Raw genomic sequence first — 288,358 nt, forward strand, 5'->3', positions numbered from 1 at the left:
AGTAGTCAGAGATGCTGCTGGTTAAAAGCACCCAGCCTATTGTCAAGGCCATGTGGTACCAGAAATAATACATTCCGTGTTTTCAGGAGATTAAAGGAAAAGAACACAAAATAAAAGAGGGGTGGGGAGCAATGAGAACATTTCTATCTCAAAAGGCACAGATGTTTCCCAATTCTGGAGATGTGGGCTGCAGCCAGCTTATGAAGTCCCTTGAAATTAACAGGCTATATCATAGGTGTGAATAGTGCCTTATCTAAGAAAGCAAAAACAGCCCCATTACAACCAGAAAAGCAAAAACAACAACTTCTGAAGCCTGGGACAATGAGAAAGACTTCCCTGCATAAAATTGCAAGTCACTAGCTACTTTGATTCTGTTTGAATAGTTAAGTTCATTTCCAGAAGCCCGTGGTGGAAAATTTAATATAGAATTTAAATTAGAAAGAGCAATCAGAAAAGAGCAAACTATTGACTGTAAGCCAATATGATATACTGTATGATGGGGGTCATTAAAGCTAAATATATCTTATCTAGCATTGCAGAAATCCCTAATATATTAGGATTGAAAAATTCACCCCGCAAGTTAGGTGATTATCTTTGTGAAATTATTTCTCAGTCTTCTCCTTAAATGTTTCAACTAAGAGAGAACAGATAAAAATGAGATAATATTTCTAAACCTACGGATTACTGCCTGATGCACCAGAAAATATTGCTAATTGCAATAGCAGATATGCAAACTACTTTGAAGAGCGATGGGGTGAGTTCTGTGGGTCGGTTGCTGAGCAGATGACCTCCTTTGAAGATCTTTGCAAGGAAAATAATCTACTGTCAGTGAAATGATTAAACAGAGCCAGTGGATACGCTCAGAGCCCATTGTGGGTTGAGGCGCGGAGACTAAGGCATTAGAAAGGTAAGTCCAGAAACCCGAATAAAGAATCTTAAGCAAAAGAGACTTAAGGAAGCTCTTGATGGGAGCATTCAGAACTGCAGCTCACATCAGTGCTGGTCTGAGCCAAAATCCAATGTCATAAAATTATAACTCTGTGAGTGTGCACACATAGTGACAGAGGCCAGAGTGACAGATTCTTCTGGAGCTGGAGTTCCAGGCAATTGTGAGCTGCCTTGTGTGTGCTGGGAACTGAACTCTGATCCTCTGCAAGAAGAGTCATCAGTCTTAGCTGCTGAGCCATCTGGCTCTCCAGCCCAGATGCAGTGTAACTTTAGGACTCCTGCTGCCTGACCCACCTCATAGTCCCACTGCCTCCTTTGACAGGTTTCTGAATACAGGGTCCCGCTGGCTGGTGCATATTAGGATTTGAATCTGCAGTGTCCATCGAAGGCTCACGGATACTTGTTTCCCAGCAAAGGACAGTATCTTGGGGACTTGGTGCTTTCAGGAGGTGGTGCCTGGCTATCAGAAGTAGATCACTTGGAGCCATAAACTGGGCTGAAAACAAGCCTCCTCTCAAGGTCCCAACGCCATGGGAGGAGCCATCCCAGTCACCTTGCCTTTCCTGGCATGATGTACAGTTAACCCCCTAAAGCTGTTGCAAGGGGTCAGTGTGTGGGTCAGGTTTTCACACATTTGTGATGCTTTATTCAGGTGATTAAAATATATAAATAATATGTACATTGAAAAGTAGCAAGAAAACTATTTAAAGTCAAAGTGATTAGTAGTAGGGATAGATCAAAAAGAGGTGTTATCAAGAGAAACGGAGAGTCATGAGAGTTTTATTATACAAGCGTCCCAAGTTACCGTCTAGGACTGCTTTTATGGAGTCTAAAGGAAAGAAAGACTAGTTACTAAAAAGTCTAATTTGGGTAGTTTTCTATTTTGATTGACAGACTTATAACCATATATTCAATTATATATGTATATTTGAGTTATATAACTGTCTTAATCAGAGCTGCTTGGCCATGGTGTCTGTTCACAGCAGTAAAACCCTACCTAAGACAATAACCTTTCCTCTACTGCCCACCACTGTATCTAATTTTATTACTATGCATGTCCAACTATGCATATGCATACAACACTTTATCTTATTGTGCATGCATCCAAAAAACAGCTTAGGATAGATCAGCCCCTTGTTCTAGTACCCAGCTGTAACTACCCACCCTGGATTACTGACAAGAGGAAAGAAAGTTATCTTACTATTTGGAGTAGGGTGAATGTGTAGCCTGATGTCTTTTGGTTTAGACAGCTAAGTACATTGTTAGGAGAGAGGTTTGTCTACAGCCCAAATCAAGTGGAGTCCCAGGCTACTAAGCTATTCCCTATGCTTTCCTACACTGAAAGCGTGAGCCAAAATAAACCTTTCCTTTCTTATTTCTGGCAGGTAGTTTGGTCACTTCGATGTGAACACTGACTAATACAGCAGATGAGAGGGCTTTTAGAGCCCCATACTTACATCACCTCGTCTCTAGTAAAGAATTAGGGTTATTTCTTAGGTCTTGTCTCTAGCTGCATATGTATCAAAAGATGGCCTAGTCGACCATCACTGCAAAGAGAGGCCCACTGGACTTGCAAACTTTATATGCCCCAGTACAGGGGAACGCCAGGGCCAAAAAGGGGGAGTGGGTGGGTAGGGGATTGGGGGGGTGGGTATGGGGGACCTTTGGGATAGCATTGAAAATGTAAACGAGGAAAATACCTAATTAAAAAATAAATAAATAAATAAATAGAAATAAAAACAACAACAACAACAACAACAAAAAACAAAACAGAGACTATCTTAGAATAACTCCAAAAAAAAAAAAAAAAGTTCCAAGAATTCGTCATTGTTCCTCTGTCCCTAAACTAACTATTATGGTCTGTATTAGGGTACTCTAATCGGACTGGCATGCCTCAGGTCCTCCATAACTGAATCTAAAGAAGGCTGGGAGCTGATGATTTGTGGGCCAAAAGGATCATGTAGGAGATGGACAAGCCATTCTTTGGAGGTGCAGTGCGCTCAGAAGACACTGAGTGAAATCCCCGCCCCCAGAGTCCTTTGAGACTAGTCTTTTGAAGAGAGGCTGTATCATATGAAAGTCATTCACTGGAATCTGGTAGAGATGCCCAGAAGGGCTTCCTGTTATCCTTTTTTTTTTTTCTTTTCAGAGAAAGACTGAAGAGTGTAGCTTAGTGGTAGGGTATCTGATCTGCATGGACAAAGGCCTGGGCTCAATCCCCCAATACCACGTAAACAAACCTACCTCCATCACCAAAATACCTCACCACATTTCTACAGAACTTAAAGTCTAGCCCAGCACGTCAAATTTTCATTTGTGGCTGAACACTGGACGGGATTTTGAGAACTTCAGCTGACCTGCGTATACAACAAATATATGCAGAGAGAACCATGGGCAGGGACTCAATGTAGAGTTCTTGGGTGAGAACTCCAGTTCTCCCATCTCCAGTTCTATCTCTCATGGAAGCCAGCCATTCTCCAACCTGCATTGTTAGGAGAGATGCTGGGGCACTTCAGTAGACTTTCAGGTTTCTGCCTGGAGCTGCTTTCTCTTACTTTCAGTCAAGAGCCCTAACCATCATATCAAGTTTTAGGGAAGGAACTGGCAAGGCACACTTTCCTAGGCCCAGAAGTCTTAACACACTGTAATGAGAACAAAGCTGGTCCCAAGGATGCTTGTCGATAGTGTGAAGCTCTTAAAAAGTGAGCCATGACACCAGAGACACACAGCAGTTGAGAAGAACTGGAGCCCTGCTTTGGAACAGTAATGAGTTGGTCCTGAGCATCAGCTAGCTGGCTTGGGTGATGTAACTACTCCACCCACTGCACTAGAGTGAGACATGGAACCTGGAGCCAGCAGGAGTGCCTGGGCTCAAATATTCTGTTCACACTATTGCCACATGATTTCCTAACAAATTAACCTTAGGGTCACCTTGACTCAGGGCAGACCAATCATATTCACTCTTCCAAGGAGCATAGTTAACGAGATTTTAGCACATGCTTCATGCGGTCAAGAGAGCAATTACTATTCATCTGAATTCGTAACATCTCAATGTTACTAACACCAGGCTAATTCCATGTATTGTAAACAAATGAAAATAGAAATGTATAATTTTTCTAACTACGTGATCTTGGGCAAGTATTTGATCTCTGAGTACCAGAGTGCTTCCCAAGTAAAATCATATAAAATGCTATGCTGTGGGACTGTTGCAAAACAAACACATTGAAGATTTGTCTCTTTTAAAACTTATGCTGAATTTTAAGTGCCATTGTAACAGGATTTAGAGGGTAGGAATCAAGGACCCACCATCTAAAATGGACTAATGCCATTATACATGGAGTAGGCTCATTATTGTGGGGAAGGAGTCATTATATATTTAATTTTAAAATGATATAAAATTGTACTTATTTGTGGTGAACTATATGATGTCTTGATATACATATGCATTGGGTGATAGCCAAATAATGGTAAGTGCACTGGTTAGTTTACTTGACACAAATTGGAATCACCCAGCAAGAAGAAACTCTAATGAAGAATTGCCTCCATTAGATGACTGGCCTGTGGGCAAGTCTGTGAGGCATTTTCTTAACTAATGATTTATGTGTGTGGGGGGTCCAGCCCACTGTGGGTGGTGCCACCCTGGACAGAGAGTCCTGGGTTGTAAAAGAAAGCAGGCTGAGGCAGCCATGGAAAGTAAGCTAATAAACAAGGTTCTTCCGTGGTTTTGACTTCAAGCTTCTGTCTTGGCTTCTCTGGATGATGTGATCCAACCTGTAATGCAAACAAACCCTTCCTCCCCAATATGGCTTTCGCTCAGAAAGTTCTATCACAGCAAGAGAGATGGATGCTAGGACAATAAATAAATCTACCTTTCCTTCCTTCCTTCCTTCCTTCCTTCCTTCCTTCCTTCCTTCCTTCCTTTCTTCCTCCTTCCTTCCTTCCTTCCTTCCTTCCTTCCTTCCTTCCTTCTTTCTTTCTTCCTTTCTTTCTTTCGCTTGTTATTATTTTTATTTACCTGTGTAATCCCACATAAGTGTGGGTGGAAGTGAGGCCAGAAGGAGGTGCCAGGAGCCCCAGACCTGGAATTGCCTGTCATTTGTAGCACATTCTGCTGTTAGCGATTTAACATGGGTCCTCTACAGGTGCTCTTCACCACCAAGCTGTATCATCAGTCACCCTGTCTTCCTCCTTAATGTTTATTGGTTCTGCCTACTACAGTGTTCTGAACAAATACCAGCTCCCATTACTTCTGAACCGTAAATAGCGCCTTATTTCCGCAGATTTCAGATAGGTGAACTCTCCCTTGTGCAAAATTATCCCCTGTATATCTATCTCTCTAGCCATCTGAGACTCACCACTTTGGGTTGTCAATCTTTGCTATAGGAAGAACATTCTCCTAACGAGTCTGAGAAAGCATAGTCAAGCCTTTTGAAAATGAGTTTTCAGAGTAGATTATGTTCTCTTAGTGAGTCTTAATCGTGAGAGAAACAAGAGTCTTAGATGGTTTCAGATTTGGATTCTTGTCATGGAAGTGAGAACCTAAGCTCTTGAAGACAATTCACTGGTGTTTTCCTGGTATTTACTGGACAGTGAGTTGAGTTTGGAAGGTCTCTATCATGTGGATTTTGTGCCATCTACTGGTCATTCTTGCAAAAAACAACGATGCTGACGGTGATCTACTGTTCCCTCTCCTTGGATCCCACTGGTTTCTAGGCATCTTACCCACTTACACATTCTAAGGTGGTGATTCTCAACCTTCCTGATGCTGTGCCCATTTAATACAGTCCCTCATCTTGTGGTGACCCCCCCCAACATAAAATTATCTCATTGCTTCTTCAAAACTGTAATTTTGCTACTGTAATGAATTACAATATAAATATCTGATGTGCAGGATGGGCTTAGGTGACCCCTGTAAAAAGGGGCTGTGACCCACAGGTTGAGAACCATTGTTCTAAGGAATGTCTTTAAGACCTCTAATATTGGAACAAGAGCAAAAGGTTTCCAGTGAGGTCCAAGCCTGGGACAGGGAGTGAGGGACTGAGTGTCCGTAGGTCCATCCATCACTTTATCTTTCCTTCACACTAGCGAGTGCAAGGCTATCTAGCTATCTATCCTTCCTTTGTTTAAAAAAATCAATTTATAATATTGTAATATGTCTAGAGACCTCTAATCATGTTATCCTTCAATCCTATTGATCACTGGTTTTATCATTTAAGCACACATTTTAGTAACTATGCTGACCTTTTCAAAGAAAGAACGATTTCTACATTGTCTCTTTTGACTGTATGTCTTCCCTCTCACTGAATTGCATCTTTATTGTCGTCTTATTTCTACTGCAGGTCTAGCTTCCTCTCATTCCCTATCATCTTAAGGCTCCCGTGTAGATCATTGGTTATGAGTGTCTCTTCTCATACCCGTGTGAATATATAAAGTTGCACATTTCCCTGTGAGCACTCGTGATTTACAGTCTCCGCAGTTGCTCATTCTTCCTGTTTTCATGAAGCTGAAGATACTCCTGAATATCCCATGGATTTAATATTTGAGTCATAATGTGTTCATATGATGAGTACTGACCTAATTCCTACTCTTGGAAGAATTCTCCAATCTCTGCTAACAATAGCCACAATTTCTGTTGTAATCAAACAATTTTCTCTGAAAGATTTAGCTTCTAAAGGGGCATTAACTTTTTTTTTTTAATTTTTTGGTCCAGCATGCGCATTTGGAAAAAAATCCACTCTGTTGTAATTGAGCAGAATTTTTTTAATAAATATCAATTCATTTGCCAGCTGTTGATCATATCTTCTGTAACCTTATTTATTTATTTAGATATTAGATATTTAGATTTAAATATTTATCTATTTTTTTTTTTGCCATCAGTTTCGGCCATTTTTAGTGAGCACAGAATGTTGAAATCATCACCTAACCTCATGAGCTATTTTCCCTTTGAGTTTTTGTCAATTTGACAGTTAGGTACTTTGAAGTTTTGTCTTTGAGTATCTAAATATTCAGGGATGTTATGTCTCCTGGCTGATGACACCTCCTTGATCTTGGAGCCCGGAGGGATGGGTCTCACGAGGTAGAATGCTTGCCCAGAATACATGAAGCCTTGGGTTCGCACCACAGCATGACACAAACCTGGTGTTAAGGGCACATCAGTTATTTCAAGTACTGGGGAAACAGAGGCGGGAAGCAGAGTAATCCTTGCCACTTGGTGAGTGAGAAGCCAGCCCGGGGTACCCGAAACCCTGTATCCAAAACAGAAATCCTCGACCTTTATGTCATTATGTCGTCGTCGTCGTTGTTGTTATTTTAACTCTATTTTCTCTGATAATAATATAGTAACACTCAGAGACACAAACTGCGAGGCTTCAAGCAGTCTCAAAGACCAATGTACAGAAAGACCTAAAAAACGGACCTGGACGTCCAGAACAGGGATATTCACACCCTCATTCTAAACCTAAAGGCAATGGCAGGTGCTGGAGCAGCACTGTAATCTACTCTGACTTGGGTTTAGGGCCAGATAGAGGGTGAGGGAGGAGGATCGCGAGTTTAAGGCCAGCCTGGGTTATTAGGAGCCTGTGACTCAAAACCAAAATGAACAACACTTAGTTTGGAGCGACTTCTGGCCGCCTAGATACACCTATCCCCGCTCCACAGCCTTAAGGAAGAGAGCATCTAGGTGCTTCTGTTCACAAGATTCCTCACTGCTGTTGCTGCCCCTGGCCCATCATACATAGTAGCCAATGGTGATACCCGGAGGTAGGTGCGGCAGAATTCTCAGCCAACCAGAACGCAGCGGTCCCTGACAACCACACCCCCCACTCCGCTATTGGATTAGGCTGCCGATCTGGTTGGCTCGGCCCACAGAACCTCTCCTTGCTAGTGGGGTGCGCTCGTGTTGCCCGCACACACTAGCCCTAAGCAGCTTGCTTTTGTTTCCGTAAGCTCCCCTCGCAGGCTGGCGGAGTCCAGAATCCCAAGAGTCAGTCCCACCAGCAGAGCCCGCCTCTTGCTTCAGCATCCGAGTCCCATAGGCTGACTGGGCTGCGGGCGACGTTCCGATTGGAAAGAGAGCTGTCCGTCAAGCATACGCTCCGCCCTGCCCCTATAATTGAATAAAAGAGCGTGAAGTTGTCTCAATACTGGGGACGCGAGTTCATTGGTTCGGCATTCTCTCATTCCAGCAAAGACCGGAACAGGAGTGAGGTTTCGGTTAGAAACAGGGAGATGTCAGTCAAGGGATGAGCAGTGGCTTTCGCCAATTAGCGCACACTATCTGCGGAGGCTCCACCAGAATGGGGCGGGACATAAGGGAGAGCCTACTCTTGATTGGGTGAGAGGGACTAGGTCCCGCCCCCTCGACCTAGTAGATTTCCAGGCCGCGCCCCCTTCAGCCGGTAGCCCTTGGTACGCGAAGTGGGCCGGTCTGGCCCCACTTCACAGCCGATCCTGGCTGCGTCCGGTGGAAGGACGCGCAGATTCCACAGAGTTCCGGGAGAGTCCCGCGCTATCCTTACGGTGAGGGAACGCAGCGTGTGGCTGCCATTGGCACTCCGGGGAGTCAATACGGCCGTGAAACCGGAAGTGTCCCGGGGAGGCGTCGCTTCCGGAAGTGTGGCAAGTCCCCACCACACCAGGAAGTGTGGTGCGGCAGCGGCTCCTCAAAGTGTTGCTGTCCACCCAGTTGAGATAAGAGGTTGAAACAGGTGTTGATGTACCGTGTTGGCAGAAGCCCAGCGGAGCGTCACCCATCCGAAAGTGCCGGAGGGTGCAAGTATTTGGTCATGGTTTTGAATGTCGCGTCCTGTCGAAAACCGTAGGGGAAACCGCACTAGGAATGTATCCGGGGGGTCTGGCTCCCTGAAGGCTTGTAAGAAGTTTTCTGTTGCTGCCCATCACCCTCGATTCCCCTTCTCTCCAGGGATGTGCAGATGGAGGCCGGAGGAGATAATGCTGTCCCAGCCCCCGGGGGCGTGGAGGACTTGGTGGACACGCAGTTCCCCAGAGAGGAGGCTGGAGACAGTGAAAGGGTTCACGCAAGCACGCTGGATCCCGGAGATGGGGACCCGGAGGACACAGGTATAGCTTCCCTCAATAAAGCCTTGGAAGCAAACCCCCAGGGCTTGTCATTGCTAGCTGAGCGGGAAGAGATCAGTGGGAGACCAGTGGGCAGTCTTTGGGAACCCAAGAAAGTAGCTTGAGGCATAGCTCTCAGTCAGTCGTTGGACACAGACTTGCTGACTTAATTGAAATCGTTGAGAAATGACATAGAAGCCAATGGGTGTCAGCTGTTGTCCGGAAGGGGCAGCATTGTGCCTCTACAAATGTATTCTATGGTGGGTGGTGGTGGTGGTGGTGGTGGTGGTGGTGGTGATAGTGTCAAGGCTAGGAAGATGGACTGTGCTGGTTTGCCCGGAACAGTCCCATTTTAACAATGGTGTTCTCACATCCTGGGACACCCTTCTGTTGCAAGGAAATTAGAATGTACTTGACCTGAGTGTACCACCTTAAAGAAACAAAGGGGGCATAGTTGGGTCCCAAAAGGGTTGTCTTGATGGGAGTTCCTTGATGGGAATTGAGACGTGTTGCTTGGGTATTTGGGAACATGGGAATATCGGTACGCAATTAAGAACATAGGAAAACACTTGAGGGTGAAAAAATCAGATGGGGTTGCAAATGGATGATTGTCCTTGGGTGAGTCAGTAGACATCAGAGGCGGTGGGAAGAAAGCAAGGGGCTTCATTATGGGATTTAAAGTGATAACTCTGGGCGGAAAACTGTGGGAACCGTGAAAACCTTGTGGGTTAGTGATTGTTAATGGTGGCCATTGGTGGAGTGGGGGCCCAGACCTGGAGGAAAATAAGAACTGTCATGTAAAGGTTATTGAAGACTAAGGTGTCTGGGATGCTCATGGATGCTCTTATGTGTTTGCTTGGGTGTTAATGTAGCAGCAGAGGGAATTGGGGGGGGGGGGTGGCTGAAGGCTAGGAGTCCTGTCGATCTGGGTGTCAGTGGCGGCTGTCATGGGAAAAATAAGGACCACCACTGGGAGTCTGGTTAGCCTGGAGAGTCACCGGGCATCAGCAGGCATCAGTGGATGTGGGTGCGGGTAGAAAAGGGTTAGGGGAGTCAGTGGGGGCACTTTAATGGTGGTCACCGGGGGGTAAGTACACGTGAGAGGGATAAAGAAGGCGTCAGAGGAGTTAAGGAAGAGCCTCTGTAAATAAGGAGGCCAGTAGTCATGCAGAGAGCAGGCGGGTGCCTTGAAGGCCTGGGAAGGCAGTGTCTGAAGGGAATAATGGAGGGGCCAATGAAGGACAGTGAGGACATGTTGGGTTGTGTTTTAGGGTGAGGCTCATTGGCACCTTAGTGTTGGTGGACATTGTCAGCCATGTTCACTGAACAGCTAGGAAGATGTGTGTGTCAGTGTGTGTGTGTGTGTGTGTAGGGGGGGTCACTGGGGGTGGGGGTGAGTGGGCTGGTAAGGATTTGGTAGATTGTGGAGAATGTAAGGTTAGTGGGAGATGAGCCACTCAAGGCTCCCTTTCAGGATCCAAGGACCAGCCATCCAGCCTCCTATCACCTCTGCCTCAGACTGAGGCTGCATCAAGCACCTGTGAGCACTGGGAAACTGCAGCAGCCTCAGACAGCAGCCCCCCCGGAGAACCTGAGAGTAACTCTGAGGGTCAGGGAGAAGACCCCGACGATGGGGGGGACCCCAGTGACGAGGACTGGCGCAGCCAGCGGAAGCACGTGTTCGTGCTGAGTGAGGCAGGCAAGCCCATCTACTCACGGTACGGTAGCGTGGAGGCACTGTCGGCCACCATGGGGGTGATGACAGCCCTGGTGTCCTTTGTGCAGAGTGCAGGAGACGCCATCCGTGCCATCTATGCTGGTGAGTGACGAGGAAAGGGCTCAAGAGTGGTGGGCTGGTGGCCGGGAATATGGATGGCTGGGGGTTAGAGCCATGGGTACACCTACCCACCCACCAGAAGTGAGTCAGTGGGTCAGGGTAACTGTCTGGAGGTCCTTCACATTGTCTGGGAGTGAGGAGGTGGACTGGATGACCTGGCTATGTCTGAATCCATGTTTGTCTCACCATCCCAGCACCCGACCCCGTGCTGTGTCTAAGTTACCAGATACCTCCACAGCCAACATATCCCCACAAGTGTCCCAATAACCCCAGCTTGTCCTCGCCCTAATTTAGGTGCTGGCAGAGTAAGAGCGCAGGCTCGGTCAGGCCAGGCGCTGTATGTGTTGGAGAGGGTTTGGGAAAGGCGTCCTTTCTGACCCCTTGGCTCATTCCTGGTCTGTGTCCACCCTCTCCACTCTTCCTTCCCCCAGAGGATCACAAGCTGGTGTTCCTGCAGCAGGGTCCACTCCTGCTCGTGGCTGTGTCCCGGACTCCACAGTCTGCAGCACAGCTACGAGGTGAACTGCTTGCTGTACACGCCCAAATTGTGAGCACACTAACGCGTGCAAGCGTGGCCCGCATCTTCGCACATAAGCAGAACTATGACCTCCGTCGCCTGTTGGCCGGCTCAGAGCGCACACTGGACCGGCTCTTGGACAGTGTGGAGCAAGACCCGGGCGCCCTGCTCCTGGGCGCTGTGCGCTGTGTGCCTCTGGCCCGTCCACTGCGGGATGCCCTGGGCACACTACTGCGGCGCTGTACAGCCCCAGGCCTGGCCTTGTCAGTGCTGGCTGTTGGCGGTCGACTGATAACCGTGGCCCAGGAGAGGAATGTGCTGGCGGAGTGCCGGCTGGACCCTGCTGATCTACAGTTGCTGCTTGACTGGGTGGGTGCACCAGCCTTCGCGGCAGGTGAAGCATGGGCACCTGTGTGCCTGCCTCGCTTTAACCCAGATGGTTTCTTCTATGCCTATGTGGCCCGCCTGGATTCCATGCCCGTCTGCCTGCTGCTGCTTGGTACCAACCGTGAAGCCTTCCATGCCATGGCCGCCTGCCGGCGCTTAGTTGAAGATGGGATGCACAACCTTGGTGCCCTGCGTACTCTTGGGGAGGCTGCCAACTTCTCTAATGGCCCAGCAGCCAGTGCCCCAGCCTACAGTGTGCAGGCTGTGGGAGCCCCTGGCCTCCGGCATTTTCTCTATAAGCCACTGGATATCCCTGAACAACACCGCCAGCTGCCACAGTTTACCAGGTGGGCCCTGACCCCAAGTTGATTGAAGATATGTCTGACCAAGACAGTCAGCATCTTCTTCACAGGAGTTAGGAGAGATAGTGAGGCCATGCTCTAGAAATGGGGAGCAGACAGTTCTCTGATGGCAGAGGCTTGAGCACCAACCTACAGGAGTCCCCCTGTTGTGGGAGAAAGGCTCTCCTTTCCAGTTTAATGGAGGCAGCTTGTCTTACAACCACGAGATACCCTCAAGTCTAATGGGAGAAGCTGAGCCCCATAACTTAATCACAGTCCCTAGCCTGAGAGGGGAGGCAGGCTCTGACTCACCATGCCACTGCCTCCCTCTGTTGCAGTCCCGAGCTAGAGGCCCCATACAGCAGAGAGGAAGAGCGACAGCGACTGTCAGACTTGTATCACCGCCTGCATGCTCGCCTCCACAGCACCTCCCGGCCCCTGCGCCTCATTTACCACGTGGCTGAGAAAGAGACGCTGCTGGCTTGGGTGAGTTGATCAGCTTGTCAGTCAGTCAGTCAGTCAGTTCCCTCCTGCAAGCCTGCTCTCCCTGTCATGATCCCTTCTAGCCTTAGCACCCTCCATGGGCATGCTGGACTGTGCACAGGTTTTGCCTGTATCTGCATCACTGACCCCGTGGGCACCTGTGTTTTGAATTACCGAAGAAGTTCTCACTGACTTCAGCTCTCCCTTAGCCCTGCCATTTCCTTGCTGTCCCCCATTAGCAAGCAGGCCCGGGTCTTTGACTTTCAAGGACCCCATCTCCACTGCCTCTGTGCTTGCTAGTTCCTGCTACCAGTGTAGAGGCCCCAGCTCTCCTCAACCATTGCAGCAGGGTCAGGACTGCTCTGTGCCCTCTACCTGGAGTGACTGTCCTGTGAGTCTGTTAAAGATCAGCTACTGAGGGAGGCTGATGGCCAGGAAGGCAGTCCCACAAGGAGTGAGACCTCCCCCAACAGGCCCATTAAATAATAGTGAATATTAATATGGATCCAGTGTTGTTGTAGGCTAGGATGATTGTTTTCATTTTTAAGTCATCTTGGAGTTGGAAGTGGCAAAGCCAGTATAAAGCATCACCACAGAGGGGCCATTCCCTCAGGCACTCGTGTTCCCTGGTCTCATTTGTTCTGGAATGCTTCCACGGGCTTTGTTGACTTGTGGTCCTGGCACTGTCAAAGGACATCAGTCTATAAACTTGCTGGTAGAGTGCCCCTGACTCAGCTCTCTCATGCTCCAGCATGGTCACGGTGAGAGGCCATGCAGTAAGTGCACTGTTTGAAGGGCCCTTGACACCAGCTCGGCTCTCTCAGGGAAGGTGGAGCTGGCCACACGTGAACGATAGTATTTCCCCTTTGTAACTAGCATGCACCCGTGGCACCCATGGCCCGTGTAGTTGTGGGCTTTAGCAGTATACGCCCTCCTTCATTTTAACATGCCTCTATGACTTGAACTTGTAGCAATTACCAGGTATTTGCTTGGTGATCACTTTTCTAACCACTCCACTTTTTACATTTATAGTTGGGACTCTACATAATAACAGTCTTCTTGTTGGATGTTTTTTAAATTTTGAAATTACATTTATTTATTATTTAATGTGTATGCATATACATGTGTGTTGAGTGTAGAGGTCAGTGGACAGCTTGTGAGAATCCATACTCCCCTAGCTGATTGTCAGACTTCTGTGGCAAGTGCCCCTAATTCCACTGAGCCATCTCACTGGCCCAGAAGTTTATATTTTATATAAATGTGGCCTCTTGAGATTGTACTTGATTTCAGCAGTGTGAAATATTTTTCTAGCATTTTCTGCAGCTTTTTGGGACTTAGCCTGTGGACTTCCTGATTTAGGTAGCTTGGGCCCTATCTCCCATTGGCACATCTCTGTCACATACAAGTACGGCTTACTTGACATACTACTTCCCTCCCGGACTCAGCCATTTTGCCAAGGAATACTTCTATCTTTTTCTAAGGAACTCCAAGGTTTTAGATCAAGTGGTCGGGAGAAGGCTTGCTGAAAAGATGGCTTCCAAGTGGAGAGGTCCCTAGAGGAGGTACTGCCTATGCACAGGGGAAAGCCGAGATGTGAGGCAAGGCTGAGCAGGGCTGGATTGAAGGAACAGCAGAAAAGAGGCCAATGTTGCTGGGGTAGAAAGAGAACACTGGGCAGAGTGGTGGGAAGTGGCACACAGAAGGTCCTAGAGACCTCGAGGCCAGGCCGCAGGTTGGTGTGAGAATCACTTTGAATCTTAAGCTCTGCAAGGCTGAGATGATACCACAGGGGCAGGAGCAAGGACAGTCGAGGATGTTATGATTGCTCCTCAATACCGGGTATTGCTGTTATGTTATCTCTAATCTGTAGATAAGCCAACGGAGAATACACAGAGTCAGAATCACCTAGCTGAAGCTGCTGATCCAGCTGGCCTCTTGTCTGCCCTTGACAGGATGAATACCAGATTGCCCAGCCAGCCATATCCGTTTGCTGTTGAGCATGTCTCCCAAGCTTCAGAAGCACACAGGCTTGGGCTGGGAACACAGAATCATTCATGACTCACTCTAGTCCATCTGACTCTCTCCTCCCTCTCCCCAGGTGACTTCCAAGTTTGAGCTCTATACTTGCCTCAGCCCCCTGGTAACCAAGGCTGGTGCCATCTTAGTAGTGACGAAGCTCTTGCGCTGGGTAAGGAAGGAAGAGGACCGGCTTTTCATCCGTTACCCACCCAAATACTCCACACCCCCATCCACCTCGGCGGACCAGGCCCCCAACAATGGCTTGTTCACAGGACTCTGAACAACTGCTGGAGTGACCACATTTGGCTTTAAATACTGTGTCTACTCTGGAAATGTGGGTAGAGGTCTGTGCAGAGCTGGTCCCCGTCTCCCTGGGCAGGTGGGCAAGATGTCAGGGTTTGCCCACAAATGGGAGAAGAGTGACAGCAGCCAGAGGCACAGGTTGCTCTCTGAGCCCCCTCATGCACCTCCATGTTTAGGAAAGTGGGACACTTCCTCTGTCCTTTGCCTCACCTCCCTAACTAGCCTGAATGCCACTGTACCCTCCGTCACCAGCTGTCTCCACCAAGCCTCTTCTAAGCAGCCCAGGTTGCTACCATGTCCATCTTCCAAGCAGACCTGAGACTGGGCTGAGGCTCTCCTCAGGGTAGGGGTGGGTAACCCACAAGGGCTCTAGAATTTGGAATGCAGGGCTAGCCTGTGCTTGAAACCAGCCTGGGTGTTTGAACACACACACACACACACACACACACACACACTGTACAGAAAGGGCCTAAAGCTGAAACCTTCAAGACATTCCTCTGTTCTTCATGCTCCCTCCGTCCCCATCATTTTTCCCTATCCCTACTTTAAAGCAAACAACCCCCCAAAAGACTCAAGCCCCACCATGTTGGGCTGTTTCTTACACGAATAAGAAGGTGGCCTCCAGCATCCACCTGACTTCATCCTTGGGCCGGGATGCAGCTTTGTGAAGATGCTCTTAGCTGCCCAAGTGTTCACTTTCTTCTGAACCTTTTAGTGGAGACCTGTAAACAAACGGACAGGGGTTGGAAATGTGTTGTGCTGATGCCTAGCATGAACATATTCTGGACATTGAACGCTTACAGTAACAACCTAAAGAAGAGCCCTTAAAGAGCTTGTGCTCACAACCCACCTCAACTTCTCACTACCTGGCTTCCAGCCCTCTTATAGAGACTCGGCCCTGTGGTTGCGCGCATGCGTGCAAACGCAAGCTAGCAGTTGCATTTGCAGATGTTCTGCGCTTGCTCCAAGCAGACACCTGTGCCGCCCCGCCCCCTGTTTTCCTACAATGTCTATAGTGGCACGTGCTGCCTTTCCCTGCTGTTTCTCTTCCGAGGCTCATGCGCAGATACCCCACGTTGGGAAATGGCTGCGGAGCTGGAGCCTTTGATGGCGGAGTGGCTGGGAGCTGAGAAAGCTGAAGACACCCGAGGTAGTGAAGGCCAACAGGGTAGATGGGAAAGAGGCTTCGGCTCATTACGATAATTGAGAATTTTTTTTAGAAAAAAAGTTTTTAGCCTATTGAAACTTATAACTTCCACAAAGTGGAAAAAAAAATAACATGCGTGTACTCATCACCTAGGTAAACTTGCCAACTTTATTGATCATATTAAATATCTTAAGCAAGTAGTTCAAGACCCATTACTCAGCAAGTCAGGGGGAGGGGAGGGGAGGATAATGATGTCCTCCCAAAAGGTCTCTGTCGCTGCACAGCTGAGGGAAGGATCTTCTCGGTCACTTCACAGCCAGCCTACATCACTACTTTTGGGTTTCTCGGGGCTCTTGAGCACGGCTTTCCCCGGTTTTGTCCGATTTGGTTTGACTTTTAGTAATGACAGTTTCTCTTCCTCATTGGGGTCAAGGAAGTGGAGTCCAGCCTAGAAACTACTGGAAATTGCAGTTCCTTGGAAAGAAAATATCTCTCATGGTAAATTCACTAGAAGAGCATTCTTGTTTTAATTATAGAAAATTTCTAACCATTCTAAAGTAGAGAAAATAGTGTGACCAAGGACCCTGACCCTGCTTCAACGGGTGTTCAATCTTTGTCCTTGTATCTGTCTCCACCTCCCCTTCCTGCACACCCAGCCCGTCACTACATGGCCAAACAGGGGAGGTGGCATCTTGCCAGACCTGTTCACTCAGATTCCAAAACAATGAATGTGACCTTCAAGAGCAAGACCCACAGTTTCCCTGGGCACCTGAAACACCTGCCTGGTGCTTGGCACTCAGTGACCTTTCCTTTTCCTTTTCCTTTTCCTTTTCCTTTTTTTTTTTCTTCTTTTTTGTGGGTGAATATTGAAATCATTTTAACAGAATTTGTCTTAAATTGGAGTCACATGTCGGGTGTCAGTTTTCAAAGAATAGAAATCAGACAAGTTGCATTTTATGACCCACGCGGTACAGTGCCGCAGAGATGTAAACATTTAGCTTCAACCTTTCAAATTCCTCAGTTTAAGTAATCAGGGACTTCATTGGCCCGGGAGGAAGGCAGAAGACGAATCAGGTCACATTTCTTCGCCACTGACTGGCCATAGGGGGGATGCTCTGCAGCCCCAGTGGCCTTCTGGTAGGGGCTTGCGGTTTTCAGCAGATGCTGTTCCACATCTGCAATCTCCATGCTAGGTCATCACAGGAGACAGACTGCACGAGCGTGGACCAGGGGTGGCCAGTGGTGTGTTACTAACAGGCAGAGAGAGAAGAATTGAATCCAAAACCTGACCAAATCTAGGTATATCCATGCAGATTGTAGATTTTTTTTAAAAATAAGAGGTGGAGAAATTTAAATTTCAGTTGATAAAATTGTTTATCAAAATTGTTCATAAGAGGTGGGCCCTAGGAGTTTTGTTTTTATTATTGAATATCAAGATTGAAACGAGAAAGGCGGGGATGTACCTGGCAAGGGCAGCTCTAGAATGGCCTGAGGTAAGCACACTGATAATTATGAAGAGGGGCCTTGGATTTGTGGGAGGGGAGCAAAGTGGAGGCCTTCGTGATGTATTATTTTATTTATCTCTTAGAAAATTGGTAGTGATACGTAATTTACAATGTAAGAGGTCAAGGGGAAACTGAGCAGCAGCCCGAGGGACCAATGCTAACACCCAGATTTTAAGTTATGCCAGTACCTGGAGCCCCCGTATAATGGGAAATGTGCACTGGAGTATTCAGGACTAGTGGGTCATACTATGTACAACTTAGAGATGACAAACACTCAACACATGGAGATGCCGATAGAGTACCACAGCCTATTTCTATGACTTTTGTGTACATCTGAAACAATTTCAAAATAAAATGTTATATGGGGGAACTTACCCTCTCAGCCTCTTTTCTTGTGTAACATGGAAGGCTCTTTGTTAACTGTTTTGTTTTAAGTTCACAGAGATACTAGGTTTCAATGTTTTTCCATTAGAAACTAAAATGTCTTATAGCCCGGGGGCTGGAGAGGTGTCTCAGTGGTTAAGAGCACTGGCTGCTCTTGCAGAGGACCAGGTGTGAGACCCAGCACCCACAGTGTCTCCCAGATGCCTGTAACTCCTGTTCCGGGGGATCTGACACCCTCCACTGGCACCAGGCACGCCTGCAAGGCAAAACATTCATACACTAGAAGATAGAAAGCTAAAAATGTTTTCTTGTTATTCACCCTGGGTCTTATGGCAAGCTGTAAAAAGGCAGAGAGAGGAAAACCACGGGTGGAGCCTTTGCAGAAGTTGCCAAGGCCAGCTGGAGATCCCGGGCTGGTCAGAGAACACACGTATGATTTGAGTATCAGAAAGTGTACATGACGATTGTGAATTGTACTGGGCGTGATTAAACGTGAAGCAAATGTGGGTGATGTTAACCATCCTAGACCCGAGGCCGTGAGCACTAGGGTTCATCCCGACCTCCTCACTGCGCTTGAAAGGCTTTCTAAAATGCTAGGAAAACAAACAGCTTTCTCTGTGGGAGCTTTTCTTTCTGGCAAAAATACTAAAATCACTTTAAATAATAAAAATGTCTCGGGAGGAGATGTACCAACTTAGAGATGATGGTGTCATGGCAGTGAGATTCAGAGAAGGGAAATTTTCATTTATTCAAAGATTTTTTAGAATGTTATTTGGGTATGAATTTTTTAAAATGACACATGAAATATTTGTTTCTAAAAGATGAAAACATAGACACTGACAGTGGTAAATTCCATAGCATAGCTAGGAAAGCCGTGATCTAGCGTATGTGAGGCTCTGAGTTTGAGTTACAGCATCACAAAAATTAATTAAGCAAAATAAAAGTGTGATCTCCCCCTCTTCCCAGCTTGGGTCCGTCAGAGCCTCACAGTATAATACATTGTACACATGTATGAAATTGTTACAGAATTTTAAAAAAAATAATAATAAATGTACAACAGTGGCCTTTACTTGAAACCAGGAGGTTCTGGTTTCACTTCTGTGGCTGTGATACACTACTCTGGTAAAAAAGCAATGTAAGAGAGAAACAGTTTATTTGGCTTACAATTCCAAGATACAGTCTGTCATTTTAGGGAAATCAAGGCAGGAACCCACTTAAGCAGCTAGTCACAGCATGCATGCGCAGGCAAGAGCAGAGGGGAACACATGCAGCCATGCCACCTCCTTACTTCCTGCTCTCAGCCAGCTTTTCTCTCTTTTCAGAACCCCCAAGTTGGGGGGACAGTACCTTGATAGCTGGGTCCTCCCATATCAACTAGCAATAAAGACACCCCAACCCCAGCCCCTGAGCCATATTCATAGGCTAACCTGATTTAGCCAATTCGTCAACTGAGGCTTCTCCAGAGTTTGTGGCAAGTTGATAGTTAAAAACCCGCAAGGCAGGAGAGAGGACTCAGTGGTTACAGCACTTGACTGCTTTTCCATATGACCCAGATTTGATTCCCAGCACCCACGTAGCACCTCACAAAGCCCTATGACTCTAGTTAGGGGCTCTGGTTCCTCTTCTGATCTCTGAGCACCAGACTTGTGGTGCATAGACATACAGGCAGGTGTCTATCTGTACACATCCAAACAAGATACAGACTAGCCAGCCTATGGGATCTTTGCAGATATAACTACTTATGATGAGGTCATACTGGCCTAGAATAATTCATTGGTAAATATCCTTACAAGAGAAAGGAACTATAGGACATAATGACACACCATAGGGTATGTGATAGCAGACACAGAGGGGAGACCTACTTCCTGTCAGCAGCTGAGAAACGGAAAATCTGCTCAGCATGGCATCGTTTACAGCTGTGAAGGAGTCAGTCCATAGGCAACAGTAGGAGACTGCTCCTAAATTATGGTGTGTGTGTAGAGTGGAAAGCCACACCGCCACCAAAAAGAATAAGCTGATCACCTGTACTTTGTCAAGTGAGAAATAGAAGACCTGCCGCATCCTGTACCACATGGTGTCTGTCCTGTGTGTGGAGAAAGGGTGCCTGTCAGGGTGAGAATCGAGAGCTTATATCACTGAATGACTTCTCAGGAGAGGGACTGGGGAAGGTGGGGTCTGAGGAGAAGGGATTTTCTGTTCTGTGGAGAAGCACTTCGGCATTCGCTTTCTCGCTGTGGTCTGTTTCTGAGCTTTATTTCCTTTCCATCCAGGCTCTCATTAGAGAGGAGTTAGTCGCTGGGGTTTGAGCTTTTATCATTAATTTCAAGAATTTAGGGCATTTTTTCCCTAGGGGTGTTGGTTTGAATTTTTAAAGTAATACAGGCTCATGCTAAAAGATCTATAGAAGTATGCATCATGAAAAAACAAACAAACAAACAAAAAACATTTGCTTGAACTGGGAGCCAAATAAGGTCAGTCCATTGTAGTTCATTGACATGGGCTACAGGTCATTATTTCTTCTGTCCATTCAAGCTCATGTTTGAAGACATTTACAGTAGTAACTGAACTCAATCAGAGAGATCAACCTTTGTGTTTTTATATTTCAGTATTAGGTATTAAAAGGACACGATGTAACTATGTTCAAAATTATTCAGCCCCACACTTACAAATGTGTGCTCGGAGGAGTTTTACACCCAACCCAGAGTTGAATGTTATAGTCAGTGCTTGAAGGAAGAACAGTTTGTTTACTGATGGGAATATCTCTTACTGCTGGGGTAGCATCTCCTTGGTAGTTCTTCCATCGTTGATTATTAGTAGTTATCTGTAATTGTATGAATGGAGTTGGATAGAGGTACTCACGCTAATTCCCAACAAATACGTAACCAATTACAGTGGTAATAAAGAAGGAGACTGGTAATGCGACAGCCTGATTTTCTTGAGGCAGATAGGTTAAGCCCTAAGGAGTTAAATGGAGATTCAGGAATGGAAGCCCACCCAAGATAACTGTGGGGCCAAGCTGAGAGTTTAAAAAGAAGAGCAAAGCCACAAATCATCCTTCTGGCAAGGCATCAGCGGATATCCCATCTTCCTTGTGGTTTTAGACAGTTTGAGCAGAGGGCAGAACTGGGTCAGACTTGAGGTCTTGAGTTCTGCACTCTGGTTAGAGGCTCTACCCCTGCTTCACGGATGTGTGAACAAGTCTATTAATGTAGGGATTCTCCCCCCTCCCCAATTTCCCCACCATGTATTGATTCCTAGTCCTCATGATGTTGAGCAGATTCCAAATTGCATCATTACCATGTTCATCTGTCCTTTGCATTAGTTTGGATTAGAACTAAAAATGTCAAAATCTTGGTGCAGTTCCAGGGTCTGTCTCCCGCCCTCCTTCTCCCTCTCCCCCTCCCTCCTCCCACCCCACTTTCATAAGCAGTGTTATGGTTGTCCAATAGGAGGCTCCTCACATCCATTTCTTTCTACTTACAATGATTAGCAGCCCCTGGCCTGGGCTTCAGTGAGTAAATGGCTTGCTGCCCTAGTATAAGGACCTGAGTTCAGATCCCTAGAACCCATGGTGAGTACAGCATGAGTCTAACCCTTGTTGAGGACAGTCTGCAACCCCAGCACAGGATGAGCAGGAGTGAGGATCGGAACTATGTCAATTTCCATACTCAGGATGGCTGACCAGTCCAGCTGACATGGCCAGCGCCAAAAGTAGGGAGGTTATGTCACAAAAAATACAGTGGAGAGTGAATTCTAGAGAAGTTGACTTCTGCCCTATATATTTGCCCACATAACTCAATGCACCACCACATTCACGTACGTACAGATATGTGCAATAACACACATAGACACATGTTAAGTAAATATGTGTTAAGAGCATGATAATAATTCATTAGAATTCACAAGTTACAGCTATAGTTATTTTAAAGAACTCAATATGAAATCTGTCTTCCCTGTTTCATTTATTAGAATCTCATCATGACTTTTCAATAGCAGTAGAGTCTAGAAGACACTCTCTCCTCTCACCCTGAGTTTGACTAAGAGGAGTTCAGGAATGTCTTTTGTCCCCTTGTAGCAAAGCTAACTCATCCAGGATACATCATGATACTTAAAAACAGAGAGCTGGTTCCCCAGGCGCCCTGCTGTGGCAGGAGACATGGCCCTCAGCCCAGTCTTGGTCGATCACAGCTAAGGAGTGTCTACTGAGTTCTAGCTGCTTTCTGACCTGGGTCTGCATCTTTCCCGGCTTTGCCCATATGCCTGCTGGGTCCTGTAATTCTGGTTTTCATCCCTGCAGGGCAGGCCGCATCTCTGAATACGATGGAAGACTTGCTGGAGACAGTGAAAAAGCTACAGAAAGGTCAGGTGTCCTGTGCCCAAGTCTCAGATTTTGAGTCAGGCAGACAGAATTAGAACCTAAAAGCCTCAACTCACAACTTTAGAAACTTATCCTGTTATTCCTATTCGGTTCTGTTCTTTGCCAAGAGAGAGAGAGAGAGAGAGAGAGAGAGAGAGAGAGAGAGAGAGAGAGAGAGAGAGAGAGAGAGAGAAAGAAAGAAAAAGAAAGAGAGAGAGAGAGAGAGAGAGAGAGAGAGAAAAGAAATATAAAGAAAACACAGCTAAAACTTCAAAATCTTTAAGAGGACAGAAAATCTTCCTCCACTTATAGGGGCACAGAGACATAAGTGTGCGCGCAAACACACACACTATCAGTCCATTCATCTTTCCATCGATCCATTAATCTATCATATATCTGTTTATTCAATTTCGTGATCCACAGGCAAGCAGTATTATTTTTGGTTTTGTTTATTAGTGCTGCAGCTTGAATCCAGGACCACTAAGCTGCTTGCCCACAACAGCGGTTTTTAAATGGTCAAGTGTCATCCAGAGATTCTTTTAAAATTAACAACATTTACCGGGGTTTATTTCTTGTCCCTTTACAACCCGCAAATGACAAAGGACAATACAGAGGGCTTTGCACTTGGCGTTTTTTGTTGAGAAGGAACCAGTTTATACTGAGTACCCATTTAAGTGCTGGTGCAAACCCGGGGTTTGAAGTAAGACTTCTCCACCCCCACCAGACCACTCTCAGCTTCAATTGTTGTATCCACTGATTTGCTTCAAAGGAAATCGAACCTCTCCTCTCATATCACCCACTCTAGCTCCTACACTTCATTGCAACTGTATAGAAACTGCAGGACTATAAATGTGTAGTGACCTACCCTGACTGCTATGAAATAAAGTCCTGAGGCCATGGGGATTTCTGCCAGTTGCTTTCGGCACTCTGGAGGACATTCACTCTTTTAGAAGTATCTAGAAAGGGGGTCAGTCATCCTGAAGTGTGGGGCTAAAGCTCATGACTCCCTAGCTTGCTTTAGGTGTTAGCAGTGAGACTCAGCAAATGTAAAGCAGCCTTGAATCCCAATGCTTGTGACTCGACCCTGATCCAGAACATGATGAGGCAGGAGGAAGGTTTTTCCCTACAGAGCTGTAAAATGGGCTGTGAGGTCAGAAGTGACTTTCTACAGAGACATTGAGAATTCACAAGGTGGCGCTTGTCACTGGAAAGCCCTGTTGTCACAGCTAGAGACCAGAGAGGCAGGAATGACAGCCTGTTCTGCCCCCTTCGAAGAGAGTGAGGCCTGTGGGAAGGGTCCATCAGTTTCCACCACACTTAAGTTGCAGCTGTAAGCCTCCACTGTGATCCTGGAAGACATTACACACACACACACACACACACACACACACACACCACACACACACACCACACACACACACCACACACACACACACACACACACACACACACACACACACACCACACACACACACACACACACATACACACACACACACACACACACACACACACACACACACATACACACACACACACACACACACATACACACACACACACACACACACACACACACACACACACCACACACACAGTGCTCTTTCCTCCTCCCCACTAGCTTACCCATCCTCTGTGACTTTGTATGTGGCCCTTACCTATTCCCACTGCAAGAGATTCATACTTGTTCCCTCTCCCTGAAATAGCTCCCACTCCACACATTCCCTCCCCAGTTGTACAGGGCCTGTCTCTTGCCCTTCATTTAGGGTCTTTCCATATCTCAAAAAGCACCAATACCCATATGTTCTTTATCACCCACCTTGTGTCATCCTTGTACCTGGCACTGCCACCAGATTGACTCAGAGCCATTTTCCCTACCCAGAATGCAAGCCCTGCGAGGACCAAGGACCTGCTACAGATGCCAGTCCGAAGCAGGTGCTCTGTAATAGCCTGTGGTGGATGCTAGACCTAGAAACCCAGCCCCTGATTGCAGTCTTCTCTGTGCCTGGGGCAGACAAGCGCCTGTCTTTTCTGGCTCAGCCTGCCTTTCTTTCTTCAGAGGGAAGCCTGGAGCCCCAGATTGAGGACCTGATCCACCGCATTAATGAGCTGCAGCAAGGTACATTTGGGACCCTAGACTGGCCAGTTGATACCAGCAGCAAGGTGGCCGTCACACAATGCCTTTTTCCCCTCTTAGGTCCAGCAAAGAAGAGATCCAGTGAGGAGCTGGGAGAGGCTCAAGCACTCCAGGAAGCCATGCACAGGGAACTAGACTCCTGTGAGTGGGGCCAAAAGAGGGATCTAGGGATCCCCTGTCTGCTGCTGGTGTTTTCAAACATGACTCCCGGGCCTTTGCCCATGTTATGCTCTCACCTGTGGTCCTCTTTAGCCCATACAATTCAGATTAAGCCACTCTAAGATGTTATTTTTCAGCTCCCAGTTCAGATAGCCCCGACAGGCTTACCTTGGTGGTTTTATGTAAAATCAGAATCCTGTCTCCTCCCCACCCATTTCTCTCTGTCTCTCTGTCTGTCTCTGACTGACTGTCTCTGTCTGTCTCTCTCTGTCTCTCTGTCTCTGTCTCTGTCTGTCTCTCTTTCCCCCCACCCCGTGTGTGTCTGTATCTGTCTGCCTCCTCTGCTTTATTTCTTTCTTCAGAACCTCATTTTTATCTGCCTGACATGGTGTTTGCTTCTTTAATAGTTCGCTCTTCCTTCTGGGACAAACCTGTACTTTCTTCGGAGTGGTCACTCCTTTGACTCTGCTGGCACTGACCTAGACCACGGATGTGGGAGAGGGGAGAAAGGAATAGGATGGACCCCGTGGGGGATGCTTACAAGCGTAGGAGGAAGCTACCTCACATTTCCTACCCCTGTCTTCTGTGTGATTCTGCCTATTGGATGGAGTTGCAGTAGGCAAAGGGGAGGTTAGCTTCTGGGGCCTGAAAGTGTCATCGTGTTTTCCAGTAAATGAAGAGAGAGTGCACCTAGAGGAGGTCCTGCGCAAAAAGCAAGGTACTCAGCATTCTTACGCTTCCCACCGCTTCGCGAAGCCCACCCTTCCGAGCAGCCTCGGGATGCCCACTGCAAGCTGGGTCCTGGGCTTTGCTCCACTCCCCCTCCGCCCAACTCCCCCCCCCCCCCCAGCTACTTGTGTGAAGGATGCACCGGAGTCCTGTGCGTTTCCATCAATGTCCGAGGTGATGTGTGATGTGGAGGTCCCAGACTCTGCCTAACTTTGTCCCTCATCAGGCTATCTTGTTTGCTTTCTCCACAGAGGCTGTGTCAATTCTCAAGAAGCATCCCCAAGAGAGAGACAGTGACACTCCACAGTAAGAGTCCTTCCCTCCTTCCCCCACCTTCTCCCTCCTTCCCCAGGGAGCAAGAGCTAGTAAAATAAGTCATGAATGCATTGTTGAATTACCCTCACCAGTGGATCCATTGTTGAGTTGCCCACACTAACACACACAACCTTTCTATTTTGATATGCCTTAATCACCACAATGGCTGGCCACTTCCTAACCTCCATGTGGTTAATTCACCTCCCACCAATAATCCCAAGTTATTACTTATTAAATTCTATATTCTATCTGGCTGCCCTGGACCCAGAGTGCTGCCCACTGGGCTGCACTCTCCTGCCTCCTTCACATGTCTGGCATGGCTCCCTGTCCCCCACTCTTCTCAAGCATGGTATCTCTCCTTTTACTTCTCCAGCATGCCAGATCTCCTTCCTCTTCCTTCCTCTCTGTCCCAAGCTCGGGAATCCTAAAGCCTCGCCCCTTTCTGCCCTGCTCAGCTATTGGCTGCCGTCATCTTTATTTACCAATCTGAGCCAACTGGGGGACAGTGTCCCTGCAGTGTCTTACATGTGGACGTGTGGATTCTCTTCTGCAAACAATATTTGGGGACCCCAAATATAGAAGCAGCATTAAGCCAAACCTACTACAATACATACTCTTTGATTCCCTTCTATAAAATAGGACTTGAAGACAGTACACTTCCATGACCGTTAAGTGGTGACGATAGAATAAATTAGACAGTGTGACCAACTGCCCCTTTATCCATATGGTTTTCTTGGGAAGACACATTTGTAAGGACAGTGGGACGGACAGGGCTGTGGTCCCGCAGAGGGATCCATGGATCACGTGCCACACAAGGAAGGAAAGAGAAGTGTTCTCAGAGAGAGTAGGGGCTCAGGCAGAGACTGACTGTGAATGATCTTCCTCCCAGGAAGTGTACAGTCCAGTTCTCAGGATTCAGACCAAAGAAGCTGGGGTTGCTTCTAAGTTTGCAGGTTGGTGGGCTGCTAAGTTGTGGGAGTGGGACCTGCGTGATGAAGAGAGGGGGTGTTTACAGACCCATGACGGGGGGCACTGGGCAGGACCTGAAGGGTTCATGGGACCTGGGAAGCACGAGGCACCCCAGACCTGACTTACTAAGTGTGGATCCTGGCCACACAACTTCTCATCTCTTGCTGTCACCACAGCTTGGATGCTCAACAACTGGAGGAGAGGCTGGCGGATCTGGCAAGGCAACACAAGGACCTCTGGGAGTTCCATGTAAGCCCTTCCCCAGGCTGGGCTTCAGTGTCTGTGAGTGGTCACTCTCTACCCCTGCTCAGGTCCGGTCCTTTGCTGGCTGCTGTCACAGCTTTTGAGGACTTCGTGTTGGCCTCAGAGAGGCCCACGGGACCCTCCATAAAACCTTCATTCAGGAGCATCCCAGACAGGAGGGGGTGGTGGTACACCAAAGGGCCCTTTCTACCCCAGGCTTCTGAGGGGTAGGGAAATGTCTACCCAGAACACAACCAAGAAAGCGAAGTAGACAGATCCTGTAGCCCTGGTCCACCATCTCTGACTTGTTGGCATCTGACCACCCATGTTGAGCACAGGAGTGAGGACGATATGCGGGTTAGTGCATACGTTCCTGAGAAAGGCTGAACTAACTCCTGGAGCATTAGAAGAACAACAAATTTAAAGGGGAGGTTGGAAAAGTTGTAAGAAATGGATTCTGAGCAAAAGGGGAGACACGGGGAAACACTGGATGCAGTGAATTTGTAGCGCCTCCCCCCTCCCCTGCAGAAACTGCCAAGTTAAAAATACAAGCGAATGAAGTGAATGACCTAACATAGGGAAGGATTTTGTCAAAAGTGCAAAGGAGGGTGGGCTGGGGGTTCTTTCAGGGAAGAGGAACAGAAAGACCAGCCTTCATCCTGACAGGTCCTGCAGCAGCGACTGGCCCAGGAGATCAGCACGATGGAGCACAGGAAAGATCAGCTTCTTGCAGAGAGTGAGGCTCAGGCAGTGATGGGTGGTGGGACCCATGGCTTCAGGGGCCCACCTTGATGTCCCACTACCGCCTGCAGGGACTCTGCTGCGAGCCAGGCTGGAGAAGGTGGAGCAGCGGCTGCAGGAGGCCAGAGAGACCTGGGACAGCCCAGGGAACTGTGGGTAAGAGGAGGAGCATGGCCTTGGTGTCAGATCTGTGGCCTCTCTGTCTTGACTTTTCTGCCCGGTGCCCTGGACCACTGCTCACCTGCTTTTCTTATAGGCTGAAGACAGAGCTGGAGGAATTGGAGGGGCAGTCCCAGCGCAGCCCAGAAGCTCAGAATGATAAAGGGGAGGTAGGTACCTGGTGAACAGAAGCAGAGACCAAAGAGAAATGAGGTGGGAGTGGGAGTAGGGTGGGGGTGGGGGGACTCAGAGGTCCACTGAGAAGAGGGATCAGAGGTTTTCCAAGCCTCTGGGACACACTGAGGGAGCCACAAGGAGCCAGCAGATGCAGAGAAGGGAGTGTCTAGTTGAAAGTGTCCAAGGTTCTGGACCTGCAACCCACTCCCACTAACCTTAGGCTAGCCAAGAGGAACAGCATCATTTGGAGACATCAGAAGAGTTGCCAAGGACAGGAACGCTCTGCTAAACCACAAGGACCTACCAGTGCTCACATTCCTTCAAGGACTACCAAGAAATAAAGATGATTCCAAGAGTCTCCTGAGTCTGTGCATATCAGGTCTCTGGAAGTAAGAGAGGCCCCAGCCATGAGGTGGGGAGGTGTCCAGGGTATCTCTAGGTGGAGCAGCAGCTGATCACAGCTCATCAGCCGAACCACAGACATGTAACAGATTTATGAGCCGGGCGTGGTGGTACACACCTTTAATCCCAGCACTTGGGAGGTAGAGGCAGGCAGATTTCTGAGTTCAAGGCCAGCCTGGTCTACAGAGTGAATTCCAGGACAGCCAGGGCTATACAGAGAGACCCTGTCTTGAAAAACCAAAAAGAAAAAAAAAAAAAAAACCAGCTTTATGGTTAGGGAGTCACCACAACATGAGCACCCTGAAGTGTCCACCCTCTTTCTCCTTCATGTTGGTGATTAAATTTCATACAACAAATAAATGAAGTTTGTTTATTTGGCAGTGCTGGGAATGGAACCTACGGTCTTGAGTGTGCCAGGTAAGCCTGCTACCCCTGAGCCATATCCCCAGTCCCAATAGGGACCAATTTCAGCTCATAAGAACTTGAAGGACTCTCCAACCATAGCAGGATCATTGAACTATCCCAACTCTAAGGGTTCAAACAAGCTTTGACCATACACCACACTCAGGCACTTTGCTAGTTCCCAAGAAAGTTCTAGAAAGCATCGCTCCCACAGGTTTTGCCACCATAGAGCTTAGAATCTCAGCTGGAGGAAGTGTGCTTAGTATTCTGAGGGTGTCAGTGGAGGAAGTACCTTGTCAGTAATTGGGAACTTCCCTAATGACTCAGTTCTGTGTGGCCTTGTCAAGGGAACAGTGAAACCAAAACCCTCTGCCAACCCAGGGGAACCCCCACACAACATGTGGCCAAGAAGACACTTTCCTCATTGCATGGTCTTTAAGTCAGTGTGCAGGGCCATAGCCCAGGCAGTCCGCTAAAGAGATCACAAAGACAGAAATGCTGAGCTTGGATGAGCAGGCAGATCCAGTCTGTGAGCAGTAAGTAGTCTTCAGGCAAGTACACGGACGCGTTTCACTTTATCACATGGCCCAATTCAAGTCAAAGGCACTGGCTGTATTCATTTGCTCTACACGAGTGATCATTTTTTAGGAGGCAGGCACCTACAGAAGTTCCCTCTACCTCACTACAGGGTCCAGGCCAAAGAGTCCTTAGAAGGCTTTTCCTGGCTCGTTACAATGGTCAGTGGCACTTTGGAAAAGATTTGTATATAAAGACAGGGAGGACTTTCGAGATGAGCGTGGAAAACCACAGCTATAATGAAACACTGGGGAAGCAGATCTCTATCAAAGGAAAGCATGGGCTGCATTGCAGACTCTGTAGAGGACTTTAAAAGGCGGGGCTTGGGTGAATTTAGGCATAGTCTTTCCAGTTGCCATTCATCCTTACAACTGTGAGCAAGTCACTTCTTTCCAGCACTCCTTGCCTCCCCTTTCTATGTGTAAAGAAACAGGAGATGCATATGAGTGCTCACCATTCTTAGGTACCCTATTTTAGGCTTGACCAAAGTTGTCTGAAGCTCAGATGACTGGGTTAACTTTGGCCTCCGTCTCCCTCCTCCTGTGATTGCGATGGGAAGCCCACGTGTTCTTCATTGCACTGATCCCAAACCCAGCATACCCACAGCTGGTGCCCATGGTAACACCTAACGATTGACACCAGCGTCATGGGAATAAACTCCCTGCTTTTCTGGTGTCGTCTTGGAATTATCCACTCCAAAGCCTCCTGGAAAAAGCAGAAGGGGTAAAGCCAGGACCACGATCCTCAAACCAGCGGAAGTCTTCACAGACCCTCTGTCTTCTGCTCTCCTGCTGCTGCTTCTGTTCTCCAACCTCCCACCCCTACTTGTTGGGACTTAGTCGACCTGACACTACAGCAAAGAAATGCCTTTAAAGACATCCCATAAACATCAGCGAACAGTTCCTCTGCCCAGAAAGGGGTGTAATTCATATCCACTCTACAAAGACCACCCAAAACCAAACAAAGAAACTGCATAGTGTTATCCATCTATAGAGAGTCTGAGCAAGATCCCAGCCATCCAAAGCATATCTGTGTTCATGGATATGTTCTGCAAACCACCAATATGCAAGTCGGGCTGCAGACATAGGTCACCAGCAGCTCCGAGAATGCCCAGAATTGCCTTTAAAAGGCCCGATTCCATCCCTTTTATGCTATCCCAGCTCTGGCTGGATTTATTTTAAAAATTTCCAGTAGATGATGTGCACGTGGCCTTGCAGAGCACTTAACCAGAAATAAGGAACAGTATTGATCAAGGTCAAGCTCCAGGAAAAGTGATAGCTCAACCCCCTGCATCAGCAGCACCTGGGGGCTGGCTAGGAAGTCAGGAAGCTGGCTCCTATCCCAGACCCACTGAGAGGTACACTCCAGGTGGACACGGTGATCGATCTGAGTTTCACAAGCCCACCGGGTGGCTCTAATGTCCACATTGGCGAACTGAATTGTGGCGGAAAAAGAGCTTCTGGCTTTTCCTGTTCATTTGTATCCTCATGGTACAGGTTTTCAAAAGACGGCTATTGGAGCTAGACATTTCTGACTCAAGCCAGGGACTCTCCTAAGAAAAGTGCAGTTCAAGAGAGTAGGCATGGTGGCACATACATGTAATGTCATCTCCTGGAAAGCTGAGGCAGGAGATTGAAAGCCTGAGTCCATGCTGAGCTATACATAGGGACAGGTTTCCTGTGAGAGGAAGAACTGGCTACTTGGCAGATGACATCTTAGGCCGAGGGCCAGTAAAGAACTGTTCGGAAACACATTCCATAAACATGTCTCAAAAACCAAAGTGAGATCCAAGAAAAATTATTTACATCTAGAATCTTCACCTCAACTGTAAACCAGAGACTGAAATAATAGTTTCAGGAGAGGTATGTGAAATGTCAGTTTCCTTTGCCTCTATTAAAAAGTATTATTTAATGAGCACTGTGTATATAATATACAGTATCTGTAATATAGATTCCATAACCTCCCATTCCCTTCTGCCCCCTAAAAATTTTTTAATGATTGCTGTTACATGTATACACACATTCATGTGTATCTTTGTGTTTATGTATGTATGCATGTACGATGCTGAACATACTCAGTCCATTTAGCATTGCTCATCTGTATTGGACATCATATGTGGAAACTCATCCCTGCCTGGAGGAAACTATCTCTTTCTCTCTGACGTGGTTGACCACCTATGACTCTTCATCTAAGTGTGTGACCATGTGGAATGTCGCCCCCCCCCCCCAATGCACATTGGTATGTCAGCTGGTGTTGTCAGTGTGCAGGTCTCGTTTATGCAAGCACATTGTGAAGGTTTTGCTCATGCATTTTGATCAAAATGCAGAGACTAGAGAACTGTGGGGGTCCCCAAACCCAACTGATACATCTGCAATGCAGACTTTCTCCCCAAAAAGGAATTAAAAAGTACTTTGGTGTGAGTCATGGGCATATCTGTGTCTCAACCTAATCCCAGTTATAAACGTATGCATCTGTCAAATGGGACTCTTTTTCTAAATAAGGTGCTCACTGTGCATCCCTAGTGGGCCTAGAACTTGCTGTGTAGAGCATTCTGGCCTCAAGATCCAGTGGCGTCTGCATGATGGGTGCTGGGATTAAAGGATTAGCTGTTTCACCACACCCCAGCAATATAATTTCTGTGTGCGTAACTTAGATCAGTGTGGGACAAATGTCATGATGCTCTGTGTGGGCCAGATGATACCTAAATCATCTAGGTAGGTTGTTATTCTCCTTTCAAAATGTTAAGAAATAAATCTGCATTTTTGGGCTAAGATGCCTGAAACACAACTTTAAGTTTTGAATATCCCCCTTTATATAAAGCTTTAAGGAAGCAGTTAATTTTTTTAGAATGTAATTTATTTGATTTATTTTCCTTCTATTTATTTTTTGTGCTCTACCTCCAAAGATGATTCACTTTAGGTAGCCATATTTGGCAATAGCATTCTTTTTAATGAATTGTTTTAAAAATGAGTTTCTTGAAAGTAATAATCTAGAATAAAATGAGGGGGGTTAACAAGGACTGATGTGGACGTCAGTATTTCCTGTACTTACGAAGGCTGAATAGAAGCCATAGCCTTAGGTTGTCAAGAGTCATTCAGAAATGAGGATGAGTCTGTGGGAACTGTGAACACAGGTCAGAACTGATCCTATCGTGGGATAAACGTGAATAACTCACACAAGTCTTAAAGACTCACCGTGTGTGATGAAAACATGGGCATTTCTGTGAAGGAGATATAGTGCTTAAATGACATCAAACATTCATTTATTTGTGTATGTGTGTGTTCCTCTATGTGCGTATATGTAGACAGGTGCATGACCCGGGGAAGTCAGAGGTCAGAGGTTGACCTCGATGCTGTTTCTCAGCATGTTGGTCTTTGAAGCTCTTCCTGGGACCTGAGGCTCACCCATTAGGCTAAGCTAGCTGACCAGCAAGCACCAGGGATCCTCTTGCCTTTGCCTTCCTAGAATTAAAATCACCAGCGTATACCATCCTACCTAGCTTTTTATAGGAGTAGTAAACTTGGGTCTTCATGCTTGTATATCAAGACCTCTCCTGCCCGATCCATCTCCCCAGCTTCCCTTTATAACCATATTTAACCATCTGTGTATATACTGTATTTTGGTTTGAGAATGTATGGCCCCCATAGATTCATGTGTTTGAATGCTTGGCTGATAGGGAGTTGCACTATTAGGAGGTATGGCCTTGTTGAAGGAGGTGTGGCCTTGGATGTCAAGTTGGGGGTGGGGATTGAGGTTTCCTGTGTTCAAGCTATGGCCAGTGTGGCACACAGTCTCCCTCTGCCTGTGGATTAAGATGTAGCGCTCTCAGCTCCTCTAGCACCATGCCTGCCTGTATGCCACCATGTTTTCCCCCAATGACAATAATGAACTGAATCTCTGACCTGTAAACCATTCCCAGTTAGATGTTTTTCTTTATAAGAGTTGCTGTGGTCATGGTGTCTCTTCACAGCAATAAAATCCTAACTAAGACACACTGATAGAATTCTAATATTCGGGATGAAGACACTGTATACTGCTGGTTTATCTCTGCTTGAGCATTTCATAGGATACAGATAGACTCACTCTGAGTTGACTATTCACAAAATGGGCTTCTTTTTCCCATGAGGAAATGGAGGAAATGGAGGTCTGAGAAGGCTAGATACTTCCAGAAGTTCCACAGCTACAATGTCATGAGAGTCTCAATCTATTGATCTTCTCCATTGTTGTGGATTCTTCTGAACCCTGTTTCCATATCTTCATGTGTCATGAACTCAGCAGAAGCCACCAGAGTGCATTCCATCCAGGCGTGCATGCTTTGTATGGCTTCTAGTTGAAGTCACCAGCAGCTAGCCTGGGAGAGTCCATTGCTAATCCAAGTGCCCTCCAACACTCAACAGAAACTGTGTGCTGAGGCACCCACACATTCCTTCCACAATCCCAGCAGGTAGTGGACACTGCACTATGCCATCCCATCCCACTTTTGAAATGCAGTATTATATTGAGCTGGTTTAAAATCCTTTGCTTTTCCTTGGGCAGCTCGCACCCACTGCTGTCTTGGCACCCACTGCTGTCTTGACAGTATAAAGGAAACCTTGAGGTGGGACATAGACCCCATGTCCTTGGCTGAGTTTGGAGAAATCGCATCTTCAAAACGGCCTAGGAGCTTGGGTTGGCTGCTGCCTTCATTGAAGCCTTCCCCCAAGTTCTGCCTTCTTCCTTTTCAGAGGAATTGACCCCAAGATCTTTATGATGGCCAATCTCTACTGGGAGCTTGAGGACAGATTCTAAAGTTGTCATGGAAACAAGCCCCTTAGCAGATCTGTGGAGGATTATCTAAGTGTTTGTGAGTTCCCTGATGGTATACATAGACTGCAGCTGTGTACCGGTGTGAAGGGGTAGTAGGCTGTTCTGGGCATGCTCTGTTTTCTTATATTCTTATACGAAGCACCTAACTGGGGGAGGAGGGATCCAGCTTTTTATGTTCATCTCGATGCCTTCTGTCACAGTACCAACAACCACTCGGTCCCCATTTTTCTTTTTTATAACCGAGAAAACTGAATTCCGGAGAGATTTTTATCTTTTATCTAACACCAGTAACAGAATGGAGAAAGCCAGCGGGATCCACCTGGGTCTAAAAGCTATGCATCCTGTACCATCCCATGGGAGTAGAGGATGATCTTTAACTGATTTCAATTGTTTATAAACCTCTAGGCTTTGGATGATTGCTTTGGATCAGAGCAAAATTGGGAAACAGTTATGAGAATGGGCTAGAGCTAGCCACGCTGTGAAACTAGCCAGGAGATGGAGCATGGCTGGCAGGGTTTAGCAAACTCTACAGCATCCATTTCAACTTCCAAGATGGGTCGGTGGCTTTGTGACATGAATGACTTTTAAGACACCAAAGGCTCTCTTCCAGAAGGTCCCACAAATGACTGTCTTTCCATTGGCCTTCCTGCTTGGCTGGTGTAGAGCTGCATTTGAGTGGATTTCTGGAAGCTTGGCCTTTCAAGAGGCCACAAGGTTCTCCTGTCTGTCTTTCTGTCCCAGTTCTCTTGCTTCACGTCGAAAAGGCAGGAATTTACATTTTAATTAAAGTTCCCATTTTACTTAATCACATGACCACCCCCTCCTGCCTGCTGAGTTGGCCTCTCACGCCCACCTTCTGGTCATCTTCCTCTGACTGCCACCATCTTCCCTGACTGTCCTTGCCACGTGTCTGGCTTCTCCAAGCATCTAAGTTCTCACTCTGACTCTAGTCCCATCAAATGTCCATTCATCATCCACAATGTGGTCAGAAATAATTAACTGATACCACTTCATTACACTGACGATTTCCTACGGACCACAAGGTTAAGCCCCAAGTCCTTGTTCCAGGCAACCAGGCCTTCCCACCAGTCTTGTGCAAGCATGCCTTTGTAGTGCTGCCTGTCACCTCCCCCTCGCCACCCCCACTTCTCCCTGCTCACCTGGATCCCAGCCGCCCACCTCCAAATCTCCCAAGGTAAAACGGGTTTTTATTTGTGCTTACTTTGGATAAGGTACTCTGGACATCTTACAATTTATTATTTGTTTGTTTTATTTGAGACAAGGTCTTTCTATATAGCCCTGCCATTTCCCCTTGGGATATCCAGACATCATTGAGCACTGGGCTGGACTGGAAGGAGGGAAACTTAGCTGGGTGGGTGGGTGGATGGGTGGGTGAGTTAGGCAGGATCTTGCCTGGCATGAGTGCGGGGCAGGAGAGAGTTTTTAGGGAGTGGGTAGGGGTTTTGGGGGTGAGTGTACATTGCTGGTGTCAAGATCCTGGGAATGCTTCCTTTGCATGAAGAGGAATTCCAGGAGCTTTCGGGCCATGTCCTTATAGGGAGAGAGGAAGTCTAACCTGTAATCTGCACACCCGGCTACATGACTGCCTCAGGGGTGGCAGAGTTGGCAGCCATAAGGCTATGGTGTACCAGGACACGCAGGCCCGGAGCAGGGTAGAAGCAGTCCTAGTCCTGCTGGTCTCAGGATGAGACTTTTGGCCTTTGGATGACTTTACATATCCCCAGCTAGCCTGGCATGTGTTATTTAGTGCAAGCTGGCCTTGAATTTATAGTAATCCCCCTATTTCAGCCTCTTGAAGTGCTAAGGTATTAGGTGTACCCCTTAATACCTGGCCTCTTACGATTTTTTTAAATCAACACATAAAACTTATACAAATGATGGCATGGCATGGCATGGCACGTGGTGTTTGGATACCTGTATACGCTCTTATGATGTTTAAATTTTGACAAGTGTATCTATCTGTGTCCCCAGTCAGTTCTTCACAGAGAGAAAAAAAAAAAAATCCAAACCCTTTCAGTTTAGCAAACGGCCCTACCAGATTGGCCTGTGGTCATGCCTGTGGAGCAATCTTATGATTAATGACTGCTATGGGAGAGTCCAGTTCACTGTGGGCAGTGCCACACCTGGGCAGGTGGCCTTGAGATGTATAAGAAGCCAAACTAAGCAAGCTCTAAAAAGCAAGCCAGTAAGCAGCGTTCCCCCACAGTTTCTGCATCAGCTTCCCGCCCCCCAGTTCTAGCCTTGAGTTCTTGCCATGATTTCTCTCAGGAACAGAGTTATGGCCTGGGTATTGTAAGACAAAGTAAACTCCCTCCTCCACAAGTTGCTTTTGGTCATGGTGGTTTATCCTGCCAATAGAAATGCTAACTACCGTTATATACTCTAGCATGCATGTCCAATTGCTTTTGCTTTCTCCATTTAAAAATTTTAATTAAAGTATAATTATATTATTTCCTCTCTCTTCTTCTCCCTCATTCCCTGCCATATTTGTCTCCTCTACTTCCTCCCAAATCATGGCCTCTTTTTCAACTGCTGTTACATACATGTGAATATATATATGTGTGTGTGTGTATGTGTGTGTATATGTGTGTGTGTGTATATACACACATATATATGCGTGTGTATATATGTGTATATATATATATATATATATATATATATATATATATATATTTGCTCTAATGTGTAGTAGATAACATGTAAGAAAATAGTTTTTGGTTAAAATTCCCTCTTATCCTTTCTACAGTGACAACATCATTCATAACACTGAGCCTTCATAACTTCCTATATGCCTCAGAAAGGTGTTTCAAAGAACTATGAACAGAAAAGTTACCCGGTATACAGGTGGCAATGTTCTTTGACTTTTCCTGGGGGCACATAGACAAACATCTCCTCATTCGGGATAGAACGATGTCAGTAGACGAGACTACACCCAAGCCCACTGGAGTAAAGTAGTGCATTTACTAGGTTCACTTAGCAAGCAGGGGGCGGGGGGGGCCTTAAGGCAGCTGCATCATTGAAAAGCCTGCCCTAGCATGGGTGAAAGATGCTCCCCAGAGCTGTACAGCTTTAAGACAGCTCTCAAGTGGAGTCTCCTCTCCCCTGCAGTTGTTACTGCTGCTATAACCATGAGAAGGACTTGTGACTGGTTTTCTGAGGAAAGAGCTGCTCCCTTGCTGGAAGGAAACTCTGTGGCCATTAGAAGCTCACCTTCCAGACTGGTTTGGAGATATGGGTCACATAGACCCATCCCTGGAGGTTTCCAGTCTGCAACATCAAACACCCTGGATGTTCCTAAGGGTAACTGTACCCAGCAGATGGCAGCTTCTGTCCAGAGATGCACCAACTCCCTCTAAATAACACAGGATGGCACGCACTATGCTGAGAGAACAGCAGAGGGCACCAAGACTCCACTGTTGGGTGTAGAAGAGCTGTTTTAGCAGGTCTTGTGTTATCCTTGTGTTTGTGGCTTTCAACAGCAGAGTTACTATTCCACATGTGCGTGCTAAAAGTTGCCAAGGGGTGGGGGTTGGGGGTGGGGCAGCAGAGAGACAGACACAGAGACAGGGAGAGAGACAGAGACACCATACATCGAAAGCTTTTGCATTAAATACTTGTTTCTATCTAAAATTCGTTTCATTTTTAATTGTGTGCCTAGGTCTACGCTTGGGTACGTGCACATAAGTACAGGTGTTTGTGGAGGACAGAAGAGAACATTAGACACCTAGAAGTGGAGGTATAGACATTTACAAACTTCCTGCTATGGCTGCTGGGAACCAAACTTGGGCCTTCTGCAGGAACAGTACACACCCTTAGTGAGCAACTCAGCTCCCCAAGCTGTGAGCACTGAGGGTAAAAGTTGAGCCAGCGTTGTCTCCATAGGAACCAAGAAACAATGAACTAGGACCAATCCCATGCGGCCTTCCTCTGTTCCTGCTACCATGGCTACTGATATTGCATCAAATGAGCTTGCATTGATCCAAGTTGATGTAGGTATATCAATTGAGACCATCAGGAATATATCTTCAGCTCCTCACACTTTGATAAGTTGAGTTTTGATGTTATCTCTTAGGCACGTTTGTTTGTTGTTTGGTTGGTTGGTTTGTTTTAAATAAAACTATACACAGAACAGAACAGAAGATTCAGTCTTCGAGCTGAGCTGGGGGCTTGGTGTGTTTGCATAGCAGGTGTGAGTCCCTGGGTTGGATCCCCAGCATCATAAAACATCAAAAAAAAATCTAATCTCCCATTTGCCTGGTACCCAAGCCCATATTTGTTCTATAACTCTAGCTTCCCTTACAACATGAGAGAATGTTCAGTTATCTGAAAGGAATTTAGTGTCGCTTGTAATGTGTTTTTCTTTTCTAAAAACCTTTCCCAAGTGCTGAACAAAAATTTTTATACTAAAGGCAAGTTCTAGTAAAGTCGAATGAAATGTGGAATTCCGGCTAGATGAAATTCTCAGGAGCCTTGCATAGCACAGTTTAAAAAGAAAACAATGTATAAAAGGCTCAGTTATTTACATTTTAAAGCACAGAGAAATAAATTGGCTGTGGTTGTTGCTTACAGTGTTAACACATCCTCAGGTTGAGGTGAGATGGCAGTGGATGTAAGTCTCTTCTTCATGCAGGCTGTTGCTGGCGACAAGGCCCGTGTAAATTGGCAAAATGAAGCTACTTAGTAAGTCAGTGTGAGTTCCACATGGCCTTAATCAAGGCGTCGGGTTCTAAGCTGCCGATGCGATCTGCTCCGCAGTGGTCAGACCACTGTTAGTGCTAAGCTTCAGTTGCAGTCTTTTGGAAATTTGTTTTGGCAATGGGAAATGTGTCAGAAGAGCAGCAGGCTGAGGCTCTGGGGCCTCCTGAGCTGGTGGAACATAAGACTGCAGCTGTTCTCAACACTGTAGGCAGCGGAGGGGTGATTGCTGGGGGGGGGGGGGGATGGCACCTTGCACCCCCTACTCCAATACGCAGGGGAAGGTTTGATCCGATACAGACCTATGTACACAGAGGCAGAGCAGATCCAATATGTCAACGGTTCTCAACGTGGTAGATCATGACCCCCAAGGTGTGTGTGTGGGGGTCACACATCAGATACCCTGCATATCAGATATCATCATTACGATTTGTAACAGTAGCAAGATTACAGTTATAAATTAGCAATGGGATCGTTTTAGAGTTGTGTGGGGGGGAGTCATCACAGCGTGGGGATGCAGCGTTAGGGAGATTGAGGACCACTCACTGCCTTACATCCATAGTAGGAGCCCATCATCAAACTGGTGTCCTGACAAGAGGATTGGGGGAGCCTTGGCGGGCTGATAGCCAGCACAGCTAACAGGGAATCTTTCACCATTGGCCTGCGCTGAGCTGCATTCTGGGAACACAGTAATGGTCATGATGGACACCGGCCCCCGCTTTACCACACATTTGGTCTGGTGAGGAGAGCTGACAGTATGGCCTCCGGGTGGGAGACACATGGCATGTTACAGAGGAATGGGAACAAAACAGGGAGGGGGGCCGTGAGAAAGCGCTTTCACAGGGATGAGGGGTGGGGGTGAGGAGTGTGTGTGTGGGGAGCTGAGAATGGTGGAGGAGGGGGCAAGGGGTTGGGAGGGGGAGGGAGCCAGAGACGATTCCCAGAGGAACGGTGTCCAATTTGAGGCCTGAATGGTGTTAAGAAGGGAAAATTCCTCAGACCAATTAAATTTAGTGGAGTTTATTTGAACAAAACAAAACAAGAGTAATGGACGAACTATGCGGCTCCTGGAACTAAAAGACAGCATTGCAAATTCCCACCAAAGCACGGCCTGAGCCCCGAACTGGGAACAGCTTAATTAAGTAAGTGGTTTCAGAGCAGCCTGCAATTAACCAAAGCTCAGCTACTGTCATTAAAGTGTGCATTGCTTTGGTCTGGTGAAGACGGCAGAGGAGCCTTGTCCACTCCAATGGCTGCCTGCAAACTCTAACAGTCGTCAGTGGGAATTAGTAGGACGAGGAGCACAGGGGTGAAAGGATTTTCTCATGGGAACCGTTTGCCATCTCAAGCACAAAAGTACCCGAGAATGGCCATATATCTGTAAACTTTACCGCACGCCCAGGAAATCTGTGGCTTACCTAACAAGAGGTCAGAGTTGCTGTGGGGAGCCATGATGGTATTAGCTCAAGATTCCCAGCCTGGAATGGGCTCAGCCAGGTGTCTCTCCTCTTGAGCTGTCTACTGTCACCTATAAAGTGGTTCTTCTGTGTGTGGGTGGTCCAGGTGGCCTCTGGTTTCTGGTAGCTAGGGCAGGAATCCTTTGGTACTTCAGCCTTAAAATGGGGTAGACAGAACTTCTTTATACTGCGGTCACACTCCAGCAGTTCAAGAGGCCAAAGGAGGCGGGGAGGGGTGCTTGAAGACTTTTGGGGAACCTGGTTGTAGAAACAGTTTCCAGGGTTCAAGGCAGGTCTGAACAATGATGAAATCAACTCCATCTTCCAATGATAGGTGCTGTAACATCTTGTGGCCATCTCATTTAAATTGCTACTTTTTTTTTTTCTTAAACAAGCTCTCCCCTCCCCCATTATAGTCAACTCAAAGTGACTTCAAGAAGCGAGGTTTTGAGGGATAAAGGGTTGAGAGGGTTGAAGGAGAGGAAGTGGGAGAACATAGCTGTCTACTCAGAGACGTACTCAAAATGTGGTACCAGAGAATCAGGGAAGGAATCACAGGAGAAGGCATGTCAGGGAAGAACTCTCTTAAAGCTAGACCACTCTGTGCCCGCCGGCATACTTGGCTGACTCAGAGGTCTGCATTATGCTTATACGTGGATCATGAAGGGCTTTGGATGGCGGATGCGAGTCCAGTATGACAATATTTACAGTACAATTTAGACGGTGGGGTTTGTCTTTGCACATCTGAAGCATCCTTACTTGGATCCTCCAGGGAGTAAATCCAGACTTTCTTCATTCCCGGGAATTTGGTCACCAGCATGACTATGGTACTTACTGGGTCCTGGGTCCTATCATCTCTGAATCTCTGAATGGGAGTAAAGGGAAGATTCTGCTTGCAAAACTGACCATCTGCAAAGATTGAATTTGGTTCCCTTCGTGAGCACTGAGATGAGCGACCGCAAGAATCATTATGACGGATCTCAGTACTTGACTCATTGCGTGGACTTGAACCCGAGAAGGCAGAACCTTTCAAAGCCCTCTCTGGCTGTCCCTGCCAGCTCGGTTGCCATGGAAGTTTTTCCCTCCTCTTAATCGCCAACAATTAGGCAAAGGATGTTTTACTTCTGAAGAGATGAGAAGGGGAAAAAAAAAAAATCAATGTTTTGGCAAAGTCAAGGATGGAGGTCGTTCGGCTGGCCCAAGGTCATTTGATAGCCAGATGATCTAAGCAGTTGGGATGGGACAGCAAGTGCTCCTTACAGTTTTAGTTGCTCAGTGGTTAGGGATGAAACAGGGTTTGAAAAGGAAGGTACAGACTCCCTCAAGCAAGCCCTTCTGTTTTCTTTCTTTCTTTTTTCCTCCCTTTCTTTCTTTCCTTCCTTCCTTCCTTCCTTCCTTCCTTCCTTCTTACTTTTTTTCTTTTTTTTCTCTTTGGTTTTTCAAGACAGGGTTTCTCTATATAGTCCTGACTATCCTGGAACTCACTTTGTAGACCAGGCTGGCCTCGAACTCAGAAATTCGCCTGCCTCTGCCTCCCAAGTACTGGGATTAAAGGCATGTGTCACTACTGCCTGGCTTCTCTCTTTCTCTCTCTTTCTCTCTCTCTCTCTTCCCTCCTTCCTTCCTTCCTTTTTCTTCCCCCTTTCTTTCTTCCTTTCTTCTTCCTTCCTTCCTTCCTTCCTTCCTTCCTTCCTTCCTTCCTTCCTTCCTTTCTCTCTCTCTTCCCTCCTTCCTTCCTTCCTTTTTCTTCCCCCTTCCTTCCTTCCTTCCTTCCTTCCTTCCTTCCTTCCTTCTTCTCTCTCTTTCTCTCTCTCTCTCTCTCTCTCCCTCTCTCTCTCTCTCTCTCTCTCTCTGAAGCTGGCAAGCCCCTAGCCTTACGCTCAGTCTCTTTAGAAAATCAAGTAAAGGCATATCCCCTGGGCAAGGATGGGTACAAGTGCCTCCTGCTTCCTAAGTGCACCCCTTTGTTTTATGCTTTCCTCCCCCACACCACCCCGAAACTGAGGAAGCAACAGCAGAACACAGATCAAGAATTTAAGCAGTTCTTAAAAGTTCTTAAGACAAGACAGGGAGTTTATGTCATTCGCTCAGCCTTAATGTTGGCAGGAGGTACTCTTTTGTTTAGCTTTGAGGAAAAGCGCAGGCTCTCAGAGGTGGGTAGGAGTAAGGACTTGTTGACTCAAAGCATTTCTGCTAGATTAGCCTGGACTCTGCAGAATGACATAGCCCTCAGATCCAGGTTGCCTGTGTTTTGGTAAGATAGGAAGGGGGCGGGGGTGGGGTGGGGGAATCCCCTTTGGGACAGACAGGCCTGGGGCTAATTATACCACAGGGTGAATTCATCACTAAATCTTTCACTAACAAAGACAAATTACCTCATACCTTTTACAAGACCCTAAAAAATTAGGTGAGTGAATCTGCTGTCCAGCCAGCGCATGAACCCAGACAGCAGATGGCACCCCTCCAAGACAAGACTCCTTCCTCGAAGCAGGTTTGCATAGACCAAGATGAAACAGGCAACCAGTATCATCACCTGGCTTATGAGATCTTTCACAGACCACAGTCTTCTTTGATCTCCACTGTAGTCAGTTTTGAGAGCGGTGTTGTTATTACCTGCATTCGTGAACGAGGAGACTGTGGCCCGGACAGAGAGAGCCCCATACTAGAGCCAAACTAGTTTGGGTTTAGAGGACAAACGGGCCTTCGTTCTAGATTCACGCCTGCCGCTCTGCAGTATAAGATCTCTTGGGTTTTGAATATGAGATTCTGTCCCTTCATCTTCCAGGGATGGTAATCCTCAACTCAGCGGCTCCTGACAGCAGAGGAGAACTCTCTCACACTTAAGTGCATTGATGTATCATGCTGCCTCCAACGTGCTATTTTATCCATTGGGATTACTCGTGATCAAACTCCTATCTGCTTAAGTTAATAGATGAAAGATCTAGGTTAGTCTTTCTGGGCCATGTTTTCTTATCGATAAAATATCACCAATCAGAACAGCCGCCCCAAGTAGTAATAGGTCACTGACATAGCTGATATTGATTAAAGCCAGCAATTAGCACAGAAATGGTGATGGTGATGCTCACGATGATGATGTTGGTGATGCTAACACCTTGACTCTTGTAACAGGTGCAGCTGAAGTCCAGTACCGTGGACCCATACTTGCAAGGGTTTTTCTATTGCGAGACAGGAAAGCGAATTAAGGCCAAGGCTGGTAAGCAATTTGAAATCCCAGGAGATGGGGTTCCTGTGATGTCAAGACAGACATTTTTAAAGACAATGGAAGTGTGGGAGGGCTGAGCTAATGCCTTCCAAATGACTGGGATGGGCTCTCTCTCAGGCTTTGAAGGGAAGTCTCTAGGAGAGGTTGGCTTGACTAATGCATGTCCAGTGTGGCTGTGGGATTGTGGGATCCACAGAGCTGCTTGATCAGAGGTGTGAAGATAGTCTGACCTTTGGCTCCAGTTGGACAGTTTCGACAAGGAAAGCACCAAGCTCAGTTATTGATTTTTTTTTTTGTCATAGTAGCTTTTTTTTTTTTTGGAAGAGTAGGCACTAGTTAGCTCCACAGTAGAAAAATAGAACTCCCATGTGGTTTCACGACTTCATTTGCCCCTTTTGTTCTGGCTTCTAAGGTTTGTTTGTTTTATGCTTGTGGCTGAAGTTTTGATTTTGAGACAGGGTCTTGTTGTGTAGTCCTCAGTGGATTGACACTTTTTTATAACTCAGGCTAGCTATAGAAAATGACAATCCTTTGGCCTTAATTTTTTTTCTTCAAAGTTTTTTTTTTCTTGTGAGTGTATGTGTGTGTGTGTGTGTGTGTGTGTGAGTGTGTGTGTGTGTGTGAGTGTGTGTGTGTGAGTGTGTGTGTGTGAGTGTGTGTGTGTGTGTGTGTGTGTAAGGGTAGATATGTAGATATGTATGTAGGTGTCCAGAGAAGCCAGGAGGAGGCATCGGATACCATGGGAGAAGTAGTTACATACATGTGTGAGCCTTCAGATGTGAGTTTTGACATCTGAACTTTGACATCTGAACTTTGACCTCTGAACTTTGACATCTGAACTTTGGTCCTCTGACAGACCGGTGAGGCAGCTCTGAAGCTCTCATTTGTTTTTTAATTTTTGTTCTTTATCCACCTCTAGACCAAGGAAGTCCTCCATTAAGACCTCATTTTTTTTTTTTTTAAATCTGTAGACATGTAGAAGAGTGTCACCTTGGGTGTCCCACTAGACAATACGCTGCCTTTAGTACCAGCCTGACTGCTTTTTGGCAAGTCGAGGAGAGACACAGCTTTGGGAAGTCTGACAACAAGAGAGAGGAAGGGATCTGGTTTTATGGTTACCATCTGAAGAGTTGAGTCCCGCTTCCACCACCGATGAGTTCTATGAGAAAGGACCAGTCTGGAAAGATCTGAATCTTTTCTTTTCTCCTGGAAACGCTAATGTATATTACAATTATGGCAGTCAAGCCTCTGCTATGTCTTGCCTCAGGGTCCTTTTATATTTGGGTAACACCAGCCTTTTCCATTTCACCATCGGCTCTCTTTCCTTCTGTATCAGGAACCCTCCTTCCCATGAATCATTCCTCGGAACAAGCTGATCTCCTGAGGGTCTTTTCTTTTTTTTCTTTTTTCTTTTTTTTTGCGGGGGGGGGGCGGTTTCGAGACAGGGTTTCTCTGTGTAGCCCTGGCTGTCCTGGAACTCACTCTGTAGACCAGGCTGGCCGCGAACTCAGAAATCCGCCTGCCTCTGCCTCCCGAGTGCTGGGATTAAAGGCGTGCGCCACCACGCCCCCGGCTTACTGAGGGTCTTTTCAACTGCGATGTCGTTCTTTCTACTCCATCTAGTGTTTCCTTAGTTAACTCTAGCATCGGGTTCGAGAAAAAGATGTGGTTGCTGACAGTGGCTGCCTCATTAGTACGAACAAGACCAACCAGCCGATGGAGGGTTACCCAGAGCCCTGTGGGGAAGACACACACGATTCGGTGTGTGTGCTATGATGACCTTAGCATGAAATCTAAAGCTGTGCTTTCTCGATTCATTCCTGATCCCAGTGCTGTTCCCACCCCCGATCCCCTGGGCAGCCTGTTCGTTAGAATCCTATCCTATTTTTCTCACCCAAATAGAAATAAAAACTTGGAACCAGAAGCTTTTCATTGCCTCTGAGTAGCTGAGCCAAGCGAGAGCAGTGGCCTGGAAACCGGAGAGTCTGGCCTCACATTCTGCCTGTGCTGTGAACTTGACCTTGATTTGCTGAGAATCACCTGTCCCACCAAGCCCTGCACATTCCTATCTTCATCTAGAGAGCAAAGGAGTCAGAGCCGCGTGGGCTGCCGGGTTCTCACCCAGCATGGCATGTGGTTTTGTTCTAGATAAATGGCACACAAACCCTGCTTTGACTCCAAAGCAGTCCCACCATTTGTCACCGACTGACTACCCTGTAGTAGCTGTCTGGGTCCTATATGGTTTGCATTAAGGACTTCACCCCGACAAACACTAGCAGGGCATGAGAACTGCTCAGACCCATCTGGCTCTGTAAATGGGGCTGGATCTAAGCCCATGAGTGGCATTGCCCACAGTGATGTCACCCTCAATTTTTTTTTACGGGGGGTGGGGGAGGGGCGGGGGAGGGAAATACTCTCTTCAATTATTGGGACAGCCTGTGGCCACTAGATCAGTGGCCTGGATTGTAGGGATTTGGCTGCTTGCTTGCTTTCTCTCTCTCTCTCTCTCTCTCTCTCTCTTTCTTTCTTTCTCTTTCTTTCGTTCTTTCTTTTATTCTATAATAAAAGAAATGTCATTGACACAAACTCTAATTCAAGTTATGTGGAGGATTTTATTTAAATCCACAAAGTCAATGAGAACCAGACCTGGGCCTGCAAATAAAGCCAGACACAATGGTACCCAGGATCAACCTCAATTCTGAGGTTAAAGATTGTTCTTTCTTTTGTGGCTCTGTCAGACCCTTAACATCACTTAAGCCTAATTGATTCAGGGGAATTGAAGTCTACGAATGTGGACGTTGGCTGCTGTTTCTCTGAAAGTGTGTTCACATTCCTTAGACTATGGAGCCCAGAGAATCTCTCAGAAAAGGCCCTAAGCACTGATTTGTTTGAGGTCTTTCCTGTACTCCCTCCCTGCTCCGAGAGGATGGTCTCTAAGACCTGACCATTTTACCTGGATCATCTCAGACCCCTGGAGGTTAAGTTCTGTCATCTTCAGGTAGAAGAGACTCAAAGATGAGGTGTACCTCAAAGATTTTACCATTGTATGACTTTCAGCCAGACTTCCTAGCACTCTGGGCCTTAGTGTGTCTGTGTGTGTGTGTGTGTGTGTGTGTGCTCTGTAAAATGGGACAAAATTCCCCAGCATAACCTCCTCCCTGGCCCTGCTTGCTCTACTGCTCTATTCTCCAGGTTGCCAAGTAATGTGTATGGATGTTTTTGACTCTATCTGATTTCACCACATTCTTTGGCATCTTTGGCCTCTTCTAAGCCCCCACCCGACCAAGTCTTCTCTCAGATAGTTGTCTCAGAGAGTGTCTGACTAAGCCAGAATAGTTTGAACTCATGATTCTCCTGCCTCAGATGTTTGAGTCTTGAGATTGCAGGTGTGTTCCACTCTACCTGACAGCTTACTTACCTCTTGCTGTAGTCATTCCTTCAGAATCAAGCAGGCTCTTTCTCCTCAGGCAGTGACTCTTGACATTCCAGGATAGATGCTATCTTCAAAGATCATGTGTTTACATTTTTTTCCTAAATAAAAGAATAGCCAAAGTTTCTACCCCCAAGATGTACACAGATACATTTATGACTGTGTGTCTCTAGTTTTTCTCCCCTGTATAGTATCGGTATCAAAGTTAGTGAAAACCCATGAAAATATATCTGATTTCAGTATACCAGTAGTAAGAAGAGAAAAAGAAAGAAAAATTCCTGCCAGTGAGTCACAGGAAGAAACACAGAGAGATCAAGAGGCAGCGGTGATAGTGGTGGGCAATCTCTAATATGAGCCAGTTCTCTTTAGATAATTTTACCACATTTAACATCGGCAGATTCAGATTTGTATTCTGATAATGTACGTGGTAGCAATGTCATTTGAAAGAGGGGGTGGGGGACTGTAAGTCAAAGTGTCTAAGTAAGCCACAGTGTCAGTTGGAACATTTGGGAAGCAGGCACTGAGATGGCTTCAGTAGTGAGACTAGTTCACTGGTGAAATGCTTCTGAAAGGTAGAAAGGAGATTCCTGAGGGGAAATCCTTCAGGCTGTGGTGTGGGTCAAGAGTGGGCAGGGCAAGCCAAAAGCTGTGATTCAGATCTGATAAAGTATTGCCTGATTCACCAGGGACACTGGGGTGGGGGTGGGGGTGGGGGAAGAGTGATGTATTACAGATGCTCCATGCTGGGTTGAAACTGTCGCACTCCAGTGTCCCTGCGATGTTTAGAAGATGAAGTACTAAACACACCAAATCTGAAAATTCTCAGGTGCCCGGACTCCTTGCCAAATTTGAGTTAAGACATTCCCACAAAACCATGACTTGAAAATGGGTCACTGTGACCATTTCTGGACGTTGAGGAGCCTGGTACACATTTTAAAATAAAGTTCCAAAGATAAAAAGCATGACAAGGATCAGAATGATATTGATATAAATTGGACTTTAAATCTCATTGTCACATATACGACAAGATGCAAGATGACTTTCTGGTTCACAGTCTTGCATCCATTACTCTGTATTTCCTGTCTCGGAACTATCTTGGCAGGACTTACAGGGCTCATATAATACACAAAATAATTAAAAGTTATTAAAGCCCCCCAAATGATTGAGCCTACTGATTAAGCAACTGTGTAGGCATCCAAGTCACTGAACAGGCTGCAGTGTCTGCCAAGTGTTGTAACCTTGGGCTGGAAAGGCGAGGGATTTATACAAACAGGGTTGCTTTTCAAGCTTCCTCTACCAGGGCTTGGTCTGTGCCAAGTCCTGATTTACTATGACTTCATTCTAGACATCCTGGGACCTCAGCCTTTAAGCCACATCCACTTGAGTGTCTTCAAATAGACGGCATGGGATCCAATAGAGTGTGGACCCTGGGGGGTATTTATGATACCACAAAAAATATACTCTGAAAATCTCCCCCTCCCCCTCCTCCTCCTCCTCCTCCTCCTCCTCCTTCTTCTCTCTCTCTCTCTCTCTCTCTCTCTCTCTCTCTCTCTCTCCCTCCCTCCCTATCCCCCTCCCTCCCTCCCTCCCTCCCTCCCTCCCTGTATTTGTGCATATACACACACATACAGGGTATCAGGGGCTTTCGTTGTTGTGGTCTCTTTGGAGAAGGTCTCTTGTTGCCTAGGTTGGTCTCAAACATAATCTAAAGATGATGATCCTCGTGCCTCCACAAGGATACAAGCCTGTGCCACCACACTGCTGGGGGTGGGACTGGAGATTATACACAAGGCTTTGTACACACTAGGCGAGCACTCCACTAGCTAAGCTAAATGCTTAGGCCTCTCTAAAATTCTTCTTGAAGGTCGCAAATAGAAGCTGAAGCAAATTCAGGTTTCCTTCCGGGGATTCTGGTGCTTAAGTGTGTACATCTTAATCTGGGATGATTTCAACCACTCCACTTCCTGGTTCCCAAGTAGAGTTAATGAAGATCTCCGGGCTCGGAGAGCTGAATGATTGACCACTGGTGGGGTAGAGATAAGAGCGCCACTCACGTGTCTCAAGACAATAAGAAGACTGGTGACAGGGATAGACTCCTATCTGCTTCCTAGTACACCTAGACCCTAAACCTTGTAGTCCCAGAGTTTGTTAGCTTGTTAGGAGTTCTCTAGACCTTACGAGTGACAGGTTGATGGTTGGCTCACCTGGAGAGAAGCTACTCAGACATGAAGGTACCCAAGTGGTGGCAGAAAGTCCTCCATCAAGTGAGTCCTGAAAAGAGAAAGGATGTGTTCTGTGATGACTCCAGAAGTCAGCTTTGAATACAGGTGGGCCTAGCTAATGCCATGGGAAATAACTCCCTACAACTGGAACCTATAACACATCTGTTGGCACCCTTCATCACGCTTTCAGGTCTACACACATACTTTCTGACTTGGAAATACAATTGCATCACTAAATTGTCAAAGGCTTCCCTAACCCCTTTGTTCTCAGTGACCTATCCTGACTGCTACACCTTTCTAACCGGATCTTCACTTTTCTCCTTTAGATACCCCTCCTCTCAGCTTGTTATCTAATCTAAGGGCATGATTTACACGTGATGCCACCTACATTACCCATCACTGTAAAACAAACTCAAGATTTGGGTTTCCCAGTTAAGCATTTGTTGTCTCTTAGTCATCTAGGCATGGCTAGTTGTGGGACTCTAGCCTGGGACTTTCATGGATCAGGGTTACAATCACCTGACTCTATGATTGGTCTGAGAACTATGCTTTAAGGTGACTCTCTTCTACAGCCCAATTGCTGTTGGCAAGCATTAGTGAGCTACTTGAGTATACCATCGTGACTAATCAGGCTGGCATGTGGGAACATCTGTGGAGGATTGGCTTGATTGTGGGAGGTACCATCCCCTAGGCTGGGCTCAGAAAAATAAAAGAATGAAGAACATTAGCAAGAGAACAAGCAAGGAGGATCCTTCTGGGTTTTTTTTTTTTTGCCTATTGCCTGTGGATATGATATGATGAGCTGTTGAGTTACTTCCTTGTCTTCTGCTCAATAATGGACTGTAACCTGAAATTGTAAGTCACATAAACCCCATCTTCCTCTCACTTACTTTTGGTCAAAACATTTTTATTATAGAGGCAGAAATCAAACTAGAATAGTGACCTGAGCCATTCTGGGAAATCATACACAGTCAACTTGGCAATATCTTGTAGGTGGCTCAAATTTGCCATTCTGGGAAGAGAAATATGTAAAGGTGTGGATATCAGTAGGCAGAGATCACAGGAGGGCTATTTGGGAGACCAGTTACTATGCCTATAAGTTCAACATGATGTCTTGCATGATATTCTGTTTGCCTTGATTAACTCTTGTCTTCCTTCTACCTAGTCACCTCCCACCATATTCCCAGAATCATCTTAGATTCTGTCTTGGTTAGGGTTTCTCTTGCTGTGATAACCACATACAACCAAAGAAACTTTGAGAGGAAAGGGTTATTTTATCTTATAATTCCAAGTAAATCACTAAGATAAAATCAGGGCTAGTTTTCAAGCAAGGCAGGAACTAAAGCTTTAGAAGCCATGGAAGAATGCTGCTTACTGACTTGCTCCCTCTGTCTTGTTCATCCTGCTTTCTTATGCAACCCAGGAGCACCTACCCAGGAACAGCACCGTACCCAGAGAACTAGGCTCTTTCTCACCAGTCATTAGTCAAGGAAAGTTCTCACAGACTTGCCTACAGGCCAGTCTTATGAAGGCACTTTCTTAATTGAAGTTCCTCTTCCGAGATGACTCTCGGATTGTGTCACGTTGACAATGCCAACCAGCACAGATGCTATCTACTTTTTTTTTTGGGGGGGGGGGTCTTTGCTGAATGCACAAAATAGAATTGATTTCCTTTCCTCTTTTTTTTTAAAGCACTTTTCAATGCTATTATATAAGAGTTTGCCACTCATTATAAAACAGCAGCCTCTATCAAGAGATGTGGGACAGCAAGGGCTACCCCATCACTTCCAATGTTTCCAAGACTAAGTTAAACATTGGCAAACAGCAGGTTACTTATGGGACCCATCAATGAATTAACTTTATCTCTTTCCATCTCATCATGGTTTGCTTTCTTTGGGGGGGGGGTGAAAATTAATACTAATGTAGAGTGCAAATCATTTCCTTGGAAAAAGAGAGAAGAGGAGATGATGACCAAATGTTTTTTATTTTTAGTGTTTTCATTTTAAAAAAACTATCATTACATATAACTTTTAATGGAAAACATCTTTCTAGGGGATAGAGAGACGGCTCAGCAGTTAAGAGGACTGGCTGCTCTTCTAGAGGACCTTGGATTCAGCTACCAGCATACTCATGGCAGCTCACAACCATCCTGTAACTCTAGCTCCAGGGAATTTAATGTTTCCCGCCCTTTTTGGCCTCAACTGGAACAAGGCACACATGCAGGCAAAACACACACATAAAAGAAAAATAAATTAGCCTTAAGGAAGAATGTCTTTCCAGGGCAAAATTAAGATAAAGTAAATATTAATGATCATTAAAGAAAAAAGAAACTGTAGAGATTACGTTGCCCATACCTGTCCTTTCGCAAATGAGAAATACAGAAGTCTTATTTTCAGCATACTATTTCATGGTACGAGCTACAAGAGTGTTAATTTACTAGTTTAGAGGGAGACGATACCTTGAGTGGAATTCCCCCGCCCCCCGTTTTGGGGGGTTAATCTCATAGCTAATCTCATTGTTTTAAACTTCCGTGGGAGAACAACAGCACCTGTGCTGGCTGCTTTTATATCAACTTGATACAAGCTAAAGTCATTTGAGAAGAGTCATCTGAGCCTCAATTAAGAAAAATGCCTCCATAAGATTAGGCTGTAGGCAAGCCTATAAGGCATTGTCTTAATTAGTGATTGGTGCAGAAGAGCCCAGCCCACTGTGGGTGGTACAATCCCTGGGCTGGTGGTCTTGAGTTCTGTAAGAAAGCAGGCTGAGCAAGCCATGATGAGCTAGCCAGTAAGCAGCACACCTCCATGGCCACTGCATCAGCTCCAGCCCCTAGATCCCTACCCTGTTGGAGTTCCTGTCCTGACTTCCTTCAATAATGAACCACGAAGTGGAGAATGTAAGCTAAACAAACCCTTCCTTTCTCCCTCAACTTGCTTTTTTGTTCTTGGTGTTTCATCATAGCAATAGTCACCCTAACTAAGGCAACCATCTGATAAAGTAATAAGGAAGGCAGGGCATCAACCTCAAGATGATTTCATTAAAGAGCCCTTAGCATGTGGTATCTCCCAGGCATAGCCTTTGTTAAACACAGAGGGTCAAATTCAATGATGAACTGACTTCCTTTGAAAACAGGAGGTGAGGACTGGTGAGATGGCTCGGGTGATAAAGACATCCGGTGCCAAGCCTGATAGCCTGAGTTCAATCTCTGGGACCAATACCATAAAAGGCAAGTGCCAATCAACAGAACTTCCTGTCTGGTTTGCACACATGCCTGATAGCACTCGCATACCCACACACAACCACTCTTACAGTAACACAAACAAATAAGTGAAAATTTAAGGAGGAGGAGTGAAAGGAATTAGGAAGGACAGAGAGAAGCCTCTTGCATAAGTTCAGTTGTGAACTTAAGTAATAATTTCCTCCATTTGGATTAAGGTTTACTTAAGGATCCTGTTTGTATTTCCCTGTGACTTCTGTCATACCAAATTGGTCCTAGTAAGACACATTGCCAACATATACAACAAGACCATGTGAATTTTTAGATGCTCCCTGGAGAGGTGGAGAGGAAAATAAGGCTAAGGCTGTTTGTGTATTGTGTATGAAGACTAGTATATTGGAAAGCGTTCTTCTTCTTCTTCTTCTTCTTCTTCTTCTTCTTCTTCTTCTTCTTCTTCTTCTTCTTCTTCTTCTTCTTCTCCTTCTCCTTCTCCTTCTCCTTCTCCTCCTCCTCCTCCTCCTCCTCCTCCTCCTCCTCCTCCTCCTCCTCCTCCTCCTCCTTCTTCTTCTTCTTCTTCCTCTTCCTCCTCCTCCTCTTCTTTTTTTTTTTCTTTCTTTTTTTTTTGTATAAAACTTGCCACTAAGGTTGCTAGGGCATTTGATATTAGCATAGGGACAGTGGCATAGGCCTGGTGGTTTGAGTGTGTAACATGAAGTCCCCTGAAGACCATTCATCTCAGTCATCACTCTGTCCCTTGTCACCCTGGTGACTAAGACTCTGCACAGATGTTTTCAATCTTTGCTTGTTAAATCTACCCAAGGCTGATAAATAAATGGCTTTATCCCCTTACACAACAGGCTGAAGTCATTCTTAGGTTTTTTTCATCGAGAGTGGAAATAATCGTAAAATAAAACAGGGCTTGGACTCAGCTACAACGTTATTGGAACCAAACACAAAGGTCCTGCTGAATTTCAGAACATGGACTTTGCAGCTCTATCCCAAGTCAATGGACCCAAAGAGTTTCTTGGAGATCAGGACACAGACATATAGATTTATGTGCATCTATGTGTATTCAGGGTTGAGTGTCACAAAATCTAATGATATCCGGGGCTCTAAAAGGAGATGAGAATAAATCAAATTTGGGCAGAAAATGAGCACAAAGCCTAAATCTAGAGTTCCCTGGGCTTCTATTAAAGTCATTATTCTGATTCACTATGAAAATGTACCAGAGAATTATTATTCATGGCTATATCTATCTAATTAATTCAGGGAGTATAGATAATAAGTCTTCCGATGTCTTTATAGGAATAGTGACCTTTGGGCATTCCAGATCTTCAATCACCAGAATGCCAGGCTCTACTCTACATTATTAAGAATTGGGCAGAACTGATAACTGGTGAGAGGAAGCAGAACCCATGAAGAGCTCATTGGAGTGGGAGTCATATAAAACCCTGTCCCAGCACCTGTTTTGTTTTTCCGCAGACTACCCAAACAACTTTACATTGGAGAACATTCAATTTAGGGCTGTTCTCCATCCAACACGCACCCCAAATCACCTTTGTAAGTTTAGAGAATCTTCTAGATTCTCAGATAATATGGAGCACTCCCGTGCTAGGAGCTGGAAAGAGGACTCAGTGGTTAAGGGCAGGTACTGGGTCTTGCAGGGGATTCTGTTTTCAGCACCAGCTCCGGATGGCTCACAACTGTCTGTATTCCAGCTCCAGGAGATCGGAGACCTTCTCTTGGCCTCTTTGGGCACTGGGCATGCACATGTCCACCTACTCAAACACACACGTACACACATAATTAAAGATGAAACAGAAACAGAGAATCTCTGTGCTAGCTATCACTGAGTACTCCTACCAGCTTCTACTCGCTTCTGTCACTCTGTTTAAAGGATGTCCACAGATGGCTTATACTTCTTCAAATTTCCTTATAAAATGTCTTCCTTAAACTATGGTTCATGTACCCTACAACGTGTTCACTTAAAATTTTCAATTCAATAACTTTGAGACCTTCAAAGACACTGGGAAAAAATTTGTACATTTTATGACTCTGTACATCTCCCTTTTCTGGATACGGGAGAAGAATGTGGAACAGTGTGATATGACTGGATTCTTTTGTTTCGAATGTTTTCAAAAGCCGTGCATATTTTATGATGTGTCAATACTTTGTGTTATTTATTTCCACTTTTGTTATAAATTGAACAATTACAAATGGTGTGTGCTTAATGGATAGAAAACCATGCTATTGCTACTAACAGTTTTCTAGTGGACGCTTTAGGGACACCGACCGCCCCCACCACAACCACCACCACCACACATACACACACACACACACACACACACACACACACACACACACACACACACACACATACACACACGACATGATGTCAGCAAACAGACATAATTACTTCTTTTCTTTCCTATTTGTATTCCACTTAATTTATTTCTTTGACTTAATGACTTGGACAGTCTGTGTTATGTTGATTGTTGCTGGTTTCCTCGTACTCTGAACATGAGGAGGAAGCTTCAACTTTCCGCTAGAGAGTATATGTTCCAAGTAGAGGTACTGTAGCTTTTTCTACAGTGATATATATTTCTTACATACCTACTTTATTGATTTCTTTTTTAACACCATCGTTAAATGTTGAAGCCTATAAAATGTTTTTTTCTGTATTCTTGGAGAGATGGTATGAGTTTTGCTGTTATTTGTTTGTTTGTTTGTTTGTTTGGATTTTTTCTTTCCTTTTTTTTTCATTGTTTTTTATCCTTTTGTTCTGTGGTTGAGAATGTTATATTTATTGATTTGTGGTTATTGAATCATCCTTAAACTCCAAGAATAAACCATTGTAAACAAACCCTTTAACATACTATTTAGTGTTACAGGGTTTTTTTATTTTTGGGGTGTGATTTTTAGGATTTTTAATGTCTAAGTTAGTCAGGGATCTTGGCCTATAATCTTATTTTCTTGCAACATTCTTGAATGGCTTCACTATCAAAGTCATGCCAGGCTTGTAAAATCAGATCAGAAGCATTCTCTCATACTGTTTCTCTTTTCTCTTCTTTCTTTTTTCTTTTTTTTTTTTCTATTTTGGCAAAGAGTTTGAGAAGGACCAATGTGAGTTTTTAAAATATTTGGCAGGGTACACCCATGAAAATGTTTGAATCCTTGGATTTTCTTTGAGAGATTTTTATTATTATTATTGATTTAAGGTACTTAGTCATAATTTTCTGTGTCTCCATAATCCAGTCTTGGCAGGTTGGATGTGTTTAGGAATTTATCCTCTTTTTAATGGTTGAAGGACAGCAATTAGCATGGGATTGTCATAGTCATTTCTGTTCTCTAGTATTTCCTCTTTTGCTTGCTTGGGTTGTAAGATAAGCTCTCTCCAAGTAGTCTAGGTTGGACTTACCCAATCTGTGTAGCTAAGGATAGCCTGCATACTGGTGTGTTTTGCTTCTTTTATTATGTTTGTTTTCATTGGCTTTTATTCATTGTAAATAGTACTGGGTTATACTTTTATACACATATATAACATATATCCAGCACATTTCTTGGGGAATTTTGGTACAAATATGTAAATTATTTTGAGTGTCTTTCCCTTTTCCACCCCACCTCTGTTTCTTATTCCCTCTCTCTCCCACAACCCCACTTATTCTCCTAAATAATTCTTGTAATTTATACATACATAACTCTATGGATCTATGTAAAATCTAGGAAACACAGATACGAGAAAACACATAGTATTTGTCTTTCTGAAACAAATTTGAGACTTAATTTGCTTAATACGATTATCTCCAGTTGAATCTATGTCCTGTATACGACATGACTTTATTTTCTTTTACAGCTGAAAGCCATTCCAGTATTTATTTATTTATTTATTTATTTATTTATTTATTTATTTATTGTGTGGAACACATTTTCTGTATCAATTCTTCCTTTGATGAACACCTGGGTTGGTTCTGTAACTTGGCTACTGTGAATAATGTTGTAATAAGTATCTACCTGCAGGCGTTAACTTGTAGGCATTTGGGTAAATAGCAAGGAGTGGTATAACTGGGCCATATGGTAGCACTATGGTTAGTTTCTCAGAAGAACCCTGGTGTGTTCTATAGTGACTCCTTTACATTTCTACCAGCATTGTATGAATTCCCTGCTTTCTACCCATCTGCCAGCATCTCTTATTCCTTTTTTTTCTTAATGACTGCCATTCTAACTGAGGTGAGGTAGAGTCTCAAAGTAGTGAAGGAAAACTTTTTAAAAGGCTTGTTTATTTGTGCATATAAATGTTTGTCTGCATGTATGTGTGTGCACCATGTGTGAGTAGTGGCTGAGGAAGCCAGAAGAGGGAGTCAGAGCCCCTGGAACTGGAGATACAAGAGGTTGTGAGCCACATGGCATGACTGCCAGGAATAGAACTCAGGTCCTCTGCAAGAGCAGCAAGTGTTGCTATTAACTGCTAAGCCATCTCTGCAGTCCCCTCAAGGTAGTTGTTTGCTTTCCTCTGAAGATGACAGAGGATGAATTTTTTTTTTTATGTTGACCACCTGTAGTTTATTTTTTGAGAACTGTGCATATTTTTATTGGCATTTTCATCAATTCGATTATTTGACTATTTCTTTGGATTTTATAGTCTAAATGGGTCCTCTATCAGAGGCATAGCTAGCATAATTTCCCCCTAATCTTATAGCTTGTATGTTTACTTGATTGCCCCCTTTGCTGTGAAGCCTTTGAATTTCACGAGGTCTCATTATTTCCCAAGCAACTGAAGTCCCATTCAGGAAACCCTTGTCTGAGCCTAGTTTTTGAAGTATTTCCTCCTCTAACAGTTGGAGAGTTTCAAGTCTCCCACTGAGGTCTTTGATCCATTGAGAGTTGGCTCTTTACAGGTTGAGAAGCAGCAATCTAATCTCACCTTTCCGCTTGTGGACATCCAGTTTGCCCAGTACCATTTGTTGAAAACTCTGGCTTCTCTTCTGTGTTTGGCATCTTTATCAAAACTCAGCTGTCATATTCTATGAGTATACACCCCAGTCCTCTGTTGTTGTCCATAGACCCATGCATATTTTGTGACAGTGCCACACTGTTTTTCTTACTATGGCTCTACAATATAACTTGAAATCAAGTATGGTGTTTTTTTAAAAAAATATTTATTTATTTATTTATTTATTTATTTATCTTATTTATTTACATCCCAAATGTTTCCCCCCCCTTCCCAGTACCCCCCTCACAGAATTCTTCCTCATCCCCCCTTCCCTTCACCTCTGAGAGGGTGTGTCCCCCCACCCCCCAGGTAGTCCCCACCCTGGGGCATTACAGGATTAGGCACATCTTCTCCCACTGTGCCAGACAAGGCAGCCCTCAGCTGCATAAGTGCCAGTGGCCTTGGACCAGCCTGTGTGTATGCTCTTTGGTTGGTGTATTAGTCTCTAGGAGATCCTAGAGGTCCAAGTTCGTTAACAGTGTTGGACTTCCTATAGGGTTGCTATGGTGATATTTTTAAGAATTATTCTTGCTCTGGATTGTTTTGTCTCTCTGGGGTCTTTTGAGCTTCCATATGAATTTTAATATCTTTTCTATTTCTATGAATAATAGTATTGGAATTTTGATAGAGACTGCATTGAATATGGATATTTATTTTGACAGTATATTCGTGTTTACACTATTAGTTCTTCCAACTGATGAAGGACTTTCATTCCTCTACTGTTCTTGAATTTCCTGCATTAATCTTGTAGGGGGTTAGTTTTCATGATCAGAATAATACAAATCTAGACATATGTGGAAAGAAAGAATCACAGTTGAGGAATTTTCTCCATCAGGTTAGCTTGTGGGCAAGTCTGTAGGGTATTTTCTTGATTAATGACTAATGTGGGAAGGCCAACCCCACTATGGGCAGTGCTACTTCTGTGCTTGTGGTTCTGGGTGTATAAAACAGCAGATTGAGCAAGCCATGGAGAGTAAGCCAGTGAGGAGCTCCCTCCATGGCCTCTGCTTCAGTTTCTGCCTCCAGGATCTCACCTTATGCTTCCGGCCCGACTTCCCTTTCTGATGGACTGAAGCTGAAATAAACCCTTTCCTCTCCAAGTTTTTTAGTCATTAAAAAAAATCACTTCTATAGTATTAATTACATTTATAGCCTTAGTCAAGTGTTTATACAAATAAGACACACATTAGAATTTCAAAGTTGTATGTGACAAAACAGAGGAGATTGTATGATATGAATATGATAAATATGCTATCTAATGTAATCAAAATATGTCATCCTTACTGTGACATTTAATAGAAATTTTTATATGGTTTTAATTAAAAATTTTTTTATTTTCTCATATTATACCCTGCTTGTAGTTTTCCCCTCCCTCCTCTCTTTCCAGTACCTTCCTCCACATCCCACCCCATTCTACTCCTACTCTGTTTTTCTTCAGAAAAAGGCAGGCCTTCCATGGATACCAACCAAGCACAGCATATCAAAACTAGACACCTCCTGCCATACGAAGGCTGGATGAGGCAACTCAGCAGGAAGGAGAAGGGTCCCCAGAGAAGGCAAAATCATCAGAGACATCCTTGGCTCCCATTGTTAGGAGTCCCGTAAGCTACACAACCACAACATATAAGCAGAGGGCTTAGGTCAGACCCAGGGAGGCTCTGTGACTGCGGGTTCAGTCTCTCTGAACTCCTATGAGCCCAGGTTAGCTGACTCTGTGCGTTTTCTTGTGGTGTTCTTGTTGGTCATGGCTTTTCAATCACAGTAATAAAAAACTCTCTAAAAGTTTATACTGTAGAGAATTCCCACTTCCTTAGGGTTAGGTTTATCGAGAGGCATTTATTTCTGAGGCAGCTATGAGTGGTATTGTCTTCCTGATTTCTTCCTAAGTGTGTTTGTAATTTGGAGATAGGAAGGCTACTGGGTTTTACATGTTAAGTTTGTAACCCTGCCAGTTTCTGAATTTGTTCATCAGCTCTGAGAGGTTCCCAGTAGAGTAATTTTAGGGCCTCAGACACAAAATTATTCCACCTGCAAATAAAGATTCTTTGCTGAGTGTTTCAAAAAAAAAAAACAACAACAACAACTCTTCAATGAATGATGAGTCTTGTCCAATTTTATTGTATGACCGTATAGGTTTTCTCCTTTATACTTAAAAGTCATTTAATTATATTTGTTTATTCGTTTTGTGTGAGGCCATGTATAGAGTCCTATAGAGTGACTAGTTGTGGATTTTGTTGGGTTTATGCTATTTAAGGTTGATTGCATGTGTAGATCAGTTTAGAAACCAAAGTTAGAAAGTTTCAGCTAATGGATCCTATAGACTCTTGTGTTCAGAATTTGGCCTGCAGGATGCTTCTACTGCTCAAAGACAGGTGGATGACACAGGGTGTTCCTGGATGTATTTTATCATTGGCCTGACTTAAACTAATTCAATCCTTCAGCTTCTTAAATAGAAATATTTTGTCTTAGCTGATCTCAGGTGCACAGAGACACAAGCTATTCAATAGGTAATGGGGAGGGAGGGGGGAATGGCAAGTCCAAGGATTTCCTAGGCTGCAGAAGGTGTTTAAGGCCAAGCTGGGCAACTTAAGGACCAGGAAGATGGCCCAGCTGCTAGGCAGCTCACAACTTAGTACAATTCTAGCTTCGGAGACTCTTCTGGCCTCTTCAAGAACTGCATTCATATGCCTAACCACCACGACCACCACCGCCACCGCCACCACCACCACCCCACATACAGGTGCAGTACACTTAATTAAAAATTAAAATCTCCAAATTAATGCAGTGAGACATGGGGAGAAAGCTTGGTGGTACAGTGCTTGCCCGGGATGTGCAAGGCCCTTAGTTCACTACAGTGCCACCAAAATGAAATAAAATAAAATAAACAAAAAACAAAACAGAAAAAAAAAACAACAGCTCACAAACAAACAAACAAAAACCCACAAAGGCAAAAAACCCCAAGGCAGACCCCACCTTAGACCTCTTATCATTGTTTTTTCAGTTCTGTGATCTTAGTTATCTAACTTTAATGAACCTTAGTTCCCCTCCTTTGAAAGAGTAGAAAGGACAATAAGAGATTTCATGTGAAAATTAGAAAGAGAAAAAAAAAGTGCAGATAAACATCCCCGAGCCCTATTTGGCAGGGTCTGTGGCTCAATAAATGTCGGTTCACTTTTCTCTTCAAACGGCAATTGAGCTAGCTGGTAGCTTTTGGGGGGACTACACGTAGAAGCAGTTAAACCAAACCTGAATGATCCGGGTTGATAAGATTATCTAGATTCCTGATAAATCTTCCTGCCACTTTGTCCCAGGAGGACAGCGAGACACCCAACTCTTAAACTAGAATCCTCGGGGAATGCAATACTTTCCAAGGTGCTTCTGAAAGGCGCATTGTGCTCGCAGACAATCCCGGGAGTGTGCCTTCCAGATAGACAGGACAGAGCGGCAGCACATTCATCTTGCCTCAATCCTATTTCATGTCTTCCGGACTCTGTAGAGGGGCGGTAGGTGGGAACAATTGATCTATTGAGAATTGCAGGCTGTATCTCCCTCTGAGACCTCTACCTGGGTGACTACATTTGGACAGAACACAAGCGCTCTGGCCCCTGCCAAAGGGGGTTTCCTGTTCCCATTACTGAGGCTGGCTGCAGTTCAGTTGGGAAGTGTGCTCGCACAACTGTGACCCTGGAAAAGACATTGAAAAGTGCCCACCCCGTGAGGGCGTAATAAATTGTCATACAGGAACCAACTTCCTCCCGCTACAGAGCGAGGAGGAGGCTGGCAGCTGGCGACTCTTCGGCTGCCAGTTTAGCCGCTTGTGGAGCCAGACAGGCACCTGTGCCAGAAAGCTGGCAGCTGGGGAGCAGATGACCTGGGGCTTCAGCCTCATAAAATCTTGACCATGAATGAATCTGCTTATTGCCCTTTTCCTGAGGAGCTTGAAAACCGTAAAATACATATATATATTTTTTTTTTCCTTTTTAGCTCTACTAAGGTAATATTGACAAACAGGAATTGTAGGAATTGTATGCATGTAATGCGTACAGTGGGGTGATGAATGTGTTGTTAAATGATTATTCTGACCGTTAGCGTACTTATCACCTTACAAGCTACCCTGCCCTTCCTTCCTCTTCTGACGTGGAGATACTTTCCACCTTCCATCTTAGCACATTTTAAGCACGTGATATCATTAACTTGTGTGTGTGTGTATGCGTGTGTGTGTGTGTGTGTGTGTGTGTGCCCATGTCTATCCCATTTACATCTCAGTCGCCAAATGAGTTGATTCTATGGTATTGCCATATGAAGGATGCTTCAATGAACACACTGGCTGAATTCCCTTTGAGTGTGCACCCAGGTTGATCATGGCGGATCATCTATCTGGTAGTTCTATTGTGTAATTCCTAGAGAGATTTACACACTGTTTTCCACAATGACTACCAGTTCCCATTTCCTCTGACAGCGAGGACTCCTTTCTCCACATAGTCCCAAACACTTCCTGCCTTTTGCCCTTTGTGGACAGCTATTATGACAGATGTAAGGTGGCATCTCAAGGAAGTTTTCATGGGCATTTATTTCCCTGATGGGTCCGTCATGTTGAATGTGTTTTTGTTTACCGTTTGCCATTTGTTTGTCTTCCGCCGAGGTATTTCCCTGATGGGTCCGTCATGTTGAATGTGTTTTTGTTTACCGTTTGCCATTTGTTTGTCTTCCGCCGAGGAATGTCTCTGTCCTTTGCTCATTTGCAATCCAGAATTTTCTTTTTTGCTATTAAGTTGTATGAATTCCTCATATAAATTCTGAGTATTAACCCTTTAGCAGACACGTAGTCTAAAGTGATTCCCTCAGTTCTACAGATTAGCCTTGCACTCTGTTCATTATTTCCTTTGCTACATAAACGACTTCACAGTAATGGGATCCTCAGATGGACAACAGAACACGGAGGCTTTTTTTTTTTTTCCCCAGAAGGCAGCTTTCCCTATGCCCGGTCCTGGCTCAGCAGATTCACATCTAAAGATGAGCCCTGAGCAGGATGGGACTTAGACATCATTACATTTTTGTCCTTTAGTCCCACAATGTGGAAGCATACATTTTCACTGGAGATTTTATGGTTATAAGGCTAGGCTACCAAGGCTTCATGAATGTGACCGGGTTGTTATGACAACATGACACTGAGCCTGTGAAAATGCAATAGAATGTTACGGCTCTGAGGACACAGAGACGAAATAAGGCTGCACATGTGGAAGCCAATATTTCCTTCTAGAACATTCTCTCTCTTTAACTTTTTCTATTGAAAGATAGCATGCAATAATATTCTTAGTCTACCTACTTAAAGTAGGTTGAGTGGTCTTGGCATATTTCACAGTTTTGAAGCACTGAACATTGCCCTGAACTCGTGTCTCTGGGACACGCAATAGATAAGCTCTCTGACATACCAGACCCTTATAAAGGGAACGGGCTGAACTGCTACTATTGCAAGGTCATCCTTATGGTTTTTTTAATGGTAACAGGGTCTTTTTAGAGGGAAACTTGACATAATCAGTCCTATGTGTTAAATGAATTCAGGGGTGTTTCTTACTAGATTTCTGTTTGACTCCTACTCCTTATTAAGTTGTCCTTAATGTTAATAAGCATTTCCCTGCCAAGTAAACACTGAAAAAAATACTTCAGAATACAATCAAATTCGAGTATCCCTGAAAGATCACTCAATCTGATTTAATCTCATCAGTTTACTGGATAATTTTAAGAAAGACTCTAAAAAGTTCGGCTCTTGGTTTCTAGGTCTGTGAAATGGGAGAACAATTCCCTAAAATTCCTTTAGTTTTAGATGTTTATATACTGTCAGGTAGGGCATTCTGTTTACCGCTATAGTTTTGTGGTTTTGTTATCTTTGAAGGAGGTGAAAAATATTCATATTTTTATTACAAATGTGCATATTCAGACGTGCATCTTTCCTGAGAGCAACAGGCTGAACACACACACAAGGTCCCAGTTAGTAGAATGGATCTTAAAGTAAGGGCTTTGATAAATGAGTCTATGACCTTTCAAGAATGCCTATGACCTTGGGACAATGTATGTTACCTTGAAACAACATCTGTGACCTTGAAACAATGTCTGTTTGCAGAAAACAGCACTCTGTGTCTCCCCTGACCCTATACTTTCTGGTACTAGGACTGTATGCTTACTAGGCTCTACCACTGAGCCATGGTCCCAGTCCTTTTGAATATTTCTTTTTTAAAGTTTGTAAAGGGTGACTATTTCTAAATTCCCTAACTTTCCTAGTTATCCTTGAACTCAGTTCCCCAGCTTCAGTCTCCAGATAGCTAGGATGATGGACCATTTTTTTTTTAACGACCAGGCCAGCTGTATTCTGTACATTCAAGTCCCTCCAGGTCAGAAACAAGATCTTTTTTGGTGTTTGGATTTCACATTGTAGTTGTTGTTCATGGATAGCCAATAAATCCTCTTGTTGAAAGAACACATGTATGCTAGTTAGCGGACATGTGGGAAAAATAATGTTAGTTGAGGCAGACCAGACTAAGAAAGACCAAGTGTTACTGTGCATGTCAGAGGGACTTTGAATCGAAGAACAAATAACAGCTCCAAGAACATGTGAAATGTCTTTCCCCTCGACAGACCAGGCCACAAGTAATAAATTCTGTGGACAATAAGGGCGTCATAAGAAAGGAGTGGAGCTGTTGAGTACAGAAACAATCCCTTCTTTACTAGGTTTGGACTTCGCAGATGCGTAAATAGGCAACATGTTAATTTTTAAGTGTCTGGAACCAATCTGCTTGTACAAAACATGAAAGCTGTGAATTAATGAACGTAGCCATAAAACAGAATCGGAGTCCCAGAGCAGTTCAGACCAGGAACTTGTTTATGCTTTACTCAACCCAAAAGTACTGTTCCAGCTTCTCCCTGCCACTAGGTCGTCTTCCTGCCTTCCTTCCCCTCTTCCCTCCCTCCTTTCCTCCCTTCTGTCCTTCTGTCCTTCTTTCTCTCCTCCCCTGATGTCCCTGCATCTCCCTCCCTCTCAGATCAAGCCGATGGTTCCTGGCACTATGTCGGGGAGGCGAGCGTTGGCACTAGTCATAAAAATGCCTCACTCACTCCTTGGCACATAATGACAGGCAGCAGGCGGGACAGCCGCCCTTTTGTTCTATCTTGATTCCGAATCTCAGGGGTTCAGGCTGCAGCTCTGTCCATAAACACACACCTGAGGCTGTGTGAATCTTTTGCCAGAGCCTTGTTTCCATAGTTACTCTTCCCTGGGCTCTCACCTGCACTGTAGCTCTTGCCTGTGGGTGCCTGGCTGAGATGAATGGCCGATTGTCCTCCACACTTTTGCTCTTCGTTCAGCAAACCTGGAGTGCCTCTGGAAGGGGGGTGCGGTGGGGGGAGACCAGGATGTTGATTCTGCTCTCTGCAGGTCAGTCTTTCCTTTGTCCAGTTGAGTGCAGGTGAAATACACTTGGAGGAGATGAGACTAGGCAAAGGGCCACTGTATTATTAGACGAATCTGGCTTAACCACTGTGGCGCTGTACCATGTGGCCTGGTTCCAAGGAGGATCCTTTGTCTAACTGGGAGGACAGTCCCTTTTTTTTTTTTTTTAATTTTCCTGGACCCGTGGTTCCAAAACCAATTTTTCTTAGAGAGACTTGAAAGCCTTTTAAACTCTTAATTCTCGGGCCCATCTGCAGGAGTCACACATCCAATGTCTGGAAAGAGACTGGGGGATTGAAATGCCCTTAGGTGATGGGGATGGATCCAGTTGGTTAGGAAGCATTGTTCTGAGGCTCTATGTCCAATGTGCTTTTTAAAGGGCATAGGGACAGGAGCAAGAGGACTCATATTTTCAGAAAAAAAGAAGTTACTCTACCCCTGATGCACAGAATAACACTGTTCTGGGCCCCTCCTCTCCTAGGAGCTTGCTAGGGCCCATTCACATGGGCAATGGTTTTTTTATACTCTAGACATGTGAAAAGGTAAGAAGAGTGGGGAGACACACATCTGGGTCCTTCCTCATCTGAAATAGCCCCTGAGCCTGGTTAGCCCGCAGAGAACATCTCCCCCGGGACTGTAGTTCCTTACAGCAAAGGCTCTGCTCTTTGCAATTCTCACACTAGTTTAATTATCTAGGAACTGTGGGGTTGTATGCTTGCTTGCAGAGCACCAAACATTGTCTACAGAGAGTTTCTACCATGGTGTAGGTGCTATGATGCAGTACTAAGCAAGGTCAAGTAGTGTCCTGGCCTGTATATCACAGAGGTGCCTTGATAGCAAGAGCAAGCACATGAGAAGAAAGATAAGAAAGGTATAGAAAGGGGCATGGAGGAAAAGTGGCTCTCGGAGCTGCTTGCTGCTTCCTGGACAGTGGTGGTTTTTTCTCGACCCCGTTAGGGTGTTAGAATAGCTGTTCAACTTCACACGTCTCTTACTACAGTTGATTACCACATACAATGCTTTATTTATTTATTTTAATTATGGGTGATTTGTCTGTACTCCTGTGTACCACATGCTTGCCCGGTACCTGAAGAGGCCCAAAGAGGAAGTCATATGTTCTGGGACTGGAGTTACAGCTGGTCATGAGCTGCCACGTGGGTGCTGGGAATCCAATCTAGGTCCTTTGCAAGAGCAGGCAGTGCTCTGAACCATAGAGCCATCTCTCGAGTCCCGGCTTGCAGTACTTTTCAATTAGTAGATAACATGACTGTAAACTCAACTATGCTCCTTACTTAACACAGACAGGCACTTAGAGATGCCCAGCGGTGATAACTTTATGATGTTCACACAGGATGGTGGGGCGTGGAAGGGGAGAGGCAGCTTGCCATTACTTTGTGGCAACTAACAAATATCTGGACACGCCCAGAACATACCTCTGGGCACTTTCTCAGAACGAAAAATCTGTTGGGCAGAAATCACAACATCATTCTCAACATCTACAAAGGACAGGTAACATGGGCATCATTTGGCCTTTCTCTGCTCAGTGGAAATTGGCAGTCAGTATGATCAATAGACTATTTCATCTATATTCATTCTGACACAGCTATAGAACCCCACAGGTTTTAAGGAATTATGAATCTTTCAATCCTCACTGAGAAATTTCTTTCAGATAGTAATTTGTAAGCTAGTTCTCTGGTGAGTATTTTTTTAAAACTAAACTAAACTGTGCACTATAAATGTTAATCAGGTTCTTGCTTTTGTTTTGATTTCTGGGCTGTGAACAGAACCTCAAACATGCTAGGCAAATGCAGTGCTCTGCCATTGAGCCACACCCCTAGCCCCACCAACATTACATTTTTTTTTTAGTATTTGTGTGTATGTGTGTGTGTGTGTGTGTGTGAGAGAGAGAGAGAGAAAGAGAGACAGAGACAGAGACAGACAGAGACAGAGAGAGGGGAGGAGAGAGACAGAGAGAGACAGAAACAGAGAGACAGGGAAGGGGGAGGGAGAGAGACAGAGGAAGGGGGAGGAGGGAGGGAGATGGAGAGGGAGGAGGGAGGGGAGGGGGAGGGAGAGGGGGATGAAATCCCCAGGAGCTTGATTTACATTGTGAGCCACTAGATGTGGGTTCTGGGAACAGAACTCTGGTTCTCTAGAAGAACAAGTGCCCTCAACCACTGAGCCATCTCCCTAGTCCCCAAGGTTATTTGCTGTTGTTGTTGACTATATATATATATATTTGAATGAGTTATAAAACATTGGCCTTTTAAAACACTTTCTTCAGAGAAAATAATTATTTTCCTGTAACTGAGGAGAAAAAGTAAGTTCACATTCAGTGTTCTCATGAGAAACTCAGGATGATGCCTGTTGAGTGACCGGCATAAGAGTCAAGTGTCCAGAGCCTCTCCTGAAGAAGTCTCCATCACGCGCATACAAGGCTGACTGATGTAAAGCGGCCTCAGGGTTGCTATGGTTGCATATAAACTCTTCCTCACAGGTCAGTTTTGAACAGTCGGTCTCCAGCTGGCGGCCCTGTTCTGGGAAACTGTGGAACTTTCAGAATGTGGGAAACTAGCTGGAGGAAGTGGGTCACTAGAAAGAGCTTTGAGGTATATAGCCTGCTTCCGTTTCCTGTCTCATCTCTGCTCTCCTCTGGAGATGTGGAAAGCACCCGCCATGGAGTTGCTTGCTGCTGTGCCTTCTCAACCTTGGTGGCCTGAGACCCCTTTCTCAAAGAAACAATTCCTTCCTCCCATAAGCTGCTTATTGACAGGCATTTGGTCACATCAATGAGAGAAACATCTAATACCAGTGTAGACCACCAATGTTTTTGAAGTATTAAAATCTTAGGGGGAAGATAAGACAAAACAGAGAGGGCATAGAATCCCTTCCTGTACTTTTAAAGGATATCTATCAATCATCTATCTATCTATCTATCTATCTATCTATCTATCTATCATCTATCTATCTATCTATCTATCTATCTATCTATCTATCTATCTATCTATCTCTCACCACACCATCACCATCAACACCATCATTATCATGCCACAGTCTTACTATGTAACCCTGGCCAACTTAGAACTCAGTGTAAACCAGCATGGCCTCAAACTTGAGATCTAGTTCCTTCAGCTTCTGCCTTTTGAGTGCTACAGTTAATGGCATGGCATTACTGTAAACACATGTAAATACTGTAAATACATGTAAACACCTGGCATGTATTATACTGTTTTTAATGTGTGTGTGTCTCTGTCTCTGTGTCTCTGTCTCTGTATCTGTCTCTGTCTCTCTCTGTCTCTCTCTCTCTCTCTCTCTCTCTCTCTCTCTCTCTCTGTATACACACTCAAGTACAGGCTGCAAAAACCAGAATGTCAGATCACATGGAGTTTGCAATGGGGTGGTTTTGAGCTGCCCAACATGAGTTTAAAACTGAAACTTGCAGCCTATGCAAGAACATCTGCGTTCTTCACCACTGTGCAACCTGTCCAAGCCCCCTGTTTCTACAGTTTTCAAGATAAGGCCAACAAAACCCATAAACAAGTGATCATTTCCCTTTGAAATTTACAACAGGAGGCTCAATGATCTGAACGCTATAATCCACTCTTGGTATGACACTCACTGTCGTAGAAATGATTAGAATGGAGCCCATGCCAAGAGCAGCCCAGCAAGCCTTCTCTCCATCCTGATGATCCTGGGAACCTGCAAGCTCCAGACACTCTGGTGCTATTGCTCAGGAAATACTATCATCCCAGAGAGAAGCTATTATTAAGGAATAGAGTTATTAAACTATGCAACAAGTCTTCAAGTATCCTCTGTTGAAAAGAGGGGCTTAGCAGGAATTTATTACCTTCCACCCCGATTCCCCATCTTAAATTCCCAGCTCTGCGCAGAATTCATCATCATTAAAGTCATTTATCACTGAAGCCTTATTCATATGCATCGTAGGGACCACAATTTCGAGGCTTATATGTTCCCTGCCTTCTTTATGTCTCCCAGGATTGTGACAGAAGAGCGCTCAGGGGTCTGAGTTGGAGTCTTGACCCCATCCCAAGCTGGCCACTTGCTTCGGGATCAAATACGTGATCTCTGAGATCCCAGATGCTTCCTCACAAACACAATGAATAGTATCCCCTTAATCGAGCTGATGTGTACATTAAATGAGATACCATATATAAAACTGTTGTGCGTAGGACCTGGCAGCTATGAAGTATGAGCACATCTCTCCTTAACCATACTTTATTACTCCAAAATACAAAGGTAGCTGGGATTTTATTTATTTATTTTTTGCTTTCACTTTCCATTCTTAATCCTATTTTATTTTCTTCTACATCAATAATTCATACTATAATACTCTTAAACATGTTTTAGAGCTATGCCTGGTGTGTGGTCATAAATTCAGAGAAATGCTGGAGATTCGGATTATTTGGGCTTACTTTATCCACAGAGTTCTTAGTCTTCATGGGTCTGATGACTGAAGTTTGGGAAACTTGAACATGCCTGCTGTTTAATGTCTTCTTTTTGTTCCTGTTTTCTTATCCTATCCTGTAAATACTTTCTCTCCCCGTCCCTTTCATTTTGACACACTTCCTCAGAATGCCTTTCAGATAAGAAGTAGCTTTGATGGCTTTATCCTCAGTGATTTCCATAAGCAAATGTTCATCGGCTCTGCCTAGCAGAATAGGTCAGAGCATCATGTCTTGAGGTACTCACGTTTTGTCACATGTGTTTTCATCCACGTGTGTGGGGCTGCACATGTGTCAAAGCATGTGTGTGGAAGTCAGAAGACGGCTTTCAGGGGTCGGATCTTTCCTTCCACAGCGTGGGTTCCTGGGATTGAACTCTGGTCACCAGGATTAGCATTGAGTGCCTTTATCTGCAGAGCCGTCTGACTGGCCCTAGATGCATCAGCAGTGGACAGTTAATGTCCTCCGACACAAAGGTACCAAGTCCTTAAAGCTCTTCCCTTGCCCACTAGTGACATAGCTGAGCTTCTACAACAACAGTTAGACAATTAACTCAGAAGCCACCCACTTCTCACTGCTTTGGTCAAAAATTTAACGAGTTTCAAAGACAAAGAAACAGAATACTTTATTATAAAACTTATAAAATAATTAAATATTACACATATATTTTGACTTTTTTTTCTCTATAACCCATGTTTTTTTTTTTTAATTCAACATTTTCCCTCAGAATATCATTTACTCAGAGAAGAGAGGTGAGAACACGTAAGAATAGGCTATTAATAAATTAATTCTTTCCCATAAAATAATAAAGTGATAATTATATAAAGTCAAATAACTTCCCACTTTTCATAGAGCCAGGGAAATGATAGTGTGGTTGTTTTGTTTTGTTTTTCTCCCCATATCAAAATGGCTACTGAAAGACCAATCTAAGAAGGCCAAGCTGTTATTCTTCATTTCCATGGCATACAAGAGCTCATGGTTGCCACTGGGATAGGGACAAAGAAGGCTGTTAAATTTAACAGACCACTGTCTCACTAGTTCTGCTGAGCTGGCAAACCCCTGTTTGAACCAAGCCTCCAAGAAGCAGTAAAATTTGAGTGTACATTCATCAAAGAAGCTTTTTTTGGGGGGGGCGTAGAATCGTATCATATAAACAAGCCCTGTAGAGCTACTTCTCAAAGAATTACAGGGGAGGTCACAATCTTTTAAGTTACTTTGGTTTTGGCAAAAAAGCACGGTACTTTTCCAATTGAGAGCAATTTTAAGCTTGTTAATGCCCATCAACAGCTGGCTCCCGACGATCGAAACTCTCATCTGAGACGTGGTGAAATGCTGTTACTCATGGAAAGATCTCTGTGAGTTGTAATTTATTAATGTCGCAAGAAGACGGATTTTTCTCTAGCCACTGTGTTTTATTTTATTTTTATTCTATTTTTCCTTGTTGACCAAGTCCTGGGGCAAATTGAAACTTGTCAGTTGGAAGGAGGAAAAAAAAAAAAAAAAAACCACAGGCAGGCAGCCTTTAATTTTCTAAGCATTCCGATAATATGTGTGGAGCGTTATAAATGGTGGGCTTGTCCCTCCTTCAAGCATGCTATTTCACCAGTGAGCACCTATTTTTACCAAAAGTGAACATGTCACCAGTTCTTCTCAAAGAGCAGGGAATAAGCACCAAGTTACGAGGTTGATGTCGCATGAAAGGCATCATCAGTATTGGACACTTTGTCCCCTTCGGGTATGAATTTGAATTCCATGGAGGACTTAAATCGTCCATGTGACCCTGCCTCTAGAATGTTACTTGGGAATATGTTTCAAGTTGTTAATTTCAGTCTTGGAGACTCATTCTAGGCAGAATATACTTGAAATCAAATAAAAACAACAACACACAAAAATAAAAAACATAAGATGAAGCTTGCCAGTCCAGCAGCAAGCGCCCACTGAGCACCATTTGGTGTCAAGAGTTTGACACAAGAGATTCCAAGCAACTGTTAGGCAGAATTCCATCCCTGTATGCGATGGCTCTGAGTCTCAGTCCTTGACCTGAATGAGACCTTACAGACTCTGTTAAAAATAGATGTCTTTGCTGTTGAATCCTTTGATGTTCAAGAGTACATATGTGGGAACAAGACCTGTCCCAAAGTCAACGAAGTTCCCACTTTGTCAAAATGAAAACTTGACTTATCTCAGTACAATCCATCTCTCGTCTTCTGAATCACAGTGCAAACCAAAGGCTATTTTTTTTTTCTTAGTTAGATTTGTCGTCGCTTCTCATTGTCAAGTGCTTTAGAGTACCATGTGTTTCCAGGGGTCAACTAAGAAGGAGAGTGGCTATCTGTCCATTCTTTAAACCCTATGGGATTTCCTCTGTGGTTTGTAGTCTTGATACGAAGACCTAGAGATGGACGGGTAAGGTCTTGGTCTGAGGAGGGTGAGGAGACCCCAAGATCAGCTCTTCCTTGTGCATGATCTACAGCACTGCTTTCCATAAAATTTGTGGTTGCAGACTCCGTGCTGAGGGACCAGGTGACACCAGCTGAAGAAATCCACGCAAGATGGGTCATCTGAAAGGACAGAAAACATTCAGCCTAGTGGCTAAGGCTTTCGGCCTTCTTATTAAGATGAGGGCCTACAGAACAGAGACCTAGTAGGCCCACTGCCTTGTTCCTCCATGTGTTCTGCCCATGATATGTTTGGGCTTTGTCAGGGCAGGATTAAGATGTCAAAAGGGACTGTGTCAGTTAGCAAAATTTAAACAAGGGGGGGGGGTAGTGTTAGAAAAACCAAAAGCCATACCCAATAGGAGGACATGCCTATTTGTCTGAATATAACCTGGCAGTTAGTGCAGATATAGTGTCCCAGGGAAGTACCTTCTAAAGGAACATTTCTTAGTTGCTCTCCTCTTGCCTTTGGATATACAGTAAAGACCCACAGCTCTCCTGACTCCTTTGGTGTGGGCCCCAGCTTTGTATTCTCTCTGTGACTCACACCCGCCTACAGTTCCTTAAGTCCTGGGTTCTTGAATCCTTTCATGCCTTTCCCCATTTCCCAGGAATCCCTTTCAGACACAAACCAGTTCCCCTGAGCCAGTCTTTCCATCCCTAAATCGTCCAAGGTATGGTGATTGCTGTGGAGGCTGAAGCTTTAGGACCTGAAGCCTGCCTCCCTGACTCTCCAACCACTCCTCTCTTTCCAGACTCAACCACACTAGGCTCTTTGCTGATGAGCGATGCAGCAGTGAGCTTTTAACTACCACTGTCCCCTTTACTGCCAGGCAGACTGTCCCTAACATTTCAGGTTAGTTTCTTCTTCTTCTCTCTCTCTCTGCCCACACAACAAACCAGTCCACCACTTGTCCTTGCTGGGAGGGTTCTCGCTCTTTTCTTTGCTTTCTATACTCAAGTTACCCACCTTCAACACCGCATGGTTGCTAACTCTATCTGTCCTCTAGAAGGCAAAAGCTTTGTGACCAGAATCTTGGTCTTGACTCCTCATTGGTTTCTTTCCCCATACTTAAAATAGTGCCAATCACAAAGCAGTTCCTAGATCAGTATTTTTCTTAAAGTTACCAATGATTTTTAGACTTAGAACACTATTGTCACTTTGTGGTGGCTTGAGCACTATGCTCCTCCCAGGTTTCAAAGTTCATTCTGAACAATAAGCTCTGGGTAGCAAAAGATTTAGTTTTGTACTTATTAAGTCCTATCCCTCAGCTCAACAGAAATACGAGTGTTGTCTAAATTTTTCTTTTTTGGAAAAATTAACCACAGTGGCTAAAATAATCAAATTAAAGCATATGGTACAGGAACTTAGGTTTAAAAGTGAGGTGGGAATATTCTTTTCTTTCCAGTGACTTCTAGAGATACACACTAAACTCAGTGTTGATAACTTTTACCTGCTAGTAAATGATATGAGAGAAATAACAATAACAACAATATTTTTTAAATCAGTATATGGAAGAATGGAATTTAATTCCCTGAAATGGACATTCCTACAGGTTGGGCATTGGGCACCAGAAACATGGTTTGCTATATACTAACAAGGTTCATGATTCAAGTCAGACATTAAGATGAAGATTCAAGTATATTCCATTTGCCTAATGTATATGTATGTACATACACCGACACACATACAGGAGTTCAATTATTATATATGTGTCTACCTCTGATGCCCCAGATCAGATAGCATGTATCTCTGTACCATTAATCATTCTATTTATACTCTAGATTATTCTGTTGGCACAATGGAAGTTTTAGAAGATAATATAGGCCACTGGAACTATGGTCCTACCTTGATGGTCACCTATCTTTGTGTTCTTTTGAAAGATGGTCCTTATACATCAGGATAGCTTTGAACTTGTAGGTATGTTTTTGCCTCTGCCTCCTAAGTGTTGTGATTATAGGCACATATTACCATTTTTTGACTAACCTCACCATGGTAACTCTCCCCTCACTTTAAAAACATTCTAAAATTATGTGTGAGTGCTCTTTCTAGATGTGACTACACACCACATGCATACAATACCCATAGAGGCCAGAAGGTGACATCAGATTCCCTGAAACTGGAGTTTCATGATTATTAACTGTCATGTGGGTGCTGGGAATTGAATCTGATCCTTTGGAAGAGCATCTGGTGCTTTTAACCACTGAGCCATCTCTCCTATGAACAGAATGGAATTTTAACACAAGCATATATCTGGGGCCATGGGCTTCATGTAGACAAGAAGGCAGAGTGAGAACGGTCAACATGCTATGTGTGTATGGTCCCTTCTTTGCTTCGTGAATGTTTGATGATAAGGACAGTTATGAATGACTGGGTATCTGAGATATGAACCAGGCTTACATTGTGGAGGCTGATGTAAGAGCCCTCTCTATTTGGCTCTCTCCATGCATGCTGAAAAGCAGCAAGCACCATTGGCTAAGTCTTCAAAATCCACCCAGCATCCCACCTTCCTTAGAAACTCCTCCATCTCTCCTTGGATAGCAGCAGCTACCTCTCCATGAGGAGATCCTGTTCTCATTCTACTCCAGGTGACCCATGGTCATGATCTTACAGACCCCATGGTTTTCTTCCTTAACTGGCTAAATCTGGTGTTTCTGTGATGACCGATAAGGCACCTTGTGCCACTGTTGGTTTGTGCCTCTACAGTCCTCAACTGTGCTTCTACTCTGAGTATCTTTCTGTTCCTTTGTATTTGCCCTTTCCTCTGCTAAACAAATGCAAGGCCTGCCTTTCCTACTCCCTGGAGGCCCTCTTTGAAAGTTGCTTTCAATTCTGACATCTGACTTGACCATTCTGTCAATCTGGTTTCCCCATCTCTTTCTCAATGTGGCTATTTGTTGTGGTGTCTCCCACAAGGCTCTGTAATCATTAATAGCTTCAGAATAGGACCCTGCTTGCTATATTCTTTTACACAATGGGAGTCCTGAGGATACAAGGTAAGTTCTTAGTGACCTTGATATGAACAGACGCAAGGGGCCTCACCATACCATACATACATACCATTGTTCATTTACTGCATACTTAGTGGCCTTTGTGAGCCAGGGAAGTATCAGATGCTAGCAAAACAACACTAGCACGATTTTGCCTCTCACGTGCCTGTCTGAGAGGTGCTACCAGGACTAGCCAGAGTACTAAGGGGTCACATTTTCTTCTAGGGCGATCTGACTACAGGCTATAGACAGGGTGGAGATGGGGTCTGGCAGAATGTGCCCTGTCACTCTAAAATACTAAAATCCCCTCCAAGCAGAATCCCAGTATCAGATGAGCCTGTTTCAGCAGCCTCTATATCCCAGTCACTCAGCCTCAGGTAGGAAAGAGGAGGCAAGAATACTGATGTCCTGAGCCACCAATCCACTGCAGCTGAGACAGGAAGTGATGCAGGAGGACTGGCAGGGCAGAGGGAGGGCTAACTGACAGCACCAAGTATTATTCACCACAGATTGGACAAAATGGGCTGAGTGATTCGGCAGGCTTGGAAAACCTGTGATTGGGTGAAACAGAAAAGAAATCCTAGCAGTTGTGTGCGGAGGAAAGACTCTGATCTGTCTGACAGATATGTCCCAGTGTTTGCTGGACTACTATAAAATGGCTTGGATTGCTAAGCATGCCTCTGAATTACCCATCAGCACCCTCTGCCCTGCACTTGAACCAACTAAGAACACCATCATTTTAATGGGTTGTAAGTTCCCTGTCTTGCCAGTGGAAATGTGAGCTCCTTCGGGGGAAATTTGGTTTACCTTAATTTTTGCTAACCAGTACAAATATAACCTTTTTTGAGGGAGGGTCTCATGTAGCCAAGGATGACTCTAATCCTCCTGACTTCACCTCCTAAAGGCTAGAATTACGGGTGTGCACAGTTATGCCTAGTTTTTTGTCATGCTGGAATGGAACACAGGGATCTGTGCATGCTAGGCGCGCACGCCACCAACTAAACTACATCTCACACCCCAGATATTTCGTCTTAAAAAGGAAGAGTGGTGCTATGACCCGAGATGGAGTCACTGAAAAACTTCACTGAGTGAACTGCTGCCTTCAGATCATGCAAACAATATGGTGTTGACGAGAACGGCCCCAGAGTTGGGCTTGCACAAGGGTAAGCACGCAGTCCCCTGGATGCTGATTGGCATCAGGGTGCCATAGAGTTGTGCAAGGTACAAGCTGCACAGCCAACTGTAATGAGCTGTGGGAGAGTTTTCTTCAAACTGGTGAAGGTAATGGGGCAAAGAATCCCTTACCTTTCTTTTCAGGAGCTGGACAGAAGTTGGTGTTACAGGCTCTGAGCACCGGAGGCTTCTGATGGAGCAGACAACTTGAGGAAGGCCGGCCTTGCTGCATGCAGTGGACAGAGCGAGTCTGGACTCCTCCCCCGCAGGTTACTGTGCACTGCCAGAGAGAGAGAGAGAGAGAGAGAGAGAGAGAGAGAGAGAGAGAGAGAGAGAGAGAGAGATAGTTCAGCTGAGTTCAGCTGGACAGCATCCTTTCTGAGGTCGGCGGCATCAAACAGACGGAAGCACAATATTCAGGACCAAGATGCCTGCAGCCAGGTCTAGGCATACAGGCCAAGTCTATTCAGCCCAGTGTGAACTGTGTGGTCTATCAGAAAAATCTTGAACAAAGGCTATTGTATCACCTGAGAGTATGTGTCCCCAGTTAAAGGGTTCAACAGGAGGTAGGCTCCAGAAATGTTTTAAAAACTCAGAAACAAATTCAGACATGACCAGGGATGGAGTCCCAGAAACCCAGGCAACCTCAGTCAAATGCCAGAATGGATGGGGTTAGTTTGAAACAGGGACCATAAAGGACATACACTTTGGGATGGTGTTCAGTCAGGTTTTGAGGTAGCATAGTATCTAACAGCCAGGGATTTTTACTGTCCAATTAAAAAGAATCTAGGCTCTGAGTTTCTCTTTGTCCTCAACGGCTACAGGAAGAATTGATGGATCTTCAGCAGAAGGACAGACAAGGACATACTGGGGGAGGGGCAACACTGTCAATGGATCATTGCTCTGTTGCTTTACAATGGACTGCAGGCAGCTGACAGCATCATTTCGTACAAATACTGCTCTGTGGCCTGGTGTTTGGGAGGAAAGAGGATGCAGTTAGGAATCATCCCAACATTCAAATACAGACGTATGATTTCCACCAAATTGTATGTATGTATATATAGCATTTAGGTGTAATGTCAGCCTTTATTATACAAAAACAGGTGTCTGAGGTGGGAAACATCTGGCTTCCTGGTATTTGTTGGCTGACTTCTGACTATATTTACTTGTTCAGATAAAAGCATATGATTCCCCTGTGTAAAAATGTCTTCATAATAATTACATGTAGTAGTGTGTTTCACAAACCATAAAAAAGAATTTGTAAAGGTTAAATAAAATTACAAAATTTAAGAAGCCTATGACTCTCTCTGTGTGTGTGTGTGTGTGTGTGTGTGTTTTACCATGCCCAGTTGATTAAACATATTCAATCCCCTTATATTGGTGATTAATTCTCAGGTCCCGCTTTGTACCTTTCAATGTTATACACAGGTGCCACCAGGGTGTGGTGAGCAGCTTCAGTCATATTAGTGAGTGCTGCAGTCTCAATGTCTCAAGGACCTCAACATAGCTTCCAGTTCTTAAGGAACCCAACTAGTGACCCCAAGAAAATATCAGCTCTATCAGCTGATGGCTGAACATTCTTGCCCTTACCTTCCTTGTCCACAAAATTGTGACAATAATGGTTAACACAAGAAATAATGCAAATATGGAATGAGAAAGTACATGTAGACCATGAACAGAAAGCACAGGCAGGGGCTGGCAAAATTTAGGGTATGTCCTTTGGAAACATGCTGCTCTAGCAGCCAGGAAGTACAGGCAAAAGCAGCATCCCAGAAGTGATGGTTTCAAATGGCAGGAATTAGCAGTTGCTGTGAGCACACTGTCACAGGCTTTCTATTCAATGCTTTATTCATTTTTCCAATTTTCTAGGTCTAAAATTATGGTTGCTTATAGACTGTGGTACCTGCCCAGGCTCATATAGAAAGAGTGGGATAGCTCAAATGATGCCAACCATCCCAACTCTACACAGTGGGACAACGGTTGATGGGCTAAGGACAATACCCCTCTGCTCTATCTCACTTGACCATCTGCCTCCTAAATTGCCTGCACCAACCTGTTGCCATGGTGATGAATACCAGCTCGCCACCGCCATGCTGTACACTGGGCAAGTCCTTTGGTTGCAGGCTTCTTCCAGTTCCAGGCTTGGCTTCTTAATGTTGCGGCATCTCCGCTCCGGGAATGTTATTAGTTTCCCCTGCAAGGTCTTCTCAACGCATTTCAGTTCTCTCTTCCTCACACCCAAGCCACAGGTTGCAGAACACTAGGAGCCCAGAAAGGAGCTGTCAGAGCGCACTCAGAGCTCCACATCAAATCTGCTGAGCTGCATAGCCACACAGTGTCAATGACATGTCAAGTCCCTCCGCTTACAGAGGAGGAAATCAAAGGGCGGAGCATTGAAGTGATTTTTCTCTGAGTTACGAAGAGAGATCCCTGTTGATCAGGAAGGATGAGGTCACTGGTTTACTCACTCTGTCAAGGCCCTGTATATTATCTTGTAATAATTTAAAATACTCTTGATTTTGCCCCAGCCTCCATCCTTGGAGCTGGGTTTGTACTGGAGTGGCAAAGACTACTTGAGACCTCTCTGAGGAGTGGAGAGTTTGAGCCATAGAATGAAAATGATCGAGTCGGAACCATTTTAGATGGAATAACTGCCTACCTTTATATTTATTGGTGTCCACGTTGGTTAGATGTCACCTCGTGCTTCTCCACACCACATGTTCCAGTTCCCAAATAATGACTCAGAGGCTTTTTTTTTTATGAACAAATATGTAGGCTATAAGCTTTGGTCATTCCATGGCTAATGCATAACTTACATAACCCGTTTAAACTATTCTATGTCTGCCACCAGGCTAGTTACCTCTCCTCAGTTTTATAGGTCCAACTTCCTCAGAGTCTGGGTGAATCACCTGCCTCTGATTATCTCCCAGAGTTCCTATTTTTCTCCTAGAACTGTTATTTCTTGCCTTTTGCTAATAGGCTCCCAGCTTTTTATTGACTGGCAATGCACTACACACTGCACAACAGCTATTATCCCAGCAGTTAGATCTATTCTAACCGTGTGTTACACCAGGGAGGGAAAGAGAGAAATCTGAAAGAGAACAGACTGTTTTAAACTATTAGGCAGTGTACAGGGTCTTGATAAAGTGAACATTTCAATACACCAGTATAAATATTATAAAATATGGCGGTGATATGTTAGCTCCATTGTAAAGATGAAGAAGCAGGAGCTAGCTCAATGTTACCTGCATGGTGCATATTGATGGCTGGTAGCAAAGAGGGCACATTTTTCATTTGGCTATTTTACAGTAATGCTTCTATAAAATGATGGAGAGAAGACAGGGGTACTGTAGGATTGCATTCATGATGCAGCCAGTGCGTAATACGTAAGAACAGAAGTATATTGTAGGAACAGATGTGTGGCCACCAAGCTCCTTTATAGTAGGTGATGCTCACTGTCAGGTTTAGAAACTAGATTCAAAACAACCAAGAACATGGAGTTTCCAGAGCGGTTGTAATGAAGTGGGAAGATCCACATTAAATGTAGGTGCTGCTACCACATGCGTTGGGCTCCTGCACTGGGTAAAGTGAGAATTTGATAAAGCTCATAGAACACAAGCAATCATCTCTTTACATTTTGTAACCATGGAAACAAACAAGAAACAGCAATAGATAAGCACCTGGCACATGTATGCACAGAAAGGAGCCATGTGAGTGTGGGTGAGAGAGGAAGCAATTATAAAAATACCCATACCCGCCCCCCCAGTTGTGTGCCTAAACTCATACCTCACTCCATGCAGAGGCAATCCACTGGAGCCTGTTGTTTTTGGGGCACCGTCCCAGCACACAGCCCTCCTGTGCCTCGGGTCTGGGGCTGCTGGAGCACAGGCTCTCGGGGAGTGTCTCCGCTGCAGGGCTTTTACAAAGGACCTCACGCCTCCTCACGCCTCGTCCACAGGTCTTGGAACACTTGAGAAGAAGGAGAAGAGATGCCATTTGCACCCATTTCAGATGGATTTCAGTTGGATAAACACTGAGAATATAGTAATGGAATTGTTAGCTCCCTCTTGAAACATCTGAGTACCCGAGGATGCTAGATGAGTCTACCAGTCTGAAATGAATTAAACTCATCATTGCAAAGTTTTTTTTTTTTTTTTTCCAGGCACAGGATATGTTGTACCAGAACTTGTCTTCCTCTATTTGCCATGGGAATTTGTCTAAGGAATATTACTGTGCCAGCTCAGAATGCACAGTAGAAATATGTACACTCTCTTAGTGAGGATGTGAATGACAGTGTCAAGAAGAGCAAAATTCTTACTCCTAAGAACTTGCCCTGGGCATGGGGCATGGCGCTTACTACCAGACAGAGGATACATGCACTTATAAATATTTCTGAAGAACTTTGCTTAATCTAAATCACTACCCTGGGAACTTTACTTATTTTCTTCTAAGAACTTTCTATTTTGACTTTCCTGGGAATTCTGTAAACCAGATAAGATGGCAAAAAAATTTCCCTGGAGCAGCTAAAAACTTTTCATGATCTCTTAGAAAACTGGTCCCACACAGGGACTGTCTTGGAGGGCTCTAACACTGTGTTGATCTTTGGGGTCCTCTTTTTCTCTCAAACCAAATGAGATGTGGCCTCTGGTACCTAAATAATAGGCTGGGGCAGAGTCCTACATGGGCTTAGGGACCACTGTAAATTCTCATTCATCTCATGGCTAGTACATCCCGTGACAGCTGGAACTTTGCAATATACGCAGCATGATAGATTTTGGGTTACAAATTGGCCCACGTATCATACAACTGTCCATCAACTTTCTGAGTTCATTGCTATCATCCTCTTCAAAGGAAACGCTTGAGGATTGAAGCCCGGGTAGTTAGCTGTTAAGAAACAGACACGAGCTGATAAGTGAGTTGGAAACCTGAGCCATGGAACTTATCACTGCTCTCTCATGTATAATTTCTGAGCAGTTAATAAAATCTTAATTTTGTTTGCAATATTTTCAGAAGAACAAACTATATCCATTGGTTGAAAAGGAAATTGATTTGTTGCTGTGACCCGTGTCTAAGAGCTGAACAGCTTGGGGAAATGAATTCTGTTTCATGTTCATCCTGAAACTACTCAAGACAGGTCTGGTCTTTCCAATTCAACTTTAAAAAGAGAAGATCATTCAAAGTATTTCCATGTGAAAGCTTGAGTACTTTAAGATGTGCTGGACACTCTGCAGCATCCATTTAGGTTGGTCCATGCCCATCATACACAAGGGGCTCCATCAGCCCTCTTCCATTTGCAATTCTCATTTGAGAAGAAACATTGATTCCACACCACATTTTACTAAGATTTACTCCACGCTATAAACAAATGTTTTCCTCTTTTTTGCATGGGTCCATTCTTATGTTCAATATATTCCTGCCTCCTCTTATATCCTTGTTCCCTACAAAGTACATTCTTACTTTGATTAAAAATCTTCCCCTAGTCTCTCTGGGGAATTTGGTGGTGCATTGTTAAACTTGGGAAGAAATACACTTCCTTTGGGAGAGAACAGAATTTAAGGGAAAGCACAGCAGACAAGGGACCATTTGCCACTAACTAGCATCATGGTGCATGCCTTATCCCACACTTATCTCACCTTAGCCACCTACACAGGCTAAGATGAGATGCTGAAGGTAGGGAAATCCTGGTACTTGTCCTGTGTTGTGGGGACCTCTCTGGGCCCCAGAGGATGTTTGCCTCTGTGTTCTAGAGGCCAGTAGGGCCCATTCACTTCCAAGCACGTCTCTGAACATGCTCCCAGAAGAAGATATCTGCTTTACAGGACATTTATGAGGTGTGCAGAGTAGGCAGTTCCTACCCTTTGCCTCTTCTGCCCCATTGATGCTATCTATGCCTCATGACAACTGCAAACCGGGTGCCATTTCTTATGTATTCTTTTAGCTCTATGTCATTGCCACTGAAGCAAAAATCACATCTTTTTCCTTTATCTTGTTCTCTGTGTCCCCTCTCATTCATTCATTCATTCATTCATTCATTCATTCATTCTGTATGCATAGAGGTCAGTTGATAACTTACAGGAATTGTGTGGGTACCGGGGTTTGTTCTCACGTGCTGGGCCTGGTGGCAAGTGCCTTACTTGTGGATCCATATCTCTAGTCGCCAGGACTGAACTCCAATCCCCTTCTATCTGTATTCATAGGCTGCTCTAAATAGTCTCCATGCTAATTTCTGGACTACTAAGGAAGAGTCTTAGCTCTGGTATAAGAGGTCCAAGACTTCCAGCCAGATAAGAACCACTAAACTGGTACTAGCTGAAATGAAGATTCCCAGGCACTGCCCTATTAACTCACCATGCACATTGCTGAGCGCCCCGCCGGCTGCAAAGTTACCTGTACTTCCACCACCTTGGTTGTTCGTGCAGACCAAAACCAGTGTTTTCAAAGCAGTACTAGTTACCTGAGACCAGGGGCTGGGGCTCCACTCTGGAGGGCAGGCATGGCTGTTGCAGACTTGAACCTGAGTGGGCGTGCTCACTGGACAGAGGGAGTGCAGCACGGCCTCCTCTTTCTGGAAGGGCTTCTTCTGCACACACCGTATCTTGCGGCTCTGCTGGCCGCCGGCACAGGACTTGCTGCATGCGCTCCACTCCCCTGGCAACCAACTTTCAGAGGGGACCAAAATTACTTCCTGTAGAGTCAAGGCTTGACAGTACCACTCAAGCAGCTATTGGGAAAGACTTAACCACCTAGGAAAAGCCTCTGATCCTATTTATAACCAATCGGGGCCACACCCACTAACTGTTCTTTTATGGCTGTTGGATCAGACACCCATTGGGAGAGCAGGCATGCTGTAAGGAGGCACATTTAATCACCATGAGGTTCTGGAAAACAAAATATGCATCCTAGCCTAGCAATACATTCTGTCCTCTCAACAATTCATCCAAGCAAATTGACTGAGCTTTTAACTATGTGTCAGGGACCTACCCTCTGGGGTTGGAAAGATGAGTGAGGTCACCAGTCTTTCCATAAGAGAGCCCTACAACACAGTGACGCCATGGATATGTGCATCAAGACAAGGCTGGCTGATAAGCAGTGACCCAGATTGACCAAAGTACAACCACAAGGCTAGTGGAAGTGTAAGCAGAAGGAGGGGTGAGTGGGAGAGGTAACACTTCAGAGGAGGAGGCTCTGGGAAGCTCACTCTAAGTGAGCAGCTCCTCACATGCCTATTCTAGTTGGCCTTACAACTTACTGATGGGGCAGAGATCTCACCTCACATCATTTATTTAAAGATGGCCAGATAAGGTTTTCCAGAACTATCTTAAGTCGTAATGCATGGATGCCCATCTATGGGAACAATGGCTCCTTTTCAAGACTTCCTTCTGACTGATTGAAACACTATGATTTACAGATATTAAAAAGAGCCAGTAGATATGGCTGCTACACATCTGACTTGCAGTGATGATGTCTACAAGTTACCCTGGATATGGATATGCAAGTGCTGATTATTTTTAGAAAAGAAGACCAAATAAGTAGCTCACTGTGCTGTGTTTAGACTTCTACAATTTCATTACCTTCCTTAATCTTATTTCTTCCTTTTGTCTGGTTTTCACCTGTACTGGTTTGAATATTCTTGGCCCAGGGAGTGGCACTACTTGGAGGTATGGTCTTGTTGGAGGAAGTGGGTCACTGTGGGCATGGGCTTTAAGACCCTCATCCTAGCTGCCTGGAAGCCAGTCAGAACAAGATGTAGAACTCTCAGATCCTTCTGCACCATGCCTGTCTGGGGCTACCATGTTCCTGCCTTGATGATAATGGACTGAACCTCTGAACCTGCAAGCCAGCTCCATTTAAATGTTATCTTTATAAGAGTTGCCTTGGTCATGGTGTCTGTTCACAGGAGTAAAACCCTAACTAAGATACCATGGCACATCTGTGTGAAATTAAAGCCCTTCAGTCTACAGAGTCAAGCAGAAAATCCACACCATCCTGTTTTTAAGTCACCAACAATGTATCTAATAAAATAATTCCTCATATTTATATACTTTTTGTACCTTACAATATTTTTAAAAATTAGTATGAAATTGCTAGTTTCACCACTTGCCTACATGAATTGTGCTTTTTCTGTTAAACTCAAATTCTTGCCTTTTGTGGGAAATAGGATGAGTTATACATAAACTGAGAAGAGCATCGCACAGGGACTTTTGGGTGGCACACCTGGCCTCCCATGATTGGCTCCCAGGCTACATTTTCAACTGACTTCATTGTCATCTACTTCTACCGAAGGCACAGACATCATGTTGTCCATTTCATCTCTTACTGCCTAATACTTAGTGTCTTACAGCACAGGGCTTTGCATCTCAGTCCTTTGTGCTGATCCATCATTTCTGTTCTCCCATGGAAGGTTGTTGCTGATGACTGGGACTGTATCCTGTCACCCCCTATACCACAATGCTCAGTTCAGAGCCTGATGGACAGTGAGTCCTGATGATGCGCTTCATGCAGAAAAAGTAACAGAAGCTGATCAGGGTGGTTCCCTTGTCCCCAAGCTTCTCAGAGTCCAGAGCCGCCTTTCTAATCTATGCTTGGAGAAGAGCAAGTCTCCTAATTGAATGTATTGACACTGAGCAAGGGCAGAGAACAGAGAGAGAGAGAGAGGGCAGAGGAGCCCACCTGTGACACCAGCTTCCCTCTGCAGACCCTGAAAGGGGTTGCTCTGATTCCAGACAACAAGCTTGTTCTTCCCAGAACAGCACACGGGTTTCAGTGGACTCCAGAAGTTCTAGTTGTTCTAGAACTAGAAGTTCTAGTTCAGCATGCTCCTTGCCTAGAGATATGTGTCAAAGAGTCCCTTTCTCTTGCTAGGTGGTCTAACTGGTGATAGGAGGAATAATATCATCTTGCCAATCAGTGTTATGATTCTCTATGTATACATTAGTACACATACTATACCCAGTTCCCCTAAAGAACAGATGAACTCAGGATAGTCAAGAACATTTTCTGTTAAATGCATCATGGGAAAAAAAGGAAAGTCTACAGAAGCCCTCTCCCCATGCCCTCTTCTCTTTATAGACATAATCAGCTTCAGAATCTGAGAGAATCTGGGCTTGCAGGATTGTTGGGTATTTGAAACCCCAAATAATTATAGGAAAATGAAATATTATATATATATATATACATATGTATATATATATATATATATATATATATGCATACACATGTGGAAGCACACACACACAACACCGTGTCACTTACTAAAATGATGTGTGCAACCCTGATGACTTCACTAGTGCTTTATAGAAGTATATTTGGTTTAAGATAAATCAGCTAAGAAGGGACTCCAGTTGGCCGGGAAGATTGCTTAGATTCATCTTCCAACAGTAACATGGCTAAAATGAGTGTGAGAACACGCCCCACCCCCACCCCCACCCCCACCCCCTGTGTGCCCCGGAGGAGGCATCCATGGGGGAGTCACCACTTGGCCTTCACCTCTCCAGCTTGCATGTGACTACTGTGCAATTTGTATCTTTGATTTCCTGGGCTTCATTACTGTCATTCTGCGTTCTTGGATGACCTATGTAAAAGTCAGGCAACACTCACCTTGAACTAATACAGGGTTGTGTGTCAGTTAAATATCTGCTTGATTACACTCTGGAAAGAGGATGTTCTCTTCAAAAGTTAAAATGGGGGGTGGGGGTCTGTGGCTATGGCTCAGTTATCGAGCACTTGCTTGGTAAGCATGAGACCCTGGGTCCAACTCTTACTACTGCTGGAGGAAGAAAAACTGTCTTTATACATCAAGCTTCCAGAGCAAAACATAAGTAAGTATCTAATATGTCTAATTCATATTTTTAGGTCTCGTGATCCAACTTCAGCCGTTTTTCTTTTCCGGATTTTTTTTTTAAAAAAAATATTGTGTTTATATTTGAATCCCTTCCAACTGAAAGTATGGGCAGGGGGCTTTTCATTATGTCTCACCAGTAACCAAGTTGTAGGAGAACACATACAAGCAAGGAGACATTTGCAGACGACTTACTAGGCTGGGCAGGAGAAAGCGTTGCATATCTTGGGCTCTGTTGCTGGCTTGGTTCTTACACTGCAGAATGAGGAATTGACTTGGGTGTGTTGATCTCGTAAGCAAATGGCCTTGATGCTTATATAACCTAGTAAGACACCAGAAGTTACACAGTGAGGCACACAGACAACCCATTTCATTTAGTTTCCCAGCTTAGTTTGGGGTCAATCAGCATTCTGGTATCCCACTTAAGACACGGAATCCACATATTTTGTGAAAATGGTTCCCTTGGATACAATTTCAACCCATTGGAATTCCATTTATTCCCCAAGATAATAATAGATTTTATACTTTAGTAATTTTAATATATGCTTTTAATTTTCAAGTGGACTCTAGAACCATCAAGTGATAGATACTATTTGAAACAGAATAACTATAAAATGAAACGTCCCAGGAATCTTGGACATACATTGTACAGGTCTAAATGGAAAGTATTTATATCAATAAAACAGTAGTGAGAGACCGGAGAGATGGCTTAGCGGTTATCTTTCTCTTGCCTCTAGAGGGTTTGATTCCCAGCATCCATACAGCAGCTCTGCAAGGCCATCTACAAAGCCAGTTCCAGACAGTTCTGGTGTCCTCTCCTGCCCTCTGTGGACACTGCCCACATGTAGGACACATACATACAGATCAGCAAAACACTTCCACATGTAATAATTAAGCCACTAGTGAAGTATATGTGAAAACCTTAATATGCTACTTCACCATGAGGTGATGGAAATGTAGGTAAAAGGTTAAACTCTGAATATCCACTCATACCTACCAGCTTATGACTGGTCTGTGTAAATATTTCTTTTAGCGGAACCATATGGATTGGTTCCCAGTATTTAAAATTCCCCACCAGAGGCACACATTTCTTTGTAAATACTCATGTTTAGCCTCCAGATAGGGAGCATGGCTTGACTTTGAATTGTTCCTTGTTTTTCATTTATATGGTTTTTTTCCCCTTGAAACAGCATCTGAGACATGATTCATACATCATTCTCCTTTCATGATTGACAATCAGCTGCATTTCTCAGCTAAAAAAATTTGTTTCCTAGAGACATGGATCTAAAGTGCCCTGCGGTTCCCGAGAGTTCACGGTGTCCTTCCATGGCCGGGATCAAACCTGTAAGCAGGGATGAGCGGGGAAGCAGGGCAGGAAGCCAGTTACCTCCACCGCAGGTGACTGAGCAGTCAGACTGCACTGTGCGCCAGGTGTGGTGGTATCTCTTGGTGGCTGGCTGAGTTACATTCATGACCTTGGGAAGTGCATACTTCCAAGCGATCCCCGGATTCTTGCCTTGTGTCAGAATCTGCATAAGGTGAGATAAAACGTAAGAGGTCAGCATACCAGCCAGACTGCACAAACCTTGTTGACCATTTTAAAGATATATGTCATTTTGGTCCTAAAGTCAGGTCATTTCTTGGTCTCAAGAATGTTACATGGAGGAGCTAGAGACAGTACCCAAGAATGTTACATGGAGGAGCTAGAGACAGTACCCAAGGAGCTAAAGGGATCTGCAACCCTATAGGTGGAACAACATTATGAACTAACCAGTACCCCGGAGCTCTTGACTCTAGCTGCATATGTATCAAAAGATGGCCTAGTCGGCCATCACTGGAAAGAGAGGCCCATTGGACACGCAAACTTTATATGCCCCAGTACAGGGAACGCCAGGGCCAAAAAAAATGGGAATGGGTGGGTAGGGAAGTGGGGGGGGGAGGGTATGGGGGACTTTGGGGATAGCATTGTAAATGTAATTGAGGAAAATATGTAATAAAAAAAAAAGAAAGACTCAAGGACACCAATGAATACGGCCCAAGAAGAAGAAGAATCAGAAAGGGAAAGTGGTCACCAGACAGCCTATGAGAAGTCATCGCAGGACAAGATCCACCTCACCACAGCTGAGTGGCACCCTTCTTCAATCACACAGAAATCTAGCCAGAAAGACAACTCCCCATGTTGGGATGGGTAGTCTCCTCCCACCTGCATGCATTCTTCCCAGTCAACAGCAGCTAGTATGCTTTTGAAGTGTGAAATGGCAACATAGCTTTCAATTTCAAAATGTATCGATACTCAGTGGGAATAGTCAAGTCACTGTGTGTCCTTTATGGTGTTTTCTTTTTGACCCAGTGATTCGTTTTCTTACTAATAGTCTTATAGGTCAGAAATAAAGTATCTAGCTAGATGAAAAAAAAAATAAGAATGTTACATAATAATTTTTTTTAAAAGGCTTCCTGTGACAGTTTAAACTATTAGATTTGCTAGGATCAAAACTGGAGTAGATAGATGCGGAGAAACCCAATTTGGTGCTTTCTGTAATCACATAAAAGTAAAGGTATCAATATTGATAAAGCAAATGAGTCTTTACAATGAAGACTAATGCATCAGCAGGATGGCTCAGCAGCTGCAGGCGTGATCCTGACGGCCTAAATGCATCCCTGGGAGATGCATGATGGTAGAAGGGGAGAACAGAATCTACAACGTTACCCTTGGACCTCCACCGCTCATGCCCACATGAGAGTGTGTGTGCATACATGTGCACACATACACACACACACACACACACAACACACACAACACACACACACACACACAAATAATACAGTCAAGAAATGTCATATCATTGGGTCTCAACCTTAAGCAACACACACACATTAGTGTTCCATGGGTAATAGTTAGACTCGATGAGAATGTCTCTATACTGATTATAAACTGACCTATAAACCTTTATGATTGAAGCCCAGCACAGAATAAGCATGCCTTCAAATTATAGTATATCCTAGTCTGAGTTATCTGTCCCTACTGTACAGCCCAAGTAGGGTTCTGATAGAATCTTCAAAGATGGTTTGCAAAGAGAAAGTATCTACATACGATGTCTAAATGGAACGGTCACATGGACTGGATAGATGGCTTAGTGGTTATAAACATATGTCACCTTTGCACAAAACCCTGATTCAGTCCCCAGCATCCTTGCTGGGTGGCTCATAACCGCCTGTAACTAACTACAACTTCAAGGGAATCAATATACACATCTGGCCTCTTCAGGCACCTGCATTTGTGTGTGCAAACACATAAATGCACAGGCAAAGACACAGACATGCACACAAACACACACACACACACACATACAAACACATTCACACATATCTATATAAAGTAAATCCCAATAGAGTCAATATAGTATGTAGTATGAGGGATTTAATCTAAAATCTGGGCCAGGACTCAGGGCTAATCTGACCCCATGCATATGCTGCCTGGTGAGCTGTGGTCTGTGGGTCTCCTTTGTGATCAGGTGTTCTGCCAGCATTTTCTGTATAATATCTCAGAACATCTAACAACTCTACAATGCCTTCTTTTTTTCTCCATTAAAAGAATATATGTACATGATCATGCAAATGACTAGATTTAAATAAAATCTGCAAAAAAAGAAAAAAGAAAAAGAAAAGAAAGGAAGAAAGAAAGACAGACAGACAGACTGTACTTTTCCAATGCCGTCTCTAACCTTCTTTTTGATGTGGGCAAACACTCTCTGGGTGTCCTCTCTCTTAAGCCATTCCCTTTTTTTTCTCTCTCTCTCAAGCTCAATTCATGAATATAAATAACTGGTTTTCTTCTACCTCATGAGTCTTGTGGAAAATTCTTCACCACCAGAACTGGGCAGGCACACTCCAGAGGCAAAGGCTACAGCCAGTTAAAAATAGGAACCCCTGGTCTCTGTCTGTTGCGATCCCACCTCAATTAAAGTTGGCTTGGGTGGTACTGTACCGCTGTGCCACACTGGTCTTTGGCATGCTACCACAAGGGTTTCATATTGCTGGTAGCTTAAATGTCTCCAGAAGTATTGTCTACCACTGAAGGGAGCATGGTGTGAGCATCACGTGGTAGTATAACCAAACCAATCATGGAATCTTCTAGACAGAGTCACATCAACAGATGGTACTGTATTAACCCCATCACTACACTTTATCAGAAATGAAACTGATACTCCACACAACAGGAAGAACCATTAGCATGAACTAACTCAGATTCTCACCAGCTGCCAATAAAAATGTCCTACTCTCCTTGTTTGGCCTTTCTTTCTGTGTTCCTGCAATCTTCTGGTGTCAGATTAAGTAAATTCAGGCAAGTCACAGTCAAACTAGAATTTGAAGAGCAGATCTATATTCAGAAACTTTGATGGCTTTGTTTTGTGTACTCAACCCAACCCAAAATCACCTGCAAAGAGAGTCTCAGTGAGGGACTGCCTGGACCAGGTTGGCCTGTGTGCAAGTCTGTCTGTATGAGTGTATGTTTGTGTGTATATGTAAATGTGTGTGTATGTGTATGTATATGTGTGTGTATGTATATATGTGTGTGTATTTGTGTATATATATGTGTGTATATTTATGTATATATATGTGTATATATATGTATATATGTATGTATGTATGTGTGTGTGTGTGTGTGTCTTGGGTGGGGAGGTTATTTTGAGTGCGCTGATATAGAAAAAGACCCAGCTTAATAGTAGAGAGCACCATTCCCTGGCAGTGGATCCTTGACGATATAAGAATAGAAAGTGTTAGCTAACACTAATCAGGATACATTTATTCCTTTTGCTCTTGACTGTAGATATGACCAGTTGCTTTGGCTTCCTGTTTTGCTTTTTATCCATCAGGGAAGGGCTATAATCTTGAACTATGATCTAAAACCACTTTCTCCCTATGCTGCTCCCACCCACCCACCCAGAGTATTTATCAGAGCAACAGGAATGAAGCCAGGACAGGAGGTGATCTTGCTCTTTACTGATATTTCACCCTACCTGCTCTTCAGCTAAAGCAGGTTGACAAATCTTAACACTCTCGGTTGCCACTGTCTATGTGTAACAGAGGACCTGTGAGATGCAGAAGAGATATGGCAAGCCAAGGAAGGCCTTAGCAAGGTGATGCTACAGTATGGTGGTAGACTCACAATCAGCTGTACATAGCAGAGGCAAGTGCCTGTGTGCTCTGGAGGAAAAAAAAAATGTGCTGACTTATCTCTACTTTCTATGCCGCCAAACCTTTATTCAAACTAATTACTGATGTTTACTGCTACAAGTGAAGGGACCTCTACGAAAATACAAAGAAAATAGAAATACAAACTAATGTTTTTGTTTGTTTGTTTGTTTGTTTGTTTGTTTTAAGCTGCAAGGGTGACCACTTTGGTGAGCTGAGTAGTTTAACAGGGGTTTGGGATTTAGATTCCTGGTATGGTAGAGAGCACTTGCTAAGCAAGTACAAACCCCTGAGTTTGCTCTGTAACTGGGAAAGCAAGCAAGCAAGGAAGCAAGCAAGGGGCTAGAATGTAGAACAGGTACAAGGGTTTTTGCCTAGCATCCATAAACCTTGGGTTCAGGCCCAGGACTGCATTATCAAGGCCCACGTAATACCAGCACTTGGGAGGTGAAGGTAGGATGCTCAGGAAGTTCAGACTCATCCCTGGCTACAGAGTGAGTTTGAGGCCACCCTGCCTGCCCTGCCCCCAAATCAATCTAAAGGGGAAAAATGGTTTGACAACTTTCCATTGAGCATACATAGTATCTGTTATTTTCACTTTTTAGATATCCTTTCAGAAGCTAATGTAACACATGGCTTCCCAGCAACACTGAAAAGTTAGACTGAAAAGAAAAGCTTCCTTCTACACTAAGAACCAAACAACCAAGATGCCCACATTTCCCAGACTGCCATCTCAGCTGATTACTCAACATAATCAACACTGTGACTGCAGGAAGAGACTTCCCCGGTGTCCCTCAGAAGCCTGTTTCTGTCTCTGCAGCCCACTCCTCCCCGACATCTCTACGATGGCTCTGCCTAGCCCCTGTCTCAGACCTCTTCCCCCATCACATTCCAGTTTGCCTTTCTGTTGCTGTGATCCACACCACGACCGAAAGCAACTTGGAGACGAAAGGGTTTGTTGGACTTCCATGTCCATGTGTCTGTCATTGAGGGGGTCGGAGCAGGCGCTTAAGAGGGAACTGAAGTAGACACTATGGAGGAACATCGCTAGTGACTCACTGGCTTGGTCAGCTAGCCAGAAAACAGCCCAGGTCATTAGTAACTTCAAACATAAATCAGGCCAATTTCAACCTATCGCGAGTGACTAGTGGTAGCCATTCTCTGTGAAATCTGAAGAAATGTGGAGACATCTGTCTAACCCACTGTTCTTTCAGCCTCCGAATCTGAGTATTTGGGAGGAAGGCTCAAGTCCAACGTTAGATACGATCTCTTTTCCTGTATGCAGAAAGGCTACTCTTCACTCATCCTTCTCCTGCCCTCGAGATGGCAGCCTCGAGATGGCAGCCCATCCTTTGACATTTACAACATGGACCCACACACACCAGACTCTTGATTCTAACAACACTCACGCAGCAGGCCAGGGTGAGGTGTGCCCTTCACATTAATGTGCCATCCGTCCCGCCGCCTCTCGTGTCACCCACACTGAGCTAAGCACCACTGTGTCATTTCTGACTTCCACAGACAGGGAGGAGAAATGTCATCTTCTCCAGCAGGGAAAGGTAAAGCAGATCCACGGGTCAGAGTAAGTCTGCCATGGTCACGCCCAAAATTAAAAGTCAAGTGCTTGAAAACCTACAGAGGGAAATCACACATATATATGAAACTTAGGGGTAATTGAAAGACTATCTAAAATCCCATGACCACTAGGTAACTGAGGGTAGCCAGGAATGCCTGATCCTCCTGACTGTCTCCCCAGGGCTGCAGTTGTTTTGTTTAAGAAATGGAACTGGACTACATAGAGAGCCTGCCTGAATTTGTGATCCTGCTGTCTCTGCCTCTTGAATGCCAGGATTCCAGGTGTGTAGCGTGAAGCCCAGATGTAGTTATCAAAATATCTTGGCAAGGACTTGAGCCATGTGTCAAAATGAACAAAAGGGGACTTATACTTTTCTGAGGCTTTATAGCGACAAAAAACAAAAAAACCAAACATTTCCCATCTCTCCTTCTTTCTCACTTAATGGGAAATATGGAAAAGTCCTTTGAAAAGTAAAATATTTGAGCTAAGAACACTGAATAGGATATTTAAAAGCTATAATGACCATATAACCCATAAGATGAAACAAGAAAAGAAAGAAAGGAGAGAAGGAAGGAAGAAAGAAAGAAAGGAGGAAAGGAAGGAAGGAAAGAAGAAAGAGAGAGAGAAAGAAAGAGAGAGAGAGAAAGGAAGATTAAAAGGCACAATGTATTGAAAATTTTCACAGGAAACACGCAGTCTTAAGTCAGTAAGTCACAACTCCCTATAATGACCTTCTGTATACATTCTATTACTTTTATAGACACTAGCACACAAGACACATTCTTTATATTTATTTGTGGAACACGTGAGTGTATTTTTGCAAAGGCATTAAGTGAATTAAAAGCACCCCACGTTTAAAAACCTAAGACCCGACCTTGCTGTCCGCATAGCTATAAATCTACGTGCAGTTATATGAGCAGTCATGTGTGTTAAAAGCAAATACATAAACCAGAGGAGAACATGCTGAATACTTTAACGTGAGCCCTTAAAAGCCTTCTGAAAGCAGAACCGACTTCTACAGGCAGCAGGGCGAAGCACATAAACTCCAGGCACACAAAGACTGACCTTAGGCACTGTCTGCCCTTTTATTTATCCTGTGTGGGGAGGAGAATGGCAGAAGATGGAGCACACAGAGGAGGAACCTCCCCTCTTGTGTTTGCTGCTTCATACTGTTCTCTGGAAATAGACTGTGCACTTTGTCTAAGGTAATTTCTATAGGTTCTTCTTATTTCCAAAAACCTGAGTTTGGTGAAGAACTTAGTTTCCCATTTCAGCATCTGTGATCCCAGAGCAAAAGAGAAACCCAAGGTCCCTTGATTTAAAGAAGAACCTAGCACTCCAGTAAACCAAATATAGGGCTCCATTTTAAAAACACAAGTTTTTCTGCTACCATTTAGGACCCAATGGCTGTGAAGCCAGCTCAAACCAAACTTAATCAATTTAAAGAAACAACTTGAAAACTTTCAAGTCCATAATGGTCATTTGATTTACAGTTTCAGTCTTCATAGTGGGAGACCACAGGTCTGTGACCTTGTCAATGACACCCAAGGATTTCAATGTGACCATCATAATCCCGTGAACTGCACATAAGCACTGTGAAGCACAGGGACTTTGGAGAGATGTTCAAGGGCCCACTTCCTCTATGAATGATTCAGACAATAAACCTCCTGAAAATGATAATGTCAGTCACCCACAACTATTAAAAAACCTTCCCCATGACTCCATCAACAATGACGAGTTGCTCTGCACAGTCACTCTCCCAATGCCGCAGGCTTCGCGTCCTTGCTGTGGTGGCAGCTCATTGCATTACAGCGATGCCACTTCTGAACCGCCCAGCGTTGCACGGCAGGCTGAACAGCCAAGCTGTTAAATGTGCAAATTTGGAAAGACGGCCAGTGATTCAGTCTACTTAACTGGATTTAGTCCAGAGAACTTTCCAGCCAACGGGGATTGGGTCTCTAATTTACAGCTGGCAAGCGACCCCGTTAAATACTTCCAGGTCCTTAATAGAACTGTTTAATGTCTACCTTTAACACAAGAACCACCTGCCTTCAGACACAGCACTCTGCAGTTTTGACCGCAGGGTGCACAGTTATAAAAGTCACAGCCTCTTAAGGTAGAAAACCACAGAGGAGACGGGAACCTACCAGCTGCCCTCTGCAGTGGGGGGAGCAGCTTCTGCCAAGGGCACCCAAGACAGTATTAGGTAGATAACTGGCTTTTAAAAAAATTTCTGCTTTTTAGTTTCTGTTAAAATTCACACATTTCTTCTACGAGGATTATATCGGCTTCATTATTGAAAGTGTAGTTTTTTTAAACAAGTGCATATGTTTTCTAAATTGTCTCATGGAAATCCAACTTGACAGATAGGTTTTAAAGACTGGCTTCTACTGTGATATCATGGTTCTTGTTTTCCATTGTGTACTTGATTGCGTGTGTTCCTAAGTGTGGGTTTGGGAAAGTGCCTGTAGAGGCTAGAATTAAACCTTGGGTGTTCTTCCCCGGTACTCTCTACCTCGTTCCTCGGGACCCTGTGGTTCTCTCATTGACCCGGAGCTCCTAGTTTATCAATTAGGATAAACTAGCTGGCAGGTGAACCCCAACATCCCCCGTCTCCACTTCCATGGTGCTGCTATCACACCTAGCTTTTTATGTCAATTCTGGGCCCCCAACTTGGGTCATCACACAGGTACAGCAAGCATTTTATCAATGGACCAGCTCCCTAGTTCCCTAGTGAGCTTGGTTGCTTTCAACATAGTGAGAGCAATGTCTCTTGAGTATATCTTGTACCCCACCCAGGCAAAGGTTTATAAATGTTTTCTTTCATTTAAAGTTAATGTTAATATTATACAAAGATGTTATCAGTCATCAGATTACAAGTGAATATTTTAATATCAGCTGGCAAAGGCTGGAATATATCCTATTACCGAGTTGGAACACTCAATATACTCTCAGAACATTGCTTCTCAGCCTCTGAAACCATGTCTAGGATTCCAATGTGAAGTTTTAGTCTGAATTAGTGACTCAAGCCTATAGTCCCAGATACTCCGGTGGCTAAGTCAGATGAAATGTAAGTTCAAGGCTAGCCTGGGCAACATATTGAAATATTGTCCCCAAACTAAACAAACTAACTAACTAACTTACAAAAAGAATTTGTGCAGGTCTTGTTCAGGCAAACACAACTGTAGTGAGTTCATTAGTGTAAGAACCAAAAGAGACCATAACTGCTTAAAGTGCCGAGAATAGCTTATTTTAACATGCTATTGAGTCTTAATAGTGTGTGTGTGTGTGTGTGTGTGTGTGTGTGTGTGTGTGCATTCTAGAGCTATAGCTTCAGACTTTTGGGTAACTTTTTCAAGTTTTTTTTTTTATAAGGTCATGTGGTTTCTCGAACCCCAACAGTATGTTAATTTACCCAGTTTTCGTCACCTTCTCGTGTGTGGATTCATGGGAGGGACTAGACAAGCAACAGACATACAACTTGGGAAGTCATCCGAAGAGCAGCTTCAAAGGTGAGGGCGGATTCACTGACTCTCTGCGAGGGTTTTAACTCATGCCTCCGGGTCTAACGGAGGGAAATCATGCTTGTTGATCCATCACAGAAGTACTTGCCATGAACTAACCTGAGGCTCCAATTTCAAACAGGATATGATGACGGAGACGAATCATTTGTTATCTTAGAAAGTCCTGGGGAATGGTCGTCTCTCACCTGGGGTCTACGTCAGCTATTCTGAATTTATTCTCCACTTCTCCCTTGCCTCTTGTGTTCTGTATTTTCACTGAATGCATGTTTCTTGGCTACCCTCCTTTTGTCTAAGCTCACTCATCTTAAGAAACACCTTTATCTATTACATTATAGCTATTATACATAGGGAAGGATTTAGGCAGAATTATCACAAAGGTGGGGGGCTCATTGATGGTGCCTATACATGGTCATCTAACTAATCAACATGCCCATTCACTTGGACCCTTGCCCCATAGCATCTCCCTTTGCTAGAAAGGGCAGGGCTAAGTTATTTATTATAGTAATCCATTCTCATTCATATTCTCTCTGTGTGTGTCCCTATACTTCCTCCCCTCCCCCTCTTTCTCATACAGGCCTCTGTGGGCCTGAAACATCACTGTGCCAGACCAGGTTGGCCCTGAACTCACAGAGAGCAGCTCGCTTCTGCCTCCCAAATGCCGTGATTAAAAGTGTGCACTGTGATATTCAGCTCACAGTAATTTCATAGAGAGATGTTTTTCCAGCCATGCAATTAGCCTGAGGTCAGCCTGTATCTCTGCTGACTGTTGCTAACTCACAGGCTGCTGTATGTTTAGCTTTAGGGTTCCTTTGGCATGCTATCAAGTACCACGGGGCTTGCAATGAGTTAAACACGCCCTTTTGGGAGCTGGACACTGCTGAGGGGGAGGGGAAATGTTTTGTAACCTAAAGGAAAGCCTTTATATTTTAAGTTCTTTTAAAAAGAGGAAGATCAGATTTCAGCAAAAGACAAGCAACCTTGCCTCCCTGCCTTAGGGGATCACTCTGTTCAGGAGATAAGGATGAAGTCATACCACTAGGAAACACTCCCGAGGAATTCCCTTCCTTTGCAGGACAGCTTGCTAGAGGATGGCTATTTCACTGCTGTGTGCCTGTGTACCTGTGACAGACAGGCACACAGAGACAGACAGCCTGAGGGACAAAAAAGAATGAATGAGAATTACCAACCATCAAGAACCTTATCTCCAGCCAGACACACACCATGGGCTAGGGATGCAGCTCAGCAGTAGGGAGGTGACCTAAAGCACAAAGACTCAGGGAGGATTCCTAGCAAAGCCTTTCCCGCAGTACTAAGTAACTGAAAGATCTCAGCCACTGATTTTTGCTATATAAATCCTAAAACAGGAAAATCTAAGTTTTCATCCATAACCCAGAATTCAGCGGCGGGGGTTAATGCAAAGGCTTACAACTGTGTTCAGTCCTAAATGGGACTCCTATGTCAACTCCACCAAGCCTCAGGGAAAATCACAGAAAAGGAGGCAGAAAGAACGAAAACCTAAGGGCTGGAGCATGGGGCCGTGGAATGAGGTCGTCTGGACGTGCCGGGACTCCTGCTCATGGCCCCACAGCAGGCATAATTACTTGCATGTAATCATACACATTCGAACCTACTCGAGTTTGGGCCATCAGCTTTCCACCATGGAGAGGGGAGGGAGGGGTGTAGCTCTCTGAGGAGCCCTTGGCACATCACACACATCACACACACACACACACACACACACACACACACACACGTCCATATACATGCTTACAAAAGTCGGAAGTCGGGGGATGTGTTGGGAAGGAGAAGGGGCTCAATGGGTGTGGGAGGGGATAAGGGAGGGTAATGAGGTGGTGGGTACAACAATCCAAATATGCCATGTATGTCTATACACTGTCAAAGGACAAGAAAAAAAAAGCCTGGCATAAATACATCTGTCTACTTCAAATAAAACCAGTCCCCACCCCCCCCCCAAAACAAAGAACCTATGTGTAAGTTTTGACCCTAGCTGTCAACTATTTTTTTTTATTTCTATCACTTTAATATATAATTCTTATGTCCCCAGTCACGTACAGTAAAGCATTTGGGGATGCAGAATTAAGACAGGCATTCCCCATCATCGAACACAACCAACCACACACAATACCCTCAGCACTATTGAAACATAAGCTCACTCTAAGTCTTCCAGATGACCAACAAGTTCATAAGTTTAATGAGAGACTTTTCAGTCCTTCTGCCAGACTTTTGCCGTAGAGAGAACGAGTCGAAATAGATGGAAACTGTCTGGTTTCATAAAAACTGTATCTGCTGTGATCTCAGAAAGCAGACCACTGCCAAGTCTGTGTGGATTTCTTTGGGGGGCTAGGACTTGTGTGCACGCATGACTGGCCTTCACTTTGAGCAATGCAGAAGTGTAGGTTGTTTGTGTCCGAGTCTGCACGTCAAAGCAGGAATGTGACGGATGAATTTAAATAATGCCTAAAATTACTCAAGGCTTGAGACGGTTCTAAAAAAAAAAAAAAAAAAAAAAAAAACACTATCTGCCCCAGGAATGTCCCTTGGACACTGAGGAGACCTGTGACAGAGTGACATCCACCTGTTGGAAATGGGGAATCCAGATAGTGCCAAGGATGTGGAGAGAGGAGAAGCCTGTAACGGAGAGACAGCATTTCAAAACAGGACTGGTTCGTGACTTCGTGATTAAGTGGAAGTCTGTTTTCCATTTAGTTTAAACTCTGGGTTGCCTATGAAGACATCCTATAAAATTTTGACATATAAAAATAACCAGAAGCAGGAGGTGCTTTTATTTGGTGTGAGGCCATGTACTTATTTCTCAGGGTTAACTGACAGCAGTCAATTACTCCAGGGATTGTATTATTCTCGCCCGATTATAAAACGCAAAGAGATATATGGAAAGATCTGGTGAACCCCCAGCCTGGGGAAGCAAAATCATCTCCCTCAGTACAGTGGGCCTCCTGCGACTGCATGGGTCAACAGCATCTTATATGTAAATTGCTGGTATTCACCGTGGGTAAGAGGAGTCCCAGAGAGCATTTTCAGACTCAAAGTGTGTTACAGAGGTGATGGCTCAGCACTAAGGAGTGCCTGCTGGTCATCTGGGTTTGGTGGTGCTTGCCTTTTAACCTCAGCACTCCAGGGGCAGAGGTAGATGGATTTCTGTGAGGTGAGACCAGACTGATCTACCTTGTGAATTCCAGGATAGCCAGAGCTTCAAAGAAAACTAACATTCTATTTGTAGCACCCATATTGGTCATTCTTAGTAACCTGTAACTCCAGCTCCATAGGGTCTGATAACCTGTTCACATCTTCTCATGTACCTGCACATACATGCACATACTTATACACATTTACACATATATGAGTAAAAAAATTAAAAGAGGTATACGGATTTAAATGTTATTCACTGTAATTTACTTTGTATGATCCTAAGGCTGGTCCTAAGAGATGGTTAGATATCATGATGATAACATATACTGAGGAATATGAAGGAGGGGAGGGAGGTGTATAAGAGATGGTTAGCTATCATGATGATAACATATACTGAGGAATATGAAGGAGGGGAGGGAGGTGTATATGAAGGTTTGGAGGGAGGAAAGGGAAGGGATTAATGTTGTAGTCAAATTATAATCTTCAAAACAAAAAAAATAACCCCACAAGTTTTATCACATGATAGTGTTTGCTCCACACTTTAAAATTGTTTCTCCTAGTATTCTAGTATGTTCTACATACTGTGTCAGTGGTGAAAAGCTACAAAGAGAAATAAGTCACCATACGATAAAGTTGGGGTTCAGGTATCAAAAGAACACCCAGGAAATCTTAATGATCCATTTAATGTCACACAGGAGCCATTAAGCCTGATCACCAACTTAGTACCATAGCCATTTTCTATCTTACCCATGATGCTCTCCACAGGTAGAGGATCCAAAGATCTGTTCCTTATACTTCTTAGCAGCTGATGGTTGCTGAGGGGCAGAGTCACTCAGCTTTTAGTGTGAGTCCACTGGCAGGTCGCCCGCATCCTAGCGGATGGTCCCACATTTACATACATATGGGCATCACCAACTGGACTAGGGGTTATTAATAACAGAAAAAGGTAAGACATGGAGCTGTGATGAAGATAAGATGTGGGCACTGGGGCAAGCTGGAGGGATGTATGGAATGATGGGTGGATACCATGGAACTGTACTATAGACAGGTATGGCATTTTCAAAGAATAAACACAAAAGTATTGCTTTTAAAAGACAAATCCATTATGGGTTATAACACCTTTAAAAAAGAAAAGGACACCAAGAGCCAAGGGAGGCGCATGTTTTCAATGTGGGGTCCAATTTGGGATGGAGGATAGGATCAAGATATGTCATACATGTGTTAGCAACAGTCAAAGAATAAATAAATATTTGAAAAGACTTGAATCATCAAATTTGGGCAATATAGTTTGCATTTTTAACCCCTAGTGCAACTTTAGTATCTAAGATAGACCTAGGTATTGAATGGGTGTCAGCAGGTATTTAATGTTTTTAAAATTAAAATCTGATTTCTAAAAATATAATTAAAAAATATGAAATGTTAGACATCAAGAGGGACCAGTCTCTTTGATGATAGTCATGGGAACCAATGCATCCCAAGGTGGTTGAAGATGGGACATTGCTAGGACCTTGCCAGGTTTTGACATAGTGCACACGAGAGGATGAGAAAGAGAGGCATCATTCTTACAGGGCTGCCCTGGAGTGTCTGGCAAATACAGCTTTCTGCTGAATTTCACATTGTAACCAGAACGGAGACGTATGCAAGGCCAGAAATGCTGTCCGTAGACTTGTTTCTGAGGATGGAACAGCATTTTTCTTTTTGCTGCGTTCCCACATTCTGATTTCAGCATCCCACAGGATTGTAAAACATATTCAACATTTTTATATTGGAGTGAACATATTTTTGGCTCCCAACGTCTCCATTTTGGTTCAACTCATCGTCTTCGTATGGAAAGGAAAGTGAACTTTATTTAACTCCCTTTAAAGAATAATGCCATGGATCACTTGGACATTAAGATAAAGTCTACTTTAGGAAAATATAATTTATTACTTATTATAATTTCTCTGTCACTGTCTCTCTCTGACATTGCCTTTCTCTGTCTCTGTCTGTCTCCCTCCCTCCCTCCCCTCTCTTCTCTCTTTCCCTTTGTCTCTCTGTCTGTGTCTCTCTGTTTCTGTCTCTGTTCCTCTCTCTCTCTTTCTCTGCCCTTCATGTTTGTATGGGCACCGTGATGCTGAAGCCGTGATACACACGTGGAGGTCAGAGGACAACCACTGGAGTTGGTCCTTGCTGTTGAACCTTGTTTGAGACAGTCTCTAGTTTGCCCTTGCATCTGCCAAGGTGGTTGGTCTACAAACTTCCAGGGATCCTCTCGCCTCTCCCTACAATCTGGCTGTAGAAGCCTCTGGGTTACAGACAGTCATCATCACACTCAGCCTCATGAAGGGTCAGGGGAACTCTAATTAGGTCCTTACAACAAACAGTTTACCTACTGAGCCATCTCCTGAGCCTGACTTAATACAATTTTAAGTTTTTTAAAAAAAATAACCCTAGGTCATCAGTTTTGGAGAGAATTAAGTGTGATTAAAACTAACCAGAAAATTGAGGCTGGAGAGATTGGCTCAGGGGTTAAGAGCCCTGACTACTCATTTAGAGGTCCCAAGTTCAATTCCCAGTACCCACGTGATGACTTACAATCATTTATAATGGGCTCTGATGCCCTCTTCTGGCACACAGGCATGTATGCAGACAGAACATTCAGATATATAAAAGACACAAATCAATAAATCTTTTAAAAAACCAAACAGATAAAAAACTAGCCAGAAATCTGATGATACTCTATGAAAACAAAAAGACTCAAATCACCCAGATTCTTTAAAAAGTTCAAACAAATATAATATCAGGTTATCTGATTTATTTTTAAGCTTCATGTATGTTCATACATTTAAAATTAATCCATACTTGCTCTAAAAATCAGAGTATGTCTATTTGGCCACAGAAGTTACTATGGGGGTAGGTTGTCTGTCAGATTTTATTTCCAGCCTGCTACATTACACTTCATTGAATGTAGCTGCAGAACAGGATCATAACGTAAGGCTCTATAATGCTTAATGATCACAAATATTACTGTAGTTTACAGTTTTCTTGATGTGTACTAAAGGTTATTTTGCAGGGCAGGTGAGCTAGCTCAGAGGATAAAGGTGCTTGCCACCAAACCTAATGACCTGGGTTCAATCTCCAGTGGAAGGAGAGACCTGACACCTGAGGTCCTCTGACATCCATACATGCACTGCAGTATGCATGCTCCCAAACAACACACACACACACACACACACACACACACACACACACACACACACACTTAAAAATACTTTTAAGAATGATACACACTCCACTGAACATACAGCACATATTTATATGACTTTATTCAAATACATTCTATTCAACATTCTCCTGATAGGCGGCTGTTACTGTTTAAGGAGCCCTTTGTATTTTAGGAACATACAGATGGATGAATCTGACCAGTTTTAGGGAACTCCATCCTCATTTCCTTGAAAATTATTTTTGAAAGACTGGAGGAGTGGCTCAGCCTTTAAGAGTACTGGCTACTCTTGCAGAGGACCTGGGTTTGATTCTCAGCACCCACATGTGGCTCACAACTATCTGTAACTCCTGTTTCAGGAGATCAGTTGCCTTCTTCTGGCCTTGACAGGCATACACATGGTGTACAGCTATACATGTAGATAAAAACATTTGTAGTCATAAAAATATATCTCAAAAATCCTTTTTAGTTACTGGTTAGAATCTTGTTAGCCTCTGAAGAAGCCAAATGGTGTGAAGTTACTTTGTCAGGGTTAAATGATGCAGCTGAATGAGCTTGATATTATGCAAGGCAGCATAAAGAGGCTGGGCTGAGGCTGACATAGTGTTTAGCAACAGTGTATCAAACGTCTGCTTAACTTGATCAGTACCCACTGTGGTACAGTCACGCTTCACAGTCAAAAGGAAGGCTCAGTCACTCCACTCTCACTAGCTGCCATTTCTCCTCTTATTTCTCTGTTGTGGCTTTTCCGCTGAGTGGATCTGTTTAGGGGCAGCTGAGCTTCAATTACAAACAGGACTGTGAAAAACTGGGACCGTTTTGTGTTTATGAACTAAATTGCAGAGAGAAATGAAGTTTAAAAAAATGTTTGCTGGTCTTGAAGACGTAAAAAGACCATTTCTCACTGGGAGTGACCCATCCTAACTCCTGGTTGCTCATGGAAGATGCCCTGAGAGCCATTTAAACTGGTTTCCTCCTTTTGTTTTCAGTCACATTTGGCCTATGAAAATTTGCTTAGCAATAAATCAATGGCCTTCTAAAGCAACCAAAGGAGCCATAGGTAAAGGTACCATACCTTGGCTTGTGATTAGGCCAGTTTCCAACAGTTTCTAAACTGGGCCTAGTTTTGAAACGTTGTCCTACATATTTATGTGAAGTGGTGTCCTCAGCTATGACGATTATAAAATCAAAACATCGATCAACCCTGGACAATGTTGAAGATCTTCTAGACTTTGCATTACCAACTATTCTACCAAAATATAATCTTTATATCAAGTAATGGCTACTGGAGGAGAAAGCCACAAATTTACTAAGCCAGCCTAATCCCTAATGGAAATCCATAAACATTCATCTTTATGCCCACAGATAAACATAGTCTTCATCCCTCATCAAGAAAACTTTTCTATGCAACCAACAGAGGCCATTATAGAAAGTCAGAACCAATCGAAATACAAGATTGTGAAGCCCAGTCACAGTGGATACATCTGTAAAAGACTGCTTTTCATATGGCTTGGGGAACGTTCTGGAAGAGAAAGTGAAAAGACTGTAAGGGTCAGGAGCTCAGGGAGTTTACTATGAGCTTGTGTCTCCTAGGCATGGCAGAAGCCACACGCATTAGTTCACACCAGCACGATTGCTCAAATGTGAACTGACCAAGGATGACGCCAATGGATAATACCAATGTAGATAGGGAAAAGCCCATGAGGTCTTAACCCAACGCAAAGAACTACAGGAAACTGAAAAGTGGGGATGGGAGAGGTGGTCTTCCCCACGGAAGACCACACCAAGTGGTTATCCAGTGCCAAACAGCCCTGAAAACGTATATTCAAGTAGCATGACTCAGACTAAACAGGTTACATTCAGGAATATAAAGGCAGGTAATAGCAATTAGTGGAAAAAGAGGCCAGGAATCTGAAAGAGGGTGGGGTGTGGGGGGTTATATGGGAGAGTTTGGAGGGAGGAAAGGGAATGGAAGAATATTGAAATCAAATTATAATCTCAAAAATAAATAATACAGTGACATAACTCATAATCTATGCATGGCACAAATCTTATTCTAATGGGTTATTTAAAAAAAGAGAGAGCCCTAAATTTGGAAGGTGGGAAATAGGGTTCATCTGGAAGGACTTAGGAGGAAGAGTGCAGGGGGCGGGGGGGGGGGGGAATGTGATCAAATGCATTGTATGAAAGTCTCAAAGAATTCATAATTGTTTTTGAAAGAATAAAAGAGATAAGGATATCCATTTTATCAGTATGCATCTTAGTTTGCTTCCTGTTGCTCTGATAAACACCATGATCAAAACAACATGGGGAGGGGAGTTGGTTTATTTTCTTTTGCAGTTTATAGTCTAGCACCAAAACAAACAATCAATCAATCAAACAAACAAACAAACAAATGCCCAGACAGGAGTTCCAGGCAGAGACTGAAGCAGAAATCATAAAGGAACATTGGTTCCGGGCTTGTTCCCTTGCTCAGCTACCCTTGTTATAAAATCCAGGGTAGGGCAAGACCACCTCCCTAGGAAAGGTACCACCCACTGTAGGCTATGCCTTAATCAAGAAAGTGGCCCACAGATGCACCTAGTGGAGACAATTCATCAACAGAGGTATGCCAACTCACATTGATAAAACCTACCTGACAGCTTGCGGATTTATTTCCCCTTTAATAAATGATAAAATTATTTACGTTGCAAAGGTTATTTTGAATAATAAATTATGATTTGTCATTGTCAGCATGCAACAGGCTTGCCTATTTTATATACCCATGTGTTGAGGGTTGCTTGAAATTTTCCTCAGGTGAAACAGGATCAAAAGTACAAAAAGTTTAAGGAGCCCTGGTGTAGGAGATGGTTGGAGGCTAACTCATGACCAAGTTCTATGGCCAACCTTAGCAAATTGAAATATCCACTAATGCCTGAAGTTTCTAAAAACAGATTTTTAAATTCACCTTTTTATTAAGAAGAAGTCACATTGTCCCGTTATGCTTTATTGTCATGTGATCTGGGAGACGGGGCTGGCCTTTGGCCACCAGTTTGCTTACCATGGCATGAGGCTTAACGTTAGGTTCTTAAAATGTGTGTGCCATATATGCAAAGGGAAAAAGAGATGATGTGGGCAGCAAAGTAAGTCATTCATACAAGAGCCACCATAGCAAGAATGACTTGCCCATTCTACAAATGTGGACATCAAAAGGCCGAGAAAACAAGAAGTTTCCCTCAGTTACATTAGCAAGTTAAGCCTGCATTTCTAACCTTCAAATCTCAAGTTGTAGATGGTTAGCTTGGGTCAATGGTCTTTATAGTTCATCAGTAAGTGTTTAACATGTCACACAGTAGATTCCATATGGTGTGGTGGTTAGTACTGACTCAACTTACACCATCTGGGAAGGTAGTCTCAATGGGACTGTCTAAAGGTTTCCCCATGAGCATACTTCTGATAGACTCTTTTTAATTGAGTTTCTTGGAGTTAGAAGATCCAACACACTATGGGAAGTACCATTCTGTAAGTACGGGTCTTGGACTATTTAAAGAGTGGAGAAAATGAGTTGGGTGTTTTGTTCTTAATTTTTTTTCTCTATTCTCTCTGTCTGCTTTTGCATCATGGCGTTGTAAAAGCCAAATAAACCCTTCTCTCTCAAGAGTTCATGTGTTTTATCACAGCGACAGAAATGTGACTAGGACATGTGGAGCATGCACCTTTATTCTGTACCATCATGGTTCAAAAGGTCCCCCACAGACTCCCACACTCTAAGAAATGCTGTGATTCTAAATTCCAAACAGATTGCATGGTCTTGAAACTGAAACTGACATGCATGTGGCAAGCAGTAGTCTCTGGTTGCCTGCAGAGACTGAGAGAGTATTTGGGAAAGATACTCTATCCCAAAATGAACATGGAGAGATTTTGAGTGTGGGATTCATGCACAGATTTTAAATATCTTAAGATCTGTAAGAAAACATGCCAAGTTGGAGTTATCAGAGAAAGAACGGCTAAGGGGCCTTCTCTATCTTCACCAAGGAAATCTTTCTTCTCCTGTCTGGGCAGGTTCAGAGACAAAGCACAGGACAAAATTCCAGGCTCCTGTGGCAACATAGAGTCAAGGTCCAGGTAGGCACACACTTTTTGTGCCAGCTCATCAGTGATGTCAATTGTAGTTCAATAGTGTCTCTGTGAGACATAGTCTTAATAAAGCAACGATTCGGCTATTCCCAAGGTCCCCCTCCCCCTTCAGCAAAAACCGGGACCTGTACCCTATGGTGAGACATAATCTTGATAAGGCAATGATTTGGCTATCCCCAAGAGGCAGCCTGCACCCCGTGGTTTATCAGCTTATATTAAAGTATCACATCTAGAGTTTTCATAATCTGATACACACTCCTTCCAATGCTGCTGTGGGTATTTTAATGCACACCCCACTCACTGACTATCCACTGCTGCATCAATACTGAAGATGCATCTTAAAGAATAGGGGGCTAAAATGGAAGTGCCCCTCCATCCCTAGCACCACTACAAGGTACCGTCAAGGTTGCTATAATAGTAAAAGCATCCACCAAAGACTCAAATAAGAGGCCAATGCTCATTCTCAATATTGTCTTCTCCCTCAAAGTCCATATCCCGGGTATCTCTAGAACCTTCCTTCCTACTTTCTATCTACATTTATACTACAAGCAAGTCCAATCTCTTCATGTTCACACCCCCAGTGTCAGTTTTTAGCACTTCTTATCTGGAACTAAAGATGAATCCGTTTCTGTTGTCTCTCAGTTCACTTTGTGTCCCTCAAATCATGTTTCCATTCAACAGCTGAAGTGAGTTTTTAATACACCCACCTCAGTAAGATCTGGACACCGACTTAGCATGAATTCCGTGCTCCTCACCGTGGGTGAGAATGTCACCTGTGCTCAGCACCCACCCCCACCCCCATGCCTCAAGACAACTTCTCAGTCTGGGGCATTTACTTCATCCTTAACGAGTTTCTGTCTTGAAATCCCTGCACTTCACCTGGCTGGTCCTTCAGTTATCATATAAGATGGCTCTTCTCTACCAACCCGTAAATCCAGAGGTGGTCTCTGTTTTCTTCCTTTAGATTTATTTTCCTCCACGGAGCTTGCCAAAATTTGTGTTCATTGATATATTAGTACAATGCTGCTCTAGACTTTCCAGTATGCTAAGTTTTATAATTCCAGGGAGGGTTGCGAGCTTGTTCCTTTCCTTTCCTTTCCTTTCCTTTCCTTTCCTTTCCTTTCCTTTCCTTTCCTTTCCTCTCCTTTCTCCTTTCTCCTTTCTCCTTTCTCCTTTCTCCTTTCTCCTTTCTCCTTTCTCCTTTCTCCTTTCTCCTTTCTCCTTTCTCCTTTCTCCTTTCTCCTTTCTCCTTTCTCCTTTCTCCTTTCTCCTTTCTCCTTTCTTCTCCTTTCTCCTTTCTTCTCCTTTCTCCTTTCTTCTCCTTTCTTCTCCTTTCTCCTTTCTCCTTTCTTCTCCTTTCTCCTTTCTCCTTTCCTTTCTTCTTTCCTTTCCTTTTCTCTCCTTTCCTTTTCTTTTCTCTTCTTTTTTCTTTTTCCTTTTCCTTTTCCCTGTTTTTCCTTTCCTTTCTTCTTCTCTCCTCTCCTCTCCTCTCCTCTTCTTTCCCCTTCCTTTTCTTTTTTCCCATTCTTTTCTTTTCTCTTTTACTATTTTATCCCCAGCTATATACCTGAATTCATTTACAGTTAAGTGAGGAACCAAGTAGATGCTCAGAGTGTAAAATGTAGAAGACCTCAATAACAGCTTCAAACAGTGCTATTTTCACTTTTCAGTCTTCTGGGGTTCTGGTAAATCCATTCAGGAACCATCAAAATGTCACATAAATTCACCCAGAATAGCTTATCACACACTGCATCCCAACTCCCACACAGGGCAAAAATAATCTCTTCACCTTTTTCTGCCACTTTCACCAAGGACCCACCAGAGGCTACACCCAGTCACCACCCACTTTACTCCAAAGAGATCTAGTCCAGCTGATCCAGGAAGCAGGAAAAACGAACAGGAAGCTTCAGTTTATACAGAGGAAGAATCTGCCCCTGGAAAGAGCTTTGTTGATCACAAACTTGGCCAAAATATCCCAAGAGGATGGAGACACAGTGTTCTGAAGGAGCAAGCGCAGAGACGCTTCCTGAGCACGCCAAGGACACAGTCAGCGCAAATAGCTTAACTACAGCACCAGGCAGCTAGAATGAAATAGAGTCCTAGGCAGAGGTCATCAGCCAGGCTCCTGGCACCCGTCTTAATACTCAGCGTTCATAGTGACCTTCTAGTTGCCACTGATTTGTGTCTGTTGGGTATATTTCAATGATCCTGCTGATTCACGTGCAGACAAAGGGCTGTGGCTAAGGGACATAGGTAAAGTCCATGCCTGGCATATACAAGGCCAATGCTTAGCGCCAACAAAATGTTTTAAAACTCATTTGAGTAGCAACTGTGCCTGCACAGCCCAGCTCCCTGTTCCCAGAGCTTCTGCACCTTTCTAGGTCAACTGGAACAGGTTTTCCTTAAGAAAGGTTTATCATGTGAATGGCTTGTCTTTTTTCAGCATCTTGGATGGGAGGTAGCGTCATGGTCACGTGCATATGTATCTAGAGAAATGTTGGCTGTGCTCAATGCTTCTATTGTCCATTCATATGTTTTTCTTTCTTGTTTTTAATCTCGAAGTGAGGGGAAGCTACAACCTACAAAATTATGACTGAATGCCTGCTGACACCCAGGTCAGCATTTTCTCTACTAAAAAGCCTCCTCCTGGGCCAGCTGACAATGTTAGAAATAGCTACAATGGGCTCTCCGAATGGCGGGCACAACACAGAATCATCTAATGAGTATTACTTTTGCATTCCTGGGTACTCCTAGGCAGGTGAAGCGGAAGAAGACTCCCTTTTAAATATGAAAACCTTCTAAGTAGAGATGCTAACTACCCTTTCCTCTGTGTACTCTGAAAGGCTGCCTATCAGGAAATGAGCTGAGTGGGAGTCTTCTGAGTGTGCTCAAGTTGTCGCCATGACACAGGAGGCACTAGCCTCAGAATCAAACTTACTTCAAAGACCAGCGTCTCATTCGTGGGTCCTGGTGCATACAGTCGTTCAGGGCGGTTAAAGGAACGCTGGTATTCAAACGTGGTCCCTGCGAAGGTGAAGTCCCCTGGCCAGTCGATGCTCCAGCCCCCTGTGAGGTAATACTTTTGACTGAGGCTTCGAACAGCAAGATAGCTGGAAGAAAGCTGCAACTCCTGAATCTCAATGCTTCGGGCCCCAGCGGGGATGGTGACCACAGGGTAATACTCTAAAAGCACACAGAGGAATATTCCACGTTTAACACTGTAGATTGGGGAATGGTAAGTGGACATGCAGTGACCATTTTGATGGGGCCTTTGAGACTAGTCAATTCTATTTAATCTAGTGAAAAGACAAATAATTTCTTTTTCTGCTTTTTGAGATTTATTCTCTCTCTCTCTCTCTCTCTCTCTCTCTCTCTCTCTCTCTCCCTCCCTCCCTCCCTCTCCCTCCCCCCCCTCTCTTTCCCCCTCCCTCCCTCTCTCTCCCAGTATGTGTGCTTTTGTATGCACACATGAGTGCATGTGTTTCTGTGTGTACCTATGTGTCACAGCATGCGTGAAGAGGCCGGAGGACAACTTTGGAGAGTCAATTCTTCCTCCACCTTGGGTTCTGGGGTTCAAACTCATGTTGTCAGGCTTGGTGGCAATTGCCATTCTCTGATGAGCCATTTTGTGGCCCTACTCAGGTACAATGCATAGATGAAACTGCTCACCCATAGGTCCTAAGAACCTTACCCTGTGACAAGAGCTACCACTAGTGTCAGGTGAGCTAGGGTCCCCATTCAGAGGCAGAAATGGGACACTGCCAGGAGCATCAAGGGGATGGAAGTGGCTCTTACCATTTGCTTTGTGCTGACTGAGGTACAGGCCCTTATAAAACTTGCAAGTTGAGTTATCGCCTTTGCAAACACCACATGCATCAGAAACCGCCTTAGAGCCAAGCTCATGGTCACATCCCACCAGCTATAATGAAGAAAAGTGGGGAAGAATCGAAGATAAGCAAACCTAGTCGTGAAGACTAACAGGTGGGGGTTGGGCAGCTCTGCTAAGGTGAAAGCCAGAGCCTTAAGTCACACTGGGGCTCAAAGACTTCCTCATGCATATAATGTATTTTGTTCATATATAGCCCCTCCCCCTTCCATTCTCCTGGAAGTCTCCCAGACATCTCCTCCCACCTTCATGTCTTCTTTCTCTGGTATATTATTGTTGTTTGAACCTGCTGGTTCTAATGAGTGCTGATCTTATGCACACAGAAGTGTGGAGTCAACCACTGGGCTACCGGTGGTCTACTGGTGGTCACCTTCCCCCCTAAGCAAAGTGACTCTTCTTCTGTAAGCAAATGCATAGTTGATCAAATTGCAGGATGGATCTGAGGCTTAGACTCTAGCTCTTGGAAACGAGACTAAAGAGTCATGGGATATTACCAGATTTCCAGGCCAACTGTCTGAATGAAGCATAAAAATGCTGAGCTGAATACATTCAGACTCTCTCTGTGCATATACACACATGTATACATACATACACACAAGCATAAACAGGCATGTACCCACACATGTCTATACATATGCACAAACACATATATGCACCCATGAGAAACTACCCATATGCATAAAAATAAGCAGAGGCATGTGCTATATACACACAGACACACATGAAGACACACACACACACACACACACATCCTGGAAAAGGATGAAATGCTCTTAATGAAGTTTAGATGCAATGGAAAGTGAGTCCCCAAAGACATGAACTCTAAAGAGAGGACAGCTCTGTTCCCACTGCACTTCTGAGGTTCTACTACTTGGCGAATATGCTTAGTACACAGGCATTGAGACATCACCGTCATTTCTGTCTTTAGTTTTTAGAGCAACACAAAAGTGGCTGTAACTTACACACATTCTCTATGCCTAGAAGTGGATGAAAACAGAAGATGAAGGGGTCTTGTGAAAGTTAGAGAGGGGCTCGAAGGTGCACAGCTCAGCTGGATGCCTGACCCATCTTCCCTATGTGCATTGTAGGGACTCTCTCAATCATCCTCATGGCACTCGAAGAGACATCAGCCTGACTGCACACCCTGGGGCAGAAATGTCCTCTTACTTCACAAATCCCATCGATGCAGACGTCATTTCTGTGTGGGGAACAAGGCGTCCCATCTTTCACCTTGCCAGACATGGCAAAGAAAAACTCAAAGTTCTCCGCCTTGCAGTAGAGTTTACATCGATCTTCCTCTAGAAGCAGAGAGATCAAAGGACAGGATCAAAACTAGCTTGGGTGCAAAACAGTGTGGCCACCAGAGAGAGCAATTAAATCGACTTGGATAGCAATTGTGAGCAAAGCAGATCGCATTCTATATAATTTTGTTTGTAAGAATGTCCGTGGATGTGCACAGAAGACCGCATGTCTTTCAAAAGACAAATCCCATTTGAGAGCCCACACAAAGCCAATTAAGTATTGATATCAAAGAATTGTGGGCAATTTTGTTTTGTTTGAGAGAGAATTTCACTATGCAGCCATGGCTAACCTGGAAGTGCCTATGTAGATCAGGCTGGCCCCAAACTCGCAGGCCTCAACCTGTCTCTACCTCTCAAGCCCTGAGATTAAAAGACTGTCATCATGCCTGGCTTGGCACCTAAGAATTTGGTATTCATAATCTATAGGAATCAAAACCACATACAGGGTTGCTGGGTTGTGCAACAGCTTCCCTGGACTGTAAATATTCCAAACTTTGTAGTCCCTACAGTTGATGAGTAGCAGCAGAGAGGTAAAGGGATATCTTTGTGTCTTAATTAAATTTTCATTTTTACAAATAGTTCAGGTTATAGACTTTTAAAAAAGATTTATTTATTTATATATATGAGTACACTATTGTTCTCTTCAAACACATCAGAAGAGGGCATAGGACCCCACTACAGATGGTTGTGAGCCACCACATGGTTGCTGGGAATTGAACTCAGGATCTTTGGAAGAGCAGCCAGTGCTCTTAACCGCTGAGCCATCTCTCCAGCCCCCTCAGGTTATAGTCTAATGATTTGGTTTGGGACTTGATCCCCTCAGAAACATACAGTCTGTAAAAAGGTTTTATAGATCGACATACTTCAAAAACAAAACCATGTGGTCTACAATGTTTATAAAAAATATCAAGTCGAAATGTCACAAACAGAAAAAACAGAGAAGCTAATTCTAAAGGCAAAATCAGTACTTTTAGTTGACCATTGAGCCCCTGGGAGATTTCTAGTATCATAGGGAAAAGAAAAAAGTATAGTTATAGAACTCTTGTTATCTGGAAGGAGAAAGCAAGCCAATACGTGCGATAGAGACAGCCATCCTTGGCCAGCAACTCCAGATGACGTTTCTCACATGGGACCTTCTGTAGGCGACACTGAGTGATATCCCTAACAACAGTTTCACACAGATGTATAAACAGTTCACAAACAGTCCTGTTTTACAAAACCCTTCAATAGAAGGCAGACTTAAAACTTACATGTGAGACAAAATATATTACTGTGGTTAAAAAAATGTGTAGATGTGTGGGTGGATAAAATGGTTTTCTTTCAACTACAGTGTCTTTATTTTTCAAATAACAACTTTATTTAATAAATTCTAAGTTCTATAAACGAGATTAAGGGGGGAGGTGGATGATGTGTGTGTGTGTGTATGTTTTTCTTCTGTATTACTCTCAGGAATTAAAAAGTTCTAATAAAAGCTTATTATTTGCTTAGATTTTGGTCTTTTATTTGTTCATTTTTTTTCTAATATAGATCTCCAGGCACAAACTTGCCTCTTAAAAATAATAAAAAAGAGTATTTTTTTAAAGTTTACTGCTTATGGAAAGCTCTTCATTTATGTCAGAGCCTTCCCCTGTTCTTTTGGTTTGGCTTTGTTTTTGAGACACCCCCACTACGTAGCCCCAAGCTGGCTTCTGACTTCTGCTTTATGCTACTTACTTTGTAGCATGAAATTCACACACTCTCGGGTCACCTGGAAGGAGGAAACCTCAACTTTAGAGTTGCTCAGATCATATTGGCCCATAGTCATGTCTTCTAGAGAGTGTCTTGATTGATGATTGATATGGGAGGGCCTAGCCCACTGTGGGCAGCACCATTCCCCAGGCAAGTAGATCTAGGCATTATAAGAAAGCTAGCTGAGCATGAACTCGAGAGAGTCAGTAGAAAGTGTTCCTCTGTGGCTTCTCCTTGAGTTCCTGCCCTGAGTTCTCTGGAGGATGGATCGGGATCTGGAAGTATAAGAAGTGGATCCTTCTCTCAGCTGGGTTTCTTTTGTTAGGGTGTTTACCCCAGCAATGAAAAGCAATTGTTCATCATCCCAAGGGCTGAAATTACTAGTGTGCGCCATTCCATCTGCTCTTCTGTTCATAAATGGTAGGAATGTGCCAGATTTTCAAATAGTGGTCAGTCTCCTCTGATTCTAAGTGTCATACGCAGAAGAAGGCAAAACCAAGAGGCTCGACTGTGCTGTCTCACCCTGTGGAGACATTAGGCCCCGAGGCAGCAAATTCTCATAAAACAAGTGACTCAAACTGCATGGTCCCTTGTTAGCAAAGTCTGTAATGCAGTAGTGAAGCTTCAGTGAAGCCCAGAGCATTTTTCCCAGCTACAGACTTTTTAGCTTCGCTTTACATTTCAGCACAGAGCTCAGAGAGTAACAAGACTGCATTAGTGCTGCATATGATGAAACGAGTCACGTGTGAAGGTCAAAGAACACATAAAAAGTCAAAGGACAGACAGACCGCAAAGAGAAGGACACAGGGTTTTAAAGAAAGACCTATATATGAGAGACATGGGGTTGTAGGAGTGTGAGTGTGTGTGTGTGTGTGTGTGTGTGTGTGTGTGTGTGTGTGTGTGTAAGAGAAAATGTAGTTTTAGGTGCTAGAATAGAGTAATTTGACCTATCCCATCTGTGTAGCATCTTTCTCTGATCATTATTCAATCCTTTATGGAATGCCTATAGTGATAGAGAACTCATCACTTACACAGGGATCATGTGTCCCCTTTGGACAGCTAATATTCATTCATTCATTCCAAATGTTATAGCTATTAAATCCGGGTATGGTAACACACATCTGTCATCCCAGGATGGAGGTTAAAACAGGAAGACTGGGAATTCCAGGTTAGCCTTGGCTACAGAATGATACCCTGTACCATAAAACAAGGCAAAACAAATCCCTGGCCTTTAAGTATAGACTACGTAGTCTTCTTGGATGCTGTGGAAAAAAAACATGTTGAAGATGTGCCAAGGTTTCCTCCCCTAGACCCTAAGTTCTTGTAAAAATAATATATAAATGAATACATGAAGAAACAAATGACTAAAGTAAACCGGAGACTGGAAATGGTATTGTTCAAAGCTGTGCCATCTGTTCTTAATGCCAGGCCAGGCGGGTCTGTTCACCATGGCTCTTTATGTACAGTAGCTCTCCTGATGCCAACCAACAACACAGGTTTGGATTTTTTTAGAACAGGGACAGCCATCAATTGTCAAAATTGTCACACCTGTCCCCTTCTACATGTATACAACCAAGAGTCCTGAAAATCCTTCCTCAAGAAAGTAAAGATGAGATCTGATAAATACGGACACTACAAAGATGCCAAGAAACACATGGACTAGTGATGGCTTACTCAGCATGGGTAATAGAAAGGATATCAGCGTTGCCATGGTAACAGAAACAAATGTTTTGTTAATTTTAAGAAGTCAAATGCATCTAGGCATGGTGGCTCACACATATAATCCTGGCACTCAAGAGGCTGAGGCCAGAGGATTGCCAAGAGTTCAAGGTCAATCTGGGCTACATAACTCAGCCTGGGATATATATTAAATTCTAGGTTAGTTTCATCTAAAGAATGATACATCATCTCAAAACACCTCTCTCGTGTGTTTCAAAGTCAAAAGCAAGCTATAACTTTCAGTTATAATAAATATGAAAAGTTCTGAATGACTTTTTATTCATTCTGTGCATACACAGACATATCCTTTTTACAAAAAAAATCTTCCTGTTATTTCCATAATCTAACATGTCTTTTCCTAAATATTCTGTCTGCAGGGCATATGTATATGGTTTCATGAGTTTTCAGTCTGGACAACTCATACCAATTTCAATTAACATCCCCGGGAGACAAAAGCCACCAAGCTGTCAACGGTACATTTAAGGCCGGGGGGGGGGGGGGGGGGAAGACTGTGCAAAAATAAAGAACACCTATGAAAATTGATAAAACACCAAACCAGGACAAGCCTCAGAAACAGAAAATAAGCATGGAAAATGTGTAGTGAATTTACATACTATCTACAGTGAGACAGTAGAGTGTCACAATGACCAAATGAGTTACCTTCAACTTTTGTGTAGGGTTTCCAACGGTACAACCATCCACGGAAGGGCTTGTTGTTATACTCTGCACACTGTTGGGCACGGAAATCCAAGCTATTCTCAGGACAAGGGTTAATGTTGCACAGCTTGTAGATGCGGCTAGATCCTGGACAGTACTTGCCACCATACTGAGGCCTAAAACCAGAATTCAAGAATTTCAGCACTAAGCACTCCACTCTCAGCCACATGCAATAACACAGGAAGGGACAATTGAGGAGAGCATCATTGTGCTATGGGCACTTATATCTAGCTTATTACACAATTGGAAACATATGCCCCATGTCTGGTTACTTCCTGCTACTATGCAGACATAACTAATCAATCACAGAGTTCCTTTTTTTTTGTTTTCACAGGGACTTAATATGGCCTCAATAATTGCCATATCGTTTTAATCATACTGGAAGGCAACTGCTGCTGTATTTAATTGTAACTGGCACATAAAACCAAACTCATTTCCTATCTCTGACCCAATTTTATGTTCTAGAACTTGAACAACTGATGACAAAACTAATCTTGATACTTCATGTGTCAGAGACTCTGTGGTCACAGTTAGATAGTCTCTGCAACAGATCTTTTTGGTACCACATACTCACACTATCTGCACTGGCATCTAAAACTTCAAGTACAGATCCGCCCTGTATCTCCAGGCTCCCTACCCTGACTTTCCATCATATCCTAAACATCTTCCTGCGGTTCTCATGCACTTGCTGCCATGAAAATCATGGCGCGAGGAAGAAGGAAGAGAAGATCTTCTTTGCCACATTCTCCAGCCTGAAGCTAGCACACTGGTTATCTTCCTACACCGGGCTGTTTAATTCCAATCGATTCTCCACTCTGAGTGGGAGACACAGCCTGGTGGTCACCAGCATAATCACCTTTTAACTTTGGTAGCCTGCTGCTTTCCTGCCAAGCACAATGAGAAGGGGAACATGGCTCCCAGGGCTGAGAGCCTGATAAGGATGTGAATAAATGCAATCTCAACACTAACCTCTTCACATCCTAGCAAGCAAATCCAGATTGGCAAAGGCCAAGAGGAAAACATGGAGAAAACAGGCAACTGCAAATTAGTACCGTTCCCACCAAACGCTAACCTCTCAGCTAGTCTACTCTGACACAAGTACTTTCCTTTGCTCTCCCAATCCATAGCTTTCTCCAGAGCTAATACTCAACCATGGACTGCTTCATAGAAAAATCCACTACCAGCAGGTGACATGAAAGGAGACTCAAGGTTAATACATTGATGTGATTAAAATTCTTTGTCTCCATGGGGAGAGGCTTGCTATAGAACTCTGCTAGATTCTATGCCACAGCGTCCTCTAGCATCCTCTTGAGGTCCTATGCATGAACTTCATAGGCACAGAAAGAGTCTCCTGGCCAGAATGACACTTTTATGCCTTTTTCAAAAACACTCTGGAGCAAATGGCTTACACGTGTAGTCCCCACGGCGCTCCAGCAGATCCCCCCAAGACTTCTCAAATGATCATTTGTTAGGCAGCTAGAAAACCTTAAGTTGTATTATCACTGCCCCAATATTCTTTACAAGGAGTATTAAGACAAATTCTCAGCTTAAGGCTTTCTCTCTGAGGTTTTAAAATGTTGGCTGCACTTGGACTACCCATATTCGTAAGGTTAATGGCTAGCCAGTGTGTAACTTTTCCAATCTGCAAAGTTTGAAAAGGGGCCTCAGACTCACAGCTCTCTACTCTTCAGATAGATGAAGTGAAGGGTGGGCAGGTAGACTACACTCAGCATGCCAGTGAAGGTTTCACAGTTCAGTGGGACAGTGAGGCTGAACCCCAGACCTTTGGATTCTGTCCCAGACTCTCTTCCTTGTCACCTAGGATTGCATTTATCTGAGCAAGACAGGTGCATGGGAACTGACACAAACCACACGGGAACGGGGAGAAAGATCCGGTAAGCCCAGTGGTTAGAGACCCAGCCTTCAGCACTGAGACAGCTATGTATTTAATTTCATGCAGTTTCAAAAACTGACTCAATGTTTTTCAGACTTTATAGATGAGTTAAACTATAAATATTTTAAATAGGTCATTCTCTCAAATTACAAGCCACACTATGCTCCCCATGATCGGAATGCCCAGATTTCGTTTTTCATTATGGGATAGAGTCAGAGTAGTCAAAGCGATGACTGCCAAGAAGTTCGGATTTCCTGTCAAATGTTCCAATCCAAGCACGTTCTCCTGCAGCCTTTTATTCTGCTTGAGACCCGGTCTCAAAAGGTAGCACGAGCTGGATTTGTACCCAGAATCTTCCCACCGATGGCTTCGGAATGATGGGTGGGTTTGAGGGCCTGTTTGGCCACACCGGGATGTCTGTGGCATTCGCGTGAGGGTGTGGATAAGTGAACAGAAATCTTTTGCATAGCATCCTGCAGAGTGGTAAGCTCTCTGTGATTAGAAACAAAAATAGAGGCAGAAAACGAAGTCTTCGCACATGATGTTGTATAATAAAGCAGAACTATATTTTTGTTTTTGCATCAGTGAATGTGACCAGAGATGCTTATAGTGTTTGTTGGTTACAAGACTATTAGAATCACTGGGAGAATGTTGTTAGTGTACATATGGGTACACATGAATATAACAGGATTCCCTCTGCATTTTCTCTTACAATCTCTTATATTCATATTTTCTCTCTCTCCTCTCTTCCTCCATTCCTCCATTCTCCATTTCTCTCTCTCTCTCTCTCTCTCTCTCTCTCTCTCTCTCTCTCTCTCTTTCCCTCTCCTTCCCCCTCCCCCTCCCTCCCTCCCTGCCTCTCCCCCCCACTCTCTGACAAGGCCTCATGTATCTCAAACTTGCTACACAGCCAAGGATGAATTTCAACTGCAGATCTTCCTGACTCTACCTCCCCAGTGATGCCATTTCAGGTGTGCCACCAAGCCTGGCTTCTGTAGTACTGGGTAGGAAACTAAGACAGAGAGAGTTCTCATACATGATGTGTTATAATGTGAGTTTTCCAAAGGAACTAGTGTAACTTTTAGGAGACCGTGCTGATGTCGATAATTGAACCTGGAAATTACTGTCTAGAAAAATGGGACCCAGTGTCAGTTCAATGACTATTCGGAAGCCCCAGCTTCCTCTCAAACTCCCTGGGCTAGGTGGCACTAGAGTGAGCGGTCTACAAGTCTTTGTGCTTTAGGAAAGTTCTAGAATATCTCAGTATGTTGCTATTAATTTTTTTGAATGACATCACTAGGAATATTCCTAGGCCCCGTTATAGCATGATGGTTTGGTAGATAAAGAAGCAAGAGAAATGTTAAAGGGTTAAGCCAAATGTTGGACCTTAATTTGACTTTGACATTGTCCGTGTGATACCCAAGCAGGTGCTCTATTGTCTCTGTTGATGACAAAAATAAAAGATGATGTAAGGTCGGAACGGATGCGCTTGGGAGCAGAGGTCTGGAGAAGTATTTTGAAAGGCTACTGAGGTGTAGCAGAATGCTACAGAAAACAGGGTGTGGACGAAATAGAAATACCTGTTTAGACAGAGGAAGCAGCCATACCTCCAGCTTGACATTGGCTGTTGTAGGGTCAGATGGTCTTTAAACCATTTTAAAGCTAACAGCATTGGTGAGTCTACAAATCAGCCTTCTCTACTTCATAATTTTATTAAAGAAAACACATCCTTGGAAGAAGCTCAGTAGATGAACTAGGAACCACCTACTGCTTCTCTGGGGAGAAAATGGAACAGTTCAAGCTAAGAACTACAGACAGAACCAAATGGGAGAATTTAGCTGGAAGAGAAAAATAAGCCAGGAGCTTCGAGTTTGAAGAGTGAGAATGAAAGAGCTTTGCTCTAATAAATACAGTTAAGAGCTGGTATAGAAGAACTCAGCCAACCATGCTTGGATGGGCTGATAGCCATTTGGTTTATTTGTGGCTTCTCCCTGAGGAAGAGGAGAGTGTGTTCCAATTATCCTTGCTCTCATTTAACATGACAAAACTCCACTGAGTGGAAATAGTTTAGTGATTAATTCTTTCATTTGGAATCTCTAAAACCGAGATAGGCTATTTCCACATGCAGCGATCTATCATATATAAGGAGAGTTCTCAATCCCATAGATATGAGAAAAGTTTTAATTTAAATCCCAGGGGCATCTTTCCTGCACTCCACTGACAGAGAGCTATTACTTAGGTAATTTCTTTCTTGCTTAGAAAAATATTTAGATTATAAAATGTGGCCACGTATGAAAACCAGACCCAGGAAATATGCTACAAAACCCAGAGTGACAGAGTAAATCTGCACTGTGATTTCTAGGACCGTGGCTGTAGTTAAAGTATCAGAAAGTTTGTTTCTATAATTGGTGTAAATCATGAATGGGTATCCAGCCTTGTTCCTGGTGTATTCGGATACTGAGTCTGAGGAGTTCAGGAAGAGACACATTCTACTCCTTTGAGGACAGGTGGCAATGCCTGAAGACATTTCAGTTTGTTACAACTTGGAGAATAGAGAGAAAACAGTCCCATCAGCACTAAATGCCAAGATGCCATGGATGCTGAAAATCCCACAATGTACAAAAAAAAGCCCAGGGATGGGGAGATGCTGAGCGCAAAGACTAAAGGAAAGGCCATCCAGAGACTGCTCCACCTGGGGATCCATCCCACATACAGACACCAAACCTGGACACTATTGTGGATGTCGGGAGGTGCTTGCTGATGGAAGCCTTGATATGGCTGTCTCCTGAGAAGCTCTGCCAGAGCCTGACAAATACAGAGGCAGATGCTCTCTGTCAACCATTGGACTGAGCCTGGGGGTCCCCAGTGGAGAAGTTGGAGAAGGGACTGAAAGAGTAAAGGGGTTTGCAGCCCCGTGGAGGGAGCAACAGTGTCAGCAGGCCTAACCCTCCCCCCGCCCGGAGCTCCTGGGGACTGGACCACCAACCAAAGAATAAACATGGCCCATGATGCTGGCCACATATGTGGCAGAGAATGGCCTTGTTGGACATCAGTGGGAGGAGAAGCCCTTGGGCCTGAGGGTGTTTGATGCCTGAGTGTAGGGGAATGCCAGGACAGGAGGATAGGAGTGGGTGGGTGGGTGGGGGATTTGGGATGGGATGGGAGTTTCCAAAGGGGAGACCTGGAAAGGGGGAAACATTTGAAGTGTAAATAAAGAAAATATCCAATCGCCCCCCTCCCCAAAAGAGTAATTGTAATTAAAAAAAAAAAAAGAATACTCTGCTCCAATGGGAAGGGAAGCCCTTGGTCCTGGGGAGGTTTGATGCCCCAGTCAGTGTAAGGGGTTGTTGGAGTAGTGGTGTGGGAGAGGGTGGGTAGGTGGGGGAGCACCCTCATACAGGCAAAGGGGAGGGGGAGGGGGGGAGGGGGATGATGGAAGGGTAACCAGGAAACGGGATATCATTTGAGATGTAAATGAATGGAATGATTAATAATAATAAAAAGAAAAGAAAAAGAATACTCTGCTCTTGCTGAGGATGGAGGAGTTCTACTGCTGGCACTCATACCTGGCAGCTCACAGCCTCCTGACTGCAGCTTCAGGAGACCCTATTCTGGCCTCTGCAGGCACCTGTACACATATGTATCTACACATGCACATGTGTACAATCCCCCCATACATACACTAGGCGTAATAAAATAAATCTTAAGTGATAAACTCACAGAGAACTTCATTTTGTTTTACATCAATAATCCCAGGTCTCTCAAAGGCTCTAGGTTTACTGGGACCACTGCATGACTGTAGGTAGGTTTATAATCAGAGCTATTTGTGAGGCTGAGGGAGTTGTACTGCAAATTAAAGGCCAGCCTGGGGTAGGTAAAGAGTTCATGGCAAGCCAGGACCTCAGCTGTAAATACAAAGCTAAAGAAGATCTGCAAAGGGAGCTTGCTCAGGGCTAGGATGTGTAAGGCCCAGAGAATCAATCCTCAGGGGAGGGAGAGGGGAGGGGGAAGATGAGGGGGAGGGGAGGGGGAAGACGAGGGGGAGGGGAGGGGGAGGGCTAGGATGCTTCACTATTGTGTGTAAGGCCCCAGAATCAATCCTCAGGGAAGGGGGAGGGGGAGGGGGAAGACGAGGGGGAGGGGGAGGGGAGAGGGAGAGGGAGGGGGAAGGGGAGGCTGGCTGGCTCTAGAGTTGAATAAGATATCCCAGGAAGCACTAACATACAGCATCTAATTATCTCCAACCTGTACCTTGGAGTTTGGGAATGAGAAACTGAAAAGCTTTTTATAGCACTCGGATCGCTGATGAAGGACCTGAAGTTTGTCTCTTTTGAAAAAGTTTCCTTTTTTTCCTCTGACTTCATTATGTGTTTTGATTCTCAGTTCTCCCAACATTTCTGCTGTGCTTATGGACTGCCAGCCGTCTTGCAGAGAGAGCACTTTATAGACCTCAGCTGGGCTGGTGTTTGGGTCATCTAGATCCCATGTTCATCTGCAAGGACTCTGGGGAAAGGGAGAGCAAGTTGCTGGTGGCGTCATAGCCGACAGCGTAGGGTTAGGGTGTAGGGCCAGGGTGCTGGGCTCCATAGCTTATGGTCTAAACCCCCGTAGCTGCCAACCCTCAAACTGGTAGTAAAATTAACTCGGCAATCTACCATACTCTCCAGGACACTGTTAGTGATACCTCTAATACCACTTCCTTTATGGGGTGGTAATCTGTGACTCTGTTATCCTAGGGAGGTTGATGTGAGGACTGTGGGTACCATATGGATGTCAGAACCTTTTGTTGTCTATTAAATGTTTCTTGTTTTTCAGATCAGTTGGTGTCTGCCTGTCTGTTTCTATAGCCATCTGTCTGTCACTCTCAATATAACATCTCTCTCTGTCTCTCTCTTTCTTTCTCTCTGTCTCAGTCTTTCTGTCTCTGTCTCTCTCAATATAAGATCTCACTGTGTCTGTCTTGCTGTCTCTGCCTGTCTTCCTGTCTGTCTTCCCTCTTTCAATTTAAGATCTCACTATGCTGTGTCCCCTACCTCTGTATAATATTTTACTGTGCCGCCCAGATTAGCCTTACTCCTCCTGGCTCAGCCTCCTGAGTGCTGAGATTGTAGGTGTCTGCCGCCACCCCAGGCATTGGAGGGAGTTTATAGATACTAGTCCTAATCTCTCCAAATCTCCTGAGATGGATCTAAAGTCTCATTGTGTCTATAACACAAGCTTAGATTTCTGTGACTTTCCCAGAGTCACAAAGTTAGAAAAGGGCCCATGAACATTCTGGAGTCTTTGTACCTACACAGCCTCATATATTTCTACCAGGAGAAAGAGAAGTCCTCCTTCCACATGTGAATCAGTCTTTCCAAGTTACTAAAGCATCCTTGTGTTTTCTCAGGCTCAGGCCCCATGATGAACAGACCACAGAGTCTGTAAAGGTGACCACAGGCCAATTTCCCCATGTGACTGCATGCTCTAATTAGTCCTCACAGTGTCTTTTTGTTTTACTTTGAAAGAAAATTAACGTTTGTCGTCAATATTTAGAAATTTCACGTGCACGGATGCATGCTTTTGTTTCTGCTCTCTTTTGAGGAGTCAGATGGGTCCACCAACAGGGATTGGAGCTGACTTACCCTGGAAGGTCAAAAATCGTAACACGTTCTGAGTTCATCAGTTGGAGACACACATTCTACCCACCAAGCCGCTTGGCTGTACAACAGCTCAGGTATTCGATTCTAGGACGGCAGAGCCTTGGTTCAAACTAAGAAAAAAGCTCAGCGAGCTATCAGAATCTTTTTTTTTTTTTTTTTTTTTTTTTGGAGACAGGGTTTCTCTGCGTAGCCCTGGCTATCCTGGAACTCACTTTGTAGACCAGGCTGGCCTCGAACTCAGAAATCCGCCTGCCTCTGCCTCCCAAGTGCTGGGATTAAAGGCGTGTGTCGTATTTACACAGAGTGATTCTGCTGATGTATTTTGAAGTCTACACTCCATGCCTCTTCCCACCCCTGTTTCCAGTGCACAGAGCCTTCATATGTAAACAGTAAAACCTTGGCTGGTTGCTTTGAACCGGAAGGAAGAAAAAAAAAATCCCACTCAAAGGTCAAATCTTTCTGGAGCCTTACTTGGGGTTACTACAGTGTCTCTCCTGGAACTTGACTCCTCCGCCGCAAGTGCGAGAACATTCTGACCACTTCGACCAGGCAGACCACTGGCCATGGATGGGCCGGGGCCCTAGTTCTCCGAGCTTTACACACTGGCCTTGCCGACACCACTGCAAAAGAACACGCAACACGGTTCATCAGAGGCCACCTGGGAAAGTTTGGAAGAGGCAAATAACTACACGATCAAAAAGGGAAATGGGGTCTGGGAAGGCAGGAGAGACAGTATGTGACCCTGTGACGCAGCCCTTCTTTGCTGTGTGGTATGAATGTTCAGGGGCTCCTGGCTGTTTCTGGCATTTTCAAGGCTTCCTTTAGAGCAGTGGTTCTCAACCTGTGGGTCACGACCCCCACGGTGATCACAATTCTGACATCCTGCGTATCTCATTCTGATTCACTGGAGTTATGAAGTAGCAATGAAATAATGTTATGGTTGGGGTCACCACGACATGAGGAACTGTATTAAAGGGGCGCAGCATTAGAAAGGCTGAGAACCACTGTTCTAGAGAAAGGCGGCATTTCCCATCCTCATGCTGAGAGGCACGTGCCTTATTGAACTGTCTATGCAGAGGAAACGTACAGATAAGAGTCTATACAGTGGCACAAGTATTCAGACCAAATTACAAGGATCCCTTTGTTGCCTGGAGACAGTGCTACTTATGGAACAATTATAAGGCTGGCAAGACTTGATCACTCTGATTATTCCACTGTCAAAGCAGATGCAAGATACAGCTAATGCGTGCTTTGCCCTATTCAACTGACCCATACTCATCTCACATGAAATTAGCAACTTTCTGTACGAACAAATTGCAGCCACAGAAGGTGCCCATTTCAGACCCTCTGAGGACGGTTGAGCTTCAACATCTTCTGTCCCGAGGCTTTCATTTGATTGTGAGTCACACAGGCGGGATAAGGGTTCTTTTCTCTTAGCCTCCCATGCTATTTGTTCCTTTGTAGGAAATTCAGGTTTTGCCCATGTCCCCTCTCTCACTCTCTCCCTCCTCTCCCCCTGCCTCTCTTTCGGCTCTTCCTCTAAGGGCTTGTGTTTGTCTCCGGTAGTAGTGCTTTTATTATTCCTTGATGTGTTTTCACTTGGAGCTAAGTCCTGCAAGACTTAGCATAACCATACACATTCCTGAAAAACCTCTGCACTTTGATCCAAAGGGCCGCGGTTTAGGTGATGTCCAGTTTGGCTGAGAAGAGGGGTTCAGTTGCAGAATTAAAGGGGGCCTGTCTGACTTCCGGGTCTCCCCTTTCCCTGCGTGACTGTTTACTGTGTCGCTTTGTTGATAGTGAGTTTTGTCTTGGTTATGCTTTTTCCTTTCTTAAAATTCTTGCCATGGGCAGATCAACCCCTTTGTTGTAAGCTTTTCTCTTGTCTGGGTTAATTGCCATTTCAGAGTTTGAGATTGCATAATACTGTGGGGAAGCAGTTGGTCATCTGAGGGTTTTGGCTACTGTCACCACACATCTTTTTTGCTGGGAGTCACAGGATCTTTACAGGGCTGATATTGGACAAAAAGGCCCCTTACTATCAGCAGCCACCATAGAAAACCAAGTTGCTCTGGTGTCCCAAGAACAGTAGGGGACTGGCATACACCAAGTCTTCTAGCATATTTTCAAGCATTTAGGAATTAAAGACTACTTTGCATATGAGAAATTAGTAGGTAAACACTGCCTTGCTCAGTTGTACAGGGACACAAATATAACACACGTAGCAGAGTCTAGATTTCATACCTACATAGGACTCATTCCACTCCTTATAACCAAACAAATTACAGACCAAATGGCCCTCAAATTTAATCTAATTTCTTTGTTGGAAATGTTTTCCTTTATTTCTGTGTCCATCAATGAATGAACTGAGCTACCATAATCTCAGTGTTAACCCTGGTCCTAGGTCAGGTGCTGGCAGACTGCCTTCTTGTGCTTTTGCAATCTGTGTAACAAATTGGAATTTACAGAAATCTACGTGTGGATGCAAATACACATGCATGCATAAAATTCTGTGTACACACACGCATATATAAATATAAATATTAAGTAGATACCCATGTAATCTTATCTATCACACATATCCCCAGTGTTTCTTAAATATTCAGTATTACTGAGTAGCCAAGACTTGCACTGTACCTTTTAAAATGTATTATGGAACTTGCTACACAACCTAGGCTGACCTCAAACTCATGGAGATCCTTCTGTCTTGGTGTTTTGAATGCTGGGATTACAGAATAAACACCAGTGCCCTGACTAAATATCTTAGAGCATGACAACATAGAACTTCCTCTTTCTTCTCCTTCTCCTCCTCCTTCTTCTTGCTAAAACTTTTCAAATAATGTATTTATTTTCTTTTATGTGCACGGTGTTCTGCCTGCTTGTATGTGTGTGAGAGGATGTCATATTCCATGAAACTGGAGAAACAGACAATTGTAAGCTGCCATGTGGGTGACAGGAATTGTATCTGAGTCCTTTGGAAAAGTAGTCAGTGCTCTTACCCAATGAGACATCTCTCTATCCCTCAGACCTTCCTCTTTCTTGCATATACATCTTGAGATGTAAGTACTTGGCTTTCTCCCGTTTTAGTTTCTTCTGTGTTCTGCCTCCATTTCTATACTCTCTCAAAAGACTCTCTAATTTAAACTCCAGTGTCCACTTTGGTATGTGTATTCTGCTTTCATTCTGAATTCCTTTACTGGGTGATAGCAGCTAGTGCTTAAGGAAGAGATGTCTGAAGGCTAGTTACAGTTGACAGCTTCTGCTATGGGTTCTTGGAAGACTAGGGCTGACTTTCAGTATATCTCTTTTCCTTACCTTCAGAGCCTTATCCTGATACTCAGTACTCAATAGTCACCAAGGAATTGAAATCACTTTAAATGACCAATTCTTCTCCTTTGGTTAATAGTGTTTTAAGAAAGTGAATTAGAGAGGTCAGCAACTGTGTACCAACTCATCTATTGTGATCTTTCAAATCGACTTGCTAAATCTGCTTCAATTATTTCTATGTCAAGAGCATCTTTCCTTCCATACCCTCCTAGGAAGACAATAGAAATGAATATGAAAGGTTGTATAGACAATCTTATCTGTTACTCACGGGAACACCTGCCCCTGGGGCTCTCTCATAGGACATGGAGTTTAGCTCCAAAACAGAACACAGAGAAGCCTATCAATTGAGTGACATAGAGATACTTAAGACACAAGACCCCCATGTAAAAGGGAGAAACACAAATAAAAACATTTGCATAAAAACGAATGAACTGTCTTCTATTGGAATTCTGTCTGCTTTGTAATCCTCTCCTGGTAATGCTGGCTAATTTAAAGAGAAGCTAGAAGAAGAAAAACAGAAGCAGCCAAGAAAATGTGCTGTGCTATGGCTATAGTTTTATGACCTCAGCACCATTCCAGAGCTACAGACTAACAAGTGCACAGTTACCATACTCAAGCCACAAGCGGTCCCCTCTGCTGCAGGCATGAACTTGGTTTCACATCTGTGGCCCACGCGGTGGCACCAGAGTGACTTGCAAATGTCCTGAAAGGAAGAGAGAGAGAGAGAAAAGAAAAAGGTGAGGTGAGACTGATAGTACAAAAAGGTCAAACAGTCAAAGCTTTGGGGTAAGGTATTTTACTAGGGGATGGATGCCATCAACCAAACTCCTCGAAGGTACATGCAATCTGAGTTGGTAGCAGTAGGTAAAGCGATTTGTTGCAGTCAGTAGATAAAGAGGAAGTGTCTGTGGAACCTGCATGATCGTGTAGGTTGTAGCACTGACTAATGTCTGGAGCACTAACAGCTGGACCTAAGAAGAAGATAGGTCACGTGCACGCATGAGTATGTGTGTACATGCATGCCTATATGTGCATACACATGTGGAGGTCAGTGGGCCACTTGCAGGCATCAGTTCTCTCCTTTCACCATGTGAGTCCTGGCAATTAAACTCAGGCCATTGGGCTTAGTGGCAAGTGCCTTTACCCTCCAAGACATGATCTCGCTGGGCCTGAGGTCTGTTTTCTGATGACAGTGACAATATCCTGGGTAGCAGATCACAAGTGAGGAGTCAAGCAACTCTGACTCAGGCCATGTACCTGACATGTTTTAGAACTGCTACCAGCTACAGGTCCACCTTTCTCTAGCTGTCTGTCTACAAGTGATCAAATCCACCTGACCCCAAAGAGCCGTTCTTATGGACAAATGACACACCACATAGTCAGGGACCATTCTGCTTGGCACACATGGCTCCTAATGTGGTGGCTATTATTGTCACCATCACTGCCACATTCTTAACCTTGTGATTTCCCAGTACCACTGCAAGGTAATTCTGGCAGGAAACATATGAGGCAATTTAAAGGGTTTTGAGGCAGCCTCTCAACAAGGGTTCCCATCTATTTGGGCTTCCATACCAAGGTACTCTCAAGCTGAAGGCAGTTTTTGAGCAAGAGATGTGAGGTGTGTAGGTTGAACTGAGGAAAAAAGGGTCTCCATGGAAACAGTTCAAGTCACTCCTATGAACTTGGTGTCCATGGAAACAGTTCAAATCACGCCTATGGACTTGGGCTAGAGGCGCCATCCATCCATTTGGAAAAAAGATCATTTGGCTAGTGTGCGTCTTCAAACCTAGTGCAGTTCAAGCCATAACAGTGAAGACTAAATAGGTTTGTCTCCTACAGCCAATGGAGAGTCATGACCCGTACCTATGGCAGCTATCAAAATGATCCCAGCATAGAGCAAAGAAAAGGAGAGACCATGAGGAGAAAGGGAAGGGGTGGAGAGGGAGGGTGGTCTAGACACCACAGCCAAAGCCAAGCCACAGGGCTGAGACAAAGGGCAGCTGGAGAAGAACATGGAGAAGAGCAGGCAAAACACGGGGATTCCAGAGTGAAAGGAGACAGGCTGTACGGACATGTTATTTCCCCTGTGGTGAAGTGCAGAAGTCAAATGTAATTATAGCCGACGACATGCTTTAACGACCACAAAAACCCTCTGAGAAAACTCCCTTTCAAAGTAAACAAAAAATGGGAGCTTGCACTTTTTTTTTTTGCTGGCACCTCCCCTTCTCCCTCCCCCCTCCAGTATATTCTACTTTGTCTTATCTATAATTACCTGGACTTAAGTCATAATTTAAGAGAAAGAGAAATAACCATAGAGACCCTAAGGTTTCATGTTGCCTGGATATGATCCTCCCACCTCAACAAGACCACATATTTAAGCTGTGCTGGCTGGACTGGGTCCTGTCATTTGCTGACCCATGCTCTCTGGTTATATTCCACAGGATGAGTTCCTTCGAGTAAAATATGACATGTTGAAGATGTTTAAAAGCTTCTGAAAACTCAAGCTCTATAGGTTGTATACGTATCCAGATGCTCACTGGTCCTTCTTAAGGTGTACGACCATGCTGACTTTACCTTCAAAATACCTCCTGAATCGAAACAATTGTTCCCACCCCCATTGCTGCCACCCTGTCCCCTGCCTTTTTCCATGTGCCTTTATGCCATACCCTTTTTCGGATGGCAAGTTGTTCTATTTAACTCCATCCCTACCCAGTGAATTCTCAGCAAGGCACTACCTTATATAATGGCCCATAGCTGTATATGACTTTTGCCCTAGTCACATCTCATGCTTTTGAGAGTCAGATATGATATGTGAGTATCATAATCAATAACAGAGGACAGTCCCATCATTATAGAAAGTTATACTGGCCAGCATTATGAGCTTGAGGGAGCCTTTCATGTAAGTCAGTAAGTTCATGTTATTTCTTTGCTCAAACCACATGATGCTGTCTCACTACACTCAATGTAGTCCAGAGTCCTTATCCCCTTCCATACCAGACACTGAATCCTCTTTATCCCTCTGCTCTCATATCTTACAGGTTAACTCTTGCTGTTGTGGTTTCATTCCCTTGGCTGTGATAAAAACCTCCAACTAAAAGCAGCTTATAAGGGAAAAGATGAGTTGGTTAATAACAATTCCAGATTACAGTTCACCAGAGCAAAGAAGTCGCAGTATCAGGACCTTAAAGCAGCTAGTCCCCAATCAAATCAGTGAAAGAATCAATGTATCAATGTTTGCTTGATCTCAGCTAGCTTTCTCCTTTCTTAGATGCTTCAGGGATCCCTTACTAGGGAATGGTGCTTCCCACAGTGGGCTGAGTCTTCCCATATCAATTAATCATCAAGAAATACCCTTCACACATCCCCAATAGCCCATCTGATCTAGATAATTCCTCATTGAGACTCCCTTTCATGGGTGATTCTATGTTGTACCAAGTTTACAGTTAAACTAAGCAGCACACTTGCTTACAGCACTCTATCTACATTGGCTCAGCACTCTGAAAGCACCTGGGTTGCTCCAAACACTGGCCTTTGCATCTCTCATTCTATTTGTATCACCAGAAAATGCCTAACTCTTATTTCCTCCCAGCCTACCAAAAGCTCACTTTCAGAACTCATTTGTGCGTGTGTGCTTGCACATGTATGTGAGTTTTCATGTGTGTCAATCAGGGCTTCACATATGCTAGGCAAATGCTCTAAAAGTTAGTAACAGCCCAGCATCACTAATGAAAATTGAATCAGCCACCACCTAATGTACCTTAAACCCATTCTATTCCAAAGTCGTTTCACCAATAATTTGTTTATAAGGTTGTGTCTATAATATTCTCCATATATCATCATCTTCCTTCCTAACAGAGTGCCACTGTTGTAAGGGCAGGGTACAAGGCAGACTTCAATAAATATTTTCAACAAGTCAGTATGCAAATTAAAATGACAGACTTTAAAATTAGAAAACAACCTCATTGGTAGTGAAGAATCTGGGAATCTCACGAGGAGTCTTCAATAAACATGCCAGTTGTGGTGGTGCACACCTTTAATTCAGCACTCAGGAGGCAGAGGCAGGTGGAACTCAATGCTTCTGAGGCTAGGCTGGTCTACATAGTAAAAATATAACTTAAAAAAAAAAAGCTATGAGTCTCTAATAAAATATAATGAAAAACTCGAAAAACAATGAAATTGGGCACTGCTGAGAATATTGGTTCAAGCAAGAGCACTTATCTAGCATGCAGGAAGCTCTAAGTTCAATTCACTATTGAAAAGACAAGACAAGAAAGAAAAGGACAAAACAAAAATCCAAGTCTTGTTGCTATGAGTTTCCCCTATATTACTTGAATGACTCTATACCTGTTCTCTTCAGTGTGCTTAATGGGAAAAATGAGACCCAGGAAGAATTCTTCAACTGAAATATGTTGTGTTTAATCTCTCCACCCAAGCTTTTAAGTGGGGACAGTAATTAAAAAGCAGCAACCAACAGATAGTGTTATTGACATCATTTTAAGACTCTAGTTCAATCCACTTGTAGCCATATGCACCCGTTTTAAGCATATGGTTCTCAAAGCTCTGACGAAGTGTATGTAACAGAGTAGACACCGCCACAAATCAAGACAAAATATTAGTCACCCTTCAAAATGACCCTCTTGGAGGAAACCACTGTTCAGATAGCTGTCAGATATGGCATTATCTGTCTGTTGCAGGATTTTCCCTGTCCAATCATATTAGGGCAGTGGGAGGCTTGTGATTGGACAGGAGAAGGGAGGCCGAGCGAGTTGAGGAGACAGAGAGAGAGGTCTCAGGGGAGAGAGAGACCTGTAACAGAGGCTGTGGTGGTGTTATCGAAAGGTTAGAATAATTGGGTTAAAGCTTTATCGTTATCAATTGGCTCTGGAATTATTGTATTGGCATCTTGTAAATTGTAATTAAATTGATATATAAATCTAATTGGTTAACTATAAGCTTAAAAGTCTTGTTTCTATTAGGTGTTGAGAAGGCTAACCAGGGGTGTGTGGGGCATTATATGGAAGCAAGAGGAACTTGGGGAGGGGGGCATCTTAGAGATAGTCTGTTGGGAGCCCTGTGGCCTCGAAGGGCCAGCAAGTTAGCAGACCAAGAGGCTGAGCAAGTGAGATCACCTGGCACAGGGGCTAGCTCTAGAGAGTTGTCGGCAGCAGCAGGAGTGCGGGAGCATGGCCTAGCACTGCCAAGAGTCGGCGGGGTCATATTTTATTATTTCCCGCAACATCTGTCCTTCAACTTCAGAGTGTAGAATTGTACCAAATAGACTCATGGCTTTCCCCCCCCCCCAACATGTAGTTTTTAGTTCTTTATGTTTCTGTGTATGGTTACTTTTTAAATAAAATAAACATACCAGTCTGTTTTCAGCCACTGTCTTAATGACATTTGATGGTTGCCTCCAGAATTTGACCCTTGTCAGGCAAGCAGTAGCTGATTACACGACTGACTAAGTCACTTTTGTCTTAAGCATCTTCTATGATTTCACTCAGATTAAACCTTTGCAGGGCCTTTTCTGGATCCAAGGGTAAAGGTATAAAGATATAGCTATTTCTACATAAATCCATGGTTACATTCCTCAGTGTTCAAAAAGTTCATTCAAATATATATAATCAAGTCAACATGGATTGCCATGTTGACTCAGAAGCCGGGGTTTCATTGTTTTCTTTTCTATTGGGACTCTACATGTGATCTTAGATTAGTTCCCTTCAATGGCCTTACTGTTGAGTTCAAGGGGAACAATATTAATGCCATAGATTTTTCTATTGGTATATTAATGAAACACTGGATTCAGACAAGGAGAGATCTAGAAAAACAAACAAACAAACAAACAAACAAACAAGCAATTACAGATTAAGAAGAATTGGAGTATGGCTGCAATCAACTGTATACATTTTTGTTTGTTTTGTTTTTGTGGCCAACTGGTCTGCAACACAATCTAGCTTTAAACTATGCACCTCCTGTTTTGCAGATAAAAGGGGCAAGCCAAACTCTCTGTTGGAGGCGAGGTGTCTTTAGATCGTTAGAAGAGAAATATGGTTTCTTTAGCCAAATGGCACAGACAAGCAATGCTGGGAATACCTTGTAGCCTGCATTCCCAGTGCTATGTCACTTTGCATATATGTATCTGGCATGCTTAAGTGTGTATGCATGTTGGAATGTGGAAGGGCATATGCGTTTAGAGGCCAGAGGTCAATGCTGGGTGTCTTCCTTAACTGTATACATTTTGTTTGTTTGGTTTGGTTTGGGGTCTGGGTCTGGGTCTGGGTTTGGTTTTGGTTTTTTTTTTTTTTTTTTTTTTTTTTTTTTATTAAGACTGGGTCTCCTACTGAAGCTGAAGTTTACTGATTCTGCCAGTTTAGCCTAAAATATTTATCCTGCCTTCTGATCCTTGGAATTACAGGCTAATTGACATACTCAACAACCTGGATTTTAAATGGGTGCTAAGGAACCAACTCTGTTCTCACACCTTATCTAAGTGGGAGTATTTAAAACAGCGAACCTCGACCAACTGTTGTTTGTTACAAGGGGAATTATGGGGGAACCTTCTGTTACGTTAGACAAGTCGTGAGTAGGTTTTACACAAACTCAAGCAAGAAACAAGTATATATGATTCCAGTATGGAACCATAAGTTCACAATGGTGGTGCATAAGATGGAGCTCAGGGGAAATAGTATTTAAATGATCTTGGGGAGAAAGAGAGGTATCTCACATCTCTAGCAGTACAGAATGGTTACATGTTTATCATACAGAAGTCAGTGAGGTATTCTAGAATAGGAAATCCACAGAGAACGGTTGTACGCATGAGAAAGGAAACATTAAATAGAAAATTTGAAGGTGCTCAGCAGTTTAGAGCACTGACTGCTCTTCCTGAGTTCCATTCCCAGCAATCACATGGTGGCTCACAACCATCTGTAAGGGGACCTGGTATGTCTGAAGACAGCTACAGTGTACTCCTATACATAAAATAAGTAAATAAATCTCTTTTTAAAATGTGCTTCTAACTCCCCAGAGAATTTCACACAACAGAAACCAAGGTATTTTTCCTGTGACCCCAGTTAGTTCTCATGTGAGTGGGGACACTATCATACCCTGGGCCTGTCCTCACTATCTTCCTTTCTGGCTTAACGTTTGCAGTGAGATTATATTTGTGTGTGTGTGTGTGTGTGTGTGTGTGTGTGTGTGTGTGTGTTTTGTGCGTGCGCGCGTGCACACATACATACATCATGCACGCTCTGGCCATGGACATCATCCACATTGTGACGCAGAAAGACCCTCATTAGAGTTGACCAACATCAGTGCAATACTGTGAACCACTCCCTCAACTGTCCTGTAAAGCAACCTCCCTATGCAGCTATGCAACCTCTTTTTCTCCCTAGGCAGCTATGCTTTAGGACTTTTGTTACAGATGTCAAAGTGAAATACCGTTGGCAAAGGCAGAGATCAGTGTGGTTTGCTACGCGAAGAAAATGTGAAGCTGGGAGAAGAGAGAGAGTGGGCACAAGTAAAAAAAAAATAGTCTCAGACACCTCTTTCTTTATGAAAACATCAGGCACGCTGGTGGCAGTGACGTTGAACATGAACGAGATCAAGAGAAGACACCCTTATGTAGAAGGATGCAACTAGACCCATAGAACAATCTCACAAATTAGCCAGAGAACTATTACCTTCTCTTTACAGATGTGGGCATGCAGGTCAACGGAGGATGAATTATTTGTCCAAGATTCTAGGCAAAGTTGAAATTAGATACTAACCCCAGGTCTGCCTTAACTCCCAAGGGTGGAATATGTGTACATGTGCATGCAAGCTTTTTATTAAAAAGAATTATTTTATTTAAATTCTCTCTCTCTCTCTCTCTCTCTCTCTCTCTCTCTCTCTGTGTGTGTGTGTGTGTGTGTGTCTGTGGTGTGTGTGTGCTTGCACATGAGTATAGGTGCTCCAAGAAACCCAAAGACACTGTCAGATCTCTTGGAGCTAGAGTATAGGAAGTTATAAGGAGCCCTGTGTAGGTTTGGGAATTGTACTCAGGTCCTCTGGAAGAACAAGAAGCACTCCTAACCACTGAACTGTCCCTCTACCTCTGTAGACATGCTTATAACTACCATGTAACCCTGCCTTTCTAGGAGGAATGGCAAAGTTCATGAAGATTAAAGAGAAAAGGTTGAAAGCGCTAACAATGACGGCACAATGAAGGCCTTGAAGATAAATGCAAAATATTTTTAATGGGATTTTGCTGTGTTGAAAAAATGTGTGTGTGTGTGTGTGTGTGTGTGTGTGTGTGTGTGTGTGTGTGTTAGAGCACAGCAGGGCACTATGTATAACCATTAGAGGTGTGTCCATGACTCAGGTTATAAGCAAGATTAGCGAAATACCAAAGGCTAGTTCACAGGGAAAACAAACCCACACTCAGAAGCCATCAATCAATCGCACCTTCCCCCTCCACTGCCATCATAAACCGTCTCTGTTAACCCAGACTCCCCAGCTCCCTTCCAGACAACCAGGCATCTCTGAGCCGGCCATCATTTTAGGTCATTTCATTTAGAATTTTCATTTCCATCCACTATGCTTTCCAGGGTCAACAAAGGCTGAGATAGCATCTTTAAAAATATGATGTGGCACCAGAAAATGATTAAGGCGAGGTTCTGACACCCTCCTCACGGCCTGACACAGAACAGGCGTGACCCCGGTGGAATGTGACTCATTCACGAGCTCCCTTGAAATTCTAAAGGGAGCCATCCTTATTACAAGCTACACACTTACAACGTGTGCATATTCACTGACTGAGAAAGCTGGTGAATCTCAAGATGAAGTGAACAACTTCATACTCAGGAGACACAGTCTACAGTTAATGGGTTACTTCCCCCAGTGCTGTGATTTAACAGGCAAATTGAAAAGAGCTTTAAACTTGCTCATTTTTAAAAACCTACCACGCGTAAACACTTGCCAACCCAAAGCCCACGTGTCGTGGAGGATATGCTCAAAAGATGCATCTGTGGATTAGTTTTTTAGTAGTAGTGCTTTTAAATTGCATTAACTTCTATAGCTTCACGTCAAACCTGTGACTGGATAGACACCGTTTCTCAAGAATGGACTTCTGTTTAATAGGCGAGTTCTCTTTCTGCAAAGCATAAAACTACAGAGATACCACACAAGTCATGACAGCGGCTGCTGAACTGTCAGATGGAGGGAAACTGGTATCCAGGGAAGGAGAGGAGGAGGCTTAACTTCCACGTATGTGATTTGTTTTGTTTAGATTTCATCACTTAAAAGTTCCGTGTCTTTAGGCAAGCTGGATACCTTCTCTGGGATGTAGGTGAGGGGGGAGCACTAACTTTTACTTCAAAGTGGTTTTGACGACGGAGGTCAGGTACAATAAATCTTTGGGCAGAATGCCTTTTGTAGCATGGAGGGTCATGCAGAGACTGCTGGAATGATGATGGTGGCAGCAATAGTTAGGATGACAGTGTAGCTCCTGATCCATGTTGCTATGGTGACGGAGAAGGAGCGATAGGGGGAGGAGAGGGAAGAGGAAAAGGATAAAGAATGGAAGAAGTGGAGGAAAGAAGAGGCTACCAACTGCTATTTCCCATGCTTTGTATCTTCCACCAGACACTGGAAATGAACAAACTTTAAAATCATGGCACATTCTATTGGCATTGGGACTACAATGTTGTCAGGAATGGGCTTCCTGACAGAGCACAACCCTGTTTCTCTTATTTGTACATACTAGAATTCTGTATTTTCTCACTTATCTTAGCGGCGATCTTGCTTCCTTCCCAAGAGTTGATTAGAAAACCCTGCTGAGACTATGAAAGAGGAAGTCAACTTCTGGTACCAGTTTGTCTGCTGTATTGGTTTTCTTACACAGTGAAGGGCACACGTTTATTCATGTCATGGTGATTTTGAAACACATCGCTTTAAACTTGAGTAAAGACAACAAAGGCCTTGGTTAGCAGGAGTCATCACTCTCAGCTTTACCACGAGGAGTAAAGCCTGCCAGTGAGAAGTGGAACATTTTCTTCCAAGGACAGAGACAACTGGTATTTAAACCAGGCGGACATGGTCTATGGGGGATAAGCCTGGATAATTCATTGACAGGAAAATTACCACTTAATTATCATGCCAAACAAATGACATTTGAGAGATAACCCAGATGCTAACCTTTGGCCTCAGCAAACCAAATGTTTATCCTTTTGGTAGGTACAGGCACATGGCATATCCTTAATGCAAGTTAGACATCACAAAGAAACATACCTTCATAACCCCAAGGCTGCACAGCTTGGCTTTGGCTCCAAATTGCCACTTACATTGCATGTCGGCATCATAAATCTGTCCCGGGAGTTTGTCCGGATATTTATACTGTCCCGTTTGCTTGGGCTCATCCACCAGACAGCCAGCCTGCGGTGTACTACATCGATAACACATCCTTAATAACAGCTCTGTTCATCTGTGACCTTTTCCCATTTAAAACTGCACCTCTGTGAGGGCAGCCATGCAGAGGAGCATAGAATGCTTAGAGACACAGGCATGTGTTTAAAGTTTTTTTTTTTTTTTAAAGTATGTTTTATTGCAAAGAGTGAGTCCCATCTAAAAGGTTGGAATGTACACTGTCATAAAGGGTTTTATAGGGGGCTGGAAGTTCTGGTCATCTAACTAATGTGCACTAGAATTGGGTAGGAGATAGAAGTATAAATATAAGAAAAATCTCCCGTCTACAGTCTCATCCCAACAACACTGGACTTTTTTTTTTTCTTCTGAGAGTCTACTGTATGATTAGCATTAGCTTAAGAAATTAAAACACAAAATAAGTCAGACACAAAGGATGTCTGTCTTCATGGGGTTTTAAGTGACGGTATACTTCTTACAGATAGGACTAAGAAGAAATAAGGGTGTACGTTGTCTCAAATAAGCTTTACAAACGAAACCAAAGTTATAGCCAAAGAATCAGGAGGTTCTGGTTGTGCTGTTGTTGGCCTAGAAGCCTAGCAGTCGAAGCAGGGGGATCAGGTTCAAGGCCAGCCTAGGCATATGTAAGAGACCTCGTGTAAAATATAAGAGCACCCCATACAATAAACTTTAGGATCAGGGGCAGAAGGGAGAAAGCTCCCCTGAAGGGTCTTGACAATATGGTAAGGATGTTTTTTTAACCAAATAATCTCACTCCCATTTTTTTAATGTAATCAAACTGTGCCATCACTAAGGGGTTAATTAGTGATTAATTAGTGTGCCATCACTAAGGGGTTAATTAGTATGTGATATTAAATGTAAATGTGGAGTCAGATACAGGGAGGTACTATCAACTGTGCATCCATAATGACTTTATATAATTCTCATAAACCTCCTTAAGGATTATGAGTCCCACAAGGGCTGTAACGTCAATGAAACTAGAAAATTAAATGTGCTTAACCCAGCAGCGAAGGTAATGTCAATAGCTGCTGTAGCTATCATTACTATGAAAAGTCCTGAATGACAGCAATGCCATGACGGTAATTTAATCCACCTGGAGTTGATCTTGATTTATGATATTTACTGAGCCCATTCTCACGTGAGGTAGGAAAGACAATGTCAATCCCCCAACAATGAACCTAAAATTAATATGGAAATATAGGAGGATGTGGGTTGTGATAAATCAGCAAATATCTGTCCATTTTTTTTTTTTACTATGAGTTGGGCATCAGTCAGCTATACATACTCACATATAATCTGCCTTGTTGATGCAGCTTTTCTGTGAACATTTCCAGCTAATACATAGTAGCATAGGTTTGAACATATCAGGATCATCAATTTGTCATGAAACGTCACTAATATCAGGTCAAAGAGGGAGCAATCAGAGTGCATATATCTATATGTTATGTCAGATCTATGTGAATCAATATGGACTAAAAATATGGAGAGACATGCATGCCATTAAGCACCGAGTAATTTTTTAAGCTTACTCTTCTTTTTTTTACTTAAGTGTATGTGTCTCTGTGTGCAAGCATTTGGCAGAAGTCAGAAAGGGGCATCCCTATAGCTGGAGCCATGGGCATCTGTGAGCCATGCAACATGGGTGCTGAGAACCAAACTCCAGTCCTCTGCAAGAGCAACTGGCACTCTTAATTGCTGAGCCATCTCTCCAGCCCTCAGTTCACTTTTTAAAAATATAAATCAAACACTGGGCTCTCCTAAGTTCTACAAACCGGTGTGTTAGATTAAATTAATTAGCCGGTTAAAAAGGCTATACATCTAGGAGTTCTGGAAAAGAGGGAGGGAGAGAGGGGGTGAGGTGGAGAGAGAGAGAGAGAGAGAGAGAGAGAGAGAGAGAGAGAGAGAGAGAGAGAGAGAGAGAGAGAGAGAGAGAGAGAGAGAGAGAGAGAGAGATTATGAATATTAGGTTTTAGGATCAGAATGGATCTAAATGTGAGTCTTGAATTGGGAGTGTTCCAGCTGACATACACTAAGCAGTTTTTGCGTCTGTGTTCCTGTGTGTGTTTCCACATATGTGAGCTTCTGAATGTCATAACCCAAGCATGCAGGTCAAAGGACAACTTTCAGGAGTCAGTTCTCTCCCCATCATGGCACTCCCCAGGATGGACTTTAAGTTGTCAGGCTTGACAACTTAGCAAGTGCATTTGCTTGCCACCCAGTAAGGCAATACGTGGAGTGACTCTAGCAAAGTAATAGGACTTCAGTATATTTTCAACAACCAGATCATTACAATTATCAGTGTAATCATAGTAGGAATTTTTAGTCTTTTTCTTCAGTGAGATACCAAAAGGTATTTCTGTGGAGTGTTTCCCATTTGGTTCATTTCCTTTTTGGGTGCTAGAAGTTAAACCTGGTACCTTCGTGTATGTAAGGCTAGCACTCTACTGATAAGCTCTATCTGTAAGCCTCCTTTTCACTCTTTATTCTTTGGGCTGGCCCTGAACTTACATTCTAACCCAGGTTAGACCATTGCCTCTCAATCATTCTGTCTCAGCCTCCCAAGCAGTCACAATGGCCAGCCCATCCACCAGGCCTGGCTTGAATATTTTCTTTCATACCCACTGAATACTGCTACAGAACTGGTCACAGACCCCAGGATTTTGTCCATTTTACCTGAGGAATTTCTTTAGATACTGTCGGCTGCAGGACGACCATGAAAACACCCCATTGTTTCCAGTCAGTGTGGGTGACATGATGTTGCCTTCTGCTTTCCTGCAGGGATTGCCTTCACCATCATGAACCATGCCAAAGCTGAAACAGAAAGGCAAACTGCCTGCTGTGAACCCGTGTTCCAAGTTAGCACCAGAAAAATGGGGGGAGAGTGAACACCTAGACACAGCAGACACAGATGGGCAACAGAAATCATGACAAAATTAGTTACTTTGAACTGCTGTATGATTTCTGCAGAAAAACTCCAAGAATGTTAAAGACTTTATTATTTATTGGCCACAAAACTGAAGAATAGTTTATCTGCTGTGTATGTAAAGGCTAGGATGTCATAGTCAAGATTTCTTAGGTTAGACCAATAAGATGGCTCAGCAGTTAAAAACACTTGTGGCCCAACTTGACTGTTGGAGTTCAATCCCTGGAACACACAGGATGCACACACATATGCACAAACACTCATGCATACACACATGCATGCATGCATGCAATCACATAAAATAAAATTAAGTGAGTAAAATAATAAATGTTTTAAAAAAGATTTAACTGTCTTAAAGCTTAGATAGCTAATTTCTAAAAATTAAAAATAGCCAGTTTCTCCTGTTACCAATGCTAGAACTATGGTACAGAAGTTCAGAGTAAGGAGAACGTAGGCACAGGAGAAAGTAATTATAAGCCCTTTATAGATAGTTGTTCATAAAGCTAATACCATATATATCTTCCCTCAAAAGATGATCAACTGATTAGTTAAACTCTCTCATTCAGATTATAACTGAGTCTCCTCATGAAGATAAAGATCTTTACAAAGTAACGAGGAAAACTGCTCAAAACACATGAGATAAAACCCAGAACCTCCCAGCTTGTTAGAGAGCACTGTAAATGGTTTCTGAACACAGTTCTTTCTATGACATCAGAATGATGAAGTCCTTTGCAGAAAATAAGCGTTACAATATCATTTCAATGCATTACGTGGGGAGGGGGGCCTGGAAAAAGGTGACACAGTGTTTAGGAGCGCTTGCTGTTCTTCCAGAGGACTCAAGTGTGGTCTTCAGCGCCCATGACATCAGGGGGGTCACAGCTGCCCATAACTCGGATACCCTCTTTGAGATTCCCTAAAGATGACACGTACTGTTCCTAACTGGTTTTGGATCTCCTTGCATGCAAAGCAAGCGCATTGTCTCTTGTCGTAGGAAGTGCTACAGAATGCTTCTGCAGCCATCTTTAGAAAATATTCATGAAACAGAGCACATTTTGTGATGTTTCTTTTAAGAGAAGCAAAGCACAGAGAGATGTTTATATGAAGTTACCATGAATTTAAATTGTTCTTAATCTGATCATTTAAAGAAATAAAATCTGCCTCTTTTTATTTTCTTTTTTGTTTTTTTTTGTTTTTGTTTTTGTTTTGTTTTGTTTTGTTTTGTTTTGTTTTGTTTTCAAGACAGGGTTTCTCTGTATAACCCTGGCTGTCCTGGAACTCATTCTGTACACCAAACTGGCCTCAAACTCAGTAATTTGCCTGCTTCTGCCTCCTAAGTGCTGGAATTAAAGGCATGTGCCACCACTGCCTGGCTAAAACCTGCCTCTTAAGAGTACATTCATATAATCAGTTATAATTCCTATGGGGAAAATATAATATTATTATATAGTTACCTTTTGAAGGTAGCTTCTAACAAATGAGGATGAATATACAGGACTTTGCTGTGAGCTATGCCTACAATCTTGACATTTCTTTGCTAGTGTTCTTTCCAATTTAACAAGCAAGTGGAAGGTGGCTGTATACTGGATAGTTATCAACGAACTCTCTGGGACTTAGAGGTGACTATTCCCCAAAGCATATTTACTAATCTCAAAAGACATTTGGCAGAAGCATTTCTGCATTCTTAGCTTTGCTAAACTAAATTCTTTCTGCCTACGCGGGGAGCTGAGGGGATTTGAGACATTCTTTCTAAATACGGAGTGGAGAGATTAAAGCCATTGTTCAAGGAGCGGGAGCTGCTTAATTAGAGCCTCACTAGAAATTTTTGGGGGGGGGGGGAGAAAACCCAATTTGAACTCAATTTTGAGTTTCAAAGTTTTGCATTTTCAAAAGTACTTTAATCCAGTAGTCTTTTTGGAAGATACTTTCTTTCTGCTTATTTCAAAAGTGTTTCCGAGATCTCAGCCACTATCGCCTTCACTAATTTCATGCCAAAAAGGCCACATGCCAAGGTCTGATCTTGAAAATGTATTTCACTTCTGCACATTCTGTGTGCTCATGCATGCGTGCACATACTTGTGTGCACATTTGTATGAAACCCAGAAGTTCAAGTTCAGCTCTGGGTCCTTTCCACTTTTGTTTTTGAGGTGGCGTTTCTCATTGGCCTAGAACTCAAGTATTAGCCTCCTGCTGGACAGTCACTGCACCTTGGGCATCTTCTAGCTTCTGCTTCTGCCTCCCTCAGTCCTGAGATTACAGCAGGAGCTCCCACACCTGGGGGTTGAAATCAGGTCCTAAAGCTTATATAGCAAAAGCCTTACGAATCAAACTCTCACCCCAGCATCCTATCTTAACCTCTAACACCTCTCTTCCACCCTACCTGAAGACTATGGCTTGTTTTCCTTAATGAGTGTATCAGATTTGGGGTTCAAGATAACTTTCATTCGTGAGCAAGAATGGTTATATTTTTCATAGCCAGTATTTTGAAAACTGAATACAGTATATCATTGCACTAGTGGGGGGGTAGATTTACATATTAGTATGATTAGCTTGTTTTATAAAAGGATGAGCCGTTTCAGGGGTGGGGTGGCTTAGGCCTTTAGTCTCAGTACTTGGAAGGCTAAGGCAGGAGGTTCACAAGTTCAAGGCCAGCCAGGGGCATGTCCTGAGAGATTGTTGCCACATAATACAAGTTAAAAAGTAAGGGATGTATAAGAATCAGAGGCAGCGAATGTGTTTACTACACAAAGAGGAAAAAGTAGAATGTCCTTTAAATATCTTCACCAAAGCAAAACCTTAATGAAAATAAATAACGTAGAAGAGAATCAGGGAAGTAGTGTACAGTTCATTTGCAAACCCAAAAACCTTAAATGATGTAACATGTGATGTTAAAAAACAAAACAAAACAAAAAAAAACCAAAAGCAGACATCAATGACTGGTCTTCACTGAATGTGTGTGTGCACATGAGTACATACATATGATAGAAGTCAGGGGATAGCCTTGGGCATCATTCTTTGGTACTTTTTCCCCTTTGCTTCGAGGCAGTGTCTCTCATTGTCCTAGAACTTGTCAAGTAGACTAGGATGTCTAGTCAGTGATCAAGACTAGTGCTAGGGTGAGGGAGCTGCCTCCATATTGCTGGGTGAGGTGGTTTGAATGGGAATGGTCCGCATAAGCTCATATATTTGAATGTTTGGTCCCCAATTGGTGAAACTATTTGGGAAGAACTATGAGATGCAGTCTTATTGGAAGAGGTGTACAACTGGGCTTGAGGTCTCAAAAGGCCAGGCCAGGCCCAGATTTTTTCATTCTCTGGCTCTCACCTACCAATTGGAATCTCAGCTTTCAGCTACTGCTCCTGGGCTATGCCTGCCTATTGCCGTACTCCCTGCCATGCTAATCATGGCCTATGCCTTTGAAATGCTTTCTTCTATAAGATGCACTGGTCATGGTGTTTCTTCACAGCAATGCAACAGAAACTACGGCACTTAGATTATAAGCGTGCACCACCAGAGTTGGCTAATATTTTATGTGTGCTCTTTGGATCAAGATTACATCCTTTTACTTGAGTGGCAAATAGTTTAGCAACTGAGTTTTCTGCTAACCCCTAAGCCCTTTCAGAGTCCACAGTTTGAAGCTCTAAACAAGATGAATCTCATGTCGTTGATATGATCATTAGAGGAAGGCCAAAGGATTACTTGGCCAGTTTCCATAAAGAGTAGTGAATTAAGAAGCCACTCACTTGTGCCCTGACTCATGCGCAATGGTGAAGGCCAGGCCAAGTCCTGTGTCTTCATTGATGGTACAGCTTCGGTACTTACTGCACATGCCACTGATAGGAGCAAATCCTATTGAAAGATCAATTTCAAATATTAACACTAATTGAGTATATACATATAGAGTTTAGTGGATTAGTACATTTAAGGGTTTTCTCTTTTGCAGAAGAGTAATCAATGTCTTTATTGTCACAAAACTTTATATGACTTATCTAAGTTTATTATTAGTATAAGAGAAACTGATATAATGACAGTTATGGCAAGGTATAATGCTAACTTAAGAGTATCTCTACTGTCTAAGGGTAGGATATACTTTCCAGTTCTTTCCTGACCTTTCTCTGAAGCAGAAAACACAAACATGCCCAGGTAATATATTCAGATCAAATTTACTTTTCTCCCATTCACAATGTAGCAAGTGTCTTCATTCTCCCTACAAGAACCATTATACAATCATTCCCATCATCCCTTGCTTCTATCTTGATCAACCTTTTATATAGCACACGGGTGTCTTTTCTTTCCTGCTATGTCCACGTAGGGTTAAATCCATACTTGTGAATTAGAGGCATCCACCCTAGTGCCAAGCCATGAGATCATCCGGGAAGTCTAATACTCAGGCACACATATGTGCCATGGGTGACATTATCATTTAACTAATATGTTACTTATGCCACATGACAAAGGTAAGGAAGGACTGTAGACTAGGTGATAGAGGTCACAGATGCTATATAAAGAAAGGGGACTTGGTTAATATGTGGCACAGTGAAGCTGACTTGGTGTCTAGCTGGCTGTTTTTGATTTTGCTCCCAGTCCTACCTACTTAGGGCCTGGATATGTAAAAGTCCTGTGTTTCCTAATATATGGTATTTCCAATATATGTTTAGAAAACACCATATATTGTACTATACATGCAATATGTGTGTCTAAATTTCAAATTAGAATCTGAGATTCAGGCAGTTGAATCAGTTTGCTTTGGGCAGCATAGTCCTAGGCCTGGATGTTCACAATGTGTATGTGAATGTCTAAGCCCAAGTGACATGCTCCTTAAAGAGAGTGACCTACGGAGCAGATCAGGGACTGATTCCTAGTGGTATGCTTGCTGTGTTCCAGCCTTTGTTTATACGTTTGTCTGCGGTTGTCTCCTCAGCGTAACTTCATTAGAGAAAGCTTCACTCATTGGTTTATGCACCGTCTGCAACTGGTTTCTAGCTAAAATATCAGATGTGAGTAGTTGCCACTTTGCAGAGCATGTTTACTGCAGAACCCTCTACAGCAAAAGTTTGCAGATCTTGACATGAATAACCCAATTTGTCCAAAAACCAAAAGCTCAATTCCTACTATGAACAATACTATGGAAATACAGCAAGCAAGTAAAAGATGCTGTTCTTATGGTGATAGGCTTGTGCCAAAAAAAAAAAAAAAATGGGGAGAATGGTGTTCTTCAAAGTCAAGGAGCTTGCTAAAGATGCCACCAATGACCAGTGACACGTTATGTGGTCATGGTGCTTATGGAATAACATAAAACATGTTTAGTCAAATGACTGTCTTCATGTCACTGATTATCAGCTGGAGCAATAAAGAAAAATACCTACTGACTGATATATGGATGCTTCATAGCACAAGGAATCCACTAAAGTAAAACCCATTCTCCACAGAACAAGGAAAGCTATTCCACAATTTAAAGACTTAAATACAGTGAAGCGTCACATAATGACTTCAGGCAACAGTGGGATATTTATACAACCATGGTCCGGTGGGAAAATAGTGTCTAGGGATGTCCCAGCCATCTCAGATTCTGTGAGTACACTCTGAGACGGCCAAACAGAAACATTACCTCGTAACACGGTTCTCAGAATGTGTGATTGGGAACGGTAAGTGACACATGAGTATTATCAGTTCCCTTTGATGAGACTCAAAAGGGCCACACATCCATCGGAAAGTTGTCATCCCGTCCTCCCAGCTAGTGAGGTGTGCTTGAGAGATCTGGGCATAGCATACCTAGTGTGTCACATGGTTCGTTCTTCCAGGAACAAATGTCAAATCCTGTGAGGAGGATGGCGTGGTCGTGTCTCTTGCCATTCTTTCCCACAAGAGCTGACTGCCACTGACAGAAGCTGTTTAGAGACTGGTCTGCATGGTGATTGATCAGCAGTCCTTCCTATGGGAAAGGTGCAGGGATTAAAGAGTGATGATTGTGCCAGAGGAGAGAAGGTTGAGCCTTTGTAGCTGTGGAGGCAAACGCAGAAGTATCATGTTTCTCGGAGAAATTATCAGTAGGAAAAAAAGCCACTGAGCTAAGCTGCACCAATTATATATATATGTTTTATATATATATATATATATGGTTTAGGTTAATATAAATTTTAAAGTAAGCTTGAATTTTCAGTATGTACTTTCTAACTATATTGTTACAATAAAAGTTGTTAATTTTTATATATTTATTCATATTGAAGTTCAATAGTTTCTTCAATAAAGTGTGACAAAGACAGCGTCCATAGTTTACTTCTCTGTGAAGTTTGGTACCAAAAAGACTACAAGCAATCAATAACACAATGCAAGTTTACCAAATGGCAAACCATTTACTAGGCTCTCGAGAGTAAGGCATTAGGACTGGAGAGACAAAGGCTCAGAGATTAAGAGTGCTAGCTGCTTTTCTGCAGGACCCATGCACAATTCTTAGCATGACACGTCAACTCACAACTGTCTATGACTCCAATCCTGGAGGGCCCAACACACTATCCTTGCCTGTGTGTGTACTAGGCACACCCATGATGCACATATACTCATGCAGGCAGAACACCCACACAATCAAATAAAAAGAGAGAAGACAAACTTTTCTAAAACAATCATTTTTTTTTCAAAATCTTTGATTAGGCTAAACCAATGAGTTGGGTCAAGTCAAATGTTTTAGACAGTAATTTTGCCAGTGAATCAGAGTGCTGCTGGCTTCAGTATCCTTGAGCAGTTTGTGAGTGGCACACCAAAGCCCAAGTATTACACACATACACACACACACACACACACACACACACACACACACACACACACTTTTTAAAATTCCAGGATAACTCCGTAAAGCGCAAACCCCTGTAACTCTCCACACCTGGGCAATTAGATCCCCTTTCTTCCTCTTCTCTCTGACTCTCTGCGGTTCACATTCTTTATTGGAGTTGGAGGTGAAGAGAACAAACCCCCGGGGGCTTTGAAAACTCATCTGCCTGATTGGTGAGATCATAGGGATCCCAACACTGTAGAGCAGGGAGTGCCATGCAATTTAGCACATCATTATAGGGTCTGTTTTTGCAATTTGCCCAATTCCTATGCCGTGCACCTCACCATAATCAATTCAAGGCAGCTTAAGGCTCCTTTGTTTATTCTTTGTCATTCCTAAATTGGTGCTTGGGAGACCATAGACTTACTACAAGAATTGTATGATGGACTACTTCTGGTAAATTCTCGAAATGTGCTTACGTATCCACGTTGGTGTTGGTTGGTATAGCTGAGCTGGAAAGCTCCATCAACTCTAAAATCTATGACTAAATTAACCTTTATCACAAGAACTAAATATGTAAGAGTACTTACATTTTGTACATTAGCAACATTATGCTTAATATTTACATACAACTATTGATATATGCATAAGTATATTATCTAGATCAACATATAAAGTACTGTTTTGTGATGATTTAGCTCAATGACTGAATTGATAAATCCCTTTTAAACTGCACTTTCCCTCATGAGATGGTTGGTATACTTTCAAAACTTAGAGTCAAATGACCATTTCATGTATTGGTTTACAGTAGGTATTCAACAAATGCATCCTGAACAGCAGAACAAATGGATGAATAAACAAAGTTTTCCACTTACAGGTTCTTCTTCCAGCAGAATTAGGCTCACAACCACAATGTTTATGTCGCTTCCAATGGTCCCATCTTTGAACAGGCTAGAAACCTGTTGGGACAATTAAAACCACATACAAGTTTCTAAAGACATAATTGTACATGGAAAGAATCCATCAAATCCATATTGATATGGGTGTAGGTTTCAATCTTACCAGACTCAAAAGTGATTTTTTTCACAATGCAAATTTTTCAATAAAAAAAAATATGGCTAAGCATGAGCCATTTCATCCATACCAGGAAATCTTTGTCTTAGGGGTATCAAGAGGGTTCCTGACAATGCCCCTTACCATGTTCATGACTGTGAGAATGTACGTGGTGACGTCATCCTTGCCGTGCTTCTCCACCATCTTGGCATCTGCCACAACAAGGGTCTCCACATTGAGACCATTTTGTGACTTTCCAGCTGACCGTCTGGGCCGCCCTGTGCCTCCATATTCGTCAAAGCGTAGATAGGCGTCCTCTGCAGGAGGCTTGGGGGCATCTGTGAGAGACAGAAGAGCATTTGGAAGGAAGACCAACAGACAAAATCTGGGTGACATAGGCTGAGAGAGATGGGAAAATGGGGAGGTGACACTGGGTGTCGCTGTTGTCACCTGCCCTGGGGCTTTGCACCTGAGATTTACTCCACAGATGCTTAGCTGCATGGATGGGTGGGCTGATGGACAGGTGGACAGATTGGTAGATTCAGAAATGTTAAAAATGCTCAGAGGTAAGTAAAAGAAAACAAACTACAAATTTAGCTGGCAGACAAGGCAGCAAAGGAAGGAGGAAAAAACCTCATTTTTAATCCCTTAATGGAATATATTGACTCTGTAATACCAACAACCAAAGGAAACGGCTGGCAGAATGTATAACCAACTGTGCCAGCTCCTGTTTGTGGAAGGAGCCCTCATCTGACTGTGTTGAACAGTGTGGGACCTGGTTGTCATCTGTGGCTACCAAGTTAGTGGAATATGGTTGGTGAAAAAAGGATCCAAATATACATACATTTTATATATATATATATACATACACACATACATATATATGTATATGTATGTGTGTGAGGATCTGAATTCTCATATATATGTATGTATGTATGTGTGTGTGTGTGTATATATATATATATACACACACACACATATATATGTATATGTGTGTATATGTGTGTATGTGTATGTATATGTATATATTTTAACTTGGTCTCTGAAAAAGATCAAATATCTCTGAAGCAATGAAGTATCTAAAATCTACCTTTCCAGCATTGAATCTTATGACATTTACATACAAATGAAGTACTTCCACTGGAAATTTTGTTATTGGAATTGATACTGAGTTAGAAGAGTAAATTAATTACCTTTCCAGAATATAACAGGAAAGAGAAAAAAAAAAACAATTCAACGGTAGTAGTTTGTTACATAGTTTATAATTGAAGATGATAATGTTTTACAACTTAGAGCTAGATAAAATGTTACTATAAATAATTTGTTTTAAAATTTTTGTTATTTTGTTAACAGATGTTATGAGTGGTGTGTGTGGTGTGGAAGCCAGAAGTGACAATGGGTGTATCTGTGTATCTTCCTCCATCAATCTCAGTCTTATACATGGAAGCAGGGTTTCTCAGTTGAACCCAGGGCTTGCCAATTCAGTTCTTCTAGTTGCAATTTTCCCAATAGATCCCGTTTCCACCTTCTTCATATGCAGAGATTACATGGTATTTGAGGGGAGGGGAATCTGACATTTACATGGCTGCTGGGTCTGAATCCTGGCTCTCATACCTGTTTAGCAAGAACCTCATTATCCTGAGCCATCTCCTTAGCTCTTGCTTTTGATTTTTTTTTTAATGGCAGAATCTCATTTTTAATGGCAGCCTGGGCTTGAATCTCCTACACAGTCAAAATGGCTTCAAATTCTTGATTCTCTTGCCTTCTGCTCCAGAGTCTTTGGATCACAAGTATACAGCACAAAGTTTGCTTTAAACTGGTTTTGAACATAGTTGGAAAATGCAAACTTACACTTGGTTCTTATCTATTGGACTTTGCTAGTCTAGAAAAGAGCAAAAGAGACTGGAAATATGGCTTGGCTGGTTCAGAGCTTTACTGAGCATATGTAAGGGCCTGGGCTTGATCCACAAGCAAGGTTTGTTTGTTTTGTTTTGTTTTTTTGTTTTGTTTTGTTGTTCAAACAGGAGCTCGTTATACAGGTTAGGCTGGCCTTGACCCCGTAATTCTCCTATTTCACCCTTCCAGGCACTGATATTATAGGTATCCACCACTGACTTATAGGACATGCCTAGGAGTCCCTCCGCTCATTTCCAGCCCCCTGTCAAGAGCCAATATTCCGGAGAGGTCACCTGAGAAGTCTCTTCCTTGGGTCTCTAGAAGGAACACTCAGCCATGAGTTTAATCTCTAATTTTCTTTTTTCACTATAGAGAGCTGGGTACCCTCCCTAAGATCACAAAAACTAAAATAAGATTAATATCTTTGCTTAAAACTGGGAGATGCTTAAAAAGGAAAAAAAAAAAAAAAAAAAAAAAGACCTGTACATCTTTCCTAGTTGAAGCTAGGAGAGCCACTTCTTCAACACAGGGTCCACCAATCCTTTTGCTAGGCGGCATCCGGAACAAACTGCGCAGCCTCACTGACCTGCCATGTCAGCAAACCCAGCTGCCCCCCAAGACTCCCCATTGAGGCCCTCTTCAGAATAGGACAAGGAAAGTCTCCTTACATACATTTCTTGCGTCGTCCACAAAAATGCCGCTTTTGCCACCTTCGATGGCTGTACTCTGGCTCTTGGCTCTGGGAGGCAGGGGGAGTGTGACTTGGGGAGTGACCAGGATATGTCCGCTGGGAGCCAGGGTAGTCTTGGTACCATCTGACCCTCTTCTCTGCTGTCCTTTTGTACAGGACGTGAGGATGGTGGCCTGCAGGCGAGCTATAGTTGTGTTCCTGGGCCAGCAGCTGAGGTAGCGGTGAGATGAGGAATTCATTGTCTCGGGTCCTTATCAGACCTGACTAGAAAAATCCAAACACAAAAAGCACACTCATGACTCCATGTGTTGCCTTGTCCTGGGTTTATTCTTGGCATCTTTGCATTGGTTGCTTCCTGTGAGGAGGCACTGTGTACAATAATTGCTATCTGTTTGCCTTTTAAAAATTGTGTGTGTGTGTGTGTGTGCGCGCGTGCGCGCGCGCGTGTGTGAATACATATGTGCACATTCATGTATGTGGAGGTCAGAGGACAATTTATAATAGATAGTTCTCTCCTCCTGCCATAGTGCCCTGGGACTGAACTCACATCATCAGTCATGATGGCAAGCACATGTACCATGCTAAGGTGTCTTATTGGTCCTGCCATGTCATGTTTTCTCTGCAATATTAAATGCTACTGTTATAATTCAAGTTTTACACAGCAGATAACAAAGACTAAGTGGGTTGGCACTCTATCTCCTAAATCTATGTTAATCATGGGGAACCCATCAACTGTATTTTTTCAAATATATTTTATGGTAGTAGAGGGTTCAAATCCAGGGCCTTATACATGCTGATTATGCCATGTATTCTTAGGCTACCTGGCTAGGCTGTCAATATTTTGTGTTTTTATTGATTTATTTGTGTATTTATATGTGGTATATGTAAATGTGGTTGTGTACTTGTGCACATGTGTGTGTGTGCTTATGCACGTGTGTATGCTTGTGCATATGTGTGTACTTGTGCATGTGTGTGTATATGTGTGCATGTGTGTGCGCTTGTACACATGTGTATGCTTGTGCACGTGTGTACATGTGTGCATGAGTGTGTGCTTGTGCATGTGTGTGTATATGTATATATGTGTGTGTGCTTGTGCATATATATGTGCTTATGTGTGTGTGTGCTTGTACATGTGTGTTGTGTGCTTATGCATGTGTGTATGCTTGTGCATATGTGTGTACTTGTGCTTGTGTGTATATGTGTGCATGTGTGTATGCTTGTACGTGTTTATGCTTATTTGTGTGTGTACTTGTGCACATGTGTGTGCTGTGCATGTGTGTTGTTTGTGCATGTGTATGTGTGTGTGCCTGTGTGTGTGCTCCATGCATGCATGTGCAGGCTAGTGAAGGAAAACGTTGGGTACTGTCCTCTGAGACCTGGAGTGAGACTTGTAGCCAGTAAGCCCCCCAAATCTTCCTATCTTCATACCCACAGCAGTAGAATACAAGTACATAAAGCTACACCCAGGTTATTATATGAGTGTTGGGATTTGAACTCAGGTCCTGATGTTTCTTGAGCAAGCACTCTTACCCACTGAGCCATCTCTCCAGCCCTTAGAGCAGTGAGTGGTTCTCAATTGTCTGAACACTGTAACCCTTTAATACACAGTTCATGCGCCGGTGGCCCCAATCATCAGTTATTTTTCACTGCTGCTTTAAATTGCAATTTTGCTACTGTTATGGATCACAATTTAAGTATCTGTCTTAGGCAACCCCAAATGGCTTGCTACCCACGAGGAACCGCTGCCATAGACTGATGATGTTAGTAAGGGTTTTTGAAGGAGCGAGCTAAGGGATGCCCTGCTTGAATGCCTTTGACTGGTAGACACTAATGAGACCTGGATGGAGTAGTGAATATAAAAACAGCTCCTGGCTTATGTAGTAAGAACGAGTCCTCCTCTATTGATTTCCTAAGTGCTAAGATGGAGGGTAGACTTACAAGGATGGCTGCAAGAGGAACCTCCAATCGCCTCTAAGTGAGGGCTATGCTATGTCAATAATGCGTCACTCAGAACGCCATCTGCTGGGGAAACATCCACTTAAGACATTCCAAGGATGGCTCCCCACAAGCATGCCTGCTGGGGTTCAAGCACTGACTAAGGCATGCAGATGTGCTGGCCCTAGCACCAGTGGGAATCTCAGACATGGGGATATTACACCACTGCTGCTGCTTTTTGCTTTATCCAGCTTATGAATCTGTGCATGAGACTGCCTTACCTTCACATGCAAAGAGGGGGACTTGGACCTGCCTTGACCACCTTGCAAGACAAGACAAAAAAGGTATGGCTGGAGTCCTTTGTACTACTGAGGCTGTAGAACTTGTATAATGATGGCTCAAAGAACTAACGCATGCTCATTCAAGCCAGCTCACAGCTGCTAATGTATGCCATGTGCCATATAACAGCGAACAGGACACACCACGCAACAGTGCAAGAGAATTGCAAAGCATGGGGTTGGCTGGCTGGGTAAGTGGGGGGTGTTGGAGCAAGGGCAGCTTGCACAGGAATACAAAGTCAGCACCTCTGCTAGACTTTAGGATGCAGTCGGGTAGAGTGGATGACTGACGTTGGAGTTTAGCTGTTTGTCAGAGTTCATCTTTGCGGTCCTAAAAGAAGCCCCAGAATACATGCTTTGGTCCTGATTTTTCTGCCCTTTCAAAAGTTTGCTGACTTCTAAGAGGTTACATTACAGATATTGATATACCCAGGGCCTGGGGACAAAACCAGATGGCTCCCTTTGCCAGGCACACAACTGGATGCCTAAGTCCTCATCCTTTCTAGGTACTGGCATTTACACATAGTCCATAGAAAAGAGAATACATTCATGTCCTCATGGAGATTACAAGAGAAGAGAATGAATAGTATTACAAAGTCGTAATTGGGCTGGGGAGATAGTTCAGTCATTAAAGTGTTTGCTATGCAAGTCTTACCAGAGTCTGAGCCCCAGAATACCAATTAAGACATCAGCAGGCATGGCCACAAACTCTCACCATCTCAGCAGAGACAGGAGGATCCCTAGGGCCCATTGGCCGGCCTGCCTAGTGAGTTCCAGACCAATGACATAACCTGCCTCAAGAAACGGGATGATGGCTTCTGAGAAAGGACAGCTGAGATTGTCCTCTGGCCCCACATACATGTACATATACACGTACCCCCTCACACATGAACACACAAATACATAAAAACTAAGATAAGCCAAATCCCACCATTCCAGAAACACCTTCTATCATATCCCTCGGACAAATCTCCTAGTTGGATATGCATTTGCTCTGTTCTCGCCTCCTACGTTTAGCTCAGGCAACGCTACTAGAAACTTCCATCTTTTGCCTTGACACCTTCTACCTAGTCCCTGACACCACCTGGAATTCTCATGAAGGATAAATCAACATGGATAGTGCTCTCTACCATCCAAAGGTTTGAACTTTCTCACAACTGGCTGTTTCATAAGTTAGTTTCGGCTTTTGAAATTTTCCAGTAACTTCTTTGGTAACCACCAGTAGGTGTCTCCGACCCATGAACATTATGCCAGAGCTTCATTGGACTTTTTCCTTCGGCCATCCAGGTGGTTAGTGGAATGTGGCAAATGTTAGGCGCTGGTGCCTCAGCTGCTCTGTCATATCTTCAGAGAAGCTCTGACACCCTGTCAGAGAAGGGGACTACCTGTTCCCTTCCCAAAGGATCACAAACCACACAGTCCGTTGTCCTCCCATCTCTCTCCAATGAAAGAAATAAAATCCAAGTCTTTCTGCTTCTAATATAACATATCTGTAATAATACAGACCCCACACGAAGCCCCAGGGTACTCCGCATGCTAACAGACAACAAATATTTGTTTCTTAGTCAACAAATGTGTGTCAGAGTGGAGACTAGACTGAGAGCAGGCCATGGGGGCTGTGGGGGGGGGGGGTGGGGGGGGTGGGGGGGGGAAGGAAACCAGGCTTGGGAAGTGAAAAGAAACCCCAGTTGCAAGAGCAGGTGGAATCCTGGGTCTCCCTTGTTTCCTGTGCAGAGTACTTGCCTTCAAGCCATGCTGGCCCCTCCTCTAAACTACATGTAGACAAAAGACACCATTTACAGCCCTCCCTAGACAGAGAGGCATTACTGAAGGAAAAAAAAAGTGCCTCAAAAGCCCTCCACCTTGCCCGACTTCCTTACTTGGTTTAACTTATATCCTTAAAGTCATGTAAGTGCCTGGACTGGAGTGACGGGTTTGGAAGTTTCTTTCTTTCTTTCTTTCTTTCTTTCTTTCTTTCTTTCTTTCTTTCTTTCTTTCTTTCTTTCTTTCTTCCTTCCTTCCTTCCTTCCTTCCTTCCTTCCTTCCTTCCTTCCTTCCTTCCTTCCTTCCTTTCTTTCTTTCTTTCTTTCTTTCTTTCTTTCTTTCTTTCTTTCTTTCTTTCTTTCTTTCTTTCTTTCTCCCTAATTCAAGAAGACTCTAGGCTGCTCAAAGGCAGAGCGGGCATTTCTATGTTGATACATCGATAAACTGGTCACTGAGAGGCAGGACAGAAAGATGTGGTCCACTAACTAGAGTGGGGGGGGGGGGCAGCTGCCGCGGCAGTGAGGAGCTCCTCTTGCTGGTTGAGCTGAGCTGCGAGGATCACACAGCAGTGTCATCATTTGCTGTGAAACAATGTTGCTTTTATGGAGCGATGTAAATATGGGGGTTAAAAAAAAAAAACAACATTCCTGATGATGAAGGCCTCTGTTCTGCCTTGGCTTCAATTTTCCAGGAGTCTCAAACACCCCTTTTACACTAAAAAAAAAAAAAAAAAAAAAAAAAAAGCACAGTGTCCCCTTAAGGGCAGTGGTTTTATCTTATCGGATTTAATCCCATCAAAGGTGCCCCTGGAGCCTTCCTTTAATCCCAATTACCAAGAAAGAGGCAGGAAAGGGAGCAGAGTCTTAGCAGGCCTTTGAGATGTAACTTAAAAGACACCCAAATTGAGTTTGTGGGTGCTGTTCAGACACTTAAGTCGGACTCGCCCTTAAAAAGCCCACACCCACAGGAGTGGGCCCTACCCCTCCCATTACTTCTCTTTATACCAATTCCCATCCTTCAATCTATGTTAAAACATTCTCCTTAACAAACGCTGGCTGTACTTTCTATTGGGTCGGGAATGTTTTTCGATGTGTAAGTCTAGATTTCAGCTTCTCTTGAGTGAACATCTCTGAAAAGAACCCTCCAGGCCTCTCTAGGAGGGAGTATAAAGCTGTCTCCTGCTGAGTGCCCACGGCAACTGATGGGCCTGCCTTGAGACAAATGCCACTGGACCTACACACTTCAGTTCAGTTTGAAGTGTCTAAAACAATTCTTCATAGATAGAGGGATTGCACCGTGCTAGATAATTAAGAAAGGAGAATATTCTTTCCCTGGGATCTGATGAAAAGCAATGTAATTTAGACAAAGACACAAACTATAGTTTAAAGACACAGGCCAAGTGCATCTAAATTGAATCATCTATGTCTTGGGAGTGTGAAGCCTTTTATACTTAACTAAATCAATGCAACGTTCTGCCTAAATATGGTGGAGAGGTTGACTGTGGTCCCCTGTGGCATCTAATTCAACAGAAAACACACACACACACACACACACACACACACAGAGGAAGCTTGTAAATATTACAAATGAAAATAAAATATTCATTAGTGTGCAAGATGCAGTGTTTCTTGGAGGGAAGACTAGTATTCTAGTGGAGAGAGAGAGAAAGAGAGAGAGAGAGAAAGAGAGAGAGCGAGAGAGAGAGAGAGAGAGTAAGAGAGAGAGCGAGAGTGAGAGCGAGAGCAAAAGAGAGAAAGAAAGAAAGAAAGAAAGAAAGAAAGAAAGAAAGAAAGAAAGAAAAGCTTTTTTGAGGACAGTGAAGTTCAGACCAGAAGACATTTCCTGATCCAGGCAGAGAAACACTGGATGGAATGCAGGAATGGACTCGCACAACTAAGGAATGAAAAAGTGGGGGCAAGCAGGAAGGTTGGGACCAAAGTGATTTGCAAAGCCAATAAGACAGACAGTCTAGGTGTCCCTGGACAGAGAGGACAGGAGAGGTTTCCAGTATAGTGAGCTGGTGACGTCATAAACTATGGAAGGCGAAGAATTTGTCAAAATGACAAAGAGATAAGCAAAACAAAATGGTATTAATCAGGAAAAAGAAAGATCAGTACCCAGCTGTCTTTTCCCTCCACTGAGAAAGGCAGAGATGGTGGCAGATGTGGCGCCCCCTACTGGACTCTGCAGAAAGGCCAGCATGCATGTGGTGTGTTCTAGTAGAGTTTTCTCTGCCTCAATTGTAAAGAGACAGACTGAACCACTAAATTTAAAAATAAAGTACATATTGACCATAGGCCAATACCATATTTTGATACCTTATTCTTTTAACTTTAGATAATTAATATTAGTCAATAAAATTTTTTGAAAACTTTAAGTACTACATTAGTCAAAATGAATATAAAACAGTACTTCAGTCCAAAAAAGAAAAGAAAAAGCAGCAAAATTTAAAAAAAAACCCACACACACAGTATATTGGTGGTTAAATTAATAAATTTGTTTTTTAAATAATACAATATATTAATAGTTCTTTTAAGAGAGGCTCAAGGTTTTAAATCAAACCTTTAGTCAATAAAATTAGCTGTCTATACGTATATATGCATACAAATGTATATTATATATTACATATATTTCACACACATAATATATATATATATATATATATATATATATGTATACACATATACATATACACATACATACATACATACATACATATTAAAGCTTCAGGGAAAATACATATGCGCTTTCTCCGAAGATTAGATTTCAATTCTCTTAGAAGCTTTAAAGATAAGAAATGGAAGACTCCTGATAAAGTTAGTGGTGACTGGGGGCTTAATTTAGTTTTGAAAGCTCAGTGTGGACAGCCTTAAAGAGGAATGCAAGTTAGGAAGCTGTAAGCTCCTTTCTCAATTCATATCCCTGGGCCTTGAGATACCCACCCTCCCCCCACACCTAAGAACACCTTAATGGACTAATGATGAGCTACAGCTGAAACAGAGCTGCAGATGAAATGATCGCGTAGACCTTAAACAAGTCTCTTGAATGACAATAATAACAGTCTCACTGGTAGTATCATTCCACTTCAGTGTTTACTGACGTGTGACTGACCGGTACAACCAGACAGCTCTCAGAAGACTCACCGGAAAATATTAGCAAAGACTACCTCTGTAGTCATCACCAAGTTTGATTTCACTTTTTAATTTCATTCGAGCCATAATAACTTTTAAAATGTAGTTTCTTCAACCAAGATGGTCTTTCCTTTAACTTGTTAAGATTTTATTGTATATGTATGAGTGTTTTGCCCTCATGTACACCGTGTGTGTGTGTGTGTCTGTGTGTCTGTGTGTGTCTGTGTGTCTGTGTGTGGTCCCTGCGGAGGGCAGAAGAGAGTATCAGTTCCCCGGGATTATGGTTGCAGATGGTTGTGAGCTACCACGTGGGTGCTGGGTATTACAGCTGGTTGTGAGCTACCATGTGGGTGCTGGGTACTGCAGCTGAGTCCTCTGCATGACTAACGGGCGCTCTTAGCCCCCAAGCCAACTCTCCAGCACCCTATATGGTCATTCCTCTTAAAGATAGATCATTTGATCCAAACCATCGTAGTAAAGAATAGATAACTGATTCTTCACTGCCCAATTTGTCTAGTCATGCTAAAGGCAATTTCCTAGGTTGGATTAAATGAAAGGCTTAGGAAAAAAGTGGTTAGTATTGAAATAAAAATCTGTGACTTGGAGGCAGGGGAGAAAGAAAAGTAAGGAGAGAAACCCAGGTCTGCAGAGCAAAGCGGCAACCGTCGCCCGAGAAGGACAGCCTCTGTGGCATGAGGATGTTTATGGACTTTTGCCCAGAGGCAAGAAGATTTACTGAAGGATTTGGGTGGAATGGCACAGACGTAAACAGTTCAGGAAGATTATCAAGAGAACGGCAGGGCTGAAAGGTGATGTGGAAGGGTCGCTGCCCCTTCGATGGGCTCGAGGCTCTAAGTGTCTGCTGCTGTTTTTATCATTTTCATCTCCTATTCAGTACCAGAACTCAGAGCTTCCCTGGGTGGAATAAGTTGATCCTTAGCCAGAGTGTGTTATGCCATGAGCTTTTTAGTATATAGTCACACAAACACACACACATACACACACTCACTACACACACACACACACACACACACACACTCTTGCTTCTGGACAAAAATCCAAAAATATCATATACATATATACATATATACATATATACATATATACATATATACATATATACATATATACATATGTACATATATACATATATACATATGTACATATGTACATGTGTACACATGTACACATGTACATGTATACATATATACACATATACACATATACATACATACATACATATATACATATATACATATATACACATATACATACATACATACATATATACATATATACATACATACATACATATATACATATATACATATATACATATATACATGTATACATATATACATGTATACATGTTTATATGTATACATGTATATATGTATATCCACTCCAGTAGTGACAAGCACAACAGGCCCCTGGGCGCTGTCCTGAGGCGAAAAATTCATGGAAACTTAGTCTCCTGGAATCGTGGCATCCTGTATAAAGAATGCTCCAATGTCCTTGCTTTAGTTGGTAAATGGATCTGTGTTCTTTCCCTTAATATTGCTTTATTACAAGTGTTCCTAAGGATTGATATTTTGACATATAGCTAAGTTAGATTTTAGGCAGTCCTTGATCCGACCTTGGACATGGATAGCTAAGTCACTGCCCTACACAGAAATTTACCATTATCTAGGAAGAAGGACGTTTGAGGAACCAGAGTAGATACTTAGAACTATAGGTAGCTGAGTTACACCCATACACAAGTATTTACAATGGCCTAGGGGGAAGGTGGACTATACAATAGACTAGAGTGGGAACTATGGCAAGGGCACGAGGCCCTTGCCCCTGGCTTCTAAGATTAAGTGGACCTTAGGTGGAGCTGTTTTTGATCCCAGTTGTTAACATTGAGTTTTACCCCAGTTGGTTCCTGCCAGTTCTTCCATGTTTATATTCCTCTGTTTTGTGTAAGAATCCAGTAGCCTCTTTGTAGCTTGCAGGTGTGTCACCCAACTTCCCTATTTTCTTCTGTATAAAAAGTTTGATGCTGGATTTGACAAATTACATTCAGATCCAGCACACTCTCTCGTGTGTCTGTCAATTACCGCCGATTCTATGCCCATCTGTCCAAACCCCTGGTTCCCACGGGTTGAGGGGGGCTGATTAAGCCCAATCCGTGGCATATATATATATATATATATACACATACATATACATACATACACACACATACACACACATATATACATTATACACATATATAGAAATACATATATATGTGTATATATATATATGTTCATATATATATATATATATATATATACAGAGAGAGAGAGAGAGACAGACAGACAGACAGACAGACAGACAGAGACAGACAGAGACAGACAGCGACAGACAGAGACAGACAGAGACAGAGACGCAATGGCTCTCTCTGAAGAAATAAAACCAAACCAAGGAGATGAGGAACTGTGGTGAGCTGATTCACCATAAACTGTTTACTGAATCCCAGGAAAGAACAAGAGGGTTCATCTGGACCACTGCTTGGGCTGAGAAGAGGACACCTGCTGATGTTATGCCCTGAGATAAGCAACATGGGTAGCTTACTCCATTTTCTACAAAGCATATTAGTTCTAGGAGATCTAAACAGAAGCTCTGTCATCCACACATGCAGAGGCGGTGGGACAGATGACCTAAGCAGGCCCTCAGGTGTCCACATGCATTCCAGAAGAGATGAGATACCCAAGATTCCAGGTTGTTGTCAATGGGAAAAATATCTCCCATATTTTTGGAGGGAGGCAGGGGAAATGTATATTTTAACAAAATATTAGTATTCCCCGTCCATTCCATTATCTCATCATCCATGGGATGGACTCACAATGCTATTTAGGTGGAGATTAAGAATTTCCAGATTTGGGCGCTGAGGGGAAGTCTTCATGAGTAAAATGCTTGCTGCCTCAGTGTGAGGGCCCAAGTTCAGATTCCTAAAACCTATATGAAGTAGGTGTGGTAGTGTGTATGGGCTATAATCCCAGTGTCCCCATAGCAAAGACTACAGAATCCCCAAGGGTCACAGGTCCCTGATATTTACTGTGGTTAACAAGGGACTCTGACCTAAACTAGGTGGAAGGTGAAGGCTGATACAGGAGTCTATCCACACATGCATGTGCGCGCACGTGTGTGTGTGTGTGTGTGTGTGTATGTGTGTGTGTGCGGGCACGCACATACAGAATTTCCAGGTTGGTATACTGTTGGGTGATCTCTTGCTAATGTGAGTTCATTGAGATTAACTTATAAGATCATGGATGATACACTGGCAGCTATAGCACCAGAAAAACCCAACGCTCATGAGACTTGACACTTGCTGTAAATGGTGGCATCCCAAGACCATGTCCATCCAGGGAAGAAGAAGTAACTAGAATCTCTGGTGAGATTTTCAGGACGCTCTCTCCACCTTCATACTAAGAGGATCTGGCAACAACTTCCTCGCCAGCCCCCTTGTCGGCCATTCTGGTCCACGCCATGACTTGACTGTGGGCCAAGTTACTCCATAGTTTACCATGCCAGCTCTACTACATAATCATCAAGATAGAGATAATATATCAAACATGGGTATAGAGACAGTAAAGTTCCTTCCAGAAGCTACTAGGTGCTTCAATTAAGTATACATTGTCAATACCGTCAATAACACTGTCAATAGTTCCTAAGTGTTCTTAGCAATGCAAAGATAGTGAGAGGCAGAATTGTCTTAGATTCTCCAATGTTCAAAGGCTTCTTAATCCTTTCCCTTATCTCCTAGATCTTCTCAAATCTCTAAGAACTCAAGTCCCTGGTCTGTAAAATGGGAATAACAATAGCCCTCCCCTTAGAGAATTACATGCATTAAGACTTGTGACCTGTTAGCGATGGCAGGGGGCTGGTACTACATAGCAAGTATTCCTATAATTACTATATTTGATAGCTTGGGGACAGAGCAAAGAATTCAAGCCAGACCTTTTCTATTCTTTTCTTATGGTGGTTCTGTGTGATTTCCCTGCTCTGTGCAGCTCAGTCTGGCCTCAAATTTAGAGTGTTCCTCCTGCCTCTGCCTCTGCCTCTCACCCGTGTACTCTATCCCACTGATCGCTAGCATTACAGGACTGATATAGTACACCTGCTAGCCAGGCCTCTTCCTAACTATGTCACGCTTAGGATTTTCCTCTTCAATTAGACCTGGAATTGTGGAGACTGGTATAAACATCCTTTCTGTTTATTGGGAGAGATAACGGAGGGATGAGGCAAGACTTCAAGACCTGAGTAGAAAAGGATCAATGAAAATCTTCCAGATATAACTGAAGATTCTAAAAGATGGAGAAGTCACGACTATTTCCACTTTGGAGAGTTTCTTACGTGAGAGAGGAGGTTTTAGGGTTCATAGACTGGTTGGTTGGTTTGAGTTGGAATAGGACAGTGGTGGGTTGGAAAGACGTAGTTTTGGTTCCTCATCTTGTATAGCCAGTATGGACATTAACTTCATATTCACAGTATTCTGGAGATCAGATGTTTAGATGTTTAGACTAACTTGTTTAGACTCATCAGAACACTGTGGGCTTTCTGGAGCAGGAGACAGTGGATCGTGACTATAGACTAGAACCCCTGAGTCACACACTGGCCATCTGTTCAGATGAAGCAGGCTAAAGCTTGCCCCTTCCACAGAATACCTGGTAAGCTGAGCCATCTCATACCTGCTCATGGACCACTCTGCCTGTTATTTGCTCAGGTGCAACCCTAGATAAAACTGACCTCTCTGTGTAACCCTTGACCTTCGCAGGGTAGGTCACATTGCCATATGTCATGTTGCCATACTCACAGTGACAAGGAAAACAAGGAAAAAGTCACTAAGCCTTCTGTATGTATTTCTTCTGAAGGTTTCCCTTTCTTTTCTCCTCTCAACTGCATCACAGAATGCTCTATCCTTCTGCTGTACTTCATTCCAGCTCAAATCAGTGCCAAATCACAATGAACCAACATGACTTTGATCTCATAGAAAACTCATGTCCTGACACAAAGGTGAACAAGTTCTGGCCCTTTCCTCAAAGTTGTAGGACCATAGCTATCTGACTGGTAAAGGTTCAGTCATTGTAAAAGCTCATAATGCGTGCTTGTCAGCGCATTGTTGCAGCTAATTATGGTATTTCTAATGGAATAAACAGTTCACGTCTACAACAGATCAAATCCCATGACACCAGATTATCTGCTATATCCAGAAGCCGAGTGATTGCACAGCGTTTTGTCACTCCTTTTCTTTCTTTGAGACAGGGTTTCTTTGTGTAGCCCTAGATGTCCTGGAACTCACTCTGTAGAACCAGGCTGGCCTTGAACTCAAATATACACCTGCCTCTGCCTTCCAGGTGCTGAGATTAAAGGCGTGCGCCACCACTACCTGGCCTTAAACATGTATCCTATGAGAATTCTGGAGGATGTGACTCTGAGGAAGAGACAGCCTTTGAAGTGTCAGACTTTTTAAAAAGTAAACTACATCTGGACTGCACATCCAGAGTCCTAACTACTGGGTATTCTTGTCACTTCAAACAAATCAGGAAGACTTAAAGACAAGTAAGTATGGATCTGTGTCAGAATGAAGAGATGCTAAAACCTGAAGGTTACTCTTCTCTCTCTTCTCCTTGATGTTTTCACATCAAGAGGCATGAAGGAAGAACAGCAGGTACTTGAGGTAACATTAAGACTCTTCATAGATCCAGAGATAGTGGGCTCACTGGTTCTAGAGAATACAGCCCTGACTGCTCAGCTTGATGACAGCCACATCATATCCTACAAGTCCTTTTTGAAGGAATTAAGCACAGAGAAGAGTAAGGAGAAAAAGCTATACCTGTCCAGGCCCTGTCCACTTAACACAGTCTAGAGTCATCTGAGAATGGTGTCCCAATCAAGGGGTTGTATAAATCAGATTGGCCTATGAGAATGTCTTTGGGAGACCATCTTGACTGTTAATTGATTAAGAGGGCCCAGCCCACTGCAGGGGGCACCATTCCCTAGGCAGTTGGCCCAGGGCTGCAAAGAGTAGAGAAATCCTGCCAGAGAGTGACATGTGGATGTAATGTTATGGTTGTTGAAAGTTCTTGATGCTGTGCCTTCCTCATAGTGATAGGTTATATGAGCTGGAACAAATCCCTCATAACACCCCCCCCCCTGCCGCCTTGTTGCTTTTTGTCAGAGTAATTATCACAGCAGCAGAAATGAAACTAGAACAAAAGGCAGAAAAATAAAGACATCGAGATCTACATTTAAGGAGTGGTGCTACTCTGGGAGATGAACACAAGCACTCAATCAGAAGCACCCACTTTCTGCTTCATCGTCCTGATTTACAGATTCCTCCCACAGGCCATCCAGTCATCCCGCACTAATGGAGGAGGTGAGGGGGAGGGTGGCTATTTCTCTAGTTTCTTTCTAATCCTTGTAATATAAATCTCCTAGTAAGACAGGGATAAGTGGTCTTGATTTTGTGCCTTAGCATTTGACAGAGCTTGGGCATGATGCTCAAAGTTTGCTGAATGGATGATGGCATCTATAGAATTCTGTAGGCAGATCTCCTCTAAGGGTCTGAATTCTTGTCTGATGGGAGACCAGCAGGGAGCTTTGAAATGTTGCAAGAATCAATTTATGCTATAGAAAGCCCTGGCAGGTACCCACGTTCCTGGGATCCTCTTACACTCCCCCCCCCGCCCCCCCCAGAACAGTGAGGATACACCCTCCAGACACTATCGTGAAAAGTGACAGAAACTTGCATAATGAGCACACATCGCCCACCATCCAGTTTGCTAGGCCTTACTCCTTGTAATTCGACAATAAGCGGTTTATTGTTGGTACCATTAGTTTTTAAATTGCACTCACTTAGCATCTAAGTTTGGAGGACGGAAATTCCCATGGCTGGCAGTCAATATGAGCTGCCTCAAAACAGTTACTTTTTCAAGAAGGAAGAGTTGATACACACTATCCATCTCAGCTGGAACTTTGTATATAGCATCTGCTATGTTTGCAAGATACTGGAGAATCGGTCTCGGAACCAATGATGCTCCCCGTTCCCAAGGCAGCTGCCTGCTGATACAGGACTGGAAAGACATATGTTTTCACTTGTTTCTGTAGTGGTGATGGGTTATGTCAGGCTCTCTGCCCCGCCCTGCCCTGCTTCCCTTGGAACTGACAGCATTCATTTGTTAAACAGACAGTTAAAGCTGGAAACCGCGCCAGTAACCAGCTGTTAGACATGGGAGGAAGTCTACTACGTGGCGTCAACTCACTGGGTAGCTGCACCGACCGACCGGGCTATGTGATTGACTGAACTCACAAGTGCTCCCACGGGTGGTATGAGAGCACCTGAGATGACTGCCATGTCGGAGATAGCTGGTCTTAATTTTCATCGGTTATTTATCTTCTGCCCCTCTGCATCCCCTGCCTTAAGGTAATCCAAGGAAAATAATCGTAGGCTTAAGGGATATTTGCAATTGTGTAGTCCATTTCCCCATTTCTCTGAGGCAGGAAATGGGATACAGGGAGAATAAAGAATGTCTCAACAGGTCAAAACTGATTGCCAATATAGTAGAACCTTGTTGTCTACAATTCCATTTTCTTGTCTATTTAGTAGACAAGTTGGGCTTAATTGAATGGCCCATCTCCATCTTAAATTCAAGTATTTTCGAAATTCAGGAACACAAACAGGTAACAAGATGATGCAAAATAAACCTTATGATCAAGGCAGGGAGCTCCCCGTTCAAAGTCCCCCTCCTCCCACCCTCTCCAGAGCCCACAGACTTTCAAAATCTGTGACCTTTGTCCTCATGCAACCCTGCATTGAATCTCTTATATTTAATGCATGCCTGGCTTGCCGAGTCAAGGCGGAGGCATTTCCTTTTCTGTCTCTGGCATCTGCCAGACCACGTGGCAGAAAGCTAACACCCTGGGTATGTTACATATAAATGTAATCCCTAAAACACCTTGGCATATGTACAAGGAATGGATACTAAGGAAAGGAAAGAGAGCTGAGATTTTGAGTCTGGCCTTAGATTCAAATTTTGACTCCACTCCATAAGGATCTCTGGCACTCGGTGCCGTTTGCTTAAGCTGCTCCTTTTAATATTCCTTGGGTATTTACATGTGACTCTCCAAAAAGCAGGCTGCTTGGTAATGGGCCTGTGTTATGTAATCAACGAACTGCCACTGTAAACAGGAGCAGGCCGATAAACAGAACTTTCTAGAAAGCTGAAATAGAAGCAGCGTTTATTTAACCTTGTGGAGTCTGTGTGTTTGCAAATACTGGGGGCTTTCACGCAGAAACAAACTACAGCAGCCTCCAAGCAGCGGGCTTTTCTGTTCAGTGACTTACACTCTCTTGTAGATCATCAACATTGTTGCTCCAGGCAGAGGTTGGGAGGGAGGGGTCTAGCTGGCTGGCAGAACCAGCACAGGGCCACATGCATTAAATTAAACCAGTATCCTCCATCCCGGTTTAGGTTTAGAAAGAAGTTAACGAGGTATGTTACAGAAACTCGAACTGAAGCCACTAATACAACTGAGGAACAGCTGGCAGCAGGCAGGGATCTCCAGGCTTTTCCTGACCCCTGTTTACAAAGACATCCTCATTCAGCTGTCAGGCGAATTCTCTTCAGGTTACAAGCACAAAGTAGCGGGAGATGAGAGGAGGGGTGGCTTTGTTGATAAGCTTTGGCTCACGTCTGTCTCGGGTCATACAATTGTATATCAGGCTGTTGTGGATCAGTTTACATGACTTTCCTCCCTCCCCTTATTATTAAATGGTTCAGGTCACCTTGATCATGGGATAAATTGTATCTTAACACACCGGATAAGTCTTGGAAGAAATCTCAAAACACATCTTATATAAGAGTATATCCACACAAGGGGCAGGGTGTGAGTGCGTATGTGGGTACATGGCTACATACACGTATGTGTGTGAAATGCATCTAGAATCTAGAGCAGGATGCTGTGTAGCATCTCCTATTGCTTTCCCCCTTACATTGTGAGACAGAGTCTGGCTGAATGTGCCACTCCCTGTTCCTGGAAGACTAGCTGGCCAGCAAGGCCAAGAGACTCTCCTGTCTCTGTTTCCTTTGTGCTGGGGATATAGGTGCCAGTTGTCACACCTAGCCATGTAGATGCTGAGAAGCAAAGCTCAGGTCCCCGTGCTTGTGTGACAAGCACTTTACAAACCAAGCCACCTCCTCAAAAACCCCTATTTTCGTACTCTGGTGTAAAATGTCACAGGGGGATTGCTTCTGCTGCCATAGCATTCATTTAGGGAGAATTATAAGCTGCATATCAGTGGCTTACTATGGTCATATTAAGAAGATCGGCATCAACAGTAGGTGGTAGCACACGCCTTCAATTCCAGCACTGAGTAGGCAGAGGCAGGCAGATCTCTCTGAGTTGGCAGCCAGCCTGGTCTACAGAGTAAGTTCTGGGACAGGCAGGGCTACACAGAGAAACCGTGTCTCAAAAGACAGAGAGAGAGAGAGAGAGAGAGAGAGAGAGAGAGAGAGAGAGAGAGAGAGAGAGAGAGAGAGAGAGAGAGAAGGAAAGAAAGAAAGAGAGAGAGAGAAAGCAAGCAAACATGAGTTAGTACAAGGATACTGAGTTCTTTATCTGCCGTAAGCAAGGTTTCATTAGATTCTCTAGCCATAGCTAAGACAGCTCATGACCTAAAATGACAGCCAATGTCTTATTTGTCCATCCACACGTGGGGTGTGAACCAAGCTGGCCCTTTCTATCCAGCAGTGTGTTTAGTTAGTTAGTGATGACCACTCTCCTTCCAACATCTATACAGCTTGAATGGAGAGTAGCCAGGCGCCTGCTCTCCTCGTTTCCCCGTCCTCATCTGTACCCAGCCCTTCCTTATACTATTGTCCAGGCTGCCGGCTGGCCTTTCCGGAGTTCTTTCCTAAACCGGGTGGTCTCTGGTCTTTTCCAGCAGGAGCACAGCAAGGCTGGGTTCCCCCATGTGGAGTGCTCTCCTCAGCTAATCACAAACACTTATAACTCCAGACAGTACTGCAGCCGTGCCAAAAGCCTGGGAGTCAACCCTTAACTGTGCTGCTTTGATGAACCGTGAACCCGGGGAGTTATCGACTGTGCCTCAGTTTCTTCAACAAGCATGTGTGCCAAGTGAAGGGCATCAGCTTGTTCTAGAAATTAAGGAGTCAATTAAAATATTTAAAGGAATGCAAATCAAAACAACCCTGAGGTTCCACCTCACACCAGTCAGAATGGCTAAGATTAAAAATTCAGGTGACAGCAGATGCTGGCCAGGATGTGGAGAAAGAGGAACACTCCTCCATTGTTGGTGGGATTGCAAGCTGGTACAACCACTCTTGAAATCAGTCTGGCGGTTCCTTAGAAAATTGGACATAGTACTACCGGAGGATCCAGCAATACCTCTCCTGGGCATATATCCAGAAGATGTCCCAACCGGTAAGAAGGACACATGCTCCACTATGTTCATAGCAGCCTTATATATAATAGCTGGAAAGAACCCAGATGCCCCTCAACAGAGGAATGGATACAAAAAATGTGGTACATTTACACAATGGAGTACTACTCAGCTATTAAAAAGAATGAATTTATGAAATTCCTAGGCAAATGGATGGACCTGGAGGGCATCATCCTGAGTGAGGTAACCCAATCACAAAGGAACTCACACAATATGTACTCACTGATAAGTGGATATTAGCCCAAAACTTAGGATACCCAAGATAGAAGATACAATTTGCCAAATGCATGAAACTCTAGAAGAATGAAGACCAAAGTGTGGGCACTGTGCCCCTTCTTAGAATTGGGAACAAAACACCCATGGAAGGAGTTACAGAGACAAAGTTTGGAGCTGTGACAAAAGGATGGACCATCTAGAGACTGCCATATCTAGGGATCCACCCCATAATCAGCTTCCAAACGCTGACACCATTGCATACACTAGCAAGATTTTGCTGAAAGGACCCAGATATAGCTGTCTCTTGAGAGATGATGCCGGGGCCTAGCAAACACAGAAGTGGATGCTCACAGTCAGCTATTGGATGGATCACAGGGCTCCCAATGGAGGAGCTAGAGAAAGTACCCAAGGAGCTAAAGGGACCTGCAACCCTATAAGTGGAACAACATTATGAACTAACCAGTACCCCAGAGCTCTTGACTCTAGCTGCATATGTATCAAAAGATGGCCTAGTCGGCCATCACTGGAAAGAGAGGCCCATTGGACACACAAACTTTATATGCCCCAGTACAGGGGAACGCCAGGGCCCCAAAAAATGGGAATGGGTGGGTAGGGAAGTAGCGGGGAGGGAATGGGGGACTTTTGGGATAGCATTGGAAATGTAATTGAGGAAAATACGTAATAAATAAATAAAAAAAAATATCTAAAGGACACGGGCAAGCACCTTCTGCACAGCCAGGGTGTGACCTCTCTGTTGCTTCTTTGACTGAAAACACAGTAGTATTCATTTTTTTCCTCTCTCTTTCTTTCCCCCAATGCTATGGATAAAACTGAAGGCCTCTCTGACAATAGCCACGCCCTCTACCATGGAGTTACACTCCCAGCCTCCTTTTCCCATTTTGTTTTGAGACAAGGTCTTGCGAACACACGGATGCTGGTTTTGAAAACGTATTCTTCTTGCCTCGGGCTCCCCAGTAGCTCAGCTTACTGTCCTGCACCAGGACAAAAAGTGGCAATATGGTGATTCTGTGTGTGTGTGTGTGTGTGTGTGTGTGTGTGCAGTACAAATGATAAATTATAATTCTATAGTAAATAGATATCAATGGTCGACAGTAATCCAAAACCAACCTCAAGCCCCCAGACTGAGAAATAGGTGGGTGATCACAGGGTGTTCATAGGGAAGGGCATGTGGCACGTGTGCAGCATACATAGACACATGGCTTCGTGACCATTGCAGAGGTTAACAGGGACATGTGCTTGATGGCCTGCAGGAAGAGGGGACCCAGTGGCTATTGGGGGAAGGGTTCGGAGAGAAGGGCTCTGATCTTCTCCAGCAGAACCACCAGCCAAATATTGTGATTCTTAACCGACTGGGGAGCAGAGAGGCAGTTACCATGTAAATTCTAGCCCAGTGTTTTCAACGATAACTCCCCAGCACCCACGACCCTGTCTGTTGAATAATCAATTCTGAATAAGTAGGTACCAATTGAAAATGGGCCACGGCCAGACAGCGCTTCCGATCAGCCACAGCTTCTAATAAAGTTGTTATCGGCCAACAAAGTGTCATTACCTCTAGGCATAAAGTTGGGGATGAAATTTAACAGTGAGTACGGAGTAGCCCAAACTCAGTGTTGATTACCGCTTACACAGGTTTGGTCTTAACCTTCTTTGTTCTTGTTTTCTTTCTTTGCATAGGAGCTGCAGTCAGAACCCCCACCCCACCGCACCGTACCCCACCCCCATGCCAGCATGCAATTGTCAGATTCATTGGTGGAACAAATATTCTGTATTTGTAGTGGATTAAGCACTGGGTTTAAGGAATGAAACCTGGCTGGGGCTGGCCACTGCCCTCAGGGTATGGGGATTCAGACCAAAGAGACCAAGAGTTAAACAGAAATTCCTCAGCAGCCCCCCCCCTTCTGCCCACCCCGAACCACCCAAAAGCTTGTAAGACCAATGAAGGGACACTAACAAATTCCTGAGAGGGTTTCTTACAAAGAGGGTGTGTGTGTGTCCAAACAGCCTTTAATGAGGCTAGAACTGGCCAGGTGAACCAGAAGTGGAAGAGGAGGGCCAGGTGAGGAGGCAGAGGTGAAAGGCAGAGGGGTTCAGTGCCCTGCGGCCATCTGACTTCTCAAGCATAGAAAGGGTATGTGCACTGGTGTGTATCTGCTATTGGGAATAGAAAAGAAAATGAGAGAAGAATTTTCTAGAAGCACTAGCCCTTTATAAAGGCATCGTGTGTATTCATGTGTAACTCAAAGTAAAAATAGCATTGTTAGCAAATCCTTGCACTCAACTGACACAGAAGTAGGCAGAGTTCTATAACTGGTTATGAGGCTCCCAAAACTCTGTGAGATTTGTTAAGACTCCAAAGGGCACTGGGGTTCAGTGTGAGAACAGTGCAGACACAGTGGGCAGGGATTGTAAAGAGTGGCTGTTGGGCTGAAGAGATGATAGGGGAGTTGAGAATTCTTGCTGCTTTTCCAGAGGACCTGGGTTCAGGTTCCAGCACAGAAGTAGGAAGGTTCACAACTGCCTGTAACTCCAGTTTCATGAGATCTGATGCCGCCTCCTGGACTCTACAGGTACTTGCATACATGCTCTCTCTCTCTCTCTCTCTCTCTCTCTCTCTCTCTCTCTCTCTCTCTCTTTCTCTCTCTCTCTCTCTCTCTCTCTCTCTCTCTCTCTCTCTCTCTCTTTCTCTCTCTCTCTCTCTCTCTGTCTCACACACACATTTAGAAAGAACAGCTGTAGTTGCAAGTCAAGGGAAGACACACAACAACAGGAAGTGAAACCGAGAAACCATCAGAAATTGCTTGGGTTTCCACAAGAGACAACAACAGAGTAAAAGGCAATCGTCAATGGTCAAGACAGAGTGAAGTCAACAAGTCAACAAGAGAGAAGGACTCACCAGGATTTAACTATGCATGATGGGTAGGGGAGAGAAAAGAGAGAGAACATGTAGACCTGAACCTCCAGTCCCATCTTCCACCACCTGTAATGAGGTCACAAAGCCTGGTGATGTCCTGTAGACAATCCTATACTACAGCAGTCAGCAGTTACAGGCACACTTATATTTAATTAGCTAGGCTGAGGATCTACCTCAGAGGTAGCATGGCTAACATGCACAAATCCCTCAGGTGTACCCCTAGAACTGCATGAAATGTCTAGCAATGTTAATGTTTCCTTGACATTTCTCCCTCACATAATCTTAGCATTTGGGAGGTAGAGATAGACGGTCCTTAGCTACATAGTGAGTCTGAGGTCTGTCTGGGCGACACGAGGCATCATCTCAAAAGAAAATTGAGTTGCTTACATGACCTTAATAAAAAAATGATTGGTTGCCTCTGTCACACACTTCCAGGGAGCTATGACCATATCTAGTTAGCATAGATGACTCTGTTGGATAGAACTCTGTTAAATTGGTACTAATTACTCCCGTGACACCTGTACATGCCACGCGGCCACTTCCCATTGGTTCTGCCAAAGAACTGCCGACTGGCCTCGTTATTCAATTTTACTCCCCCCTTTAATCTAAAAGCTATTCCACCATTTCTAGAAATCAGAAAATCTATCCATCCAGAAAAATAAGTACCATGTAGGTCTCAGGTGTCCCTTGGTAGTCGAAAGCTTACCTAGCACGTGGAGGGTTCTGGGGCTGGCCCCTAGCCCTGAACACCAATAAGGTAAGTGCACATATGCTTTGAATAAGAATACAGCAGATTTACACACCAAGTCCTTGTAATGGCTCAGTCTTACATGATAAGGAGGGACTGGAGCATAGGTCAGGAGCTAGAGTGCTTGCCTGAAGTGTTTGCGATGCTGGGTTCCATCTCTGGTATTGTAGACCTGGCCAAGGTCATGCATGCCTGCAAACCCAACACTTGAGAGATGATGGCAGGAGAATCAGAAGTACAAGATCATCCTTGGCTACATGGTGAGTTTGAGACCAGCCTGGGCTTATAAGAGACACAGTCTTGGGGTCGGGGTGGGGCTGAGCCTGGGGGTGGGGGGTGGACACAGAAGCAGCTGTGCAAACAAACTGGGACCTTGTACTAGTTGCAAGTAATTAGCAAGTGTTGCTGCGAACATAGCACTGGCAGCCAGGGGGACCAAGGAGTCAGCAACAGCCAAGCATCTCCCTTTTATAATTGCCCAGGGCTCTCTGGACAGCCTCGTCTGCTGGGGTTGGAAGTAATGAGATTAAGACTCTGGGGACACCAGCTGCCTTGACTCTGGTCTGAAGAGAAAGGAGAGGCCTGGTTTTCATTCTGCAAGGGGTGGGCCGGGAGACCTCAGAATCGCAACAGAGATCAAGATGTGACCCTGACTCTTCAATTTTCTCTCTTTCTAAAGAGCCCCCTGGGAGAGCCCTCTCCATCACAGGAAGAAGGGCATGCTGACCTTGAGGAAGGTCATTCACACGGCTGTTAACCTAAGCAACGTGCACCTCTGCAATATTTTCTCCACAAGCACCAATAGCAGGAAAAGGGTTGTGCAATCCAGTCTGCCGTCCTGTTACAAGAAGCGATTGTTTCATTGAGTGAACAGGTACGGCAAGCCAGGCACACATGGCAAAGGGGTCACCCGCTGTGAAGGGACATCCCTCCCTCCTTTCTCAGGACCCTTGGGTGTCTCCTGTGAAACTGAAGCTTTCACTGTGGCCGGCATGAGGATGACATGTGAGTTCCATGATCATTACACATTGCATGCACCCTCTGCTTTAGACTCCACCTCTCAGGGTCCATGGTGCATCAGCTGGAACAGTCTGAGGGCCAATCCTAAAACACCAGAATTGACACACCACGCCACCGTGGATGCTCGTTTCTGTTTCCTCTGTGCCACAACACCGTGGATGCTTGCTTCCTCTGCACAGGGTGCTTTTCCCTCTGTCCCTTTGTCCCTCTGTCCACTCAGAGCCCTTTCCTCCCTCCCACTCACATGCCACTCTTTGTAAGAATTTTCTAGAACATCCAATATACAATTCCTATCCTGCTTCTCCATGGCTGGTGACTGACTGACTTTCCTTAACATTTCTCCCTCACATAAAATCTTAGTACCTATGTCTTATTTCCTCACCCTATAGCATGAGCTTCAGGCAGGCAGGCGGGCAGGCGGGTGGGCAGGCAGGCAGACAGCCAAGCAGGCGGGCGGGCAGGCAGGTGGGCAGGTGGGCAGGCAGGTGGGCAGGTGGGCAAGTGGGCAGGCAGGCAGGTGGGCAGGCAGGTGGGCAGGCAGGCAGTTGGGCAGGTGGGCAGGCAGGCGGGCAGGCAGGTGGGCAGGCAGGTGGGCAGGCAGGCAGGTGGGCAGGTGGGCAAGTGGGCAGGCAGGCAGGTGGGCAGGCAGGTGGGCAGGCAGGTGGGCAGGCAGGCAGTTGGGCAGGTGGGCAGGCAGGCGGGCAGGCAGGCAGGCAGGCATTTCATCCTACCCTGTTGAATCCCTAGCTTTGGGTCTACAGTAAGCACAGCAAATGCTGATCTATTGAGTAAGTGGCTCTGCCCTGACAGAATTTATATGACGTATAGCAGATCCCTGTGCAAAAAGCACTCTATATCAAATACTCTTTTGATATAATAAGGATGTATTCCATTTCCATTGAGTTTAATCAGAAGACACCAAAAAAAAAAAAAAAATTCCAACATGTGTGGGCTGGCAGATGGAATTTTTAGCCAGGATGGGAAGTCCCAAGTGGTGGTTTAAGGATGGAGTACCATTGGGGAGGTGGTTAAGAAGGCACAGAAAGAATTTGTGCCCATTTAAGGTGGGGGGCTGCCATATCCTATTCTACTCAATACAGAAAGAAACCACAGTTTGAAATCCAGAGAGGGTCCTCTCCAGAACCTCCAGGTCTCTGACTCCCAGCCTCCATTAAGGAAACCAAAGTTCTGTTGTGAGTAACGTATTCAAGCCGTCTGAAATGCCTCATGGACCTATTGTAATCAAGTCACCTCTATCACTGACTCTTTCCTCTCTTCAAACATCCTCTGAAAGGGGCTGGGGACATGACTTGGCAGTCAAGGCCACTTGCCCTTCACACAGAGGACCTGGCTTCATTTTCCAGCACCCACACAGCAGCTCACAACCAGCTATAACACCAATGCCAGAGCATATCATACCCTTTTCTGGCAGATGCAGACACCAGACACATATGTGGTATGCATATGGCCATGTAGATGAAATACTCATACACGTAAAAACAAGAGAAGTCTCAGATCTCTCTTGACAGATGTCAGAGGAGTTGGCGTCATTATAATCACCCAACAAGATTCACCCGGTCCTTTCTTGCCCCACTTTTGTTTGTCCCTGACCACGAACCATCATGTGGTTAGTGGAATTATTGCTGCTGAGACATTAGATTCAGGTTACCCGGACTTTACATGATTAATGATCATTTTGGTTTTAGAGACCTGAGAAATCTTCATTATGAAGATTTATCTGCCAGAATCTATTGCACTTGATACCATAGCACATTAAAAAAAAAATTCAACTGCTGTTTGGTAGAAGTCAACAGAGAAATGGTTTCCCAAACCAGGACTTCTTCTTAGCATGTTTGGGTCCTTCCTGGCTTTGAATTGCAATAGTTTGTAGACTACATTGCTTTGTAGCTAGAGAGCAGAAATAGGTGGGGGCACAATAGGTAAGGGATACACTCACTCTCTTAAATCTAAACACTGCCCAGGTGGCAACTCTGAGGTTACTTCATCTCTCTACACCTCGATGGTTTCATCTAAAATATTATAGAAAAGGACCAACTTGGGGCTGGGAAATAGCTCAGTCTGTTAGGTGCTTGCCTTACAGGAATGAGGAGCTGAGTTTGATTCCCAGATCTCACTGTTTAAAAGCTAGGGACAGTAGTACATGCTTGTATTTCCCCTACTGCAAAAATAGAGACAGACAGACAGACCTCTGGGCCTCACTGGCCAACCTTCCTAATCTAATCTAGGAATTCCATCCTGATGAGAGATCCCCAGAGCTCCACATGCCCTCTGTGAGAAGCATGTTATCACACCTATATACGCTTATACACATACACAATACACACACACACACACACAGCTTTATGTGGGAGTTGCTGTGGAGAGTAGATATTTGTTTGGTAAGAGTATACAAATATCACTCACTAGAATCACTAGACAAGAAAATAGGGGGACGATAAAATATAATGTTGTCTTAGTACAAATTGGAAATTTGTACTAAGAGAAATTGTGTGGAGGAAAACAGAAAAAGAAAGAGAGCCTGTCACAGAGTTATTTAAACTGCACTGGAAATTGCCCCAGTGCATAACAATGAAATAACAATTCCCCTCCAAAGTGTGATTTTTTTTCAAGACCATTAAAAAAGAAAAATAGCAGGAAATTTTTGATTATCGGAATGATAAGATCTGAAAATAAAGACTACAATTAACATCAACACAGAATTGTTACTTCCCTAAAGTATAATCATTGTAAGTTACGTTGTCATCATCATCATAAAGAAGATACCAGGACATCCCATCAGCAAACGGTAAGAAAGAATCGAGCCTCTGCACCCACATCATCCCGATGCATTTGTGTATACATACGTGCACATCCATTCAGGAACGCATACTCACTGTTCTCCTTTCACAGGACATCACTGACTAGTAAGATCTGGGATGCCCTCTAGCATCATCTCCACAGGTATATAAGACTAGCAGCTAAATGCTAAGACAATACAATCAACTGCAGACACAGGTTGCAAATTCCTATCCGATTCACTACTTCTGTCTGCAATGATCCAGAGTACCAGAGGAGACCCAGGGTGGGTTTCTGGTAGTACCAGAGGTAACATCGGGGTTTTCAGAGTCACCAGTCTAAGATGGGGCTGAAGGTGGGTAGAGTATCTATGAGGGAGGCAAAATTCTCTGGAGAGACAATACAGTATGACCCAGGAAGTCTCTTAGCCCTGTGGGTTTCCCATGGACCATGGCTCCATCTGTGGCTGTGTCATTTTTTTCCTTGGAGCCAGCCTACAGGACATCTGTATTCACCATTGCCTCTACCTTAGATGATTTTGAGGTCCTCTCTTTAGCTGATTAAGGGGTCTTCCCTTACTTCTCGGTTGAACCATCCTTGGAGTTGCCTCCTCTCTCCACAAAACATGACTTCATAGCACTATACACCTATCTTGTTCCAGCGCACACAACAGCTTCAAGTGCATACCTCCAGAATCCTTTAATGGAAGAGCCTCACCTACAGGATTGGAAGTTACACACTCTAGCAGGGCAAGGATCCCAGCTTTCTAACAGCCAAGCCACCCCAGAACCTACTTAAATCCTGCTACCGTATTGGGGAGTGGGGGGAGAGTATAATCAAAGAACAGAATTGATGCTGTCAACAGGACTGTAGAGCCCCTTGGATTGGAGAGAACTTTTGGCATGTTGTTGCTATGACCACTACTGCAACAAGAAGCCATGATGGTAACAGTGGGCGGGGTGCCAAGCTACTCCATCTTGCTCAGTTCTCCTAATAACACCGTAGGGGTGGGGAGTGCCAGTACCAGGGAGACTTGGTAGCTGAGAAACTGTGCAGAGAGAGAAAGGGGGGAAGGGAAAGGAAGCATGGAGGGGAGAAAAGAAAAATTTAAGTAACACACCCAAGGCCACCCAGCTAGCATGACAAAGCCAGAATTTTCACTAGCCATTGACTACTAAATTCTAGCCTGGAACCTCGATAATTTATAGCTCTCCACCACGCTCTCTTTTTCCCCCCCTGGAATTAAAGACTGACTCATCTACCGACATTCCATTTGGGTAAATAAAGCCATTGGCACTCTACGGTAAGGGAAGCCAAGAGGTTAATCAGCAGACTGTGTTTGCCATAAAAGGGAAATGTTGATTATCAGCAGGAAAAAAAAAAAGGAATCAATATGGCTTCAAACTGTTGTAAATTAAAAACAGATCACAGCCTCCCTACAAAAATATGACTGCGTTTCAGCATAAAGTCATTTAAAAATAACTACTTCCAGACGCCACGCAGGTTACGCACCGGCTTCACATGATTGGTATGAGTTTTTTTTAAAAAGTTGTTATCAGAAATACAAGGTTGACAAAAAAAAATCATTTTAGACCAAAACCGCAGGAAATTTTCGAAGGTTAAGAAAAAATAATAATAACTTAATCAAAAAAACAAATGTTGAAGGAAAAACAAATGGGGTTCAGGACCAAACTGCAGAGGAAGTTCTCAATTCCAGCACACAGGGGAAATCAAGAGCCCAAGAACGCGTGCAAGAAATGGGGATTGGCTTATTTTGTAAACTAAAGTCAGAAACCAGGTGGATGCCAAAACCAGTATTGTTTCCGTAGACTGGCATGTTGTGGACTCTGCCGGCTCTGTTCACCAAATATGTGCCAACCTTTGAAAGAGACTCAGGTTCTGTGTTCAACACCATCATTGAACTACGTGGAGATTAAGTGTGAATAAACAGTTTGGGAGCCTGACTTAGACGTAGGAAAGAAGAAGAATGAGCTGTGGGCAGAGAGAAGACCCTGTGAGTTCGCTGGCACCTATAAGGGGGGAAATGTGTTCACAAGAAGAGCTGAGAGCCTTCCGTTTCCAACTGTTCTAAGGGCAAGCTCTAAGCGGACTTCAGGCTTCCCTTGTGTGCGGTGCTAATAAATTAACATGGCAAGCCCTCCTCTGTGATTTCCTCATTGCCAGCTTCCAGAAGATCCCCCCCAGAGAAAGATTAATAACATTTTAAGAACAATACTCCTTTCTTGATGGGTTTGTAGCGATTAGATATGTAGACACTGTTATCTTTTGAACTCTATAGCATACCAATGGTGCTCTGCCCTGAGAGTGGGGGATGGCTGTCTGTTGTATAGTGCAGCACCTTTAAGAATTAAATCAGCAAATACTGATGTTTAAGGTAGAAATGTCTGCAAATTGACAGACATGGGTTATTCAAATCTTGAAGAAAAAAAAAATTCAAGCCAGTTACTCACCCTAATCATGAGATGACAGCACACGATACTCAGACGTATGCCTGTCTGGTCTAAAGACCTCCAACTGTCTAACCTAAACCCTGCTGAGCCATCTGTGGTGGTAGACGTCTGTAATCTCTGCACTAGAGAAGTGGATGCAGCAGAATTAAGGAAGTCAAAGTCAAATGCATAGTAAGCTCAAGGTCAAACTGTCCCCCATGAGACCTCACCATCCCTCCTGTACACATTCAGATGTACTTTTGTTTTCAATCTTGCCAGCTCTTAGGATTTGAACCAGGAAGAAGTTTTGAGGGTAGCAGGAATCCCAGGAGTACACACTCCAGGGAGTCTAAGAACCTCCAGAAGGTGGGAACCAAGACTGAGCCAGCGTGAAAAGTCAGAAGATCCAATGGCTGGGAGCAGCCTGCTCGCTTGGCACCTGGGAGGAGGCACTGGCTTTGATAACAGCCTTCTGGGGACAATGATCTGGGTGACAGTTCCAGAGCCTGTATCCCCACAGGTCTTTGTTGTAAGGGCTGTTGGGATACCACAGACGTTTAACCTGTACCCAGTGGAGACCATGCTCGGCCCATACGGCATCCAGGATCTCCCTGGAAATGGAAGCCATCGTGCCCTGGTTTAAAGGTCCCAGACGTTAAGAAGAGAAAGTTAATTGAGTACAAAGCAATAACGTATGCATGGCTCTCTGCTCTCAGCTGTGGACGTGATGTGACCGGTTGCTTCAAGCTCTTGCCACTGTGATTCCCTGATGTGATGGGTTTGAGTGGGAACTGTAAGTCAAAATAAGTCCTTGCTTCTCTGAGCTGGTTTTTCTTTGTTGTTGTTTGTTTGTTTGTTAGTTTGTTTTTGTCTTGGGACACTCTGTCACCATGGCAGAAATTAAACCAGGATGCTTGCTTAATCCCAATCACCACTCATTTCAACCAGAAGATGGAGAAGAAAATACTACCCCCATGAAATACCATCTGGAAATACAGTAGAACAAACAATTCTCAGGTATCAGGCAGTGTGTCTGGGTTTTAGCAAGCATTCAACACACACTTGTATTCAAGTGGCCAATGGTGCATTGAACAACAAAAGCAATAATAACCACTACAACTACAACTGAGTGTCCCTCACTAATTGTCCCCTGTCATTCCATACAGATTTGCTCTCTGCAGTCTAGAAGTCTATATGGATCTACCTGAAATACCAGAGCAACTTGTCTCAACACCCCGCCAGGGACCTCTCTTTAAAATAAGCAAAAACATTTCTAGGGCAGAGAAGTACATGGGGTGAGACTAGTTAGTATGACCCGATGCTCACAACCATATCTCCCAAATGGTTAAGATTAAAGACTGGAATCTCAGGCCCTGCATACATGACATTCTATCCCCTGAACCAGGGAGCATCTTGGATGCCACCAGGTCTAAAGCAGTGGTTCTCCTTCTTCAGGCTGAGACTCTTTAATATAGATCCTTGTGTGTTGTGGTGGCCCCCAACCATAAAATTATTTTCACTGCTCCTTCATAACTGTACTTTTGCTACTGGTATGGAATGTGATGTAGATATCTGATATGCAGGATATCTGATATGTGACCCCTGTACAAAGCTCATTAACCCCCCTCCAATAGTCTAGACACAGAGGTCAGGAAGTACTGCTTTAAGTCTTAGTCACCATGGTGTTCTGCCCTTGTTTTCCTAGTGGAAATTACACCTCTGGGATAGTGAGATTTGTGCATGCATTTGGCTGGGTAGGGCTGTCCACAGGGCTGGCAAAGCATTGCTGCTGGGTGATTGACAGAGTGTTTCTGGAGGGATTAGCATGTGGGGCAGTAGACAGAGTAAAGAAGACCCATCCTGAGCTCTGTGAGTAGGTACCATGTGATCCACAGTGGGCCTAGGCAGAAGAAAGAGGTAGAGGAGGGAGGTGATTTCTTCTTCCTGGAGCTGGGACAGCCATCTTCCATCCTTAGACTTCAGGGTTCCAGATGCTCAGACCTCTCGTGTCTGGGGCTGACATCAGCAGCAGCCCAGTTTCTTAGGCCTTCAGGCTTGATCTAGAGGACACCACCTGATTCCTTGTGGATAGATCTTCAAGGTCAGAGTGAATTGGGTCAGCTTTCTTGGTTCTCCAAGTTTGCTGTGTAACACTGGAGGAATACTCAGCTTCCATAATTATACAACCCAGCCCCCATCATAAGCTATCACCTATCTACTTCTCTATCTATCCATCTATCTATCTATCTCTTATCTCTGTATATCACCTACCATCTATCTATCTCTTTTTTTTCCATTTTTTATTAGGTATTTAGCTCATTTACATTTCCAATGCTATACCAAAAGTCCCCCATATCCACCCACCCCCACTCCCCTGCCCACCCACTCCCCCTTTTTGGCCCTGGTGTTCCCCTGTACTGGGGCATATAAAGTTTGCAAGTCCAATGGGCCTCTCTTTCCAGTGATGGCCGACTAGGCCATCTTTTGATATATATGCAGCTAGAGTCAAGAGCTCCGGGGTACTGGTTAGTTCATAATGTTGTTCCACCTATAGGGTTGCAGATCCCTTTAGCTCCTTGGCTACTTTCTCTAGCTCCTCCATCTATCTATCTCTTATCTCTGTATATCACCTACCATCTATCTACTTATCCATCCATTAACTTATCTATTATCTTCCTTTTTTCCATTGTTTATTTACTAACACATATTATCTATCTATCTACCTATCTACCCATCTTTCTATCATCTTTTATTATCTATTTACTATCTATCACCTCTCTGTAATCTATCACCTATCATCTACTACTTATCTACCCATCTTTCATCTATCTTTTTATTATTTATTTACTGTCCATCACTTACCTCTCATCTATCTATCTATCTACCTACCTATCTATCAATCTATCAATCAATCAATCAATCAATCAATCGTCTATCTACCTACCTACCTATTATGATAAACGTTGACATTCTACTTGATTAGATTGATATGTACCTAGAAGACCAGTAAATCTTTCTCCTGAGCGTGTCTATAAGAGAGAATGACCTCCCCTGAGTGTAACACCATTTATGTCCAATTAAATGAGATAGAAAAAAAGGGAAGAACCTACAGTGATGACATTATCTGTCTCCTTGTCTCTTTCCTTTTGTTTTCGTGTGTGTGTGTGTGTGTGTGACTACCTACCACCCCACCTTCACCTTCTGGCATAACCCCTTTCATGACATGTTTCACTACTGTGGTGTTTTGCTGAAACACACAAAAAAACCAAGCGGCCACCAACTTAAACCTCTGAAATTTGAGCCAAGATAAATATGTCATCCTTTAAGACGTTTACACCATGTATTTGGTCACAGCAACATTCTATCCATCTCTCTCTACTTATCTGCCTGATATGTTGCTCCTGTTTGTCTGGAGATTCCTGACAGACATACTCTGTCTCCCTCTGCAACCCTTGTGAAGACACAGGACTAGAAAGACTTTAGCTATGTGTATTGGCTAGTTTTGTGTCAACTTGACACAGCTGGAGTTACCACAGAGAAAGGAGCTTCAGTTGAGGAAATGCCTCCATGAGATCCAACTGTAAGGCATTTTCTCAATTACTGATCAAGGGGGAAAGGCCCCTTGTGGGTGGGACCATCTCTGGGCTGGTAGTCTTGGGTTTTATAAGAGAGCAGGCTGAGTAAGCCAGTAGAGGCAAGCCAGTAAAGAACGTCCCTCCATGGCCTCTGCATCAGCTCCTGCTCCCTGACCTGTTTGAGTTCCAGTCCTGACTTCCTTTGGTGATGAACAGCAGCATGGAAGTGTAAGCCAAATAAACCTTTCCTTCCCCAACTTGCTTCTTGGTCATGATGTTTGTGCAGGAATAGAAACCTTAACTAAGACACTATGTAATGAGGTTTTCAGGGTGTTTAGTGTCAAAATCTCACCACCTGCTCCCTACCCTGCCCCCATTTTGTACTCAACCCCTCTTCCTCTGATCCATCTGGTCCTCCCTATACCAATATCCCGGCAGTCCTGTGCACTCTGCACAGATAGTCTAACCCAAATCTGAATGTGACCTGGGCCACTAGAGATTGGGCGGATGGGAGGCAGAGACCTGAGCCCACTTTCCAGTGAGGGCTGAAGCCTGGTGGGATTAAAACTCTAAGAGCAAACTTCAAGGTCTAGATCACAGCATGACACAGATAACTTTAAAAATCAACTTTCTATGGGAGACTGTTTATATAGGTTCCCTTCTCACTGAATAGAATATTTGATCAACATGGATAATCAATCTAAAGGCTAATAATAAATAATCCTTTTGGAAAACAAACGAGGGTATGGTTAGCTCCCCCAACCCCAGCTCGATTTTAGCTTTCTAGTCTTTTTTTTTTTTTTTTTTTTTTTTTAGTTCTCTGTAGTTTTATGAGATGCCTTGAGACCACAAACTCTAGCTGTAATGATGTCCTGTCTGTTGGTTTTTCTGTCAACTCACCACAAGCTAGAGTCATCTCAGAAGAAGATTAATTAAGGAAACTCCCGCTCTTGGATTGGCCTGAATGCAAGTGTTGGGGGCATTTTCTTGATTAATGACTACTGTGGGAGGGTCCAGCTCATTGTGGATGTGAGACTCCCAGACAGGTGGGTTCTGAGCTGCATGAGAAAAGGCCAAGCAAGCAGTGGGAAACAAGCCAGTAAGCATCACTCATCCGTGCTCTCTGCTTCAGTTCCCACCTCCAGATGCCTGAGCCGTCTTCCTTTCATGATAGACTGTGATCTGGACATGTAAGCTGAAATATTCCCTTGGCGCCCCAAGTTGCTAATGTCACGGTGGGTTTGATTGAAGTGACAGAGCACTAACTAAGACAAGTGGGATGCCATGACATCGTTACGTCGGCAGCCTGGTTCCTCGTGAGAAATACCCCACAACATAGATGCCAAGCAAACACACATGAAGTGAATCCTGGGGCAACAATCACGTGGTATGTTATAATAATGATCACCATCACAATGATCCCAAGTTATTACGAAAAGCAACTTTTATATGAGCGGCTTATTATGTGCCAGATATGGTTTAAATTTTCAATACACCACGATTCAGTTCCATAGTCACTGTAACTGTGAAACAGACCATAATACTGCTAGCCTCATCGTTAAGTCAAGTAATACCTGAAGAAATCAGCCTAGGGGCATAAAGATCATCGTGGGAAGAATACAGTCTTATAATTAAGAGGGTCTTAACAGGACTGGAGGGGTGGCTCTGCAGTTAAGAACAACTACGCTCTTGCAAAGGTTGAGTTTTATCTTCCAGCACCTAATATGGATCTCACACCTGCTTAAAACTCCAGTTCCCGGAGAACCGCTCTCCTCTTCTGACCTCTGTGGGATCTGTACACATACAATGCACATATATCTCTGCTAGCAAACACACACATAAAACAAAATACAAACACACATATAATTTTTTTAAAAAATCTAAAAAAAAAAAAAAAAGGGTATTGGCACCGTTAGGAGGTAGATTGATAAATCTAAGTAAAAAGATACTTTGTAAACCCCCAAGGTAGTTACTGTTATTAATAACAACCAGCATTTAAGCAGCCATGATTTGAGCGACCTCATTGAACATGTATGTTTAGTTATGATTTGTATTGAGGGTTAAACGAATTTTCTTGGGGTTGGGTAGTGGCTCAATGGTTAAAGTATTTGGCCCTTAAGCCCTGAAGCAGAAGGCTGAGGATCTTCAGAGAAATATTGGTTAGTACTGGATGTCAGTGAGAGACCTTGCCTCCGTGAATAAGGTAGAAGAGTGTTGAAGAACGATTCCTAACATCAATCTTGGGTTGCCAGATGGATGTGGGCGTAAATGTGTGTGCATGTGCTCACACACACACATGGTCACCTACATAAATGTGCCCCCTCCAAATGTTTATACACATGTCTCCTCCAAACATATATACACAGAGATAAACACACACCTGTAACAGCCACAAAAATGGGGAAATGCCAATATTAAAATTCTATAAAGTAGCAGAGCCAGGGCTTAAATAAGGCTGCCAGTCTGCTTCCAAGCCATGTGGTGACACTGATGCAGGGTGATGAGGCTGGGAAAGGGAGATATAAGGCTTAGGGGATATCTGGGTCCTTTTTTTTTGGACCACAGCCCACTAGCATGTGAGTCAGAGCCTCTGAAACACATCCAGCTAGCCTGCATGTCTCAGCCAGTGCCTTTTCTATTAATGGGACCCGAGTCATCCCTTCCTTTATTTAACATACGTGGGCCCTTGCATAAATCAGAGCTACTGAGAAAAATCAGGTGCTGTACATACCGTCTAGGGGAGAGGCTGAGAATAGCCAGAGGATTCCATAACCAAGTGCGAGATAAGTCCTTTAGGAGGAAGTATGCTGTGAAAGGACATACAGAGGGACTGGAAGGGCTGGAGGGATGGCTCATCAGTGAAGAGCACCTGCTATATCCTTTAGAGGACCCGAGTTTGGTTCCCAGAACTCGTATCCAGCTGTTCACAAACGACCTGTGACTCTAGAGCATCTGGTGGCCTCTTCAGACATGCATGTCCTAGGTTCTCCCCTCCCCTCTCCCTCCCCTACCACACCGTGTGTGTGTGTGTGTGTGTGTGTGTGTGTGTGTGTCTGTGTGTCTGTGTGTCTGTGTGTCTGTGTGTGTCTGTGTGTGCGCGCTCGTGCGCCTTATGCACACACCTGCACATAAATGATTTTTTTTTAAAAAAGTAAAACAAAGGTACTTGAATGGATTTAAGTTTAAGGACCAGGATCTATGGAAAAAGAAAATTTCTTAAATGAGTAAGTAGCCTTACAACCAAGGTCTGAGGGATAACTGGCATTGTATTTGGATTGTACTTTCTTTAGGGTATTGTGTGGCTTCTGAAAATTCTCTAGACACTGGGTCTTGCTTTTTTTTTCTGATATAAAGTCCTACCTAGTTCATTTGGCATCAGACTCATTAGGCAGCTGAGGCTGAGACCTGCCTCTACCTTCCGAGTGCTGGGATCACAAGAGTTCTTCAGAGGCCTGGTTTTCTGTGGTGCTGGGAAGGAGCCCAAGGCTACATGCAAACCAGCAATCACTTGGCCAACCAGATCACATTCATAAACCCAGATACTGGTGACTTATAATCCAAAGCTTTAGCTTTTAAAGATGAATTTGTCTCCCAAGAAGAAGAAAGGGAAGAGAAAATGGGAGTGAATGAATCGAGAGTTTGAATTGACTTCTGCATTCCTAATAAAGCAATTCTTTTTAAAAAATTATTTATTTAATGTGAGTACACTGTTGCTGTCTTCAGACACACCAGAAGAGGGCACCTGATCCCATTACAGATGGTTGTGAGCCACCATGTGGATGCTGGGAATCGAACTCAGAACCTCTGGAAGAGCAGTAGTGCTCTTAACTGCTGAGCCATCTCTCCAGCCCAGGCGATAAAGCAATTGTTAAACTCCGAGTGACAACAAATGCCTGTGACTGAGGAAAAAAAAAAAAGTTATCCTGGGGGGTAACTTCTTGGGGCCAGGAAAAAAAATGGGTTTAGGGAGAAGTGTATTTTGAGTGTGATTCTCAATTATATAACATTCTCTTATCACATGAGCCCAGGGCTCTTTTGCTACAAGTTAATAAGTAACTAATGACAGGCATATAATTCTAAAGAAAGATGAAATAAAATAGAAAACTCACTGTTGTAAATTGTGTGGCTCAATACTGTTTCAAACACAGCACGGAGGAGCTGGAGGGAAGCTCATCAGGGTAAGAGCACTTGCTGCTGTCTCAGAGGACCCACGTTCTGTTCCCAGCATTCATGGTGAATGGTTACAACTGTATTTAGGTCTAGCTCCCTCTTCTGACTTCACCAGGCATCTGCATTCACATGGTACACACACAGACACACTCTCATGCATGCATACACACATATACACACACACACACTCATGCATGCATGCACACACACATACACACAGACATACACAGACACACTCATACATATACACACTCATACACACACACAAACACACTCATACACACACACACAGAGACACACTCATGCATATACCCACACTCATACACACACACACACACACACACACTCATGCATGCACACACACAGACACACACACACACACTAATAAAACCTTTAAAAAATATATCAAGTCTATGGTGATTATGGAGTTAGTAAAGTAAGGTTGAAGTCTTTGATTTGTTTTCCTATTTATGTCATAATAGAACTTCATATTCTCCAAAGACCAACTGAAGCCATCCTATCTACCTGCCTGGAAGCATTTCCCCCACAACATTTCACATCAGTGCGAAGGATCTGTGTCAGCCTCTCCTGTAGGAGTTACCTGTCCGGTGTGGGAGACAGCCACAGGAGGCCTTACCTCACTTCTGAAGTGGCAGGGAAGACATTAGCTTGGATAAGAAAAAGGTGTTTGAATGGTGTCTTCATGGGAGTAGACCAGAGGCTGGGGGTTGCTGGGGAGGGGGGGGGCTCACTGGGGGTTGCTGCTTTAGCACTGCTGTTAATTGTATTAGCCGCTGGTAAGGAAAAAAAATCAAAGTGATTTTGGGCAGATTAGGCTCTAAGAGTGACACTCAAATGCAGACAAAGAGCAGGTTTGTCTAGCAGCAGCGCTTGCTTGGCCACCCCCCATGTGAGACTCCGAGAGCAAATCCGGACTTCTCAGAGGCATGTTGACAGCTAAGGGGATTCAAATTCATGTCCAGACAAGAAGCTCGTGGTCAAATGCATCCAAAAACTCTGCAGCCCCGAATGAAGACAGAAAAGAAAAAGTAAAAAAAGAAAATCAAACAGAAACAATGGGATTCCTGTCAATGTCTCCAGTACCTCCCCCAGTACTCTTGGCAGCATGGCTCACACTAAGCCAGGGGCCAATATTGCACTGACTTTCAGAGTACGGCAGACCTGCTCCAGGGCTCTAAGTGCACATTTAGAGTTCAGGCAGGCTTCAGTTCCATTTAGTGCTGAATAAAGGCAGCATAGGAAATGACTCTTCCAGCTGTGTTCCCAGGCACACCATTTTCATAAATAAGAGAAGTGTGCCGATCAAAGTCACACCTCTGCTTCACTCCATGAGAGAGGGTGAACGCTTTACCTCGTGGGGTAGTTTGCCAGGACTTCTGGGCCACAAAACCACAGACTTGGGTGGCACAAGAGACAGAAGTGTTTTCTTTCAGTTTCAGGGCCCACATAGTCAAACTCAAGGTAACTGGCCATCCAGTTGGTTCTTTTCTTGCTAGGCTGGCCACCTTCTCACTGTGTCCACACATGATGGAGGAAGGTGTCCCCATATCTCTCTTAAAGGGCACCAGTTCCCTCAGATTAGGGACCCTTCTTACACCCTAATTTAACCTCTGTTGCCTCTTTCTCTATTGTCCCTTCCTCCTAGAAGAGCCCATTTGAGGATGCAGAGAACATGGGCGTTTGGGCTGCTATATGTCCTTGCTTCTTTCTTACTTCAATAAAAGCAGTAGTGATAAGAGAATAGCCATACAGGTGCTATAAGAGTTAAATAAGTAACAAAGGAACTAGTATTTAAAAAAAATACTAAAACAGGGGCTAGAGAGATGCCCCAGCAACTAAGAATACTTACTGACTTTGCAGCGGACCCAGGTACAATTCCCAGTACTGACCTGGTGGCTTACAACTGCCTGGAATTCCGATTCCAGGAGATCTGATGCCCTCTTCTGGCTGTTATGGGCTCTGCATGCACATGGTGCACATACATACATGCAGGCAAAATATTCTTACACACAAATCCAAACAAATCTTTAAAAATCTTAAGATGTAAACTAAGAAGAATATTTATTCAAACCACTAGACGTATGTGGAAGGAATTAGGGCGTAGAAATATGCCCTTTCATTCCCTTACTAGCTGACACTATTCTTATACAATTCTTTGTCAATTAAAAAAATTGTCACTACATGTTGTTCTGGTTAGCTTTTGCTGTCAACTTGGCACAGCCTAGAGAGGTATCTGAAAGGGAAGTCTCAACTGAGATATGGTGCTCTCCCCACCCCCTCACGTCCCCCATCAGACTGGCCTGTGGGCAAGTCTATGAGTGATTGTCTTGATTGTGAATTGATGTAGGTGGGAGAGGCCCAGCAATACCATTCCCTGAGCACGTGGGCCTGGGATGTATAAGAAAGCTAGCAGAACCCAAGCCTGTGCGTGATGCACCAAACACCCTTGTTCCATGTTTGCCTTTCTGTTGCTGGACTGAAGGCAGTTCAGGGAAGAAAGGTATTTATTTGCCTTCAAGGCCACATCCATCACTGAGGGGAATCAGGGCACCAACACAAGAGGCAAGACCCATGGAAAAACCTGCTTCTAAGCTGGCTCGCATGCTCAGTAGCAGAAAGGAAACTATAAAACCTGCAAAAAACCAATTGCTTATTACTCCTCTTTATCAATACCAATATGGCAACTTCGGCCCTTGCAGTGCACAAAATGTGGGTCCTTGCAGTGCCAGATATGAAATGTAGGTGCAGTGTAAATCTATGTTGGCTGTACCTCTCCCAAATCTTACTTTTCTCTCTTCCCCATGGTATCACCAATGATTTCACAGAAAATAAGTACATATATTGGGACTGTTCTTATTCCACCCTATTCTTTGAACAGAAAATAACTGGGTAAGCATTATATAAAAAACAATCCCTCCCAACTACATGGGGAACATATGAAATAGCTTTCAAGGCATCAGTGACTAAAGAAGGTCCCACAAAATGAGAAACAGAAGGAATCGATATGGACATTCTACATGATGTTCTCCCTAAGGCACTCAGTGATGACAACTGAAAGGCTCGGGGTAAAATAAGTATAGAGAGGAAGATTACCAAGCACTATTTTCTGCTGAGTCAAGAAAACAATTTACTGCTAACTCAAGAAACAAGGAAACTTGTGCCTTGTGTTTGAGGTTACTAAAATTCCCAAGACCTGACGATCCAACATCCTACAAAGAAGAGAAGAACAAACAATTGTGCCCAACAATCATGGAGGCTCAGCTTTGGGGAATTTCCTTCATAAAGCATGGTGGTTCAGGGAGCTAGAACTAGCAACCCAAAGTGTGAGAAAACAAACCCATAGCGTTGGCAGTCTAATAAGGGAATAAAACAAAGAGTGAACTCTAGACATAAAGGCAGAGGAGGGGGAAGAGATATGACTAGGCACATATGAAGACTCCTATACATGGAAATGAGGCAAGAGAACCCCAAAACACCAAGGCCAGCTGGGGCTACATACTAAGTTCCATAATAAAAGACTTAAAGCCGGGCGTGGTGGCGCACGCCTTTAATCCCTGCACTCGGGAGGCAGAGGCATGTGGATTTCTGAGTTCGAGGCCAGCCTGGTCTACAAAGTGAGTTCCAGGACAGCCAGGGCTATACAGAGAAACCCTGTCTCAAAAAACCAAACCAAAAATAAATAAATAAATAAATAAATAAATAAATAAATAAATAAAAGACTTAAATTTTGAAGCACTAAAAACAGGTATCATCTCACCGCTGTTAAATTAAACTAGAAATAGAAAACAAAAAAAAAATATATGACTGGATATTTGATATCCCCAGATGTCTGAAAATAAAGCGATCCCTTCTAACTAACCTGCAAGTTGAAAGGGAAAAGCCAAAGGCAAACCATGAAATATTTCCTATGGCAACGGAGTTGACAGGTTAAGATGTGTAGCATGCTTCTAAAGCATGCGTTAGAAAAGAAGAACGGGCTGAAACAAAGGCACAATCTTAGAATCTTTTTGTTCTCAAAGAGAAAGGAATGTGCAATTAAACACAAGGAAGGGCAGAAGGAAAGCCCTGCGTCTTCCAGATCATTCCAGGAAGACAGCAAAACCTCAGTGCCCAAGCCTACTAAGGGTGTAGCAAGAGAAGAAGGATGTCAAGAAACACTTCTCAAAAGGACATATGGGAAAGCCTATGCAGACATTTACAAATCAGATCCAGAACTGACCAAACGGGACAGCAGATCTTGACTATGTAAGATCTACCCCGTAGATGCGAGGGTAGCTTGATGTGCACTTAAAGAACAAAAGGTGGGATTATCCTATGGTGATAATATATGCTGAAACACAAACAGATAAAAAAAAACCTGTTAAAACAAAACAAAACAAAAAGCAATTGCTACCAAGTAGCTGGAGAGAGGGCTCAGCGGCTAAGAGCACACACTGCTCTTACAGAGAGAGAACCCTAGGTCTGGGTCCTGCCACCAACATCAGGAGGCTCACAACTGACACCCTCTTCTGGCCTCATGTGTCTATACCCATATGCACACAATTAAATGTGAAGATTGAAATCTTTTAAAATTACTAACAAAAGGTGACATCAATCAAGTTGAAAGGAATCTGCCAGAGCTCTCAGAGACTAAACCACTAACCGAAGAAGAAACATGGAGGGACCCATGGCTCCAGCTGCATATGTAGCAGAGAATGGTCTTACCTGGCATCAGTGGGAGGGGAGGGCCCTGGTCCTGTGAAGGCTCAATGCCCCAGCATAGGGGAATGCCAGGACAGTTGAGTGGAAGTGAGTGGGTGAATGGGGGAGCATCCTCATGGAGGCAGGGAGAGAAGGGTGAGATGGGGGGGGGCGGGTTTTAGAGGGGAAACCAGGAAAGGGGATGACATTTGAAGTATAAATAAACAAAATAACCAATGGAAAAATATATATGTATATATATATTTATCTATATCTATCTATCTATCTATCTATCTATCTATATATATATATATATATAGAGAGAGAGAGAGAGAGAGGGAGGGAGGGAGAGGAGAGGAGAGGAGAGGAGAGGAGAGGAGAGGAGAGGAGAGGAGAGGAGAGGAGAGGAGAGGAGAGGAGAGGAGAGGAGAGGAGAGGAGAGGAGAGGAGAGATCATTCAAAAAAGAAAGGAATCAGTCTTTAAAAAATCTGGACCCTGAGCAATAAAATCCCTAACTAATATGGGTGGGAATCACCCAATGAATGGAAATCCTGAGGAGAGAAAAAGAGGTGAAGGCAGGGAAACTTTGCTCTCACTGAAGCTGAGCCCACAATCTTCTACTGTCCCTGGGTACTGTGGACACATCGGCATCTCAGGCCTTACCGGCCTGGGCTCAAAACTCCTTCATGGGCTTTCCTCATGCCCCAGCTTACGGATGACCACTCATAGCACATCTGGCTCGATACGGACAGGAGCCAACTCCGCATGGCACGTATCTTTCTGTATTTCTGTTTCTCTGAAAAGCCCAAACACCTCAGGGGTGAGGCACTGATAGGCAGATGAGCGCATGGCAGCACCATGGGCAACCTAAAATTGGATAGCATTCATTGGTTGCTCCTCCTCTGCCTCCTGGCGCATTTGGCTCCCTGAATTCTGAGGACAGCTTACAAGATCCTACTAGTAGTTTTGCTCACAGATAAGGAAACAAAGACACAGCAAGAACAAGAAACCGGACTGTCCCTTGTACCCCCTTCCCACAAAATTCATAGCTAGCTAAGAGTGATGTCAGCAGCAACACATAAGTAGAATAGAATTGGAGGAGGTTCATGAGACTCGGGAGGTAAATGAAATAGTCTGTGTCTGAAAGTGGAGTCATGGAAGATTCTAGAAGGCTCCTCCAAAGCTTTACTGATGGAGTAAACAACTGTGGGGGAGGACACTCTGACCAGCTTAGCTGCAGAGACAAGATCCTGGGGCCTGCCAGCTGGGTGGAGGCTTGGGGCTCCAGCTTTCCCGAGTCTTCATGTATTTGGGTGGGATTTCCTATGATGCAGCTGCTTTTGAGTTATTCCTGTAAGTAACGCTTTTCCTTACTCCTGTTAGTAACCATAGCAAAAATCGGCTGGCTCCCGAAGCATTGTTCTCCAAATGCCAATTCTAGGTAGACAAATTGTGAAGGTAGGTATGATTTCTAGAATTTTACATTAGAAAGTATTTTAATGGCCCTTGATACAGAAAGTTTTACTATAAGATGCCAGAAAGTGATGAATTGGGAGATATTAAAATAACATTATCAAAAGAAAACATTCAAGTCGGGCCTGATGGTGCATACCTTTGACCCTAGAACTCAGGAGGCAGAGGCAGGTAGATCTCTGTGAGTCTGAGGCCAGCCTGGTCTACACTATGTATGTTCTAGGCCAGTCAAGACTACATAACAGAAACATTCAGGTGGCCGAGAGATATGCCAGTAAATAGAGCATATTTATCAACAAATATCTCATGTCCAGGTAATCAATTAGAAAAAAAAAAGGCAAACAAATTCAAGTTTTTGACAAGAGGCTCTCCAGAGGTCTCATAGACATGTGAGAACTATGTAGCTTCCAAGAAAAACACAGGCATGTGACACAACATGCTCATGCCACATGAGTCAAGATAAAAATAGATGGTAATACATCATGTACTGGCTATGAACTGAAAGCAAAATGTGTTGGTTTGAATGAAAATGGCCCCCATAGGCTCATAGGGAGTGGCACTATTTGGAAGGATTAGGACATGTGGCCTTAATGAAGAAGGTGTGTCACTGGGGGTAGGCTGTGGGGTTTCAAATGTTCAAGCCATGCCCAGTCTCCCCTCTCTCCTGTCCTCTCTCCTCCCCTCTTCTCTCTCCCCTCTTCTCTCTCTCTCTCTCTCTCTCTCTCTCTCTCTCTCTCTCTCTCTCTCTCTCTCACTCTCTCTCCAGGCAGAACTCCTTCTCCATCACCACGTTTGCCTGCATGCCACTGTGCTTCCTGCTGTGATGATAATGGATTGAATTCCTCAAACTATAAGCCAGTTCCAATTAGACCTTTTCCTGTATAAGGGTTGCTTTGGTCATGGTGTACATAGTGTGTATTCACAGCAATATAACATTGATTATAACACAAAGAAAACTCATACAGAGCTGGAGATGTATATGCATATAAACACACACACACACACACACACACACAGAGAGAGAGAGAGAGAGAGAGAGAGAGAGAGAGAGAGAGAGAGAGAGAGGCGGGAGAACAATTGTAAAGGAACTTGGCATTTTCTGTAAGAGCTGGAACTCCATACATACTATAAGCCAAAAATTCCACCTCAAAACACATCTAACCCAAAATAGACTATTCACCAGAGTGTTACCTGTAATCACCCCAAGTCAGAGGCTGCCTACTCTTCATCAACAAGGGAATGGGAAGTAAATACTATTATTATTAAATGGGATGCTTTAGACAAATGGGAGCAAGTGAGCAAGAGTTTTACTATTATGGCTGGATGATACAAACATATTACCCAGAAAAAGAGAAAAGGAGAGAGGATCAAACAGCAGCCTCCTATTGGTTCTGTGTATAGCAGGTTCAGAGACAGGTAAACCTGATGCCCAGAGGCAAGAATCTATTGAGGCTGTCATTGAGAGAGAAAGTAGAGAGGAGCTCTAAGAAAAGTTCTCAAGGCTATCTATAGTCTCATCTGGCTTGTCACAGAAGCATGGCCATTTTGTAAATGATCAACCCAAGAGTGACACCTTCCCCAATAGATAGCATTTCAATCCCTCATTTCTATTCCCTTTAAAGCAGAAACCGAAGGCTTCCTTACGAGGAGCAAGGTGGCATGCGGGACCTCAGGAGCACCTCATAAACTGAGTGGGACCTTTAGTCAGAAAAAGCTAAGACTGAGAGTGCATCGCCTGAAGCCTGTTCAACAGAAGCAGACAGTCATAAAAATAGAGATAAGAAGCTGCATTAGACAAACATAGCATTTAATGGGGGTTGGGATCTGGGGGTGGGGGGACTTAGCTTATTCTGCACAGCCACAAAAAAACTATTCTAAGCCGATAGGACAGGACAAACAGGATCTCAGACACTCTGCGCTCAGTAGCTGACTCAACACCCAGCGCTGACAGATTTACAATGGGGAGCCGAATCCTCAGATAGAAAGCCATGTGCTCTTTTTCGGGCTTTGTTGACCTACAGTATACCCTCGAAACCCTTAAATCAACAGCTCCGAAGCGTTTATGGTGATGCCTTCTGAGAAGTCTGCTTTATACAACAAGCCTCGTCTTGAGTCCGAGCTCAGCTAAAAGCTGGGCTATCACGGCCGGGCCTTTGCTAACACGGGAATGAAAAGTGCCCTACTTCTGTGAAAATAATGGAACTCTCTCTCTCTTATGCCTCAGGCTCTGAGGGGAGAAAAAAAAACAGACACATATAGAGAGTAGAGAAGTTTGTAATCATTAAGACCCATTAATGCCAGGGCAGATTTATTTACCCAGTGACTCTGTGTCTCTTATTGTTCTTACCACAAAGGTTTGGGATTTTTCAGGTTCCATTTAAGTGGCAGACATACCACTACTTTTTAAGTATATATGTGTGTGTGTGTGTGTGTGTGTGTGTGTGTGTGTCTGTGTACATGTATGCAGGTACCTATGAAGTCTAGAAAGGGTCATCTTTGATCCCTTGGAGTTGAGTACAGGTCATTGTAAGCCACCTTACCTAGATGGTAGGAGCCTAATTCTCATCTTCTTCAAGGACAGTCCAGTTGCTTAACTGCTGAGCTCTCTCTCCAGCCCACCAATGCTATTTCCTGATATACAAAGAATACTTTGTATATCCATTAAATGTGGATGCTTGATGATAATGTTTTTTTTTCCCCAAACATCTTAGCTAAAAGCCAGGGCTTGCAAACTCAACACTGTCATATTTTATAACATAGCTCCATGGAAGCATACCCGTGTGTACTGTAAACTCTGTGTTGTATTCTTCCTCTCTAGCATCAGATGATTAGTTATTGTCTAGCTGGCTCTATTTTGCTTGAGTATATTATGTGTGCAGGTAGGCATAGAAGATGTCCATGTGGGTGTCTTCCTCGGTTACTTTCCACCTTACCTTTTGAGACAGTCTCTCTCACTGAACTTGGAGCTCACTTGATGAGGCTAGACTAGCTGACCAATGAGTTCCAGGGACTGTCCTGCCTCAGCCTCCTCAGGGCTGGGGTCATGCCATCTTGTCTAGCTTTTGATTCAGTGTGGTTCTGAGAGACTGTGCTGGCTAGTTTGCAGCCAACTTGACGCACGCTAGAGTTACTGGGGAGGGGAGAACCTCAATTAAGAAAATGCCTCCCTAAGACTGGGCTGTGGGCAAGCCTGAAGGGTATTTTTTTATTTAGTGAGTGATGGGGGAGGGCTCAGCTATCCCTGGACTGGTGGTCCTGGGTTCTATAAGGAAGCAGGCTGAGCAAGTCATGATGAGAAAGCCAGTAAGCAGCACCCCTCCATGACTTCTGCATTAGCTCCTGCCTCTAGGAACTGTGTCTGAATAGATTTAAAACAGTATCTGGTTTTGTTTGTTTGTTCATTTGCTTTTTTGTTTTGTTTTGTTTGTTGTTGTTGTTCTTTTGAGAAAGGATTTCTTTGTGTACCCCCGACTGTCCTGAAACATGCTCTGTAGTCCAGACTGGCCTTAAGCTCGTAGACATCTACCTGCCTCTCCTCTCAAGTGCTGGGATTAAAGGTGTGTACTCTGCCTCTGCCCAGCTCAGAAATATGAATTTTTAACAGGCATTTACATAATTGCTTATATGGGTACACTGCAGTGATCACTTTGAAAAATGTATCAGAGGGCTAGAGAGATGTCTCAGTGGTTAAGAGCACTGCCTGTTCTCCCAGAAGACCCAGGTTCAATTGCCAGCATATACAACAGCAACTTCTATAACTATCTGTAACCCAAGTTCCAGGGTTTTTTAATACCCTCTTCCGACCTCTCTGAACACCAGGCACTCACATGATATACACAGTGCACAGACTTACAGACAGACAAAACACTTATCCATGTACAGTAAAAACAAAACGAAAAATTCTTAAAAACAGAGAATATACTGGCCATCCATTAATTGCCAGGTGGGGAAACTGAGGTACGGGGATGTGAAGCCGTTTGTGACAAGAAACATGGCCTTTAGGAAGCACAAGGAATGAAGTTCTAGTCTTCAGGCTCATTGCTGCACTACCTTGCCAAGTCTCTAAGGGCCTTTTCCTCTTATTTGAGCCCCTGTTGAGGAAGGGATGCTACCCAAACAATAGAGCCAAGCGAGAGAAAGGAGAACAAGCCCATCAAGAGCACTGAGGACTTCTCCTCAGCAACAAGTCGGGTCCAGACCCAGGACTGAGCTCAGAGTTGAGCACACCTGCTTCCTTCAGCCTGCATGCCAACCAAACATAGCCAGCACATGTTTTCAAAACCTTTGCTTGGTTCACCCAACCTTATGGTGCATGCAGCAGGCAACAGAACAGACAGCATCCTCAGAGGCACCCCATCTAGCAGCTCTACAAGCAGGCAGTGTCCTGTGGGGCTCAAGTACACCCATTTCAATCCAGTTCAGCTATTCACCAATGGGTCCTCATTTACCTGCCAACAGAGCACAAGGAAGGCACTGGCTGCTTGTCCTGGTCGATGGACTAGAGATTGAACTGCAGCAATTCTGTGTTGGTGGTAGGTACTCAGTGAATCCTTGAAGCTTTGGGCTCCTAGGTTACATCCATCATTTCCACTCCCTGCCTCTCATCACTTCTTCATCTGAACCACAGCACCGGCTTTCCAGCATCTGCATACCATCACTACTCGAGCGTCTATTCACTAGTGATGCTGATGTTCTTCATTAAGACCATCCGCCGCTACTGCTCCCCGAATGCTTCCGAGGATGGAGTAGTTGATGATACACAACATACATTAACGAATAGGTAATTTTACATCCGACAGATTGAGCTACGGATACTGTTGTCGTTAGTTTTTTTGTCAGTTTGACAAAGCCTACCATCACCTGAGAAGAAGGGATGTCAGTTCAGGAACTGCCACCATCAGATTGGCCCGTGGCATGTCTATGGGGGCATTTCATTGATTAATGGCAGCTGTGGGAAGGACCAGCCCACTAGTGCGATCACTGAGCAGGTGGGTAGTTGTGTAGGGGTTGTGTAAGAGAGCTTAGCTGAGTGAGACATTGAGAACAAGCCAATCAACCATGCTCCTCCATGGTCTCTGATTCAGTTCCTGCCTTGAGATTCTGCCTTGGCTTCATCCCTCAATGGTGGTCTACAAATTGTATTATAAAATTCACAAATTGAATCTATAAAGAAGAGAAGGTAAGCAAAGCTGACTTAGCCAACCACCCCTGGGATGGCTTATGTATCTACATCATGGTGCTACAGAGTCCCCAGATACTTAAATGGTTAATTCTAAGGGTGTCTTTGAAGGTGTTTCTAGGTGAAATTAACAGTAACTTTATAGCACAGATGACATAGATGGCCATATCCAGTGTGGGTGATCCCAATACAAACCACTGAAGGCCTAGATAGAACAAAAAGGCTGCGTGAATTGGAAGTCACTGTATCTGCTGCCTTTGAGCTGGCACATCTGTTTTTCCCAGTCTTCTGAGTCAGAGTGGAACCCAACACATTGGCTTTTTCCTGGACCCACATCTAACCAACAACAGATCTTGAGACTTCTCCGTTTCCAAAATGAATGAGCTAATTCCTTATAATGAATCTCTTTATGCACACATGAATATAAAGAGCAGTAAAAGCTTAGTTTCTCTGGGCAGTCTTATTTAATACAGGCCTGTTCATGCTCAACCTATAGCAAGACTAGAGGCAGCACAAGAGAAAATCACCCCCTGTTATCTGCCTGGGCTGGGAGTCTTTGGATCAGAAGTAATGTCACCTGTTCTATACTTAAAGGCAGGTTCTATTCTACTTTCTGAGTTGAAGGAGTTACGGACTCAACAGGTAGATATAACATTAGAGGTTAAGAATCTCAAACACTTGAGAAAAGGCACTTGCAAGGGGCACTTGAGACCAGAACACGGAACCTTCCAACGGATAGCCTTTGACCTACCTGCTTTGGTTGTCAGTCTACACAAGCAGGAAATCTGCGCAAATATTCACTGGAGTAGAAACAGAAGATAGCTAAAATTTGTGGTACAGTCAGTATGATAGTAACTCAGACTCAATAGGTTGTATGAATGTAAAATGTCTCCAGAAGCTCCTAGGTTTGAACCTTTGGTCCTCCTGGCAGTAGCACTGTTTGGAAAGTGGTGGGACCTTTGGGAAATGGAGAATCGCTGGAAGAAGCAGGCCATTGGAAGAAGCAGGTCACTGGAGAATGTGAGATCCTCTTTGGTGTTTACTCTCTGCTTCCAGACTGTGGATGTTAATTTGACTGGGCACTTTGAGCTTCTCTTCCCCAAAATTCCTCTGCTATGCTTTCTCTACCATGATCTACTGTAGCCCCTCCAACTGTAAAACCTAGACAGACCATTTTTGGATGATTGGTAGGGAGGAAGAAGGGGATCCGTAGGAATAGGGGAAGGGTACAAAAAAAAAAAGGTATAGGACATATGATAAGCCAAGTGTGGTGGTGTACACCTTCAATCCCAGGACTCGGGAGACAGAATCATGTGGCTCTCTGGTGAGTTTAAGGAGATCTTACTCTACATAGTGAGATTCAAGAAAGGCAGGGCTATATAGAGAGACCAACTTCTATGCAAAAGGAAAAAAAGGGAGGGATAATCAAAAATACACTATGCATATGTATACAGATGATGCAATGAATGAACGCTATTATTATCTATAGTTAATATACACTAATAGGAAAATAAAAGGTAAAACTAAATTCTTCCTTAAGTGCCTTCTTGTTAGGTATTTCTCACAACAATGAGAAAACTAAGTAACACACTATCTACATTTAGCATCCCTTTATACTAAATTATTTTTGCTGTGGGACTTCTATATTCACAAAGAAAATTTATAATGCTCTGACATCAGTATTTGTTTTGTTTTGTTTTGTTTTTACTTTCCTAAGTAGAGATCTTTTTTAAAATCAAGATTTTTGCTTTGCTCCCTAAATATGTTATTTAGTGTAACTAGGAAAGGAAACAAATGTCCTTAGTGAAGGAAACAAATCATAAATCTAAGACCTAATAAAGCGCTTTCCATCTGGAGAAAACAAGAGCTAAAGTTAATTAAACTGCAAGTTTTAACCAAATATAATTAGAAGAAGAAGGTCTACACGCAAATCCTGAAATTTTTCTAAACATCGCCTCTTTCATTTATCTTCAAGGGCATCCCCAAGTCTGACTTTCATCAACAGGATTGGGTAATTTTCTATGTAATTGAATAATGACCAACTGCTTCCAAAACAAGACCATCAAGCCATCCCACAGTACAGCTGCCGAGGCCCTGAAAATACTTTGTGGAAGAGAAGCAATCGAACAAATGAATCCATAAGAGGGGACTCTTCGCCCCCTCATTTCACTGTCAATGTTAATGAACTTCATAACCTGGACTTTACAACACAGTGGCCGTTTCTGGGCTCTTTAGTTATAGCTGCTCTGAACTTAATGTACACGCAATGTAGGCTGCATACCAGTCTTTATCAACTGGTGTAAACTCCAAGCATCTCATTCACAACTTACAAATTGATTATATCTTGAAATGATTCTCTTTTTCATGGTTGGGGACAAAAAAAAGTGTAATCACAATATAATTTTCATCCATTTTTTTGATGTGTCATTTTGAGAGATCTGAAATCACATATCTTGACTTCAAGTCTTCTTCAACAGAGAGAGACCACACTCCTTAGAACAAAGAATAGGTACAGTTCTATGCAATGCAAAAAATAAAATAATAGGACACTTCATGGGTTCAGAAAAAAAGATGTCTGTTGTCATGATTTAAAAATAAAAGACTACTTCACACTAGAATTAGATTTACTAAAGTAAACATCTTCAAAGACACACCTGAGCTGCAGATGAAAACTGAGCAGTGTAATCCACAGATAAGCATTCTTGCTTTACAACTTTACCCCACATGTCATCATCCAGGCAAATTAAAGAAACCAATTAAAAGCAGTTACAGCATGTGAAGTCATCCTCTAAGCCAACCATGGAGTCCCCACCTCCAGCAGACTGTTCCTTGACTGGTACATCATACACCCACTTCTACTTCCTGCTTTAAAACCACATGTAGTTACTGCGGTCAGGTGGGGTGGGGTATGTGGTGATCACACATCTGACATGAAAAGTAATGGATCAACAAGACCGTCAGTGGATCCAAGGTACAAATATTGACAAAGCCGCATACCCTCATGTTCTGTGCCATGGGTGTTATACCTGATACAACATGGCTCAACAGTGTGCCAGTCAATTCTCAGTGCTTTAAAAGCAGCTCTGGGCTCAATGAACTTGATGCCCTATGCTTGCCTAGATCCTCTGTGAGGTCACAAGCTCTTTGCAGAAAATGCCCAAAGCCCTTTCATCTCTATTAACGGATTGGGTTTTCCATTCCAAAAGGCTAGAAAAGAAACTTGACCCAGAGTTACAATAAAATATCAGCTTATAGCTCACAACTGAAACAAAACAAAACAAAACGTAGTCTAACTAACTTCAGGCATCACCAGACATAAGGTCTGTGACCAACCTATTATCAGATAGCAAGATGGCTGCCAGAAGTTGTAGGTTTACAACTTAGGTTTCCTCTTAGTTACCTCAGGTGGCTCGTAATTTCATTTTACCATTTCGGATCTCAAACCAATCCCTACAGTCAAAGATACCTGACCTTCTGGCAGGTCATTATGGGAACCATGTCATGGAGGACGGGTCCTTAGGGAAAGCCTTGCTTTTATGAGAAGATTGCAAATAGGGTCAACAAGATGGCTCTGTGAGATGGGCTTGATTCCCTACAACACGTATGGTAGAGGGAGAGAACAGACTCCCGCAGGTTGTACTTAGACCTCCACATGCATGTTGTAGCATGTGTCCACATGTATATACACATGTATGAATTAATGTGATAATTTTTTAAAAACTGCAAACATATAGTACCTAAGCAAAAATTCAACTTCTGAAGCACTATGTAAAAAGATGCCCAACTGACCTTTTTTTTCCCCCAGTGAATAAATGAGCTATATCAAATTCATGATGTACTCTAGACATGCAAATTACTTCTTGGTTTCTAATTATTAGGACAATAATTATGTGCACATGTTTATTGGGTGCATCCTATGTTTCAATGATCACTTGACACCTAGTAACAGCAATGAGTAGCAGAGATAAGGCTTTTAAGGGGAGCGCACACTGTGAAGACAATGTTGGGAAGGACTTTCTGAGGCAACGGCATTTACACACTGATCCAAAGAGCATTCCGATGTACAATCACTGAAGCAGAGGCTCTTGGAATGCTGAAAGGCAGTGGAGACATGGCGAGCCACACTGGTGAGCTACACTGGGGCACACAAGGATGGAGAAGACAGGAAGGTGGGTGGAAGAGGCCAGATCACATAGGACCCTTCAACACTAGGAAACTCCGACTCTTTTCTCAGTAGAAACAATGAAGGGAACGTGAAATAATGGGGTTACTGCTACAGTGGAGCTAAGATGCAAAACTGAGACTTCAGGTAGGAGTACTGTGCTGGGTGCCCACAGAGAGACACTTGTGGCAGCAAGACTAGAAGTACTGTAATTGATCTGTATGTGAATGATGAAATCTAAATGGCAGGGCTAAGATTTCCAGGTTCTTTAGACTTTCCTGAGCAAATGCATCTCTTATACTGCTTGGTCTTTACATTAAATATTAGTCTCATTATTTCTTTATTTACATCCTACCCTGTCTTCCTGTAAACAGTCCTAAACTATGATGTTGATTTTTTATTACATTCAATTTGTAATTTTGTGTGTGTGTGTGTATGTGTGTGTGTGTGTGTGTACGTGCCACAGAGAAAGTGTGGAGGTCAGAAGACAATATACAGGACTCCATTATCACCTGCCCTGGGGGTCATTGTCACCTGCCCTGGGGGTCATTGTCACCTGCCCTGGGGGTCATTGTCACCTGCCCTGGGGGTCATTGTCACCTGCCCTGGGGGTCACTGTCACCTGCCCTGGGGGTCACAGGCATTAAACTCAGGTCCTCAGGCTTGGCTATAGATGCCCTTGTCTACTGGCCCATTTCATCTGCAATACTTTTTTTTATTATATTTATCTATTTTAATGGGATTTTTTACACTCTTCTGTTGAGTTTAAATTCATCATATCAGTACTCTACCTTCATCTTAAAATACTATAAAACTTAGGAATGATATAATTTTATAACCTTGTAATACCAAACATTATCTAATATCTGTTAAATATGTAATGGCTAGGAATACATGTTTTGGGTTATGGGTGGATGGATGGACGGACAAATGGGTGAATGGATGGATGGGTGGATGGATGGAATAAAGAAAGTACTTAGGGGTGGAGAAAAAGTTATCTATTAACAACCAGAAATAGAAATACCAAAGAGTCTTTGACTCTCCTTACCCGGCATGGTTATTAAGAATATTTCACATAGGCTGAGTCATGTAAGCATCACTGTATCACCCACTGCCAAGGATGGGTGAGACAGCTTTTAATTATTAAGTCAACAGGAACATGGGTTCTGTGGCTTCTGCATTCTAACTAAGGCAGAGCTCCAGGTCCCATCAAGTATCAGATATCTCAACAGAAGCAACAGTGCATGAGTCCCACTTACACGAACAGATGGAGAGTTCTCATCCAGCTTCCAAGGGCATCAGGGAAGAACATACTCAAGGGAGGAGAGTATTCCCGAATCATTCCCAGAACTGCTCACTGTTCCCTTCTGATTGGTCAAGAGAACACCGAGGACACTTAATTTCATCTTAGAAAAACTACAAACATAGGACTAGAATCCTCATTTTTAACCTACAGTCATATAGAGTTAGGCTGAAGGCAATGATAACTCTTACTCTTAACATTCTGCTCTTACGTCTAAAAGCTGCCCTGTTTTCAGGAGTCTGGGTAATACGTGAAACTCACAAACTAAAATGTTCCCCAGACTTTTTCTTCTGCCAACCGATCCACCAGCACCAACACCCCAAGACTATCTGCACACTCTCAGCAGCCCCCTCATCCCCCTGTGTTATACCTGCAGCCTCAGCACGTCCCCTGCCTTATTTATGCAGCATCACTAAACCACCCGATCCCTACTCCCCTGAACTCTCCTCAGCAGCTATAGCCCTAAAAGGCAGATGTGGTCCTGTTTCAGGGACGTTTAAAGCAGGGGCATGATGATGCTTGGAAATGCACCAAAATTCGAAGCATTGGAGTTTGGGATTTGGAGGCTAGAATTGCTTAGCTAGTAAGCCTATGCAAATACACTGAAATTTTTTTTAAAGAAAAACCTATAACATCTAAAACATTTCTAGTATTGAGTATTTTAGGGAAGGGATTCTCAAAACTGCCTGAAAGCAGTAATCTCACTGAAATCAATAGCACGCATATTTCAAAAATCCAACTTGTGTGAATGGTTTTCTTTTTCTTAATGAAGCGATTTCATGGTAGTACTGTATTAAAATGTGACCCATGAGAGTCTATGAGACCCTTTGGGCTGGCACAATTGAGGGATGCTAACGGTGTTTAGTAGGTAAAGGCCTGGAATGCTCCTAAGTACCCTATGAAGCATAGATATTCCTTCCTAAAGAAAGCATTGGCCATCCTAACACCAATAACATTCCATTGAGAATCTATACTAACTAGAGAGATAGCTTAGTGGTTAAGAGCACCTACTGCTCTACCAGAGGTCCTAAGTTCAATTCCCAACGACCATGGCTCACAACCATCTGTAATGGGATCCAATGCACTCTTCTAGTGTGTATCTGAAGACAGCTGCAGTGTACTCATATAAATAAAAAATTAATAAATCTTTTTAAAAAAGCTGGGCGTGGTGGCACACGCCTTTAATCCCAGCACTTGGGAGGCAGAGGCAGGCGAATTTCTGAGTTTGAGGCCAGCCTGGTCTACAGAGTGAGTTCCAGAACAGCCAGGGCTACACAGAGAAACCCTGTCTCAAAAAAAAAAAAAAAAAAAAAAAGGAAGAGAGAGAGAGAGAGAGAGAGAGAGAGAGAGAGACAATATCTATACTAATATAACAATTTCCTAAGCAATTTAAACAAGTAAGTATGTAAGGAAACTGGCTGCTTCTCTTTAGAGGAACAAAACCAATAGACAGGGGGAGAGGGAAATAGAGAATACACATGTGATAAATGGACCATTTGAGTGGCTTTTGGTATAGAGACATTCCAACAATGGTCATCTGCTGGCTGGAGAAACAGAACTGAGAACTTGCTCAATGAAGCCAAGTGACTCCACAGTTCTGAGTCTGCATTGAAAGCCAGGATGATCCCTAGGAGGTCACTGGTGCTGTATCCACCTCAGAAGGCTGATCAAGCCGGACCGACTGCTATTAATGGAGAACGAGAAACACAGGCAGACACACAGATTTCCTTCCAGACTTTTTATTTCTGGACCATCAGGGGATGGTGCCAACCACTTTGATGGGGGTGGTCCCTCCTTGGTGGGTCCTGTTCTGGACGTTCCCATACAGCACACCCAGAGGTGTCACTCCCAGGTGATCTTAAATCTCAATGGGCTGACAATCTAGACCAATCATCATACCTACTATCTCACCTGCTACACAGGGTGGGTGGCAGATGGTCCAAGATGACCATGAACCTAACAGGGGAAGGGGCTTGCTTTCTGCTTGAACACCAGACCTAGAATAAGCCTCAGATACTTGTATTTGTATTACTCTGCTGTTCAAAAAAGTTAGAGCAAATAAGCAGTTTCTAGGCTTTTGCCAACTCAAAAATCAAGTCAAAAGTGTGTGACAACATATCATATTCTTTTGTTCTGTAAAGGAATCTACTTCTGGTCTCTTAGGACTATAGTTAGAATCCTATTCCTTTGAAGAAATGAAATGAATCTCTGTTTGCCTGCTGAGCATCCATTTGCTTGCTCTTTCACAGTCAAAGGCTACTGTAGTCCTGGAAGGCTGACTCTCCCGACAAGTGAGAATCTCTTACCTGTTAAGCCCTTCTTTCTCTGAGCCCCAGTGATGTCTGCCCACACACTAGACCCAGATTCATAGAGCTTGCTTGATAAGGTTAGACCTTCCTAGAATGTCCCCAGGTAAAGGCCAACTGATTTGGAAGATCTCGTCCCTGCAGCATCTAGATCCAGTGACTGACCACATAACCGGAAGAGTTATGTATATCAGAGCCCAGGAATATAGGAGGACATCTTGGACTTTTACCCTTTAATATCATGGCTCCTCTTTTCCTTGTAGCCTCCACTTTACAGACAAGTAAAACTATATTGGTCAGTTATTCCCCCCCCCCCAGCACCTTCCTGTAGTATTCCTGCAAATTCCTATGAGCCTAAAATTATTTAAAATCAAATGCTGGGGCTGAGGGATAAGTGAACAAGGCATGAAGGTCTGAGTTCAGATCCCCAAAACCAACATCAAGTCATTGCAATAGCTTGTGCCTATGATCCCTTGTATTGCCAGATGGGAAGATGAGACTGGAGAATCCCTGGAAATGTGAGGGATAGCTAGCCTGGTGTAGTCAGTAACAAAGGACAAGGCATCCTGTTAGGGGACAAGTAACCTGGCATAGGTAGCAATAAACAGCAAGAGATGCCATTTCAAGGTAGAAAATGAGGTCTGACCCTTGAGGGAGTCTCTCAACCCTCCCTCAACATCTTTAACATGAAATAAAAACTTTAAAGACATTTAAATGTTACCCCAAAGAATCATTCCCTTAAAAATTGCATCACTAGTGTGTGTGTGAGGGGTGTCTAAAATTCAGGCATTTTAACATGTCATTCTCTCATTTTAAACCATTACACCAGCTATTTCTGAGGTACTGAGGTGTCTAAAGTCTGTGGTATTTACTTACCTATATGAAAGACTTTCAAACTTGACTTTGTTTTAGGACTACTTGGGGAATCTTGAAAAGATGGTGCTAATTTAGAAAAAAAATTCTAAAGGGTGTGTGGATGTCTTGATGTGCGGATAACTCCCAACTTTCTGTTCCTGGGGTCTGGACTAGGATCTTAATAAGATCATCCATAGACTTTCAGCTGTCTATACTCAAAATCACCAACTGTCCTAGGCTTCTTTTGTTACTCATTGTGGCAGTGTTAAGCATGTAGTGTTGAGCACCAGTTCGTATTCATCTTACACACAGAGAGAAAGCTTTGACAAGACAGGGGATTCATCCCATGCCAATGAGTTTTACTGCAAAGTGATGGCTGCAAACCCTGACTCCCTAAGAGGCTGCAGAGATGGACATGTCAGCCGTATTTAGCTTCAATCTTATTTTTGACATGCATAAAACAGTCCCTTGGACTTACCCACAACACAAAGGATTTGTGATCATATCTGCTCACAGAGAAATCAATGCTGAGTTAATCCACACGGGGCCTCCTGGAAGCGGTCAAGTAAAACGCACACTGCAGATGAGGGGCTGTAGGCTCACAGGGTGACCTCAGGACACCAAAGGCTGCTCTGTTACAGAGCCTGGCAAGTTGGCTGACATAAACCTCTTTCCCAGCTTATCTCTGTCTTTCAAGTGCTGCCCCTCAAAGGAGGCTCTACCCATAGCTGGCTCCTCATAAATCAATGATGACCACATCTAATTTATATCAGAAGGCATGGCCCTGTGACTGATGGGTAAAAAGGGCAGATTGTATATTTCAAGGTTGAGTGGCATGAATAAGCCATCAAAAGAATCCTCCTGAAGGCAAAAGCCTTCAATACATCAAAGCCATCTCTTCAGGAGAGGTTGCCACTCTGTCCAGGCAGAACACTCACCAGACCTCTATCAGAGCATTCCTGTATATTCTGCTCTATAACTGACAACCCCCCCCAAAAAAAAAACCAAAACCAAAAGCCCCCAAAACTGTGGGAACAGGCTTTTCCTGGGATGTAACCTTGATGTAACCCAAACTCCTGAGTTTGTAGACAGTGCTGTATATGAGCTGCAAACAAATATTTTTGGTCATGAAAGCCTTCATGGGTAGTACTAACATTAGGCCTGTTTATATTTGGACTTCCAAGATTTAATCAGCGCCATTTTCTCTTGAATTGTTTATTGCTTATGGTGGGAAACCATGCGATTTTCCAGCTCATATGTTCTGCTGACTGAAGCTCCTTGAAGCCACTGTCTTGGGTCCATGCAAAACTAGGAGGAAGGGAGTTCTTAGAAGATTTGCATATTGAATTATTAAGGTTATAATGACAATGGCACTTGGCAGCACATGCCAATAAAAAGCTTACAATCCCCCCTGCTACAGCTAATATCCTGTATCTGATAGGTCAGTGTTTTCAAAAAGGAAAGGGCTTGCTGCCCTAACCCCCACTCCTGTGAAATACAGTTCTGTATGCAACTGAGAGACTTGAAGATACATACTTAACTTTTACAGCAACAGCAAAAACAAACCAGATATAAGCATATTGACCAAATCCTAGGGATCCTCTCTGAAGAGGAGAGTAGAAAGAGCCAGAATAATAAAATTGGTGTTTTCTGAGCACAGCAGGGCGGTGACACATATGAATCCACAGTAGTTGTGACAACATGAACCTGGCCTGGAGAAGCTCAAGCCAGACAAAACATCAAGGTGCAAGTGGGGAGGTAAGCATAGACTCCAACCTCAGGCTGAGACGCTCTTAGCAACTGAGGACAGCTAAGTGAGCGCGAGTTGGTGTTCTCTTAGTATGTGATCCATGGTAGGATGATCACACTCAAGGGGATGGCCCACACCCAGGAGTCTCTGGGCAGCACAAGTCGGACTGGATTGCTGTGTGTCTTAAAGAGGACAGTAGGCTGGGTGAGAAGGGAATGGAGGTGGATCATCAAGGAATTGGGGGCAGGGAGATGAAAATGATCAAAATTTCAAACTGAAATAACTCCAAAGACAGGCCTTAAAAAAAAAAAATCTCTGTACTACCATGACAAAGATACCTCAATACAAATGTCAGTGAATACAACCTCCCCACCACACATACACACACACACACACACACACACACACACACACACACACACATACTATAGAGCATATACAGGTACACGTAAATAGTCCCCTCTGGGTTAACTCACCCATGCACATATAAAGAAAAAGAAGAAGGATTTTGTGTTCTTGTTCTGATGAGCACAGCCATCCATTCAATGAAGACTCAAAGTCTTTGTAAAGGCAAATAAAGCCACACATACCTGTTCTGAGCCGTGACACATCGGTGGCTCTAGGGATGGGTAAGTCAGGTGAGAGGAATGAGTCAGGAAGCCAGTGGGTGCCTGAATCACCTGGAGCTCAGGAGGCCATGTTTGCAGAAGGAAGCCAAGAGGAGGAAAGGATAATGGAGGAGGGTAGTGAGTGCACAGGTACATGATCTGGACGGACCCAGCTTTGCTGAATGCTAGCGTCCTAGTGGGAGAGAAGGAAAGGGGGAGGGAGGTGGAAAGAGAGAGAAAGGGGTAGAAAAGATGGGAAGAAAGGAAGAAGGGAAGGAGGGAGGAAGAGAAAGTGAGTTGGGAAAAAAGAATTGGAAATGGATGGAAAGGATACATTGAAGCCATTTCAGAAAGATGTACATTTTAATACATAAGCATCCATATACACGCATGCCTATATATGTATGTCATGTGTGCATATAGTTGTTCGTGTGTGTGTGTGTGTTGTAGTTTGAATGAGATATCCCTCATAGACTTGAGTACATGCACACTTAGTGCCCAGTCCGTGGCATTGGTTGGGTATGTTTAGGAGGTGTGGCCTTCCTGGAGGAAGCACATCATTGGAGGCAGGCTTTGAACTTTCAAAGCCTCAAGCCATGCTTTCCCAGTTCACTCTGATGTCTGCTTGCAGTTCAAGAGGCAAGCTCTTGGCTATTTTGGCTGCCACGTTGGCAGCCTGCTGCCATGATTTGTAGTCAGGGTGGGCTCTTATCTCTCAGGAAACATAAATCCAAATAAACTCTTCCTTCTATAGGTGATGTTGCTCATGGCATTTTTATTAGAGCAGTAGAAAAGTAACCAAGTACATACACACAATTAAACACACACATCAATTATACATACATATATATAATATATATACACAAACTATATATATATATATATACATATACATATACATACATATATATATATATATATATATATATATATAGAGAGAGAGAGAGAGAGAGAGAGAGAGAGAGAGAGAATGAGATCAAATGTCCTGAACACTGTAGTCCCAAGCTATACACCACTTGTTCTAATAATCACTTAATAGTAATAATATTGGTGTAAACATTCATTCACAAAGGCGCTTGCACCTGTACTATTGAAAGGAAACAGGGCAAGCAATTTGTGTTTTATACTAAGTGCCAGCCAGCATTTAAGATCTAAAGTGATAAATCTTTTCTCCCGCCCCCCCCCCCCCAAAGACTTGGAAAAGTCAATACAGAGGCTCAAGTCCTACTTCTGACTAATCTGCCAACTCTTGGTAAAACTTGGCTGTCTGTGTTTTAATAAAGCAGACAGTCTCAAAAAACAGCTGTAGTGGGTGCTGACTGGTAACTTTCAACTTCTGTTCTGAAACTGTGGTGCCACGCTAGCCCTTAAGAAAGCCTGGGATCTTAACAAATCTGATATTTAAGTTAGGGAATTTGATCCTGCAGGGGGCACCATCTTGAGCATCCCTACAGGGTCTTTCTTGCCACCAAAGATCCATGAGGCGGCTGGTGAGGTCCTATCAGCTTACAGTGGAGTACAAGCTCACAGTGAGGGAGTGATGTGCCTGGCTGTGCAGGTCGCCACGGGAAGAGCTGGATCTTCAGAGTCTGAAGACACAGATCTGAACTGTGGTCTGTGTGCTGATCCCCCCACCCCCCCCATCGGCTTCCTTCTTTTATTCTTTCTTCCTTGATACAATGTTTCCTTTCCCTGCAAGATTCCTAACTTTTACAGCAAGAGGGTTGCCAACACCAAAGCGATTCTTTTCCTGTTCTGACAGGCCTGCCTGGAAAGGCTTCAGGATTTGGGGGTGGGGTGGGGTGGGGGAAGAGTTCAATGGCCATTTCCTGCCCAGACCACCTCCTAGTTCAAAGTCAACAATCCAGCGGGAGCAGCTACTGTGTGACAAGTTCAGCACTTAGCACCGTCTTCCTCACCCTCTGCCAGCTGCCATTTCTACTGAACAGATGAAAAACCTGAGGCTCCAGGAAGCAAGCTCAGGGTGTCCAGGATGCCCCCAGCAAGGGCCCTGGAGTCAAGTATGGCCCGCAGAATTATCCAGAAGGAATGGTGCTTAATGGCTTTATTATGACAGGCAGGCAATACAGAGGGAGGCTGGGCCCTTCCGACTCTCATGGGAGACTCCTCAGGCTTATCTTAGCTACTCTAGAGTCCTACTCAACCCCCCACTGCCCCGCAAGAGCTTTGGTCTTTGGAAAAAAGAATTTTTTCTTTTAATTTGGTTTGGCCTTTTGCTCGGAGCATTGATAAAAGCAAATAATTCTATTCACAAATCATGTCTTAGGAGAACACAGAGGAGAAAAGCCAAGAAAATAAAAGGGTCTTTTTACCCTTGATGAATTGAATAATAGCCTAAGAAAAACATCTTTGATTTGGGTCAGCCTGTATTTAAGAAACATGCAAATACAACCCAGTCTAATCTGTAATTTCACATGATCCTCTCAAGTGACCATGAAGTTCCAAGTGGGTAGATGTAATTCAACAACCCCTGCTAGCCAGCAAGGCCCTGCAAAACAGCAGAAACACCGGCTAGGGGCATTTAACTTCAGCCCTTTTATGAATGGAAATCGGCTTTCTAAAGATAACTTGGCAGGCAGTGACTAGCAATAAGACAACTCGGTGACAGCTTTCGGAGTTATAAAATACTTTTGAAAAGGAGGCATCAAAGCTTTCAGCCGCTTATTCATATCCAAGCGCTTCAAAAGCTCCTTGCAGGGACCAAGGTTCTCCTGAGAATGGTCACTGTAGCAGTCCCAGGCTGCAAAGGCCACCCCTGAAGAAAAGACACATGTGACATCAGGGCAGCTGTCCATGGAGCAGACAAAGGAAAGAGAAGCCAAAGGAAGCAAGCGACAAAGTTGGATGGCGCACAGGGGATCCAGGCTGGAAGAGATCCTTGAGGCAGCCTTGGTTGTTGTAACCACTCTGCTGGAGCCTGGAATACAGTTGGGAGTGGAGACCATGAGCCAACACCAGACAGAAGATTCAGCAACAAATGGCAAAGCAGCCTTCCCTTGTGGTCAGCTAGACTCTGCAGAGATTATCAAAAGTCAGCAGACCCGTCCGTGCACTGTAGAGCTAGCTGAACAGACACACGAGGTCAGTGTGTGTGTGTGTGTGTGTGTGTGTGTGTGTGTGTGTGTTTTCACTTACTAGACATGTAAAGAACAGAGCCTAGTCTAGACTGAGTTCATTAAGCAAAAGTCTATTATCTCCAAGTAGAATAAACACATTGCCATCAGAGGTCAGGTACAAAGAAAAGGCATATTATCTTAGGCCTAGCAATTGTTCTTCTGCAATTATATTTCAGTCAGAAGTACAATTTTAAATCAGATATATTGGTCAGGCCAGTACCGATTTCATCATTTAGAGATTCAAAATGCATGTTAAGTGTGTTTAAAGATATGGAATGGCCAGGGGGCATAGCTTACTTGATAGAATTCTTAGCTCACACAAAGTCCTGGGTTCAATCCTTAGTACCACAGAAAACCAGATGTGGTGGCACACCTCCGGAGATATAGACAAGAGGACCAGAACTTCAAGGTCAGCCTCAGTTACATAGGAAGTCTGGGCACAGGCACATGGCACTCACTGGTTCTCACACAGCAGAAATGGCCTGGGATGTAGATCTTTTGATAGAGTGCCGGGCTAGCACTCACAGAGTCGAGCTTAATCGCCAACACTACATAAAACCAGACAGAAGTGAAGCTGAAGCCATCCCAGCACTCAAGAACTAGAGGCAACGTTATCAGAACTTCCAGGCCTTCCTCAGCTCCGTGAGGCATCTGCGGATAGCCTGGGTGCCTACCTTTCTTTAAGCCTAGTGACCATGAAGCTCTTGTCCCTAGAGGTGATTTTCATGCAGAACTGGACAAAAATTTCAGTACAAAATTGGGGGAAAGGCACAGTTTCCATGGCTGTCTTGTCTAGATGAAACTGCAGAGGGGGAAAAAATACCCATGACAAAACGCGTTGGAGAAAAGTCTAGATTTAAACAGAATTAGACATCTGTCAGTGATGTAGGACTCTCTGACTCACGGACATGCTGGTACACACTGCAGGGCTGAGGGGTGCTGTCTGGTACCACCTTGCCCAGCCTCTCCCTTTTCTGAAGCTATAGCTTGTGGGCTCTTTGTTCCTGAGCTCTGATGAGCCACAGCTTAGTGACGAGTTAAGATGGGAATTTCTACATCTAAGAGCCTGTTGCTGTTTCTCCTCCAGGTGTGTCTAATCCACAGTCCGGGGGCTATAGGTAGCTGAGCAGAGCTATGAACCCTAAGCTTACCTTAAAAAAAAAAAAAAAAAAAAAAAAGGTTGTTTTGTGAGTGTGTGTGAGTGTGTGTGTGTGAGTGGTGTGTGTGTGTGTGTGTGTGTGTGTGTGTGTGTGTGTGTGTGTGTGTAAAACTGGATTACATGGCAAAGCATGGGCTTTGTAGATGAATGATGTCCTGTTACAGATTCAAAACATTAGACATTAGCCTGGAGAGATGGCTTAGCAACATGCGACTGTTAAGAACTGAAATGTAAATGAAGTAAATACCTAATAAAAATTGGAAAAAAAATTGGAAAAAAAAAAAGAATACTTGCTAGTATTGTAGAAGACTTTGCTTTGGTTCCTAACACCCAAGTGATAGCTCATGACTGCCTGTGACTCCTGTTCTAAGAGATCCAACAGGCTCTACTGGCCAACTTGGACACCATACTCACACAGGTACTAACTCAATACACACAAAATAAAAATAAATCTTGTTTTTAATAAAAAGGCTAGACATGCCTAACAGGGTGTGTTAATGGCGTCAGTGTCCTCCTCGTTCACACCTTTACCGGATGTGCTCAGAAAAGTATCTGCTATGAGAGAAGCAATAATCCCCCATTGGATGAAGGAACCAAGGTGGCTTCCCCATTCATTCCCAAACAAAAGTGTTCACAGTTTACTAGTTCCCAAATACTAAAACACAGCAAAATTATTCAGAAAACATATACATGCCTGGGCCCAAATTCCAGTTTTATGGAAAGGGGTCCAAATTTTTAGCACATAAGACAAAGCTAACCAAGTGGGTCATACTCTACAGTCACTTATATATATATTTTTTTTAAGGATCCTGAAGGTGGAATGTTTTAAAACATTAAAACCTTCGAAGAAAGGCAAAGACTGACACAAAATAGAATTAAGGAACACGGGTGAGATCCCAGAGCTGGTTATAGTGTGACAGCAAAGTGAGTTCTTCCAGCAGCCTGGGCTTGCTGGTAGTCATGATCTTCCTCGGCACTGGAGAGGGCAGATAGAGGAGGCTTCATAGAGGAGAAAGGACAGATATGGCAGGCAGCAAATGACTCGCTTACTATGTAACCCCATGATTCTGTGACAAAGGCTGCAATTCCAATACACTCACCGAGTTTAAGGTCACTGGGCAAAATGGGCAGTGGTGACCCAGAACAGTCCTTTGGTATTAAAAGCCAAGAGTGGCATGCACAGTTAATGGCAGGCAAGATTCATTTGCTCCCGTTCTGGAAATGATTGCAAGTAAGGAATGACCGACCCATTGAACTCCTAAAAGTGAGTTCTGTGTCAGCTTGGGATGGTAAGTGTACATTCAAAAAAAAAAAAAAGTATTAGAAATATTTTAAACACCGGGTAATTTCGAACTGTTCAGGGAAATCCCCTGCTAGAAAACATTCCAGCTGGAGTGTGCACGCCTACCTCCCTGCCTACAAGAAAAATACGTGTATTTCACAACTATGACTTTACTGCTCTTCAGATTTTCTTCTGAGGCTTCTCTAGTAGGCTAGGTAGGAGCGGGCTGCTCTGATGGCATTTTGCCAGATCATTTAAAGGTGCCTGATTGCTTCCCTAATACCTTCTGTGACTCACAGAGAGATGGCTACCCCATCTAAAGCAATCCCGAAGGCAATGGTCTGGCCCCACTCTTAAAGAAATCCCAAGATAGAAACTTTACGTGAAGATATCTCATCTCACAGTGCCATCCGCGTCTTGTTAGTGTCTGCATTCATGGATGAAGAACAACATGTATCTTCTTTCTGGCACGTCAACATTTTGAGGAGTCACTCTGATAAGTGACACCAGTCCATTGGCTGAACTTTTGGAACATCTATAATGTTCTGAATCCATCACTGTAACTCTCAGTTAACCTTAGGGGGGTTATGAGGCTCCCTCTTGATAATATGACACTATTATCAAGGTGTTCTGCTTAGAAGCCTTGTTTCTATTGCCTGAGAAAGAAGCACACACTGCTCTTTAAGTTGCAAAGACATATTCTGTATCTTGTCTGTATATAGTAGAGATATGATTAAAGAAGGCACATGAATGTCCAATAAGCTTGGAAGTAGTACTTCACCCCCCCCCCCATTAACCATCAGGAAGATGTAGGCCACAGTGTGGTACCCAATTCACATCTGTAAAATGAGTGCTATGGAAAAGGCAGATAGCATCAAGTGTTGGTGAGAAGAGGGAGTGTCCAGAGCGCTCGCACATACTATTGGTTGAAGTGCACACTGGTGTAGCCATTTTGGACACCTGATTCACAGCATCTGCCAAAGCTTGACCTATGCCTACCCCAGGAGCACAGCGACTTGACTCTTAAGCACATACCCAGGGGCGTGAGAACACAAGAACAACAAACAATTATACAAACAAAACCATCCTGGGATCCTCATACTTAAGCAACAATTTTCAATAAGCATAAATAAACCACAAATTCCATTAGGGCAATGGTGGACAGGAAGGAAGGAACAACTGAGTGCCCTTCTTGGGGCATTAATAATGTCTGTTTAATCTAGGCTCATATATATGGGCATGGACTTTGTGAACATTAATCAAGTTATACCATTACTTTTTTTACATCTTCCTGTATGTGCATTTTAACGTTTATATGCAGATATTACCCTTCAACACAAGGTTACAAAATTAATATGGATCAGGGTTACCACTTGCTAGTGAGAGTTCCATTCTCTCTTACTTTGCTTCTTACTGGTCTGCTGTGTTTCCTAGGTGTTTTATGGAGGAATGGGAAAAGGATAGTAGCAAACTCAGGACAAATAAGTTTGGTTCTTCTCTACCTCTTAACAAATAGACTCTATGGAGGTGACCAAATTAGATCACTAGAGTCAGATGTCTGGAAATTGTAAAAATCTTAGAGGTCATCTCACACCACTCAAGAGAGCAAAGCAAGGCCCAGTGATGTCTCGATAACTAAGTACGTACACCGGCTTGTTGCAGAGAAGGGACAACCTGTGCCTTCCACAAGGCAGACCCTGGGTCAATTATTTCTGGAGAAATTTTAACCTTTTCATTCTTCTGCCTTAGATGGTAATTTGTCCTTAGTTCAAAAATGAACCTCTTCCCTAGAAAAGATAACCTGATATCTACTCTGGAATTAGCAAATCCGACTTCCTACCCCTCCCAAGGAGCAGAATTCCTGAGTGTTGAACACGGAGAGGCTACATTTTGTAAGAATGAGAAGACATAGAGACTTGGAAGCCTGGGATGAGATCTCCCCGGTTACTTCTACTTTTAGTACATTTAACACTTCTATCTATTTTGTATACCTTATGTATGTGTGTGGGTTTGAGTGTGCCACAGCATGCATGCAGAGGTCAGAGGAGCTAGCTCTTTCCTCCCACCATGTGTGTCCCAGGGGATTGAGCCTAAGTCAATGGGGCTTGAGAGCAAGCATCCTTACCTACTGAGCTAACTCATCAGCAATAGTCCTGGTTTTAGGGATGAGAAAACTAAGGCACACGCAGAACCCTACTAGCTGGTACTGGTTTGATAATGAGAATCAGGGTCTGCAACTGTTCATTGTGAGTGTTTGGAATGAGATGGTTTAAGGCTCTGTGGTGGAGGGAGTAACCCTGGAAGACTTTTGGAAATTGGAATAGGCAGAGGGTGGGAAACACAAGGAGGAAAGCCAAAACCCAGCAGAAGACTCAACACACACACACACACACACACACACACACACAACCACACACAGACACACAGACACAAACAAAGGATGAACACTAAGATATGTCCATGCATGTGCGTGTACATGTGTGTGTAAGCATGTCATAACACCCAGGGAATCTTTGAGACAGTCATCATTCAATTGAATTGAGATTAGCTGGGTATTGCTAACTCGTTTTATTTTGTCATTTAAACACGCTAAAGAATACCATGGCTGTGGTTAGGGTTTTGGCTGGATTTCAGGGCAATATGTGAGGAATAAAAAAGTTGTAACTAAAAAAAAAAAAAAAAAAAAAAAAAAAAAAACTTAACCCTTGAGAATATGGGAACCTTCATTTACACCAACCCACCCCCGAAGCCACCCCTCTCGCTTAGCCAAGCTGTATCCCATGTGTACATCCCCAGCTAATTCCCAATTGGGCTCTCTCAAATTTTCTTCCTTCCGCCCATGCCACAGCATGATCATCACGTGTCTCCAATCCCAACTCTGCTGTCAGTCTGAGACATTTCTCCATTGCAACATGAAATGAGAGCCTAGGATGTCATTTACTGCCTTGTCTACTTGATTGGATTCTGAATATCATTTACGTGGATATTCTCAGCCTGGTGTTTGACACAGAAAGACTATATGGAAAGGAAATCAGGCTCGAGTCCCAAGGGCTTTTAAACTTCTTGCCTCCAAGGGTGCCATGCTTCACCCTGCCAGTACCACACATCCTCTCCTATTTTAAGAGGATTCCTTCTGTAACTACTACACCACCAACAGAATTTCAAAACAAAAACAAAGAAAAACCCCTCCCCTTAATTCCATCATGTTGAAGGTAGGCTAACTCTGGCTGCTGAACACAATTCTAGATTAAAATGCAGTTTTCCCCTTTCAAAGCAACAGAGATGCATGTAGCCGGTTAGATTTGTAGAATGCCTGGTCTCCCAAGACGTTGCAAAGCGAATGGCATCCATCAAATTAATTTCCTTGGGGATCGTCTCAAACATGGGGAATGAAAGGGCCCAGGCCATTAAACATCAAAAGAATGTTCTAAATGCTCATTAAAGTTCTATTATATTTTCTTTGCTTTTCATTTTTCTTTCTTTTTTCTGCTCCCAGAGACCAGATTAGATTAATTCAATTAATCTAATTTATAATTATCTGTAATATTATACGTATCAGAGCTGACAGTGTGAATGTGTGGAGTTGGCTAGAGGGAGCTTAATGCGCTGGACATCTGTTCATTCAAGTTATACAAAACACGAAAGAACGAGTTCCATTAGAGCAGGGCAGACTCACCAAGCCGGCACACGTAGACACAGCCACAGAGGACGAGCTGTCATTTCTGATAAATCCCTGATACAAACACTGCGGTACCTCAGGCTCCCGAGTCTCTGAAGCACCGTCCTTTCCAAGTACTTGGACTCTAAAGTGACTGCTCAAGATCGCCGAGGGCTTAAGCTCTAAATGTAGATCCTGTCCAAATGCTGAAACTCGGTAGTGCAGGGAGTTGCTGGCACCGTGTGCCGATCGCCTTTTCCTGTGGTGCAAAATGTCGTGTGAAATATATGACCCGCCCGAGTCCACTTCTACTGGCACGACAAAGACGTAATCTGTAATGGGAAAACAAAAAATTAGCTGTCAGCACCCAGAGCCCAAGATGCCAAAAGGGCCACTTTCCAGCAGCTTGCCCCGAAGCTCACAAAAAACCTTGTTCCATGCACCTAACAGTGAAGAGAATTCAGAGAGGCTGGCTCACTGCATTCTGAGCCATCGGGCTCTGCCAGCTTATGCTATAGCTGGGATTGGGGCTCAGGGGCCCAGAACTTGCCTAGCATTAAAAAATAAATAAACCCTACAAAAACCAAAAGCTAAGTGCAACTTTGATAAATCTCAAAGATATTTGGGTGAAGGGTCAATTCTCAGTCTGAAAGGAAATACAGGGGCTCTTCATATATTAGCCATATGTAATCATATGTAACTTATTATTGTTGATAAAAAAAATCAGTATAAAGGATGGATTTGATTGATAGCCTTGTTTAGGTCCAACTTAGAAACTTTCCTGATGGAGTTTAAATTGTGAATGACTCATAAAATATGCTGTTTCTGATTATCCCCTTGGCTCATTAACAAGGGGCACCCAGCTACTCACGCCAGCATTTGGATCTCCCTTAGTGTTTCAAGAAGCCTCCACCGGGGACTCTCCTGTTTAATCCCAGGCCTAAAATACAACCTCGGCAAAAAACATGCCTCCAAACCATCAGAAGCATCCAGATAGAGGCTGATGTTTGGAACTGCTCAGACTTGTTGGAGGGGGCGTGGCAGATCAGGGACACCTGGAAAGGCATGTTTAAAAATGCCTTCCCCCTGGCTCCCCTGAACAGCACTAATTGCTGTGTGATCTGGGGGTGTGTACAGGGGCGGGGTGGGGGGGTTAGGGGAAGCTGGGCAGCGAGGAAACAATTTGCTATAGGAAAGAGCAAAGTCAGTATGCTGCTTTCTTTCACAAAACATTGGAATTGAAAAGCATCGTCCCAGAAGATGATGTGGAGCATGCCCAGTGTGAATTAAAAAAAAAAAAAAAAAAAAAAAAAAAAAAAAACTTCCACTTTCTAGGCACAGAATGGGAAACTAATTTGTAAAGTGTTTAGAAAGATTCCGAACAACTAAGAGGCATGTTTGAGTCACTTGGGTCCTTGGCTTGCAGAAGAGAAAGGGGGGGGAGGGGGATTCCCTTCCTTGAACAGTCAACAACAATGAAATAAAAACAGAAGATGCTAAGGAATCAGGGAGTCTCGGGTGTGTAGAGATCGATACACAATACACAATTCTAATTGGGCTTAATTAGTAAAGACACCCAACAGGACCATTTGTGACTTTTAAGGTGTGGCCAGCTCTTTTATGGTTCTTTCATTTTCTCCTTCTCTCCTTGAAACTAGAAACACCCTATCATTGACATATTCTTCAGAAAATAAAAGGAAAAAATGTGTTTCCCTTCTCTTTCCCTTAAAACTGAGCAGCACACATCTTAGTTCTCAAAAATTTCTGATATGTTGTTCTGCAGGTATGTAGCTTTTGATTAAAGCCGTCTTTCTTTCCTCGCTTTTTTTTTTAAAAAGGGAAAACCCATTTTCTCTATCTACCAGTCATACCTAACTACATAATAACCTTTTCCAACATATGTGCGGTTTCTACAGTGTGTGTTTCCGGTTTCTACAGTGTGTGTTTCTTACCTCCTTGTGCACGGCCATCTGAGATTGCACCTGCTCTTACTTGGAAGACCATGTAGGCGTGTTAGCCAATCATCTAGACCCCTCACCCCCTACCTACCCCAGACACCTGCTACAAGTTTGTTTCCAAGAGAGGAACATACAGGCTGTTGGTTACATTCAGTCCTGTCTTGGAGAGGGAGCACCGAGAGGTTGGGGGGTGGGGGTGGGGGAACCAATGTGCTGTGCTCTGCTAGCTACTTATGGTCCTTTCAGGGGCTGGGAAATATAGCTTAGTAAGCAGAGTTCTTGTCAGACATGCATGAGGCCCTGGGTTCAATCCTCATCACTACATAAACCAGGTGTGTTGGGCATGCAATAAGGAGGTGGACCCTAAGGCCAAGGTCATCTTTTCCAAAGCTAGATTACATGAGACTCTGCCTCCAAAAACAAAATACAGAAGTACTTTCGGGCCACGCCTGGGACAGAAGAGCTCCCCAGCCATTAGATCCTGGTGGAACAGGAAGGAAGTTTTAGAAACTATAGACTCTGGCTGGTCCAGTTCATTTCTGGGTCTCCTATTCTCCAAACATCCAATCTCTGGAAGCTTTTACACATAATTCTAGTGGCTTTCAGTCCCAGAGTCAGCCCTTGCACCAGGACAAGAGGACTCAATTCTACAAAGATGAAAAATTTAGAATCCCCAGAAAGCCATGGTGGCCTGTAAGGTCTTGCTAAAGAGCCCTGGGCAAACATCAATTGTCCTCTTGCTGCTAGTGGGAGACACTGAGAACAAGGGTTTTTCTCTCTCTATGAGTTCTGTGGAGTTAATAAATGAGAAAACCGAAGCGTGTGCTAGATCTTTGAAGCTGGAAGACAGAAAAAAAAAGGGGGGGGACTTAAAGCACCTTGCGACAGGGTGTTCCCCCAAAAGAAGACATCTTTTGGGCATCCGTGAGGCGATGTCACTGAAGAGAGAGTATTCAGTGGGAAACCAGCAGTAAGGAAAACACGGGTGGAGTGGGGGAGGGGAGACACTCACCCCTCTCAGCCTCAATCTGTGGCTTTCCCAGCGGAGGAAGGAAACGAAGGAGCCTTTTATCAATTCCCCACCCGGTGCCCACTTCCTCTCTAATTTCTTACTTAAGTTCGGATTTATTTTTCTTAACAAGCCATCTGTGAAAGAGGGAAATTATTTTCTCATCTCTGTGACTCGTAGCTTGAGGCACTGATTTTCTGATAAGCTCACAGGACCTTGCTGCGCTTCCCTCTTTCTAACCAGGGAGCCTTTTGCTCAGACAGCACACACCTGCCAGGTTAGGAGATGCTCCTTAACCTACCACATCTCACGCTAACACAAAGGGGACCAAAGTGCAAGGGGAAACCCTTGTGGGATGGTGGAGTACCCAGAGAGAGGGTAAATACGAACCATCATTTAATCCGCTGCCACCGCTGCTGCCGCTGTCACTGGCTAAGGCGACGGCCACCGAAGCACAGCAGAAGCAGCACAGCTGGAGTGCCTGCAAGAAAGAAAAGGGTGACACCGCCGCGTGAGCAGCGTCGCGGGGCGGGCGCCTCCCTCGTCCCCGCTGTGCGGCGCGCCCCTCGGTGGTGGCACCTGCCTTGGCCAGACGCCCCAGTCCCGCGGGCCCCCACGGCGGCCCGGGACCTGCGGCCCGGAGGGCGCACAAGCACAGGAGGGCGCACTCCATGGTCAGGTGCGGACGCGGTGACTGTGGCAGGCGCGCATTGTCCCCCGCGGGCAGCGGAGCCCCAGGTGTGGCGCCAGGTGCGAGTGGCCGCCGCCGCTCACATGGCAGCACGAGAGCCTGCGAGCCTCCTCCCTGCTCTAGCCTCGCGGGCCTGAGGTGCTTCGGGGTGTAGGGAGCTCTGCCAGAGCCCGGTCTGCAGCGCCTGTGGCTATGAAACTCTGTTGGTGATGCTCGCGGGTCTGGGCGCTTGTCGGTATCAGAGTGATTGTGTGCGGCTCGCACAGAGCAGCCAGCTGGCTCCCCCAGCGCGCTAGAGCCGAGCGCCCGCCTCTCCTCCGCTCCGTGATTGGCGACCGGAGGTTTCCCCGGGTTCGTCCGAGCTCCTGTGCAGTAAAGGGCGTGGGATTTCTAGGCCTGGGCTCCGAGGGAGGGAACAGAGGGGGCGGGGAGGCCGGGTGGGAGTCAAGGGGAGGGAGGGACGGACACACCGCCAGGAGAGGGAGGGCAGCTCTCAGGGTCCGCCTTGGGATCCTAGCTCAGGCGCACAGAGAGATGAGCCTGGACGCTGGAGGCGCAGGTAAGAGGCGTTACTTTCAGACGTGTCTTCTGGTGACAGGGTGAAGAAACCCAAGGCTTGCTGGAAACTTTCTGCAGCTCTCTTTCTTGTGCCACATCCTTGCCCCTGCCCTGACCAGGTGGGAACCCTGAACCTTTGATGAAAAGATGTACGACCTGAAGCTCTTGCGAACTCAAGATCTCCCTGCTGCCCAGAATCCCACCAGCAACTATCCCATCCAGAGCAGTTGAAGAATAGACAGTGGGCAGTGAATAAGTAGTCACTGTCTCCGGTGTGTGAACCCTCCCCCACACCCCTTCTCTGAGATGGTTTTTTCCATGCTTTCTTTTTAACAAGTTGAATCTTGTCCCCAGACACCCAAACCCCTTTGTATTAGTCCTAAGAAACAGCTTTGTGGTGGGCATGCGGTACCTCCTATTCTGTATGGCTAGCCATTTCCTCAATGCATTTAATTGATTCTTATGATCTCTACAGTTTGTAGTGAGGAAGAAAATATAGCCTTTCATAGGCCAGAGGAACAAGACCTTCATTGGGTAGCTGAGCCACAGTAAAACAGTAATAGAAATCTGTGATTGCAAGTATCTGTAAGGATCACAAAGGGGCTCTTAAGCCAGAAAGGTTGAAGTTGTGAGAGAGGAGGGAGGGAGGCAGGGAGAAAACTTGTCAGACATGAGACATCTCTTATAGATGCCACTGGGGAAGGGGGAAGCCCCCAAATTAGGTCTACATGAAGAGCTTGAAGTAGGAAAGGGTGTTGTTGTTGTTGTTGGTGGTGGTGGTGGTGGTGTTTGTTGTCATGGCTATGAAGGAAGTGTTAAACAGGTCAGAAACAAAACCATGTAGTGGCTAGGTGAGAAAGGTATTGGCAGGAGACAAATCTCCTGCAGGTATGGTGGATGCAGGAAAGCAATTAGATTTCAGTGAATGTGTGTTGTGTGTAGGTAGGGAATATATCAGCTCCAAAAATCAGCCAAAAGGAAGCTTGTTGATTATGTAGACAGGTCAGGGGTACCGAGGCAAGTCATGGAGGAGAAAGTTACGCTACTATTGCCAGCATTAGAGTGTGCCATGATAGATCTTACACCCAAGCGTGGTAACAGGAGACAGCCCTGCTCAGTTCCCTGAATACCAGCTAAATGAGGTCCATGCCAGTCTTAGAAGTGATTGCTCAGTATACACAGCCTTGTTCACTGATGCAACAGTGAGTGGATGCTAAACGTGGGCTGTAGAGGCAGAATGTGGCACATGTCTGCTGGAAGGGTAAGGCGTGGCTTCAAAGTGAGAAACATCTGGTTCTGTAACCACTGGGGTTTCCCAGGGCCCCTGTCCTACAAAATGTTAAACAGGAACCATCATGATAGATCTAAAGGTTATTGTAAGAACTAAGTCTATTTTTCTATGCATTTCATAAGTAGGCTTTGAAAGTACGAACGGAGGGAATTTCTTTGTATAATATGTTAAGCGAAACTTACATGTGCATCATGCCTGCAATGCTGAACCAGGATCCATTGAGTCTAGGATCCAGACATGAGCATCCGGCAGATTATGACATGGGGTGACTTAACGCCTTGGGTAGCTTCACGGAAGAACTGGATACTAAAGGAAATTAGACATCAAAGACATGCAGTAAAAATTTACCCCACCATGTGACTAACCAACAGGCTAAACAGGAAAGAAGGACTGTTGTCAAGGATGCTGCCAATCACAGCACCAAGGAAACTCAAAAGGAAACTGGAGGGGCGAAGGGTCTACCCACAATCAGCGCATAATAACTGTGTCCTTGGCTAATGTTCTTCCACAGACTAAGATGAGTTTGCAACAAGAATTATCCACATCACTCCAGGTCCCCTCAGTGACTAAGTTCAAGGGTAGAATCCAAGGAAACAGCTCTAAATTACATAGTCTATGTTAAGTGTCAGTCTAAGCACTACTACATTTGGACATGGACAACTCTTTGTGATGGGGACTCCCTGTGCATTGTAACCATCCAGTATTTAGCAGTCTCCCTCTGGCTTCACCAACTACATACCAGTACCACTCCAAATCAGCTCCTTTTCTCAGGACTGTGACAAAGTACAAAGTATCCGAGGATAAAGCAACATAAGAGAGGGAGGGTTTGTATTAGCTCATAGTTAGAAGGGATACCTTTCATGCTATCAGGAGAGATAGGCAGCTGGTTACGTTGTGTCCACAGAAAGGAAGCAATACCCATATTGAAGGCACTATCTCCTTTTTTTCAACTTGAGATTCCACCCACATGTGGCCTGATGCCAACCATATTTAGAGTGAGGTTTTCACCTCAACAGTTAGCTCAATCTTCTAGATTGCTAACGGCCACATAGACATGCCCAGAGGCTCACCTCTAGGTGATTCTAGATCCTGCCAAACTGTCCGTCAATATTAATCACCATATATACACAGTTAGGACAGACATCCAGATGTTCCCAGGGTGAAGGTGAGGAAGGTCTTGCCCAGGCGAGGACATAAATGCAAAGTGTCGTTCCTAATCTTAATCGCTTCTCTATCAACATGAAGTCATCGGGTACTCGTCCAATGAGGTCCTTGGCCTCTTAATGTAGGTGGTTCTTCTGCCTCCATGTCTTTCTGGTTGAGACTCATTTCTTGTAACACTGTAAATATAACAGTCAAAATTCCAATTGTTTTCATGTAAAGGTGAAAGTTTCCAGTCTCTCCTGCAGAGTGGATAAACGAACATTTGCAAAGCCCTACCTTCTTGGATGACTTTAGACACTGAATTTCCTAAGAACTGGGCCTGCAATATGTGTGGACTACCTCTAGATGGCGACAGAGAGTCGTCAGCAGAGCATCTAGCCTTGAAGATGGGGATTCTGTAGCATTTCTAGGTCATTTGGAAATATTTTGCAAAGTTTAGGTGATTTTCAAACTATAATCTAAAACACTGTAATAACCATTAAAGTTCATAAGAAGCCAATACATGTTTTTCGGTCTTAGCCCAGAATGTGGCATGCAGATGATATTCAAATATGGAATAAGAGCTAAAAGCAAAGAAATGGAAAACAGAAACATTTGACATACAGAAAAAATATTTAATTTTCTTCCTTATCACCTCTGCTTTAAAATCAATGGTAAAGTCTAGGTGTTGGTTTTATATTTAGTGACATAAACTTACCCTTCTTATTCTGTAAAGCAATATGTCTTTGGTAATATATCTCCTCCCATCCAGGTCAAGAAATACGATAAACCATATTCGCTGTTTATACTGCCCATTATCCCAGATCTATAAAGGTGCATATATCCTTCCCATAGAGCAAACTATTTTCCAGCACACCCTGGTTAGCTTTCTGAGCTAGCCACTTTGTGACTTTCACCTCTCCCATAGGCACAGTGGGGGACACTATTCAGGCCTCTCAAAAGCTGTATCAAATTGTTTGCTAGGTTTTACTGAGCAGGTATGTATCTCGTGGTTCCTCGTCTTTCATCTCTTGAGGAAATTTCCACCAAGTGACAGAAAGGAGAAGCAAAAGCCAGACTTATTTCAGCCGAGCAGCCAAAGGAAAAAGAAGCCCAGACACGGGGCTAGGCAGATGTTTAGTAGAGCCCAGGAGTGGGGGTCTGAGATCAAACTCTGTAAAAAGCTAGGTGAAGTTATATAGTCCTTGTAGTCGTGTGCTCTAAGATGAGAGCTGGAGACAGTAGGCTCTCTCAAAGCACACTAGACAGCTATCCTGGGAGACAGACCTTATCCCAAACAGAAGGTAGGAAGACGGGAAAGATCTGAAGGACATCTGAGGTTGTCCTCCGACTTCTACATGTGTGCTATACATACATGCACCCATAGCCACGAGCATACCACCACATGCCAGTATAAACATAACAATTCTTCCTTCCCCCATAGAAATCCCACCCAGATATGGATGTATCTCCCTGGAGACCTGAGAAGTAGGAATACTTCCTGTTTAGCATCTCAGAAATGAGGCCTAGGTAGCAAGGTTGTCCTCAAAATCGGTGGGGAGGGGAGAGAGTTCCTGACTCTGCCTCCTTTATAACCAAATTATTCTGAAAGACAAGGAACACAAAGGATGAAATTCAAACCGAAGACAGTAGCCTTTTACAACAAATTCATAGCACTATAGCAGACAGAACCTTGGAGGTTAGCATCTAATTTTCTAACTAAAGGTTACCCAAAACAACTGGGCATGGAGGCCTGTAATCCTAGCTACTTGGGAGGCGGACTTGGGGAATTTTGAGTTCAAGGCCAGTCTGGGCAATTTAGTGAGACTTGATCTCAAAATAAACCATAGAAAGAGGGCAGAGGGTGTGGCTTGGCAGTAAAACACTTACCTTACATTCATGATGCTATGAAGTCCATCTCTTCCGCTGTGCCCCACTCTCCAATCAACTCATGATTGAGGAATCCCCAGTGGATTTTTCTCACCTTCAACTTAGCATTACATTTTATTTTCTTGTTCTATAGACACCAAGCAGGACTCTCTGGTTACCTGTATCGGAAGGTATCCTCTCTCTGTTTTCCACTGTGGATCTTACTCTGCGTGTGGTATGCTTGCTTCCCTAATTCTATTTTTAGCCCTTTCCCAAGCTCTACTGTTAAAAGTTCCTTGCTTGCCAGAGGCTAAAGAGGTGGTATTAAAACGAGGCTACTTATTTCCACAAACAAATTCAAGGCCAAGTTCAGAGCTCATGGAAGAGTGGAGGGCGTACTTTTCAAAAGCTCTGGAAAATATCAAGCTGCCTAGGAAGGACAAATACCTTTTGTGTGCAGGCACCATTCTCTCCTTCTTTACCCATCATGCACCAGGGGGAGTTTAGACACCAGCTCCCCCTGAGCCTCAGGCCTGGAGCGTTGGGGACTGGTAACCACCATTAATCAGAATCACCTGGAACAATGTTGTAACTATACATTCTTGGCATCACTGTGAATAGTCCAATTAAGTGTGTCTGGGTTTCCGATGTAACTAAATATATTACCAAACAGTAATTGGGACCCACTCCACTTCTGCCTCTGTTTGGATGCCAGCACCACTTCCTACTAAATAGGATTCAACACTTCCTTCCGGATTCATCCTTTTCACTGTTTCTGTATGCAGAGGAAGCCAGTACCTCTCTGTAGCACGAAGCAATGAGTGGTAAGGACTGACGGGTCTGGTTTGTTTGATTGGATTTGAGGATTGGAGCGAGGGATTCATCCTCTTAAATTTATCATTTCCTTCCTACTGGTTTTAATCTACGTTGGAGGCATGTCTAAATCTATATGACATGAAAATCATATTTTGGGGAGAAAAGTAAATGTCACACATGTCACACATTTTGTCTCATACATAGAATATAAGTTAATACATATACAAACACACATGGCACCGAATGCTTAAGTGGGATTTTTCAGGGGATGGACAAGGGGAAGTAAGATAGGTCAAGTGGGTCAGTAAATTTGTATAAAAAATGTCATAATGAAACCTATTATTTTTAATTGTAATTAAAGTAATTATACACACACACACACACACACATTTATATATAGTAACACTTTTATGATGAAGAGAATTGTTGGCCCAAGAGATGAACTCAAAGAAGACCTACTATATTCTTTCACTGGTATTGATCTTCCCAAAGGTATACTTACTCATTTACTGTGTGGTGGTGGGGTGGGTACTGGACACAGCTGCAGAGATCAGAGGACAGCGTGCAGGAATCTGCTCTCTCCCACTGTGTGGATCCTGGAGATTGAACTCAGCTCATCAGACTTGGCAGCAATCCTCTTAACCCACCAAACCATCTCGACAGCTTTCCAGCATCTTTGTCCTGTGTGCCATCGACTGCAGGGCTCATTGAGCAAGCTGAGCAGGGCAGGTAGACAGGGCAGGTAGGTATGCCCTTTCACTCCTCACTGACCTGCAATGTGTCCCTACCCATAGTCACATTTCCTTCAAATAAAATGTGCAATAAAACTTACAAATGAATAACTATAGAAAAATAAGAAGTGTTCAAATAAAACCATTAAAAATTCTAGACAGATGGAGACAGACGGAACTGGGAGAGTGAGCCAGCCGCTGGCATGGCTCATCTTCTTAAAAGAGAAATTGCATTTGAATGTGCTGGAGAGGGGGCTCAGTACTTAACACTTGTTCTTCTTTCAGAGGACCCCTGGTTACATTTTCATCGGCTATGGTGGGCGGCTTACAACCTATCACCCCACTTCCAGATTCCAAGGATTCCTATGCACCTCTTCCTGCTGCACTCACGGGTGTGTGCACATGTACGTGCACACACACACATATGTGCCCCACATATAAAGATGAAATAATTAAAAAGTAGAGGTGTAGCACTTGAAACCAAAAGCTGCCAACTCCCTCGCAAAGCCTCCCAGCCCCAGCTGCCCAGCCCACTGTCCTCTTTTGATTTGATTTTATTTAATTTTGGTCACACTTAATTTGTATTCACCAATTTTTTGCTTTTCATATCTTTTGACCATCGGTGGCCATGGGTTCGTGTCTTTTTCGCTTCTCTTTCTTCGTAAAATAGTCCCCATCTGCAGTGCAAGCTTAACCCCTGGGAGATACTACTGCCATTTGTTCAGGAGTTCCCTGGGCCTGATTGCCAAAACTTACACAGCTGGACTTGTTGACTGTTGGCTCTCTCTCATGAGACCCTCACCCGAGTATCCAGCTATTTGCTGGATACTTTATCCAAACCAGATATGTGCAATTCTGGCATAGTTGCACATGGCCTCTGTGTCTTAGGGAAGAGTCTAGAGGATATAGGTGAGGAAGGACTAGAGAGGAGGTTCCACCTACATGGCTGTGGGAAAGCCATCATTCGTGCTGGGTGCAGAGTTCCCGGTGTGTCCGCTGTTAGATCACCCTGCTCCTGTCCATGACCTCTTACCCACTGCTCTGTAAGCCCAATCACCTCATTGGTTCCCAGAGTGAACTTTGATGGAATGCATCTCAGGTTGTCACTGGGACCTGGGGGGTTGTGTGTGTGTGTGTGTGTGGGGGGGGGGGTTGGACTTTAAGTCTGTCCCAGAGAAGGAATTTTGGCAACACCACGAGCTGGTAACTCCCAGACTTGTTATCCCAGCTCAGATTTCTCCTGTGCTCTAGACACATATTTCCAAAGATTTAGAGGACTTTTTTTTATGGCTGATGTATCTGAAGTGCAGGAAACTTCATAGGCACTGAGTGCACACCAGCAAGCCTACTCTGTCTACATCCCAATTTCCCAGGAGCCCAGACTCCCAGGTAAAGGCAGTGTGTGTGTGTGTGTGTGTGTGTGTGTGTGTGTGTGTGTGTGTGTGTGAGAGAGAGAGAGAGAGAGAGAGAGAGAGAGAGAATATGAATCCCCAAATCTGTAATCCAGGTTTCATCTTTCTGTACCCAATCCCAGTTGTCTTATTCCTGGCCATTTTTATCTGTATCCTGTAGGATTTAACAATGGAAATGCCTGCTTTAGCCCAAATACTCAGATTGTTTGGACTAGACTGGGCTGGATGAGACACATTCCTGAAGGTTTCTCCCTGGCCTCTGTCAGGCCACCAAGACAATGCATAAGAAGCTACAGGCTCCATTCAACTCTGCTGCCAGCTTTTTAAAAGCAGGTGCCTCTGATCCTAGTACCAAGAGCAGGACAACCATGGGCATGCCCTGACAATAAATACACTGCATGGAAACCAGAAGGAAAACCACCTCAGCCCACTGAACCCAGCACAAAATCAATCAACCCCCTGTTGTAGGTAGCTGCAGCCATAACATGACACGTCCCAGAATCACCTGGAGAGAGGGAACCCCAATGAAGGAATTGTTTCCATCAGTGGCCATATCGGGAGGCATTTTCCTAATTGCTAATAGGTGGAAGAGGACCCAGCCCACTGTAGGCAGTACTATTTGTTGGTAGGTGGGCCTGGGCTATATAAGAAGGGTAAAGAGGCAAGCCAGTGGGAGCAGGGAGTAATAAGCCAGTAATCAGCATTCCTCCATGACCTCTGCTTTAATTCCTACCTTTAGGTTCTTGCTTGAGCAGGTTCCTGCCTTGGTTCCCCATGAAGGATTTAAGCTGTAAGAGGAAATAAACCCCTCCCTCCCGTATTTGCTTTTGGCTATGGTTATCACAGCAACAGAAAGCACATTAGAGCATCAGCTCTGACTCCCTTGAAAAGACCAATTTCCATAGCTCTACAGGCTCCACATGCCTGTAAGCCATATTCAACTGTTTCCTTTGTTTTAACCCCCTTTCCACACACACCCCCAAATTTACTCATTTTCCCCTCCTTCATTCTCTAAAACACACCCTCTTTGTTTCTTTCCCTTCCCAGATGAACCCTGTGCTATCACGAATACCTTGAGACTAACTGTGACTTTCTTTAGCTCCCCCTACAGCTGATGTTTATATCATAGGAGCACCCTGGCCAAGTGCCTCTCCCAGAGGTATGTGTTAACGGCTATGAATACACAGCGGGATTGTTTTTATAGGCTCCTGGCTTCAGGTGAACCTCAAGAGTAGCCAGTTGAGAACCAATCATTCTCCAGCTTTTCCTTGGTCAGAATATGGTCCTGATGCCAGCACCATTAGCATCCCTTTGGTACGAGCAGGGCACACACAGCCCCAGACCCTGCCCACCCTGCTGCTGCCCCACTTGCATTGGCTCTAGATTTCCAGTGAATGCAGAGACATTGCAGGTCAGATTGCGTTATTCTACAGCAGTGGCTCTCGATCTTCCTCATGCTGAGACCCTTTAAGTTCCGCATGCTGCAGTGCGGTGACCCCGTTACAAAATTCTTTTCATTGCTATTTCATAACTGTAGTTTTACTATTGTTGTGATTCCTAATGTAGATATCTGATATGCAGGATGTCTGACATACAACCCCCATAAAAGGGTCATTCAACCCCTTGAAGGGGCGGCGACCCACAGGTTGAGAAGCACATTGTTCTAGAGTCAACCAGGTGAGACCTTGACAGTAGTTGAGGTAGAAAGGGGAGGTCTGTTCTCAGTAAGGGTCCCTGTCCATATCTACAAGATGGTGAAAACAACAAAAAGAACTGTCTCCAACAAATGAAAGAGCAAAAGAGATCAGCTTGTATGGTGTTTAAGCTCGATCGACAATCTAAACTCTGATTAATACAACCGCAACCATCAAGTTGGTTGTCTGGTTAGGTTCTTGCCAAGTGGTAGCCTTTGTTACCACCTTCTGTCCTCTATCATTCCTTGTCCCACCTTGCTGGTACCATGAAATAGGGAGTCTTATTTGAATACTAAGAAGTATAGACAAGAGGAGGCTTCTGGATACCAGGTTCCTATCCAAATTAGACATTTCCAATGTTAACTGTGCAGAAGTTAAAGGTTCAGTTTACTCCTCTGCATTATCCAGTCTCCCCCAGTGATCTGGCCTCTTTGATAGCTTGTTCACTCAGCTACTCAAACCTCATCTTGCTGAGCATGGTATATGGGACTGTCCCTCATTATTCAGGCCCTTTCTTTCTATAAATTATATGGCTACTGAACTCCCTGTGCTAAATCCCCCCATGGCTACTCCATGGGGCTAAATGGGAATATTGAGAACCAGGTATTTAGAACCAATGATTAGAACTCATGCAGCTTGTATGAGGAATCAATTTAAGGAATCCAAGGGTCCAGAGGAATGAGATGTGGGTAAAGGTATGTTTTTTTATTTTTAAAGCAGTCTGGGATCTATCTGGAAATGTCCAGGCAGCAATCAAACACTTAACATTGCTCTCTCTGAGGCCAGACCCATCTCCCTCTGCAACTGGTTGGAGCGCCTCATTTTGGGGGTTATCAAGGAAAAGTCTAGAAAGCTAACCTTGAACCGTGACAGGAAAGCCTGGGAGATTTTATGTATATGACACGGGGAGCTTCCATCTCTCTGGACAAAGGAGGGGAAGCATTTCCTCGGTGGGTGGCCCCAATTAAACCTTGTGCCTAGTGAGTTTCCTCTTAGGCTGGCTGGAAGTCAGCCAGGCCTGATTAGAGAGCAGGTACGTCAAATGGTCCAGCCTTACCATAATGAAAAAGCCCTGGAAAGGGACTAAAAGACACAGAGGAAAATCATTACAATTGAAGTGCCGACCCCCATTTAGAAAATACACACACTTCTTCAGAACCGCATAAATATCTCTCTGCTCACTGCCTTAACTACATGGTAAGTAGCAGTTCTTTCACAGACTTACAACCTAGAGCACGCTGCTTTAATTATGAAACAGTGACTTGGTTTGGAAGCATAGGAGGAAGACAAAAAAAATACACAAAAATTAAAACAAAAAACAAATCCTCACAATCAAGTCAAATAATTGGCCACATTTATAAGACAGGCAGGATATTGTAGAGGGAGACTGGTAATTATCTAATTTACTATATTTGTTTGGTTTTATGATGATAGAGCCAAATAAGCTCTTCTCTTAACCTTTGAAAATATATATGCATGTATATATACATATACATATACACACACATTATACACACACATATATGTGTGTATATATATATATATATATCCAAAAGGGTATGAGAGTGATTCTATGGAAAGCTGAGTTTTGATTGTCAAATGGACATGTAGAGTCACCTGGGAAAGGAGTCTTTGTGAGGGTTTATCTAAGGTTAGTGTCTTAGTTAGGGTTTTACTGCTGTGAACAGACACCAAGGCAAGTCTTCTTATAAAAAACAACATTTAATTGGGGCTGGCTTACAGGTTCAGAGGTGGGAGCATGGAGTTCTATGTCTTCATCCAAAGGCTGCTAGTGGAAGACTGACTTCTAGGCATCTAGGGTGAGGATCTTATACCCACATCCACAGTGACACACCCATTCCAACCAGGTCACACCTATTACAACAAGGCCACACCTTCAGATGGTGCCACTCCCTAGTCCAAAGATATACAAACCATCACAGTTAGATTGGTCAGAGGAACATCCCTGCCTTCTTTATTACCGCAATCTAAGTGGTGATATCTTATCACATAAACTCTCAAAGCCTGTTCCTTCAAATGAGCTTCCACAAGGCTTTATCACCTCCCCCAAACAGCATCACCAGCCCAGCTGTGGACCAAGGGTTGAAATACGTGTGAGCCTATGGTGGGAATGGGGGATGGGCATGGGGCATTTCCCATGCAAACCACCACACGCTGCAACCTGGAGTCAGGACCCAAATAAACCTCTTCTTCCTTGAGCTGCTCTCAGCAGGGTACTTTATCTCAAACAAGAGAAACGGAGATGCTCACCCCCACACCCCTAAAAAGATGACCACAGTTCACATAATCCACAGAAGGTGGTACCAATTCCGGAGGCTGGTAAACCTTTGGGAGGTGGAGCCTAGCTGGAGGAAGTGTTTCCTGGAAGGAAGCCGTGAGGCCTCACTTCCTGTCCTTTCTCAGTTTCCTGTTCCGTCTAGTTGGGAGGGAGTTCCCACTGCTACATCCAGGAACCACTCCTGCCGCCATGTCTTCTCCACCACGGTGGACTGCACCCTCGAAGAGTGAGCACAACGAGCCCACTTTACAGAGGGCAGAGGGGTAACACAAATAAAGCAAATGCCTTCATGAGGAGGTGACCCAGAGAGTCCTCCCCCAGACTGGAATCTAGAGCTGAGAAACTCATCCTTCTGATTCTAACTTACTCCTGCGTCAGCCATGTCATTGCTGAGCTCACACTGTTCCTTCAGATGCCCGAACAGCGCAATCCCTAAGTCCCACACACCTATAAAGCAGGTCCCGCATCCTTGCCAGGACCGATGACTCCCCAGGGTTTTATTCCCTTGTTTCCCTTGGCTTCTGAGCCTTTAACAATACCTGTTCTCTGACTGCTCCAACCCAGCTATGCAACAGAGCCAGCCTTCTGTGCTCCAAACGACTCAAGGGAGGCATGGATATGGGTAGAAGTTGTTACAAAATTTGGGAGGCCTCCCAATTGATTTTATGCGATTGTGCTAAAATACACAACCTATAAACCTTGCCATTCCAACCATCTGAGAGCATCCAGTTTGGTGGCATTAAGTGCATTCACTAGGCCACATACAGCCATCACTGCCACGGAACGAGTTTTATATCACACAGGTGGGAAGCCATTTAAAGGGAATATCAGATATCCTTTCAAGTCTTTGGCCACCCACCACGTGGCTTAAGGTTTCCAAGTCTTAGAAGACTGCCCCCTCCCACTCCTCTCTTGCGTTTTATGCAGAACAATTTAGCCCCACTTCTGTTCTGTCTGAGGCCTATCTAGAGAGTAAATCAAGTGACTTGTTAAAATGCTCGGAGGGTCTGAAAGATGGTTCCTTTCTAGTTTCGTTCCTCAGCAGAGCAGAAGAATCAACTGAGGGACCTCCAGTCTCCTTTCTGCTTACCCGGTTTCTACCAGGGAAAGCTGTCCAGTAGAAATGATCGTTCTCATGGAAAGCAAAACTCACGTCAGCTTAGGCTCAAAACACACCTAAGTGTTGTTCCTTTTAAAGTAAAGGGCTTTTTTTTTTTCATCCATGGAGCTGGGAGGAGCCAAGTTTCAGTTTCTCACCTCTGGTTCTGGATAACCTCTTGGGTCTGTTTACAAAGGAAGTTTGTAGAGGTCAGTGATTGGAGGAGAGTCTGGGCTGGCGTTGGTGTGAGTTCAGATTTCTCCAATAGGAACATTTTCAAACTACCCATGGACTGACAACCTTTCTTATAAAAATAGATAACTAAACAAACAAAAAATAAATAAAAATAAAAATGGGGCAGGGAGTGGCTTAGCCATTAAGGGTGAGATCTGTTCCTCGAATGACTTGCATTGGATTGTTAGTACCCATGTCGGGTGGCACACAGCTGCCTGTAACTCCAGCTCCAGGTGGGGTCTAATGACATCTTCTGACTTCCATAGGCACCTATAGTCATACTCACATACAGGCGTGCAGACATAAGCCTAGTTTAAAATAAAATCATCTTTTTTTAAAACTAAAATTAGCAAAGTAGGAGGAAGGCTGCCTTGCTAGATTTGAGACCTGGAGATCCAGGACCGTGTCTACTTCATTTCTAACTGGGGTCCTTAATTGGATGCATTTGCCAAGTGAGGGAAATGGGACAATGACCAGGATGTTGATGATCACACTGGGCTTGGAGTTGCTAGTGCATCAGTGTATAGAGGTCAGCCTGCTACTCAGCATCCCACACTGCACAGGGCAGAAGCCCACAACTGAGAAGTGTTCCGTTCCGTTATTCTCATTTACTGGAGTTCCTGTCTGGCTACAGGAAGTGGCCTCTTCAGGTTCCATATCCCCAATGTAGTGAGTCATAGCTAAGGTCCCCTCCCATTGATTTTTGGGTGCCTCCCTTATCCCAGATCTCTGTCCAGTCCTGGAGATGCCCCACACCACCTCACCCGTCAGTTGTAGATTTCCATTCATCTTCATAGCCATCTAGCCATCTTTCCTGTCTTTCCTCACACCTGATCCTGAACCCTCCATTCCCCCCATCAACCCCCTCTTCCTCCCACTTCCCTCCCCCCATCTGCCTCTTGTGACAATTTTATTCCCCCTTCTAAGTGAAAGTCAAGCATCCTCAATTGTGCCTTCCTTCTTGTTTAGCTTTTTTGTGTCTGTGGAGTGGAACGTGCATATTCTGTATTTTATGGGTAATATCCACTTATAACTGAGTACATACCATGAATGTCCTTTTGGGACTGGGTTACCTCCCTCAGGATGATGTTCTCAAGTTCCATCCATTTGCCTGCAAAATTCATGGTGTCTTGGTTTTTAAGAAGCTGAACGATGTTTCAATGTGTAGATATACCACATATTCTTTATCCATTCGTCAGTTGAGGGACATCTAGGTTGTTTCTGGCTATTAGGAATAAAGCTTCTACAAACATAGTTGAGTAAGTGTCTTTGTGGGGTGTTGGAGCATCTTTTGGGTATATGGCCAGGAGTGGTATAGCTGGGTTTCGAGGTAGAACTATTCCCCGTTTTCTGAGAAACCACCAAATTGATTTCCAAAGTGGTTGTACAAGTTAGGACTCCCACCAGCAATGAAGAAGTGTTCCACTTGCTCCACATCCTCACCAGCACTTGCTCTCTCTTTAGTTTTTGATCTTAGCCATTCTGATGGGATGTTAGATGAAACCGCAAGTGACTAGGTAAAAAATAAAAATAAAATTACATTTCAAAAAAAGTTTCTCATTTAGCAAATATTTACTAGGTACTTTCTGTATGAGTTTTACTTCATGCTGAGAGTTGAAACTGCACCTTTGCTTACCAGTATCTTTGGGCTAAAAATAGTAGAAAAGAACAGAAGAATGAAGAGTCTCCTCCTTCACGCATATAACAGTATTACTAAGGTATTGATAGTAGTGCTATGGCATGATTATCTTCTCTTCCACACCTTTACCTTTTTAAGCAAAGGATAGAATGGAAGTTTAAAAAGATCGGGTAGCCTTCCCAAGGCAACACAGCATCTGATTTAATGGTTCTGATTCTAAGTTTCCACACACAGTGGTCCTCAAGCTAAAAAAAAACACAATTGGTAATCTTACTATCTGATCAAAGGATTGCTGAGAGGAATGCCAACCTGTTGTTTTCTTGCACTGAGTGATTCTGCCAATATAGTGGGCTACTACCTCCTCTGTAGGCAACAATTTGAGAGATATGAGGCTGTCACTTGAGGTGGGAAAGAATCAGGAAGCCTACCAAGGCGATGAGGTCAGGAATCATGGATGCCAAGTGTTTCCAAAGGAATGGTGGCTTCCTAGAAATATCCAGCAAAAGAGAAAGTTGAAAGGGAGGAGGATGAAGAGAGGAAGGAGAAAGAAGAATGGAAAGGGGAGAGGGGGGTCTGAGAATTCAACAGATAGGAAAGAGAATCCTGGTGGATTTTACAAATGGGCAACTGAAGATAACGGCTCATTCTCTCTATCCACCTCTTTTCTACCAGTATCTCTGTACTTGCACACAGGAGTGTTTCAAGTCTTAACTAAGATCCTATAAGCAAGGTTAAATCCCTGACAACCCCATGGGGGGGGGGTCATCTGCAAGAAAAATGGGGAGGGATCTGAGGAATCAAAAAATCCATTAGATTGTGATGTAAGTTGACTCCAAGAAGGAAGAAAAGGAAATAGACCTACAGACTAAGATTCAATTTAGACCTCTCTGCAGTCTAAGGAAGGTTCTGAAAACCACTGAAGAAGCCAACAGCAGCCATTAGAGATCTTTGCATCCCTGAGAAAGAAGCTCCCTCAGTATCTTGGCTAGACTTACTGCATGGCTGTGATCAGTCTGCTAAGGTTTGGCCTGGCCATGGATGTGGGAGGGAACTTAGTCTATAACTAGTCAACTGCCTTTCTTGTAGTTGTGTGTCTGGGCCCCACTTTGGGCACCTTTAAACCTATAAGAAAAATCATGAGAAAACAAAATAAATACTAGCAAGGGTGGATGAAGGGAGGGGATGCTCATAAACCACTGGCAGAAATAGAAATTCATCTAATCTCTGTGGGAATCTGAATGGAAGGTCCTCACGAAACAAGTAGGAGATACACAAGACTCAGCTCTACTTTTGGTGACCTTTGACCTCCACACATGTACTATGGAACACACACACAAATGTGAACAGAATAAACATAAAAATATATAAATGTTTCCTAAGACAAGCACAAACCCTCTGCTTTTGATTTAACTCAAACACTAAGCAGCTACCACCTGCCTACGCTCTCTGAGTTATATTTGAGTATCACACTGTGGTGGTTGTTTAAAGTCCCTAAGTCAATGAAACACAGAGATACCTACATACCTGCTCTTCCCATGGCACTGGTCACAATAGCCAAGTTGTGTCCAGGACACAGCCTAGGTGTCCCATCAGCAGATGGATGGACAAAGAAGATGTGATATAACGCACACGGTGGAGTCTTACTTAGCTAAAATGAGGAACAAAATATATGCTGTTTTCGGGGAAAAGCGAATGTGATTGGAGATCATCCTTGCTAAGGAAATTAAGTGAGACTCAGAAAAGCATATATGACATGTTTTCTCCCATGTGTGGACTGAAAGCAGAGGCAGGACTGTTGGGAGAGGAAGGGGCTGAGTGGGAGGGGGAGAAGGAGGAGAAACCAGGCAGGATGGAAAGTAAGATAAGGGCTAGTGATATATTTGAAAAAAAAAATGTCACTATGAAACCTACTGCAGTAGACAACAAATAGCATAATAAAAAAGATATATATATATAAAACAACCAAAAAACCATTTTACTGGTACTAAAGCGATGGGTGCTTGCTGCCAAGCCTAATGATATGAGTTCAGTCCTGGCTGCACACATGGTAGAAGAAGGAGACAACAGAATCCTGCATGCTGCCCTCTGACCTCCATGTGTGTACTATGTCATACACATGCAAACAGAATACATGTCAAAATGTTTACATGTTTCCTAAGCCAAGCACAAACCCTCTGCTTTGGATTTATCTCAAACACTAAGCAGTCACCACCTGCCCACTCTCTGAGCTACACTTGAACATCATGCTGGGGTACTGACTTAAAGCCACAGAGCCCATCTGCTCCCGGGGGGGGGGGGAACGTGCTGCAAATGCCTCTCACTCTGTCCACTCGGTCCTGCCTCCATTTTGCCCGTTTTAGAAATCACATTCACATCTCAACTTTGCTGCTGTGACCTTCTTCTTTCTTCCTGTGGCCATAGCATTTCAAACTATAAACTTGGAGTCTGGGAAACAGACTCCATTCAGCCCCATGGTAACTCTCTATCCTCAGAACAGCCCAGAGGATAATAGGAAGGTTGATCCTGAGATGCTGGACTGTGGCCAGCCAGCTGGGAGTCCTTAGGTGGGACCCTGAAATAGTAATCAAGCAGGATAGACAGAGGTGACGGGCTTTAGGATCTTACCTGAGTGCTCCGTAGGTGGCCGCAGGGCAATTGACTCGGATCCAAGAGAGGCACCTGGCTCCCGGCTGGCACGATGCCAGTTTCGGAGGGTAAAGCTTGCCCTGAATGACGGTGTCTGGACTCATTTTATGCTTTATTGTTGTGTCACTCCTTAAAATTAATTCCTCACTGAAAGACGTTTGAAACCTAAGCCTTCCGAGCCTCCCTCCTCATCTTATTTCCAGTTGCAGGCACTTGTCCGTGCTATAACTGAGGAGAGCCTTGCTAGTCAGCCAGTCACTTAGGGAAACTAAATCCCCAAGCAAAGCCCCAGCACTGAGATACAGAACCTTTCACGGGTCTTTCAGGAAAAGAACAAAACTGTTCATGTCTGTCTTAGTTAGGATTGCTATTGCTGTGAAGAGACACCATAACTATTGTAACTCTTATAAAGGAAAACCTTTAATTGGGGCTGGCTTATAGTTTCAGAGATTTAGTCCATTATTATCATGGCTAAAAACATGGTGGCATGCAGATAGGCATGGTGCTAGAGAAGGGGTTGAGAGTTCTACATCTTTATCCACAGACAGCAGAAGGAGACTCTGTCCCACATTGGGCGCAGCTTGGTAGCTTGAGCATAGGAGACCTTAAAGGCCACCCCACAGTGACCCACTTCCTCCAGTAAGATCACACCTAATCCAACAAGGCCACACCTCCTATTAATGCCACTCCCTGTGAGCCAAGCATTCAAATACATGAGTCTTTGGGGGCCCATTTCGATTCAAACCACCACACTGTCCCACAGCATCCAAAGCCAGACCTTGTGGTAAGGTAGAAAGGAATGATTTCTCAAAAATTCTGGGAACACAGATCCAGGAACCGTCTTCCAAATGCACAGATGGGATGGTACAACAGCTCTTAACGTGTGGTCTGCCCCAGCAGGAGCAGCAGCATACGAAACTCATCAGAAGTGCTGAGGTTTGATAAGCCACCCAACCAAAGCACAGATTGTGATTGATGACTCCAGTATTACTTAAAGAAGCTGAAAGAATAGTTCTAGCCATGGTCACCATTTTATCTGTTATACTAAAAAGACCAAGGTTGGGTTGGATGAGCACAAATAACAAGAATAAAAATGTGCTTCCATATGGAATGGCCTTATAATGTCTTGTTTATTCATTCAAGTATTCAGTGAATGACTCCTACAAACCAGGCTGTACAATAGACATAGGAAAGCATCATAGCAAATAGAGACATGATCTCAGGAGCTTGCTTTATAGTAGAACACAAAACAGAACTGATATTATTTTAATAAATGAATGGCTAAAGTGTATAAGCATTGATTAGTAAAATGTTTTGAACCTAACAATTTCTTACATAAAAGCAAATGGAAGAGGAACTGTTATGAAGTAGATGATCTCTGAGTTGGGACATAAATTAGTGGAGGAGCCATGAAGAAGAACTTTGGACAGAGACTTTTTATGCAAAGAAAGAGAGCATGCATGCGTTAAGCCTCGACCGCTGGCTTGAGTTGGAAAATGACTGGGGTGGCCAGATGCAAAGATTAAAGGATAGTGAATTAAGAGAGAGGTTAAAGAAGACATACTTAGAGATGCATTTAAAAGGCTGATCTTTGTAGCCAGACCTTCAGGCATTCATTGAGAAGGGCTGGGACAAGGTGAGGGGACTCGCACTTGACAAAACCCCACAACAAGTACAGTGTGAGAGAGAGAATAAAAATCGAGGAGGGCATGAAGTACAACCAGGAATCCCAGGGGTCTAGGCTAGAGGCAACGAGTTCAAAGGGACCAAGATGGCAAAGGGTGGAGATGAGCAAGGGATTGGGAAGGTTCTGCAAAAGTCCAGAGGTTGGAGACAAAGGAGTCAAGAATGAGGTCAGAGCCTAGCTAACACGGCTAGAGGAATTGGATGCCATCTCTAAAAAGCCTGGGGTTCGAGACAGGGTGCATGGTTAAGCTCCAAGAACTCATCTTTTCAAAAGCTGATCATTAACCTCCTGCGAGACTCAGGGTAAAAACCTAGAGGAAACTCTCCAACCCAAACTTCACACTGAGGACAGGAAAATTGACCCGACTCAAGTCTCTAAGTCGGAAGAGACAAATGTTTCAAAGAGAAGGAAAAGAGGGACCACACTGGGTCCTCAGTCTAGCCAGGAAGGGCTTCGTCCTGTGTGATTCAGGGACAGCGGGGGCTCAGTTAAAGTAAAGGAGGGGAATAAACAGAAGAAAGAGAATAGACTATTGGGTACACAATATGGCTCTGCCTTCTGAGCATACTTTATATCCTTCCCGGCCCTAGCTGCCCCATCCATGAGTGGTCCCTGCCTGCCTGCCTGCCTACCTGACTTCCTGGACAAAATGAAGTGCCTTGCCCTCAGAGCCATTCAGATACTCCTGTATTTATTCTGATCGGGTACTCTGGGAATTGTGACCAAATAAATCAACCGATTGACTTCATGAGATCAAATTGCATTTTGATATTTTTTCTTCTTCCTGAAATTTAGTTTTCCATAATGGCAACAGAGGTGGAGGTGGGAGTGGCGGGGGGGGGGGAATGATGTCTTTGATCTCTGCCTTAATGGAAGACAGTTTTCATTAAGCGTGTGCATTTGTGTTGAGCTTCTAGCTCACTGAAGAAGTGGAGAATGGTGAGGTAAGACTTAAACACAGCACGTGGTTTGGAATGACAGATTCGATGATCTTTGTTGTTTTTATATTCTCAAGGAAACATGAAACTAACCCTATATGACCCAATACTGCATGCATCAAATATGCCAGTTACTCCATCTGGCCCTTCTTACCCTGTTTGACCTCATCATTTTTTAGAAGCCCATGGTCCCTTAGAAGCCTCATGTCTCTCAGAACTTGTATCTCATAGGCATTTTTACAATAAACTTTAACAAAAAGCAGCAGCCGCTGCAGCTGTAAGAGACAAAGAAATGGGCATTTCTCTAAAAGTTTGGAAGCAACCCCAAATTGGCTCATATGCAAAAGGAAAAAAAAAAAAAAGAAAGGTCATCTGGTAATCTGGGATTCCCTTTTGTGCTCTTAATGTCATCAATAAAAGAATTTCAAGATAGATTCAGAAGAAAAAGAGGAAAAAAATAAGGCAGGCAAGGTGTAAATCCAAGCATGAAGACAAGAGCAAGCCATGCCTTTTAGAGTCAAGGCCTGAGAAAGCTGGCTCCTTCAAAGTGAGGAGGTCTGCAAGCAGCTGTGTTGTGGAAGGGGGGGGGGTGCTTCAGAGAAAGGGAGAAAGATCCTAGCTTCAGAGCATGTTTGGACTTCTGGCTAGTATCTGAAAGAGAGGAAAGGAGAAGGGAAAACATGCTTAATGCTGGGCTGCAGACCTGAGCTCAGCACCCATTCCAGACTCTCGTATTCCAGGGCAAAATACAGCATAGAATTAGAGAAAGCTTACTGAGAAATGAAAAGCACTCTCCAAATTTCAGGAGTGGGCTAGTGAGGGAAAAACCTAAAAAGCTCCCATAAGGAGGCTCAATACCCTTGACAAGATGGTTATACAGCAATGGGGCATACTCTTTGTCCAGGTGAGGGAGGGCTTCCAGGCCTTTTCTGCCAACTGGCTTCTTTCTTTGTTAACCTCCATACAGGCCTTCAGCTCCTGCTATGGAAGAGAGAGCCTGCTATGGAAGCACAAGCAGCCTTGTCTGCATTAACACTGATTAAATTACTATGAAGAGCTGGATGGATTAAAACAGAACCAGTCATGGAAGTGACTTGAGAGCAGTTGCCATTGTATCTTACTGGGTAGTCTGTCTATTTAATGGCCAAAAGTTCAATTATGATGAAGAAGCTGTGGTTGGCAAACAAGACCAGCACAAGGTCAGGTGAGCCAACACTCCAGTATAAGAAGGAATTTAGGGATTCCGTCCCCCAGTGGAGGAGCTATTGGCATTGGATGGCTACTGAGAAAAGGAGAGTCTCTTTCTTCAAAGGTTGGTGCATGGTAGGTGACCCATGCTCCAATGACTGGTGCCCTGTACCCATGGACACACAGGAATCATTAATTAGACTCAGTGGGTTATTTTTTAAAAGATATAGAAGACATTAAGGCAGGCAAGGAGTGGGAGGGATGGTCCTGGAGGAGCTGGAGAAGACAAGCAGGGGGTGAGGTGGGAGTGATTATGACCTAATGTATTGTATTCACGTATGAAATTACCAAAGAATAAAAAAGAAGTTAAAGGAAAGACAAAGAGCCAGGGTTACTATAAGAAAACAAACTTAAAAATAATTAATGTACCTATTGAATCTTTGGATAGAAATATGTAAATTCTTAAGATTAATTCAAAGAATTCTGCTCTCCTTAGCCATCCAAGAGCAGGGGCAAAGCTTGCCATAAAATTCATATCCTAAGGAATGACACCAAAGTTGTCCCCACCCAACAACCAGGTTGGGGTTGGCTTTGCTACTTTGTGCGTTCTTCCTTTATTTCACCCTTCTCTCCTTTGTTTTTTCCACCACCCTTTCAACACCCTAACACTAGACAAGAGAGAAAAATGGTAGAGAGAAAAGGAAAGAGATCTTTGATTAAAGTCAGGAATCAGAAAGGGAGTGATATTACCGTTAGACTACTTCCTGCTGATTAGGAGCTTTGAGTTCCTTGGGGGCAAGTTTGATCTTCACCATCAGGATGTCCAACTTCTTCTTGCTGTTGTTTCTTCTTTGCACACAACTACTTAACAAACTGAAACCAACAACAACCAACAAACCTCCAATCAGGGCTCTAGCATTTACAGAGCCCCTGAAAAGTTCCCAGAATTCCAAACGTCACATAATCTCAAAACTAGCTGCAGCTGGCAAAATCACACCCTTGCTAGAGCACGAGGAAGATCATAGTCAGCTGCTTCAAACAATCCGAAGCAACCCCAGACCCCACACCTGGGATTATAACAAAAACATATTCTTGTAATATTTCTGTGTTTTTTAAAGCTACCAAAACTCCAAAATTGTCACTACACCAGAGTTGGGCTTGGGAAAAGTCACAGAAACCATAGGTACTGTTGTCTGTACTCTTAAATAACAAAGAATAGCCCAGAAGTCTTGCTGTTTAGAGATCAAACACCATTGGTTTGAAACATCCCTCTCTTGATATTTTATCCCCGTGGAATAGGAGGGAACTGTGCAATTATTAACAACACCTTAGAAACAGGAGCAGAATTTAAGTAAAAACCCAAAGTAAATGGGTGCTGGGAACTGTGTTTACATTTTGTGTTCTAGCCATTCAATCTCACTGTGTTGTTCTATTTTGCAGAGAAATAAACCGAGGTATAGGGAGAAATCAATTAACCCAAGACCACTTAAGCCAAGTCCATAAACTAGTGAAGGGTGAAGCTAAGATTAATAGAAAGGCCTGTCTGGGGCTAGTGTAATTTAGTGGTAGAATGTTTGCCTAACGTTTACAAAGCTCTAGGTCCAACCTCTTGTGCACACACATGCATACACGCACACATATAATGTGTGTGTATCTGATTCTAGTGTGTTCTCTCAACATAAATAAAAAGCAGTTTTATAAATCTCCCTCTAGCTAACAACTCCTCTTCTTTGTTTAAAAAAAAAGTTAAAAAATAGATACATAGATCCAAATTCTAAAGGAAACAAAGTGTTGGATATCATTATCCTTACTGTGGTTAAGGAATAAGAGAAACAATGTAAACAGAAAAACCAGGATTAGAGAACTCGTGGATGGTCCAATGTGAGCATGCCAAGTTGAGCATGTTTGTGTTTTTTAACAAATCTGGGTGCCCTTGAACTCTTTACTTATGAAACTCGATTCACTCCCTGACCTGAAATGTTGTTATTGTAAGAGACTGCCTTAATAGCTAAAACATGAAGCTGTTGGAGCCTTAAAAAGTTCTCCATGCCCCCAAGAACCTTCTGGAACACTGACATAGAATCCATTTTCAGCAGCCTTGGGCTAGAATCGTGGGGAACGCAGAGAGGAAGACAATAGAAAGAGAAGTGGCTGAGAGACAGGGTGCTCTAAGACGCTCACTTCAGTGTCTTCTTTCACCTTCCTAAGGAAGCCCCACGAGGCAGGACTTAGTTGCCTGGGAAACTCTGGTCTGTATGGTCTGACCACATGTTACCCTGTGTTATATGGGAAGGCTGCTGAGCCACGCCAAGGACTTACTCATTGTGTCCTCCCAGCCCTGCACATGGACTATAAAATTTTTAAAAACCCAAGCACTTACTTATCAGGAAGGGAAGGATACAGAAAATAATTGTGAATGCTACAATGGATTCAAGAGCATGTAATACATTGTTCTTCTGTACCCAAGGGGGTTGAACATAGATTACAGCACAGGCCAAGTGCTTAGCTTCTCCCAGATGGAAATATATCGTCAAGCCTATCCCTGTGGTGGTGTCCTTTGCCATTTAATTGATCAAATCAGAAAAGATTTCCAACTGGTAGCTACTTGTTGAGCCTTGGGGGTGGGGGCTGGGGGGGGAACGCTGATTCTCATTAAATAGATAATCCCTAAAGGAGAAGCATTATGGGAAAAGATTTCTTCCCCTACATTGCAATAGTTTGAACTCTTCCTATAATCTGATACTAAGAAAAGATGAAACTCACCAGAAATTGAAGATTTATCAAATCAGTCGATTCTAGACACAAAGTATCAAAATGTGTAAACTGTCGCTTCAAAGATCTAGGAGTGTTACTTGCTTTGCCTCCCACGTTAGAGCAAATGGTGTGACTCATTCCTGAGTGGTGTGGGCACAGGTTCTATGTGGTGTGGGCACGGGTTCTATGCTTCCTGGTAGAGCTTAATGACATGTGCTCTCTACGATGTAAGAGTTTGGATAATTAAATGCACTCAATTTTGATCTCTTCGTCCTTTGCCCAATTCTTCATATCCTAGTTCAGACTAGCCTAAGTAGACTCAAGGATGAGAATCAACTGAGTGAATAGCTAGAGAGACGGGCTCACTTAAGGGCTTTTGTGGTTCCTGCAGGGGACCTGAATTCTGTCCCCAGAATCTGCATTAGATGGTTCACAATGCCCTATCACTCCAGTTCTAGGGGAACCCAACTCTCTCTTTTGGCACCACCTGAATGAAGTCATGCACAGAAAATAAAAATGAATTAAATAACTAAGAAAGATTTAAAAGAACAAACCTACTTAGACAGCAAGGTCCAAGCGCCACAACTGTTTCTCACCATCTACCGTTTACCCATCTGATCTCAGTATCTAGTCATATAAAGTAACAGCTCCTGACACAAGTGGTCAATATAGGAAAGAGTTAAATGAATGCTTTCTGTGGTTTGGTAAATAAAAACATCATGAAGCCTTACATACAACTTTTCAGCCAAGCTCCTTTATCTAAGAGGAGGAAAGGCATGTTGGGTTTATTTATTTATTTATTTATTTTTAGGGGGAGTCAGTACAGGATGGGGAAGGAGATCTCTCAGTTTTCATATTACATACTTCCAAACATGTTAGACATGATATTTCAGACATGATGGGCTAAACGATCATACCTCATGTTTCAGGGTCCATGAGTGAAATGACGTTGAAGAATAAGGTCAATCAGGAGACTAAATAAATAAATAATAAAAAGTGGGAAACTGGAATCGTTGCTCCTTGATTTATATCCTGATCCAAGTGACATTAAGTAGAACCCAAATCTGTGTCCTTTTGCCCTAAAAGCTGCTGGACATTCTGTTAGAGGATTCCTGTATTCTAGAGTAATTCGTGATTGGCAACAGCTCAAATCTTGGCCTGTCTGAGGCTCGGATTTCCTCAGTGAGCACAGCCTTATTTCCTGTTCAACACACTGAAGAATGGAAGAAAAGGGTGTTTCAGTTTATCATAAGTATCACCGTGATAGGATTTCTAATAGCCGTTCACATTTATTAGAATTTTGCTGTGGGCTTGGAAGTGAGCTTAGTGTAGTCTCTCTGAGTGCTCCATTTAATGCTTACGCAGCCAGTCCATAAGGCACTCTTCCCATCCTCCCCTTTGCACACGGGACAGATGGTGCTGTCGAGCTTGGGTGTCTGATCCAGGGAATCACAGAGTTAGCAAGTAGCGAAGCCAGAAATGGGATCCAGCAATCTGGAATGTGACACGGAGTGAAGCAGCAGGACTCAACAATGAGTAAGCTGCGAAGCTGGCAGCTTAGCACTTGCTGAACGCACTTGAATTTCTTGTTGGCTTGATTTGTAGACTTGGAGTTTTCACTGTGTCAGGGATGGCACAGGTTTTTAAGCTGAATCTTTTCCATGTACATGTGATGGACGGCCTTCTGGGCTGTTTCAGCTGCTCCAGAGGAAGGGAACCAACCCATAATGTATATAAGCAGACCTCTGTACTATGATCCATTACATACTTCTCCTTATAGCAGACAAAATAGGTAGCCCTATAACGGTGTGCCAAAGCCAAAGACCTTAGTTCTTATTTCTCAAGATACACATAGTTAAATATTCCATAGGATAGATACATAGTGCTGGAAATACATGATGAATATATATATATATATATATCTTACATTTAGATAGCTTTCTATAAAAGAAGGGTAGGCTTTCAATTTAAGAACTTATATTCCTATAGTCATTTGAACCTTGTCTCGCCATTCAATTTGGGACAAATTCTTTAAATGTTGAACCTTACTTAGTCTTGTGATTTACAAATGGATGCATACAGTAGCCATGCCTTTGGGTTTATGACAATAAATACCACCTTCCTAGTATGGCTCAGTGCTGGGGAATACATAGAGGTTTTTAAGTCTGTTCTTTTCTTTTATAACTTTTCTTTTTTCCCCCTTCTTAAAAAAATCCATGTCTATATAAGATCATCTTCATGTGCATATAAATATCTGCTAAGCATTGATGCCCACAGACGCCATAGCTCTCACCCTTCCCAACTCCTGCCAGTCTCCTGTGCTCCCCAGAGAGCCTTGCTTCTGATTCTATGGGATCAAGTACATATCTGACATATATCTATAGTATATATGACCCTTAAAGGAGAGGGCATGTCTTATTTGTCTTTTCTCACGTTGATTCAATTAGTTTAATATTGGTTTTCTTCTCTTCCAGGTTTTGTCAATCTTCCTTTGATTGCTCTCTGTTGTTTTGGTGAATCCCATGAGATAAGAAGCTTGCATCTAGACATAACACTTAGATGTCTTTGTAGGCCAAGGGACACAGGGCTATCAGACCCTACAATACGCACTCTCTGATTTTTAATTTAGTGTCTTCCTTCACCACTCTAAAGTGTGCATATTTATTCTGGAAATAGTATTTTTAAAAATTCAGATTTTTTTTGTTCTTGTTTTTTTTGTTTTTTTTTTGGGGGGGGGGGTTATGCTAGTTTTATTTGGTTTGGTTAGTGCAGAAGCTGAAACCCTCAAGGATAACTTAATATGTAGTCTGTTACTTCATGTCTATCCCAGCCAGTACCCTTTGGCTTGTATGTAAAAAATTCTCCATATGATTTCTGTTCTTGATCATATTTTTTAAATATTTTTTATTACGTATTTTTCTCAATTACATTTCCAATGCTATCCCAAAAGTCCCCCATACCCTCCCCCCCCCCCACTTCTCTACCCACCCATTCCCACTTTTTGGCCCTGGCGTTCCCCTGTACTGGGGCATATAAAGTTTGCATGTCCAATGGGCCTCTCTTTCCAGTGATGGCCGACTAGGCCATCTTTTGATACATATGCAGCTAGAGACAAGAGCTTCGGGGTACTGGTTAGTTCATATTGTTGTTGTTCTTGTTTTTTTAACGAGTCTCATATCTCCCATGTTACAATAATTGGAAGGAATTATTAGCAGCATCACTCTCACCAATACACACACACACACACACACACACACACACACACAGAGAGAGAGAGAGAGAGAGAAAGAGAGAGAGAGAGAGAGAGAGAGAGAGAGAGAGAAATCTACCTCTGTCTCTATGAAAGACAGGTCTCTAGTTTTCAGTCCATTGTTCATTCCTGCCTGTTTGTCTCACTCTGTCTTAGCTCTGTCAGCTTTGCATCAACAATACCCCTCTACTTTTTAGCCGCTAAAGACGTGATACACAGACTTTCAACCTAAGAGATTGATAAAAAATGACAAACAGACGGGGCCCAGGGACAGATCCCCATGTCAATGGCTAGCGACCTCCCACTGAGTTGACAAGGCATCATTAATCAAGCATGGCTGTGAGGAGGTCCTCAGACACTTATGATTGTATCCAGTCTTCCCACCATCTAGTTCCCATGTCATAATCCTGCTCACGTGGCCATCAGAGAAACATTATCAAATGTTTCTCAGAAACCAAGAGGCATTTGGCCTCTGTTCTACCAGCCTCGTGGTGACACCATCAATACAGGATGTGAAGTTATTTTGACACAAACCTCGTTAATATCAGCTCCCTTTCAGACATAGTCCCGGATGTAATAAACACCCAGCTCTTCCGTGATAAGTTTCCAAAGAAAGAAACCACTTGGGCGGCCCAAGGGACTTAACACAACACACTTTGTTTAGGATGTGCGAGTATGGCTGAGCTAACAACATCTATTCTCTTTCCTAATAAGATCCAAAAGCTCTAGAAACTTCTCTAATGACTCGTCAGACCTCAAGTGTTGTTTTCACAAGGCCCCAAGGACTAGCTTTGCTTTGATGGGCTTGGTTGCCCTCTCCTTCCCCTTCTAGAGTAGTGGTATCTGCTCTTCACAAACCCGTTTGATCTTCTCCCTGCGGCTTCAGTCAGAGAGGGCTTTTCTCCGGAATAGACAAGGAAATGGTGGACAGCACTTGGGGAAAGGCTGCTTTCTATCCTCCATTCCCTTCCTTAGCTCAGGCCTAACTTATTCGTGATATTTTAGATGGAAACTTACCTTCCCATAGTTGGATTTATATACACAAGCTTCATAAATCTCAGGGCTAAAGCCAACTAAATGCCGCTCCAAGACACTCACCGTGTACCTACTTGAAACTATGCATATTTTTGGATTTTAAACTGGGATTGAAATGTAACCTGGCTGTGAAGTATGTCTGTATGTATGTATGTTGAGTGTATACTTTAACACAAGATTTAAGACAAGTATTATGTATCACCTGCCTAAGCATAAGCCACTGAAAGTTTAACAATTATATGACTTTTAATTTTTGTAAAATAGGGATTATAATTTTTAATTCAGAAAGAAATGCTTGTTATCTGTTGGAATTATTTCCTTAGCACTTGTTTCTCTGAGTGACAGACAGATTTGGAATAATTTCGGTCTTCCTATTATATGTTCAAAATATTTATCATGTGTATGTGTACAAATGTGTTCCTTAATACACTAGACATGCATTATACATTATATACACACACAGATACACATACATACATACATGCATACACACACATATACATATACACACATACGTACACACACATATATATACATACACACAAACACACATACATACATATCTATACAGACACACACAGACACACTTAAATATATACACACACATATATATACATACACACACAGACACACATACATATATACATACACCCATATATATACATACACCCATATATATACATATACACACAGACACACATATATACATATACACACACACATATATATATACATGCACACAGACACACATACATACACACACACACACACACATATAAACATACACACAGACACACATACATACATACACACACACACACACACACACACACACACACAATCTTCCATATGCTCCTTTCTGAGGAAAGGTTTCCTAATCCCGCCAAGCCTCCATTTATGACTTGTCCATCTTTATAGCACACTTAGGTTGTGGCATTTGCTTTATTAACTTCCTCATTTAGATTTTTAAATTGTTCTGTAAATTATCTTGTTATTCTTATTCTTCCTACTGAAATGGCACGAGTTGGGTGTGGGGCTTGTCAATCTTCCTTTCCTGTTCTCCTTCTTTCCCCTGGCGTGGTCACCTAATCCACTTACCAAGGAATTGATTGCAACATTAATTTTATTCCAACACTATGCAGCAAGGGCCAGCTTCCAAACCTCACCACATACTTCTATCACAAAATAATCATTCACATTCCAACCCATGCCAAGCAGGATGGAGAGTACCATAGCAACCAGGATACTCAAAGATGCAAACGCACCAGGGTGGATGGGAGGGTCACCGATTTTTAAACAAATTAAAACAAAACAACAAGGTCAGTCTGGCTGCACAGTAAATTTCAGACCACCCTTGACAGCAGAATAAAACTCTACCTCTAATAAAACAACAGGTCAAACAAGCAATCTCCACCCAAATAGGAGCCCACTTATGGAAAACACTCTCAGCATTGACTGAATTTACAGTCTGAGGAAGGGAATATGTAACTTTTAACTCCTTCCTTGGAGCAAGATGGAGGGGTGACGTTTAGAGAGATGAAGACTCATTAAGCACACAACCAGGCATGTTGTGTGTGCTGCTCAAATTGGAACATCATGCCAAATAAGGCTAATTCCTAGGGAAACAGACATGAGTTCTGCTCCCCCAGGGGAAAGGTCTTTTCTACACTTTGTTTGTTAGGAGCTGGGAATCTCAAGGGTCTGGGAGCTGTTCTGTGGGAGAATGCCTGGTGTTTGGGGTGTGTTTGCCTATGGGATGTGTTTTCCCAAGAAGGAGAGTTTGGTCTGGGGTCCTGAAGGACTCTGGGAACTGGGCTTGGTTCCCCATCATCTCCCAAGCGAGGAATGTGACTTCTACTCTGAGCAGCTGCTCCGCCTTGCCATCTAGTCCTAGGGAATCCTGAAAGACAATTTGTCATTCTGGTATTTATCAGACAAGTCCCACTGAAGACTGAACATTGGCTTCTTCTTTCCTCCCCGCCACCCAGAAATCCCACTGCAGCAACCAGCCCTGGGCCTGGTGAAAGGAATGTAAGTTCTGCATTCCTTTCTAGAATAGCTGTTTGGGTGCCTGCTGCCTCACCCCTTGAGGAAAAGTGTTTATTGATCTTGAGTAACTCTGGGAGCCTACATTCCAGGGCAGCTTGTCAAAATAATGGACAAATTAATATGTCACTTGATTACCCCTCATGGTGGCCAAAGAGTCCATAACTTTAACACATATAAAATATATGTGTTATCCCTCCCTTCTCCATTTTCTCTCACTGGTGTTCAGCTATTTAGCCATTCCATGTTGCTGATTAATCATGAAATACAGAAGGGGTAAAAGAGAATAGGGCATGAACATTGGTCCCACCACAGTTCTTGACTCCTGGTATCACTCAGCTGTCAGTTGAAATCACAGCTTCTCAGAGGGATTTTCTGAAGAAAGACACCTTTTTCTTTACCTCGTAATTCTTTACCACACTATATTCTGAGACTTTGCTTTTCATGATAGGCATCGCCCTTCACCTGCTTCTTTTAACAAGAGGACTCCCCATGGATAAAAGCTTCTACCTTACTGTCTTCAGTGGCTGACGCATTTGCAGTCAATAAATACCACTGAGGGTACGGTTAAATGAGCAGGATTTAGAAAGAGGCTCTTGGGATATGATCCCAAATGCCCGAGCTTTAATATCATGAATTACTTCACCCATATTCAAACTATTCATACATCAAAAGATCTTTTCCAGAGGCTTGACTGGTGGCTCGGCAGTTAAAAACATTGGTTGTTCTTGCAAAGGACCCAAGTTGGATTTACAGCATCCACATAGCACTCAGAACCATCCCTAACACCAGTTCCAGGGGAATCTTACAACCCAACGCCCTCTTCTGGCTTCTTTGGGCACTCAGTGCTTGTGATGGCCAGACATGAGGTAAAATACATTACATAAAAATTAAATTAAATAAGTAAATCTTTACAAAATACAAAAAGATATTTTCCAGAAAAAGAAAAGGCAACCAGCAGAATGAGAAGAAATATTTCAAACAATTTTCTTGGGAAGGATTTAATGCCCAGAATATATAAAATATTACAAATCACTAACAAAAAGACAGATGATACAATTCAAACCTGGGTTATACAATGTATAATAGATTGAAAATGTAATAAATCCCATGACATTATAAAATTACTTATGTTTAAAAAGAAAGAATGAATAAAATTGATATTATCTATATTTCCAAAGGATAGGTAAAAGATTTACATAGATAGTCCTCCAGCTGAGATATACATATAGATAATAGCCACATAGATTAAAATCACTAAGAAGATACAAACCAGGCCATGATGTGATGACATATTGCATCTCCTAGGATGGCTACATCTTGTTGATGAGGGTGTGGAGACACTGAAACTTTTGTACATCACTAGCTGGGATGTTGACTGGTATGTCTGCAAAGAATTTTATCATCTAATTGTCAGCATTTCTACACCTAGGGAGACACACAAAAGACCTGCAGAGAAGAGCTGCCAGAGAACCCTAGACACCTCTTTTTACAACTTTATTCACAGGAGAGGAAAAAGGTGGGGACAGTACCTGTTATCAGACATAGAGATAAAAAAGATGTGACAGCCATACAGTGCTACATTATCCAGACAGACACCAGGAAGTTACAGGAAGATTCACACAATGAATCTTAAAACATTGTTGCTAGAGGATGAGTCTTAAAACATTGTTGCTAAGGATGGATCTTAAAACATTGTTGCTAGATGACATAAGTTAAACACAGAAGGATGATACTGGGACTCTACTAACACAGAATCTCTGCCACAGACAGAGCCATGGAAAAACGATGTTAAGAGGTCCTAGAGAGGGAAGAAATGGAAGCTTTAATGGTTAGAATTTCTGGTTGAGGAATTTTTTTTTCTCAGAAATGGCAGTGGACTGGTGGGTAACCTTGCTACTGCAAACACGATGTCATGAGTTCCATGCCTGGAACCCACTTGGTGGGGAAAGAAGTGACTTTTGAAAATTGACTCCTGACCCCTCCCTCCTATCTCAAGAATAAATAAATAAATGTAAAATACAAGAAACTTTAAGAAGAAGCAGAACTAGATGGTAGGTAACATTATGCATGTAATTAATGATACTGAATTGAGTACTTTAAAATCATAAAGTGAAAAATGTATACTTTATGTATATATTTAGCACTGTCATTTCTTATATGACATTTCAAATTATATAATATTTGTATACTCACTAATAAGAGGATATTAACCAAAAAAATACAGAATAACCAGGACACAACCCACAGGACTCAAGAAGATTAACAAGACAAGGGACACAAGTGAGGATGTCTCAATACTACTTGGGAGGGAGAAGAAAGCAGTCATGGGGGGTGGAGGTGGGAGAGAAAGGAGGGAGGAATCTGGGTGGGAGAGGGGACAGGAAGGGGAAGGGGGGCATGATCAGCATGGGGGGCAGGACTGAAGCCCTGGGGGCCAGCAGAAAGAAGGCAACCTCAGGAGGCAGGAGGTGGGGGCGGGTGTACCCTCTAGAATGTTCCAGAGACCTGGGAAGTGAGAGACTCTCAGGACTCAAAGGGAGGGACCTTGGACTGCCAAAAAGGATTAAAGAATAATAATAATAAATACTTGCTAAAGAAGCACTGTATCTAGGAAACTTTGTTTATATCTGTGTCTTAGTTAGGGTTTTACTTCTGGGAACAGACACCATGACCAAGGAAACTCTTATAAGGACAACATTTCATTGGGGCTGGCTTACAGGATCCAAGGTTTAGTTCATTATCATCAAGGCAGGAACATGGCAGCATCCAGGCAGGCATAGTGCAGGAGGAGCTGAGAGTGCTATGTCTTCATCTGAAGGCTGCTAGCAGAATACTGACTTCCAGAGAGCTAGGTTGAGGGTTTTATAGCCCACACCCACAGTGACACACCTATTCCATCAAGGCTACACCCTCTAATAGTGCCACTCCCTGGGCCAAACATATACAAACTATCACAGTATGTTAGGATTTTATCTGTAACATGAGGAGGGATTTAAATATGAAATTGTTTTTTGGAAGTACTGGGACCTGTTGGGAAAGATGTCTGTCTATCAGAAATGTCTGACTCTGTACATCTTTGTCCTTGGCATCATGCTTAAAAGTCATGACATCTAGAGATTCTTCTCTGAAACCTACACTAGGTCAAGATCCCAGCAAAGGTGTCTTCTGGATAATGCTAATTCCCACAGGTATCCCTAGCACAAGATGAGGCACACAGTAGGTTCTCAATCAAAACAAGTGAGAGACACCAGGAGTGAATGTAGCTATAGCAACTTAACTTCACTACAATAGCACAATGGAGTATAGCACTTTAGTTTCACATAGAACAGCACACTGCCTAGGTGATTTGACAAATTAGAATAGGCTTCTTTTTCCCCCCCGTCTTTGAAAGGCACTCCCGTCAAACGTGAAGTGTGGAAAGATCAATATCTTCTGCAAAATAACATGGGTTTCGTTGAGTTCCCACGGCAGGAGGGGAGAGTACTGCATGCCTACAGTGTATTCAAGGTTCCAGTTAGGAAACTCAGGAAACATATTTCTTCCAAATATACCTACTCCAAATAAAGAGGGAGGGAAACACACACAAACACACACACACACACACACACACACACACACACAGAGCGAGAGAGAGAGAAAGAGAGAGAGATGGAGGGAGGGAAGAGGGGGAGAAGGAGGAGGAGAGGAAGAGGAAGAGGAAGAGGAAGATCTTTTCTTTAGAAAGCATAGTTTTGACAGTGATCTTGATTCAGTGGGATGTTCCCTGAAACCAAGGCAGGTGATCAAGGAATATGAGAAGCAGGGGAGGCAGTGTTACTCTGAAGGTAAACACAAACCACAGATCCAGAAAGCCCAAAGGAGGAGGAAGCGCTGTTGAAGGCTGAGCTGACTGTTCCAGGAGGCACTTGGTCTAGTCTAGTCATCTCCCTCTCCTTGAGCCTCAGAGTCCTGCCTGTACCAGTTCAGGTCATTTGCTCATTTGACCCGTTCCTTTGATCACAGCAAGGTTAGAGGAAACTGTCTCTCACAGTCTGGTGGTTAATTAGGTAATTCCTGCCCCTCACCATTTCCTCTATGATAAAGTGCTTGAAAGAACATAGATGGCAATGAAGATGAGCCTCCCCTGTAATCAGGATCCTCAAACCTCTACATAGAGCCCATAGATCTGAAGGATGGACCCCGTGTAGCCGCAGAAAAAGCAAGATCCATTCCCTAGGGCCAACAGCCCATCGCTGTTTATAAAACAGGAATTTTCTGCTGTCTAACAGGTAACAGCCACCTGCCTCTCGCTGGTGCCCACCAAACACTCAATATTAAACTCCATGAAAACAAGAAAAAACAAGAGATTTTCCTACCAAGCCTTTGATCTTACCACGGTTTGCTTTGCTCTCTTTCCTTCGCCCCTTCTCTTTCTTTCCCGCTCCCTTTTTCTACTTCCTCGGGTACTTGTTCAAGGATATTCTGTGTGGTCAGAAACAGCTTGATTTCTGTAATCACCAGATGAAATGGACACCTCACCACTCCATAACACAGCTTGGGTTTGCAAGCACAGTTGATAAGCCTAGACTAGGGTCTGTCATCCTAGCTGCATGGGTAGCCAAGGCAGAAGAATTTCAACTTGCAGACCAGCAGGGGCTACAGAGCGAGCTCAAAGCCAGCCTAGCCAGCTCAGTGAGACTCACTGAGGGAAAACAGAGCTGAGTATGTGGCTCTGTGGTAGAGTGTTACGCGTGCTCCGTGTGCAAAGCCTCTAGGTTCAAGCCCCAGAACAAAACCCAAGAAGTAAGTGTACACTGCTCGGTCCCACTTTCTTTCTTTCTTTCTTTCTTTCTTTCTTTCTTTCTTTCTTTCTTTCTTTCTTTCTTTCCTTCTTTCTTTCTTTCTATTTGTTTATTTATTTATTTATTTATTTATTTATTTTTGGTTTTCTGAGACAGGGTTTCTCTGTGTAGCCCTTGCTGTCCTAGTAGATCAGGCTGGCCTCGAACTCAGAAATTCGCTGCCTCTGCCTCCCAAGTGCTGGGATTAAAGGAGTGCGTCACCCACGCCCGGCTCATCCCACTTTCTTAAGTAGGTGTTTGTGTATGTGAAGGTACGCATCTCAATGCGTGGGGCAGGGGCATGGACGTGAGAATCCTAGAAGCCAGAGGACAACCTTGACTGTTGTTCCTCAGGTCCAGCCGCTTGTTTCAGAGGCTGAGTCTCTCTCAGCGGCCTGGATCTAGCTGAGAAGACTTGGCTGGTGAGTGAGCCCCTTAGCAGGAAATCTTTGCAATATACAGGCCTTTGCTTGAGTAGCTGGCTAGGTAGGAGAGAGCCTGCAATTTCCCCATTCCTATTCAGGAAATGAGGACAAAGTACCACCAGCGGGGTTTCTAGAGATGGCTTTCCCTACCCCAACAAAAGAACAATGCCACCCCAGGGATCGAACACAATTGAGAAGAGACTCACTTTCCTACTTGCTGATTGCATCAAGGGAAAGTTCTGCTTGGGCTCGCGGGCCCCAGCGTGTCTTTTCTATCCTTCTCTTTTAAAAGGGAGATTAAGAGAGCATTAGGGAAAGAGCCAGCTCAGGGGAAGAACCTTTGGCAGGCAAAACTGTCTAATTAGATAGTGATTAAAAAATAATAAAACAGTGAAAATAATATAAATAACATAGTATTTAAAAATTCTTATTATGGCAAATGATATATAAAGATTTCTTTTATGCATTTGTATCTGAGGGGACAGGAACAGTGATCTAACTTAAAGAGGAAGGAAGATCAAAGAGCTGCCAGTTCAGCTGCTGGCTGGATAGTTCTGTCTGTCCTATAGCCTGCTTGTCCTGTGTGTCATTTTATTTTATATAATTTTTATTTCACTAGATTGGAGTTCTACAAGGTAGTTTCCTACAAATGTACTACATGTCCTTTAGAGCATTATCCACATATGTCCACTCCCTCTCCCCACCTTTCCATTAGTCCTACCTGCTCTCCTGAATGTTTTTACTTGTATTTATATCACCTCCACATGTGCAACTGTGTGCCTATAAAGAACAAGACCTACGAGTGAGAGGAAAGATGAAATGCTTGCCTTCCCTCAATGTACTTGATTGACTTAATATGCTAATCTCTCATTGAATCCACTTGCCTGCAAATGACCTTACTGCATTCTGTAACCTTGTTTTCCTCCCCAAAGTCAAGAACAGGCTTGGACTGTCTCAGATCTATAAGACACAGAACAATGGTCCCTCCGATGGCCTCTTCATCTTTGGAGCTGCAGCTTGTTTCATTCGATGATCCTTAAGGTCTGTTTAAGCCATAGTGTGTTACAGGAAGAACTCAGAGAAGAGATGGGCTCTCCCCCAATGCACAGGACTTGGAAGTGGCACAACTGGTATAGGGATCCAGTGCTCCCTGCCCTCCCACCCACTACTGACTCTGTCCAAGCAGGTTGGAGGCAGTAATCCCCATTTCTAGCCACACTCTCATCCTGTAAGTATTTGCCAAGTGGGACAAGAGAAGCCTCAGACTGCCAATTCCAAGGCAGAGTCCATCTGGTGTGTGAGAAAGACCTGTGTGACAATGACAATCAGGAGTGAGATAACTCCATCCTCGAGCCACTGGAGACCATGCAGTTCCATTCTTCCTGAGAGCTGGACGATGGCCTCTTCCTTCTGATCACATAGGAGACTTCCTTGTGTTTACTGTTCCCACAGGCCAGACCCAGGGTGGGCCTTCTGTGAATGCTTCCCAGGCCCACCCTGTCTAAACACGCAGTCCCTACCAAGTACTTTTCAGTTACCCTAGGAACATTGCACTCAACCCTTCTGCTGGGAAAAAAAAAAAAAAAAAAAAAACCCAAAAGCCACTGTACCAAATGCCAGAAGTGTCTGTGTCATTTTGTTTATTGGATCTGGTCCCACTGATAATTGAAGGTCTACTAACTTTTGAACAACAGCAAAAAAAAAAAAAAAAAAAAAAAAAAAAAAAAAAAACACCATAGGGAAATTACTTCACTTGTCTCAACAGGAATCTGTCCGGTATGGTGGCATGCAGATGCAGTACCCATTCAGAGATCAAAGCTTGCAGTGTCCCAAATTCATACCCCTTGGGCTCCAGCACATTTTCTAATCATGGTAACTGGAAATTTGTCAACTCAAGCTTGTTTGAAAGGCACATGGATTTGGTTTATACTCAGTGAAGTGATTTCCTGATTCAGCAAGAACTGTCTATAAATGGTACCTACTATGCTTTAGAAAGTCCCTCTGGAAACAAATGTTAAGACCATTCACCATTCACAGGCAGCTAAGGAGATGGCTCAGTGGATAAAATGTTTGCTGCAAAATCACAAGGACTAAAGTTCAAAATCTCCAGGACCCACATAAAAAAAAATATATCAGTCATGTGAGCCCATGCTTATAACCTCAGTACTAGGTATCTGAGACAGGCAGAGCTAGAGGTTTCCTCCTGAGCCAGTAAAGCCAATGAGTGATCTCAGGGAGAGACATGGTGATTGGGGAAGACGGTCTCTGGTCTCCACACAAGTCCACACAGTGTATACACTCACGGACCACACAAAAGAATGTCTTCTGTGCATCAGAATTCACCTTCAGTAACTTCAATTAACAGTCTGTTAATTAGAGCAAATGATGTAGGTTAAATAGAAAAATCATTTGAATAATAATAATATAAAAAAACCTTGGAATTCACACATTTCTCTATCCTAAAATTAAGCTTCCATCTGCCTTCACTGTTAAGTGAGAAATTTGAAGGAAAGCAGAAACTAAGCACTCATACAGTGCCGCTACTCACTGGTTGGAGAGCATCTCCAGGACATCTGGTCTACCTGCTGGCTGGAGAGCATCTTCAGGACATCTGGTCTACCCACTGTCTGGAAAGCATCTCCAGGACATCTGGTGCACAAGCAGAGGGATGTGGACTTAGGAGCCCAGGGGAGGATGGAACAGCAGCCAAGTGCATCGCTTGAAGTCAGGCTGCCATCATCTGAGAAAGCTAACTACAGCATTTACCAGCTCTGAGTCTTCACCTGGGTCATTCCCTGGAGCGCACACCTGTAATCCCAGCACTCTGAAGGCAGGTGGATTGTCATGACATTTAGGCCAGCCTGGGCCACACAGTGAGTTCAAGGCAAACTTAGACAGCACAATGACCTAATTTTAAAAAAAAAAGTATTAAAATGCCTGACAATTCTTTTTTTAAAAATGAGAGAAAGAGAGAGAGAGAGAGAGAGAGAGAGAGAGAGAGAGAGAGAGAGAGATATTTCAACACTAGTCTCTTCACTTAGCACCAAGCTATATGTGTGAAAATAATAATAGTGGTGAGTTTTGTGTAGTGGAGCAGTCTTTTCTCACTTCAAGTTGGGAAAAAAACAAAAAACAAAACAAACAAACAAACAAACAAAAAACAGTGTTAAAGTCTCTCACTGTCTGGCATATTTGAAACACTCTGAGTAGAATTCCTGTCTTGGCTCCCCTACCAACTCAAGGTCTTCACATGAGGCAACTGCCTCTGAATTTACTAGGGCACTTTTGGTGGCAAGTGAAAGCATCTCAGATCATAGCCATTTAAACACAAGGCAAGATTTGTTGAATGATGCAGCTGAAAGGTCCAGGTACTGACTTCAGATTTAAATCCAACCTCAGATCTGGGATTCCAGATGGCTACACTCTGATAACCCCTTTCCTCTTGGGCCCTAGACCTTTATCTTTCTTTTGCTCTTAACCCTGGCTAGGTTTCTATTCTGCCTTGTCTCCCAATTTTCTTTGGGCCAGAACTTTCTTTCCCATGGCTTTCAATACTTACAGATAATGTTGACTCAAGCCTTCTAATTCTGTGTCCCCAAATATAGAACCATTTAATTTCAGTTCTACATGAATGAGGCCCGGAAGAAGATTTTGTTTGTTTGTATTTCAAGGAGGGTTTCTCTGTGTAGCCCTGGCTGTCCTGGAACTCACTTTGTACACCAGGCTGGCCTTAAACTCAGAGCTGCCAATCTCTGCCTCTCAAGTGCTGAAATTAATGATGTGTACCATGATGCCCAGCTCCTCAAGATCTTCAGATCATCGACCTTGGGAGACCGAGCTGAAAGCCAGACCAATTTTCTGATTGGGAAACCATGGTTCTATTCATTGTTAGGGTCTGCATTCTACACCCACCAAATGGTCCTGCATTTGGTGGATGTATCTACAGAGTAGGGGACTTGAGACTAAAGGAATTGTTCAGTTCTGAGTGTGTATTTCTCTGTATTGAAGAATTCAAGCCTACACATCAGTGTTCCTGTCAGAGGCTCATCCCTGAGTCAACAGGAGGGAACTGATAATAGAACTCTTCAATGTTGTCTCTGTTTTAAACATTAGTTTGTGCTTTGAAACTCAAAATTTTATATATTCTTCCCACTGAACAGTTTTTGTTTGCTTGCTTGGTTTTGAGGCTGGCAGAGACACAGAGTATTAAGGATGCTTCCAATTTGGCACAGTGATTGCTAAGAGGGAAAAAGAATGAATGACTCTTACTGGTGTGGTCCCAATATCTGGAACATATGTTCATATTTCCACCCTTTCTTAATTTTTACATACCCAGGGAACTAGCTTGTAGTGGCTCCCAAGAGTGATTACTGGTCCTGTTTTCCATTCTAATCTCCCTCCATCTCCTACTGCCCCCAGAGCATAGAAGCCAAGAAAATACAAAGCAGAGAAAGTCACATAGGCAAACTGACATTCCTATACTTCCTTGAGACAAATTGTAAGGTTGAATTTGAGCTCTGCCAGTACAAACTATGTGAGACCAGAGAACTGTGCTGCCAATATGTGTCTTTCCTCCTTTCCTATAAAATAAAGAATGGCTTACAATTGCAAAGACTATTAATGAGAATTAGTAAGACATTAGAAGACAGACAAAAGTAGATGTCTTGCAGACAAAATAGATGAACAAGACACACACACACACATGCTATTTGAAAGAATTCAACAAATAAAATGAGACAAAATGATGGGTCTTGAAGATCTTGTATGTAAAATTATGAGTGAAATGTTAGAAAGAAAACATTACATCCCAGTTTGCTTTTTTTTTTTTTTTTTTCATATGGGTTAGCAGTGTAAGGTGCTCAGAAACACTGGTAAAATCTGAAGAACTGAATTGAAAAGTTGAGCATCCATATCTGAGGACTGCAGTGGCTGCTGTAGGTAGGGCAGAATGACAGAGAAGAGAGAGCTGGGTATAGAGGGAGTTTCAAAGATCAACACATGGTCCTACTTAGTGGAGTTTTAGTCATGCATACATGCATGTAAGGAAACTATCCCAGATAAGAGTGAGACCCATTTGAAAGGTTCAAAAAGAATGCTATCTGGTTCCCCCCCAGGTATAACTCATACTTTATAGGGTGTCTGGTAACTCGTCCAGAGTACTCTTGCCGCCATGGTAGGGAATAATTAACCCTAGACTGAGACCTGCCCCAGACCTGCCCAAGAAATCATATAAACAAAGACACCCAGAGTGCTTAAAATGTTCCCAAATTACTTCTCTATAGTGTAGAAAAATCCTAACCATACTTGTAGGAACATATTCATTAATAAAAAAAAAAAAACTCTCAAGATGCATAACAGACAGTTATTCAGTGTCTAGTGAGGACCTGCTTTCTGGGGCTTAGACCATCTTTGTTGGGTTTCACTACTCCCATTCATGGGCATTCAAATCATCCTGATTTACTCATCTCTCAAAAGGCCCCACCTCCCAATGCCTCTGCACTGATCATCCAAACTTGATGAGGAAACCCATATTTAGCCAATAGCAAAACCACTCACAAAGTAATATCCGCCTCCGTGAGACTGAGTTGGCTTTTCAGTCCATAGCACGGTAGGAAAGAAAACTGTGTCCTATAACACACATGGCTTGGAAAGTACACGTTGCCTCAGCTCACACCCCATTGGACAGAACAGGACCCAACCGGTAGGGAGGATGGATGCCTGTAAGCAGAACCTCTGACCTCAGGGACACTGCTATACTGCTAGATCAAAAGGACAGTACATCAAACTGATTACCAATGTCGCACAGTGAGCTACTATGAATTCTTCATCCAATCTTCCCTTTATTTGACCAGTTAGAAACTCATACACACACACACACACACACACACACACACACATACTACCTGTAAAACTAAGTTCCCAGGGGGCATGGTTTATCCCCATACCAAGACCCCCTTTTTCTCTCCCATCCTTAATAAACAGCTTTGGTATATTCTTTTTATTGACACGCAATCCACAAGTCATCCAACTTAAACAGTTGAACATACAATCCCATGTTTCTTTGTATGTTTGTAGGAAATTTTCAGCCATTATCAAAATCTAATTTTAGGATTATTTTGTCCCCATAAGAGAAACCTCATCTCTGTAAGCTGTTACCCCCTTGCTCCTTAGGGGGTATTATCACTTTACCTTGGAGACCAACAAAACACAACAAAACAAAAAACAAAAAAACAAAAACAATAAGCTCCTGCTGTCTCATGATTTAACAGATATTTTTTCTCTATTATAGATATTCTAGGTCAAACTGTACTTCTTATTTTATAGATGGGGATTTTCTAGTTTGATTCCCTTATCACACAGAGACCCTTCATTTGAGGATGGTCAACATACTTTCTAAAAAAGGTCTGCTCCAGTCTTCAAACCCAGCCATGGAAATTCTTGTCTTCTAGAATTCTTGTCCTCAAAGGACTTCTTCCTCTGAGCCCTGAGATTGTATCCGCTACAGAAACAGTGTTGGGAAATAAACCACTACAACCAACCGTCTGATCTGCCTGCCAACTACCTTCATATCAGGCATTCAGGCTGTGCCATCAGGTTTCCAAACGGACATAAATATCCAGATCAGCACCCCAGAGAGCTAGACATCTTCACAGACAAGAATTTTTCATTTTCTTAAGCTATTTCCCAGCTTGCTGTCAGAGCTAGCACATTGCCTCTGTTGATGATAGCCTGAGTTTTTCTTACCAGAAAACTCTTCACTCTAACCAGCACTGATGCCCTTTGTAGCTGAAGGGGCTTTAGGTTCATGGTTACTGGGGGATGCCGGAGGGTCTGATCTTCTGATTCCTCATAGAGGTCCTCATAGTTTTGAGTGTGTTTGCTAGAGGGAAAGGGGGAGGGGTGCAGAGTCTAGTCTGTGTCCATGTGTGTGCAGGTGCATATGCAGCTAGAGGCCAGAGGTCAACCTCAGCTATTGTTTCTCTGGAGACATATATCTTACTTTATCAGTATAAAGTCTCTCACCGTTACCTGGAGCTCACCAAGTGAGCTGCTCTAACTGGCCAGTGAAATCAAGACAACTGGGGTTATTAGCATTGGAATTGCGAGCATAGAACCACCTTGCCTTTTTGCTGGGGCTCAAACTCAGGTCCTCATGTTCACCTGTCTAGCTACCTCCCAGCCCCTATGTGTTCCATTTTAACACAGCCCCTTCCGACTTCTTGTACCAAAATGAAAACTTGAATTTCTTAACAAATCTATCTCCTAGCTCCCAATCCCTTCCTTGCCTTCAGCCACAAAGGTTGCCAAGTACCGTTATCTGTACTTTCCCTTCCAGCAGTTCAGGTTTTAAAAGGGAACAATTGCTTCTCTTTCCAGAGACCTTGTGGGAAGTCTGGAGGAAGCCATTGGGGGCTGGCAATGATAGGAGCTCCCTCAGAGACACCAGTTGAATGGCAAGAGGATGAGACAGCCTGAGAGGAGGGCGGAGCAGCTTTGATGTCTTCAGGCACGTGGAAGGCAGCCAGGGAGATTCAGATAGACTCACCCAGTAATTGATTGTTCAGCTGTGTCTCAAAAAAGACCCAACTTGGCTGAGAGTGACAGCCATTGTTTCCCTTTGCAGATCTTGGTGGAAGCCAAGGAAATGTGGGGCATAGAGGCAGCCTTGGGGGAGCCTGAAGTGAGAGATTACCTGGTCCTAGTGTTTATGCATTTGCAGATCTCCTTCTTGCACCCAGTCTGAGATGGATACAGGTACCATACAGGGTCTGAGAAGACAAAAAAGAATGGTTGAGGCAAGTGGGGGCGGGGAGGAGGAAAAGGTGTAGACATCCTAGACAAATGGAATGTTGTGGGTTTAATGATTTTTCAAGTCTTTGTAGAGTGGATAACCTGAATACGCCAAAGTTCAATGGGTGCAGGGGATGGATACCAATGCCAGCCCACCATGCTTACATTCCACAGACTATCACTTACTACCTATATAGACTATTGAAAGAGCTTATAAACCATTATGCCCTTGTCTCCAGGAAGCGTATTTTCTTATTTTCTGACAGATGAACAATGTATCCACAATAATGTTTAAGTGATGACTCCTGCTGGTTGCTTTTACTCAACGTAGGAAGCTGATGCTCAGGCCAAGAGAGGAAGCAGGCACTGTCTTGGGCAGGGGTCTTACTTGCTGTGTATGCACAACAGATAGGAAGATGCATGTCTGTTTCTCAAAAGAAAGTTTATGAACATATTTACAATGATTAGAAACATGATCTTAACTGCTTAGGTTTAATGCCATCCAGTCACTTTCATTTAATTAGAATTTGACTTATGGTGGAGGAATGTGGACTCATCTCCTCTCATTGCAGCAGGTAGCAAGTACCCAAAGTGCTGTCACAGGCGATCCTGCTAGCGGAAACGGTGGACCTGAGATCTGAAACCAAGTATTCTACTTAGAGACACAATTTAATCAAAGCAGGCTCTAGGTTTCTAAGAACTTGTTGTGTCCGGCCAGCGCTCACATGTCTGGGTTTTAGTCTGGAAAGGCATCTTGGAAACCTGGAAGAGAAGAGGGAGCTAGGTGGGCAAGAGAAAGATGTAGCTAAGACAAAATTCTGATCAAAGCTCAATTTTACTATTTCCGACACTCAGTTATGAAGGAGGGGAAGGGGCCAGATTCCCGCCAAATCATCTTGGGGTCCAGTTGCAGGGTGACCACGTGTTAGGTCCAGAACAGCTAGTTGGCAGGCAGAGGGAGTGGCAGGACGATGGGGTGGCAAGCTCTGCCCCATGCTCTCTGATACTGAAACCTGAGCAAACAGGTTTCAGACTGGGGAGGGGAGGCTACAAGAACTGAGCAGAACTTAGCCTGTTTTTCATCTCAGCACTCTACCACCCTCACAAACTGTTCCACTGTAAATTGAGCTATTTCAGAAGTGAACTCCACAATCGCCGAGGATCCAGAGTGGAACCACTTGCTAAAAGGAACACCAGCTCTGGGTGTGTATGATCTCCTGGCCGTACTCCTCAGACCTGCCTGTGGATTCTCATCCTCACTTTCCTCTCAGACTAGGATGTCTGCCAGTATCACCAAAGTACATGGGGTCCCGAGGATGCCGCTAAGCCACTGTCATGAAAGAACATGAGTGAATTTTTAAAATAAGGATGTGGGAGTGTCCAGCATTTGTTTTTACCTGTCTGTCAGTCATAAAACCAACAACATTTGAAGACTGTTGCTTGAGTCCCCGGCCTGTGTAACAATGGGACCCAGGCTAGTGGTGAGAGCGGAGACTTTATAGTCATGCACTTAATAAGAGGCAAAACTATGACCTGAACTCACACCTGTCTGACCCAGAGATTGTTCTCAGAGCCCAAAGTGATGACAAATCACTAAAAAAAGGAACTAATTAAGTGGCAGAACATGGAGAGGGAAAGGACTTACAAGCAAGGAACTCTCTCACATTACCATACCAAGCAGATCAGCCAAAACTGGAGAAAGCAGGCTACTGGGAGCCAGCACCACAGTCATATTCTCTCTCTCTCTCTCTCTCTCTCTCTCTCTCTCTCTCTCTCTCTCTCTCTCTGACACTATTCCACACATGGCTTTACAGGGCTTTCATGTGGATGTACCACAGAGGGAGAGAGAAAAGCCACTGTCCAAAAGAAGGACAATTCTACGTCCTTCATCATAGACATCAGCTGCTCTTATGACGTCATTGGTGCCTATCACTGTATGTGTGTTAAAATAATTTAGAAAATTACTTCAGGCAGATTTCTGGAATTCACAGGTTATACAGACTTCAATATTGACTCGCTAGAAAAGTAACCCCCTCAGGGGAGGTTGGTGGATACTGGCAGCTGGCTCCCAACCCTGCAGCTTCAATTGGGATGATCATGGAGTTGGGGTGAGATAGCAGTGCACATCCCAGATCTCTGATGTCCAACTCTAATAACAATGGGAAGGAACCATTAGCCAGCCCTGTTTCCTTTAGCATCTCCTTCTCTTGACATGATCTTTTCTTCTTCTCTTCCCTTGCCATACTTTCCTGTCATGTCCGGGGAACCTTCACTCAGCTTGGATGGAAGCTAACCTTGACCATTCTTTTGTTTAGAAATCCTCAGCTTGGAGTGAATGAGGATGTGCTCATGGGAGCATCTATACCTCTGGAGATGAACACTTACCTATGCCAGCGTTTGATTGTCCCACCTTCTTCATTAAACTAGGAGATCCAGTGCGAACTTTAAAAAATGCCTGCCTCCTTTGCTTTTCACCCCTACACCTAGATTGTCCAGCAATGGATCTTCATCCCATGTTTTGATTTGGGTTTGTTTCCATTTTCCCTGTATATGATCTTTAAGTGGTCCCCAGTGGTGCAGGAATGTGACTTCATATCATGAGAATGGTGTGGCCATGGCCACGAGGCATGAGACTGTATCATAAATCAACCACAGTTTGAAGAGACGATGACAAGGGTGATTTATAGACTATCTCAGCACAGATTTCCATATAGCTCCTCTCTGGTTCACTCCTATCCCCTTGAGGATTGAGAAGTGAAAGAAAGTGCAGTGTGGGTGGTAGATTCCCTCCCTAGAAATCCACAGCCGTCACACCATCCATATAGGAGAACAGATATTTACGCTTTGCAATGGATGGATATGATCCATGGTAACTGGGAAAGTGTCCCAGACAGAAGAAGTGAATCAACCAAGGGCTGTTTTCCCTTGACCTGTGTAACACAAAACTACTTTTTACATAATGGTCAGGAGCCTTATAAAGCCATAAATAATTTATAGCCCAGAGCAGCCCCATAACAAATCTCAGCTACCAAGATGTCAAGATGTAAACTAAACAAATGCATGATGGTACTCAAATTGTGTTGACATTCAGTGCAAGTAGAAATTGTGATCAGTTTTACTGGTGTTCTTCATTTTTTTTTTTGGCTTTTTTTTTTTTTAACATAGGATTTTCAGCATGTCTGTCTTAGCTAGGGCAGCTTACATACCTTCCACATTGGACTCTTCCTGAAAACAACAGGATTTTCAAGGGTTATCTAACAGGGGAAGCGCCTGACACCGGTTATCTTTAACATGTAGGGTGATCACCAGGCCTTGCCTGTTCCATTCCTAAATGTGTGAGCGTGTATACATCAGTACGAGTGCACATACAAGACAGAGGCTTTGCATCTCCTGGAGCTGGACTTGTGAGCCACTCTGCATGGGTTCTGGGAACTGAACTCAGGTCCGCCTCAAGAACAGCAAGATAGAGCCAGCCACCTTTCCAGCTGGATGCTCTACCGCACTTGAGAGAGCATTTCTCATAAAATCTGGAGTTTGGCTGGTGACCAGCAAGCCTCAGAAATTTCCAGGTTCTCACAGTCTCAGCTTTTCACTCGGGTACCAGGGATTTGAACTCCAATCCTCATGCTTGCCACGAAAGTCATGTGAAGCCATCCCCGCTAACCCTTATCATTAGTTTTTTGTGCTACCTCATTTTATGCTTCTCAAATATCATTTCACCCGGAATCTCGATACACAAAACAGACAGAAGCAGCACACAGAGCTGGAAGAAACCTCACGGCATTTGCAGAGTGGCTAAGACACACTTCAGACCTTCGTGCATTACTTGGGGGCAGATTCAAACACCAGCGCCCTATATAAATCTTAATGAGATCGTTAAAGTATTAGTTCAACATGATTTGCAGGAGTAATCTCAATATGTTCTGGAAGTTCCAACGTACATTAAGGAAGAAAATATTTCGTATTCACTAGGCTGCGGTTTCCTTTAAAGCCAGATGCATGTGATACAGTGAGTGGAGCCCTTTGTGATTGATCCCTTGGGCTAAGTGTCAGACACAAAGCAGAGCGGAAAGAAGAGGCCACTAGTGATTGCTTCATTTATCTTCATATTGTTTTTCAGACCTCAAAACACATTTAGTGGAAAACAGAGCTTTTCCTTCTCAAACGCTAATGATACTCCTCCTGAACATCTTGTCTCTAGCTTGCCAAGTCCTCCCTTGGCCAATGTGGATAGCAGTTGTTCTTTGAAATCCTTACTGGAATATAAGTGGCAATCACAGAAGACTCCATACAACATTTCTATTCAGGACTGTAAGGGTTGGAACAAAGATTTGGATTCGATGCTGCCTTCTAGAAACTTCTTTCCCATGTTCCACAAAGCCTGAGTTGTCTGAAGCAAGCCTATGTCAATAACACAGTAGAGATACACTTCAAAATTTATCAGGCCTTAATGCTTCAGGAAGCTGTTGGCTGGCCTAAGCCACAACGGGGCTACTTTCTTTCTCATGCATATTTGTTCTCAATGGCTATACAACAAATGACCACACATACATATTGTCACAGAGCCTCCATGGACCAGGAATCTGGGTCCAGGTAGACTGGAACCTTTGCTTCAGGGCCTCTCATAAGGCTGCAGTAAAAGCAGAGGCTAAGGCTGGGATTGCATTCTGAAATTTCCCCCGAGTCATGTGGTTGTTGGCAGAGTTGGGTTCCTGGAGTCAGAGGAAGTCTAAGTTCATTGTCTTTTGGTGACTCAAAGCACAGCAGGTGGGAAAGACAGAATGCCAGATGGCTGTCACAGTCCTTTATAGATAGTGTGATACTGGGAACAGCATCCCCTCACCTTTGCCATAAGTCTTTGGCAGGAAGCAGGGCACAGGCTATGCCTACACTCAGAGGTAGATTACACAAGGATGTTGGTGTCCAGACATAGAAACCATGGACCTTTTCCAAGTTGACTTGCCACACCCCCTGTTAGCTGTCAAGGATCTATCGGAAGCAGAGAGGCTATACGCAGGACGTCCAATCAATGCATTCCTGTTCAATGGACAAGGAGAGTATGTATGTTCATCAGAAAGAATAGCACATCTGACATGCAACATGTAAATAAGCAATCATAGCACAAACTGCACCAGAACTTTCTCTTATGTGATTAGCTTATATGGCATGAGGAAAGAGAGCTGACAAGCTACCTGGAGTGCATGGCTTTTGTGCCTAGCTAAATGTTTGGCGTTACCTTAGGGTTAAAAAATAAATAAAAATCAAGAGCATGAGCAGTAGAAATGACCATGTGGGTCAGTCAGGAAAAAGCTTGCTTTGCAAGCACAGGGGCCTGGGTTCAATCCCCAGGAGACATGGTGGCATGTGCTTATCACACGCTACTAGGGGATCTTTAGGCTCTCTGGACAACCAGTGGATACTGGTTGATGAATACCAGGCCAACAAGAGGCAGTCTTAAAGGAAGTGGATGGCCTTCTTAAGGGTGACATATGAGGTTTTCCTCTAGCCTCTGCGTACACGTGCACATACACCTTCATAAACACACAAAACTCTGACCTGTTATTACATATATCTATCAACTATCTGTCTATTTATCTCTATCATCTATCTATCTATCTATCTACCTATATATTATCTATCATCTATTTTCTATCTACCTATTATCTATCATCTATCTACTACCTACCTACCTGTCTATTATCTATCTACTATCTATCTATCTAGTATCTAGTATCTATCTAATATCTATCTACCTATTATTTATCATCTGTCTTCTATCTATCTATCTACTATATATCTACTATCTGTCTGTCTATCTATCTATCTATCTATCTATCTACTATCTATCTATCTACCTACTTACCTACCTACCTATCTATGATTTGTGTGTACCAAGTGGGCCATAGCATAAGTGTGGAGGACAGAGGCAAACTACAGAAATTTGTTCTCCCCATGTAAGTTCTGGAGATTGAACTTAGGTTTTTAGATTCAACAACAAATGCGTTTCCTCTCTAAGCCATCTTGCCAGCACAACTGTGACTTTATTTTATCCCCCCTCCTGTGAGTGTGTATGTGTGTGTGTGCACATGTGTGCGATCACATGTGAGTGTGTGATTGAGTGTGTGTCACAGTGCATCTGTGGAGGCAAGAGGACAACTCTATTCTCTCCCACTGTACTGGCTAGTTTTGTGTGTCAACTTGACACAGGCTGGAGCTATCACAAAGAAAGGAGCTTCATTTGGGGAAATGCCTCCATGAGATCCAGCTGTAATGCATTTTCTCAATTAGTGATCAAGCGGGGAGGTCCCCTTTTGGGTGGTGCCATCTCTGGGCTGGTAGTCTTGGGTTCTATAAGAGAGCAGGCTGAGCAAGCCAGGAGAAGCAAGCCAGTAAAGAACATCCCTCCATGGCCTCTGCATCAGCTCCTGCTTCCTGACCTGCTTGAGTTCCAGTCCTGACTTCCTATGGTGATGAACAGCAATGTGGAAAAGTAAGCTGAATAAACCCTTTCCTCCCCAAGTGCTTCTTGGTCATGATGTTTGTGCAGGAATAGAAACCTTGACTAAGACACCCACCATGTGTGGCCTGGGAATTGAGCTCAGGTTGACACCCTTGGCAGCACGTGCTCTGACCCTCTTAGCCACATCACTAGGCAATCCTTAGATTTCACACTTGCTCCTCCCATTGCTACCTCTCCAGTAGTGGGAGGATGACCACAGGCCATCATGACTTGACATTTTTATGTGGGTTCTGAGTCCTTGTACTTGAAAGCCAAGCTTTTTACTGACTAAATTACACGCCCATCATCTCTCTCTCTCTCTCTCTCTCTCTCTCTGTGTGTGTGTGTGCATGTGTGTGTGTGTGTGTATGACTCTTGACATTTTTATAAAGGATAGGTTAGAGTCCAATGGGCAAGAAGGGTATTTTCAGCAATAAAACAACTGCCTACACAAGGCTCTTCTGTGACCATTCACTGCTTGAATATCCCATGTATTCAGAATGGGACTCTTTTATTAAGTTTTGAGCCATTTAATGGCAGACTATGCCTTCTTCATCACCATCTTACCAGGACACAGTACAGCAGTTTCTCATTTGTAGTATGTGTAAGCCAACAAAGCTCCCAGGAGCAAGGAGGCCCTTCTTGGATTCTCCTGAGCTTCTTCTTCCACCTTGATAGTTCCTTTTGTCTCTTAGACATGCATCCTGAACTTATGACTGCATGTCCCACAGCAGGCATGTCTGCTGTCCTCAGACATCCTATAGTTGGTGAGAAACTCCAACATGCCCACCCAGGAATTAAAAACCTGGTTCCCTGACTCTTCAGAGGGTTTGGCATAGTCTTTGAACCCCAGTCTGAATTGGATACATCTGTCTTCAAAAGAACTTAAGCTCTAACAAGACAGTGGGTGGTGAACATTTTCTTCATATGCAGAAGGCAGACTCTTAAAAGGGTACTCTTTCTAGTCTAGACTGTCGCTTGGGCCACATCGCCAGTGTTCTCAGATGAACTACTGGATGGCAAGGATCTCTGAGGCTGTTAAGTCACTACTTGCATAGAATCTTATTTTGCACACTATTTCAGTATTTTACTTTGGTGAAGACATATATATCCTGGAGCTGGTGACAAAGGTTTGTTGGTAAAGGTCTGATGATCTGAGTCCAATACCCAGAACCTAAAATGGCACAAAGAGAGAACCAATCCTTTAAAACTGTCCTCTGAATTCCTCATATATAGCACACACACTATCAAAACACGAGAGAGAGAGAGAGAGAGAGAGAGAGAGAGAGAGAGAGAGATTCTTAAAAGACATAACCTTTCAAGGCTTTAAAATAAAATGTACTGTTTTAGAGAGTCTCAATCTATGCTGATTTTTATCCTAACACAATATTCCAGGTGTTAATAAAAAGAAGAATAGCAACAGTTACCATTTGGAGCAAGAAGCTTACTCCCTGCTTTTGATATTGTGGTGTATTTCTATTCTTCTTCAAAGCTATCTCAAATTGATAGTGTTGGTGTGTTTTGAAAATAGGAAAACTTGGCCTCAGAGGGCAAGAGAAAGTGAATTTAGGGAGCCAGCAAAGGCCTTTCATTCCTAGCTGGCCGAAGACCACCCTGGCCACCTTGTGCCCATACATGCAATTCCTGGGAATGAGGCTGTCTGATCCTCTACGATTGCAGAATCAGTAACTCACACTTACAAGCAGTACAAGCACCAATCACTGTGTCTCTTTTGAAGGGAGATTTCAATTTTTAAAAGGGGTGGTAAGCAGAATGGACAACAGCTCAACAGTCAAAACAGAACTCAAGATGACTAAAGAAGAAGAAAGACAATCTCTCTCTCTCCAAACAAGCACCTGGATGGAATTGGAAAGCAGGCTCAGAGGTCAAGTTCACCTGTTGCTTTCCCAAGGAGTTCCAAGCAGCTCACAATCACAAATAACTCCAGATCCAAGGGATCTAACTCACTCTTCTGGACTCTGTGACTATCTGCAGGCATGTGCATGTGTGTGCACACAAACACACACATGCACACACACACACACACACACACACACACACACACACACACACATACAATCCAAAATTAAAATAGAAAGTACCCAAAGAATGGTATAGGTTGGGATGCAATTCTCCTTTATGCCTGGTGTGGTGACTCACAGCGATAAGCCTAGTACTTGAAAGGCTGAGACAGAAGGATTGCTACAAGTTCAAGGTCAGCCTGGGCTACAGAGGGAGACCTTAATTCAAACATATTTCTCTTTATTATTCATCATTTCACCCCTTGGTGGATCTGCCTTTAGTTTGGGATAATGCGAACTGGCCAACCTAAACAAACACCTTTCAGCAACTCCAATGGAAAACTTCTAGAAATGTTTCAAAGAACAACCAAATTGCACTGCTTCCATGTTATCCGGCAAAAACAAAACAAAACAAAACAAAACCCAAAGGAACAAAACAAAAAAAACAATGTATTTGTTCTGTCAGTTGATAACAAAGAAAGGATATATACACAGAGTCATGTGACAACTTTCAGAGCTTCAGAAAGTCTCCCAGGATGATCTCCAACCTTCATATTCCTCTTCTCCATCACCAGAGCCTCTAGAGAGAAGATTCAATCACCCTACAGTACAAGGCTGATGTTCTCAGCCTTCCAAAAGGCTCTTCTCAAAAGACAACATGTTTGGCACACCCTAGAACCCACACTGCTCCCTGGCCCTGCTCTGACATATGTGACCCCCTCAGGATTGCTACCAGGGCTTTTACACTTTGGATATAAACTGTCTCCCAACAGGCTCATGTGCCTGAATACCTGATCCCCACACGGTAATGCTCTTTGGGGAGACTCAGAACCTTAGAACAGGAAGCATGGTTCACACAGTGGGCCACAGAGGGAAGCTCTGACTGTTATAGCCCATCCCACTCCTGGTCCTAATCTGTATTTTCTGATTCGCCAGTGTTTGACAAGGTGCAGCCTCATGTTCCTTCCACCATGGACCCACTTTGGCTTCCCTTTGATGGACTGAACCCATGAGCGAAAATATACCTGTTCTCTCTTAAGTTGCTTCTGTCAGATATGTTGTTATAGTGAGAAAGTAACTTATAAACCCTCTGCTTTTCCTGTTTGTTCTTAAAAGAAAAAAATACTTTTACTTTTCACTGCTGCTGCTGGTGGTGGTGGTGGTGGTGGTGGTGGTGTGTGTGTGTGTGAAGATGTGAGTGTTCTGGTGTCTATGGAGTGCAGAAGGAGCATCAAATCCCCTGGAGTTACTGGTGCTTGTGAGCTGCCTGATCTGGGTACTAGGAACAGAAATTGGGTCCTATGCACTTGACCACTGAGCTATCTCAGGTCCTCTTTGCATTGGATTCTTGAATTTGTTGTTGAGCTTCTGTTGTCCATGCCAATGTTCATGTTTCTTGGTGCTTCCCTCTTGGTTGAGAACACAGATGATATGAAATACATCTGTTATCCCAACGTTCATGGACATGAACAGATAAACACCTTGGCCTCAAAGCTCCTCTGTACATCTCCCTTTTAAAAAGTTAAACTTTCTTCCTTGTGTGGGAAATAAAGCTAGTCCTGAAGTGTTCTGAGTGAGACTTTTTATAACCTGGGTGGGTAGTCAGTGAATGTCTGTCTGAAACCCACAGACAGACAGACAGCCCACACGCATGACAGAAGAGCAGCTGCCACAGCTGCCAACATTCTCTAGAAGTTAAAAACTAATTCATGTCCATATAACTTTGGATGGTTCAGCCTGTCATCAGAAAGAAAGAAAATCCAAAACAGAATGTAAAGATTTCCATTTTCAAAGTCACAGATTTAATTGATAATATTTAGGAAGTTTGAAATAGAACATCTAATATTGAGTGAGGAATGCCTAACAGCAAAGGAAGGAGAGATGGAGGAAGGGAGCTGGGTCAGGTAAAAGAACAGGAGAGTAAGAGAGCAAAGGATGTAAGAGAGCACAGGCATACAGAAAGGGAGAAGGAGCAGGGGTGTAGACTGAGATGATTGTGGGAAGAGAGAGAGAGAGAGAGAGAGAGAGAGAGAGAGAGAGAGAGAGATGCTATGGTTTAGATGAGACTTGAGTATCCACTCCAAGAGATCTTACACTGCAAGTTGGGCCTCCAGTATGGTAGTTTGGGGAATGGGACCTTTAGAGGTTGGGTTTCATGGGAGGTAATTAGATGGCAAAGCAAACTAGCCTTGGTAAGATGGGCTGTTTCAAAATGAGGCGACTCATGCACTTCTGCATGCTGTTCATTTATCCTGTGTGTACTTTTGCATGCTGGTGAGTCACACCATGCACTTCTGCCTGTTGCTGATTGATTTCATGCACTTCTGCATGCTGTTAGTTTCCTTTTCATTTCTCTTCTGTGTAAAATCACAGTCAGGGGACTCTGTCCAGGATTCTGGCATTGTACTGTCTTAATTGTTATTTCACTCTTTCTGTCTGTCTCCCTCTGTCTCTGTCTATCTCTGTGTGTCTCTGTCTCTGTCTATCTGTGTGTGTATGTGTGTGTGTGTTTGTGTGTGATACCAGAACATGTATGCAGAGGCCAGAGGCCAGTGTGAAGGAGTTGGTTCTCTCCTTCTACTGTGTGGATCTCAAGGATTGAACTCAAGTCATCAGGTTTGGCATCAGTGCATTTACTCTCTGAGCCCTGGTATCATGTTCCTTGAGCTACAGAACTGTAAACTGTAGGAGCCTCTTTTCTTTATAAAGTACAAAGCCTCAAATGTTTTGTTACAACATAAAATAGACTGACAAACAGGATAAAGAGATGACAAATGAATAGAGAGATAAATGTATACATACAAGGGATATTTAGGTAGATAGACAGATACACAGTCAAGATAAATGATATTTCGTTTTGTTTGGGTGAAATAGCATGTTCCGTCTCCATCACTACCAGTACTTAAAAGTCACAATAGCCAAATATGAGAATAGAGAGTGCAACCCAAGAAGCTACATCATTTTTTCCAAGAACAGCCACTGACCTGGATATTAATGTGGAATCTCAGGAAACAGATGTTATACATGAGGGGCAGGTCCACTCATCATAGCAGGTGGAATCGGATCCCTGGCTTTCCAGCCTTCCAGCTCCTTTTGACTTTGGACCCTTCCAGGAGCCAAGGTTAGTAAAGTTCTCCCTTCCTGAGAACTTTAAAGTCATAGGAATAAACAGAGCAGAAGCAGGACCCAGGGGAGGAATTCAGCTTGCCCTGTTCTGAACATGAAGCCTGAAAGAGTAAGTTTGTACTTCTCCAAAGCTGGCCAAGGCCCAGAGATGTGAAGAAGACAAGATGTGCTGGGAAAGACGGCCGAGGAGAAGGTGCTGACTGTGAGTGATGGCTTCCCATACCAGAAAGGCAGCAACTATGGAAGAAAACCTGACATGCGGGCGGGCCCTCGGGAGTAAAGATGATGCAGAAAAGTGGGCCAAGGAGGAGGAGGGTGGAAGATGTTGCACTGTGGAGGTGTGAGTGGGAAGCAGAAAGGAATACACACAAGCCATAGGATGCAAAGTCTATAGCAAAGTCAAAGAGACAGCCTTCCTCCAGCTCAGGAGGACTAGGTTTGCTCCTGGGCAGCCCACTGGGCCATCAGGAAACTCTCTTTCTTCAGGAAGCCTGGAGGGAAAGTTTGGGAGAGCAGACCTTGGGGAAACATTACTCAAAACCTGCCATTTGCTTTTGGGCTAGCTTCTACCCTGGCACGATCTCTGCAGAGACGTGCATGCTCAAAACGTTATGCTCTTCTCTTGACCAACCCAGGCAAGAACACCAATCACATGGTAGCTATAAGCCAGACACCAGTCTGGAAACCAGTTATGTGCTGTCGTGGTTTGAATGTGCAATGTATCCCATAGGCTCACGTTCGAATGCTTGTCTGTTCTTTTTGGAGGTTGTTGCATACTTAGAGGTGAAATCTGGCAGGAGACCACTGGGAGTGAGCCCTGAGTTATAGCCAGGACTATTCCATTCAGCCTAAGTTTTATCTCTGTCCTTTATTATATGAATACGTCCTGCTACAAGCTTTTGCTGTCTTGGATGGTGCCGCTCCTCACTATGCCATCCCCACTATGGTGGTCCATATTCTTTGAAGCTTGAGCTATCGTAACCCTCTTCTGCCTTAAGTTATGTCTCCTTAGATATTTGGTCACGGTGGGGAGTAACATAACATGCCAACCTTATCTCCCTTCCATGCTGTAGTTAGTTGTATCCCTGTTTCATGAATGAGAAAGTTTAATGCTCAGGGATTGGAAGTCATTTGCCCAATGTTTCTATACAAATCCCAAGTAAGGCAAGGCTATGATACCGGTCGTTTGAGCTGGACCAAGTTCCAAGGCTGGGTTCTGTCTACCAGACCCACACCTCTGAATTAAAAGCAGAAGAGAACTGAGAAAAGGGAGAGGAGAAAAAAGTGACACAGAGTGCCTTCTAATTGCCTACTACTGCTTTAATTTTAACAAGAAGCAGACGTTGGTAGCTTTGTTGAGACAGCTTTCCCCACCCAGGCTTTACACATTTCTGTGCATCTGGAGAGCACAGGGTTTCTTTAGTACTGTGGCCTGTTTTCAAGGATGTATTGCAAACAGACTGAGAAGGTAGACACAGCACCTCCCAAAAAGGACTGTCACAACACTGTTGGTGGCAGTGCAAATTAGCACAGCCACTGTGAGTAACAGTGGGCAGGACTCTCAAAAAGCAAAAATAAAAACCAACTCAAAACATACCTACCACTCCATGTAGCACCCGACCTGAGTATATATAGCTAAACTTAAGAGAAACCTGTTTACCAAGGATATCTGTGTGCCTATGTCTATGAGGTGCCATCTGTAATACATAACGCATGAAAATATAGGTGCTCATCACTATGTGAACAGGTTTTCTAAAAAGCCAGTAGAACATACATACAGTGGGATTTTTGTTCAGTGATTTTAAAAACTGAGATCTTTTCATTGTTAACAAACTGGATGGAACTGGAGGAAATTGGGTTCATTGAAATTTGCTGGCTACAGAAACACTATTATGATACACTGTCTTTTATGTGTGAAAGTTCAGAGATGTTGATCTGGCCAGGCACAGTAGTGCACACCTTTAATCCCAGTGCTCAGAAAGAGAGGCAGATGGATTCCTGTGAATTCGAGGCCAGTCTGGTCTACATAGTGAGTCCCAGGTCAGCCAGGACTCCATAGTGAAAGCCTGTCTCACTAAATAAATAAATAAGATTAAGAAATGTTGAGCTGAATATAGTTGGGAATAGAGATGGGAAAAAGAACTTGAATTTGATACACTCACCATATGAATGTATTGAACACTAAATTCCATATATATATGTATGTATATATATATGCATATATATATATATACATATATATATATGACACATGTTAATGAGAGCTGACAAAATGCCTTGGTAAGTGAGGATGTTTGCCAACAGGTCTGTCATTCTCTGGGACATACATGGCAAAGGAAGAGCATTGACTCGCACAGGTGTCCTATGACCTCCACACATGCGTGCACCCTCTACCACACAGGCAATTGCGATGGAAAATAAGAGTTAAAGCCAAGGGAATAAGTAAGCAAATAATGTGATTTAGGAAAAAGAAGGCATAGCCCTTTCTTCTGGAGCATTGGGTAGGCATACTTACTGTTCCCTCTAAGAATTTCCCATCTCTTAAGTCTGTATTTCCTTATCTGTGACAGACCCGACACTTCACACCATCCTGTGAGTGACAAGGCAATGGGAGCAGACACAAACCTGAGCTCATGTTGCTCCCTGTGCCAGGAGCCATCAAGCCCTTTGTTGCTCTTATGACATGTGCAAAGCCTTAGGAGACAAATTTTAGTGTGTAAGCTGAGTCAAACCTCATCCCCCAGCACAGGAGGCTTCCTGTGTAAGTAGGGAATAGACAGAGAGACACAAAAATACCTCCCTCTCTGTCTGCTGGCACTCACACAGGATGTAGATGCCCCATATGGTGCGCTAAGATTGATCAGGCACCTGGTGTGGTTTGGGGCCGTGCTACCTGGGAACTATCTTGGACAGCTACCAAGCCTAACTCATCAGCGTGCACACAATCTTCCTTCAGGATGTGGCTTAGTTTTAAATGTTTCCCCCAATGGTTCATTGGTTTGAACACTTGGTCTCCAGCTGGTGCTCTGTTTTTGCAGTCGGTGGGGTCTAGCTGGTAACATGAGTCACTCAGAAGAGGCCTTTGAGGGTGACAGCCCAGCTCTTCCTCCAGGCCCATTCTCTCTGCCCTTCTGATTGCCCAAGGCGTGAGGAAGCTAAGCATCAAGCTCCCATCACCAGGAACAAAGCAGTTTCAACCACCAGGTCTTCCCCACTAGGATAGATACACCCTAAAAACCCGGGAGCCCAAGTCAACTTCTCCTCCAGAAGAGAAGCAACTAAACTTGAGGGGTAGCATTTTGGCTTCAGAACAGTGGATTCCTCTGGGAACCTTACCCACATTACTGAAAGCTGGTGGCAGCTCTGTGACTGAGGAATCTGTGTTCTCGGGAAAGTCACACACTCCTGTAGGTCACAGAACTGGGGCCCAAGTGGATCTGAATCCATGCCCATCACAGTCACCGTGGGAGATCCCCCCTGTCTCCTGCTACCAGAGAATCCATCACTAGTCTAGCAAAGAATTGTGTGTTGGTAAGAAGAGGCAATTACCACTCAGAGTGAAGAAAGAGGGGAAATACCTTGTTTAGTTAACGAGAAACACTTGTTCAAGCAATGAAGTACTTAGAAGCAAAGGAAACTAGCTTTTTTTTCCCCATTAATTACCTGAACTGCATGCTGGAGTAATCTAAATCTACTCTCAAAGAGGATGGAGTCCCAGGGAAACCATTTTCTGCTTGGACCATGGTCAATTGTTTCTCTGCAATGAAGGGAGATGCGGCACCAGCGAGCCTGGGTAGTGGGGATACTGTGCACTGTCAGGTGATCTCACAGATTCCTCAGTTCATGCTACTTTGGGCATCAAGGCCAGGTTGCAAATACAAGCTTGCTTAAGGCTTATGTAGCGACTGGGGTAGCGTGGCTTCGTTTCTTCAGGAGACATGCTTTCTCATCATGCCACTTTGAAGGAAAATTACCAGGAGGCCTATTGTGGGTTCAGTATAAAGACTAGCTCTCCTTCAAATGCTCACATGTTGAATGAAGGCTTCATCCCCAATTCAGCAGCATTCAGAAATGGGGGCTCTCAGTGGGGCTGAATCACGAAGTCTCTGCTTCAGTAGTTCAGTGGAGGAATCCACTGAGGGAGACGTCCTAATTCAATAGTGTCACCAGGCAGTAGCATGTAGTTAAAGGGGCTTTCTCCCTTAGTAACATGCCATCAAAGGATGTATCTTGTCTCATCTCTTCATCCTTCTTATCCCCGAAACCCTGCTTTCTAGATGCTGTAAGGTAAAGGGAGAAGCCTCTATCACATACCCCTGCCTCACCATAGGCTCCCTGCAGTTGAGCAAACTGATATACACAGAGACCTTTGTATCTGTGAGGCAACATGAATATTTGGTCCTGATTTTTTTTCCCTCTCAGGGACCTGTCACAACAATAAAAAAGCTAACACAAAAACCCAGAAGAGTGACTAGATTGTGACCAGCATTGGATGTAGATCACAAATGGAAATAATTAATTTATCACAGTTGCTTCCCAAGACCTGCCCTAACACCCTAAAGAAGCGTAGGTGACTTAAAACAAATGGAAATCCTTACCATCCTGGAGGCTAGACATCTAAAATAAGATGTTGACAGAACCAGGTCCCATCCCAGCTTCTCAGCCACTCCATCATACTCAGCTCTCGTCCACTTGTGTCTTCACATGGTCTCTTCGCCTCAATCCATCTTTATGTCCTCTCCTCTTCTTTTTGTAGCACCAATCCCATTGAACTAAGAGTCCATCCTACTCCAGCTGGAATCACCTCTGTGTGTTGAGGTTGGGGGGATAAAATCCAAATGATACAACGTGGAGCCTGTGACAAAATCATCCATCCTGTAACTAGCATAGTAAAGCAGAAATTAAAGCCAGACGCAACACACCTGGAGTCCCAGCCCTTGGAAAACTGAAGCTGGGGCAATCACAGCTGTAGGTCCGTGTGAGCTAGAGAGTGAGTTCCAAGGGTGGTGAAGCTACAGAGGGAAGCTGAGTCTCAAAACAGCAACATGATATTCATCCACATCCACAGCACCCAGGCTTACAGCTTCCTGTCACTTCCTCAAAGCCAGAGCTTTCTATCTTCACAGCTTTCCGTTCCTTGCCCCACAGATGGGTTCTCTGTGTGGTTCCATCTTTGTCCTTCAAGGTCTGTGCATAATTACATCTCTCCATCTCTTTTCTGAGGCTCTCCCACGAAGTTCCCTTCATCCCCATTCACCCCACTAGCACCATGCATGTGTGTATAGCTTTGTTCACTGCTCAGATCCAACTTGTGTGTTAATGATAAGGAGACAGTCTGTATTTACTACCCTTGTACCAAGAAGCACAGGATCTGAGCTTACAGTAGTTCGGTATGTAGCTGGTAAACAAGTGAGTGTATGCAGCGGACATTTTCAGGGGCCAAAAATGAGATGCACTTCAAAACTCACATTTGGAGAATGATTCGCACCACACACATACCCTGATTGGTCTATGTCATTCCTAGACAATGGGTATCCATCTTTGATCCTGGTTCAGAGTGTACACAGATAGACATCCAGGGAGTGTTTCTCCTCCATTTCCTTATACCTTCACCTTGTCTCTTAGCCTCTCTGACTCACCGTATGATACAACTGTGCTACTCTGCTTCATAAAATTATTGAGTGGCTGTTCACATACAAAACTTTGATGAATACTTGTTTGGAGGCCATGGATAAATGAGACACAGGAAATCCTTAGCCAAGGTTTTGCCATGTAGAGAATACCTTGCTCGGTTAAATATCTAATATCTTCAAGAGGAAGGAAGAGAGGTAGGAGCCCAGAGAAGCCAAATATGCTCAGCACCCTTTCTCTCACAGGGGTCCCACTCTACCACACTGAAACCCAAAATGTTTCTACTCCATAAATGGACGGAAGATGGTGAGGGGGAGGGGCATATAAGAAACTATAAGAGAGCTTTATTCAAGTGAAACATCATCTGTCACCATGCTGTAGAAGAGTAGTGGGGTGAAAAGGCTGTCATTGTAAACTCCAGAGGCTCCCATTTTATCTGTTGAAGGTGAGTGGAAATGGGGGAGGGAGATGGAATACAGAGACCCCAGAGTTTCTGTCCTTGGAAGGCAGAAAGCAAAGCACATAACCACATTCAAAGAGAATTGTCTTTCAACGGTGGCTTGAATGTTCACTATGTGCCATGTCCTATAAACAAGCAACATATGAATGAGATAGGATCTCATATCCTCATTTCACAGATGTGGATAGTGAAGCCTGGGAGGCCAATAACTTCTCCAGTGCAACCAGCTACGACATGAAGCCTGTATTCCTTCTACTACCAACTCTTTACATGCCTCCTACACCCAAGGTTCCTGGGCTGTGGGCCTATAGAACACAAGCAAGACAAAATTCCAGTTCATTCAATGTGTAAATGTCTTCAGGGCTAGTGCTATCCTGTCATCATTCGTAGGATATCTATATAGATATAGATAATTAGATATAGATTAGATGAAGATGTAGATATAGATTAGATGTAGACTAGATGTAGATGTATATATAGATAGAAATTGTGTGTGTGTGTTACTAGCAAAGGGAAAAGCTCTTAGGAGGAGGTACAATGATTTGACTATAAAACAGTAAACCCATCAAACAGATTCAAATTCTTAGACTGCCATGTTGGTAGCCCTGGGATCTGCACACACTACTGCAGCACTTCCCATGTATAGAATATGGGTAGTAATTGATATTATACAAGGTGACTGAGAGATACAAAGTACAGTAGATGGAAACTCATTTTCCACATGGCTATCGCTTGGCTTCTGTAGTACCCACCCTTAGGGATCTTATTTTGTCTCCCTGTGGACCATAAGATAGACTACCTCTAAGTGGTTGCTGCTAACTTCATGTGAACAGGTCTTCAATATTTGTGAAAAGTGGCTGTTTCTGATGTCATTGATCTCTTCTTATTTGGCACAGTACTCTCATCGATGAATTGTCACCAACACCATTTCCAAAGCAAAAGGCAGATTTAGAGACATTGAGTAACGTACTTAAGTTCATGCAGCTATGAAGTCTAAACTCTGGAGCTACATAACATAACATGATACTTTCTAGTGTCTTATCCAACGAGAAATTCCCAGGGCTCTGTTCTGAGGACAGAGTCCCATTCATGGAATTTACAAAGAAAAATAAGCAATTTCCCTCAAGTGTGCTGAATCAATTTTACACAGTGGTAGAAATAGCGTGTTAACAGAGCCTGGAGGAGAAATATTCATCCCATATGGAAGGCTCCAGAAAGCTTTTAAACCAAAACTGTATTGAGAAAATCATTAAGGACAAATTGGAGTAAGCTGAGGATAATCTGGAAGAAGCAGGCAGCAAAGTTAACACAGGTGCAGAATCCTAGCACGGAGAAAGAATCTACTGGGAAGTTTCTAGTGGGCAGAGCCGAGAGCACAAAGAGGAGATGTGAGAGATGGTGTGAAAAGCAGGAAGGCTCTAGAGAGCCAAGGAGGTGACTTTATGTGTCTCATGCCTTATGAGCGCATCCTTTGGGCCTTTTCCCACTATGCCATTTATTTCCCTTGCCCTCTGTAAATCCAGCTGTTGTTTATTTACTTGGTTTGTTTTTTTGTTTTTCTTTGTTTTGTTCTGAGACAGGTTCTCCTTTTGTAGCCCACACTGGCCCATAACTTGCTATCCTGTCCCAGCCACTTCATGTCTATGATCGAAGGTCTGTGTCGTCATTCCCTGATACAAGAGTAAGGTGTTAAAGTCACCACATAAATAGCAAATCATTTGACACACTGCCATGAGAAACCATAGGGATGAGAAGTGACAGAGGGCAAGCTAAGGGATGAAAACACAGTTTGGATGCTATCCTGAGAGCCATAGGCTTGGACTGACATAGCCCTGACAGTCAGGGATCTGGTGCTGAGATGACTGCAGAGTCACGAGTCCTTTGAGTCTATTAGATTCTATTTTGTGAATATTGGGTTTCAGCAGTGCAAAACTATACAAGCTCAGATTCTAAAGCAAGGAGTGCTGATCTCCACAGCATTTCTCAGCCCTCCCCTAGCTAGGCCAAGATAAACATCTCAAGTTATTCTGTATTTCCCTTTGAGAACTATTTATCCTGCACCTCTTGATCCACAGCCATACCGATAGTTGAGTAGACTGTTCAAGATAGTAGTTTTATGTTTAGTTTTAACTGAATCAGAAATTAAGACATAGGCACACATTGTGTGGTGATACTTGAAGAACTTCTATTGTTCAGCATCAGTTTTCCTCATCAAGTTCTGAGGCCAAAGGCTTTGACTGACACATTGTACCTAAACCCACAAAGAAAAGTAGACAACTGGTATTATTTCCATGAGGCTACCTCTCTAACTTTAGTCCTTCTCTGGGATTCATCGGGGGTAATTTCTTTGTCAGCTTGATTAGACATTGAAAGACCTGAGAAGCAAATCTCAGGGTGTGTCCATTTCAGACACTTCAATAGTTGTATACCAGGAAGCCTTAGACCTAGTTAATGGATTAATCCTCTGATGGATTCAAAATCTTATAGCAACATTGTGAAGTGGTGAGGAGCATAAGGTGCAGTATTTTGAGGGTGTTGACCACCTGGAGGTAAGTTCTTCAGACTATGTTTTGCCCTGGTCCATTACTGTATCTACTTTTCTCTGTCTATTGTCCACCAAAAAGCAAAAAGTAAGAAAACTGCAAGGATCAATCGGACATCTCCAAGACAGAATGCAGGAGCAGGTCTCTGCAAACTTTTACTGACTCTTCCTTCCCTGTTAATGAGTTGGGGACAGAACTGCATAAGGAGGTTATTGTGCTAATTTTATGTCAATTTAACACAAGCTATGTCTTCAGTGGAGGGAGCCTCAAATGAGAAAATGTCTCTCTCTATAAGATCTGGCTGTAGGCAAGTCTATAGGGCATTTTCTTAATTGGTGATTGGTGTGGAAGGGCTCAGTCCAATGTGTGTGGGGACAGTCCTGGGCTGGTGGTCCTGAGTTCTATAAGAAATCAGGCTGAGTAAGCCACAGGGAGCAAGTGACTAAGTAGCACCCCTCCATGATAGGAACCTAGAGGCAGGAGCTGATGCCTCTAGGTTCCTATCCTATTTGAATGCCTGTCCTGACTTGCTTTGAAGATGAACAATGATATGGAATAAGCCCTTCCCCCCACTCCAAGTTGCTTTGGTCATGGTGTTTCATCACAGGTTATCATGCTTAATCTTGGCTATCAACTTGACCATAACTGGAGGTAGGCTACTAGGCACACTTGTAAAGGGATTTTCTTGAGTAGGTTATCTATACTGGGAAGACTCTCCCAAAGCATGAACAATGCCTTCCAGTGGCAACAAGGCAAAAGGAGGTTCAAGAAGGAACATTTGCATTTGCTGACTGGCACTCATTCTCATTGGTGAGTTCATTTATGCTATTGCTGACTCTACTACTGTAGCATTCTTTCACTAATAGGAGAACCCGGCTTCTTTTGGGTTTCAAATGTAAATTGAAGACCAGCAATTCTTGAAATTCTCCCAGCCTTCAGTGCCAGTCTGAGGCTGCCAAGACATCTAGCCTCTCAGAGTGCACAGCTACCAGGTTCTTTGAAATCTCCAGTGGAAAGACTGCTATTGTTGAACTAGCCAACCATTCTATTGGTTCTGTTCTTCTGGGGGAACCCCAGCTAATATAGAAGGGAAGGGGGAGGGGAATGAGTCATCATTTGTGTGCACTTAACACATTAACACGCTATTTCATTTCTCATAGAAAGTCATTCTGAATGGTGTAGAGACTTGATCATAAAGAGTCTGAGAATGATATCCAAATATATGACATCATACCAGAGCCATTGGCCCAGGTCTATCTAGGTCTAAACTCCATGCAGTGTTCCATGATCCAGGCTGCTACCATGAGGCTCTGCTGTGTGCCCTTTGCAAAGAGGCTTTTGCATCTAAGGGCTAAGATGACCTGAGTCTAATACCACATGACTCAGATCTATAAATGTTCAACTCTACCCACAAGGCAAAGAATGGTACTAAATACCATATGTTTTAGGGAAAAAAAGGTATTCTTCAATAAAAAAGGAAGATAAAAATCTGCAGCCACCCTTTTCCACTAAGCAGTTATTGTTTTTATGGTGCTAGAGATGGAACCTAGGGCCTCCTCTATGTTAGAAAATCACTCTAAACCATGTTTTCTCTTATAAGAGTTACCGTGATCATGGTGCCTCTTTACAGCAATAAAACCCAAAGACAGTAGTCCAGGTAGGCCTTGACTTTGTGATCTTGCCTCAGCCTTTGTTTATAGCAGGGGTGACAGGCCTGAACCACAAAACTATGAATCTATGAATATTAAAGATAGCTAAGTGACCATGAATTGAAAACACAGATGAATGGTATCTTTTGACCCAAACAAGGAAGAATTTTTTAATTTTTAGTTCTATCTGTCTGAGCTGAATTAGGTGAGGAGAGAGTCCCATGAGGAAATGTCTACATTTTGTTAGTCTATGGCATGTCTTTGGAAAGGTGTCTTAATTAAGTTAATTGATATAGGAACACTCAGGACATTGTAAATGGGCTTCCTTCCACAGGGGCTCTTGAGTTGTATCTGAGTAAAGAATCAGATAGAACACACTCAGTCAGGTGAGTGAACATTAATCCATTAACTTCCTTGACTATGTTGTTGCCTTGAATTCTCCATGCTAATGAACCTGTAATTATGAGCTAAAACAGACTCCTTTCTCCTCCAAGTGGCTTCTGGTTCTTGTATTTTATCATAGCAACAGGATTGTGTCTAGTACATATTTCTGAAGCATGTCTAGAACACCAACCATTGACCAACTGACCAAGCAGTTAGCCAAGGATTCTCCCTTGGACTCCTCTAGTTGCTAAAGAATAAGGTAGGAAATAAAAATGAGAACAGATTCTTGGTTCAATCCATTCAAATAGCCACATATTTTCTAGTAGTTGGATCCCCAAATAGAATTTTGACCTTACCAGGGGGGTTGAAATGTCTCCATTTATTCCAGAATGAGAACTCCTTTGAGGCTAGGTCATATCTCTCTTGATTGCTTCATTTCCAAACATCAAATTGTCCCAAGAATTTAAGGTTAACAGCTCCCTGTCACATAGCTCACAAGTGGTATTATTATTCAAACTGGTGTCTGCTTCCCTCAAAAGGTGATACTCTTTCCACAATTGCTGCCCAGCCTCCCGCAGCAACAAAGACTAAACATGGGGAAGAAGGCTTCAAATTCCACTTGTCTGATTAATACTGAGTGCCTATCTGGAGATTTATGTTTGTTTTTCTACTAAATAAATGGTTATAACATTTCCCCCAGCCAAGAATACTTGGGGCTAATTAATAACAGCTTTCTTTCAAAGTCTACTGTATAGAAAAATTCTGTCCCTGGAGACCCATCCTTCACAAAGTCAAAGGACAGACCATCTCAAGAGTCCCTCATTAAGAGACCCCAGAGACTAGACACGTTGACATACAATGGCCATTTACATGTTAGCTATGATTAGCACTGGTAAACTGAAAAGCAGAGACCAGCACAGAATTATCAAGTATAAAGTAGTATGAGTGAGGTAGCAGATGAGAGAAAGGAGAAGTAAGAAAGAAGTAGGAAGGACACAGATGAAGGGAGGAGACAAACAATGAGAATGGTAGTGTAAATTAAATTTCTCTTATCCAAAATATTTGGAAGCAGGATTTGGGATTTTTTTTCCAGATTTGCAAAATAATGGCATAGATCTTTCTAATCAGTTTCAAGTTATTTTATCACTAACCAGAAGCAAACAGACAAACAAGCAAAAAGCCCACAAAATGCACCAAGTTCTGCAATTCTTTGAGAGCTTGGATAAGGGATTATGTAGACTGTGTTGAGTTTCTTACTCAATATCCCTGTATTTTAGATGAATCCTCTCATGCAGCATACTTCACCCACAGTAAACAGCAGAATTAGACGAGCTCATACGTGCTATTAAGCATCTCTTTAGTCATGGTGGGGAGCTTTGCTTTCTTCTAACTTTCCCTTACACTCTTATATTAGACTCTTAACCT

The 288,358-nt window shown here is 43.7% G+C and overlaps 3 protein-coding genes and 1 long non-coding RNA gene across 18 annotated transcripts; 2 read left to right on the forward strand and 2 right to left on the reverse strand.

Moving 5' to 3' along the window:
• Positions 1–8,343: 8,343 nt before the first annotated feature.
• On the forward strand, positions 8,344–17,950 carry Mon1b (MON1 homolog B, secretory traffciking associated). Of its 2 annotated transcripts, NM_001048143.2 has the most exons (6): positions 8,344–8,466; positions 8,870–9,027; positions 10,499–10,843; positions 11,293–12,112; positions 12,445–12,592; positions 14,688–17,950. In NM_001048143.2, the coding sequence occupies exons 2-6, from the start codon at positions 8,880–8,882 to the stop codon at positions 14,886–14,888; spliced, it is 1,662 nt and encodes a 553-aa protein (NP_001041608.1). In that variant the 5' UTR covers positions 8,344–8,466; positions 8,870–8,879; the 3' UTR covers positions 14,889–17,950. The 2 variants fall into 2 exon arrangements, with proteins under 2 accessions (NP_001041608.1, NP_766603.1); NM_173015.3 differs by lacking the exon at positions 8,344–8,466 and having other exon boundaries at positions 8,557–9,027.
• Syce1l (synaptonemal complex central element protein 1 like) lies at positions 15,971–28,291 on the forward strand. 3 transcript variants are annotated; one of them, NM_029139.1, is made up of 12 exons: positions 15,971–16,061; positions 22,245–22,307; positions 24,364–24,423; positions 24,502–24,582; positions 25,271–25,318; positions 25,581–25,635; positions 26,534–26,597; positions 26,790–26,862; positions 27,523–27,592; positions 27,669–27,753; positions 27,854–27,926; positions 28,154–28,291. In NM_029139.1, exons 1-11 carry the CDS (start codon positions 15,995–15,997, stop codon positions 27,914–27,916), a joined length of 729 nt encoding a protein of 242 aa, NP_083415.1. In that variant the 5' UTR covers positions 15,971–15,994; the 3' UTR covers positions 27,917–27,926; positions 28,154–28,291. The 3 variants fall into 3 exon arrangements, with proteins under 3 accessions (NP_083415.1, NP_001041610.1, NP_001273423.1); NM_001048145.1 differs by lacking the exon at positions 26,534–26,597; NM_001286494.1 differs by lacking the exons at positions 22,245–22,307; positions 26,534–26,597.
• A 12,392-nt stretch (positions 28,292–40,683) lies between these two features.
• Positions 40,684–49,216, reverse strand: Gm30052 (predicted gene, 30052). The gene is made up of 3 exons (NR_136914.1): positions 49,150–49,216; positions 46,934–47,046; positions 40,684–41,416 (listed from the first exon to the last, which is right to left on the reverse strand). It is a non-coding gene; the product is annotated as a predicted gene, 30052 (long non-coding RNA).
• Positions 49,217–69,880: 20,664 nt separating this feature from the next.
• On the reverse strand, positions 69,881–222,101 carry Adamts18 (a disintegrin-like and metallopeptidase (reprolysin type) with thrombospondin type 1 motif, 18). 12 transcript variants are annotated; one of them, XM_006530797.2, is made up of 24 exons: positions 221,145–222,101; positions 220,952–221,042; positions 217,613–217,926; positions 208,341–208,551; positions 150,438–150,720; positions 148,014–148,207; positions 147,692–147,775; positions 145,823–145,982; positions 143,794–143,899; positions 139,804–139,941; positions 136,978–137,131; positions 127,322–127,417; positions 123,859–124,007; positions 115,795–115,967; positions 111,554–111,684; positions 110,296–110,419; positions 109,439–109,683; positions 87,109–87,250; positions 85,917–86,043; positions 82,338–82,542; positions 79,670–79,852; positions 77,937–78,143; positions 76,016–76,163; positions 69,881–71,842 (listed from the first exon to the last, which is right to left on the reverse strand). In XM_006530797.2, exons 3-24 carry the CDS (start codon positions 217,654–217,656, stop codon positions 71,727–71,729), a joined length of 3,420 nt encoding a protein of 1,139 aa, XP_006530860.1. In that variant the 5' UTR covers positions 217,657–217,926; positions 220,952–221,042; positions 221,145–222,101; the 3' UTR covers positions 69,881–71,726. The 12 variants fall into 12 exon arrangements, 9 of the variants coding, with proteins under 9 accessions (XP_006530860.1, XP_006530863.1, NP_766054.2 ...); XM_006530800.2 differs by lacking the exon at positions 208,341–208,551 and having other exon boundaries at positions 150,434–150,720; positions 221,145–221,922; NM_172466.3 differs by lacking the exon at positions 208,341–208,551 and having other exon boundaries at positions 221,145–221,597.
• Between the last annotated feature and the right edge of the window lie 66,257 nt (positions 222,102–288,358).

Source organism: Mus musculus, chromosome 8 (assembly GCF_000001635.26).
Source record: "Mus musculus strain C57BL/6J chromosome 8, GRCm38.p6 C57BL/6J".
NCBI lineage: Eukaryota > Metazoa > Chordata > Mammalia > Rodentia > Muridae > Mus > Mus musculus.

Coding starts and splice junctions, on each gene's coding strand:
- Mon1b (NM_001048143.2), top strand. CDS start 8,880: ATGGAGGCCGGAGGAGATAATGCTGTCCCAGCCCCCGGGGGCGTGGAG. Junction 9,028..10,498: donor TGGGGACCCGGAGGACACAG/GTATAGCTTCCC, acceptor GCTCCCTTTCAG/GATCCAAGGACCAGCCATCC. Junction 10,844..11,292: donor CATCCGTGCCATCTATGCTG/GTGAGTGACGAG, acceptor TCCTTCCCCCAG/AGGATCACAAGCTGGTGTTC.
- Syce1l (NM_001048145.1), top strand. CDS start 15,995: ATGGCTGCGGAGCTGGAGCCTTTGATGGCGGAGTGGCTGGGAGCTGAG. Junction 16,062..22,244: donor GAAAGCTGAAGACACCCGAG/GTAGTGAAGGCC, acceptor TCATCCCTGCAG/GGCAGGCCGCATCTCTGAAT. Junction 24,424..24,501: donor CATTAATGAGCTGCAGCAAG/GTACATTTGGGA, acceptor TTCCCCTCTTAG/GTCCAGCAAAGAAGAGATCC.
- Adamts18 (XM_006530795.4), bottom strand. CDS start 221,234: ATGGAGTGCGCCCTCCTGTGCTTGTGCGCCCTCCGGGCCGCAGGTCCC. Junction 124,008..127,321: donor CCGCTTGTGGCTTGAGTATG/GTAACTGTGCAC, acceptor GTTCTTTTGCAG/TGGTGTCGGCAAGGCCAGTG. Junction 111,685..115,794: donor ACCCTACACAAAAGTTGAAG/GTAACTCATTTG, acceptor CTCTGCTTCTAG/AGGAAGATCGATGTAAACTC.